Source organism: Urocampus carinirostris, chromosome 7, assembly GCF_059441175.1.
Source record: "Urocampus carinirostris isolate Australia breed hairy pipefish chromosome 7, RoL_Ucar_1.0, whole genome shotgun sequence".
Taxonomy (NCBI): Eukaryota; Metazoa; Chordata; class Actinopteri; order Syngnathiformes; family Syngnathidae; genus Urocampus; species Urocampus carinirostris.
Window position 1 is genome coordinate 33,491,030 of NC_142355.1, and position 258,249 is coordinate 33,749,278.

General features: G+C 39.9%; 5 protein-coding genes, 4 long non-coding RNA genes and 2 pseudogenes across 17 annotated transcripts; 7 read left to right on the forward strand and 4 right to left on the reverse strand.

Annotated features, from left to right (window-relative positions):
* Positions 1-7,767: 7,767 nt before the first annotated feature.
* Positions 7,768-76,300, reverse strand: fbln1 (fibulin 1). 3 transcript variants are annotated; one of them, XM_088340637.1, is made up of 17 exons: positions 76,097-76,300; positions 65,736-65,844; positions 64,381-64,510; positions 58,738-58,900; positions 55,240-55,302; positions 55,079-55,165; positions 50,726-50,863; positions 50,462-50,599; positions 48,572-48,715; positions 46,220-46,345; positions 46,011-46,136; positions 38,254-38,373; positions 38,057-38,188; positions 36,430-36,553; positions 24,851-24,996; positions 23,193-23,333; positions 7,768-8,184 (listed from the first exon to the last, which is right to left on the reverse strand). In XM_088340637.1, the coding sequence occupies exons 1-17, from the start codon at positions 76,149-76,151 to the stop codon at positions 8,045-8,047; spliced, it is 2,082 nt and encodes a 693-aa protein (XP_088196763.1). In that variant the 5' UTR covers positions 76,152-76,300; the 3' UTR covers positions 7,768-8,044. The 3 variants fall into 3 exon arrangements, with proteins under 3 accessions (XP_088196763.1, XP_088196762.1, XP_088196764.1); XM_088340636.1 differs by having other exon boundaries at positions 76,091-76,299; XM_088340638.1 differs by lacking the exons at positions 7,768-8,184; positions 23,193-23,333; positions 24,851-24,996 and adding an exon at positions 33,479-34,243 and having other exon boundaries at positions 76,091-76,300.
* On the forward strand, positions 75,780-76,365 carry LOC148363045 (uncharacterized). Its single transcript, XR_015850953.1, has 3 exons — positions 75,780-75,876; positions 76,016-76,125; positions 76,212-76,365. It is a non-coding gene; the product is annotated as an uncharacterized LOC148363045 (long non-coding RNA).
* Positions 76,366-84,076: 7,711 nt separating this feature from the next.
* Positions 84,077-91,202, forward strand: LOC148363046 (aldo-keto reductase family 1 member D1-like). The gene is made up of 9 exons (XM_088339365.1): positions 84,077-84,242; positions 84,310-84,477; positions 84,547-84,663; positions 85,978-86,055; positions 86,174-86,296; positions 86,362-86,471; positions 90,636-90,801; positions 90,867-90,949; positions 91,025-91,202. The coding sequence occupies exons 1-9, from the start codon at positions 84,150-84,152 to the stop codon at positions 91,065-91,067; spliced, it is 981 nt and encodes a 326-aa protein (XP_088195491.1). The 5' UTR covers positions 84,077-84,149; the 3' UTR covers positions 91,068-91,202.
* A 1,511-nt stretch (positions 91,203-92,713) lies between these two features.
* On the forward strand, positions 92,714-135,044 carry mon2 (MON2 homolog, regulator of endosome-to-Golgi trafficking). 4 transcript variants are annotated; one of them, XM_088340641.1, is made up of 35 exons: positions 92,714-93,219; positions 98,857-98,920; positions 101,408-101,535; positions 102,202-102,333; positions 103,209-103,338; positions 103,399-103,496; positions 104,501-104,626; positions 104,726-104,920; positions 105,018-105,142; positions 107,573-107,712; positions 108,002-108,155; positions 108,243-108,424; positions 109,859-109,940; positions 110,275-110,456; positions 111,299-111,411; positions 113,382-113,486; positions 113,817-113,897; positions 113,981-114,054; positions 114,139-114,229; positions 115,278-115,379; positions 116,921-117,031; positions 117,488-117,663; positions 118,824-118,986; positions 119,559-119,852; positions 119,939-120,137; positions 122,103-122,746; positions 123,957-124,100; positions 126,348-126,365; positions 127,729-127,857; positions 130,923-131,113; positions 132,339-132,399; positions 132,459-132,582; positions 132,629-132,854; positions 133,309-133,391; positions 134,498-135,044. In XM_088340641.1, exons 1-35 carry the CDS (start codon positions 93,112-93,114, stop codon positions 134,659-134,661), a joined length of 5,139 nt encoding a protein of 1,712 aa, XP_088196767.1. In that variant the 5' UTR covers positions 92,714-93,111; the 3' UTR covers positions 134,662-135,044. The 4 variants fall into 4 exon arrangements, with proteins under 4 accessions (XP_088196767.1, XP_088196769.1, XP_088196768.1 ...); XM_088340642.1 differs by having other exon boundaries at positions 92,715-93,219; positions 132,647-132,854; XM_088340643.1 differs by lacking the exon at positions 126,348-126,365.
* A 3,927-nt stretch (positions 135,045-138,971) lies between these two features.
* On the forward strand, positions 138,972-162,581 carry LOC148363048 (uncharacterized). 3 transcript variants are annotated; one of them, XR_015850955.1, is made up of 4 exons: positions 138,972-139,247; positions 154,453-154,560; positions 154,637-154,780; positions 162,415-162,581. It is a non-coding gene; the product is annotated as an uncharacterized LOC148363048 (long non-coding RNA). The 3 variants fall into 3 exon arrangements; XR_015850956.1 differs by lacking the exon at positions 162,415-162,581 and having other exon boundaries at positions 138,982-139,094; positions 139,168-139,247; positions 154,637-156,016; XR_015850954.1 differs by lacking the exon at positions 162,415-162,581 and having other exon boundaries at positions 154,637-156,016.
* Positions 143,446-183,783, reverse strand: ppm1h (protein phosphatase, Mg2+/Mn2+ dependent, 1H). 2 transcript variants are annotated; one of them, XM_088340645.1, is made up of 10 exons: positions 183,456-183,783; positions 165,935-166,103; positions 161,377-161,745; positions 157,108-157,220; positions 154,683-154,767; positions 154,464-154,582; positions 147,845-147,908; positions 147,658-147,765; positions 145,591-145,742; positions 143,446-144,477 (listed from the first exon to the last, which is right to left on the reverse strand). In XM_088340645.1, the coding sequence occupies exons 1-10, from the start codon at positions 183,686-183,688 to the stop codon at positions 144,330-144,332; spliced, it is 1,560 nt and encodes a 519-aa protein (XP_088196771.1). In that variant the 5' UTR covers positions 183,689-183,783; the 3' UTR covers positions 143,446-144,329. The 2 variants fall into 2 exon arrangements, with proteins under 2 accessions (XP_088196771.1, XP_088196772.1); XM_088340646.1 differs by lacking the exon at positions 143,446-144,477 and adding an exon at positions 144,484-144,688.
* On the forward strand, positions 162,712-165,108 carry LOC148363050 (uncharacterized; annotated as a pseudogene).
* On the forward strand, positions 183,014-191,264 carry LOC148363051 (uncharacterized). The gene is made up of 3 exons (XR_015850957.1): positions 183,014-183,163; positions 190,898-191,055; positions 191,122-191,264. It is a non-coding gene; the product is annotated as an uncharacterized LOC148363051 (long non-coding RNA).
* A 10,458-nt stretch (positions 191,265-201,722) lies between these two features.
* LOC148363052 (uncharacterized) lies at positions 201,723-207,205 on the reverse strand (annotated as a pseudogene).
* Positions 207,206-211,328: 4,123 nt separating this feature from the next.
* LOC148363053 (uncharacterized) lies at positions 211,329-212,558 on the forward strand. Its single transcript, XR_015850832.1, has 2 exons — positions 211,329-211,448; positions 211,991-212,558. It is a non-coding gene; the product is annotated as an uncharacterized LOC148363053 (long non-coding RNA).
* A 3,008-nt stretch (positions 212,559-215,566) lies between these two features.
* On the reverse strand, positions 215,567-228,802 carry avpr1aa (arginine vasopressin receptor 1Aa). The gene is made up of 3 exons (XM_088340650.1): positions 227,796-228,802; positions 220,493-220,825; positions 215,567-216,878 (listed from the first exon to the last, which is right to left on the reverse strand). Exons 1-2 carry the CDS (start codon positions 228,661-228,663, stop codon positions 220,542-220,544), a joined length of 1,152 nt encoding a protein of 383 aa, XP_088196776.1. The 5' UTR covers positions 228,664-228,802; the 3' UTR covers positions 215,567-216,878; positions 220,493-220,541.
* Between the last annotated feature and the right edge of the window lie 29,447 nt (positions 228,803-258,249).

Below are 258,249 nucleotides of genomic sequence, written 5' to 3' on the forward strand. Positions count from 1 at the left end.
GTTGAGAATTTGAAATCAGAGAATTCGTGGAAATCTGGTTTTACATCAAATAGTATTTAAATATTTAGTTCATTATAAAAAAGAATAGTTTGCGATAAATTTGCTTAGATGCCTATTGATCAACAAATTGTTGAAACTCTACCTTAAACGACTTTTAAGTACTCAAAGTTTACAAAAAGTCGGTCCTCCAATTTCCTTGCAAAAGGTGATCCGAGGTTTCCATAGCAGTTACACGGAATGTTCCTTATTACGAGCCAATGAAGTGTCACATCATTTTAAAGCTCTTATTTTGAAGGCCAAATTCCCACACGTTGCTTTCGTGCGGTAATTCTAAAATACATTCAAAGTGGCTATAAAAAAAGTTATCATGGTAAACATTAAAACGCCTAGCTTTATTTGGTCGTAACTTCATTGAACTGACTCATTTCATGTAATCCCAAACATTTTTGGTGACTTCCTTGCCTTTCCTTTTCATTGTGTTTTTTTTCAAGGATAAACCCCTAGGGGACACCTTTTAATTTTATAGGGGTCCTTAGTTTTTATTTTATCCATTTAATTACGGTATTTCTTTATCTTTTTCATGGATAGCTCCATAAGGGACTTCTTCACATTTTCAAGTGGGTCCTTATGGTTATTTGTGCCCCCAAACCATTATATTATATTTCAATGATGGCCCCTCTAGGGACTGTATTTAATTTTTCATTTTATTTAATTTTCGTTTTTATTTTCATTTTTATTATTTTATGTGTTTATTTGTTTTCAAGGATACATTTTTAGGGCAGCTTCTCCTTTTTTCTTTTTCTGTTTTAAAGGATGCTCCCTTGTGGGACAAAATGTCATTTTTTTATCGTTTTTCAAGGATAGGCCTTTAAGATGTAGGTTTTTTTATGCATATGTTTTGTTTTTATTGCTTGTTTTGTTTTTTTTACCCAAGGATAGCCATTTGAGGGACAGTGTTTCATTTTCGAGTGGTCATTTTTTGAATTATATTTATTGAATGTTTTTCAAGGATAATTCATTCTTGGACAACATCAAATTTTTGAGGAAGTCTTTATTTTTATTTTATTTATTTTTCTCTTTTTTCCCCACAAGGATAAATAACCCTTTGAGGGACAGAAAGTCATTTTTTAATATTTGTATTATTTTTATTTTTTATATATACAGTATATATTTTGACCAAATATAGGATAGGCCCTTAATGCATCTAATTTTCGAGGATGATTCTTTTGTTTTATTTACATTACTTTACCCAATAGCATTTGGGGGACAGCATCTCATTTTAAGGGATCTCATTTTTTATGTATATATATATATATATATATATATATATATATATATATATATATATATATATATATTATATATATATATCATCATCATCAGCTGCACCGATTATCCTCAGCAGCGTCGCGGGGATGCTGGAGCCCATCCCAGCAATCATCGGGCAGTGGGCAGGGAACACCCTGGACTGGTCGCCAGCCAATCACAGGGCACACTGGGACAGACAACTCACTCGCTCAGTCACACCTAGGGACAATTTGGACCGGCCAATTCACCTGAAATGCATGTTTTTGGAATGTGGGAGGAAACCGGAGTGCCCGGAGGAAACCCACGTAAGCGCGGGGAGAACATACAAACTCCGTACAGTAAGGCCGGGTGCTGGATTTGAACCCACTCAGGAGGTTCCCGCGACCTCAGAACTGTGCCGCACACGCGCTAACCACTGCGCCGCCATGCTGTAAAATATTTTCAAGGTTTTTCCCTTGAGAGACAGCATCTCATTTTTGAAGGGGTCTTTATTTTTAATTATATGTATATGTTTTTGCACAGAACAGCTCATTAAGATGAGCATCTCACTTTGGAGGGGGTCCTTTCTTTTCTCTATGAAAGGCCGTAGGGCGATTTAGGTGCCTATCATGTCGTGACACGAGCCAATGCACACTGAATTTTCATGAGTACACCTCAGCTCTGTTTTATGGAGTGGGAGGATTCCATTGTGTACTCTGGTAAGAGCTTGAGCTCAGTAATGACTGCAAATGCTTGCTTTTCAAATGTATAAGTTATGGGAGGACACACTTGTGGGCTTTATGGGTGTGTAGCCCCCCTTTCTAACTTTTACATGCATTCGGCATTACAGACTACGTACTTTAACATTTTTGCATATTCTTTGGAGATGTTGGCCTGCTTTGACCTCAAAATGTGCCTCGTGGTCCTTCTCTGGATGCGTTGGCATTGAGTAATGTTCAGGCCATTGTTAAAGGTGCTGCCTGGTGCTCCATTGTGTTGTATCGCTCTGCCATCTGTTGGATCTGAGCAATATGTCACTTAGTGATGTAGAAAACTGTTTATTAATGCATCCTTAAGTCCATTAAAAACAATTTGAGTAATAAATTATGTAATTAATTATTCGTCAGTTTAAAAGTCTTTAATTTAACAATTGGCTCTTAATAAATTAAAGTATGGTTTCAAGAGTTTTATTTATGTTATGTTTAAAATTTAGTTGACACTCAAAATAAGGAGAGAGGAAATCAATGGATTTCGAACTTGCATTAAGGACCGGGCGATTCGCCTTTAGATAAGAACGTACCTTTCCTGAGATTTTTCTTATCATTCTATTTTTAAGATTACACAAAACAATGCAACTTTTACAATAAAACTTTCTAAAATTAATATTTATTATACATTATTAAAGGTGCTGTACTCATTTTAATACGTTGTTACTCTATGCTGCCATTTCCTGGCTTAAAGTCATTATCACATTCAAGAACGTGCATGCCTTTGACGCGCTCAAATCAACTCTTTTTTCATCTTTTGGCGGGTTTGGTTTGGTGTTGGGACTGTATTTGAAACAGGCCTTTTCTTACTCTTAATAGTTTCATGCCACACTAACAAAAAAATGCAATTACGAGCATAAACTCACTCACCATCTCCCTCCCCATTTCCTGATTCCTAATGGGTTGTGCGTCCCAGAACAGCGATGCCAAAATAACGATAAAAAGCAGATAGGCACACTGGTAAAAATATAGAAAGGCTCTTTAAACTCAGTTGGAAATTGTTAACACATACAGTATTTAATTGAGAAAATATTCTACATTCATCTTTTGTTAAGAAGGCCTCGAAAAATGCACCCCTCCTATTTACACAATTTTGCATTGAAAGGAGAAGCCATCTGATTCCGTTGTACTCTTGTATAACAACAATAAAGGCTATCCTTTCATTAGGTTATTCATTCCTTCATTCCTTCATGTGGTGGTTAGGGCTTATTTTGGAATCTGTAAAACTGCAACATGTAAAATTTAGCAACAAATATTACAAAACCCAATTTTCTTACCTATTGATAATACAATACACAGATACTTAACTCTCCTGTTGTGTTCACTATGTAGATAAAAACTCAGAACAATACCCCCTTTACAATATTGTATTTAATTTGAACTATTATGACTTTTCATAGAACGGTCCCAACATTAGAACAAATGGAATGTTGCATAAAAAAGGCAAAAAGACGGTCCATTAAATTTGGAAAACTTAGGGTCAAACAGACTATCACACTGAATCAAACCAATAATTACCTAACATAATAAGAAAATTATGACGCCATAGTTATCAGTCGGAACCGATAATTAGTCACTTGGAGCCACGTTGTTAAGTTCCATTGAACTATTGTCACGTTTGTCAATAAAAAAAAATGACGACTTTTGAATGTGAATGGACATATGCTTTCTTCTGAGCACGTTGCCACCTCGTTTCTCGAAAACCGTATCTCGCCACAAACATGTCTTGGAGGCCAAGCTGTTGGTCCACCGCTTTACTAGATATCATTTGTCGGCCACAACAAATACCACGTTCCAAATGTCGCCACGGAAACCGCTGTTCTATTGGGATAAAACATCGACAGTGTCTAAGATAATATTGTTTCCGTGTTTCTGTTAGTTGGCTAATATTGACATGACGGAAAGTTCAGAATCAAGCTTCCTGTTGAAACTGTTGTGTCCATTGCACAAGTTCTCAAATGTTAACTCATTTTTCTTGTATTGTGTTGAAATTGGAATGTTAAATATGGGACGAAATAGTACATCTCTCCGGTTACCAGCTAACTTTGGAAAAAAACGTCCATTCATTTTTCTATTCCATGTTTTCATTATGTTGTTTTTATTGGAGATTTTGTTTTTAAATCAATTAATCAAATCCAACAGTATTTCCCTTTTATAACCTTACATACATTATTAAATCCATACATCGGTCAGTTTAATATTTTCCTCTCCTCATAAATTAATCTGGAAATCAAAGGTTTATAGTGAAAATAGAATTTAACCGCTTAACAATCCTGTGAAATTTGCCTTCAATCCCAATCCAAGATGACCCAAAGTAAATTAAATGCTGTTCTTTAACCGTTGGGAGAATATGGATGGTTTTGGTATCTTTTGAAAGGTAACTCAAATAAATTCTTACTCACATTGATTAATTCAAGATGGAACACAGAGATAGAAGGTCTTTATTCTCGCCGAAACATGGGCGCCTCAGATGGAAAACAGTTGGGACAATAGCATGAAGCCTTACCTGGTCCCTGGTCAAATATGATCACAATCTGAAAAACCAAACATTGTATTTCACACAATATTTCTTATAAGGGTATGTTTAGGCGATTCAAAAAGTGGCCATTTGGAGACATTCTCTAAAACCTCTTTAATTGTGTATCTGACTTTGGCAAATTCTTAGTCATGGTGAAAGAGTTGTAAATGTTTGACTTCTTGTTTCATGCCTCTATTACAAATGTGCACACTTGGGTGTGAGAATTGCGTGTAAAAATGCATCCCAAGTTGCATTTACAAACATTTATTTTCGGCTCACATCAAAACATTTCATACATTTATGTCGGGAATTTCATTGGCTAACCAATATGTTGATCATCATTTCAATTGGTCGCTACTGCCTAAAGATATACGGAGCTAAGGGCCCGGTCACACAGCCGTTTGCGTCTGTATCGCGGGTAAAATTTGCGGGTTTTTTTTGCCCGTGGTTGCCCGCGATGGAAAATGCGCAAAATTGGCCAACCTGCTGTTCATCGGTGGTATGCCCGCAAAACAGACGCCGGCGACTGTTCCGCTTCCTCATCGCGTCATTTCTGCGTCATTTTCTTGTGTGGACCACGGGTATAAAAGCTCCCGAGCCGGTGTTGTGCCCAAATCCGACTCCTACGCAAAATCGCCCCCACCCCCCCTCGCGTGAACGCGCATTCTGCTGCGATCGCTTTTGTTGGAAGCGTGAATTGACGTTGGTGACTTTTTCATCCGCGTTAACAAACGCATTTTGTAGAATACGATCGCACTTTATTGTTTAAATAAACGCGTTATATAGACTAGGATCTCCCAATTGTTATAAGTAGCTCGTTTTATTGTTTTAATAAGCGTTTTATATAGAATACGATCGCTTTTGTTGGAAGCGCAGCAGAATGCGCGTTCACGCGAGGGGGGGGGAATTTAAATACGGTGTGCATTACCGTTCGATTACGTTCACAACAAAAACAAAGACGGAATGGTTTAAGTTGTATTACATTCCCAACAAATGCAAGACGAAGTGGTTTTGGTTATATGTTCGCCATTACATTCCCTAAAAGTGAGATAAAAGTGAGATAAAACGAGGTAAAAGTGGTTGTAGTGGCGAGGGGATGCAAATCTCAGCAGGGATGCATTTCTCGGCATAACACCGGGCTGTAGAAATCATAACCGCTCAAGACACAGTCCCGTGAAGATCAAGATTTCAAGCTATGGCACCGAAGAAGCCAATATGTTATTATTGTAATAGTTTTTCATTTTGATTTTATTATCTTGTTATGAAATGAAAATAAATGTAGAGAAATAAAAATGGATTAAGACGAGGTCACTACGGTGACGGGGATCCATGTCCACCCCTTGACGTCTCGAGCACAACTGATGTGTGCTCGGTAAATCGCGCTGTATATACGCGGAGAAAGGCGTTTGACCGTCACACGCGTAACACGCTAATTTCACGTAATAACACCGCGATACAGGCGCAGAACATGCTATGACCATGCTCCACCCACGATTACCCGCTGAAATTTCCCGTCCTACCCATGTGTAACCACGCCCTGGCCGCGGCCAGAGCACGTCGTTCTGCGTCATTTCCGCGTCATTACCTCGTGTGCCGCCCGCGGTTAATTTCCGACCGCGAGTAAAGCATTGCTGTATCTCGTCTGTATGGCGGTCTCAAAGCGTCCAACAGCACCCAACAGCGTCTGCTTCACGGCCTCGATACGCCTCGATACGCCCGTGAAAGGCTGTGTACCCGTGCTCTAAAGTATTGAGCAGCGCAAAACTTTTTCGCGCTGCCAATCGCGCGTGAATTTCCGACCGCGTGTTAAGCACTGCTGTATCTCGTCTGTACGGCGATCTCAAAGCGTCCAATAGCGTCCGCCTCACAGGCAGAAATTTCTGGCCGTGATTCAGCCGCAAACGGCTGTGTGACCGGGCCCTAAGAAAGGCATTTTCCATTTTATTAATACAGGCCCCCTTAGGCTAATGGGGGCTGTGAACCGTGAAAACGATTTTTGCAGAGAACCGTATTATGAGCTGACTCCCATGTTATAGGTGAGCTACACCGGCTTTATAGTTTTCAGGTGTCTTGTTTCAGACTAATAGGGATGTTTCTTTGTTGAGAAGTGGTCAGCATATCTTGAATCCCAAGAGTTTAGGATTTCCAGTGATATGTAGCATGACGTAATGACTGGTGACATCGTAGTGACCTGTATTTGCTTCTCAACACTCCGACGGCATCCGACGGAATTTTAAGAATTTAAGAATTTTAAGAGGTAAAATGACAATTTTTTTTCCGGCAACGTTTTTAACTTTTGATAAAAAGTTTAAGACAAAAAGGAATGTTTTCAATTTTACAGTTAGTAGTTTTTTTAAATATGTAACAAAAACTGTTTAAAATGTTTAAGCGCCTAAAAACTGAATACGATTATTTTCAAAGATCTGATTCGATTCCCAAACTTAATCTTTATCAAATATATTGTTGCTGTCATATGTAAAATACTTATCTCCCATTGTTTTTTTTTCAAATCAGGATGAAAAAAATTATTATTCATCCCTAATATATTTGAGATGTATTTTTCATAAAAGCAAAAATTGATTTAATACTGTATTGACCGATTTAGAAACATATTTATTTCATTACATACAATAACAAAGAAAATAAAATAGGGAAAAAATAGCAAAAAACACACACAAAAAGTTTTGGACCACGGCCAACCCAAATGCCCAAACATCCAAACAAGTCAAGCACCTCTGTACCCAAGTTGGTCATGCTTTCGTCCCTCCAGATGAAACTGGACACAAGAAAGTGGCCGTGTCACTCAGGTCAGGGTGACACCACCCACGCTTTTGTTCAAAAGTAGGGCCCGACAGCTTCCACTGGTTTACCCCTGCCGCATCATACGGGTGCCCTGCCCGTCCAAACATCCCACTATCCGTTTACAACAGTTAAGGAACAAACAAAAATTACTTTTTCAACGAAAATATCCTAATTAAGTACTGCATCCTAATATTTGGTGACTAAAGACAAATAGTCTATGCATGAAGTTTAAACAAGTTTATTATTTTTGAATTCGTAGCAATTTATTTCAAAGTTACATTGCAAAAGTTATTAGTTAGCTTACAGCAAAGCAGCCTCTTTACGTTTGCAATTCATCCCTTAGCTTTGAAACCCGACTCATCACACAATTGATAAATAACCCAGACAAATAAGTATGTAAAATAGTGTTTATTTTATAGAATACAATATAATAAAACTACAAAAGTGAACAACAGAGAAACAATATATATCATGTCATGTCATAGTTACAAAGATTAATTATTCTGGTTCTTGAAGTCTGGATGTCTTACTCTTGCATGAATCGCATGTCATTTTGATAGCATAGACAATCGTCTTGTGTATTTTTTTAAGCGTCATACCAATAAGAAGTCACAACTATTTAAAAAAACAAAAAATTCGCTGTCGTAGCATAGCGTCGAGAGAGGCGTTTTCAGAACCAGAACTCGGACACAAAAACGTAAACGTTGATGATGTTCTGACCGGATTCACCCTGGACTGTCAGGTTTCGCATTGACAATTTGAGTATCGTTGTCAACGGGCCGATCAGCGGCTTCACCTGTCGCACCACGCCTAAAACAGATTTAGAAGATATAAATCTTGTATTAATAAAATGTTTTATGTGAGAAAAAATCCCCAAACGAAATGTTCAAAAAGTAGACTCAGGACAACCATCCATAACATTTTATTTTTGTATGAACGCCCAAAGATCCCACGCGGTCCACCATGGTAAATGAGTCCTGTCTGTGACACTGAGGCGAACTGTCGCAGTCACGCGATTCCGTCACAGAGACACGACTTGAAGAGAGGTCCCGGATAGCTTATCTAGTCCGTGGCTGGAGATCCACAACACTAGCATCAGTAGTTAAGGTCTTTGAAACTAGTATTAGTTGCTAAATGATTTTGCTTTAACTGCTAAAGTGATGCTAGCCGCTAGAGCAAAACTAGCTAATAGAACAATGCTATTTGAAAGCTAGGGAAAACAATGTGGTGATCCAGGCTCACAACTGCCAGAGCAGATACAAAAACATTAGTAGTAACAGGTAGTAGTAGTGTGCAGATAGCTAGCATTCGTAGTTTAGGTGTGTTGAACTTGTATGAGCTGCTAAATTATTTAGTGTTAACCCTTGGATGCATGACCTATCAGTACATATAAACAGGAAACAGGACCCAATTGCGTGACGTTTACCACAAGTTTTATAGAAAGAAAGAGGAAGGGCTGCGCCCACGATCTGGACGCGGGAAGCAAGTCGCTCTCGGATTCGGACTGGGATCTGTAGCGAGCGAAGGCGGTGTCAGGGACGGAAAACTGGTCGTTTACCGGGACTGGAAGGGCAAGCCGGGGTCGGAAACGAGTCATAAGCTAGAACGGGAGAGTAGACATAGTCGGGGACAAAAGAGGTCATAAGCCGGGACGGGAGAAGAGACGTGGTCAGGAGCAAAACAGGTCGTAGCCGGAGACAGACGGGAGCAAAAACGGGACAGGTGGGGGTCAGGGTCGAAAAACGCTTGCCTTGTATAGTCAGAGGTTCGCAGACGGACTGACAACAGGGGATTGACAGGACTGGGTTGGAATAGGGACTGGGAGCCAATCAGAGCCCGCAGCGGTTGGCGCCAAATGAGTGGGCACAGGTGATTCACATCAGTAATTATGACATATACAAAATATAATGAGGGGAAAAATAAAAACACTAATGACATCATGTCACAAACATGTTTTATGAAGAATACCTGGAATATGACAATATTACTTTATGTGTATTTTAACGATTTTGAAGAATAACTCATACCCACTTGTGCATCCAAGGGTTAACTTCTTTGGTGATGCTAGCAGCAAAATCAAAGCTAGCCACTAAAGCGATGCACGCATGAATGAACACAATAGAATTACGGTTATTGGTATCACAAAGCACTTTTGATTGGCCACAACTGAGATATTTTTTACACTACAAAGTCAATGTGCAGCTCAGAATAGTGACTTGGAGGTCAGGCTATTTAAATATGACCACTGCAAAATGGAAGAGATAATGAAATATGTTTTTATTTCTTAGAGGGGGGGATGTCTAACGTACACGGTACAATATTTTCAGCTCAATTGAACGTGAGTCAGAGTTAGGGATCTGTGAAATGGCCCGTGTGTCACTTTTGGACAGAATTGCTCACTGGGGAGTGACGTCACCCGAACATAGTCGAGCTAGCTGCTTTTCTTTTTAGCGGTCGCGAGCCACAGCAGCTGAGATTATAAAACACGCATCATTATTTTTGACCGCGACTCTTTGTACCGCTGCGAGTGACCTTTGGAAAAGGAAGGACTCTCAAGTGAAAAGCAGGGAAAAAAATAGTGCTGATGAGGTGAAAATTCGGTTTAACTGCACGGTTCAATCTTCATGTCATTGAGGACTTCATGAAGACGTCCTAGGAAATGGTAACACTGTTTGGCTGCAATACTAAGCAGAACAGAACATTTATATACATTTCATGAACATAAATATGCCGTTTAGCAAAAATATCCATTTTAGATATGCATTTAAGGACTCTGTAAATATGTTTTATAGAAGAGGGTCTATTTTCCATAACTATTTTGGGACAATTAATTTTGCTCATATCCTAAAACCAATTAACCTGCTTGTTTGTCATGACCAGCACACAGGGTAGACCCAATCACGTAACGTTTTCTCACAATTTTATTGAAAGAAAGAGGAAGGGCAGCTTCAGCGATCCGATGTCTGCGGGGAGGAAGTCGCTCTCGCAATTGAATTGTGATCCGAATACAGAAGTGGATCTTCTGTAGCGGGCGATGGCGGTGTAAGGGACGGAAAAACAGGTCGATAGTCGGGACAGGAGAGAAAAAACGTGGTCGGGATCAGAAACAGGTCGTAAGCTGGGACGGGAGAGCGGACGTGGTCGGGATAAAAAACGGGTCGTAAGTCGGGACGGGAGAGCAGACGTGGTCGGGATCAAAACCAGTCGTAGCTGGAGACAAACGGGAGCAAAAACGGGACAGGTGAGGATCAGGGTCAAAAAAGGCTTGCCTTGTATCAACAGAGGTTCGCAGACGGACTGATAACAGGGGATTGACAGGACTGGGTTTGAATAGGGACAGGGAGCCAATCAGAGCCTGCAGCGATTGGCGCCAAATGAGCTGGCACAGGTGATTCACATCGGTAATTATGACATTGTTGGTATTACCAAATGCCTGTCTTAGCCACCACATTGGACTTTTGACTTTGTTGTTCTATATATAATGTGCCAAAGGCTTAAAAAAAACACAAAATAAAAATAATCGATGTCTTTTTTCACATTTTAAAATAATCAGCAGGGAAATGACTAGTACAGAAAAGTAACACATTGTGCCGCGATTAGGACTCTCATTTGTGGACTGTCCGCAGCTGTCAATCTTAATCAACTTGCACAGCAGTCAATTTTAATTAAATTAGTATTTTCACACTACTGAACTTCTGTAAGTTCCACGATTGTTTTTTTTTTTTTGGTTTGAACAAATTTATTGATACTAATAACAACAAACAAACAAACAATGTGAGGTTTGAATAACCCCTCTCGACAATCTTAACAGCAATCAAGCATATTCACAATTTCGTTATATCCTGCAATATGACTTCTCAACATATTTTTCTGACATTTTTAACATCTTTGTTAGTATCAATAGGTCTTTCTTTTACCACATTTTTTTTGTTTTTTGTTTTTTTTTGGTTTGAACAAATTTATTGACACTAATAACAGCAAACATCTAAATAAATAGTACACAATCTTTAACCATAATCAGCATCATGAATGGAAAATGATACCCGTAATTAACGTATGATGCAGACTTGTAAAGTCCGGGTCCCGTTGAAAGTAATCCAAGGAAACAAAATGTATATTTCCAAAGTTAAGGGTGGGAAAAATATATATCCACTATTGTCCGCTGCGACAACAGACAGATCTACCGGTAACTCAGCTTTACCCCACTTCGCATCAGCCCGCGTTTGCTCCGCCCCTTCTTTTTGATTTGCTCGTAGAACACATAACAGAATAAATTTCTAAAATAAATACATTACAACAATATACAGTTGCAAATACATATTATACATGGTTACACATATTTACGAAGAAAGATGGTACACCGAGAGAGTTCCTTTGAAAGGTACTGTATTTTCCGCACTATAAGGCGCACCTAAAAGCCTTTATTTTTTTCAAAAGCTGACCATGCGCCTTATAATACAGTGCGCCTTATTTATGGGTCAATATTAAATCGCAAAGTTTTCCAACTAACTTGCACCCGCCGACTAGATTTCCCCCCGAACGCCAAGTAGTACGCGGTGTATGCTGGGATTTATTTACCGGCGTTTCATTGGCTAACCAATGTGTCAATCATCATTTGAATCGATCACTATTGGCTTAAGTTATTCGGAGGTCAAGAGGCGGATCCTTTTTATCATTTACAGGCTGGCATTGGCTTAAACGGCAAAACAAAGCCTGCAATTGGCCGAAAAAGATGTGTCAATCATCAGTTGAATCGATCACTATTGGCCAAAGTTATTCGGAGGTCAAGGGGCGGATCCTTTTTATCATTTACAGGCTGGCATTGGCTTAAACGGCAAAACAAAGCCTGTAATTGGCCGAAAAAGATGAATGTGTATAGCACGTGGCTGACGGCATAGAGAAAGCATTTTTTTCTATTCTGTATTTGTAAATATTTTATTCTCCTGGATTTACTACCCTCACGGATATAAGAGGACATTGGCTGCACATTATTATGAACACAACGACTTCGGTGAGCTACTCCGGGTTTTATATTGTCCCTGTATCTTGTTTCAGACTGAACTTGATGTTTCTGTGATAAGCGGTGCAGATAATGGATGAAATGGAGTGTCTATTTTTAAATTAAACTCAATTCCAAGTGTTTATGCACAGTAAAGTTGCGAGCGAAAAAGAAAATAGAAACTAAGGAATGGTTGGAATTTCTTGAATCCCAAGACTTTAACCTTCCGAATGATGGAACGATGCATTTGAGTGACATCGTACGGACACCGCATCCGCACGTGTTCTCGACACGTATTTGCGTCTTTGCAAGCTTTGGGAATGTTAAGGGGGTAATAAATTTGACTGAACTATCTGACTGTTTTGTCGACGTTCCCATTGTAGCGCCTTATAATCCGGTGCGTCTTATGTATGTCAAAAATAGGACCAAAAACTATTTTTTCGGGGTGCGCCCTATAACCCGGTGCGCCTTATAGTGCGGAAAATACGGTACTAACACGCTAGTAGGATCACGCTCGCAATGCATCAAACGTATTTGTCAAAAGAAAGCATCCCGTAATTGCGAAATTCACGGTAGATCGTCCTCAACTTCCTCCTCATAACTATAGCCATCAAGGGCGTCTTCCTCATTATCGGAACGTACCTTTCCTCTACAGGCAAAGTATGCATAAATTTAGAGGTTGAAGTCTTTCTTGGCGCACATATTCTACTGGTCTTAATCTTACCTTTTATACTCCAACGCCGCTGGTGGCCGTTAGAAAAATTACATGAATTGGCCGCTTCACTGAATAAGCCGCAGGGCTGAACATTTGGGGAAAAGTAGCGGCTTATAGTCCGGAATTTACGGTATTTGATTAATGGTTTTATTTTTATCAACTAATTAGAGGTGTGCTTGTGATTGCTTATTGAGATCTATCTTGAATCCTTTGGCATACAACTAGATTGAAGATGAGCAAAGAGTATGCATTAAATGGAGCTGAAAAGTGAGTAATGCTTAGTAGTAGTAGTATCTATCTTCTTTGTTATCCCTCAATCCATACATCCAAGTCACGAGACCACCCAAGACTTGTCAAAAGCTGCCTTGTTGGGAGGACAGGACCCGTTTCTAATCTCCATTCGGGCCGACAGGTCGTTCCTAAAGAGCTTAGCGCTCTCTGGCGGGCCGGCCGCAGAGAGGGGAGGGGGGTCAAGTTACCTCGCTTTATCATATCGGCGGCACAATTTCCAGCGGCCCTGAACTCGTCATGCCTCACACGGGGCATTCACATTCCACCGGATGCCGCCGAGACAAACTGTCCGTTTCAGCGACTGCCAGCGCTGTTTCATCTCCGAGTACACTTGCGCTGGAAAAATGAAGGGAATTTTGCTGCCCCTTGATAAATGCGTACTGCCGTTTTTTACCCCGCAGGATAAATGTTGCATTGTTTTATTTTTTTTAATGGAAAGACAGTTACGGAGTTAAGCAACATACCAGCCCTTACATTACGATGAATGACAGTATTTTGAGTACCGTAAGGCACACCCAATTACAAGGCCCACCCCAAGAAAATAGTCTTTTGTGATGTACTTTTCATATAAGAACAGATACTTGAATAATTAAAACAACAGTAATAGCTAATATTGCATAAAAATTAACTGAATATATTGAATTGAAATCAATTATTTATCCATCCATCCATTATCTGCACTGCTTATCCTCAGTAGGGTCGCAGGGGTGCCGGAGCCTATCCCAGCTTTCTTCGGGCAGTGGGCAGGGGACACCCTGAACTGGTTGCCAGCCAGTCGCAGGGCACACAGGGACAGACAATTTGCTTGCTCATTCACACCTCGGGAAAAATTTGACCAGCCAATTAACCCGACATGCATGTTTTTTTTTAAATGTGGGAGGAAACCGGAGTTCCCGGAGGAAACCCACGAAAGCACAGGTAGAACATGCAAACTCCACTCAAGAAATTTAAATCTCACGACCTCAGAACTGTGCCGCACACGCACTAACCACTGCGCCGCCGTGCTGCCCATCATTTAATTAATCGAACATAAATTAACATTAGTTTTTTTTCACTACTAAAATGAAATCATTAATGGATCATGAGCTTGCTTCACACTGAAGTATTCCCTGTTTCACCAGCTATACCGCAAGTGAACGACGCGCAACAAAAGGATTCGCAACAAGCATTCAAAAGTCGGCGTCTGTGCTGCTGTCGAAGTAATGGATTTTTCTCCTTTTTTTTCCCTCTTAAGCAAAAAACAGTTACCATGATAACAAAAACACCAGATGCTCGAAGACCATTCTATATGTTTCTTAAAGGCACAACTGTAGTCTTACACTGTCACAAATGATAGTGAACCAAACATTATTTATTTGATAAAACCTCCGCATTTTATAGATTACAAACTGTTCAATGAAAAGCTCTTAAATAATTTACAGAGCCCTGCGACTAAATAGTCTTGTTGAATTCTGCTCTCTACAAGAACCTGTCACGGTTGCCATGGCGCCAAATTGGTCCCGCCCGTGTGTCTCGGTTGCCATGACGCCCAATTGGCCCTGCCCGTGTGGCACCAGCTGTATTTTGTTGACAGATTGCCTCCCTGTCAGCATTTACACTCTGTCCTGTCAGTCCTCCTTTGGTCGGTCTGTCTGCAAATCTCTGTTTTTACATGGCAAGCCCTTTTTCGCCTATCCCGTGTTTTTGCTCCTGCTTGTCTACCGCTATGATCTGTTTGATCTCGACCACGTCTGCTCTCCCGTACCGAATTACGACCAGTTTTGATCTCGACCACGTCTGTTCTCCTCTCCCAGCTTTCGACACGTTTTTTCCGTTCCTGACACCGCCATCGCTCGCCACGGAAATACTACTTCCACGTCTGAGCAACCTGCTCCCCGCACTGGAAGACCACTATATTATTTTACTCAAAGGCAGAACAGTTATGGTATGCAGAAGCATTTTCCGCACTATAAGGCGCACCGGGTTATAGGACGCACCCCAAAAAATGGTTTTTGGTCCTATAGTTTCCTTACATAAGGCGCACCGGATTATAAGGGGAACGTCGACAAAACAGTCAGATAGTTCAGTCAAACTTATTACCCCTTAACGTTCCGAAAGCTTGCAAAGAAGCAAATACATGTCTTAGACATGTACGGAAACAGTGTCTGTACGGTGTCACTCAAATGCATCGTTCCAAATATCATTCAAAAGGTTAAAGTCTTGGGATTCAAGAAATGCCAACCATTCCTTAGTTTCTATTTTCTTTTTCGCTCGCAACTTTACTGTGCATATGACAATAAACACTTGGAATTGAGTTTAATTTATTTAAAAAAAGACTCATCACAGAAACATCGAGATCAGTCTGAAACAAGATACTGGGAAAATATATAGCCGGAGTAGATCACCAAAGTCGTTGCGTTCAATAATAATGTGCAACCATGGTCCTCTTATAGCCGTGAGTGTAGTAAATCCAGGAGAGTAAAATGTTTACAAATACAGAATAGTAAAACATGTTTTCTCTATGCCGTAGTGCAACCAAACTTGCTATTCACAATCATCTTTTTCGGCCAATTGCAGGCTTTGTTTTGCCCCTTTAGCCTATGCGAGCCTGTAAATGATAAAAAGGATCCGCCCCCTTTACCTCCAAATAACTTTAGCCAATAGTGATCAATTCAAATGATGATTGACACATTGGCTGGGAAATGAAACGCCGGCATATGTATCCCAGCATACGCCGCGGACCACATCGCCTACGAGGAAAAACCTAGTCGGCGGCTGCTTGCCTTTGTTGCGAGACCTTGCGACTTAATATTGATCCATATATAAGGCGCACTGTATTATAAGGCGCATGGTTAGCTTTTGAAAAAAAATAAAGGCTTTTAGGTCCGCCTTATAGTGCGGAAAATACGGTAATTGTAACTATGAATTTCCAAATCTATCCATCATGTTTATATAAAGCACACTGTAATATAAGGGGCACCTTCAAATTTCTGGCCAATTTACGTTTTTTAAGTGTGCCTATTGCCCGGAAAATATGGTAAGAGGAGTCATCCTAGGCATGACTCACAATGCCCCCACCCTCTCTCTTTTCTTTGTTTGGCTCTGCTTAGCATGATGAAAATGGATGCAAATGACCCACCGCACAACTTTGATTGATAGCTAAAATCTAGCCCAAAGAACGCTTGAGAGGACACAAAGTGCATGTCAAACATTCTGTCCAAGGCACTAAACGCTCATAAATGACTGCTGGGTGCTCCGGGATTCCACTTAAGAAGTTCTCAGACGGAAAGATTGTGAAAACGGAGAATAAACACGGAAGATTTACTAAGCTACCAAACAGAGGCCATTAAATGAAGTCCTCACGTTAAAAGATTGCACAACATTTTTGTATCGGTGATTTATTCCGATTGCAACATTTGGCCCAAAATAACTCAAAATGGGGTTCAAAGGGTCTGATCTATTAGAATAGTGCTCCGGGATAAGAAATTATTCTGTTCTGAGGTGAGGACCACGCAGAGCGAAATTGACGTAAAGCGGGGGATGGAAAACTGTGGTGCTGTGTAGCTAATGTGTTCTAAAACATCTAAATACCGTCACAAAGTAGTAAGTACTAATGTAATACAGGTCTATGAGACTAAATTACCTTATAAAGAAACAATAAATGTAAAGGAAAAAAAAAGACATTTTATGTAACGTTAGTGTGAAGTAACTTGAGCCGGTACAGTGGAGTAGCAGGTGTTTATGGAGAGGGCGGATTAAGAATAAAACTGATTTTAAAACTTCCACATGCGAGGAATGTCATGTCCTTAGTAGATTTAATTGCTTTAATCCCCTCATTTTGATTTATAGTCCGGATCGTTGATTGGTTGCATGCATCTTAGCAAGTGAAATGAACCGAGCACCTTCTTTGTAATTTTCGGTAATCATAAGCTTTGTTCCATGGTTTTTATGTTTTTGCTTTTCTCTTTGTCTTCAATAAAAGTTTTAGGACCCCATAGCTCACAAATAAAAGTACAAATCATACTGTGTGTATTCAAGCTGCACGAGTAAAAAGATCTAATCGATATTGCCTATGTGTAATGGCTAGACACTGTTTTTTTTCAAGGATTTACAGTTCCCCTTTGTTAATTGAGTGATGGAGCATTTGCCCAAGCAGAATTGTAAAGAGTTTGGGTTTTAACAGTGCAGGCCAATCAGTCAATCAATTAAAGTTTTAACGGCACTAGCCAACAAAGGCGGGTCAAATTTCACAAATTGCATGCTACACACCTTTGTGTGAACCTCAAAGTACTGCACAGGCCACACTTACTTTAATCCCCTCTTCTGAAACCGACATGCGGGCAAGGAAAAACTCAAAACATCAGCATTAGGAAAATAAGACACCTTGAGAAGGGGCCACACAAGTGGTTATCCCCCCCCTTTCAAAATAACAATAATAGTCTAAAAATTGCAATTAGGTTTTTTTTCCCCAAAATTTCAGCCCTAATAGGTATTACCGACAAAAAGTCCCAACTAAAAAAGAGTGGGAGGTAGTTCAGCCAACAGCATATCAGCTTTTTCCCTATGCCGCGACACAAAGAATTAGCAGACCAGCATTTAAACCGTCACGACCAATAGCAGACAGGAGACTTAAGAGACACAATTTGTCATATGCACAGACATCACAAAATTTGAATTTTATATGTTTTTAGGGCATGTGAAAGAATTTTTCGTTGACATTGTATATACAATGGGGGAAATGCCCTGAAGAAGTGCAGAAAAAACATTGTATTCCACACCAAAAGTGTAAAGGTTGAAAGGGATCGTGGTATCCCAGGGATCTACCGATGTTAGAGTTTTCCATTTTTTGTGATTTTGTACAAAACGACCAAATCATTTGAGCTGTCTGAAGAGAATTGTGATTTAAAAAATATATTTTTTTTTCTTTACAACACAACTAATATTTTTGTAGGGGGGAGGGGGCGTTTTAAACAAAACATTGATGTCACGACCAGAACCGAATCAGGACCCAATTCGTAACGTTAACCACAAGTTTTATTAAAAGAAAGATGAAGGGCTGTGCCCACGATCCCGTGCTCGCTGGACGCGGGAAGCAAGTCGCTCTCGCAATCGAATTGTGAGCCGAATACGGAAGTGGATCTTCCATAGCGGGCGATAGTGGTGTCAGGGACGGAAAGACAGGTCGATAGCCAGGACAGGAGAGCAAAAACGTGGTTGGGGACAGAAACCGGTCGTAAGCCGGGACGGGAGAGCAGACATGGTAGGGATAAAAAATCAGGTCGTAACTGGAGACAGACGGGGAGATCCGGAAATGGACAGGTGGAAAAACGGAAGCAAAAACGGGACAGGCGGGAGTCAGGGTCAAAAAGGCTTCCCTTGTATCAACGGACAACCGGAGAGTGACAGGACTGGGTTTAAAAAAGGACAGGGAGCCAATAAGATAGCCCGCAGCAGCTGGCGCCAAATGAGCGGGCACAAGTGATTTAAATCGGTAATCATGACAATTGAATTTTATGGCGGGTAACAAAGCATTCATTATTTATGAGAATTAGAAGGTATGTCTTATCTTAAATTATAGGATCCAGTTTTGTGGTGGTTTCGTACAACACAACCTGTTTTTTGGTGGCTGTTTCACTTATATGAACATTACATTGGAGCGACGACTATTCTCTTACGCTGTTCTTTAGTAGAAAAGGGATTTTAGCAGGAAAAATCTGTTTTAAATAATCAAAGAATTCCAGATTTGTGGGCTTTGTAATCGACTATTTATGCAAACATATAGACATGTGAACTTTAAGATAGATAGATAGATAGATAGATAGATAGATAGATAGATAGATAGATAGATAGATAGATAGATAGATAGATAGATAGATAGATAGATAGATAGATAGATAGATAGATAGATAGATAGATAGATAGATAGATAGATAGATAGATAGATAGATAGATAGATAGATAGATAGATAGATAGATAGATTTTATTCATACCTGCAGGGAAATTCACACAATGAATATAAAATACTACTGTTCTGTATTTTTATGCTGTTAAGTTGCTTTTACAGTATGTCTAGATACTTATCGGTGGGGGGGACAATTTTTTGTGTTTTTTATTTTTTTTAACTGCAATTTGAAGCAACTGAGAGGAGGATTAGTGTAAGCTCAGGTGTGTCTGTGTGGTTTACTGCCCTGTGCATGAGCTACCAAGGCCCCCACAGAGTTATTGTAGGGGGCCTCTCGGGGGAAGTCAAGGGTGGCTAACCACTTACTGTCAATCATCCCATCATCAAGTCTGTGCAAACACGTTCCTAATCCACTGTTAGTATGAATAATGCCTTCCTCCAATGTTTGTCTTTCCAAGTATGCCGGGCTGGGAAGCTCGGCAGCAAGGACGATCTGTTCGGATCGGAATGGATGGGCAAAGAAGGCAGTTGTGCGAATAATGAGGCTGTGGTGCATCAAACAGTTCAGACATCCGTTAAATGGTTAAAGTTGCAGTGTGTAATTATTTACCACTAGTGGTCGTTGTAGCTTAGAATGGAACTGAAGCCTGTGCATTGGAAGAGGAAATGCTAGGAAAGCCCGATAAACAGCAGTTGTGAAAATTCTGAAAACGACTTCCTTATTTTCCATAAGAATTCATTTCAGCCAGCTACAGAATACAACAACAAAGACGAAATGAGCTGGATACACCTGGAGTGTCTGCAAAAGACCCAATATCTGGAATTGGTCAGAACTGTTGTAAATGGCTAACTTTAGTGACTCGGGAGAGAAGTTATTCAAAAGGCCAGTAAAAGATTGAATTTGAATCCAGTGCTCTTGAGCCAGTTAGAACACATCTGTTTCTTCACAAATGTACAAGACGCGTACATAGTTGCGTGCAGCCACATTGGAGCACCAACCGATCACATTTACTAAAGACAGATGTGCTTGCTGACAGGCCGTCCATCCATCTCGTCACAGAGTAAAACAAATAAAAAGTCTCAGGATGTGTCATACTTAGTCTTGTGGCAGCTTCAGTTTGAAGGGTGCAACTCGTCGTTTGAACAGTGGGGACAAAGAAGTTATCGCTGAAATTCGATTTTGTGTGTTTGTTATCCAAATCTGGTGTTGGCAAACTACAGTTTACGGGTCATAATAATAATAATAATAATAATTTCCTTGTATTGTCATTCTGTGTAACAATGTACACAGAACGAAATGTCGATTGCACCTGACCCGTTGTAGCGAGCCGATGCAGCCGCAGCCAACAGAGGGCGCCGCCGACCACTTTTTAAGTCTTAGGAATGACTCGGCCGGGGCGCGAACCACCGACCTCCCAGTCTCAAAGCGGGCGCCTTACCATCTAGGCTACTGAGCTGGTCATGCACAACCTGTCAGGCTTATTAATATGTTCTGTATAATAATAATGGTGACAATATAATCATAATATATAATTATTTATTTCAACATTTTTACATATATATATATATATATATATATATATATATATATATATATATATATATATATATATATATATATATATATATATATATATATATATATACATATCAATTATCTGTACCGCTTATCCTCAGTAGGGTCGTGGGGTCCTGGAGTCCATCCCAGCTATCTTCAGACAGCAGGCAGAGGACACCCTGAACTGGTTGCCAGCCAGTTGCAGGGCACAGACAACTCACTCACTCATTCAAACCTTGGTACAATTCTACACCGGCCAATTAAACTGACAGGCATGTTTTTGGAATGTGGGAGGAAACCGGAGTGCCCGGAGGAAACCCACGCAAGCACGGGGAGAACATGCAAACTCCACACAGAAAGGTTCGATCTCAGAACTGTGCCGCACATGCACTAACCATATATACATATATACATATATATATATATATATATATATATATATATATATATATATATATATATATATATATATATATATATATATATATATATATACACATATATATACATATATATATATATATATATATATATATATATATATATATATATATATACAGATATATATATATATATATATATATATATATATATATATATATATATGATGATGGTAAAATTCCAAAATTATAAATATATTTTTTTTGTTACCAGTGTCCCTTCGTGTGTCCACCAGCACTCATGAAATAGTGTTTTATTCGAGATATGTTTTTTTTCACACAACAGCGATATTGTATTCTTTTTTTCTCCCTTTTCTTTACAGTACTTCGTTTCCCAATTTGTTTCCTTTACTTGCGTTTCATTGATTCTTTACAAACTGCAAATGTATCTAAATTTAAAACTAAAGTGATAAAATAGTAATTTGGATTTTATTAAAAAAAATGTCTTAAGATATTTTAAGATAAAATATTTCTGGGCTAATAATGTATATATTTTAAAAAAATAGATTTTTGTATTACAGACGCTGCCCTACTTAGGAACGAGGTTCTGGACGTTTGTTCGTAACTTGCTTCAGTGCTATATTTTGTATTTTTTAAGGTTTAGATATGCTTAAGGCTTGTATAAGTAACCTGTATTGCTTTATAATAAAAAATAAACATTTAATAAAATAATATGCTCTATAAAGATTAAAAAAGGAGGTTTACTTACTTTTGGGAGATGCACTTCAAGAGGTCCTCCTCCGTGGTAAAAAGTGGCCGAAAAAAAGAGATCCGACCATTTTTTCAACCGCATTTATCTTTCTTATTCCTCTTTCGCTCCGAAATAAATGGCTCGCCTCTTCTTTACAGTTTACACCAACCGTATTGATTGGATGCACGAGATATTGAACAATAAAAATCTCAAAGTTCCTAGTGTGCTGGAGATACAGCAATGTTTGGATATTTTTCGACATCCCGAAAAAAAATGTTCGTATCTAACATTTAAGTCGAATGATCGTAAGTAGAGGATCTCCCAATTTCCATAATTTTTGCTTTAAAGAAGAATATTTTTTTCATTTTATAAAATCATCGTTTTGATGAGATAATTGTAAATACATGTATTATTCATTTGTTACAATGATAGAAATAGAGTTCGAATTACAACAGTTTTCAAAAATATTTTGGAGATATCAATATATATTTTTAACATACTGATAAGTTTATTCTTTTTTTAATATTGGACAGCTACAATGAAAATTGCATCGTATGCCAGTTCGTTATTTTTTACCGTAATTGTTTTGACTATTGTGCACTGTTTACACTCTGGTATCCACCACCTTAAGGGCAGATCTACTTTAATAATTTAGGAGATTTAAATGTCAAATATCAAATGAGGTTTAATAACAAGAAAGGCCACAGGGGAAGGCTTTTTGAACAGGTTGGAATTTCTGCTCTGAGCTCAAAATCTATTGACGTCTTCTCTCCTTGTTTTGAGTGTCTACTCAACTATAAACATATCGATTTTTTGGGGGTCAAAGCAGTCTTGACTAATTATTTTTGATACTAAGATGTTTTAAGCCCTCGCGGGCCACATCGAATGATGTGTAAGGACGTTTATGATAGATTTGTTCTGTATGTTTGCAAGTCTCAATAATCAAATCCCAAATAAATGAACCCCAAAACTGCAAATAATTTGTTGCAATGAAACCCTTCTGTAAAAAAAATGTTGAATCATACAAAAATAGTTTTGCTCCAACATTAGTGAAATGCTTTTGATTTAACGCAAAAATAACTGTTCTTCTATCATGAAAAATAGATGGCCACAATATAAAAGGTACTGCAACTTAGAATTGAATCGATCATAAAATAGTTGTCGATTAATTTGATAAATACTTGTTGATTTGCAGATCAGTTGTCGCACCTTTAATACAAAAATTGGAATTGTGTCACCCACCAACAAAGACTCCGTGCTCCACTCGCTTGATAACGTCGAAAGCGTCATCCACGTTGCCGTCCATGATGGTGAACTTGACGTCATAGCTGCCCAATCGGTAAGAGCCGTAAGCGGGAACAGTTGTTCTGAGGAAAACGATCTCTGTGGCAAAAATGGAGAGAGAAAAATACTATGACAGAAAGTCATTTATTATTAATTTTTTAGGTTCATATTATGTAGGATCTTCAGTCAAAACACTTTGTTGTTTTGGCTTTTGTATCTGCTCATGTCAATCTATGTTCAGAACCCCCAAATTAATCATCTGCTAAATAAAGAACCATTCTGAATACTTTCTATTGTGTAGTAGTACAGCAACAAAAAAAGAAAGTTTCTTTAAAGTAGCATTATGTGATGATTCACCACTAGAGGTTGTTGTAGCTTAGAATGTGTCATGATTACTCATTGCCCTCACCTGTGCCCGCTCATTTGGCGCCAGCTGCTGCCCGTTGCCTGATTGATTCCCCTCCTATTTAAACTCAGTACTCCATTCACTCCTTGTCAGTCCGTCCACGAACCTCCTCATACGCAAGGCAAGCACTATTTGACTCTGGCTCCCGTCTGTCCCGTCCTCACCTGTATCCTGCTCGTCTGTCCCTGACTTCCTGATGGTCTCTGGCTACTTGACCCGTTTTTGCCCACAAACCACGCTCCGATCTCCCGCTCCGGCTATTTGACCCGTTTTTGCCCATCGACCACGCTCCGATCTTCCGCTCCGGCTACTTGACCCGTTTTGCCCATCGACCACGCTCCGATATCCTGCTCCGGCTACTTGACCCGTTTTGCCCATTAACCACGCTCCGATCTCCCGCTCCACTCTTTTCCGCATTCCGACCATGCTCCAATCCAGTCAGCTCCTTGCTCTTCCTGCCCAGCGAGCACCGGATCGCTGTTTGTTTCCTCGATTTTCCCATAAAACTACGCGTTTGTGTCTACCATCTTTTCTGGTTCTGACAATAAGCTGAAACATTCGAAGGAAATACACTACAGAAACCCAGAGGAAACCTTTTTTTTTTCAAAATTTCAGAGAGAGCTAGAACAAAACACTAATTTTAGCGGCTAGCAGGAGAAGGTACTGTAAAGATGGGCGTCTGACAAAAAACAATAACTGGAGTTAGTCAGAGCTGTTCCAAATGGCTACCTTAAGCGGCTAGATGCTGGCCAGAGCTTGTGTAAACAGATAACTAAAGCTGCTAAAAATATAAGTTACCATAAAGAAGCAACTTAAAAGAGCAAATAGCTGGAGTTGGTCCGAGCTGCGCAGGTGGCTAACTTTACTGGCTAGCAGAAAAGGCTGTGAAAAAGGTCAGTCAAAGATCCAAAAGCAAACATCGGGACTGTGAATCTCAATACGATGTTCGCTTGCATGACCAGTTGTGGAAGGTGAGTGACACTGAGTTATTTACATGAGGCAGCTAACAATAGCAGCTTGCGGCTAGCCTTAGACTCAAATAATATGAACTATTGTTTTTAGTATAATTATAGAAACATAAGACGCTTCTTTTGCCCCCTTTAAACAACAATGAATGCACTTAATTTACAAATAATTAACTTTTTTCTCTCTTTCGAAATGGTGAATTATCATTTTACTGTGTTTTACATGTTTATATGTGATTACTTGCCTTCAGGTTTGGTAAACTCCCTAAAAGTGGGCAGCGAGATGAATGTGTGCGAAACAGAGTGAGTTTCGTCCAGGATGCAGGCGGTGTCGTCAGGCTTACAGGACTTGACGCATCGTATCGGGTCGGAGCGATCCACCCCGGATGATCTGGAGGCCAACAATCATGGAAGTTAGACACAGAAATAAATATTCAAAATAAAAATTCAGAAATCTGTCAGATTAGGAAGCAAAACAACCAGGATCTCATGCAGAAAACATACCAGGTTGAGCGGGCGATGAATGATGACCTTCTCCAAAATTATTCGTAATCTCGGGGGCATCCCCGGTTTAACACGCCTGTAATCTCTTTGGGAAAATTTATGGGCAGAGGGAGTGTTACAAAAACCTCCCGAATAGTGACAATTTGCAGCTCTCGTCCAATTCTTTCAAAGTTTGTTGTTTTTCGGTGACATAATCAGTGACAGGTGGGATTTGCTATATCTTCTTAAAAAGTATTGCTTAAATGTAGAAAAAATATTGATGTTTACATTTGTTGGCCTGGAGAGGGATGGGCACCACCATGCTGTACTTGCCCAAGCCACACCACAGGAAATGGTGCCCCTACGACCCTATTTGTTTAGAGATCCACCCACCCACCACAGTGAACCAAAAGCGTTACCGTCGGATGTTCAATCTCAGAGTCCTCCAGTAGAAGGCAGTTGCTGTAGTTCTCTGTGGTCACTCATGTTCTAGAAGGTTTATTTTCAGCCTTGCTTTCGCAATGGCTGTGCGACTAGTGTGCTAATGCTAGCTGCTGCATTAGCGACTCAAGACTGGCAATAGCAATTTCTGTGTTGGGTAAATTACCATAAGTACCGCTTGAAGTAATTTTGATCATTTACTTACCTGACAGGAATTTACTAATTACTAATTTAATTGGTTGTTATTTTTTTCCCCACATGATTTTACTATTTGTTACGACTTTGTCAAGACCAGAACGGAAACAGGACCCACTCGCGTAAGATTTCTCACAGTTTTATTGGGAAGAGGGGAAAGTATTGGAGACACGATCCGGTGATCGCGGGGAGCAGGTTGCTCTGGACAGGCAGCAATCTGTCAACAACTTGCAGCTGGTGACACACGGGCAGTGCCAATTGGGCGCCATGGCAACCGTGACAGACTATATGATTAAGGTTAAGTCTAGTTTTGGTCCTCTTGCTGTGCAACTTTTCTAGTACTGTTATTGGCCACGTTAGCGAGGCAAAAAATGTCATTGGCGATTATTGTAGTGATTAATTTCCCAATAGCATTAGCACAGTAGAATTAAAATGGTCTTTTTTGCTATCCATCACAGTAAAGTCAAATCTAATTCTACTTTCCTAATGTTAAATGTAAATTTGCATTAGAGCCACTTGAGTTGTGGATAAATATTATAACGGCAGATGGTTTTGTTTTAATGTTGGTGTTGATGAAATGAAAGATCTTGATGGATGGATTTACATATTTTTAAATATTCTGTCAAACTCCTCCTTTTACACACCTCAAAAAGCAGAAATACAGTTCTAACCCTATTCATGGTTCTTCTCTGTGGAGCCCGTATGTTCAGACTTGTTCAGGTTCGTCTGGACTGGATCGGTTTGCTTTTTTAATAGATGATTTGACGAAAAAAGCCCCGAACAAGATTGCTATCCACCAGTGGGAAGGGGCTTGTAATTAGCAATTAGCGGCTAGTTCCAAGTTTGTCTTAAGCCCGGGCCAAACCCACAAAATCTTTTCCCGCTTTTTTGCACAAGCAAGACCCGAACGGGACTCTCCTGAGGACAGGGCGGAAGTTCTTTTGAGGTGGCGGGATGAAATTGATGAGAAGATAATAACCGTCGCGAACCGAGCTAGCGGGCTAATTACAGCGTCTTTTTTAACAACTTAACGTCTGTTTGTCCGACGCGAACGTGCCCCCGTGTCTAAAACCCCGCGGAAAACCCCCCGATACTCGCAAACCAGAAAGGAAAACAAGACTTTCTTGGACGGAACTCCTATGGTCAAGCCTTGTTTTATTATTTTGGGTGATTATTATTTATAGCCGCTAAGTTGATAACGTCCCAACACAAACACGACAGGGCATCATTCATTTGGAACACGGCGGATTTGCCGGACCGCAAACCGTCCGGATCCCGGAGTTCCTATAACTCAAAAGACGCGTGCACCGCTAGCTTCTTATTTTAAGGGTATACCCCGCTCCTGTTCGGAAACTGGGCCGTGAAGCGTGACGACATCTGAATTTATACTTTTTGTAAACCGCCTTTACCGTATATGACGAGCTATTTATAACTTGGCTTGAATTTGAGCTTGTACGTTTTTGGTGCTTGAGGTAAGATGGCGGAGAAGAGAAAAAGCACTAGAAACGAAAATGAAAGCTAGCTAATGCCACTTTTTTCTGTAAAACTATCATAGAATAAATAGCTTGATGCTAGCATTAATAATGCCTTGGAAGTGATACATTTTTAATGGATATTAGCTCTACGTGTCAGGACTTAATTGCGTAACGTTTACCACCAGTTTAATTGAAAGAAAGAGGAAGGGTTGCGCCCACGATCTGGTTTTCGCTGGACGCGGGAATCAGTTCTCTCTCGCACTCGGATGGTGATCCGAATACGGAAGAGGATCTTCCGTAGCAAGCAGTGGCGGTGTCAGGGACGGAAAAACAGGTCGGTAGCCGGGACAGCGAGAGCAAAAACGTGGTCGGGGTTGGAAACGAGTTGTAAGCCAGGAAGGGAGAGTACACATAGTTGGGATCAAAAATGTGTCGTAAGCCGGGGGGGGGGGGAGCAGACGTGTTCGGGATCAAAACAAGTCGTAGCTGGATACAGACGGGAGCAAAAACAGGACAGGCGGGAGACAGGGTCAAAAAGGCTTGCCTTGTATCAACTAAGGTCCTGCTTTTTGCACCCGTTTTTCACCCGTCCGTTTCTGATTTCCCCGTTTGTCTCCGGCTATGACCTGTTTTTTTAATCCGACCACGTTTTGCTCTCCCATCTCGGTTTACGACTCATTTTTGATCCCGACCACGTGTTGCTCTCCTGTCCCGGCTATCGACCTGTTTTTTCCGTCTTCGATACCACGAGCTCCCGCTCAGGAAGATCGCATTCGATTCTGTGAGTGGGTTGCTTCCCGCGTCCAGTGAGCACCGGATCGCGGACGCTGCCTTTCCTCTTTATCTCAATAAACTTGTGAGAAACGTTATGCGATCGGGCCTACCCTTTGTTCCGGTCGTGACAGAAAATGAATACATCTGAAATAAAAGAAATATGCAAGATTAAACATTAGACATTAAACAAATACATTATCATTCTCCACAATGCTAGCATTAGTAGTAAGCGTTAGTGAGACGAGCTGTTTCTCCTAAAATAAGTTTTATAATCGGAAGTGATGCTCGCAACTAAGGCAAAGCTAGCCACCAAAGTTATGGTACTAGTTAATGAAGCTATCGATTAGTCGTGTTGTCCAAAATATGCGTTAAACTGGGCCAAGGACGAGCTTTGTGTTTTCTTTTGGTTTTCCCTCCAAAATGTATAGTATAATTTGCACATTCTATCCATTTTTCTTTTATCTATTACTAAAAACAAAACATGGCACAAGGGAAAATTGCACAATTAAGCCTTTGGCATTAAAATTAAGACATTATTGTGATCAGAGCCAAAAATGCTCGCATTAGAAGTTTGTGATGCAAGCATTATCTCCTAGTATAATTAACATTACCAAGTAAAGAGTAATCATAAAGTAAGGCTAGCCACTGAAGTGATGCCATTAGCTTTAAATTGGTTGCATTCGCGAAAGGTTCCTCTAAATGCTGCCCATGGAAAACCCTTTCTGTTTCTTTCAGTTGTTTTCCCCGCAGAAATTAGCAAGTAATTCGCAATTTTTTTACAATTTTCCTTTTGGCTTTTACTCAAATAAAATCCAAACATTTTAGTAAATTTCATTTGCATGAGTAAAGATTAGGCATCAAAGCAAATAAACTATTATTAGCAGCCTCTTAAATGGTATCATTCATCGTTAGCGTTCGTGGGACAAGCATTATCTGCTAAAATGATTCGGATTAATGACTAAAATGATGCAAAGCTAGCCACAAAAGCAATATTAGCTATCTGTCTTAAAGATGGCTGCTTACTGTTTTGTTCAACGTATTATCTGTCATGATTACCAATGTGAATCACCTGTGCCCGCTCCTTTGGCGCCAACTGCCTCGGACTCTGACCCGTTTTTGATCCTGACCGCGTCTACTCTACCATCCTGGCTTTCGACCTCTTTTTGTCCCCGACCACGTCTACTCTCCTTTCCTGGCTTACGACTCGGGTCCAACCACGACCACGTTTTTGCTCTCCAACTGACCCGTTTTTCCGTTCCCGAAACCACCATCGCTCGCCACGGAAGATCCACTTCCGTGTTCGAATCACAATCCGAATACGAGAGCGACTTGCTTCCGTGCCTAGCGAACGCCGGATCGTGGGCGCAGCCCTTCCTCTTTCCTTTAATGAAACTTGTGAGAAATGTAACGCAATTGGGTCCTGTGTCCGTTCTGGTCCTGACAATATCAGATGCTAGTCTCCTTTTGGTTTAGGTCACATCATGCTATTGGTTAAACTCTGTCCTACAATGCCTTTCTCTCACTTTGCTCAGTTTAGAATCTTTTTGTAAAAATGTTCACTAGTTAATACAATACAATCCTTTAGTTTTGTTCAGTATTTAATACTTGCGCCAAGACTTGCAGTGGTGCTAAAAGGTGAACTTGAAAACCATAGGAAAAAAAGGTTAACAGAAATCCAAAGTCACATGCATCGTTACCCTTTCAAATCTCGTACGCACATGACATTCCTCGTAAGTGTAAGTTTTAAAATCTGAAATATTTTGAATCTGCAGTTGCTGTCTCCTCCCCGTCTGCATCCAACTGCTACTCCACTCGCCCAGCGGAAGTCACGTCACACCAAAGGTAAACAAATTGAATATATATTTTTCATGGCATTTACTCCTATACTTGTTAGTATAAGCTGTACTTGATGATATAATATTTTGTGACTAATTTTTAACATGTATTTACAATTTCAATGTTTTCCTGGGGCTGCATTTCTTGATGTCACGGTTGTCCTGGCGCCCAATTGGCCACACGGGCGGGGCAAGTTTAAGCTCAGCGCTTAAGATTGTCTAGTTTAAGCTCAGCGCTGTCACGCTTCCTTTGTCAGCCTGTGAATGAACTTCTGCCCCGCAAGACGTGGGTTTCGACTCAGTTCTGTTCCTGTTGGTATTTCCTGTCCGGTATTGTTCCCGTTTATTTTGTCCTGTTTAATTTCGGTTTCCAGTTTGGTTTCCGTGTATTTTTGTCCTGTTTATTATTTTCTCCGGATTTCGTTCCCATCTAGTTTCTCCTGTCTATTTTCGATATCCTGATTCATTATCAATCCTGTCTGTCCCGCCCTGTCCGGTATCGACCCCATCTGTCCGAAATAAACTCGGACAATTGGAATCGATCTCGTCGGTCTCTGGTTTCCTGTGTTTCCACGCCAGACCGCTGCCTAATGTGCATGATTCCCCATTTCCTGTAAAATAAAAGGCTTGCGTGAGAACGTCAATCGCTTGGGTCCTGATCCTGTTCTGGTTCAAGTTTTTATTCCCACCATACAACAATTTCACCCTTGCGACCCCACCCCAGAGTGGGTGAATGTATATTTATCGTTAAAAACAAGAGCGTAATTGCTTCCTTTTTCTGGATCAATTTCGGAAGGAAAATCAACTTGATAATGGTATATTTTTTTAGTTGCTAAAATCTAGATTTACTCTATGAGTGACATATGTCGAAACTTTACTTGGAGCATTCACAAAATACCAAAAGAATGGAATGAAAAAGGAAATAAAAATATCTGTCGTATGATCTACCGATAATATAGAAATATAAAAGTTTTATGTATTTTCTCAAGAAGAACGAGGATGATGTGTGTGTGATTTGGCTTCTTTGCTCCACTTCGCTGTGTTTAATTTTATCCGTCATCGCAAAAGAGCGTGCTATACATGCCTGATGTCTGTTTTATTACAAAGCAGCTCAGCCAACACATCAACCAGAAACATAAATCAGCAAACTTCTAACATGCAACCGATACACTCGAAAGTCATAAAACTTGGCGAGGTGGGTTAAGAATCTACGCTTATCAAGTGCGCCATCTAGTGGAAGTAATTACACTTTCAACTTAGTCATGGAGTCATTCTGTGAATGGGATTTTAGTTATTAAATCATTTATTAATGTTAACAAAAAGACAACGGTCACCGAGTAGCTCCCCAAGAACACCTGAGTAGCCCACGCACTGGTTCTGACAATAGCTCAGCAGTGATAGGTCACCGTGATTTTCTAGGAAATTTGATTTTTAACAAATAGGACGTTTTAAGATTTGTCAACCCTACTTCTAATTCCAGCATGATATAACGTTATAACAACGTTGTAATAATACAATTCGTTATTTCTTAAATGCACATTAACTTGGAGCCTTTCACGCTAATCGCTTCAAAAAGGTTCGGAACCCCTTCTTTATACCATAAATCGATTTTATTTTTGTCTTTCATCTAGCATTCATTTCAACATTATCTTAAAAAATGCTCCAATATTCTTAAACAAAAATGTATTCATTTTTTGTATTAGTTTTCGTGTCCATCCTTCCATCATTTGCTCCGCTTATCCTCATTAGGGTCGCGGGGGTGCTGGAGCCCATCCCGGCCATCTCCGGGTGGTGGGCAGGGGTCACCCTGAACCGGTTGCCAGCCAGTCGATGGCACAAAGGGACAGACAACACACTCGCTCATTCACACCTAGGGACAATTTGAACCTGCCAATTAACCTGACATGCATGTTTTTGGAATGTGGGAGGAAACCAGAGTCCCCAGAGGAAATCCATGCAAGCACGGGGAGAACATGCAATCTCCACACAGGTGGTTTGGTCTCATGACCACAGAACTGTGCCGCACACTGCCGTGCTGCCCTACTTTTTGTGTCATTTGGCGATGTTATGCTTATAAAACGGATTCAATTGTGGCAGTCACGATTTTTCATCATATCTGCCAAATATTATGAATTTTTATCTGTACAATGTATTTATTCTTGCCGAGTGATATCATATTATAATTATGCAATACTATACTACAGAATTCTACTGGGGCGGCATCAGCTCAGGAGGTAGGGCGCTCGTCTTGGGATCAAGAGATCGCAGCTTCGAATCCCGGCTCCTCCGTGTTATATGTTGAAGTGTCATTGGGTAAGACACTGAACCCCTAAAGCCCACAATAAGCAGGTTGGCGCCTTGCATGGCTGCACGGCCGCTATTGGGGTGTGAGTGTGTGTGAATGGGTAAATGTGAAGCACATTGTAAAGCGCTTTTGGAAGTCTTCATTGACTTGAAAAGCGCTATATAAATGCAGATCATTTCATTTACTGCAGTCTTAAAAGTGACTGCAAAATGCTTGTTATAATGTTATTTATTGCATACAATCAACAGTTTATTCTTGTTATGGTAGGAGTTTTTATTTCTGTAAAATTATAACATCCAAAGGAAGAGGTGTCTTTTTTTTTGTGACAACGTAGTTATTGTAAAATGAAATGTTATTAACCACTTGAGGTGGACTATATGACGATTATTATATCACAGAGGGTCGGTATGGCGGACAGGTGGTTATCACGCAGCCCTACGGTGCGGAGGTTCAGGGTTTAAGTCCAGCTACCGCAGCCTCCCTGTGTGGAGTTTGCATGTTCTCCCTGCGCCTACGCAGGTTTCCATGCACTCCGGTTTCTTCCCACATTCCCAAAAACATGCATGGCAGGTTAATTGTACCTAGGCGTGAATGAACATACTGTAAGTAAACACCCATTCTGTAAGTAAACACCCAATGTAAATATCTTCTGCCTTTACATGCCCACACTTTCTTGTGTAAATATTGCGTAAATTATATTTTTATCCTTTTTATTTTTGTATCCTAACAGTTAAATGTGTAACTGGAGTGCCACGTCCAATTTCGTTGTCACAATATGTTCAACCCCATTTGTAACAATAATAACGAAGGTATATTTTATTCTATTCTATTCTATTCTATTCTATTCCATTCCATTCCATTCTATTCTATTTTATTCTATAATATTCTATTCTATTCTATGAGCGAGTGAGTTGTCCGTCTCTGTGTGCCTTGCGACTGGCTGGCAACCACTGCGCCGATCTGCTTTTATCTTACTTTTATCAGAGCTGTTCAGGTTGGAACACATTAGAACAGACCTGGGCACTCCGGTCCTGGAGGGCCATACGTCCTGCCAGATTTTGAAGTTTGCTCTTCTTTAACTCAGGTGATACAAATTATAACCTCGTTAGCAAGCTAGCAAGTGCTCGTTAACGATACTGGTGATTGGAATCACCTGTATTGGATCAGAGAAACCTCAAAAATCATGCAGAACATACGGCGTTCCAGGACCGGAGTGCCCAGGTCTGCATTAGAATGATGAATGGGAGTGACGTAAATCTCGTCCATGCAGGTTTTTTCTAATTTGTATTAGTCAGTGTAGCATGAAAATGGTGAAAGTAGGGAAAGGCCTGCTAGTAGAGTCCAAACACCCAACTTAACCTCAAAAAAGATGAAAAACAAGTTTATTCTTCCCAGTCAAAGAAATGCACGTACTTGCACCTGCATCGTTAAAGAGCTGACTGAGGCTGCAATCTCAACTTTTAGCCAGGATATGGCAGCAGAGATTAATAACAAAGTTCAAAATTTTGCACTGCTCATTTTATAGAGAAAACAAGTATAAGTATAAGGACACCTCAAATGACACACTCCACCCTTAAGTTAAAAAAAAGAATCAAATAGCAAAATAATCATTCATATTACCCATTCCTAACTGCAACTATTCCTATAAGATGTATTTTTTATTACTGTGTCATGAGTTGACTCTATAATTCTTCAAAAATTGATATCCTGCAGAAATGACGCTAAAAATCGTCCCTCTGTTGCAAGCCTCATTCCAATAATGGGTTATAAGGGAGGCGTGGCTGGTCCTGGGTTACAAAAACTAGAACTTTAGCCAGATAGGTGCTGAGCGTGCCGTAGCGCCTGAGCGCTAACTCCACGGCCAGTTCAAAGTCTTGCGGGCCCTGGAAAAGGCGCGCAACCGAGACCACGCCACCGCCGGCCACTTTGTCGGCCTTGAAGAAGCCGTCGGGGTCGCCCGAAGCGATTGTGACGTGCACTTGGTCGCCCGGCACGCTATGAGAAGGGCCCATGCGGAAGATGTTGGTCAGGACGGGGATGTTGGTGGGGAAGGTGAGGTGGTAGTAGGTTATTCTCAGCGGCAGGGCCAGGCACTCGACAGACTCATTGCAAAACAAGCGTTCGCATCGACTGCAAATACAGAGGTAGGGGATATTGGGGAGGGGGGTGAGAGTGAGGGAGACAACAAAACAAGCAGAGAGAGTGTGAGAAAAGAGATAACGTGAATTAAAGTTGCCGTGCATGGCATGCAGTGGGGGTGCCTTGGCAACTGGAAAGTGGGGAATCATGCAGGTCTAGAAAATGTGGAGCCTTACTTGGATATGAAAATCTTAACAGACCGGACTGGACTCATATATTTTACATTATCATAATGACGTTATTTGAGGCCAAGCAAAATATAAAAAGACGCAGAAAAGGTTATCTTTTTTTAACCAATGGACAATTTTAAAGGATTTTTATTGCGTCTTCTATATCATCTTTTATACACACACACACACGCACACACACACACACATACATACATACATACATACATACATACATACATATATATATATATATATATATATATATATATATATATATATATATATATATATATATATTTATTTATTTATTTTATTTTTTTAATTTATTTGTGTGCGTGTGTGTGTGCTGCATATAGTCTTTAGATATTTTGTTCATTAAAGTTTTTTTACTTATTTTTATAAGTATGTTATTGATCCATCCATTATCTGCGCCGCTTATCCTCAGTAGGGTCGCGGAGGTGCTGGAGCCAATCCCAGTTGTCTTCGGGCAGTGGACAGGGGACACCTTGAACTAGTTGCCAGCCAGCCGCAGGGCACACAGGGACAGACAATTCGCTCACTCATTCACACGTAGGGACAATTTGGACCGACCAATTAACCTGACATGCATGTTTTTGAAATGTGGGAGGAAACCGGAGAAACCCACGCAAGCTCGGGGAGAACATGAAAACTCCACACAGGAGGTTTGATCTTATGACCTCAGAACTGTGCCGCACACGCGCTAACCACTGCGCGGCCATGCTGCCCTGTGTTATTTAGATTCTTTATTATTAGTATTTTTACTCTTCCTTTCTAAATTGTTGCAAAATGAGCAAAATAACCATTAATATTCTGATATGGATAATGATTGTCCGCATTTTAAGTATTTTTTCTTTATTACTTTTCTTATTTGACTATTCTATATATTATTTTAATTACTGTTATCTAAGTTTTTGTTGAATGAGAAAAATATTATTTACAATGCTGATATTCCAGATATTTTTGTTCATTTTAAATTGTATTATTCTTATTTTACTATATATTTTAATTTTTTTAATTTATTTTTTTATAAAATTAAAAAGAAAAATCTTAAATATTTTTTTTGTCATTTGACGCTATATTTTTCATGTTTTATTGTGTATTTCATTATATATTTTCTATTTGTTGTAAAAATTTTTAAAAATGGTTCATGATATTCTGGCAAATCATTTTGATTATTTTACTACATACATTTCCTTAATGTTTATTTTTTAATTGTTGCAAAACAATCTTATTTAAGTTTTTTTTTTCATTTAATTATGTTTTCATAATTTTATTGAAAATGTGTTTTAAATCATCCAAATAAGCAAAATAAAAACAACAATTTGTTTAAACGTCAATTTTAAATTAAATAATCAAATAATATTTTTATAGCAGAAGTAAGTCAATTTTACTCACCCACAGACAGAAAAATTGCACTCAATTTAGGTATATATTCAATAAATGAATATTTTAGAATTATAAAATAAGATTGTTGCTCATTTAAATTGTTATAATGTATTTTTTGTAATAAATAATAAAATAAAATATACTTATTTGTCTTGTTTTAGGAAACATAAATTTAATATTTACATGGATTACCTCATGTGCGGTCCCTTCTCAAGGTTTTTTCATTTTCCTTATGTTGAGGTTTTTGAGTTTTCATGTAGGTTTTAGATCAGGGGATGGTGTCATAATAGTCTGTGGTTTGCAATAGTCTGTTGTCTGTGCAACCCTTTGAGACTCTTTGTGATAAAGGGTGTCACAAATAAACATGACTTGACTTGACTAGGAACATTAAAATTTTACTTGGGGGAGCATTATAACACGGTGATTATTTTCCAAGTTTCTACTCATTGCAGCAGGGGTTTCCTCAACTTTTTAAAAAAAAAAAAAAAGAAAACTACACCCAGCAGATTCAATATTTACACATAATTGGGCTTGAAACAGCATCAACGTTAACAACACAACACACAACATCAATTAACATTTTTGAAAATGAGCACTTACGTTTCCCCGACCTTTCGGTAATTATCGGGACAATCAAACGATAGGCAGCGGAAACCACCTTGCACGTTGAAGCAACTCTGGTTTTCTGCACATGTGTGCGTCCCCGCCACGCATTCGTCCTTATCTGCCAAAAATATCAAAAATTACTTTAGGGTGACCAAAACAAAAATAATGATATACAATACTTTCCAGGCTAAGTCACACCCAACTCATATAGGCCAGAAATATGAAAGTGCGCCTTATATACAGGAAAATACTGTGGATAAAATTGGAAATACATAGCTACAATTAAATGATACTAAATATGGTAACTGTTCTGCCTTTGAGAAACATGAAGTGTGGTCCTTGAGTGCCCTCTTGTGGTTAATATGTTAATTGTTTGGTGCTAAAAGGAAACAAAAAAGAAGTACAGAACTTGAACAGAAGCTCAGACCCCCACTCACGAACGCTCATTGAAAATTCCCTTTTGTTGTTGCTTATGTATGAAACGTGAATACAGATTTTTACTTATGGTCAGTGCCTGAAACTCGTGACAAAAAGTTAGCGGACACTAGCCATAAAGTTGCCTGCCCCATTTTTGCCAACTTGAAACACAATAAGACGACTAATCGCAAAAAAAAAAAAACATTGTTGCAAATTATTTAGGATTGATAATCAGAATATATCACAGAACAACACTTTAAAATTAAGTTTATTATAAATCTACTTATAACATTCATTCCATGTATATGACATCACTGTTTTCCATCTGCCATCAGTATGTACCTGTATTTACTCATCTTCATTCATGCAATGGTTGCGTTGCGTTGCGTCTGCAACAAGCCATGTGAACTCCTCTTTCCACGATGCTTTTAATGTATGTTTACGTTTTCTAGCGTCATCAATTTTGTTAGCTTCTTTTGAATCTTTCTTCTGGGGCTGATGTTTTGGCTTGATTCCTAACCACTTATCCATTATTATTGTGTACTCTGTGCATCTACTTCGGAAAATGATCCGCAAATGCACGACCTTATAAGACTCGGGAAAGTCCGCAAGCACGAAGTTATTCGATGCAGGCTTCTGATTGCCGTGTATGCAAATTGCCAAACGAACCGAAATTCAGAAATTTCCAAATGAAAGATTTTTTTTTTTCTTGAAAAAGTTGTCGGCCACCCGGGCGGAGACGTTTTGTTAGTTGTACGCCCAACGTAAAAGATGCATGCCCTAGGCGTCCGGGCAGACGTTATTTCAGACACTGTTATGGTAAATTTTTTTTTTTTAGTTTTGTTGTTTTTAATGTATTTATTTATTTTTACTAAATTCCGTACTCTTGTTTGAACTATTGCTAAATTCTACTGCATAATGTAACTGTTCTGCCTTTGAGAAACATACAGAGTTGTCTTTGAGTGCCCTCTTGTGGTTCTTATGTTAATTGTTTAGTGCTAACATAAATGTAAGTGTTAACACCAGATGTAATATGGTATTTTTTAATATGAAATAAATAATAGAAAATGTATTTAGTTTTTTGCAAACCTAGCCTTTACTGTTTAAATTCTATGTGCCTTATAGTCCAGTGCGCCTTATAACATATATCACAAAAGACAATTTATTTGGGGGTGCACCTTATATAGTCTGGTTTATATTTTACCTTGGCAGCCACGCCCATTGGGTGCTAGGGTGTAGCCGCTAACGGGGCAGGAACAGTGGAAGCTTCCGGGGGTGTTGTGACAACGGTAGGAGCAAATGTGACCTCCGGTGGGCAGAGCGCATTCGTCGATATCTAAGGAAAAATATCATTATTGAGCTTTTTTGTTGTGATATGACAATTTGTGCCTTGAATTTTACCTTCGCACGTCACCCCATCTGTGTCGCTGAGCTGGTAACCACGGCGACAGTAACATTGGTATGAGCCGTACACATTGGCGCATTCCTGACTGCAAGGGTTACTCTCACACTCATTAAGATCTAAAAAAGAAATTTTTTAAAGATGCTCAAGAATATGAAATTGTTACTAGTTAAAAACAAAAAAAAAGGAATATAATGGATGGGAAGTTTCAAATTGCTTTGCAGCTCGAAATATACACTCTGGAAATATTTTAACAAACTCTTAACTTGAATTCATTAATATATATTCATCCATTATCTGCATCGCTTATCCTCAGTCTTTTGTATTATAAAGACTATTACTATTATTATTTTATCCACCATGTGACATGAAAAGCCTGTCTTTTGTAACAAAACTTAAGTTAAACAAGACTGTATAAACATTTGGATGGTTAATTGGATCCCTTAACCACTAGTGTTGTAGGGGCACAATTTCCTGTGGTGCGTGTTGGACAAGTACAGCCTGGTGACGCCCATCCCTCTCCAGGCCAACGTATGTCTCTACCCGTTCTCAAATCGGGGACCTTTCGCGTGATAGGCGAATGTGCCAACCACTGTACATTTAAATCCTTTATATTTCTGTGTGGGCAGCACGGAGGCGCAGGGGTTAGCGCGTGTGCGGCACAGTTCTGAGGTCGTGAGATCAAACCTTCCTGTGTGGAGTTTGCATGTTCTCCCCATGCTTGTGTGGATTTCCTTCGGGCACTCCGGTTTCCTCCCACATTCCAAAAACATGCATGTCAGGTTAATTGGCTGGTCCAAATTGTCCCTAGATGTGGATGAGCGAGTGAGTTGTCTGTCCCTGTGTGCCCTGCGACTGGCTGGCAACCAGTTCAGGGTGTCCCCTGCCCACTGCCCGAAGATAGCTGGGACGGGCTCCAGCACCCCCGCGACCCTACTGAGGATAAGTGGTGCGGATAATGGATAGATGGATGGATATTTCTGTGCCTGCACAGGTTACATTAATCAACAATTTTCTTTGATCTTTTTTTAACAGTTGATGGTAACCTTTTTCAGGTTGTACAGTACTTTTAAAGAGAAAGGCAGAGAGATAAAAAGAACAATAGGGAGTACAGTTCGAACGCCTCTCGGTTCGAACAACCGGTCCTCGAACATAAATTTAGAGAAATTCTTGCTTCGCTTTTCGTTTAAAAAATCGGAGTTCGAACACCGGTACGCTAGGGGCGACGCTGAGCGGCGTACGAGTGTAGATTGCCCCCACCCCTCGTGAAGAACTGCTGTCACAGCAACGCGCACTCCTTTTCTGTTTTTGTTTTTCAAAAGCGGTGAAGAGAGTGTTTTAACCCCTAATTATGCCTCGGAAGAAGGTTGGTGCAAGCAGCAAATTTGTTACAGGTGAAAAAAGAGGAGTAGTGCGTACAACTATTGCGTTTAAGAAAGAAATAATAGCAAAATATGAGGAAGGTGTGCGAGTTTCCCTTCTTTCAGGAATACAGCATGGCTTCTGCCGACCGGTAAGAAATCCTATTCATATTTATTTTCTTTATCCTTTAACCGCTCACCACTTGTTGTGGAGACCCGGGTGCTAAATGACGTGTAAACAACCTGATTTTTTTATTTTTACACGTTCATGTTAGCGTAATCTTTCGTACGGAAGATTACGCTAACGCGAACGTACGATTAGCCTGGGTTAGCTTCATGTTTACGTTCATGGTAAACATTCGGGGTGTTGGAACGGATTAAAACAATTTTACATTACTTTTAATGGGAAAAAACGGCTTCGGTGATCGTACAAATCGGTTTTCGTACAAAGAAATGGAACGGATTATGGTCGAGAACCGAGGTTCCACTGTAGATTAAAAAAAGAAAAATAAACAGCAAAAGAGAAGCCCAGCCCGACCCAAATATAATGATTGACATTTGAGGCCTGACTCGGCCTGAAATTTGAGTCGGTTTGTTGGAGAAATTGGAGGTTCGATAATCGAGAGAAAAGTCTTCTCATATGTGGATAAGGAAAATGGACAGGAGCCAGCCTCGTGGAGGGAGATACAACTTTTATTGATGCGTCAATGAAGATCTCGGAGAGCTGGGAACATGACAGTGTTTTTAAAGCTGGTAGCGACGATTAAGCTTCGATTACACCCCAAAAGGCGGTCCTGTATCACGTATCAAGTACAGAGCGTCCCGTCCCTTGCACGCTATCTTCAAGGAAACTTAATGTCTGCCAAGAGTATCTTCAAGGATGTCTACCCGACCTTTTCCCACAACTGTAAGCAAGTCTTTCTAAATTTCTACATGTATGCAAATCTATTCTACAAATGCAAGTGTATTTACCACAACATATCCCCCCATTGGGAGTTTATACTCCCATTCTGAACAGAAATTAAAATCAAAAATGAATACAGGGTAGTGGTAAAGTATTACAAATCATAGACATCAATACACGGACAGAGTTTACGCGAATCGAAAATAAAATAAAATTCTGGCGGTCAGCCTGCTGTAACTTTCATTGTTCATGTCTCATTTACAAAAACCCCCAACACTCCAAACATCTGACCCATGCACTAACCCCCCCTTCATTTATCTTTATCCGTACACACTGGATTATACACGTGGACCGTCGACGGTTGATCGGTACGTGATAAAGGTAAATGAATAATTGAACTGATAAGTGATAACAAATTTTGGTAACAGTCGTCGATACATTTCAAGATGAGTGCATGACTGGATAGTGATACAGCATACACATCTTATTTTGTAAATATTATAAGATACTGCTGCAGGAATGGTTGAGTTAAGTGCAGACCGGACCAGGACTCAATCGCTTAACGACCAGTTACTTTTATTCAGCAAAATTGTCCAACGCTCAGGGAAAAAACAAAACAGCAACTGGCCTACAGGCAAACAGGAACTCAGACTAGGAATACTCATAAAACAGGCTTTTACTCAGAACGGGCAAGCCCTTAAGAAGGACACACGCAAATTAGACGGTCGCCACGGCGACCATGCTGGACATGACAGAAATACTACATACGTGCACAACTACAATAACACAGTTGTACCTCTACTTATACGTTTAATTGGTTCTAGCAGTAAATATGGAATGATGGAACTATTGTAAATCGAAACACATTATCAATTTGAATCAGTTGGATTGAAACGGGATTAGTCCGTTCCGAAAGCAAACGAACCTTGTTGAATCAACTGCAATTGCCCTGAAGGTATGCTGGTGTTCAGTAGGGGTTCATACATATACGCAAAATAGATAAACATGAAATAAATATAATGAAATATAACATCATAACTGTAAATGAGAAAAACTGGATGTGTCCCCAGGCTCGTGACGCCAAAAGTTTGCCCACCCTTGACTTAGAACCATTGTTTTTGGGACGATGGACTGGTGGTTAATTGCGCTTTTAATGACGGATTTCTTTTTAGGTTCTTTTTAAGAAGCAGAATGTTGGAAAAAATTTTGAGCTGATTGTAGGCGATGATGAAATAGGTCGATAAATTCTCTATAGAGCGTGACGTCTCGTTTGGTTTCATGTTATAGTCATCATAGTTCCATTCCACTCCATTTAGTTATTAGTATCGATACGACAACACACACACACGCACACTGCTGTCGTCTTAATAAAACTGAATCGTCTCTGCACCGCACAACACAGTGGCCACGATCACACTCTCAGTCCACTCTTGGCGCCCATACTCAGTCATCCCTCTCCTCAGAGCGCCCTAAACCTTGCTTCCTTGATTGAGTAGAAGGACGTGTATGAATAGTGCAATTGCGATAGAAGAGAAGTTTGAATTACTGAAATTCCGAGTATTATGGGATGAGTCAGACGAAAGAGAAACGTGCAACCAGTCGGAGTGCCGATGGACTACCAGAAACCAAATGTGTTAACGACAGTACAGGCTAAAGTGACGGATAATATGTTAAACCTTAATGTGACGATACAGGCGAGAAGGGTACCGACACACCAAAGTCCAGAGAAACCTACACCCACGGCGACAGCACTGGAGAGTGAGGTTACAACGCCGACAGCCAAAAATGAGTGCACGGCCAGTACGTAAAATTCGGGAAATTGTGTAGAAGAGGAAAACCATAACCCTAACTCGGTTATGTGCAGTTCAACCACTCTCCCCTGGTTGCGTGCCAGATCCAGAGGGAAACCTCTAAATTGAGCAACGTACTATCATAGAATGACAAAAGTCCTTTGACTTCCCAGAAAAGACATACATTATTATTATTAGTAGTAGTAGAATTATTACTATCATTATCATAAATATTCTAAATAGTCGGCCTCATGATGTGATTCATTTTAATGACCTGCATTTTCCTGAAAACGCAACATATACTCCCAAAAATTGACCCAAAAAAAGAGGCTAATTAACTTAAATTTTTGTGGGCCATCTGTCTTGTTTTATGTTTTATGTTTGTTCAATGTTGTAAGTGTTTGTATTCTTTCCTGTATTCTTATCTTTCTTGTCTATATGGTTGTCCAGCGTTTAATCGGCCCACGTAACTGAAAGGATTAACAGAAAAATATCGAAGGAAAAGGAAAAAGGGAACAATACAGTACTCATTGAGACGAGAAAAACGTTTTTAAAGAGGAAGACGGTTTAAAATGTATTGTTTTAGATAGAACCGATAGCACGTCTCGTTAGGAATCGAAAACGTTCGTTTTTTTTTTTAGAAATCGTTTTGACGCTAAGGGTGTGCAACATAACGTCCGAGAGCCTATGGAGTTCCCAGAAAAATAAATGTTTTTTCAGTTGGAAAACGATGAATTTAGGGGTGAAAGGTCTAGAAAAATTATGTTTGGTTATTTTAGGTGCTTTAGATTATGTTAATGCCAGAATAACACCAAGAAAGGATAGAATAATAACGAAAAGAAAAAAGTTAACCTATTCCGGTTTTCAGTTCAAAATTGGAAAATTGAGGAATGTGAAGACGAGGAAAAATCCAATTGAGTGAATTGGAATGGAGTAATTTGAGAATGAAAAGCATTGTTATACGAAAGTAGTGGAATAGCGTGAGTAAATTCTTTCTTTTCATTGAATATGGAGGAAAAATTCATTGAGTCGAATAAAAATGAGTAAGATGAATCATTGTAGATCAATGCACGTCATTTTCACATTAAGTAGGTGAAGCTAAGATAGTAGATTGAATTGGTTTGGAAAGACAAAAAATAAATAAATAAATAAATAAATAAATAAGTGAGATGGTTATATGTCAATTTCCCATTAAACTAGTGGGCTAAAAAGCATGTGTTAGAGGGCGTAGGAGAAGGGAAAGTTATGTGGAAAATGGATTGTTGGCAGAGCAAGTAAGGAAGTTACAAATACAGAAAGATAAAAGTTAGTAAAAGAAGGTAAAAAGGGGGAGAGATAGTAGGCATTGAGGAAAAGAGAAGAGGGGGACATGCAAGTGACAAAAGGAAGGAATGTAAAGGGGAAAAGGTAATTGAATGAAATATTTTTGTTGACAATTGGCCGCAGTAAAGAAAGCATATGTTCCGGGTAGACGTGTATAGCTAGATACCATCGGACAACCGAGAGGAATTCCAGAGGAATTTAAAGCTAGGAATGAAATTAAGTCTGGATTAGAATCGATATGTATCTGGATAACTCCGAATAAGAACGCAGAATGGATTAATTACATTTATTACAACCAGCAACGTTTTATTAATTACACTAACGAGGCCTTTAGTGCAATAGGAGAACAATTACATGAGACATCTAGGATGGCCTGGCAAAATCGTCAGGCCCTCGATTTTCTCTTAGCCAGTAAAGGAGGCGTGTGTCATATGATAAAGGAGGAATGCTGTACTTATATACCTTTAAACACAGCCGAAGCAGGAAGCTTCACAAAAGCACTGTCAAAGATTCGTGAGTTGAACAATGAAGTGACAGTAAATACTGAAAAGAACGGTATCTCTTGATTGGTTCTCGTCTACATTTGGGTACTGGGATGGTATGTTAGCGAAGGGGGAAATTTTTGTACTAACTGTCGTAATAATTATGTGTTTGTTGTGTTTCTGTGCCATACCTATTCTAAAAAGAGGAATTCTTAAGACTTTTGGAGAACAAATGACAGTAGTGGCAATACTAGGGTGGCAGAAGCTCAATGAGCACAGTTAGTGATTAAATATCCAAGCCTATTCCTTAGTGAGGAAGAACAGATGACTCAACTAAATTCAACGCCTTGAATTTTATCTGGCAACGTTAATAGTCAGTCTACATTATAATAAAAAATGGAGCATCTGCGGAAAGAGACACATATGATGATCTGGACTGAATACGATATCAATTAGCACTATTGTTACACACGCAACACACTATATAGCACTAGGAATAACAGCAACAAATATATTGGGTTCTGATTGTGATTCTTTTGTTGGTATGTCACACTGCCGGGGAGCAAGCTGCTGTCTGGGATGGTCAGGATGCATCGTCGCTTCCGGGTTTTTGGCTGCATGGAAACTGAGCGTGATGCCTGCTGGGATGAACACTCACTCCAACATCTGACTTCACGACACCCGTTGACGAATACGACAGTGCATGGTCTTCAAAATGTTCGCGGGGGTCAGGCCAAAGGCCGATGTGTATGCTGTATCACTATCCAGTCATGCACTCATCTTGAAATGTATCGACGACTGTTACCAAAATTTGTTATCACTCACTTATCAGTTCATTTATTCATTTACCTTTATCACGTACCGATCAACCGTCGACGGTCCACGTGTATAATCCAGTATGTACGGATAAAGATAAGTGAAGGGGGGGTTAGTGCATGAGTCAGATGTTTGGAGTGTTGGGGGTTTTTGTAAATGAGACATGAACAATGAAAGTTAGAATGATCACAGCAGGCTGACCGCCAGAATTTTATTTTATTTTCGATTCGCGTAAACTCTGTCCGTGTATTGATGTCTATGATTTGTAATACTTTACCACTACCCTGTATTCATTTTTGATTTTAATTTCTGTTCAGAATGGGAGTATAAACTCCCAATGGGGGGATATGTTGTGGTAAATACACTTGCATACATGTAGAAATGTAGAATAGATTTGCATACATGTAGAAATTTAGAAAGACTTGCTTACAGTTGTGGGAAAAGGTCGGGTAGACATCCTTGAAGATACTCTTGGCAGACATTAAGTTTCCTTGAAGATAGCGTGCAAGGGACGGGACGCTCTGTACTTGATACGTGATACAGGACCGCCTTTTGGGGTGTAACCGAAGCTTAATCGTCGCTACCAGCTTTAAAAACATTGTCATGTTCCCAGCTCTCTGAGATCTTCATTGACGCATCAATAAAGTTGTATCTCCCTCCACGAGGCTGGCTCCTGTCCATTTTCCTTATCCACATATGAGAAGACTTTTCTCTCGATTATCGAACCTCCAATTTCACCAACAGGTTAAGGCACTGGCTAAATATATCTCCTCTATATTTAGTTAAACCCTGTCAGGAAATTTGATTCATTTACTAAAATACAGATTTTTATTGATTGTCAGAAAATATATTTTTAAGGGATCGGGCTAAAATAACTGTCATTTTTTTGTTTTTAAGAATAGTAATTCGATATTCTTTTAAGAAAAATCATGTTTACGAGATAGTACATGTGTTGTTGCTTATTATTTGAATCAATAGTGTTTTATTTAATTGAATGAAGTATTTTAACACCACTAGTGGTAGCTATATTCTACACACTGGGCCTTCAAAGCATAACTGGGGATAAAGGAATTCCATTACCGTCGCAGTTCCTGCCGTCCCTGGACAACTTGAAGCCGTTGGTGCAGCTGCACTTGTAGGACCCCGGCGTGTTTTCGCACTTGTGTGCACATAGTCGTCCGGGATAGTGCCTGCATTCGTTGAGATCTACGACATGACAGCCGTCAAGCAATGGGCTGATTTCATGTTTTGTTTTGTTTTTAATTTATTTTTATTTTTTCTGGGCTTACCTTCGCAGAGACGACTGATGCTGTTGAAGTTGTAGCCGTTGTCACACTGGCAATGGAAAGAGCCCATCGTGTTGACGCAGCCGTGACCCGCGCACACCGTTTCGGGGCCTTTGCACTCGTCAATGTCTTCGAGGTAAGTAAAAATCAGAATTAGGTGTTCAGTAGAACCCGGGTTTCGGCGTCCCCACCTCATGACATTTTCATATTTCTTCTATTGAATCGAATTCTTCCATATTAGCTGCTAGGACCTCCCAAGAGTCCCCTTTTGAAAGTGATACTGTTCACCCCAGGATACGCATTTTTACTTTACAGTGTGGAATAAGACGTTTATTTCTCCTATTTATGGCATTTTCCCTATTGGATGACATCAAGTCAAGTCAAGTCATGTGTATTTGTGACTCCCTTAATCACAAGGAGTCTCAGAGGGCTGCACAGACCACAGATTATTGCAAACTACAGACTATGATTACACCATCCCCTGATCTAAAACCTATTGCACCATAAATAATCAAGGAACATTCTATTGACAATACAAAAATGAGCATTGCTTGATTTGTATTGTTTGGGATTTTTGTATTTTTCATAGAAAATCCGTACTTTGTAGTTTGCTGTAAACTGGTGTAGAAAACTATGGAAAATTCCTTTTTGGTAGTTATTAATATCTAATATAAAAGGTACTAAATTAAACATTTACAATGTATATACTCTATTGTGTAAAATAAGAAATTACATTCAAAAGCACCTTAAAGATAAAATGTATAAACTAAGATGAAATGCAATAGAAAATAACATACAATAAACTTAACATGAATGATCTATATAAACTACTTTATAAATCCCTATTTGTGTGTCTGTGTATGTGGTAGTGTGCGTGTGTTTGTATGTGACTAATAGGCTCCGAAACAGCTGAACCGGTCTTGGTGCTAAAATACAGAGTTGTACTCTAGGCCTCCACAAGTGTCTTTGGCTAGGTTTCGTGTCAAGGCGCCGCAAATAAATACCAACAAACTTAATAAACATCTGATTTTGTGTGGTCTGCTTTCATTGGATCTCTAACGCCCGCAACTCCAGATCACCGACCACTCCAAGCAGCTGAACCCAATCTTTGACGGCGCGATAATGCCGGGTCATTTTGCTTGTACACATTCTAAAAATACATCAATATTTAGATATTAAAAAGATATGAAATCGGATAAAAAAAATTAGATATATTCTTATCAATATGAATCCTGCAATGAAACAGTGCTTCATGATCATTCTTCTAAATATCGTTAACTATGTTCTGAAAATCGACAACAAATTATTTTGCGTTCCCAAAAACGTATATAATTCAAACTTTGCGGTGTTTGTGTGTATGAGTTATACATTATCTCTAAGATGCTTGTCTGCGTTTGGTCGTTATATCAGAGTCTGCTCTGCTATTGGTCAAAAAGATATCGATAGCTATTGGCTGGACTTACTCTCACAATGCTTCTCTCTCTCTTGGTCAAATTCTGACTCTTGTGTAGTTCATATAGACTTTGTGAGTCATAGCAAAAATGTATATATTTATTTATTTATTTAATGTATTTGTGTATTTATTTACCATGAGTCCCAAGACGGTGACGCTAAAGGAGAAGCTAAACATGGTAATCATGGAAACAAAGTTTGAGACCATCAAGAAATATGAAGAAATCGCTACCTTTGCTCAGTAACATGGTTGTAACCGATCTACACTAAACTAGAGGAAATGAAAACAAGAAAATCTAAGTGCATGACAATCTTTGCAGGTGGAAGATTCAAAATCAGTTTTCCGTTTTTAATCGGCCATCTTACCCCCTCCATCCATCCGCGACTCCATTTGGCCAGCGCTAGACACGTGACACCAAGGGTAAATCAAATGTAATTTTTCTTTTCCATTTCATGTAATCATGTGCACATTTGTTGAACATAAAAAAAACTTACTACTATACACTATTTGGTTATGTTACGTTTTCAGCTGGGGTTCATAAGAAATTAATTAATTACCGAAGGGCAATTTTACTTTGCGATGTCCATCTTAGATCATGATAATCCTCGCTAGTGTACATTTTAAAATCAGATTATTTTTTAATATGCAGTCACTGTTTCCTTTCCCCTGCATCCACCTGCTACTCCAATCGACCACCTGAAGTCAAGGCACACCAAAGGTAAACAAAATAAGCAGTCTTACGATTAACTACTTTGTTATACAAATGAGTAAGAGTTATATACAATTTTGATGTTTTTACCTGTGGGTGGGAGGTTTGAACACTAACTCATTATCATCGGTTTCTATCTCTCGCCATACCGTCAATCTACTGTAATAGTTAGAATGTTATAAATATCTCCTACCGACGCAGCGTGTGCCATCGTCGTTGAGGTGGTATCCTCTACCGCAGTTGACAGAATTTCTTTGGCAGATGTACGAGCCGGCTGTGTTGAGGCACATCTGGCCTCGTTGGCAAGGGCCTGTCTGGCTTATACATTCGTTGATATCTGCGATGGAGATGGAAATAGTTTAATTAAAATGTCAAATTAACAATTGAGAACCTTAACCAGTGAAAAGTAAGGCATAAAGTTTGTTTTTATCAAAATACATCTCATGGAATGGAAGATATAGTACTGTATTTCAAAACATGATGGAACTGGTATAATGATATTCATTATCAATTACACTGAATATACACTAGAGGACAATGTAGTAAAAAAAGACCACGGCTTTTGTATTTTCTATGGCTGTCAAACGTTTTTTTCTTTTTTTAAAAGAACATTCTAGTGTTGCATCCCAAAGAATCAAAAAATTATCATACTTACACTCGAAAATTAACAAATACAATAAACTCATGTTTAAAATAAATGCGTAGATCCTCAGCCGACCCACTGCCAATTAAATTTAAACTTATTTATGTTGTAAAAGGGCAGCACGGTGGCGCAGTGGTCAGCGCTTGTGCGGCACAGTTCATGTCATGGGAACCTGTCGTGGGTTCAAATCCAGCTCCAGACTTCCTGTGCGGAGTTTGTATGTTCTCCCCGTGCTTGCGTGGGTTTCCTCCGGGCACTCCGGTTTCCTCCCACGTTCCAAAAACATGCATTTCAGGTGAATTGGCCGGTCCAAATTGTCCCTAGGTGTGAATGAGCGAATGAGTTGTCTGTCCCTGTGTGCCCTGCGATTGGCTGGCAACCAGTTCAAGGTGTCCCCTGCCCACTGCCCGGAGATGGCTGGGATGGGCTCCAGCCCCCCCGCGACCCTAATGAGGATAAGTGGTACAGCTGATGAGATGAGAGATTGAGATGTTGTAAAAGGTAAAATTATGTAAGTATATTCAAAGATATGATGCTAAAAACAGGAACATATTTATTTAAAACCATGATATAGTCCTTATATTTTTTTTTATTTTTTTTTATTTATTTATTTATTTGGTGTGGAACCCTCCATCCATCATCTGCACCGCTTATCGTCAGTAGGGTCGTGGGGGTGCTGGAGCCCATCCAAGCTGTCTTCGGGCAGTGGGCAGGAGAAACAACTCATTGCCAGCCAGTCGCAGGGCACACAGGGACAGACAATTCGCTCGCTCATTCACACCTAGGGACAATTTGAACTGCCCAATTAACCTGACATGCATGTTTTTGGAGAAAAACCAGATTGCCCAGAGGAAACCCACGCAAGCATGGGGAGAACATGCAAACTCCACACAGGAGGTTCGATCTCATTACCTCAGAGCAGTGCCGCACACGTGCTAACCACTGTGCCGCCATGCTATATATGGTGTGGAACCCATACTTCCTTTTTTTCTTTATTTAAAGTGACAGTGTGTAATAAGACCCCATTAAAGTTTGCAGCTCGCTGGATGCACCCAGAGCAGCTGAACAGAGAAAATTGCTGGAGTTGGTGAGAGTCTGTGTAAGGGGCTTACTTCAGCCACTAATGGGAAAAGTTTCTAAACGAAGTAACACTATTGCTTAGGGGCAAGCTATAGCCTGCATCCAAGTGGTGAACGTGACTGGCTAGAGAAGGAAACGGTGGAAAAAGCGGAATATGTCTGAGACAGGACATGTGTGTCTGCTTATTGATGGAATTGATTGTGTTTCATTTATATGAATTAAGTAATTTGACATCTCTAAGGGGGCGCTGTTTTAATTCACACTAAGGCTTAAAAGTTGTTTTCATGTTTCCTATTTTTTGACTACACCAGGAGTTCTGAGCAAAAACATTGTTCGTCCCATATTAAATCTGCCACTCACCAATGCAATTTCCCAGTGCATCTTGAATAAAACCTATCCCGCATTTGACCTTTGGAAGACAACGGAAGGACCCCTGCGTGTTCTGGCATTCAAACTCCGGGCCGCAGTTATGGATGCCGGTCTCGCATTCGTCGATATCTAAAAAAGACAAATATTCAGCTGGACAAGCTAGTGTTCACCCCCGCAAAACGACAACAAACGACTCCCGGATACACCCGGAGAGGCTGAAAAGAGCCTAATAGCCGGAGTTGGTCGACTCGCCACCTTTGCAATTGTTGTTGTCGGTCAATTCGTAGCCGGTTCCGCAGCTGACCTCTCGCTGGCAACGGAAGGAACCGTCGGTGTTTATGCAGCGCTCGCCCACGTGGCAGTTGCTAGCGCCCAATAAACATTCGTTGATGTCTATGAGATTACAAGAGGAGGACATGTAAATTTGGGGATCGGACCCGGCTATTTAGTAAGACAGGCTTTGGCTAATATTGAAGGAGCTGTAAATTTGGAACTTTGTCACTATCTGCTGCCATCTCTTGCCTTCATTCATCATTGACGCCTCAGTCAGTTCATTTACGACGCAAGTATAGAGAGAGAGAGAGAGAGAGAGAGAGAGAGAGAGAGAGAGAGAGAGAGAGAGAGAGAGAGATGTGGGCTTTTACTCCCCCGGGTGGAGTTGAAGAGCCACATTGCATGAGGAAGAAAGTATGTGCATTTCTTTGACGCACTTGAATTAACTCTAGTTTTCTCATCTTTCATGGTTTTTGGGTTGGTGTCTGGACGTTACTAGAAGCAGGCCTTTTCCTACTCTCACAATTTTCATGCTGGACTGACAAATAGAAATGAAAAAAAAAGCTTTGACATCACTCTCCAGCACTCCCCTCACTTAATGTGTTTTGCCCTCTGATAAAAGTAAGATAAAAGCAGACAGGCTCTTTGAACTCAGTTGGTAGGGTTTGTACGGGTGGTTGAAATCCTTGAAAATGTTTAAATGTTCATGTCGTGGTTTCAAGCTAAGGGAAAATGCTTGAAATCATTTCCATTTCTGTGTTTCCTGGCAGTCTGACTCATTAGACCACCCTTTTAAATGGAGAAAAATGTAAAATAAGAAATAAACTAGTGCTTAAAAATGATGCCAATAGTGGCTCCAGTCCTCATTATTGAGTTGTCATGTGAAGTTGTACTGCCCCCTACAGTTGCATCCAAGAGGACAAGCTTATCAGACTAGTAATTGGAATTCCAGCTCTTTCAGCTCGGCTCACTTTTGGCTCCCAAGCAGCTCCTCAGATTTTTCTATTTTAATGATGTATTATCAATAATAATAAAATAGTATGCACCGAATTATTGAGTATCCCTGCAAAACGCTTGAAATATACATTAAAATATTCACAGATCAACAAAAAATAATGTAAAGTACAAATCAAATATAACTTCAAATTTGGACAGAATATAAAATAAAAAAATATAAATAAAAATATTAACTCTTCAATGTTATGAGTACATGATAAAATGCAAAAAGAAAAATGTTTGCAATTCTATTTCAACCAATTTCTGAAAAACATTCAAAATATATAAATAAGTAAAATAAAAAGCAAAAGATCAACAATCTCTAAGATTGAATGCACACTCTGCTTCGGAGCTATCAATGTCATTAAAATTAGTCCAGATTTGGCTCATTTTTCTGCTTCTATACATACAGTTCTTTCCTTTTTATGTCTTTCGTATTGAACTTCATTATTACACAACACCTTTTCCGTGTTTGTAAACAAGTGTGACGTATTGAAGCTGTTGTTGAATACAGAATACCAGAATTTATGTCAGTTTATAGCAGCCCATTGACACAAAAAGATTGTACATCATAGATAGTAAAATAGCATCAAGTATGTGCTTGCAGCAAGATAGCTGCTTTATTTTAGTCATCAAAGCCAACAAACGAAAAACTTTCTTTTGATTGGCGCTGGATTTCTTCTTTCCAAGGTACTGGAGAAATTGACAAATTGGCCTTGAAAGTGCTTGATTTTGGCCATGAAAAATGGTTTACAAACCCTGAGTTGGGCATTGTTAACACACACTTAATTGAGAATTTTTTTAACTTTCAAATTTTTAAGGCCACCTCAAACAATGCACCCTCCCTTCAAACAATTTGCTGTCCTAGATGTCAAAGATCCATTTTATCATGAATACTGATTCACCTTTTGTCGTTATTGCCTAGGTAAAGTGACCTAGGGCAATCGTTTGGCGCGCTGGAGCGCACTTCCTGATTGGCTGACGTTCTCCACTTAAGCGGTCTGCGTCCAGAGATGGACGTCCGGGTATACTCTTTGTATCCCTGAGTGCTTCGCCAGACTAAAAGGTACCCACGACTCGTCTTGCCTGATTCATGCCTGTCTCTCGTTTTTGACCTATTTCCATTCCACGTTTTGCGACCTACTCTCCCGCCCCGGCCATCGACTTACCTGCTAAGCTGCACCTTCCGTCACGGAGCTGCCATTCCGCCCGAAGAGGCTGACGACCAACAAGCGCCGACGTCCCAAGCCAGCTCCAACAACTCTTTCAAATAAAGACTCTGAAACTAACGCTATTGGATCCGAGAGTCCGTTCTGGTTCATGACACTTGTGCCCGCTCATTTGGCACCAACTGCCGCGGGTTCTGATTGGCTCCCTGTCAGTATTTGAACCCGGTCCTGTCAGTCCCCTGTTGTCAGTCCGCCTGCGAACGTCAGTATATTCTAGGCAAGCCTTTTTCGACCCTGATTCCCACCTGTCCCGTTTTTGCTCCCGTCTGTCTCCGGCTTCGACTCGTTTTAATCCTGACCACGTCTGCTCTCCCGTCCCAGTTTACGGCCTCTTTTAGTCCCTGACTCCGTCTACTCTCCCGTTCTGGCTTATGACCCATTTCTGACGCCAACCACGCCTTGCTCTCCCAGTCCCGGCTACCGACCCGTTTTCCGTCCCCGACACTGCCATCGCTCGCTACGAAAGATCCACTTCCGTGTTCGGATCACAATCCGAGTACGAGAGCAACTTGCTTTCCGCTTCCAGTGAACACCGGATCGTGGGCACACCCCTTCCTCTTTTCTTCAATAAAACTTGTGAGAAACGTAACGCAATTGGGTCCTGTTTCCGTTCTGGTCCTGAAAATTTTAGCTATGATGGATGCTACAGGAGTCAAAGATCCACTCCAGTTTATATCCACTCAACAGTAATTAAGCTGCAAATGATGGTTACAGAAGTCTCTGATCAGTTTCAGCGAGGCGAACATATGTAATCCTGGATATACAATTTACCAACAATTACTAGAAAATAGAGAAAGACAACAACACAAAAATCAAGAGACTTGAATGTTATTTACCTACATGATTACCTAGAAGTTAACTATCAGAGAAATGGGATTAATTACAATTAGTTATTTATATTTAAAATGATTTAACATGAGTATTTTCAAAAGTTGGCAGTGAATAAGTTAAAAAGTACTTATAAAAAGATAAACAAGTGGATAGTTAAAGGGGAAGTATTGGGATTGTACCTTAAAGGTGTGGTGCGTCGTTTGAGGTGTCCTTAAAAGATGAAAGTGAAATATATTCTCTATTAAGTATGTGTTAACAATGCCCAACTAATGCTTTATGTTCCATCGCACCTATCTGCTTTTATCTTTTTTATATCGGAGCTGTTCGGGGCAGAACCCTCTAGGTTTGTCATGATCACCTGTGCCCGCTCCTTTAGCGCCAACTGCCTCGGACTCTGATTGGCTCTCTGTCCCTATTTAAACCCACTCCTATCTGTCCCCTTTTGTCAGTCCGTCTGCGAACCTCAGTTAACAGTAGGCAAGCCTTTTTCGACCCTGACTCCCACCTGTTTTTTGCTCCCGTCTGTCCCCCGGCTTTGACCCATTTTGATCTCGACCTCGTCTGCTCTCCTGTCCCGACTTACGACCCGTTTTTGATCCCGACCACGTCTACTCTTTCGTCTCTGGCTTACGACTCGCTTACGACCCCAACCACATTTTTGCTCGCCTGTCCCGGCTACTGACCCGTTTTTCCGTACCCGACACCGCCATCGCTCGCCATGGAAGATCCACTTCCGCGTTCAGGGCGACCTGCTTCCCGCGTCCAGCAATCCCCGGATCGTGGGCGCAACCCTTTCTCTTTCTTCCAATGAAACTTGTGAGAAACACAACGCAATATAGTCCTGTTTCAGTTCCGGTCCTGACAATGTTAAAGTAAAAGGGAGTGGGGGACTTCTGAAGAGAGACATACTCGTACCTGCAGTCTTTCTTTAAATGTTCTATTTGTCAGAGGAACATAAAAATGGTGAAAGTAAGAGAAGGCCTGAGTCTAGTAAAATCAAAAACATAAACAAGTTGGAAAAAGAAATGAGTGTGTCTAAGAAATGCAAGTACTTGCACGCACATCATGAACAGGCTGTCTAAGGCTGCAGTCATTACTCTAAACCAGGAGATGTCATCATAGAGTAACAATGTTTTCAAATCCGCAAATTCATTATATCTAACCTATATTATATGGCGGATTGTATTCTATTGTCCATGTTACGGAATATGTTTATTAGTAAGACCCACAGATTTATTTGTTTATTTATTTTTTCCAAAAGTAAATCGCAACGACTTACCTTCACAGCTTTTTCCATCCGGCTTAAGTTTGTAACCTTTGAAGCAGCCGCAGGTGTCGTTACCAACACAATTTTGGGCGCATTTTCCTGTCAAATATCGGTTACATTTTGGTGGCATGGCCAGACATTGTCTTTAAAATAATAAAGAGATTATACTTTACCATTGCACTGATCACTTAATACTGAGTTGTCTCCCGTGTCTGCTGTCTCATCCTTGTTTGGCACTAGGTGAGGAGTTACATTGTTTTAATATGTCTGTGTGATAAATTTGTATGATATTCATAAGCCATTTAACCCTTTTTCCAGAAAACAAATATTAATAAATAATAATATTTGAAACAACACATTTGCACAGAACATTTGAAAGAACTCCAGTAACGTTACCCAACAGCATTTACACTATTAATACACTAGAGGGCAGTGTAGTTTAAAGCTCCGAGCAAAAAGTAAGAATGGAACATTATTTGCTACTCTAAAAACAAAACAGAATTTGAAAAATAACGACTGTGTTTTAAAAAAAATTAACTTTTTAAAACATAATTTAAAAATACCATACATAATTTATAGGGTTTTAAAATAAAATAACCTGATTTTCAGGGTTGTTTAAAATGAATACGTTTTAAAAGAAAAAGATTTTTTCCCCCTTTCTGTTATCGTTTTATTTTCGTGTGAGTACATATCCTGCGTCGACATCCTTTCATGTTTTGTTCAGTCAGAGCTAGTTCGTCTTACAATATATTCTAAGTTGGTCCTTTCATGATTGGTTCAGTTAGATATAGTTAGTGTTCTAACATTTTCAGTGTCATCTCGGCACTCTCGTTATTGTTCAATAGATTATTCTGCACTGTGTGCCTTTAATGTTTGTTTCTCGTTTAGAGCTAATTACTTTTCAAACATATTCTAAGGTGTATTTTATGTTTTGTTCAGTTACCGCTTGTTAGTGTGCCTGCATTGTACTTCATGGTTTCATCGTCATGGCAATCTTGTTCCGTCCAGGTGTGGGAATGTTTCTTGTGTTTTCTTTATTTGATGTTTTGTACATTTAGATGAAGTTAGTGTTTCAACACATTTTAAGTTGGTCCTTTCATGTTTTGTTCAGTTATCCGAGAATCTTTTTGAATCAATGCAATCAGGATTCAGGGCTAACCACTCTACTGAGACAGCTCTGATTAAGGTAACCAATGATTTCCTATGGGCAATGGACTCTGGCGCTTCATCACTTTTGCTGCTGCTGGACCTTAGTGCTGCTTTTGACACAGTGGACCATAATATCTTACTAGAACGGTTGGAAAAATGGATTGGTCTCTCAGGAAACGTCCTCTTATGGTTCAGATCCTACCTCTCAGATAGGACGCACTGTGTTAAATATGGCGAAATGACATCTGAGCCCTTTAGTGTTACCTGTGGTGTTCCGCAGGGTTCAGTGCTTGGCCCCCTTCTTTTCAGCATTTACATGCTTCCATGAGGTGATATTATTCGCAAGTATAATATCAGTTTCCATTGCTACGCAGATGACACTCAACCATATCTCCCGATGGAGGAATCTGCAACACTAAACTGTGCAAATTTGGAGGCCTGCCTTACTGAGATAAGAGTGGATGTCACTCAATTTCTTGCGTCTTAACTCTGAAAAGACCGAAATGTTAGTTATTGGTCCATCTAAATGCCGCGACTTATTCTCTAAAACTGCTGTGAACATTGACAAATGTCACATCACTCAGAGTGACTCACTTAAAAATTTAGGTGTCACATTTGACCCTGATCTGTCCTTTAAAACACATGAGAAGTAAATTACTAGAACCGCTTTCTTCCATCTTCGTAACATTGCTAAAATTCGTCCTATACTGTCTCAGTCGGATGCGGAGATTATAATTTACGCATTTGTTACCTCCCGTCTTGATTACTGTAATGCACTACTCTCTGGTCTTCCGATGACCACACTCAAGAGTCTTCAGCTGGTACAAAATGCCGCAGCGAAGCTTTTAACTATGACAAAAAAGTCCGATCACATCACCCTAATTTTGGCTAACCTGCATTGGCTCCCTGTTAGCCTAAGATGTGATTTTAAGGTTCTCTTATTATTATACAAAATCATACATGGATTTTCCCCCTCATATCTTTCAGATCTGATTTCCCCCTATGTTCCGGCCTGAAGCCTTCGTTCTGAGAGCGCCGGTCTTCTGGTGATCCCAAGAGCCAAGAAGTGTTCCGTTGGTTCGAGAGCGTTCTCCATCCGGGCACCGGTGTTGTGGAATGCTCTTCCCCCTGAGATTCGATCTGTTTAAATCTAAGCTTAAAACTCACTTCTACTCTATAGCATATGAATAACCTAAACTGCTTATGTGTATAACCTGTGAAGCCCTTTGAGACTCTTTGTGATTAAGGGCTATACAAATAAAAATGACTTGACTTGACTAGATATAGTTAGTGTTCTAACATTGTCAGTGTCATCTCAGCACCCTCGTTATTGTTCTATAGATTATTCTGCACTGTGTGCCTTTAATGTTTGTTTCTCGTTTAGAGCAAAATTACTTTTCAAACATATTCTAAAGTGTCTTTTATGTTTTGTTCAGTTACCGCTTGTTAGTGTGCCTGCATTGTACTTCATGGTTTCATTGTCTTGGCAATTTTGTTCTGTCCGGGTGTGGGAATGTTTCTTGTGTTTTCTTTATTTGATGTTTTCTTCAGTCAGAGCTAGTTCGTCTTACAACATATTCTAAGTTGGTCCATTCATGTTTTGTTCAGTTAGATATAGTTAGTGTTCTAACATTGTCAGTGTCATCTCAGCACTCTCGTTATTGTTCTATAGATTATTCTGCACTGTGTGCCTTTTATGTTTGTTTCTCGTTTAGAGCTAATTACTTTTCAAACATATTCTAAGGTGTATTTTATGTTTTGTTCAGTTACCGCTTGTTAGTGTGCCTGCATTGTACTTCATGGTTTCATCGTCATGGCAATCTTGTTCCGTCCAGGTGTGGGAATGTTTCTTGTGTTTTCTTTATTTGATGTTTTGTACATTTAGATGAAGTTAGTTTTTCAACATATTTTAAGTTGGTCCTTTCATGTTTTGTTCAGTGAGATATCGTTAGTGTTCTAACATTGCCAGTGTCATTTTGGCACTCTCGTTATTGTTCTATAGATTATTCTGCACTGTGTGCCTCTTATGTTTATTTCTCGTTTAGAGCTAATTACTTTTCAAACATATTCTAAAGTGCCTTTTATGTTTTGTTAAGTTACCGCTTGTTTGCGTGCCTGCATTGTATTTCATGGTTTCATCGTCATGGCAATCTTGTTCTGTCCAGGTGTGGGAATGTTTCTTGTGTTTTCTTTATTTGATGTTTTGTTCATTTAGATGTGGTTAGTGTTTCAACATAATCTAGAAGGGCTGTGTAGTTGAGTTTACGTCAAATTTTCTTGGTCTTTTAATTTGGAGGATTCTAGTAAACTCCTTTTTTTGCTCTATTCAAATCAGATACCTTTTCTGTAAACACATTTTTGTCTGAAATCTGATTTTGTGTCTACACTTATGGGATCTGCTTTGCATCATAACATTTCTAGAGTGTAACCTTCTGAATATCTATTTTATGTGCAATCATCCCGAAACCCTGGCATTAGTTTTCGCATCACAGCCACCTGACGTGCATTTATCTTGTACCCACGTTCAGTTTGCAGCGTGGGAACAGCCGTCTGGTTGTCGGGCGCTCCATCCACGCAGCAGGCCCGGTATACCAGGCCGCATTGGTATCCCAAAGACAAGCTGTGATCACACGGAAGTCCTTGCTCCTGGCCCGTCTTCCCCAGGAGGCAACAGTCGCAGCACATCTGACAATTGCAAGTCAGTCATTTTGTATCGATTTCAATTTAGCATTTATTTTTATAGTAACGTGAGCAAAATGATTTGCCGTATGCCACATCATAGATTTGATGATCCTTCTAAGTACTTAAACAGGTTTTCTCGTTTTGTTATTTGTTTTGTTATTACCGACTCTTCTCATATTTACCTTTGCTCATCCTTAAATGTCATGCTTTTTATTTAGGCTTTTCTATAATTGTTTTTATCGCGATTAAAAACAAATTGTTTTCTCCGAAAAGTATTCCCTGACATTTTTTTAATGTGATTTTTTTCTGATAAGTGGCTGAAGTAAGCCCCTTACACAGACTCTCACCAACTCCAGGTATTTTCTCTGTTCAGCCTCTCCAGGAGTATCCAGCGTGCTGTCCTTTCTAAGATACAGCAAACTCTAATGCAGGGGTCGGGAACCCATGGCTCGCGAGCCATATATGGCTCTTTCTACGAGTATCTGTGGCTCAGAGACAGATTTGATTGCATGCAAAATTTCTCCATCTTGTCCAAAACTTGTTTCGTCTATCCTATTAAGTTACACGCAAAGCCAAACCGAAGCTTACTGATGAAAGATTACTTCGCAGTATATATATGGCACGTTTTTCACTACAATTTACAGTCAAGGTGTCACACAAAAAAAAGGGGGGAAAAAACTCGTTTTAGCTGTACAACGCTAAAGAATCCTTTATATAAAAGTTCACTATGTAATCTGTGTTCAGTGTTCAGATACCTTATGATGAATCCACAGAACTGTAAATACGCCAAAACACCGGAAGAGAACTTAGTCATTTGATTGGGTGAGTGGGAGGGATGGGTGGAGCTATGCAAAAAGTGCAAGCACTCCCTCCCATCTCTCGCCCTACTCCGTCTGCGCCAAAGGTAAGCACGCCAGGCTCCCTATTCTCAGAATGTTGTGACGTTTTTACAAAATAACTGCTTGCATCTGGTTTTGAAACCAATATGTATGAAAAAAAAAAGGGTCAAAAGGAGTTTAACCGATCTTGAGTCATTGCAAGAAAGAGACAAGTTTAAAGTGGTATGTTTGTTGATTTTGGGACAGGGGCTCTGGCATTATTCTCTTTTCATAATTTTTATCAAATCATCAAAAATAAATGTGCTGAAGACTAAGCTTTTGTCTGGGGCGCGGGTTTAGCAATTTAGTAAATTTGTCTCATAATATATGGTGTGGCTCTTTCCCAAAATAAAATTAATATTTTTTGCTTTTATGGCTCTTTGAGTCAAAAAGGTTCCCGACCCCTGCTCTAATGTCTAATGTCTAAGGTCTCATTACACACTGTCACTTTAAATTAAGAAAAATCATGAAACAGGATGGTGGAAACACTAAGACTAAATGAAGGTATTTAAATTGTTTTACTATATTTGTTTTTCTTTTTTCCCTGGACAAATTTAAAAATATACAAATGAGCCATTTAAAAAAAAAAAAAAAAATCTATATATATATATATATATACACATATATGTGGGAGGAAACCATAGTGCCCGGAGGAAACCCACGCAAGCACGGGGAGAACATACAAACTCCGCACAGTAAGTCCGGTAGCTGGATTTGAACGCACACAGGAGGTTCCCAAGACCATGAGTGCAGTTGGAATTGGGGATTTTCATATTATTGGGGAAAACATGAACTCAAGCATGTACTGTGGAATACCGGAGCAGAGAATGATCCCCTCCCTCCAGAAATGGGGTCGCAGGTCAATGTTTCAGCCTGACAACTCTAAGATGACCAAGGATTTTCTCAAGGTCCTAAGGCTAAAGGGGATGGACTGGCCAAGTCTGTCTCCAGATTTAAATCCAATAGAACATCTTTGGGGCATCTTCAAGCGGAAGGTGGAAAAGTACAAGATATTAAATATCCCCCAGCTCAGTCATTTTGTTACAGAGCAGTGGAAGAACATTCCAGTGACAATTTGTGAGGCTCTGGTGAAATCCATGGCCAGGAGGATTAAGGTAGTTCTGCAAAAATTATACTGGCCACTCATAATATTGAACTCCAGAAACTTTAACTTAAGGGTGTACTCACTTTTGTTACCAGGGGTTTAGCTACTAATGGTTATATTTTGAGTCTTTTTACACTGCTATTTAAGCTTTACCCAGACTAAGTTTCATCGTGTCGGAGCGATGTTTTTTCAGTGTTGTCTGATTAAACATTATGATAAAATCTCTGCAGAAATGTGAGGGGTGTACTCGCTTTTGTGACAAACTGTATACTCATTTCAAGTTTCCTTTTTTTACTGTGTATTAAACCTATTTTATAGTTAATGTAAAATACTAATAGTAATCTGGATTAAGTAGTTCTGCTATTTTGCCATTTCTCCCACTTAGAAAACATGGAGGGGTCTGAAATTTTCAATGTAGGTGCATGAGATAAACTAAAAAAGAAATCCAGGAATCACGATGCATGATTTTTTTTAACGATTTATTTGTATAATATAGTTGCAAATAAGTATTTGAACACCTGAGAGAATGAATGTTTATATTTGGTACAGTAGCCTTTGTTTGCTATGACAGAGGTCAAACGTTTCCTGTAGTCTTTCACCAGGTTTCCACACTCCTCCACACAGATCTTCTCTAGATTAGTCAGGTTTCTGGGCTGTCGCTGAGAAACACAGAGTTTGAGCTCCCTCCAAAGATTTTCGATTGGATTCAGGTCTAGAGACTGGCTGGACCATGCTAGAACCTTGATATGCTTTTTACGGAGCCACTCCTTGGTTTTCTTGGCTGTGGGCTTCGGTTCGTTGTCGTGTATGAAGACCCAGCCATTACTCATCTTAAATGCTCTGATTGAGGGAAGGAGGTTGTTCCCCAAAATCTAAGGATACACGGCCCCCAGTCATCCTCTCTTTAATGCAGTGCACTCGTCCTGTCCCATGTGCAGTAAAACACCCTCAAAGCATGATCTGACCACCCCCACACCTCATAGTAGGGATGGTGTTCTTCGGATTGTACTCTTCATTCTTCTTCCTCCAAACAGGTTTAGTGGAATTATGACCAAAACGTTTTATTTTGGTGTCATCTGACCACCAAACTTTCTCCCATGACTCATCTGTATCATCCAAATTGACATGTGCAAACTTAAGAGGACCTTGGCCTATTGCGGGTTCTGTAGGGGAACACTTCGTTCCATGCATAATTTCAAATCATGACTTCTTAGTGTATTACCTACAGTAACCTTGGAAACGGTCGTTGACAAACTCCTGTCGTGTAGTTCCAGGCTGATTCCACACCTTTCTTAGAATCATTGAGACCCCACGAGGTAAGGGCCCGGTCACACAGCCATTTGCGTCTGTATCGCGGGTAAAATTTTGCGTTTTTTTTTGCCCGCGATGGAAAATGCGCAAAATTGGCCAACCCGCTGTTCATTGGTGGTGTGCCCGCAAAACAGACGCCGGCGACTGTTCCGCTTCCTCATCGCGTCATTTCCGCGTCATTTTCTCGTGTGGACCACAGGTATAAAAGCTGCCGAGCCGGCGTTATGCCGAGAAATGCATCCTTGCCGAGCTTTGCATCCCCTCGCTACTACAGCCACTTTTACCTCGTTTTATCTCACTTTTATATCACTTTTAGGGAATGTAATGGCGAACATATAACCAAAACCACTTCGTCTTGCATTTGTTAGGAATGTAATACAACTTAAACCGTTCCGTCTTTGTATTTGTTGTGAACGTAATCGAACGGTAATGCACGCCGTATAAAAATCACTTTTGAGCAGGTAACATGTTTATTTTGCCTTTTTCTATTCAAATCGCTCGCATTGAAACTGTTTGTACTCTACCATAAAGCTTATTCCTGCATAATAAGCTTTACGGTAGAGTGCATAACAGTTCTCAAAAGTGATTTGTATACGGTGTGCATTACCGTTCGATTACGTTCACAACAAAAACAAAGACGGAATGGTTTAAGTTGTATTACATTCCCAACAAATGCAAGACGAAGTGGATTTGGTTATACGTTCGCCATTACATTCCCTAATAGTGAGATAAAACGAGGTAAAAGTGGTTGTTGTAGCGAGGGGATGCAAAGCTCGGCAGGGATGCATTTCTCGGCATAACACCGGGCTGTAGAAATCATAACCGCTCAAGACACAGTCCCGTGAAGATCAAGATTTCAAGCTATGGCACCGAAGAAGCCAATATGTTATTATTGTAGTTTTTCATTTTTATTTTATGATCTTGTTATGAAATGAAAAGAAATGTCAAGAAATAAAAATGGATTAAGACGAGGTCACTACGGTGACGGGGATCCATGTCCACCCCTTGACGTCTCGAGCACAACTGACGTGTGCTTGGCAAATCGCGCTGCATATACGCGGAGAAAGGCGTTTGACCGTCACACGCGTAACACGCTGATTTCACGTAATAACACCGCGATACAGGCGCAGAACATGCTATGACCGTGCTCCACCCACGATTACCCGCTGAAATTTCGCGTCCTACCCATGTGTAACCACGCCCTGGCCGCGGCCAGAGCACGTCGTTCCGCGTCATTTCCGCGTCATTACCTCGTGTGCCGCCCGCGGTTACACATGGTCTAAAGTTTTGAGCAGCGCAAAACTTTTTCGCGCGGCCAACCGCGTGTGAATTTCCGACCGCGTGTAAAGCACTGCTGTATCTCGTCTATATGGCGATCTCAAAGCGTCCAACATCGTCTGCTTCACGGGCAGAAATTTCTGGCCGTGATTCAGCCTCGATACGCCCGTGAAAGACTTGGCGACCGGGCTCTAAAGTTTTGAGCAGCTCAAAACTTTTTCGCGCGGCCAACCGCGTGTGAATTTCCGACCGCGTGCAAAGCACTGCTGTAACTCGGCTGTATGGCGATCTCAAAGCGTCCAACAGCGTCTGCTTCACAGGCAGAAATTTCTGGCCGTGATTCAGACGCAAACGGCTGTGTGACCGGGCCCTAATATCTTACATGGGGCTCCACTCCGGTTGAGATTGACCGTCATGTTTAGCTTTTTCTATTTTCTAATGATTGCTCCAAAAGTGGACCTTTTATAACTAATATGCTTAGCAATTGCTCCGTAGCCCTTTCCAGCCTTGTGGAGGTGTACAATTTTGTCTCTGGTACCTTTGGACAGCTCTTTGGTCTTCGCCATGTTACAAGTTAACGTCTTACTGATTGTATGGGGTGGACAGGTGTCTTTATGCAGCTCACGACCTCAAACAGGTGCATCTGATTCAGGATGATACATGGAGTGCAGGTGGACTTCTAAAGGGCGGACTGACCGGTCTTTCAGGGTCAGAATTCTAGATGATACACAGGTGTTCAAATACTTAGTTGCAGCTGTATCACACAAATAAATTGTTAAAAAAATCATGCATTGCTATTTCTGGATTTTTCTTTTTAGTTTATCTCACAGTGGTAAATTTCAGACCCCTCCATGATTTCTAAGTGGGAAAATAGCAGGGTGTATATAATCAATCCCAAACCTCGCACAAACCTTGGTGGTCTTGGTCTCACAGGTATTGGAGAATAAAGAATCACAAGCCCCTTGGTCTTTGGCCACAGTTATGCCGGTTGTGCACATGTTGTCTTCCAGCACGGCCAAACAGCATTGTTCTTGCACCGTCCTGTCAAAGTCCAGACGCCCGCATATCAAATCACATCCCTCAACGGATTCTTACCACAATCCACACTAATTCACCTCCACTTTTCAAGCCTTGTAAGGGCACAACAATGCGCGCCTACTCTTTTTTTCATGACCAACCTCCTCTTACTCCATCCTCAGTACCTCCAAAGTATTTCCTGAGGTCGTAATCAACTCTTCCCCCTTCTCATTATAGTCTCAAACCTTTCCTCCCAACGTACTATAATTGAGATAAATTCTTGGATCATTTAAGGTGGCGTTCCCTACTCAGGTTACTAGCAGACGTGTTATTAACTCATTATTAGCTCATGGGAAGGAGGAGACGCAGTGGCGGAATTGTGGGGGGAAAGCGGGGTAACATTAAGTCTCATGGTCTCTTCATCCTTGCTCTACATTTTTGTTCTTTCATTGTTTGAGTATAAATCCTGTGTTGTCTTTCTTTCATGTTTTGCTTAGTTAGTTCTTTAGTTTCCACATGTGGGAATGTTTCTTGTGTTGTCTTCCTTTCATGTTTTGGTGGGTTAAAGCTGTTAGTTGTTGGGACATTATGTAGATGTGCCATCCCGCATGAGTATGTTCCCTTTTCTTTCTTATTTTGTCCAGTTAGAAAAGGTTTTCCACTGGTATTCTTACATATCCTAGGTAGTATTTCCTTTCTTGTTTTGTTTAGTTAAAATTAGTTTGTGCAATACATATTCTGCGTCTTTGCACTTTCATGTTTTGGTCATTTAGATTGGTCAGTCTTTCACCACTGAATGTGGAGTTGAACCCGTGTGAGCTCAGCTTCGATATATTGGAAATTCTGAAGATCCATGTGAACCTTAATGTTTTGTTTCTGTACACTATTTATTACAGATTGCTCTTGCAAATAAAACCTTTTATACAATCTTATTTATTGGATACAACTCTTCGTCCATACCTGAATCTGTCAAGAATGCAATTAATAGTATGAAAAACAAAAAACGAGACGTTGTATAATCTACTGCACACCTTTTGTTTAGTTAGAACCAGTATTTCTTCCTTTTATGTATTGTTCCGTTAGAGCTAGTTTGTGTTCCAACATATTCCTGTGTGTTCTGACTTTCATGTGTTGGTCAGTTACCTTTAATTAGTGTTTCAACATTATGTATCGTTCAATCCTGTGTTAGATCAGCTTTGATGTCTTTAAATCTTCAAAATCCTAAAACACTCGGTTCACTTCATTTTACCTGCAAGTTGGTGATTCTGAGATAAGCGGTAGAGTGGAACAGGCTTGGTTGTCGTTGGCTCGGTTCTGGCCATCTTTGCAGCAGTCGTCTATTGAGATCTGCGGCACTCCTACACTTGAGAACAGGCAAACAGTAGACCGGGTCATACTTGTGTTGCAGGCAGACAGATTTGGTTGTCTATGGTATTCTGCAGTGGATGTCATCATATTTCGCTCATAAGTATAATCACTGCATCGATTTATATCATAGATTAGTGTAGAAATCAATCAATTTGTCAGGAACCCGAACAGACGGTAGACCCAGATGCGTAACGTTTTCACCCAAGCTTTATTTTACAGGAACGGGGCAGTCATGCGCAGCAACACAAACGCCACAATTCGGCGATGGCTGGGCAGAAGAGATCGAAACCGGACAGGACAGACGGGATCGATACAAGATACAGGATACATGAGCAGATACCGGACAGGATGGGACAGACGGGATCGATACAGGATGTTGGATACACAAGCAAGATACCGGACAGGGCAGGACAGACCGAATCGATACGGGATACTGGATACACAAGCAAGATACCGGACAAGGCAGGACAGAAAGAATCGATACAGATTACTGGATACACAAGCAAGATACCGGACAGGGCAGGACAGACACAATTGATACCGGATACTGGAGCAAGATACCGGACAGGACGGGACAGCCGGGATCGATACCGGATACTGGAGCAAAATACCGGACAGCACGAGACAGGCGGGATCGATGCCGGATACTGGTGCGAGATACCGTACAAAACGAGACAGGCGGGACCGATACCAGATACTGGAGACAGGAGCAAGATACCGGACAGGACGAGACAGGCGGGATCGATACTGGAGACTGTAGCAAGTTACCGGACAGGACGAGACTGCCGGGATTGATACTGGACAAGCAGGGTACTGGAGAGGGTCAAAAAGTCTTGCAAGTGCAGAGGTTCATTGAGGGACTGACGAGGAGTGAATAAGAGCACTGAGTTTAAATAGGAGGGAAGCCAATCAGGCAACGAGTAGCAACTGGCGCCAAACGGGCGGGCCCAAATGAGGGCAATGGGCAACCGTGACACAATTAAAAGAATGTAATCTGTTGCACAATACTAATTCGTGGTACCAGGAAAGCTGAAATTATCCGAATCATTATATTGGTGAAAAAATTGAAAGTTTTATTGCCATAATGATATAAAATAAAATCGGACAGTCGCCGATTCGGTTAGCTCTGAACCGGCTGAGTTCCATCTGACAGTGGCTAAAAGCCATACTTTATCCAGTCCAAAACACTATCGGGAAGAAAACCCACGTATGAGTATAATTTCACTCCCTAATTGTAGCTTAACTATCTTTATATGGAGTCTTTACAGGAAATGTTGGGCAATACAGACAAATAATATGACCGCAAAGTATTATATTTATTCCCCCTTAAACTTTACAACAAGCAGCCAATTAACCAACCGTCTTCTTTGATGGGTACAAGAGATTAAAGAAAATTACTCAAGTATGTTTTTTTTTCTCAGTCATCCGGCAGTTCAGTTAAAAATCCCCTCTTCTCGGTGTTGTGCACAATTGCGTAACTTCGCCCAAAAATATTTCACCCCTTGGCAGAGCAACGAGACATGCACATACTCCTCCTGTCTCGGCGCATGAAACACTGACCAGCGCACTACATTGTTGGACAATAGGTCGCCCCCAAGAGAGTTCAAAATTTGAGTTGTTGTGAATGTGAGACTGCTTGCACATGTTAGAATACCGGGAAAGGAGCTTATGAAATCCGCTCTGAAGGAGTTCATCTGTCGGAGACACACTGATGGGTGTTTTATGATGTCTGGTCACAGATAATGAGTTAGGTCAGGTAGGGAGGACGTGAAGTCCCTGGAAGAGTAGTACTCTGGTTTTCGGGGATTTAAAGCTTAGTTTCATCTTTTTTATATGAGCATTCGTCAGAATGAGCTCTTAGAAAGTCTTGTATTATGCTGAGTTTGATGCTTAGAAGGAGCTCTGACGTGAAGGAACAGTGTGTAAAAACCTTGTGAAAACTTGTTTGAACTTTGTTATTGCCATTGCCACATCCAGACCTTTCTGAAGTTTGCTAGAGAGCACATTTATGATCCAGAAGAGGACTGAGACAATGTGACCTCATTCAAATCAAATTTTAAATCAAATTTATTTATCAAGTACTTTTTAGGCAAAAAATTGTCACTAAAAGTGATGGAATAAAAGCATTCAGCATTCAACAAGGCTGCTCCCCTCCCCACAACAACCCAAAACCCAAAACACACCATACAAAAACACACACAATGGTTGAAAATGTCAAGAACCGGAACCGGATCAGGATCCAAACGCGTGGTGTTCTCACTCAAGCCTTTTATTTTACGGGAAATGGGGAGTCATGCAGATTAGGCAGCGGTCTGGTGTGGAAAGACAGGAAGCCAGAGACCGACAAGATCGATTCCAATTGCCCGAGTTGATATCAGACAGATGGGGTCGATACCGGACAGGACAGACAGGATAGATAATGAATCAGGATATCGAAAATAAACAGGAGAACTAGACGGAAACGAAAACTGGAGAAAATAATAAACACGACAAAACTAGACGGAAACAAAAATGGAAACCAAAATTAAACAGGACCAAACAAACGGGAACAATACCGGGCAGAAAATACCAACAGGAACAGGACCAAGTCGAAACCCACGTCTTGCGGGGCAGAAGTTCATCGACGGACTGACAAAGTAGGAGAGAGCACACTGAGCTTAAAAAGACAGAACGACAATCTATTAATGAGCCGCAGCTGGCGCCATACGGGCGGAGCCAATTGGTCCCCATGGCAACTTTGACAAAAAATACCATAAAACAAAAGAAATAGTGAAAGAGATAAACTATATTACTTCTTGTGAGGCAAGTTTATTATTTTCCTCGTGCTGAGGTTTTGAGTTTTTCCTTGCCCGCATGTTGGTTTAAGATCAGGGAATGGTGTCATTGTAACCTGTGCAGTCCTTTGAGACATTTTGTAAATAAGGGCTGTACAAATAAACATGACTTGACTTGAATTTAATAATGGTAAACTCCTTAACCTGTTCTGGCCGATATGAAATATGTATTTCTTTCTGCTGTACTCAAGAATGATTACCATACATTTTTGTTCAATTTTGGCCATTTTTATCACACTTCAGTGTGTGTGCGTCTTCTTTACTTTTCCGGACAACTCCTAAGTGGAACAATACTGAAATCCCTCACAAAATTGGGGTTTGATTTCACAAATCGTTAATTTAATAATTTATTTCAGCTCATTTTTGCGTAACTCTTGGAATTTCTGCATCATCGCTCGTAAACTCAAACCAATCGTAGAACTGCTTTTTGTTTCCTTTAGCTTGTTTGGTGAATCTGAATAAGTCAGTTAAAGGAGTGGTGTCGAACAAATAACCACTTATAGTGTCATGACCAAAACGGAATCAGGACCAAAATGCGAAGCGTTAACCACAAGTTTATTGATAAAAATATGAGGGGCAGCGCCCGTGATCCGGTGCTCGGTAAGCAAGCCGCTCACACAATCGGATCGTGATCGGAATATGGAAGTGGATTTTCCGGAGCGGGAGATGGCGTGTCAAGGACGGAAAAAACAGGTCGATAGCCGGGACAGAAGAGCAAAAACGTGGTCGGGATCAAAAAGGGGTCGTAAGCAGGGACAAGAGAGCAGATGTGGTCGGGGTCAAAAACAGGTCGTAGACAGAAACAAACTGGAAGATCAGGAACGGACGGGTGGAAAAACGGATGCAAAAACGGGGACCGACGGGAGTCAGAGTCAAAATGCTTGCCTTGTTGAAACAGAGGTTCGCTGACGGACTGACCACAAGAGAGTGAAAGGATGGAGCTTAAGTAGGACGGGGAACCAATCAGGAAGCCAAACGAGCGGGCACAGATGAAAGTCATGAGTAATCATGACATATAGATGCCGTTAGCGAGGGGTGCAAGCACGAGCGACGTCATTAGGTAAACAAACATGCCGCATTTAACTTTTGACATTGCCCTAATTTACGGACTAATAGAGCGCACCTGATTATAAGCCTCACCAAGTACATTTTAAAAGGAAAAAACATTTTGTATGACATAAGTTACACATGTCTGTAAGCCGCATTTGCCCATTTCGAAACATGAGATATTTACAAAGAAAGACGGTACACAGAAAGAGTTTTCAAAATTCAAAATATACCTTAAGTTTTCCTTTCCAAACAGTGCCTGTCGCACAGTAAGAATAGGGCCGGTTAAAAAAAAACAACACACTGGTTAAAATCACTGAGACACGGCAGTAACACAGCAGCAACACATTAGCACTCACTAACAGGGCCATCTGCTCTCTGTGTGTTCGCCCGAATGATTTCATTCATGTCACCCACCAAAATCCATAAAGTAGTATTTCTTTTTGCTTCAAAATTGTGCTACATTTTTTTGTCATGTGTGTTTACAAGCTGTTTTTGTACACGTCTTGCCAAAATAACAGACTTACATTACATATAGATGAATACAACTGTTGCATCCACTATATTTAGACTGGCTTTAGGGGCAGAAAATACGAAAGTGTCACGGTTGCCCATGGCGCCCAATGGGCCCCGCCCGTTTGGCGCCAGCTGCGGCTCGTTGACTGATTGGTTTACCTCCTATTCAAGCTCAGTGCTCTCACTCATCCTTCGTTAGTCCATCAACTAACCTCTGCACCGGCAACACGTGGGTTTTGACTCTGTCCGGTTCCTGTCCGGTATCGTTTCCCTCTATTTTGTCCTGTTTGATATCAATCTTCAGTTTCGTTCCCGGCTATTTTGTTCTGTTAGTTATCGATCTCCAGTTCCTGGTATCGTTTCCGTCTATCTCGTCCTGCTTGTTATCGGACACCAGTCTCCAGTGCCTGATATAAATCCTGTCTGTCCCGTCCTGACCGGTATCAACCCCATCTGTCCGATATCTGCTCGTTCAATTGGTATCAATCTCGTCAGCCTCTGGTTTCCTGTCATTCCACGCCAGACTGCTGCCTTACGTCTTCCGCCCCACGATCGTCGAATGACTGGCCCTTTGGTTTAACGTGCATGACTGCCCCATTTCCCGTAAGATAAAGCTTGTGTGAGAAACGTCACGCATCTGGGTCCTCTTCTTTTTTCCGGTTCTTGACAGACGGGAATATGTATATGTATATGTATATGTATGTATATATATATATATATATATATATATATATATATATATATATACTTAATACTGTCATGATGACTTATTAGTATCTGTCCTTTTTAAGCCCAGTCCTTTCACTCTCCTGTTGTCAGTCCATCAGCTAACCTCTGTTTCTACAAGGCAAGCATTTTTTCCTTTCCCGCATGTTGGTCCCGCTTTTTGCTCCTGTCTTTACCACCCATCCGTTCCTGAACTCCCCGTTTGTCTCCAACTACGACCTGTTTTTTGACCCCGACTACGTTTGCTCTCCCGTCCCGGCTTACGAGCGTTTTTTGATTCCAACCATGTTTTTGCTCTTCTGTCCCGGGGGCCGAGATGCGGGGTCCGCTCTTTTTTTGGCAGAGTTCTTGGCTATCTACCTGTTTTTTTCGTCCTCGACACTGCAATTTCCCGCTCCGGACGATCAACTTCCGTATTCGGATTACGATCAAATTGAATGAGTGGCTTGCTTCCCGTGTCCGGCAAGCACCCGATCGCAGATGTTGCCCTTCCTCTTTCTATCAATAAATTTGTGGTTAACGTTTCGCATTTGAGTCCTGATTCCGTTCTGGTTGTGACAAATACGGGTTGTTATAGATCTGGCACATTGAGGGAATACTGTTTTTATATTTTTTTAAATGAGACAATATGATTTCCTGGATTATTTTTCTCATTCTGACTCTTATAGTTGAGGTACAATGGCAATTAGGAGCTTTGGTCATCATTTGAAGTGGGAGAACTTGCTCAATTGGCAGATGACTAAATACTTTTCCCCACACTGGTAAGATTTCGCAAGTTCCTTGTATTTCACAGCTTCACCCATTAAAATAATTTCCATTCACAGTTGACTTCCAAGGAAGAAGGGCGTCCATTAGCTGACATGGAAAAAAAAATAATCCAATTATCTTTCCCACCAGGGGCCAGTGTAAGTGTTTTACGAATTATAGTCATAGTTGGCATTCCGAAATCACCACTGTCCAAAAGTCTCAATTGAAAGAACAGAAGAGCCTCTTTTGTTTTTTTTTCTTCTTTTTTTCTTAATCAAATCGTCTGCTGATTTCCATCTTGGACGAATAAGAGAGATGCGGGGGCCGCTCTTTTTTTTTTGGGCAGAGTTTGACATCGTCTAGACGCCTCGTGTACACACGACCTAATGAGATTGTTATACGAGGAAGGAATTTAGAAAAACAGAGGGATGGCAGTGCAAAAATGTATGATTTTAGATGACTTATATCGTAATACCACAATTGGGCAATTTCAGTATTAAAAGAACAATATATTTACAATACAGTAATCCCTCGGTTATCGCTGTTAATGGGGACCAAAACCACCGGCGAAAAGTGAAAATCCGTTCAAAAATAAAAATAAATAATAATAATATAATATATAATATATATATATATATATATATATATATATATATACATTTGTGGCCCCCGCATCTCGGCCCCCGGGACAGAAGAGCAAAAACATGGCCAGAATCAATTATTATTTTATTTTATTATTATTTCTTAGACCTGCGAAGCTCTGAACCCGCGAACGTGGAGCCACGAAGTAGCAACGCCCCTTCAAAAATGCTTTAAAAAAAAAATATATAATATATATATATCTCATCTCATCAGCCGTACCGCTTATCCTCATTAGGGTCGCGGGGGGGCTGGAGCCCATCCCAGCCATCTCCGGGCAGTGGGCAGGGGACACCCTGAACTGGTTGCCAGCCAATCGCAGGGCACACAGGGAGAAACAACTCATTTGCTCATTCACACCTAGGGACAATTTGGACCGGCCAATTCACCTGAAATGCATGTTTTTGGAACGTGGGAGGAAACCGGAGTGCCCGGAGGAAACCCACGCAAGCACGGGGAGAACATACAAACTATATATATATATATATTTGTTTTTTTTAAATTCTCATCTCATCTCATCAGCCGTACCGCTTATCCTCATTAGGGTCGCGGGGGGCTGGAGCCCATCCCAGCCATCTCCGGGCAGTGGGCAGGGGACACCCTGAACTGGTTGCCAGCCAATCGCAGGGCACACAGGGACAGACAACTCATTCGCTCATTCACACCTAGGGACAATTTGGACCAGCCAATTCACCTGAAATGCATGTTTTTGGAACGTGGGAGGAAACCGGAGTGCCCGGAGGAAACCCACGCAAGCACGGGGAGAACATACAAACTCCGCACAGGAAGTCTGGAGCTGGATTTGAACCCACGACAGGTTCCCATGACATGAACTGTGCCGCACAAGCGCTAACCACTGCGCCGCCGTGCTGCCCTTTTTTAAAATTATTTTATTTTATTATTTTTTTAGACCTGCGAAGCTCTGAACCCACGAACGTGGAACCGCGAAGTAGCGAGGTCCCACTGTAGTTTTTAGCATATGCATTATCATAGGCTCATGGGATCAAACCCTCATGTGTTGAGTTTGCAAGTTCTCCCCGTGCTTGCGTGGGTTTCCTCCGGGCACTCCGGTGTCCTCCCACATTCCAAAAACATGCATGTCGGCTTAACTGGCCAGTCAAAATTGTCCCTAGGTGTGAATGAGCGAGTGAGTTGTCTGTCTCTGTGTGCCCTGCGACTGGCTGGCAACCAGTTCGGAGTGTCCCCTGCCCACTGCCCGATTATAGCTGGGATGGGCTCCAGCACCCCCGCGACCCTACTGAGGATAAGCGGTGCAGATAATGGATGAATGGATGGATTATCATAGGCGGCACTCTAGTTGCATCTAATTTTGAGGTGCCCTGCGTCTACTGAGCAATGCTAGCCGCCTATGCTAGCTGCGGCAATAGCATTGGTGCAATGTGCCATAAATATTGAGCGTTCAAAAGAGGTGCAATTGTCAAGACCAGAACGGAGACAGGACCCACTTGCGTTGCGTTTCTCACAAGTTTTATTGGAAGAAAGAGATAGCGTTGCGCCCATGATCCGGTGATTGCTGGACGCGGGAAGCAGGTCGCTCTGAGTGCCGAAGTTGATCTTCCGTGGTGAGCGATGGTGGTGTCGGGAACGGAAAAACGGGTCAGTAGCCAGGACAGGAGAGTAAAAACGTGGTCAGGGTCGGAAGCGAGTCCTTAGCCAGGAAGGAGTGTAAACATGGTCAGGGACAAAAAGAGTTCGAAAGCCGGGACGGGAGAGTAGACGTGGTCAGGATCAAAAACGGGTCGAAGACGAGGGACAGACAGGAGCAAAAACAGGTGAGAGTCAAGGTAGAAAAAGGCTTGCCTAGTGTTAACTGAGGTTCGCAGACGGACTGACAAAAGGGGACAGATAGGAGTGGGTTTAAATAGGGACAGAGAGCCAATCAGAGTCTGGGGTAGTTGGCGCCAAAGGAGCGAGCACAGGTCATGCACTTCGGTAATCATGACGTCAATTTTATCTTTATTACTGTGTTTAACTGATACCAATAATAACAGCCAAATTATGATGTCTTTTGGAAAAAAAAAACTTACATTTAGGTTTTTCTCTGTAGTTAAAGTTCCAACACATCGTGCGGTCTTTTCATTTCCTGGTTTGATCAGTTACAGCTTGTTAATGTTTCAGCATTACATTTCATAGTGTCATCGTCAAGGCATCTTCGTTGTTTTTCTATCCACTTGTGAAAATGCATTTTTGTGTTGTCTTATTTTATGTTTTGTTCTCTTACAGCTGGTTAGTTTCATGTAGTTCTAGCCACGCGTTAGTATGTTCCCTGCATCCTCCACCTTCCTTGTTTTGTTCAGTTAGAACCATTTGGTATTACAACACATCCCACATTGTCCTCTTTCATGTTTTGTTCAGTGCAAGCTAGTTTGCGTTCTTACATAATCTGCAATGTCCTTTTTTATTTTTCGTTCAATTGCAATTTAGTTGTTTTTCCAACATTATTTAGTAGGGATGCGTTGTCAAGCGTTTGGTAGAGTACATATGATGCTCTGGGATTCCGAAAAGCCTAGAAAACTGTTGTTTTGTGTCCGTACACTATCTGATAACAATTCTTTTTTTTTGTATTGAAACCTTATCTAAAATATTATTTTTTATTTATTAGGAATGTTTTTTATGCCCAAAAGTTGGTGCTCCCGTTATTGGTCAATCAATGTCTTATGTCGTGCGCTGTCTCCTGTCATGTTTTGTTCAATTATATCTAGTTAGTGCCCCAACTTAGCCCTTGTTGCCTTACTTTCATGTTTTGTTCAGTTAGAGCCAGTTAGTGTTCCAGCGTTAAGTGTCATGATCTCATTGTCATAGCACTCTTGATATGGTTTTATCAAATTGTAAGTGCATGTCCCGTTTCGACCCCATTTCACGTTTTGTTCAGTTACAATGTTACTGTTCACAACTTTATGTTGCCATTTTTTCATCTGTTGTTCATGAAGAGCTTGTTAGTGTCCCAGCATTAAGCTTCATGGTGACGTCTTCATGGAACACTAATTGTCCTATCGGCGTGTGGAATTTTTTTCTGTCCTCAATGTTCATGTTTTGTTCGTTTGGACATGGTTGGTGTTTCCTTTAAGGTCATGGTCTTGTCGTATCTTTTCATGTTTTATTCAGTTAGAGCATATTACAATTTCAACCATATAGATCATGGACTTATCTTGGCACTCTTGTAATTATACTATCGCAGTGTGAGTACAAATCCTTCTTTGTCATTCTTAAGGTTTTGTTCCTTTATAGCTTGTGACTGTTACAACATATCATGTGTCAACACTTTTCATGTGTTGTTAAGTTAGAGCTAGTTACGATTCTCACATTATATTTCATGGAATTGTCTTCATCGAGCTCTCATTATTGATCGATCAGAGCATGTGTACATATCCTGTGGTGTCTCTCTTTCTTGTTTGGTTCAGTGCAAGCTAAGTAGTGCTATATGTTCCTTTTGCATTCTCCTTTCGTGTCATCAATTTGCTTCAGCAAAATGTTGCAGGGATGTGTAATCAAGTATGTGTTAGAGTAGCTTTGTTGTCTTTGAATTCTTCGGATCCTTGTAAACTTTGTTGTTCTCTTTTTGTTTCTATACCAATACGTTTTTGGAAAGAAAATGTGTTTGTGTCAACATTTGTGGGATCTGTTTCTCCAGTCATGATGGATCATGATGGACAGATGAATGGCTGCATCAATTCTACTTCAATTACAAACTCGAAATGGAACCTACCGGTACCTTGACCAAGGACGACTCCCAGCAACGAAGTGAGCACAGCAGTCCACAGCCCCATCAGGTAAACAGCAAATATGTTCTTTAAAACAAATAATGCGGATTTTTACGATGAAATTAGATCCAGCAGAGGACTCGGCAGGAGAACGATGCAATGCAGCGCCGTCTGTCCCCGGGAGCTAAGGTCTTCTGAATGCCTGCACGTGTCGTCACAGGACCCCCACCTCCCCTTCCAATTTCCACTACAGACCCTCCCACCCTGCGGGTCCCGCCTAAACAACGTAAGTGATCCTCGAGATGTACTTGATCTGGTGTCGTCACCATCAATACTAAGCTTACCGTAGTTTGCGTTTAGTTGGTTCAAGGTGTCTCCACCAAAATCATTTTATTTGGTAAAAAAATACATTACCTTCTTTAAGTTAGTGCTGTTAACTTGCTTATTACTTGCTTACAGTACGATGTAAATGTCAAGTCAAGTCATGTTTATATGTACAGTATAGCCATTAATCAAAAAGAGTCTAAAATGGCTGCACAGACCACAGATCCTTTGTAAATTGAAACTAATAGGAAACAAAAGCAGACCCGCTCTAAAGGGTGTGGTTATCAAAGAAGAGCAACATTACTGGCCAATAGTAACATTGACATAAAAAGTGCATCAAAGTCAAAATAATGAACAGGTACCTTAAGCAATCCCCTTTGCGTAAGTCAGTAGAGAAGTACTGAACAGAAGAAACGTATAAGTACCATTTCAAAATTCCTTGTAAAAATTCTCTGACTATTGTATGTTTGATTCAAGTATTAGATGATTTAGTAAAAAAATTCTCTGCACAACTGCTATTTAAGGTCAACAAAAACATCCATAAGTTTTCTTTCGGAAAGAGGGAAATATTCATTTAAGGGGCTGTAGTAAATTCATAATCCCAAAGGTAAGAACCACCAGGAAAAGTATGTGTGTCTCTGTATGTGGTGTCACGCTTTGGAACCATTTACAAGACGAGATCGAACAATGTCCAACTATTCACTTGTTCAAATTTAAATACAAAAAAACATTCCCGGCGGAATACAGAGATGAAGAAAATGGGGTATGAGTGATACAAGAGATCGGGAATAGTGCGTCTAGAACTATGGTTACCTTTGTGTTATTGTTGCTATTGTTATATCATAACTGTTATTATTAATATTATTACAATTGTTGTTATATTATTGGTGTATTTAATAGGGAAGATGAAGGGGTAGGCAATATAAGCATTTTCTTCTTACTACCCCTTTTCGAACATATTGTGTAACATTATTTTGTTGTTGAGTTATTGTTTTTGTTCTGTTTTAATTTTATTGTTCTAATAAAGTTTTCATTCATTCATTCATTCAGAAGTACCACTAATCTAGTCTAGACTATTTTATAAATCTCGGTTTGCATGTTTGTGTGTATTCATATGTGGCTTATAGGCTTTGAAAAAAAAATACACAGTAGTACTTTAGGCTTCTGGGAGTGTCTTTATCTAGGTTTCTTTTCAAAGCACCCCAACAAATATTATTATTATTATTAAATACCAACACAATCGATAAATTATCTCCTTTCGTGTACAAGCTGCTGGCCATACAATTTTAGGATATGTGCCTATTAGAAACGTCAACTTTTGAAGTAATTTTTATGTTAGAATTAGAATTATTGAGAACAGTTACCTGTTACTTTTAATTCACTTTCTTTCTATCTTCATGTTTTATTTTATTTATTCAAAATAAAGTTGTACCAAAATCAGTGGTGCTGGTAGCTTAAACTCTTCAACTATTGTCTAGGTCGTTGAAGAATCAGTTTGAAAAAAACTGCATATGCACACAAGGATCCGTCAGCACGTGGAACAAAAACGGCTAGCGTGCATTTGAAGTATTTGGTACCAACGACAAGCCCTCTGCAAATTCAATCAGCCTTTTCTACGAGTGCTGGGAAATGTGACAGCGAGAGGTCGGGCGATCAGTTAATCGCAGCCACATGTCTCTTGCTGCCGTTCTCAAAAACGCACTCCGGGTTTGATATCGAAGACCTTATATGGATATTATAACAACCGAGTTTGGATTCATTGTTGAGTTTGAAGCCCCAATGTGTATTTATAGTGACCCCTTCTGGTGTAAAAATACTTCATTCATCTAAACATATCACTTTGTTCAAATGATCAGCAGAGATTTATGTGCTATCCCATAAACTGTTTTTTCAATGAGAGTTTAGAAATGTGTAATTATATTACACAACTTATGGAAGCATACATGTTTGGTTGCCATCTTACTACTACTGAAGCCTTAATGACCATTTTGTGAAGCTACCTAGTCTTGGTGGTGCTCTTAGCACTTAAAGGCAACGTACATTCAACAGCTGAGTCCAGTGATTCATGCATTTTCCTCTTTCCCCCGCCCCCCTGTTTTCTTTCTAGCCATCATGTTAGCCCTTAAGCTACAGGTTATGGCTTGTCGCGCTAGCTGTTAATGTTAGCTGCCCTGTGAAAATAAACTTGCATCTTTGACTTTTCTCCACACAGTTTCATTCTCTAGCCACTCATGTTACCCCTTAGGCTGCAGGCCATGGCTCGGCTCTAGCTGTTAGCTTCTCTGTGTAAATAAAACTTGCGTCATCTTTCTGCAGTTGCTCATGCAATTGAATGTCACTGAGTTTCATCATTTAGGCATCTTGGACTTTTTCCACTGTTTCTTCCCCTAGCCACTTATGTTAACCCCTAAGCTGCAGGTTATGGCTTGTCGCTCTAGCCGTTAATGTTGGCTGCTCTGTGAAAACAAACTTGCATCTTTGACTTTTTTTCCACACAGTTTCCTTCTCTAGCCACTCATGTTAGCCCTTTGGCTGCAGGCTATGGCTCGCCTCTAGCTGTTTTTGTTATCTTCTCTGTGTAAAAAAAAAACTTGCGTCATCTTTTAGTGTGACTCCCCTTCCGCAGTTGCTCATGCAATGGAATGTCGCTGAGTTTCATAATTTAGGCATCTTGGACTTTTTTCACTGTTTCTTCCCGTAGCCACTCATGTTAGCCCCTTGGCTTATTGTTTACTGCTTCTGCTTGTCCTTCACTGTCACTTGCCTTCCAAAGCATAACCCTGCATGTGATGGTTGTCGAGTCCAGTCATTAAGGCCTATTCAACTTTGTTTCCACTGTTTCCTTCTCTAGTCACTAGTGTTAATTAATGTTGGCTCCAGGCTATGCCTCCTCTCCACTATTCTTAATTGTTATTGTGAGCTGCTTCTGATTGTCCTTCAGTGTCACTCGCCTTCCAAAGCTTAGCCCAGCATGTGATGGTCGTAATGTCCTGTGATTCAGGCATCTTTCTCTTTTTCCACTATTTCTTTCTCTAGCCACTCATGTTAGCAATAACACAACAGCAACATGGTAACTCAGCTGCTTCTGCTTGTCCTTCAGTGTCACTCGCCTTCCAAAGCTTATCCCAGCATGTGATGGTCGTCAAGACCCGTCGTTCAGGCATCTTTCTCTTTTTCCACTATTTCTTTCCCTAGCCACTCATTTTAGCAATAACACAACAGCAACATGGTAGCACAGCTGCTTCTGCTTGTCCTTCAGTGTCACTCGCCTTCCAAAGCTTAGCCCAGCATGTGATGGTCGTCAAGTCCCGAGATTCAGGCATCTTTCTCTTTTTCCACTATTTCTTTCTCTAGCCACTCATGTTAGCCACTTGGTTGCAAATGTTGTTCGACACCAACGGCCATTGTCGTTTTTAGGTGCTCCATCTAAATTAATCCCAGTCAGTAATAAATCTTTGAAAGCCAAAACCTGTCAATAATAATTGTTAACTTGATTAGAATTATATGAATGATTATTCTACAAGCCACACAACAAAGAAACATCAAATTTGTATTGTCATTAGTAGGCATTACATTTCTGTCTCATAATATGTCAGTATATTATTGTAATTATTTTGTCAAGCTGTATTGTTGTCTTGATCTAATTTTTCCCCTTTTTTACGCAAAATGATTTGGCTTTTTGCCATCTTTGCTGAAACAAAAGTAAGAATTTTCCTTGCAAAGGTTTGTTTTCATAGAGTTAATAGTCTAAATCGGGTTTATTCATGCCCGATAAAGTAAATAGAATTATAAAAATTGACGTTTTTGTCAGCAACAAAGCTAATCTTATCTTTTCCTGGAGATTCACTGAAGTGCTGCACAAAGTGTTGTAAATAAGACGTGAAGCAGTGCCAGGCTCCCTTATCTGAGGCAGCTTGTCGTGCCTGTTGCCTCGTAATCTAAGACAAAATCAGCGGGGTGAGCTGACCTCCCAACTACCGGCCTGAGGAAATTGGATCGGCCCAGGTCGCATTCAATCTTGCCGGTGGGGGGTGCCTTTGAAGCTCAGCGTGGCTTGTCTTGCCACGTTTGTGTCAGTCAGCGGGCCCAAAGTAAGGAAGTCCCCCTCGCCCTATAACCCCCCTGCAGTCAGGTTGCGCAAACACTTTAAGGAAGTTGTTGGAAAGGGACCAAAAGCTTACGGGGTTCTTGAAATATGAAATCAGTTTTTGCTAGAGTAGGGTTCTTTGCATCATTGGCATTAAGGGTTTAAAGGCCCAGTGTGCATTGCACATCAACACCTAGATGTGTAAAAATGCGTTATTCATCTAAATACAACACGATTCAAAAAATAGGCTAAAACAGATGTCCTAAAGATGACTTGTTGGTTTAGAAATTTGTAGTTGTATAACACAACTTGAGACACCCTTTAAAGAAGCTGACGTGGTTGGCCGCCATTTTACTACTACGGAAGCCCGAATGACCAATTTGAGAAGGGAGCTTGCCCCGCCTGTGCATTTAGCACTTAGCGGCCACTCACAACACACAGCTGAGCCCTAAATGTGGAGTCCTGTGATCCAGGCATTTTCAACTTTTTTGCCACTGTTTCTTTCTGTAGTCCTTCATGTTAGCCACTTGGCTGCTAGCTACGGCTCACCCCTAGCTTTCCCTGTTATTGTTAGTTGTTCCATGTAAATAGAAATTGATTGTCTCTCCTTCAGTGTATATCTGCTTCTGCAGTAATCTAATTACATAGCTTCTTCGAAAGGTGTCTCAAGTTGATATATTTGGCAGCTATTTTACGTTTACAGGAACGAGGATTTTGTGAATGTATCATATTCCATTGGTGACATGAACCGGAACAGGATCAGGACCCAAATGTGTGACGTTTCTCACACAAGCCTTTTATTTTACGGGAAATGGGGAGTCATGCACGTTAAGCAGCAGTCTGGCAGCAGAGGCTGACGAGATCGATACCAATAGCCCGAGCAGATATCGGACAGATGGGGTCGATACCGGGCAGGACGGGACAGACAGGATTGATATCCAAACAGGATATTGAAAATAAACAGAACAAACTAGACGGGAACGAAACTGGAAACCGATAATAAACAGGACAAAATAAACGGGAACCATACCGGACAGGAAATACCAACAGGAAGCAGGACTGAGTCAAAACCCACGTCTTACGGGACAGAGGTTCGTTGACGGACTGACAAAGGAAGAGTGACAGCCCTGAGCTTAAATAGACGGAAAGCCAATCTGTCAACGAGCCGCAGCTGGCGCGACACGGGCGGGCCCAATTGGGCGCCATTGCAACCGTGACAATTGGTATTGAGATTCAGGGTTCTGACTTCTGGTTTGCACCTCCAATCTCCTGGCCTTATTGGTAACTTGGTCAAATCTTCCAAGTGGTATCCTATAGGTTTCCGTAGTGTATCTTTTTACAACTCACACTAAGGGAATTATTACACAGTCACTTTATTGAGCTATAGATCACATGCATTCCAACAATACGCACTAATCCGGCTGGACTGTTTGTTATTTAATGACTGTAATAAAAGTATGTCATTGTAACACACATGCCGAGTATGATTCTGATATCAAACCGAGCAGCCAAAAGCTGAGATCCTCTTTTTATAGAAAGCAGCTCCGATTGTCACTTAGCTTCAGTATTTGGAAAGAAGGAGATAATGCGAGAATGAAAACCTCACAGGCAGACGGCACCGCTTCGATTTTGTTTTCGTGGAGCTGCAAATTGAGATGAGGTAAAACGTCTGGGAAACTTTGCTTTGGACTTAAGTCTACTTATTTCAGATTTATGGATGCGTCACATCTCACTTTAATGAATTGAAATAGCTGGCGCATTGTTGCTATAGCGATATAAACGTTCGGTCCCATCTTTATGTATAGTGTCTAACAATGCCTCGGTTATCCTTTGAGTTGTAACAAAAACACACTCTGAGCTAGACTAAACAACCTGGATAGGGAGATTTCATCAAATGGGTTTTACTTTGAGGTCTTAAGTAGAAGAATGCTTCTTAAAAAGACATAAATTGTACAAAATGCAGAATTAAATGTTGAGACACTACCATTAGTTTTGTTATACTTAGTGACGGAATGCTCTACGCTACCCAAAAAAGGAAGAAAATCATCCTCATTTGGTTGAAAGTTTTGCTCATTTCAAATATAATTGTTTTTTTTTTACTATATTTATGTTTTCTATGTCAGGACCAGAACAGAAGCAGGACCCAATTGCGTTACATTTCTCACAAGTTTTATTAAAGGAAAAAGGAAGGGCTGCGCCCTAGGCGCGGCAGGCAAGTCGCTCTGAATGCAGAAGTGGATCGAGCGATGGCGGTGTCGGGAATGGAAAAACGGGTCAGTAGCCGGGACAGGAGAGCAAAAACGTGGTTGAGGTCGGAAGTGAGTCGTAAGCCAGGAAAGGAGAGTAGACGTGGTTGGGGACAAAAAGAGGTCGAAAGCCAGGACGGTAAAGTAGACGTGGTCAAGATCAAAAACGGGTCAAAGCCGGGACAAACGGGAGCAAAAAACAGGTGGGAGTCAGGGTCGAAAAAAGGCTGACAAAAGGGGACACATAGGAGTGGGTTTGAATAGGGACAGGAAGCCAATCAGAGTCCGAGGCAGTTGGCGCCAAAGGAGCGGGCACAGGTGCATCTCATCGGTAATCATGACATTCTTTCTCGTTTTCATTTTTTTTCGTAATAAAATAACAAAACAAAACAAAATATTGTACAATGAAGTTGATATAATATTGACAAATAATTCATAAAACAAAAAAGTACTTGCTATGGTACCTATGTTTTTTCTCAGTTAAAGAATATTTTTAATATAATCGGGAAAATAATTAATAAAATGAATTATCTGATACGGCTGATATTTTTTCTTATAAAAATGTTAATTTCTTATTATAAAATAAGAAAACATATCCTTAAAATAAGTAAAATTAGGCCATATGAATATGAAAAAATAATATTTAATTGATCAAAGTTTTTTCTAAAAGTTTTTTTCTGAAATGATAAAAAAATATATTAATGGCCATATCTTAGAGTTTTGCTCAGTTTAAATTCAAGTGGTGTGTTTTTTATTTAGTAAGAAGAAATATTTAGAAAAAACAATAATTTATTATTCATATAGTATAAGAAAAATTATTACGAAAATAAGAAAAATTAAAAATCCTTAAAATAAGAAGCAGATTCTTCAAATGTGAGTTTTTCTTTTTCCTTTGCATATTATATCTGTTTTTCCAGTACTGATACAGATACTTACTAAATGAGGGGTTCCAAAAGCAAAACTTTAGTTGATTATTAATATACTGGTCAACAAAATTTAAAAAAGCGCTACATTTTAAAAAACACTAATTGTCACTTTTACCTGTTTAAATGTAAATGATGTAAATTCTGAGTAGATACATTATGTTTCATTCAGAGAAAGGTACCTCTTTTTTATATGTTTTTACTTGTATTTGTCATATTTCTTTAAGACTCAAGGATCTTTCAAATGCGCTTGAAGAAAACAAAAGGCATATAATATGTAATTCCTACCTTCCCCGCTGGTAGGCATATTTTCCCTATATTTCCATAGTGCACCATGGCCGTTTTTACAAGGAACGCACCAATAAAGGTCAATCTTATCATGTGTGCAAATAAACAGAGCAGTTCAAGGTAAAGTTCAAGGTTCATCTGCCTCCACTCCAATGATTTTGAACTAGAAGAGTACGCATTTTATTGGGTCCACACCATGAATTTAACTGCAGAGAACCATAGAATTCCTCTTAGAGATGGCAACCAAATCCCGCTGCTGGGATTAGGAACATATGGAGATCCTCGCACGGTGAGCAGGATGAAAAACATGTTTTTTGAGGCTCAAGGACTACAAAGTTTGGCTTTTTGTCCCATAGACGGCAAAAGGACTGGTTTTGGAATGCGTCAAGCACGCCATCAATGTTGGCTATCGACACTTTGATGGAGCTTTGGTGTATTTCAACGAGCATGAGGTGGGTCAAGCTATCAGAGAAAAGATTGCTGACGGAACAGTGACAAGAGAGGATATTTTCTACTGCGGGAAGGTGCCCTTTTTTCTGTTACTTTCCACAGTATTTTCGCGATCTAAAGATCATATATGATGGTTTCTTCAGCTGTGGAACACCTTCCACCCACCAAACCTTGTGAGACCGACTTTGGAGAGGACCCTCAAGGCGCTAAAACTAGACTACGTGGATCTATATATTATTGAGCTTCCAATGGCCTTTAAGGTTGTGTACTAAATGCTAGAGGTATTTTGAAAACTTAGGAACTTTTGAAAAATTGTCTAATTGACGTTCTTAACCAAGTGGTGCTCATGGGCCCCAGGTAGCCCCTTAAAATCACCTGAGTAGCCCGTAGACAGGTTCTGAAAATAACTCATGGGTCAGAACAAAAGCTGGCAATATAATTCAATTATAACAGTAGCTAATTATGTTGATCACAATTTTCTATAACTTCCATTGTCATTCTTTTCTTACCTATGAGGCGCTTGCTTACCAGTCACGCCTGATCTTGATGGAAATCTTTCTGGCAACAACTTCACAGAGCCAGAAAAAAATAAACATTCTATTTGGAAAATAGAAACAATTTTAGAAGAAAAAGACAATATATATATATGTGTATATATATATATATATATATATATATATATATATATATATATATATATATATATATATATATATATATATATATATATATATATATATATATATATATATATATATATATATATATATATATATATATATATATATATATGTATATGTTTGTGTTATATAATTTATTTACTTTGTTCAAAATTAGATATGGGAGAAGTAGTATAAGTTATAAAAAATGTTAAATATAATAAATAATAATAACAAAGAAAATAATAACATGTTAAAACATGTTAAACATGTTAAACTTAAAATCAGCTAAACAAATAATCTAAATTATCTACCAAAATATGTTTTCAGTGCGCATTGATTATCATATATTATTTTGATACTGGGGGGTTAAAATTAGACGCAATATTTTATAAGTAATGTATTTTATAAAATCTAATCTAAAACATTAACATTTAAATTGTTTAAAAATACCTTAAAATAAGCAAAACAAGCATGTTCCAGAAGAATAACTTTAAAGTTTAGTAAAATATTTAAAATAATAAACCTGAAATCTACAAGATAATCTGCTCAAATATTTTTTGCCGCATAGGTTTAATTTTTTATGATTAAAATGATTTTTTGGGGGGGAAATTAAATATATTTTTTTGCTAATGTTATGAAAGTTATAAATACAAAATGATATCTGTTTTTGAAAAAAAAACTTTAAAATGTCAGTTTCTATGAATACAAGTTGAAAATATAGTAATGAAAGTAATAGTTTCATGAATGATATAATAAAAATAGTATTTCTAACGAGCAAAATTATCTGCTTTTTTTCATTGTAGGTTAATTATATTTAGACCAATAGTGAGTTCTCTGTGTTTTTTGGATAACTTATTCATGTATAATTACTGTCCGACATGTTTTTATTCTATTTATGTTTTGACTTTTCAGCCTGGGAATGACTTTTATCCTAAAGACCAGAACGGAAAGTACATCTACCACCACACTGACCTTTGTGCTACCTGGGAGGTACTGGCTCCTTTTCAGCTTGGTCCCCCTTTATTTGTTTATTTATTTATATATGTATTTGTTTATTCATTTGTCCATCATTCGTCTTAGAAGTTTGTGATAATTATTTCTGGTCCAGGCTTTAGAGGCATGTGTCGATGCAGGCCTGGTCAAGTCTCTGGGGGTTTCCAACTTTAATCGCAGACAACTTGAACTGATTCTCAACAAACCCGGGCTCAAACACAAACCTGTATCCAACCAGGTGAAACAATCATTTTTATGATTATTTCTATGATTGATATGCTTAACCAGTGTCTTGTCGGTCAGGTGGAATGCCATCCATACTTCACGCAGCCCAAGCTTTTTGACTATTGCCGCCAAAATGGCATTGTTATAGTCGGCTATTGCCCACTTGGGTCTTCAAGAGATGCATCATGGTATGTGTTTTTTTTTTTGCTGGGCAAAAAAAAGACCGTACATAAAAAAATGTCATAATGTTTTTAATAGCCATGCAGAAAAAAATAACCCAGAAAAAAGGCTTTAAAGAACAATGTTGTCAATTCTAAGGTGAGGTGAGCCATGTGAAACCGGCCTTCACTCTAAAGCCTTTTTATGCATGGTGCGGCTACTTATTCTTTCATTTTGCACACAAGAAATTAGAAAATGGAGGTCTAACGGGAGCTATGCCAAGTTTTTGCCAGGGTTAAAAACGGTGTCCAGATGAAACAAGAAACTTTTGAGTTACAATCAAACTCGTTTATCAAAGAAAAGCAAGCACATTGAAACTAGGCAAAATTGCGTTCTTGAATTGAAATGAGATACTAAAGGTTGAGCCTCCTTTTTATACGGTCTCTTGGATTTTGATTGAAGGATAGAAAAACCCACGTGTTTGTAAAATGATTTTGATTGGTCGATTTCTTTGGTGACATGGTGTAATATACACTGCTGACCTAACAACAGGCATGGAAAAAATTCAGTACAATCTTCCACTGCAGGGCAAGCTATTTATCTATCAATCTACCCTGGTCATACCCCTCGAAAGGGGTGACTGACAGCAAGACAAACACATACAAAAACAAAGAAAATTAAAAAAGGGAAAAAGTAGCAAAAAACACACACAAAGATTTTTGGGGGACCATGACCAAAAATAATGCCCAAACACCCAATCAAGTTAAGCACCACGGCACCCGAGTTGGTCATGCTTTCGTCCCTCCAGAAGAAACGGGACACAGAAAAGCGGCCGTGTCATTCCGGTCAGGGTGACACAACACACTCTTCTGTCCAACAGCAGGGCCTGACAGCTTTCCCTGGTTTACCCCTGACGCATCATACGGGTGCCCTGCCTATCCCTTAGATTTATTTAATGATAAACAACTATTGTTTTTTTTCCGTGTTCTATTTTTGGTTTTCGGCCAAGCATTTCAGTTTCTCGGTTTCTATTCATCGGCCCCAAAATTTTATTTCGGTAAATCCCTTGTCTTCACATGATACCTTAGCTTTTCTTTCCTAACTGCCTGTAACATAGCAGGAACACATCTGTAACAGGACTCTAAAAGGTTGTTAAAAAGGGTTGACGTTTGTTTATGTCATTGGAGCACCCTGGGGTGGTCAATTAATTAGTGGTGTTGCAACTATTGCATACACTTTTTCAGCCACATATAGATGTTTAAATCATCCATGCATCCATCCATTATTTGCACCGCTTATCCTCAGTAGGGTCCTTGGGGTGCTGGAGCCCATCCCAGCTGTCTTGGGGCAGTGGGCAGGGGACACCCTGAACTGGTTGCCAGACAGTCGCAAGGCACACAAGGACTGACAACTCACTCACTCATTCACATCTAGGGACATTTTGGACTGGCCAATTAACCTAATATGCATGTTTTTAGAATGTGGGAGGAAACCGGAGTGCCCGGAGGAAACCCACGCAAGCATGGGGAGAACATGCAAACCCCACACAGGAAGGCTGGTAGCTGGATTCGATCCCATGACCTCAGAACTGTGCCGCGGACGCGCTAACCACTCACCCGCCTTGTTTACTTTTTCTGCCGTTACAACACCGTTATCGTTACTGACGTTCAAATGCTGTGCGTTACTTCGGCTGCAGAACGCCAATGGTGGCATATCTCTGCATAACAGCGTGTTTCTTCGCTCTCCTCAGAGTTCGTTACCTCACATCTTTTGGTATCCTGTAACTATTTAAAATACAATATAGTATTTATCAATTCCCCGAAAGAAAAGGTAAACAAGGGTTGCGTTGCAACCGACTCATGTCTCATGTCTCTATGAGCCGGTTCTTGGAAGTGGGAGCCAGCTCCCCACCAATCAAGAGCGAGTTCCCTTCGAGATGCTATTTTTTCTTGTGGTTGGTCAAAATGCATTTTTTTCAGGGATTCTGGGCTGTTGGCTTTGAATTTATTGAGTCTCAAAGAGGTTAAAATTGTTTTGTATTTTATCATTTCCTTTTTAGATTTATATATATATTATTTTCGTTTCCTTTGTTTTATCTTTATTTTTCCCCTTTTTAAGTCATTCACAATAATACAGACCAAATGGTCATATATGAATTAAACAACAAAAACTACCTGAAGAGCCCTTTGGGAGCCAAGACGAGAAATGTGGTTCTGAATTCCTATCTCTACAACGGACCATTCGAGTTAGATTTAATTTATTAAACTTTCTATCTACCCTGGTCATATCCCTCGAGAGGGGTGACCGACAGCGCGACAAACACATACAAATACAAAGAAAATAAAACAGGGAAAAAGTAGCAAAAAAACACATACAAAAATTTTTGGTCCATGGCCAACCCAAATGCCCAAACAACCAAACAAGTTAGGCACCTCGGCACCTAAGTAGGTCATGCTTTCGTCCCTCCAGATGAAACGGGACACAAGAAAGTGGCCATGTCACTCGGGTCAGGGTGACAAGACACACTCTTCTGTTCAACAGCAGGGCCCGACAGCTTTCACTGGGTTACCCCTGCCGCATCATACAGATCCCCTGCCCATCCCTTAGAATATGTCCAAACATCCCACTATCCATTTACAACACCCCTCCATTCATTCCTATCACCAACAAGAGCTCTAGCTTCCACTATATTTAGACCTCTTTCCTGAGGACATGCTAACATAGCAATATACTTAAAGGCTGTACCTTTTTCTAATATATTCATTTGAATAATTAATGTGATACACTACAGCAGTTCACTGTTAGAATAGATAGGAGTCCTGAGAAGTTGTAGATGGGTTAACAACAAGAGCGCTAGCTTCCACTACATTTAGACCTCTTTCCTCCAGTGCACTCATAACACTATCCATCCACGCCAATCGTGGCCTTCCCCTTGGTCTACTTCCATTTACTTCTGCTCTGTAGATCCTCTTCAACATTCGCTCCTCATCCATCCTCTCCATGTGTCCGAACCAACCGAGGACACTCATATCCACACGCTTGCTCAGTTCCACGACTACTCCAGTTCGTTCTCTCGCAATTTAATTTCCCAACCTATGCAATCTTGTCACTCCTAACACACTCCTCAAACACTTCATCTCAAAAACATTCAATTTCCTTCTCAAATCTGCGTTCAGGCTCTAAGTCTCTGCACCATACAACACCGTCGGCACAATCAGACTCTCATACAGTCCTCTCTTAACATCCATACTCATACTCTTGTTGCTCATCACTCTCCTCAGAGCACCCAAAACATTGTTACCTTGATTCACTCCGTGCAATACCTCGCAGTCCATTCCACCAACTGCAGCCACATCACAACCCAAGTACCTAAAGCTTTCAACTTCTTCCAGCACCTGTCCATGCAACCTTATTTCTAACGCCATGCCCACTCCATCATGTGAACATTTCATCACCTTACTCTTACTCTCCCAACATTCACACATAACTTACGCCTATCACACACACTCTTGTTTCTCTTAAGACCGTACAAATATTCTTACTTTTTAAAGTAACACTTGCAGATATAGAGTTGTTCAATTTTATTTTCTGGATACATAATTTCAACCAATTTTGCATTTTCTGGTTTCTTTGTTGTCCTTTTCCTACACTAATTGTAATGTTAAGGCTATACTTGTGAAGCACCTGTGCCTTCTCATTTGGCGCCAACTGCCTCGGACTCTGATTGGCTCCCTGTCCCTATTTAAACCCACTCCCGTCTGTCCCCTTTTGTCAGTCCGTCTGCGAACCTCAGTTAACACTAGGCAAGCCTTTTTCGACCCTGACTCCCACCTTTTTTGCTCCAGTCTGTTTTTGCTACCTTCGACCCGTTTTTGATCCTGACCACGTCTACTCTCCCGTCCCGGCTTTTGACCTCTTTTCGTCCCCAACCACGTCTACTCTCCTTTCCTGGCTTACGACTCGCTTCCGTCCCCGACCACGTTTTTGCTCTCCTGTCCCAGCTACTGACCCGTTTTTCCGTCCTTGACACCGCCATCGCTCGCCACGGAAGATCCGCTTCCGCATTCAGAGCGACCTGCTTCCCGCGCCCAGCAATCGTGGGCGCAGCCCTTCCTCTTTCCTTTAATAAAACTTGTGAAAAACACAATTGGGTCGTGTTTCCGTTCTGGTCCTGACAGTGCTGTGACCAACAGGGTTAACCTGAAATCTCCTCCCATGTTGGAAGACGAGTTGCTCGTCTCTATCGGCAAAAAGTACAAGAAAAGCAGCGCTCAGGTTGCTCTTCGCTTCAACGTGCAAAGGGGCGTGGTGGTCATTCCCAAAAGCTTCAGCCCGCAGCGAATCCAGCATAACTTCCAGGTCTTTGCACAAGAAACTTCTAGCATGAATAGAAACAGTTGTCCATTTGACCCTATTTCTTTCAGATATTCGATTTTTCACTCACTGAAGAAGAAATGAAAGCTATTGAAGGTCTCAACAAGAACATTCGCTTTGTGGAGCTGCTCATGTAAGAAACATGAAAGAGTGGTTGAATATTCTACTGAATGGAGTAATCTGCTTTTGTGTTCATCTTATGCCCCAGGTGGAGCGACCATCCAGAGTACCCGTTTCATGATGACTACTGAATGTGATTGTGTTTGGTAACGGAATAAAACAACGGTTTGTTGGCATTTTGCTGCAGCATAACTGAAGAAACTATCCAACTTACACTGGAGCTTGTTGGAGCTGCCTTTATTGAAATTAAAGTCAAAGCAAATGTTTACAGTGTGCTACCAAATCTTTTCAAATCAAAATTGATTTATAAAGCACTTTTTAGCCAACACATTTTCCCTCAAAGTATTATATAAGTGCAATTTTTTCCCCAACTGGCACACCAGAACAGCCAATACACAGACACAAAGTAAATTTTCAAAATGAAAAAAATACATAATATATATTTTTAGGGGGCAGCTTTTGCCTTTACACCCAAACTAAAGTAATAAATAAGGTTTATGTGATGTTAATGCTCTAATCTTTATAGTTTTTGTCATGAACCAGAATTGGATCAGGACCCAAACGCGTGACGTTTCTCACTCAAGCCTTTTATTTTACGGGAAATGGGGAGTCATGCACGTAAGGCAGCAGTCTGGCGTGGAATGATTGGAAGCTAGAAGCCGACGAGATCGATACCAATTGCCCGAGTAGATATAGGACAGATGGGGTCGATACCAAACAGGACGGAAAAGACAGGATTGTTAATGAAACAGGATATTGAAAATAAACAGGACAAACTAGATGGGAACGAAAACTTGAGAAAATTATAAACAGGAAAAAAAGTGACGAGAAGGAAACTGGAAACCGATATTAAACAGGACAAAAATAAACGGGAACAATACCGGACGGGGAATAACAACAGGAAACAGCACCGAGTCAAAACCCATGTCTTGCTGGGCAGAGGTTGATTGATGGACTGACAAAGGAAGAATGAGCGCACTGAGCTTAATAAGACGGAAAGCCAATCTGTCAATGAGCTGCAGCTGGCGCCACACGGGCGGGGATCATTGGGCGCCAATGCAACCGTGACAGTTTTGAAATCCAACTGGACAGTTGTACAAACACACAGACAACATATTGGGTCAAAATGAATCACATTTAGGTAAATTTGACGCAACTGTTTTGTACAGAATAATGTAAATAGTAAATAATTGATATGAAAAAATATGTTTTAAATGATTTTTTAAAAATTACCAACACATTTCATTGCAAACATAAAATGTAACGGATAGGGTTATGGTTAGAGGGTTAGGGTTGATGGTTAGGATACATACTAGGGTTTAGGATTAGCGTTAAGGGGGTTAGTGTCGGAGCAGGGGTCTCTAATGTAGTGCCCACGGGAACCAGAGTGTCACACAATGACAGGAAAGGTGCCTGCGGACCTATTCTAAAAGTATCTCAGCAATGCTGGGTAATTGTGATTGACATAGTCACACTATAGTAAGAACATGGTAAGGTAGACATGCAAATGTGTATGGACTTAAAATGTTAATACCATTACAAAATCAATGACATTCATTGTATCTTATTAGAAAGCATAAACACGTATTTTTATTTTTATTTGTGTTCTACCTCAGTTTTTGTGATGAAAACACAAAATTGATCATCATTTTTGTCCGTTAATGTTCTATTTTTCATTTAAACAATTTAAGTCTCTGTCCTCTGACTGGTCTGTACAAGATTCAATCGAAAGAGGTCGCTGTGGCCCTAATGACAAACCTCTCCTTGTTTACGGAAGTGGGATTGACGTGTCACCAGCACGGCAGTGATGCATTGTGGGTAAATAGCCAAGCTAACGGCGGCCGATGCCACCGTAGCCCCCGGACGCTAATTGACAGCACAGTCGATGAATGAAGAAACCTGGCGAACGCCGCCATGTCATTAAGGTCCACTTAATGTCCCCGGCGTTCGATAAAAACTAACTTATGTGGGCGTTGTCGCTTCTCTTCCGCGCACCGGCGCTCCAAGCAAAAGAGACCGGAGCTCCTATGCGGATGGACCCAAGCAAATAAAACAAGTCAAGCAGGGAGACACGGAGGGGGCTGATGGGCGACGGCAACGACGCCGTTTAAGTGCTTTTTATCCTCGTGTTTTATTCCCTTTTCCGCCCGTCGAACTGCTTTTTGGGGCTCAAAGATGTCGACCAGTAGTCCCGAGGCGGTGAAGAAACTGCTGGAGAACATGCAGACCGATCTGCGCTCGCTTTCGATGGAGTGCAAGAAAAAATTCCCCCCAGTCAAAGAGGTTAGTGTTTGTTAGCTTACTATTACTGTTTCTTTATTTTACTAGCTAACTAACTAACCACCAGTGGACGGGTTCGTGTATAAAGTTCGGCTCAGTCCTCTGATGAATAAGCTGATTGTTGATATTTTTGGTCTTCTTGCCACGTCACACAGATTATTCATTTTCCAGTAAAACACAGAATTGTCGTTTTGTTATCAATAATACTATTGATAAATCCAAATAACTTAAACGAATGCCGATGTAAAAAAAAATGGACGATTATGTCGTTCACTTGACATTCTTCCGCGATAATCGACATAAGAACCATGATTTGTTTAGAATTAGGATTGTTTTTTTTGTCATTGATTACAATTTAGTGACATCCCAGGATAAATGTATAATAAAAGAAGAAATGAACAAGATAACAAAAGAATCGAATGTATTGTAAAAAGTGAAATTGCCATCTTGAGGTTGCAATATCATTTACAAGATAAAATAATTCACTTTAAGATGACAAGTTAATGGTAATGGAATAAAAAAAGTAATATTAGCAGTGTCTCAAACTCATTACAAAAAGCTAGCGGACACCAGGGCAGACTACTCTGAAAAGTTGCCTGCCTAGCCATAAAGTCGCCTGCCCCATTTTTCCCAATTTGAAACACAAAACACGTCTAATCGCAAAAAAAAACACATTGTTGCAAAGTATTAAGGATTGATAATCAGAATATATCACAGAACAACACTAAGATTAAGTTTATTATAAATTTACTCACAATATTCATTGCATGTGTATGACATCGCTGTTTTCCATCTGCCATCTTTATGTACCTGTATTTACTCATCTTCATTCATGCAATGTTTGCGTTGCGTCGTGCGTTTGGCTTCAGATTATGCAAATTCCCAAACGAACCGAAATATCCAAACCGAACTAAGATTTCGAAATCAGAATAAAGCAAACGTTTGTAACAAGCTACCATTCCATCCTGTCCCCCAAAAATATTTAGTTTTTTTTTTTGTTTTGTTTTTTCCCTTGAAAAAGTTGACGGCCACCTGGGCGGAGTCGTTTTGTAAATTGTACGCCCGGCGTAAAAGATGCACGCCCCGGGCGTCCGGGCAGGCGTTATTTCAGACACTGATATTAGAAAAATCAATTAATCCCTTGTCATTTGGATATTCACCAGTGCGGTGCGGTTCGTGTCTGATCCACAGATAAACCCACATTTGATTGGTAGAGTAAGAAAGCAATGTATTAACTAACAAGGGATTTTTTTTGTCTTACCTTAATGTATAAATGAATTATGTGTGCTGTTTCTTTTGACTAAAAGCATCAACAGAGGGCTAATTCTTCATTAAAAATAAGGAAATGATAAGAGGAAAAACATACTGGATGGCTTGACTAGTTAGCTTGACAACACAATCACTAATTCTATTGTTTAGGAGTGAGATGTGCCCAAATCAGAATGATAGGCCTCACTATCGCCCTTTGCCAAGAGGCAAAAGGATTGTGTGCCTCCTGCATCTGCAAACGTTCAGTACAATAATATGTTGCTTACTAACTGTACAGTGGTACCTCTACTTATGAATTAATTCAGTCTGGGAGTAGCTTCGAAACCTGAAAACTTTGTAAGTAGAGACACATTTTGCATATAAATGTGCTAATCCGTTCCAAGCCCCGCAAAAATACGGTATATTTGTTTTATTAAATCATAAAAGAGCATCAGAACATGAAATAAATGTTGTGAATTTTTTTCTTCAATGTCTTTAATTCAGGCTGATGGAATGATGTTTGTGCCCTCCGTTCCGCTATCTTGGCTTAGACCATTTTCTTCGTCTCTGAACTGTAACAGTGACAGAGCATGCTGGAATTATGCATGCAAACTGGGTTTCCAGGCAGATTTGAAGCGATAGCCAGTTTGTTTACGCTGGGATGTAGGGGTGAGACGATATGCCTCGGTCATAATTCAATTTTAACTGTAACTAAGGTGCAGATTCGATTTACATCACAATTCTCGATAATTGTGATTCTTCAAGTATTGCGATTCGATATAAATAATGTTAGCGATTTTATTTTCTTTCAATACAAATAAACAACTTAAATCATACACTTCTGTTAGAATAAACCCTGAATGGTGTTCAAACAATGCACATCAGTCTGTGTCAGTCAGTCTGGAAGCTGACATTCATTTCAACCAAGACAATGAGAACATGTACAATGTGCAACAGGCTTATAGCCACAAAATATCATGAACTGAAAGGGCAACGTAACACAAATGTGGCCCATTACTGATTTTATTTACAGTTAACACTGTGAGATGATGAATAATAATAATATAATTTAGCCTCTAAAAGAAAAACAACAGCAAAAGCTATCACTATCTGTTTGCTTTTACGCATTTTTATGAATCGGATATGACACAGAATCAATTTTGGGGTGAAACATGGATTTAAAAAAAACGCCAAAACCTAAATCATTGTATATACATGTATTGATTTTTTTTGTCCCACTCCTACTGCAGTGCTTTATGTTAGGGTAATAGTATGTATTGCTATATGCTCAAATGTGGCTCTAAAGAAGAACACTAGCAGCTTCTGTTCCAGGTTAATTCCTAAGCACTCTCAGGAAGTGAAGTCGCTGTTGGGCCTTCCCAAACACAGCTCTGGGGTTGGCAAACCACAAATAAGAACTTGAATAGACAGCTTGTTAATGAACCTCAAAAGTTAACGACCAAATGTGAATGCAATGTCCTTTTAATGTAGCTCTGATGTTAAGTTTAACCGAGAGTAATAATTAGCAGTTTTTATCTCTAAATCTTGCATTCTGCGTTTTGCAGTTCTTCAATGTGAAAAGGCAAGGATGCTCTAAACCGAAAGTAAAAATCTAAACATGGTGTCAATCACAACTAAATCAGAATCAACTAAGATAATCATAGATATGAGATATATAGTCATAGTTTGAGTTTCTTAATAGAAATCAAATTTGTCCAATACAATCGGTCAATCCCGATCGCTTTCTTTACCACAATGTTTCATCAACTTAAAGCCCCAGTGTGCAATATTTGACCACTAAATGGCACTGTGTTGTCTGGTGTTATCGAGGGCCAGTGCCACATAGCACAGCGTGGCAGCTGGATGCCGGACAAACATGGCGGCAACTCAAATGCGGATTCCGCCGTGTAAAAGAAATGCAGATGTTTTGACTGTTAATTTTCTTATGATGGCTTATTTATTTTTCCTATGAGAGGACATTACCAGGCTGTGCTTGCCCAAGACACACCACAGGAAATGGTGCTCCTATAACCTTAGTAATTAAGGGATCTAACCAACCAACCATTCAAAAGACAGGTTTTTTTTTTTACTGAATACAAGTTTTTTTTTGTACCACTAGGAGGAACAAAATATTACAACTTGTCCCTCTAAGCTTTTTTTCAGAATCTCAACCTTTTCTTGCTATTTTCTTTTGTATGATACCCCTGACAGAAGCTTGTTGTTGCTATCGTTGTGTGTGTCACTCTACAGACAAGCCAGCTTTTGACTCTGAAAGTCCCTCCATGAACACAAATCCTTTTTTATTTGTTTGCACCAAACCACAGAGCTGCTTGGAAAACAATTTATAATGTGGGTGTCTATGGCCAGGCTCTCAGTTTACTCCGTATGAAATCTATTTGGGGAAAAAGTGAATTGGGTATTTTTTCATGTTCTTCTTAGCTCTAATGTCTAGTATGTTTTCTTTAAGAATGGAGAAAAAGATCAGAACCCACACAAAGCTGTAAAATTTTACACTGTGGTACAGAAAGTTCCTGCATATTTGTGAACAATTCAAGGCCCATAAACTAAACTAATGTATTCACGTTGAAATGGTCTTTATTCCAATATTTCTCACAGCTAAACCAAATTACGAAAACTGTCCTTAAGCGGCATATGCCACCGCTCCAATGGATAGAAATAACTAAGTTTGTCATGGTTCCAGGATTTTGCTGAATTTGGAGACGTGCAACATTGTCTATGCTGAGCTTGGCCCGATTTGCTTGACAGACGAGCAGACGGGAATCACTTCTCCTTTTAAAGTCTTCCCTTAAACCTGCCCACATTGTTATAAACACACGGGGGACTATTTTATTTAACATACTTGTAGCTTGTTCCACCAACCAGTTTTTTGTTTTATTTAGAGGCTTTTGTGACATTAGGTGTCAGGTAAAAGAAGTTAAAATGCAGCTTCTAAAGTTGTTGAAATGATGACTGGAAGTGAGAGGGGAGCTTAAAACTGCACTTTCTTTGAGGAAGTGGTCAGTGTCGGGATCCAATCGTTTTCCAGCAAGCGTTTAAAAAAGAGAAGATCACTACTTCTTTTTTTTTGAGAATTTTCTTAATAGGTTGTATCACACATTACTGTATTTTTATCAGAATATATTTTTTCCCTCGGTTCGATTAGATTTTCTGTCCCACTCAATTTTTGTAAATTTCCTTTTTTCCATTAGAAATTTGATTAATTGCCCAGTCCCCTAAATCTTCAAGAATTGTATTGATTTTGGGTGTAGCAAGGTCATTTTAAACATTTCCAAATTGAGCTGGTGCTGGTCAATGTTATTGCACTTATTTTTATTGCACTATTGTCATAATGCACATTTTTTCTTCATCGCATTGTTCTTATTATAACTTGTGCCAGTTTTTTGTAGCACTATATTTGTTGTTGTTTTTTGCCTATTCATCCTGATAGTCTGTTATCATGTTTCTCTCCAAAGTCTTTATACTACGTGTTTTACTCTGGATTGCTACAATGTTTCACAACATTGATATCAAAATAAAGACAATTCTAGATTACTATGTTACAACAAATTTTCGGCGACAAAAATGACCCCAAAATGCATGTTGGATTTTGGTTTAGGCCAATGCTAATTTCTGTACATCCTTATTTACAAATGCACGTGACATGCTACTAACGATTGGGATTGGTTTTGAATTTTACTACAACGGTGCCATCTGCTGTTGAGACTGCATCTATTTACGAGGTTTGATGGTATATGGCTGTGCTGGCTAGCTGACAAACTGTTGAACGTGTTGCCAGGCTGCTACGCAACACTGAGTTTAAAAATGAGCATCTACTGTGGTTGTAACTACGGATGGATGTAAATTTAGCATTTACCTGTATATAATCAATGTTTAAAATATATAATTATAACAAGGGAAAAATCTAAACTAAAAATAAATCTGTATTTCAAATATTGCACTAAAAACTTGTAAAAGACTGGTAAAAGAGGTGCAATCCAATTTTTAGTGATATCACCATTTCCAAAAGTGAAGAGCTGTGATTAAGATAAAGCAGGCTTGTTTCATGCTGTTCACGATATATCTTTATAGCTGAGTCACTTTTCTCTGACAGCTGAACCTGTTGTAAATTTTAAGATTTTCTTTTTTAATTTTACAACTACAAAGAACCTGGTATTGCTCTGCTTTTTGGAGATATGCATTGGGGTGTTGTCAAATTTGCTTATGTCATAGATGATTGCTTGAAATACATTTTTTTTTTAAATTTTCAAAGGTTTATGTCTGACCCCAAATTATACCACAAATGAGGGATTACTTTAGCAGTGACTGGTTTTCTTTTTGAGACATTTTGCTGCACTTTAAACCAATTACATTTTTTCTTTTTTCTCTCCTTAGGCTGCCGAGTCTGGCATTGTGAAGATTAAAACAATTGCAGCAAGGAATACTGACATATTGGCTGGTGAGTGAAATGCCGTCCAGTGTGCTTGCTGGAGCCTCTTTAGTTTTAAGAGCCTAAATCCAGAGCACGTACAGAGGATGTACACCAGTTTTTGGCATCTGATGAATAACACATTCCCATCTTCATATTGGAAAATATATAGTCTGTTATTGCAGCGATACCACTTTAATGTGTAGGATAAAGGTTTGCTTTTTTTATTCTGGGGTATTTAATAGTAGAACTTTTATTTATGCTCAAAAATGTAAAAGAAATCCAACATGACGTGAGAACATATGCAAGTCAATTCATGTTTATTTGTTTGGCCCTTAATCACAAGGAGTCTCAAAGGGCTGTACAGACAACAGATTATTGCAAACTAAAGGCCATTATGACACCACCCCCTGATCTAAAACCTACATGAGGGCAAGGAAAAACTCAAAAACCTAAACATAGAGAAAATTAAGAAACCTTGAGAAGGGACCACACATGAGGTCATCCCCGTTCCAGGATGACCAGGCTGACACCGGTGTTGCAATAACTGCAAGAACAAACAATACACAGATATTGTCAACATGAAATCTAGGTAATTCATAAGCTATAGGCTATAAGTTTGTTTGCATATAAGAAACCCCTTAAAACTGCTTTAAAATAGCCACATAGTAAAAAAAAATCCAAATATTAATAGAACGTGTACCTAAACACCCATAATTATTTAATTATGCTGTTAATAAAGATTAATACACTGGTAATACATTTACTGTACCTTCCAGCAGTGTTTAAATGGCAGACACTTGTGCAGAATTTTCTTTTTCCGAGTTGATCCTTGTTTTTTACTTTTTCTTCCCTTTATAACTAACTTTCTTGGGGCAGAAAAAGGAAATGAAACACATAAAAAAATCACACTAAAACAAGATGTGGTCCCTCTCAAACTTGCCAATAGGATTAACAGGAAGAAGACATAGATCAGGGCAGCACAGCGGCGCAGTGGTTAGCGCGTGTAAGGCACAGTTCTGAGGTCATGAGATCGAACCTCCTATGTGGAGTTTGCATGTTCTCCCCGTGCTTGTGTGGGTTTCCTCCGGGCACTCCGGTTTCCTTCCACTTTCCAAAAACATGCATGTTAGGTTAATTGGCCGGTCCAAATTGTCCCTAGGTGTGAATGAGCGAGTGAATTGTCCCTGTGTACCCTGCGACTGGCTGGCAACCAGTTCAGGGTGTCCCTTTCCCACTGCCTGAAGATAGCTGGAATGGGCTCCAGCACCCCCGCGACCCTACTGAGGATAAGTGGTGCAGAAAATGGATGGATGGAAGAGATAGATCAAGGCATTATCATTTGAGAAACACTGCGCTAGAACACTTGGGATACGGGTGACAGGTGCCTGTGCAAAATATAAATAAATGTAATTACCGGGTACCTGTTTTGCACTGCAAGGTGAAGATGCGACAAGATTCGGTGAGCTGGCAGCTTGGCCTTCAAATGCATCAGAGCGCATCCTGCAGAGCGAAAGCAAATAGAGTGTAACACATAAAAGCATTTGCTTTCTTGTGACATTTCAAAATGGATGGCCTGCCCCTCTGATTTGTGATTTGAGTCACGTCTGTAGACGGTCAATTTTGGTCTCTTTAGTCGAAATTTGATTCCAACAAGATCCAGTCTCCTATTTACTACTTCTAAGGTCACACTGTGTATTATATAGCGGTTATATAGCGAGCACTAATACATGTAGTATCTCATAAACAACATGGCTTTAGAAAGTTGTAATTACACTGCACAATTTGAGACACCCTTTCAGGAAGTTGACGTGCATCCCTGCTATCTTACTACTACAAAAGCCCGATTGTGGATTTTGCAAAAATAACTTGTAACAGTGGTGCTTTTAGTAATCAACAATCACTTACCTTCCACAGTAGAGCGCTGCATGTGATAGTAGCTGTGTCCTGTGATACAGGCATCCTCGACTTTGTCCTCTTTCCTTCTCTAGCAACTCATGTTAGTTACTTAGCTGTAGGCTATAGGTGCTCTGTGTAGATAATGCTTGTTTTGTTAAGTGTCACTCATCTTTTTAAGATGCTCATGCAAACGAACATCTTGGAGTTCCTTGATTTCGGATCCCAACTTTTGCTCTTGCAATCTTATATTGGTCATTTTTACTAGTTTCGCCCGCTTGCTGCTAAAGTTAAAAACCTGCACCATCTCTGACCAACTCCAGTTATTTGTTCTTTTCTGCTGCTCTGTGCATATACCGTCGCTATCTTTCTTTTTCCCTTGTGGGGATAATACCAGTTTTAATGTCTTTTCACTTGAAGTGGCTTCCAAATTTCCCAAAGTGGTATCCTTTGGGCTTCCATTGTGTTTCTTCTTTAAATGCACACTGTCACTTTAATCTAAAATTTGTGTAACGTATTCCCCCCAATATATATATATATATATATATATATATATAATTGCTCTATTTATAACACCTATAATCGCTGTATTTATAACACCTCACCTGACTTTCTTTGCAGCTCTCAAGGAGAACAGTTCCGAAGTCGTGCAGCCTTTCCTGATGGGCTGCGGTACCAAAGAGCCTAAAATCACCCAACTATGTCTGGCTGCCATCCAGAGGCTCATGTCCCATGAGGTGGTCTCCGAGGTGGGTTTGGGGGAGCTGACTTTGGATTGTCAACTGTGTTAATGCAAATACATACAGCACACCAAGGCTAATGCCCGGGATCACGGAGGCCATCAAGATGAGCGGGCTGAAGGACATTCTGTCATGTCTTATTTGTGTCGTCTGGATTTGTCTGAGGTCATATGCATGCACACAGTTCTTTATTTGTTCAGGTGTTTCTAATATTAGGGAAAGTGAGTGTTTTGAATGTACTTACTGATTTCTATTGTGTATATTTTCTACATTTTAGTAAGTTTTTTTTTAGCCATGCACTTTAAAAAAAATTTTTTTTTTACATACAAACGATTTTTTAAATGTATTTTTTATTTAAGTCCTTGACACATGACATAAATAACATATACAACACCACATGTACTGCTCCACTTGGCAGTGTGTTTTTTTTCCATCACTTTGTCATCAACATTAAACCAACTTCAAGGTCTAAAATCACAGCCCAGCGGCCTTCAAATAGAAACAGCTGGAGAATCTTGACAGATGTCGTCAATAACAGTGACACCCAAAAAAGCACGAACTGTCACAAGTGTCAACATCACTTAAATTGCCTTAGAATTGTTTGGAACCTGGAGCGAGCTGTGGCATCTTCTGCAAACTATATGAAAAAATGTTTTGCTACATTTCTTGTTGCAGGCAGCAGCAGGCAACATCATCAACATGCTGTGGCAGCTGATGGAGAATGGTTTGGAGGAGTTGAAGCTTCTACAGACGGTCCTGGTGCTGCTGACCACGAACACAGTGGTTCACGATGAAGTACTTTCCAAGGTAGACACACGCTATGGCCCAGTCGTGCATATACTTAAGAACAGGGGTCGGGAAGTGATTTTACCCAAAGAAAAATAGAAAAAAATAAATAAATATATATATATATATATATATATATATATATATATATATATATATATATATATATATATATAGTCCCCCTTCACAGAACCAAGTAAATATGTACAAATACAGCTATCCCAATTAAAAACTTTATGCTTTATCCCCGTATCATCTTCCAGATCAATCACAACTCTTACAATTGCCGCGGGAATTGTCTAGTGTTCATCTTAAAGTGTCTCAACAATGAACATAAATTGTTTAATAAGCTTTCAAATAAAGCGTTTTTTTGTGAGCCGAAAACGGGGTCTGTTGGTGTGACACCTTGACTGTAAACTGTAGTTAAAATTGTGCCCTATATATATTGCACTGAACCATGTTCATGTCATCCTGGCTTTTTATTTATTAACATATTAAGTAAATGCTCTATTTCTATTTAATCTCAGAGCTTGCGAGCCATAGGTTCCCTGACCCCTGCAGTAGAACTTTGGGAGACGATATTAATACGTTCTCAGGTGGGGTATTACAAAATGAAATTGCCATACAGCGGGGGGATGGAAATCTATGCTAATTAGTAATTGCATTCCAAGCCCCTTACACTCGAGATAAAAACATTAAAATAAAAATTACATCCCAAAAATCGAAAATGAGGTAAGGCTGGTACAATATATCTAATGGGTCTACTGTATGTTGAGCTTTTGAGCTTTTACGCTTTGGTTACCATGTTGCCAAGCACACAAGAGGGCTTAATGAGCTTCCTCTTTAGGCTATTAAATCAATATTTGCATGCTGCTTGTGGTTGTGTGCTTGTCCAGGCCATCGTGCTGTGTTTCCGCCTCCACTTTACCAAGGACAACATCACCAACAACACAGCGGCCGCCACCGTCCGACAGGTGGTCACGGTGGTTTTCGAGAGAATGGTAGCCGAGGACGAGCGTTTCAAAGGTTAACGGCAATGTAAGCAAGGCTCCTGTGACTCTTTCACTTATTATATTTACTTCACAGGTATTGTGGAACACCCTCCTCCTGTCCAGGGGAATACTAACAGGCGGTCTGTGACCACCTTGAGGCCCAGTGCTAAAGACGCGTACATGCTATTCCAGGTATGTCCACATGAGGGCGTTAGCTTCCTTCACGTCAGGAAGCACTTTTGGCTTGTCTTTGTTGCCTTAAATGTTGATTATCTACGTTCTTTTTGTTCATTCTTAATAATGTTGATTTACTTAGTACGAAGTTGAAAAGCTAAAGCACAGGGCTTCACAGAAATCATATGGGTGTAAATAGAAATTCTAAGATAAGAAAATACTTGCTGTTTCAAAAGTAAATATCCATATTTTTATTAATTTTGACTACATTCATGATACATGGGTGCAAGAACAGCGAAGGAGTTTTTGAAACAAACCTTCTGAATTATATATTTTTAACAGGTAAAAGACACAACTTTTTAGAATTGCTTAACTGGTCTCCTTTACTTTGTTTCATTTCATTTATATTCTCTTTAACTCTTTTAATTATTGTATTGTCTTTTACCTGAAGCCTTGTTCATGTATAGGGATTTTTATTTTTTTCTATTTTAGACAATTAGGTATTTTTCTGCCCGTTTTTTATCTAATATGGAAGACACCAGCAACGGAATGTTTCTCGGGGCTGGGGAGTTGACTGGATAGAGCATTTTGGGAGGTTTTCAACGATATTGTACGACTTAGTTTTTTTTTTTTTTACACTGCTTTTACTTGCATAGTTTTTCTAGGAAGGTGCGTGCATACTTGCCAAGAGTACCACTTTTCTCTTCTTAAAAATGCCAACTGTTAAAAAAAATGCTTTTCAAATGTATATAATAACAAAAAAATCTTAACTTGAGACTCGTATTTCAGTCTACGGCTGCTTTATTTTAAAGCGGTCTGTCTTTGTGCATGTATTAACCGCTTCAACGTTCAAATTTATGTTTTAATATTCTGAAGCTTGGTTGTGTTTAGCGCTTAAAATAAGAGAATATGATCAAATCTATCACTTTTTATTGTCAAAAGATTGGCATGTGTGAATGTGCTTTCTGAATCAATTTGAATGCACCACTCTCCATTTCCTTATTGTCACTTCCTACCTGCAGGACTTGTGCCAACTGGTGAATGCGGACGCACCGTACTGGCTCGTGGGGATGACCGAGATGACGCGGACGTTTGGCCTGGAGCTGCTGGAGTCTGTCCTCAACGATTTCCCAGATGTATTTCTCCAGGTGACCCTGATGCTTTTCAAATATGTATCAATTGATTCGATCTCACTGTGGGTGATTACTGTGTGACCGTATTTACAAATTTGTTTTGTCGCCACACAGCACCCCGAGTTCAGCTTCTTGTTGAAGGAGCGCGTGTGTCCGCTGGTCATCAAACTCTTTTCACCCAACATTAAGTTCCGGCAGGGGAGCAGCAGCGCTGCCTCACCGGCCCCCGTGGAGAAGCCCTACTTCCCCATTTGCATGCGGCTGCTACGCGTGGTCTCGGTGCTCATCAAGCACTTTTACAGTCTTCTGGTATGACTCGCTTTCTATTCAGTTACTCTTTTGTAGAAGCTTGTTTTTGTTGGTGTTTTTTTTTTTTTTTTAAGGTTTTGGACTTTTTTCCCTGCAGGTAACTGAGTGTGAGATCTTCCTGTCTCTCTTGGTGAAGTTCTTGGATGGGGAAAAGCCTCAGTGGCTCAGGGCCGTGGCTGTGGAGTCCGTACACAGGCTGTGTGTGCAGCCACATTTATTACGGTAAGAATTTAGCTGTAAGAATCAACACATACATTTTTACCCTAATATAGTAAATCTTTCGGAATACAACATTATTCTCTTCTGAGGGGCGGGTCATGAGGCAAACTGCTCTTTTTTTTAGGGGGATATAAACCTATTCTAATTTGTAAATGCGTTATAAATCCCTTGTGCCCCAGATAAATGCATTAAAATAAAATGATATATCGTAAGTACCGTATTTCCAAGCCCATAAGGCGCACATAAAAATCTCCGATTTCATTCAAATTGTAGGGCGCTCTCTATCGTGCAGTGTGCCCTGTCTCTCATGCAGATTGGTGGGCTGAGACCAGCTCGGTGGCTTTAGGGTTGGGCGCCCGCTCCCAACTGGGAGGTCACAGATTTGAGCCTTGGCCGAGTCAAGCCCTACTAGATAAATGGATGAAATCAAATGTTTTGGTGTGATTGTTCACATTTCCAACTAAATGCATCCTCCTGTGACTTTAAAGTGTCTCTTGTTTGATTGCCAATATATGCCGCTTTAGCGGAAGAGGACACGTGACGTCACACGAAATGTATTGATAGATGAAGTGCTCATTGATGCTAACGCCATAGTGTATCTAGCAGTTTAAAAGTTATTGTAGCGAATTGTCCCCCTGAATATTAATTACATCCAAAACCTGACTTTCCCTCCATTGACTGCTTTCCATGTTTTCGTCTACCATGGTTTTATCAATTTTTCCCTACGTGAAAATGTAATGAAATATCGTGGAATACAAGCAACTGCGAGAACTCCACAGCGCCACCCCGAATATAAGATTAAATGGTAAATGGTCTGCATTAATATAGCGCTTTCCAAGTCCTTTACAATGTCTTCACACTTACCCATTCACACCAATAGCGGCCATGCAGCCATGCAAGGCGCCAACCTGCTTATTGGGGGCATTAGGGATTCAGTGTCTCGCCCAAGGACACTTCGACATATAACACGGAGGGGCCGGGAATCGAACGTGCGATCTCTTGATCCCAAGACGAGCGCTCTACCTCCTGAGCTATTGCCGCCCCCGTTCAAAACCTTTTTCCCCCCTTTTGGACTGGGGATAACCCAGTCCATCAAAATGAGTCATGATGGAAATGTCGAAATTTGAAGATACATGAAAAAATGTCAATGTGGGTTGGGCATTGAGGGCCGTGCAGGACGGACGAGAACTCCACAGCGCCACCCCGAGCCCCCGGTGGCCAACTGCACAGCCGCAGAGGTTCTCCGCTCTAAGTCACTCGCATTCTGTCCTGAAAGTGGGCGATCCAAAACAAACTCATTTTTTACAACAAGGTTACTAGATCTTTATCACAACATTTTAAATCAAATAAATACAGTCTACTCAATTTCCTCTTCAGAATTGTTAATCTATTTTGGTCTCTAGATTTCAAATTTGGCTGATTTGCACTGTTCCAGTCACTGAATTGATCTACTATTTTGAATCATCCCCTAGCCAAATAAAACATTTGATTTACTCTTGTTATGACTCACTTCTTTGAAATCATAACTCATGCATTATCATTTTAGGCCAATCTTTAAGTATCACTTTTGTAAACATTTCTTCTTGCTTGTTTTTTTTTTTTTATTCCCTTTTAAATCCTGATCTCCTGAGCTAATGCCGCCCTAATAAATCTAAGGTTCGCAAGTTGGAGAAAGCTGAAAATAGAACTCTGACAAGTTTTTATCCGTGTGTTTTACTTTGTAATCTATTCTTAAATAAACCACAACCAAATTTAGTTTTGCTCCCAATGCTTTTTTTTATACGCATGTATGCTTGCACTTGCACCCATTGACCAGTGCCCCGTATAAGTTGATACAAACAGAAATAGAACCAGCTACAGAGAGTGCGCTTTTTAACACGTTTGGCCTTATGGACGTGAAAATACGGTGTGTGCAGATGATTCAAAAACATACATAAGTATACATGTAAATTAAAAAATAAATATTATTTATCTTTGGTGTGACCTGAGCTGTGAGCTGATAATCACTAGCATTTTTCCATGGTTGGTGTGTTTTACTTCTCCCTTTAACATCACTGCAGGTCTGGCCCAATAGTTAAACCAATAAAAGTTTGTTAAATGCGATTCTGAATTGAATTAAGAAAGAGGATCATTGTGGACCAGCACATTGTATGATGTAAGCCAAAAGCAGACAGCCACCTTAGAGACGTAACTTGTCATAAGCATTCACACTAGAAAAGTTTGAATTTTATAGGATTTTGGGCGTGCAAAATAATTTGTTGCTATAGTATAGTAGAGGAATGCCGTAACAAGGTCCGAAAAAAACATCACATTGTAACGCAGAAACATAGTAAGGCTGTGACGCCCTATTCTGTGGTTCAACTGTACTTGTTATCAAGAATTGTAGGTCTTTCACTAAAGTCATTTTTTCATTTGTTTCCTTTTGCTTTGTAGTTCTTTCTGCCAATCCTATGACATGAAGCAGCACTCCACCAAGGTGTTCCGAGACATTGTCAATGCCCTGGGCTCTTTTATCCAGTCCCTCTTCATCGTTCCTAATGTGGGCAATGCTTCAGCTGTCAGCGCACCAACTGGTACCAATTTGAATTCTTATGAGACCTCTCTTTTTATAAACGGTTGATCCTGAACCCTCATGGTTATTAGTATGTAGGGAATGCAATTACTGTGGATTGGAACCTGGCAATATAATGTTTAAACCAAATTTCCTATTTTTTTCAACCTTCCAACAAAAATACAAAGTCGTGATTCATATTTTTCTCATAGGGAAGATAAAGAACAATAATACTCATTAACTAAGCACGACTTTACTATGTCTCTTGCAACTTTTTTTCTCCATGTCTGAAAGTTTTTCATTTTCTATAGTCGGCTCAGGATCAGGGCCTCAGAGCACAGCTCAGGGCGGTCCTGGGACTGGAGGTGTTGGCGGGACTCTAACGACTCAGGCTGCATTTGAATACCGCGGAATGTGGATCCCCCTTATGACCATCAGTGCCCAGGGCAGTGCAAAGGCTACGTAGTAAGTACTCAACTGCCTCTTTGTTGTAATGTGAAATATAAGTATTTCATAAATGTGCTTATAAAACGTATCTAAAATTTCTGCTAGCCTTGAAATGCTGGACAAAGTGGAACCACCGTCCATCCCCGAGGGTTACGCCATGTCGGTGGCCTTCAGCGCCCTTCTTGACCTGGTCCGAGGTATCACCTCTATGATTGAAAGAGAGCTGGCCATGGAAGAGGAGGCGGCGAGGGAAGTTGAGCTGGACCATGATTGGCAGCCGTCACCTGGTGAGATGTAGCTTGTCTGTTGAATTCATTGCTGTGTTTTTTTATTTTTTTATTTTATTTATTTATTTATTTATTTATTTTGGGTGACTTATTTTTTATTGTGCATTTTCCCACTTTTTTACATGCTAACAAAAAATAACAATATAAGAAGAAAATAAAATGACAAAACAACAACAACAAAAACTAAGGGAAAAAATGAAAATAAAATAGTTCAATAAAACAAGACAGCATTGCAGTATTGGGTAGTATATTCCATGCTCATCATTATTCAATGTCCAGTCTTTATTTTGTTCACTAGTGGTGTCCCTATTTTTCCTGTAATCTATCCATTTGTCCATAAATTGGGTCCCCTGTATTCTTATTCAAAATGTGATTCTCTCCAATACAAATAATTCCTCCACAGTGCACACCCACTGCTTCACGGTCGGGGGCTCTTGTGTATACCATAATCTTGTTATTACTTTTTTGCTGTAATAGGAAATTGTACCATGAATATCTTTTTTTCTGTAATATTTATTCAGTTAGGTACCAAAAATAGAGCACTTTAAATGTTTTGGGTATCCCACAATTCTCTTTGACACAAACCATATTTGTCCCAGTAATCTTGTATTTTTGGACACAGCCGAAACATGCATGCGGTCGACTTCTTCCTCTCCACATGTTCTCCATCATGGTTGTTGAATCTCCAGAAAACTTCTCTTAATTTGGGGGTGTAATGAAAAATCTAACCAGTTTCTTTCAGTAAAATTCCTTCAAAATCTGGGAGCTCGTGGATGTGCACTGTGTTTTACAGATATTTTACCACTCGTTGGTTATTTTTGAATCCATCTCCTTTTCCCATTTTCTTTTATTATAGAGTGATGAATGCCCACTACACGCCATAAAAATTGTATACATATCGGAAATTGATTTAAAAGTTGTACCTTTATAGGGTCTTTCAAAAATGTTGATGACCTTATGACCAGTCCTCGATTTTGATCTTTTAGTGAAAGTAGTCTTTCAATTGAAGGTAACGAAAATAGTCATTTCCCTTTTTCAACTCCACAAAACTCTGCAGCTTGCCATTTTCAACAATCTTGTATATTGCTGTAATACTTTTGCATGCCCAATTTTGGAACCCCTTATCGTTTTGTCCGGGAATAAACCTGTCATCACAGGCAAACCAACTCAAAATTCTTGCATCCCTTTCCAAATTGTATTTCATAACTAACCTTTATTCAGATTGCTAATGTACTGTTTGCCATTGGTCCCAGCTGATTACCTACATTTAACATTTTTTTAATGTGCTAATAAATGTGGTACCTCAGTGAATGCCATCCCTAATTCTATATTTTTCCGTTTTGCAACGTAACCGTCTTCACACCAATAAATCAGTTTTGTCTGGCTCAATTTTGATATGAGGATGTCCTGCCTAACGAAATGTCTTTGTTTCAGAAGCTCATCTGGTGTGGGAAGAGATGGTCGGTGCCTGTTGGTGTGGCCTGCTCGCCGCTTTATCCTTGCTGCTTGACGCAAGGTAAATCAGTTGTTTTATTGTAAGGTCAGCTCCCAGAAACAACTTCACAAGACCTGGTGTACACATGCGTGTATATCAATGCACATTGAACAATAGATCGGGTCTCAAGAGGTTAAAGATATTGTATTTTCATTACAATATTCAGTTTTGTATTTATAAATCTGGGGATTGTCTTGCTGCTCTCAGGAAAACCATATAACTGATCCCCTTGAATGGAAACTAGCACCCTTAAAAACATATTTAAGGTTTTATGTCAATGATCAGAGCTTCGATTCAACCCCTAAAACCACATGGAACCGCATACTAATCATTGCTGTACTGTATGCTTTGGCAGCACCGACGAGACAGCCACAGAGAACATCCTGAAGGCCGAGCTGACCATGGCCTCGCTCTGCGGCCGCCTGGGCCTGGTGACTCCCCGTGATGCCTTCATCACTGCTATCTGTAAAGCTTCACTGCCACCGCACTATGCCCTGACAGTTCTCAGCAGCAACGCTGCCAACTTATCCAGCAAAGGTAACATATCCCACAACTGGATACATGAAATAGCTCCATAGGCAGCAAGATTTTGGCAAAAAGGCATTGTCAAGGGGAATGCAATATATTAAAATGCAATCCAAAACACAAAACATGGAGAAAAAGAAGAATTAAAAAAATACTTTAAATCCCATCATGTTGTTAGCTTTTTAGTGTTTTCTTTGCTCTGGGTCCAAAAACCTTGAGTTTTGAGCAAGATTTAGACATGACATCAATCAGGTGGATAAGAAGGTTCTATATGCAGGAAACAATACTAATCTAATTTGCATGGATTTACCTAATGACTGAACATATTCGCTTATTAAGTTGTCCCAATAAATCCCACTCACTCTTCCCACAGTAAGCATTCCAATGAAATTCACTGGATCTTTTCAACACTTTGAAACCTTGCGCTTGACTAAATATGCACTTCATTCTTGTGCCTGTAGTCATGTGTATTGATGTAAGACTAAGGAGTTTTTCTCATCCTCGTGGTTTGAAGTGTGTGCTGTTCAGTCGAGTTTATCGTGTAAACTCTTGCCATATTGCCTCTCCCCAGTGCCCGTCTCTTATTGCAGCGATCCATAACGCTATGCCGGGGCTTCCAATTAAGAATGTGCCTGGGGAGTGTTAAAACGTGCACATGCAGCTTCTCTCAAAAGACCCCCTTTAGACGTTTGCTATTTGCATATTAGCTGGTTTAGATAAAGCCGGCTAATTGGTCTGTGCATGTTGAGTTGATTAAAAGAGTTTCTCCTGAAGGCTGTGTTTGTTACAAATTGAACACACACACACACACACAAGCAACCTAACCATTTTTTTGCTTCTTCTTTCATCTACAGCCTACTCAATTCAGGGCCAGAATGTGCAGATCATCAGCCCCTCTAGTGAGTCTCATCAGCAGGTGGTGGCTGTCGGGCAACCACTCAGTGCCCAGCCCCAAGGAACGGTCGTGGTAGGAAAATACAGAATCAGAATTCATGCTATCGTATATGTTTTCTGCCACAATAATGGTCCTAAAACGTCATTTTCCTGACATAAGCATCAATTGATGATGATCTAGGATATTACTCTGAATTCGGGATGTACCAAAAGGAAAATTTGGGGCTGACACCAAAAAGAGAAATTGTGAACCGCAAACCACTAATTATCGAATAAGGTACAATAAGAAATAATTAAAAAATGACAGGCTAGTTTTTCATTTTAAAATTCTCATTAAACAACAAAGAAAGACATTTTAAGTGCTTAAAAACCCACTCAGGCAACAAAGTGATACATAACACGTAAAACTGTTGAGAGATTGAAAATGCATTTAGCACAAGCAAGTTCATTGTAATTTGGGTATAGTAGCTGGTTATAATTAAAATTAAACAGCTTGTAACTGCTTCACTGCAAAATCTCACTCCTCTCAAGTACGGTATAAATTTGAGGGACAATTCTCACTTTTTCTTAACTATAAATAATATTAGTAAATTAAACTCTCAAAAAAGCTTGGTGCCAGCCAATGGACTTCGGGGACAGCTCATGAAAACCCCAAATTCCTTTCTCAAAAAATTAGCATATCATAAAAAAATACTTAAAACGATCTACTGACCCAATCATCAGAGTCAACATAACTCTACACACCTGCAAATGATTCCTGAGGCTGTTAAAAACTCCCAGCCTGGTTCATTACTCAAAACCGCAATCATGGGTGAAAAAAGTGTGGCAAAAATGCTGCAAAACCAGGTGATCGGATCGTGAGGAAAATTGTGGTGAACAGACGATTTCAGACTTTGGGGGAGCTGAGGATACAGTGGACTGAGTCAGGAGTAGAAGCATCCAGAGCCACAGTGCACAAGCGTGTGCAGGAATTGGGCTACAGGTGCCGCATTCCCCAGGTCAAGCCACTTTCGAACTAGAAGCAGCAGCATAAATGGCTGACCTGGCCGACAGAGAAGCAACACTTGACTGTTGCTCAGTGGAGCAAAGTACTTTCTTTGGATGGAAGCAAATTATGCATGTCCTTCGTAAATCACAATGCCAGAGTCCGGAGGAAGACTGGGTAGAAGGAAATGCCAAAATGCCTGAACTCCAGTGTCAAGTACCCACAGTCAGTGATGGTCTGGGGTGCCTTGTCAGCTGCTGTTGTTGGTGCATTGGGCTTTATCAAGAGCAGGGTCAATGCGGCTTGCTATCAGGAGATTTTGGAGCACTTCATGCTTCCATCTGCTGACAAGCTTTATGGAGATGAAGATTTTATTTTTCAGCATGACTTGGCTCACAGTGCAAAAAACACTGGTAAATGGTTTACTGACCATGGTGTTACTGTGCTCAATTGGCCTGCCAACTCTCCTGACCTGAACCCCATAGATAATCTGTTGGAAAATGTGAAGAGGAAGTTTTGAGACACCAGACCCTACTTTGGATGAGCTTAAGGCCGCTATCGAAGCATCCTGGTTCTCCATTACAATCTCAGCAGTGCCACAAGCTGATTGCCTCCATGCCACTCTGCATTGAAGCGGCCATTTCTGCAAAGGATTCCCGACCAAGTATTGAGTGCATAACTGAACATAATTATTTGAAGGTTGACTTTTTTTCAATTAAAATAACTTTTATTGGTCGTCTCAGATCAGCCAAAAAGTCTCGCGGCTATCAAAAACGTGGAAGCAGACTTGCACAAAATGTTTTAGAAAATGTCTTTTTAGCTTCTGTTTTGACAGCCATTTCCCAGTCCAAAATGAAGAATTTGCAACCTCGCAGTGTGCTCTGCCCCAAGTGAAATCCAGCTTCAGATGGCTCGCCCCACAACATTGTTTTTCTGAAATCCTTATTTATTTATTTTTTTTCTACCGAAACAGAAAATGCCATTTGAGTTTCAATAATTTTGTCCCAGACGGTTCGGCGCATGCCTTCTTTGAATTCTTTTTGTGTGTCTGTATCTAGCTGACGGCCAAGAACATTCAGTGCATGCGGACCCTGTTGAACCTGGCCCATTGCCATGGCGCCGTGCTGGGCACCTCTTGGCAGTTGGTTCTGGCCACACTGCAGGTACAACCACTAACTCGTTCTGCACAGAGCTAAAATAAAATTGATTCACCTGTTTTGATGTTAATTTGAGGTTGTTTATACGCAGTAGATTTGTTTTGTTTGCGGAATTCATGTTTGCGTGAGAATTGTCAATAGAATGATTTAGATACTGAATGAAATGTACAGTGGATGCTTTTCAAAGAAACACTGGGAGATTTGTTGGGGGAAAAAGTATAAAAATATATTGATTAATAAATACAAGTACAGAGCTGGGTGATTCAATTTTTAAGTACTAATACCAGATTAATTTTTAATAATTAAAAAAAATATTCCTGTCTTTTCTAATTTTAGCACTTAGTGTGGATTCTCGGACTGAAGCCAAGCGTAGGCGGTGCCCTCAAACCTGGAAGAGCTGTGGAGGGACCCAGTACAGTACGCTTGCCTTTGTCACGATACTCTTCAACGACTACTCATGGTGTATTCACTAACAGTATATCTCTCCCCCCTCCGATCAGGTTCTGACCACGGCTGTGATGACTGACTTGCCTGTCATTTCCAACATCCTGTCCAGGCTTTTTGAGAGCTCCCAGTGAGGACCTTTTTTTAAATCCTTTCACATTATTGTGGTATCACAGTTAGCTAAATGTTTTTTTGTTTATATTGTGTGATCCAGATACTTAGATGATGTTTCCCTTCATCACCTGATCAACGCTTTATGTTCCCTTTCGCTGGAAGCTATGGAAATGGCTTACGGGACCAATAAGGTATGTGAGCTTTTAAGGCAGGGGTCGGGAACCTATGGCTCGCGAGCCATATATGGCTCTTTCTATGAGTATCTGTGGCTCAGAGACAAATTTGATTGCATGCAAAATTTCTCCATCTTGTTCAAAACTTGATTTGTCTATCCTATTCAGGAACACGCAGAGCCAAACCAATACTAAATAGCATGGCATTACTTCGCAGTATACTATATAGGGCACGTTTTTCACTACAATTTACAGTCAAGGTGTCACACAAAAAAAGGGGGGGAAAAACTCGTTTTGGCTGTACAACGCTAAAGAATCCTTTATATAAAAGTTCACTATATAATCTGTGTTCAGTGTTCAGATACCTTATGATGAATCCACAGAACTGTAAATACGCCAAAACACCGGAAGAGAACTTAGTCATTTGATTGGGTGAGTGGGAGGGATGGGTGGAGCGATGCAAAAAGTGCAAGCACTCCCTCCCATCTCTCGCCCTACGCCGTCTGCGCCAAAAGTGAGCTCATCAGGCTCCCTATTTGCAGAATGTTGTGACGTTTTTTCAAAATAACTGCTTGCATCTGGTTTTGAAACCAATATGTATGAAAAAAAGGGTCAAAAGGAGTTTAACCGATCTTGAGTAATTGCAAGAAAGAGACAAGTTTAAAGTGGTATGTTTGTTGATTTTGGGACAGGGGCTCTGGCATTATTCTCTTTTCATAATTTTTATCAAATCATCAAAAATAAATGTGCTGAAGACTACGCTTTTGTCCGGGGCGTGGGTTTAGCAATTTAGTAAATTTGTCTCATAATATATGGTGTGGCTCTTTCCCAAAATAAAATTAATATTTTTTGCTTTTATGGCTCTTTGAGTCAAAAAGGTTCCCGACCCCTGTTTTAAGGGGTGTTGTCTAATGCAATGGTACTCAAGACATTTTTTGATTTTACAGTTTTATTGCTAACATTTACAGCCCTCTATTTATGGACAGTATTCGCCAACATTTTTTTTCTTAACTCGGATTCGTCATAAAGAATACATACATGTATATATTTATTTGCTCACCAACAGGAGCCCTCCCTCTTCGCCGTGGCCAAGCTGCTAGAAACGGGTCTCGTCAACATGGATCGTATTGAGATTCTTTGGAGACCCCTGACTGGACACTTGCTAGAGGTACTTAAAAATATGTTTTTGAGTCTGTCATAAAATAAATTCAGAGTGAACGTTTTGACTTTATCAGAGAGGTGTATTTGGAGTTTCTTTTTTTTCACAATTTATTTTATCTCCCTCCTTCTTTTGCATTCCTGTCTGTTCTGCAGAAGGTAAGCGATTATACCACTTCTTCTGCTTTTTGGTCTTTTCGTCCATTTTTTTTTGTTGCTCTCTCAATCCTTACCTGCTTCTTGTTAACAATTGGTGAGCCAAGAGTGTGTCTGCTGTGCTTTGTTCTGCAATTTTACTTGCTGTTGAGGCAATGTGTGGATTCATATATATGTTGTGTACTTTTTTTCATGGCTAAATCTGTTAGACCCCAAGCCATGTCCACACATAAAGAGATTTTCTGCAGTGCTGTTGGTGACCCTAAAACAAGCTAGTACTGTAGACCCGTGGGGTACAACATTAAATCTTTTGATTTGGGATTGCCTGATAGCAGCAATAGAAACCAATGGTTACTAACTAATGGCTTATAAACCCCCAGTACTCGGGATAAAAACATAAAAATAACAAAATAGTAAAGAGTAAGTACTACTAATGTTTATTATATGCACATATGATTAAATGACATTATAAATAACCATTGAACATCACTGAAAGCCCTAAGAGCTAGAGTAAATAAATATGGTTCATAGATCCCTTAACCGCATGGGTCGCCAGGCCACCAATGAGCACGCAACACTGAATAGCTTCCTCTACTGTTGACGATCCCTAGCCTGTTCTTGGGTCAGGGAAAGTTGGCACCAGTCCATTCATTAATGTTGCCAGCCCAGTTCTTTTTCGGTCCTCCTCTCCTCATGCCCCCTTGCACTGTTGCCTGGAGAATTATCTTGGTCTTTCTTGTTGATCTTGTGACGTGATCATACCAATAAAGTTTCCGCCTGCGCACAGTTGACAACAGTTCTTTGTAGGTTCCAATGTTCCCCCTGACGGTGTTGCGCACCGTTTCGTTTGTCACGTCGGATAAGTAGCTGATGCCTAGAAGTTAAAATAGATAGAGTGCAAAATATTAGTCCTGTATGGCTGACTCGCAAAGTCTTCACAAAGCACACAACATTTGAAAGTAACGAAAAGAAAGGCATTGAGAGGTGTTCAGTCTATAGCATATTGGCGTTTTAAATAGCAAACCAATAGCAGCATTTTAAATGTCAAACAATATGCATCTAATATTTTATACGTTTTAGTCGGTTTTGTATTAAAATCTTTGTCTGTGAGGACATAGCACAAATCCCATGAGCCAGGAATCTCCCATGTATGTCCAAAGAAACATGATTGATAACACTTGTACGTTGCAAACTTTGCTTCATGCACACGCCTACGCGGAAATCTGCTGGGATCACTTTTTTTAACACCCTCCCTGCAACCAGAGCTGACGCAGCAGAGAAAGAGAAACGCACACAAATCCACCCACACGTCCACAAACACATGCGCGCTTTATGCTCTGGCACCGCCTGTGCATCCGTGTTTGCATTTGTGCGTACGTTTGATGTGTTCCGCAGGTCTGCCAGCACCCAAACCCCAGGATGAGAGAGTGGGGGGCCGAGGCCTTGACGGCCCTCATCAAAGCTGGCCTGGACTACAAGCACGAGCCGCCACTCGGCCAGAATCAGGTAGTGCCACACAAATCAAAGCCGGTTATTATGTCGGCCCCCCGTAGGGCCTGATAGGAACCCAGCCCCCACTGCTGCTTTCCAATTTTATCAAAAGGTGAACTCAATTCGGTGTGGCCTGAAAACAGATCTGGGAAGATTATATTTTATGCACCGATTGTATTTTTTTGACATAGCTGATCATTAAGAATACTTTAATGATTTGAACCCAATCTGAGTTATTTCATGTTTGGAAACATATAAACATTCCGCTTATATCAGAACACTGAATTTATCCATTTTTGGGGGGATATGTTTTCCTAATAATTATTGAGCATTGCTAAGATATCCATTTTTCTTGTGACCATTTTGGGAGTATGTGTTTCTTCCCATTTTTCCTTACTTTTATCTCTGGGAGAAATATTCTGTCATGTCATGGCCTAAACAATGCAACACGCTTGTCTATTTTTATCCAAGCGACTTCAGCTTCTGCTGCTGAACCCGCTGAAGGAGTTGTCCAACGTGCTCCACGCTGACATTCGACAGAAGCAGCTCGAAAGTGTGCTGCAAATCCTCCAAAGCCAAGGGGACAGTCTAGGTCCCGGATGGCCTCTCGTCTTGGGCGTCATCGGAGCGATCCGCAATGATCAAGGGTAAGGACCAGTGTTCCCTCTAAGCTGCGCGCGTGTGGAATTGCGCACTGCTCGCACATTCTCAGCGCACAAGAAAATCTAGACAGCGCACAAAAATGAGGGCTCAAAATGACTAATTAAGAAGCGACTTAAGTCAAAGTTACAGTGCATGAAGGTAAAAATACACGGGTTCCCCTGACGTTGTGTCCAAAATGCGGTATTTTGAAGTCGTAGAACAAAGTTGAGTAAATTTATGTAGAGTCGGTCGAGAACCGGCTTCTTCGGCTCGGCTCACTAAAAGGAACCGGCTCTTTCGGGTCCTAAACGGCTCTTCGGGTTGTTTTTGCTTCTTTCAACCCTATATGACCAAATATTATGTAAAATTATGCACAAAATGACTTAAAGGAAAGGGGAATAGAACAAAAAAGAAAAAAAATACCAAACTGAAAAAGTAGTGAAAAGCTGAGAAAAAAAAAGAAACAAAAGGAAGAGAAAAAAGAAGGAAAAATTCAGAAAAAAAGCCAGAAAAAAAGAAATAGAAATGTAGGAAAAAAGTAAATAGAGAACAAAAAGAAAAAGTAACAGCTCGGAAAAAATCATCACAATGAGATTTTTTTAAAGGAATTTAAAAAAACATGGAAAAAAGAAGAAAAAGTTTGTGTTGCATTCAAATAATTTCCAATTATATGAATCTCGTTGCCAACATTGTACTTCCACAAAAAATGTGATTAAGTACAGTTCTGTCTCTTACAACCGACTAACATAAGCCCCCAAAAATGTTGATATTGTGTGACAAAATATATCAGGAAATAAAAAGAAATGTATATCTTGTGAAAGAATTGTAAGAACAAACGACGTTTGTAGGTCGTACAACCTTTGCAATATTACATGAGTCAATTAATTCAAAAGAGAAAAATAATTTTGCAATGCCGGAAACTCAGCAAAATGTAACTTGATGTCAAGTTTTGGACATGTTTGATAATTAATTATCTCGCCACACTTGGGATTATGGTTGCTCACTGTTGTTTCAAGCGTTGCTCACCGACTTTGTGTGAACGCTCAGACTCGTGGAAAATTAGAAGGAACATTGGTAAGGACCACGCAAAAGCTGTTTCTTTTGACTATTAAAATTCATATTGTTTTGAGGTGCTTTGTGACCCAATACATTTTTGTGTCTTCAGTGAATCGTTGATCCGAACAGCCTTCCAGTGCCTGCAGTTGGTGGTGACGGACTTCCTCCCCACCATGCCATGCACGTGTCTTCAGATTGTCGTCGATGTAGCCGGAAGTTTCGGCCTGCAGGACCAGGAGCTTAACATTAGTCTCACTTCCATTGGCTTATTGGTGAGGCTTAACTCGAGTTGTTCACTGGAAATACCAAAAGGATGCTTTCAATTACACAGTTAATATCAGGGGTCACCAATGTGTTGCCCTTGGTCACCAGGTAACCCAATAAGTCTACCTCAGTAGCACTGCATTGTCACTATTGGTCAATCATGTTGCTGTTTTTTTATTTCCCATTTCTTGAGGTTTAAGTACTCTCTGTTCTCCTTGCTAGTTCAAATTCCAATGATGTATTCTCCCCCTATTTTGAGTGTCGACTAAACTATAAAGCTATCACACACTCAATACTTTACAAGGCAGATGTTTTTGTGATTGACTGAGCATATTTTTACCCTACTTCCAATAACTTCGACCTGGTAATAGCATAAAAGCAACAACATTGTAATAACATAATCATTTATTTTAAAAAATGCATCTTAAATTAATAGCCCTTTTTGCTAATCAACAAAAAAAACGTTCTCAGCTTCAAAAAGCTTGGTGACCCCTGATTTAAATATTGAGACCTAAGACTGTATTTGTTGACTAACATTATTTCCCCTTCTCTCATCCACTTCATTCAAACCCCCAATCAGTGGAATATTTCAGATTACTTCTTCCAAAGAGGTGAAACCATCACAAAAGAGCTGGAGAGGGAAGAGGAGGCCCAGCAGAAGCAGGCAAGGGAAAAAGGTGAAACCCTAAACAGGCCTTTCCATCCCGCCCCTCCCTTCGACTGCCTGTGGCTGTGCCTGTACGCCAAGTTGGGCGAGCTGTGCGTGGATCCGAGACCTGCTGTGCGTAAAAGCGCAGGCCAGACCTTGTTTTCCACCATCGCCGCTCATGGTACTTTGCTGCAACAGCCAACCTGGCACATCGTAGTCTGGAAGGTTAGCGTCTGGCTGCTCCGTCATTTTCATCACTCACAGAAAGCACTCTTTGCACCTCACAATTCTGATTTGCTTTGCATCACCAGGTGTTGTTTCACTTGCTTAACTGCGTCAGGACGTCATCCTCCACAGCAGACAAGGAGAAAATTGAGTCAGGCGGCGGTAACATCCTCATTCATCACTCACGTGACACAGCTGAGAAACAGTGGGCCGAGACTTGGGTGCTGACTTTGGCCGGCGTCGCACGCATTTTCAACACAAGGCGCTACCTCCTTCAGAAGTTAGGTAAGGCAAGTGCAACATCCACATCCAAAAAGGTCAAACAGAATCCAAAGCACACATATAGACAATTTCTGATTATGAAAAAGAAATGAGAAAGCCTTTCCTGTAGAGGGGAAAAGTCCAAATATTTATATTTCTCAACTGCTAAAAAATGACAGTATCACAAGCAAATAAATCAGAATAAAAATTGGACTATAGAGCGCGCCCGGTTATAAGCCGTATCCAGTATATTTTTGGAGGAAAACCCACTTTGTACATATATATAAGCCAGACTTGGCATTAAAACATGACATAGTTATAAAGGAAGATAATACACAGAATTTTAATGATACATGGTACCTTAACCCCTTATTGAAGCAAAGACGTGAGAAACAACACGATCAGTCTGAAACAGGATAGCCAAAAACCATGAAGCTGGCAAAACTCACTGTCCCCTCCCTGGCCGTCTTCAACTTCTTTGAATGTCCGCAAAAATGGCTTTGTTACATCAAGGACAAGCCATAGAATCCAACCGTGTAAAATATTTACTCTAAAACACTTGATACGCCGACAGATAAATAAGAATCCGCCTTAAACATGTCTGCTTCATGAGACGTTGCTTCCTATAATCCGTTTGTTTTTCCACATTATTTCCGTTTACAAATAGACAGACTTTTAAAATCATTTCCAATTTGGTAGTTAGCGTTCCCCTTTTGATTGACACCTTTTCCGTGATGAGGTTCTCTTCCTGCTAGTTTTATTCATGCACAAAGCGCAACGTTACATTAAACTTGCGTTTTCCTCTACACATATTTGAATGTGTCTCACTCTTACCTCTACTGCTCGGGCGCCTCCTGGCGGCCGTTAGAATAAATATGCATGAATTAGCCACATCATTGCATAAGCCGCTGGGTTGAACGCTTGGGAAAAAAGCTTATAGTCCGGATTTCATGGTAAAAATATATTAACTGCTGTTAAAATGTAAATTAAACAGAAATACCCCCAAAACAATCTAAATAAAAAATTATATTAATAAATAATAATAAATATAAAATCAGGACTACAAATATAAACGTGACAAATAATCCATCCATCCATCATCTGCACCGCTTATCCTCAGTAGGGTCACTGGGGTGCTGGAGCCCATCCCAGCTGTCTTCAGGCAGTGGGCAGGGGACACCCTGAAGTGGTTGCCAGCCAGTCCCAGGGCACACAGGGACAGACAATTAGCTCGCCCATTCAGACCTAGGGACAATTTGGTCCGGCCAATTCACCTAACATGCATGTTTTTGGAATGTGGGAGGAAATCTGAGTGCCTAAAGGGAAACCCAGGCAAGCATGGCGAGAACATGCAAACTCCACACAGGAGATTCGATCTCATGACCTCAGAACTGTGCCGCACACTCGCTAACCACTGCGCCGCCTTGCTGCCCGTGATAAATAATACACAGAAAGAATAGAAATATTATTAAACATCCACCGCTTAAAAATGATCTGTTCTTAAATGTATTTCATGTAGCAGCTAAACTAAGACATATATGAATAATTAAATGGACAAAGAAGAAAATAAATAATATGTACAATATTTCTGAAAATAAAACAGGAAAAATACATGTTTAATTAAATGAAAATAATTATCAAAATATTGAAAAAAAATAAAAATAGTTCTCAAAATACAACAGGACTTTTTACTTTTTCCACATTTGTATCCCTACCTTTCATCTTTACTTTGCATTGAAAGGATAATCCTTTGTATTTTGTTGTATGATTGAAAAAAAATGGCCTTTATTGTCATTATATACTCATTCAAATGTGGTATACATCAAATTAGTACACATTAAATAAAATGAATGGGGGCTGGCGGGAGTGCCGGAGAGTGACGTCATGCCTGTCTTCCTGTTCTCTGCTTTTTAAAAAAATGCAAAATAATGCACAAAATATAGAAAATAAATTATCATAAGAAAAAAATATGTTATTTCTTAACTAAAGGTGACTTCTTCGAGGCCTGGGAAGTTCTCCTAACCCACATCCAATCAGCCGCGCTCAGCAAAAACAACGAAGTGTCCCTGGCTGCCCTGAAGAGCTTTCAAGAAATCCTCCAGATCGTCACGCCAGTGAAAGACTCTGACAAAGTGACCGATGCTTTCGCCGCTATCGGCGTACCACCCGTCCTTATCGATCCCCTTTCGGCTTCTGGCCCCGGCAGACCTCTCGTGCGTTCCGATTCCTTGGTAGAGCGACTGACGTGTTATAACGGCGCCGAGCTGCAGGCCCCTCCTCCCGGGGAAGAGTCTGCTTTGGAGGACCTAGCATTATGGTGGTCCGCGTGGAATACGTGGTACCGGACGGGAACGGACAGCACGAGGCCTCCTAGCGGCCAGGTTCAGAAGCTCTCCTTCATTCCCAGCCAGCCTTTCCTGACAGCACTCATCCAAATCTTCCCAGCGCTCTACCAGCACATTAAGGCCAACTTCAGCATGGACGACCTAAAGAAACTAGGGGTCATTCTCCACGGCGCCGTGTCGGTGCCCATCAGCAGCGATGCCTCCCCCTTTATCCTTCCCTCTTACACTGAGGCCGTGCTCACAAGCTTGCAGGAAGCTGTGCTCACTGCGTTGGATGTTTTGCAGAAGGTAAAGTGAAATTGTAAAGTTATCTAGAAATTGTTGCATACCCTTTTCCTGTTTATCTCCAAGTTAAATATATTTTTGTTAATTAATACATATGAGTTGCCTGTACCTGTCAAAATTAACCCTCTTGAAAGTTATACAATAGGCCCCAGGTTACGGCATCTTATCTAACGCTATTTTCATTTTACGGTGGGATTACAGGGTACGTCCCTAGCTTACGATGTGTTATCGTCATTCAAACGTCACAGTGTTGGTTACATGCCTCATACATCTCTAAGACACCCGTCTGCCATTTGTCGACGTCATATAAGATGCTGGTCTGCTCTTGCTTTTTCAAATACCAAACTTTAATTTGTACTACTATGAGTCCTAAGACTCCCAGTGATGATAACGGGAGAATCAAAAAACATGGTTGCATTGGAAACAAAACATGTAATTACAATAGACCTCGGAATACGCCGTCCCTAACAATGTTTTTTAGGCCTCCCGGTAAGGCCTTTTCACACGATATGACATCTACAACTAATTATTCTGCATGTCCAAAAACATAAGGTTTAAACTTTGTGGTGTTTGTGCGTATGACAGGTTGCGTCTCTGAGATGCTCGCCTGCTGTTGTTTGATGTCATAATAAATGCTGGTTTGCTGTTGGTTTCCATCACAGTATCGTGACAATGTTGATATGCTATGGGCTGAACTACCTCCCACCTTAGCCCTCTGTCTTTTCAGTTCAGAATCTTGTCTATAACGTACAGACTTTGTGAGTCAGCGATACAATATGGTAATTTTTGCACTTTCATTGATTCTAAACGGAACACAAAAACTTGATACGCATGGCAACTAACCTTGCAATTATTAATCATTACGAAGATGGTACCTTCCATAGCTAAAGAATATGGCTGAAATCCATTGTCGATAAGTCATTAAAGCAAGGAAATCTCAGGACATGACAACCGTCGCAAGTGGATTTAAGTTAGGAATTAAGTAACTTTTATAATCAGTGTTATTTTTAGTCCATCGTTGTCCTCCCTTTGCATCCTCCAGCTACTTACCTAAGTTAAATCTATTTTTCATTTACCCTTCGAATGTATGTACTTTTTATAATGTTATTTAATCAAATTCACGTCGAATGGGAGAATGGGCCCGGCTGAGTGATGTACGGCATTGTCATCACATCTTTAGATGTCAGCAGCGTTTGTTTCTGCCTCGCTGCAGGCCATCTGCGTGGGCCCCGAGAACCTGCAGATCATGTACCCGGCCATCTTTGAACAGCTGCTGCTCTTCGTGGAGTTCTCCTGCAAGCCTCCGCAGTACGGGAGGATGGAAACCAAACACGTGGCTAATGCCAAATACAACCAGGTAATGTCATTAGGAATTGGACCTTTTCTCCCCTATCATGCCCTAGCATATGCTTGAGCGAATATTGTGGGCATGAAGCCATTTCCTTAGCTCATTCCCTAACCCAGCTTGAACACAAAATAACATCCGGGTGATCCTAACTCATTTAATGCCAGACGTTTCTCTCAAATGGGAAGAGCCAGTGCCGGACAATTATTGCCTGGTTTTGACACATTTTTCTAGGCCGACAATTTATTTCTGTTGCTATATAGGAGTAGGACAAATCTTAAACCCTCATCTTTCATTGAAAAAAGTATGTTTCTAGTTTTACCATTGTTTAGTAGACAACAGTTGAACATCGCTATGTTTCTTGAAAATGCTCGTTTCCAGGAAAACCTCTGAAAAAAGAAAATCGGAATTTGTGAATCAACGCATTTCAAGCAGAACTTTCACCTCTGTTTTTTTTTTTATTGCATTTGTGATACCGCCAAAATCGAAATGCTTTCGATAAACACAACCACTTTTCTTGCAAAATAACACTGAATTTATGCATGATCGATGCATGATTTTTCAGCCCCCAATGTTTCCTGTGACGTGATCATACGATATCGGTCACCAAGTGATCACGTTCTGGCAGACGTGCATGAAACATCCCAACAATGATGAAGGGCGTGAAAACAGAGTAACCGTCTATCTATATTTTCGCTACTCTGACCACCACTCTGCGTCACTGTGCCTATACTCGCCACACACTTAAATTGCTGGAAGAAAGACTTGAGTCTGCCATTTAATGGTTATTTTTCATACTGTGATCATTCCCAGAGGCTTAATACTTACTGATGAACTGTGCCAAACCTTCTATAATAATTAGTTTCAAATTTTAAAAACATAACAAATTTTTCATTTTGTCACTTTGGGACAATGTTTCTGAACAGTGATTTAACGTTATGGCACTGAATGAGTTAAGCAAGAATCAATTTAAATATGTCGTCGAAACGTATAAAAATTAAGATATTGATGCAAGATGTCTGAATCCCTAGCCATACAGGGTAACAGCAGTAGATTTTATCACGAACTCTATTTGTATGCGCAAAACAAAATCCGACACACAGAATATTGAGATTAAAAAAAAATGACGTGCTTGTTTAGAACCAGAGGTGGCAATTTTACCTAAAGTGAAATCTATTGCGATCTTTGGAATGCGTTATTCATACAAAAAGAATTTGTCTCCCTTCAAAATAAAGCAACCGTAGACTACAATAATAGTTTTAAGTCAATTCTTTTTTTTTTTTTTTGTTTAAATTTAAAAAAGCAGATTTATTTTCTTAATTGGTAGGCTTTATAAAGGGGAGAAAAGTGTTAGTCCAATGCATAAAGTGGTAGTAGTGTTGATTATCCATAGCGTTGCACAAAATGTTTACAAAATACCAGTTGATCAATTTTCTGAACCGGTCAGACCTCATAGCTGGAAGGATACTTATTTCATTTAGTTTTTCATTTTGTACTGTATTTTTTTCTTCTTTGTTCTCTGATTTATGATGAATATCCTCAACGTAGAATGTTGAATATTGAGGTTTTGTTTTGTTTTTTTGCAAAATTGATCATTTAAAAAATATATATTAAAATGAAATTATTCAAAGTTATTAAAATGCCCAATGCTAGTTTTTTAGAAAAAAAAATATTTACTTTTGTGCCATTTATGTGGTATGGTTGTGCCCAAAACTTAATGGAATAAAAAGTATTTAATAATAATTTAATCATATGTTTAAGTGTACAGATATTGAAATGAAAGATTTTGAGTTCCTTCGATCTTTAATAAAGTCCAAATAATGGCCCATTCACACAAGGATAGTTCAATTTTAGCCTCTTTCAAACGAGTTAATGAAATATTAAAATTACTAATTACTTTTTTTAAAATTTCCATTTGCCAATAAAAAACACATTTTATGTTTTGGCAAATCAGTTTGCTTTGTCCTTAATCGCCCCACTGGCAGGCTGGAACACTCGGAATTTCCCGCACCACAACCCTAATTCATTCGGATTCCAAACCCCCTTCCCCCAACCCCAGATTTCGAATGTTGCGGGTGGTCACTTTCGCTCACATCTAACTATATTCCATCGCATTCAACCTGAATTCCCCTTCTTATAAATCTATCCCGAAGAATTAACCACATTGAAACAACAAACATGACGTTTTGAAACCTGGAATTATATTTACGATCTTCTCTCATTCTGTTTCTTGGGACACTGACTGGATAACCGTTTTAGATCCAGCTGTTTGCGCCGGTGAGTTCCAACATCCGATCCCACCCCCACTTCTGTATTTATTTGTCAGCTGGTGTGCTGTACTACTTCTGTACTATATTGCGGCTTTTCCCGGGGTGGGCAAGACAAGCCATTGCACTGCATGAGAGCTGCCTGTCACTCACTTCCTATGCAGTGTCATCTCCTTTCCTTTGTGTTTTTTGCTGGTGATTGTGTGGTTCCTAAATGCAACCTGGGCTCGCCTCACTCTAGCTCAACTAAACTCTTTTACTGTTTTTTTGTTTTCTTATTTGTTCATCAAAAACACATTGAGATGTATAAGTATCCAGTAAGGTCTCGGAAAAACGAGCAGCAGTAGAGGAATGTTTTGTTTAAAAGGAGGACGAACAACATAATGTGACATACACACTGCAAAATCTATTTAAACAATTAATAGTAGGACAATAAGGTAAAATAATTAAAAGACATTCCAAGTAAAATATGTGTGTTCCACTGACCGATCCTTTTGCCAATTGTATTTTTGTAATTGATGTTCTAATTTTTATGATTTATCTTCAATTTATTTTGGGGAAATATTTTCGTTAATATTGTTTTGGAATGGAACAAGAAATTATTACTTCAGTGTTCTGATTTTTTTGAAAATTGTAATTATTTTGGACTGAATGTATTATTCATGACTATTATATTTATTATTTATCTACACTGCTTATTTTTTGTTAAAATTGTCTATAAGAAAAACAAGAAATGTGTAAATTTAAACTTTTTTTTTTATTTTTAGTATCTAAATCATAAATAATGTAATGATTTATCTACTATTGTTGGTTGGCTCAACAATGATAATGACAAAGAAATAATTTTTATTTCTATCAAAAATATAATAATGTATAATTTCTTCTTTGAAAATTACTGGAGTAGTTGGACTATTGTCTTTGAAAGTTCTTTTTAAAAAGTGCTTGATTTTGGCCTTGACAAGGGTGTACGAACTCTGCCAGCGAATGAGTTGAATCAGTTAATTAGGAGATGATAGTCAAAAAGTGTTGATCTTGTCAAATGTTTCAAGGTCAAAATTGTTGCATGGGGCAGTTTTAATTAAAAAAAGGCTATTTTTATCTTCAACAGTTTTATTTATATGTAGTAAAAAATATGTTTTTACATTTTTTGCAATTTCTTGCTCTTTGACGGTTACAATTCCATTAAAACCTTTCACGCATAAATTGATAATTACTTTGAGCACACTCAATGTGTGGGTGTGAAACTCCTAAAAATGTGTTTCAAAAACATCACACTTCTTAATCATTGCGACAGACTTGTTAAATATTCATCTTAGCGGATTATTAGAAATTGGTTCCAAATATTTTGTTCTCCAAACGTCCTTTCCCCGCAGGCGGAGTGGGTTGCCTTAAACTACGTGCCCTTTGCCGAGCGCTCCCTTGAAGTCTTGGTAGAGCTTTACCATAAAACGGCGTGCCACAAGGCAGTCATCAACGAGAAGGTTCTGCAGAGCATCATTAAGGTGAGCTATTGCCATGAAACCACAGAGGGACAACATTGCTGTTTTATGTCGCTTGTGTTTTGGGTCACCTATTAAGTGGGCAGTTGCTTTGTATTGCAGCAACAAATGTTAACGTTATTTTTGCATCGGTCTACTAATATTAGCTAAGATTTTTTTTTCTCTATATACTACATATACTATACTATATTTAAGTTCAACATTGCTGTTACAATTGTATTCATTGCACAAGTCAAAGAATATATATATATATATATATATATATATATATATATATATATTGAAGAACCTGTTAGTCGGGTCAATCATATTGAACTGAATTAAATGGTCTTTGTGGTAATTGATATCAACATTGTATGGAACGAGATTAAACATGGAACTCCAGGATGAACATGTAATAAAGACTACAAACAACGCTGTTATTTAAAACATAATACATAATAGTATCAACACATAATTGATCTAAATGACAAAGAATTGCATATTTATTCTAGAAGTCGAAATTCACAACTGAGCTATTGTCACTGATTAGATGAAATTGTTGGCAAATAATTTGCTAATCGACTACCTGTCGAGTCGATCCATTGAGGAGTTTTTATACCACTAAGCACACTAATTAAAGTACTTATGGTGTTTTTTTTCCCAGGCTGAAATAATCACTGCAAGTGCTACTAAGATTAAGTAGTCTAAGTTAGAACACACAGAAATAGAATGTTTTTATTCCTGCATGATTTTTAAAAAAACATTTTTTTATTTTTATTTTTGCAAACACATGCCTGCAGAAGAGTGTAGCATGTTCATCTTAGCTGGAATACAGCATAAAGCCTTACAATGTCCCATGTCAAATTTGATCACAATCGGAGAAAGTAAATATTGTATGTAAAAGTGTTTCCCAAAGTGGCCGATTTTTAGACTTTGTGAAAAAGTAGTAAATGTTTGACTTTTCTTTCCAGAAGTCAATCACTAATTTTGCACACTTGCATATGGTAATTGTGCTTTGAAATCGATCCCGAGTTTCATTACACACATTTATTTTCACCTCTGATTAGACATTGTGAATATGCATACATTTGTGTTGGGAATTTCATTGGCTAACCAATGTGTCAATCAACATTTGAATATGTTCCCACTGGCTGATGATTTTTAAAGCAAAAGTAGGTCATGTCTGTTTTCTCAATACCGCCCTTCATAGGCTAGGGGCCGTGAAAAAAAAAAGCTTGCAGTTGGTTGAGAGGGGTTTCAATTGAAAGGTCAGAGGCTAACAACCATATTGGAAATCATCTTATTAGTCTGTTAACATTTAAGAAGGAATTATTGGGCGAACTGAATGGATTACAACAAGGATCATCAAAAGATGCAGGAATGCATTTAGGCGGATTTTTTTTCCCTCTGTCTGGATTATTGTATGTTTTGGAGTAAATAATTTACACGGTAGGATTCGCTGGACTGTTGTGTATATAACAAAACCATGTTTGCGAAGAATCAAGTCATCAGCTGACTATCTAAGCACGTCATTGGTGAGCTATACCGGCTTTAGAGTTTTTGGGTATGTTGTTTCAGACTGATAGTCATGTTTCTGTCATGAGTACATTTTAAAATGTATCATATTTTAAATCCCAAGAGTTTAAGCTTTCCAATGATATGCGGCATGACGTATTTCAGTGACCGATGACATCGCAAAGGCACGTCTTTGCTTCTCAACAGTCTATCAGAATGTTAACGGGTTAAACGGCAAAGTATTGTGTAAGTGAAGTTAAAGCAGGTGTTTTCCATCTGCTGACATAAGCACAACGTCAACTCTGGTTACACCTAAAGCTGTAATAAACAAATCGTTGTTATTACGAACGCAGATGTTTAACGCTTTCCACTCACAGCTGCAAATCCATCCTATATATTTTCAAAAGTTCTTCCATGTTTTTTTCCGAGTTGCTTCCAGCCAATGTCCAACCAAAGAGTTAATTTGCCTAGGAATTGTGAAAAAGGTTCTTTGCAGACGGACAAAAACGTCAAGGCAACTGGTCTTTATCTTCAAGAAAACACCAGCAGATGTTCAGGAAAGAAGGACTGCCAAGAAATACACTTTTCTGTGTTAATTAGACATGCATAGGAATGTTAATTTGGGGCCAGGACTAAAAAAGGTGATTGTCTAGAAGACCAAAAAAGCCTAACCTTTAGGAGAAATGCATCGTTATGAAGTCAAAAAGGGTGACCTGTGTGAATTGGATATATCAGAGGTGGGGAGGAGGGCATTGTGAGATTTTCTAGACTGAATCAGGCAATTTAGGTGGTGTGTTTAAATAAAATCAGTGTATGGGGCATGAGTACTGTATTTATTTGTGTATGACGCACATTTTGATCTCATCTAATTTTCACACTATTTTGATACATGGTGCCAGAAACTAAGGCTAGAAAATATTGAAAACAGAAAGTCGTCCTGAAAAATATAAATAAACGCAAAAAAGCGAGACCAGGAAAAGTCAAGTCAATTCATGTTTATTTGTATAGCCACTAATCACAAAGAGTCTCAAAGAGCTGCACAGACCACAGATTATTGCAAACCACTGACTATTATGACACCATCACCTGATCTAAAACCTACATGAGGGAAAATGCTATACAGATATTATCAACATAAGATATAGGTTATTCATATGCTATAGAATACAAGTGTGTTTTAAGCCTTGATTAAAACAGTTCTAACAGTTTTATGTATTTGAGATGTAAAACCTTTAATAACATACAAAGTTTTGAGAAAATGTCTTTTTAGTAAGGTTGGTGGAACTCCTCTTCTGTTGGCAGTCTTGTTGAGTTCATTTTGTATGCCAGGCAAAAATGAAATTCCAGTTTTTTTTAGATTTAAATGTTTTGGTGCAAAAATTTGAGGCATCACAAGTCTTAACGAACGGAATTTCAGCTCTTTGCCACGTACCAAGTATCTTAAAAATGGTTGATTTGTTCACCTCTCTATAAAGTGTCATGTGTTTGTGTAAACATTTAAAAAAAAAACAGCTGCCAACATGGCTTAAATCCCAAACGCTTATCCCGTTTGTATCTCCATCCTCCTTCAGACACTGCGAATGCCTTTAGGATTGAAGTATGCATGCCCGTCTGAGAGCACTTGGAAGTTGGCGGTCTCCTCCCTGCTCAAGGTTCTTTCCATTGGGCTTCCCGTGGCCCGCCAGCACTCCTCCTCTGGGAAGTTTGAAACCATGTGGCCCGAGCTGGCCAACGCCTTCGAGGACTTTCTTTTCACCAAAAGGTACGATGGCTTTGTCATTTTACCAGTTTTGTTTTTTACTGAGTAGGCAAAAAAATAGTGTACTGCTGTGCAAACCAGTGTGCACAGCAGGAAAGTGTGCGCGTACTCAGAGAGGCTTTATTCCAGCAATGCTCTCGGCGGTGAAACACAAAACCACCCTCGTAAAATGCAGCCCAGGATCCAAACTAAATAAAAACACCGGCCAACCGTAACAAAGTGAAGTGCTTCATTGCAGTGCCATACAGCATCCGAAAGCGTCTTCAAAACACAAAGTTGTTCTAGCGATTCCTAGTGGTGCTAAAATGCATCATTCATTTATTTAATCCACTATTGGTTCACAAAATGAGTAAAACACTTGAATTATCTTAAACACGTTCTTTTTTTTCTCATGACTCCATAATTTAGAAATGTGTAATTATATTACACAACTTGAGACGCCCTTTGAACAAGCCAATGTGTTTGGCTACCATCTTGCTACCACGGAAGCCCAAATGACCATTTTGTGAAGGCAGTTTGCTATAGATTGTGGTTTTGGCACTTAACAGCTATTTACCTTCCACAACATGTGCTTATCTCAAAGTCCTGTGATTCAGACATGTTCCACTGTTTCCTTCTTTAGTCACTCATGTTAACGTCTGTGCTGCAGTCTATGGCTAGCCGTAATTGTTGGCTGCCCCCGTTTTTTCCTTCGTTATCAGTTGCCTTATACACCTGATATTAACTGAATTCTGTGATTCGGGGTTTCAAGGCCATAACTGCAACAGCAGGTTAGACAAAATTACACAAGTTAGTTAATAATGAATAAAGGCTGTTTTTTAATAATACGAAAAAAATAGTTATTACACACTTCCACTTTAATCATTGTAAAACATGAATCTTAACCCGTTAACGTTCGGAAGGACCGCCCGCCCTCCGGCTGGCTGGCTATCAGTCAGTCACTCAGATTGTTAAGAGCCAAATATGTGTCTTCACTGAATTACGTCATGCCACATATCATTGGAATGCTTGAAGTCTCGGGATTCAGAATATGATACATTTCAAAATGTACTCATCACGATCAGTCTGAAAAAAGATACGCGGTACGCCCTATGGTCGTGAAAACACAGCACATTCCTTTTTTTTTTAATACCTTATTCTTCATTGGTTCCTAACCCATATCTGGCCAGTGGAGTTGAGTTAAAAATGTATTCAAAGCTGCATTAAAAACCTTAAATGTGCTTTCCAGCTCGCCTCCGGATAACTTGTCCATTCAGGAATTTCAGAAGAACGAAGCCATCGACGTGGAAGTAGGTAACAGTCGTTCAAGATGGGAAGTGTTTGTGTTTGACTGCATCTGTCCTTTCAGGTGGTGCAGCTGATCAGCTCAGAAATTTTACCCTTTGCCAATTTCATACCCAAAGACTTTGTGGCTCGGATCATGGCCATGCTCAATAAAGGTTCCATCCACTCACAGTCGCCTTCCTTCACAGGTGAGGATGGGACACGTTTAGGGACGGTTCTTATCGTTCACCAAAGACGGATCTTTATCTGCAGAAGCCGAGATCGACGTGCGCATGAGGGAGGAGTTTTCCAAGGTGTGCTTCGAGACGCTGCTGCAGTTTTCCTTCAGCAACAAAGCATCCACGCCACAGGAAGGCTTTATCTCGCGAATGGCACTCTCCGTGCTCCTCAAAAGGTCCCAGGACGTCCTGCAGCGCTACGTGGAGGACGAGCGTCTCAGTGGCCGGTGCCCACTGCCCAGGTATTCAAACCCATCCGAACAAGAGTTGTCCTTGAAAAGACAATAGAGGTTTTTGTAAACCCCCTTTGTGTACGATATAGAGAACCATAATGGTGTAAAAATAGTTATTTATCTAAAAAAAGACTTAGATTAAGAGTCAGGAACCTATGGCTCTTTTCATTAGATCATATGGCTTGCAAGCCATATTTGGCTCTTTTTTGTGATTTCTGTAGGTTTATTTCTTACTTTTTCAGCTTTTTAGAATGTTTCCTTTATTCATTTCATAAAGTTTCCGCTGCTTCATCTAGCTTTTTAGACATGTACAAAAACACAAATTGCAAAGAAGTAAAAATGACTGGATTTAACTTTGATTGACAAAAAAACAGAACAAAAAAAATTCAAATATGAAATCTGATATTGCACAATTGCATGTAGCCTCTACTGTATGCCTTAATATTTATTTGTCCCTTCTCAGGCAACAAGTGACGGAGATCATCTTTGTCCTTAAGGCCATCAGCACTTTGATGGACTCGCTGAAGAAGACCCAGCCGGAAAACGGTGTGTATCACAATCAAAGCCCATACATTTTTTTGATATTCTGTTGTAGTCTGTAATCTGTACAGCTCTTTAAAACGTATTGTTATTAAAGGGCTATACAAATAAGCAAGACTTGACTACATAAAGTATTTTTCCAATCATAGGGTGCACTGTGTTAAAAGGCGCAGTCTCTGTATCTTGGTTCTATTTCTGTATTTACCACTTTACAGAGCGCGATAGGGCCAAGACAACTATACAAGTGTGTGTATTTAAAAATACAGCAGAAGTAAAACTGACTTCCGTTGTTGTTTATTTAAGTATTGATTACAAAGTAAAACATACAGATACTACAAAATCTTAAAAAAAAAAAAAACTGAGATGGTGCAAAACAGTTTGTGTTCTCACATATTTTGACCGGGAACCCATTTCAAACAAACCTGATAAAATCCTCGTCCTCTGATTAGAACCGATTTGCTAAATCTCCATTAAAAGGTTCGCTTTCTTCCCTTTCAGAGTCACGTTTCTGCGCCACTGAAGTCCTTGTCCGATGGAAAAATGACAGTTTCATAAAAGGAAAGCACCCAGACAATAACAATAACTTTCAAATTGCTCGAGACACTATGGTGTAGCATCCATAAGTACTTCCTCAAATTATGCATAAAAGTCACAGAAGATCGCAAACAAGTCGTAATTATTTGGTAATGTTAATGATCCCACAAAAACATTGAATTCTACCCCAAAAAGTTGTAAGTCTTAGGTATGACTCGACCAAGGCTGGAACCCGTGACCTCCCAGTCTCGGGGCGGGCGCCCAACCTTTCGTCGGCGGCTTTACATGAGACACAGGGCGCACCGCACGATAGGGCGTGCCGCACAATTTGAAGAAAATCTAAGACTTATGTGTGCCTTATCATCGTGAAAATATGGTAAATATGTCACAAATCAATAAAGAAAATAACTCTTTTTAACGTCCCAGCAGATTACATTTCAAAAACGTGTCCTCAAGAAGGCCTCCAGGATGTTTGTTGACCTTAGTTTTGAACAAAACTCATTTGCATCTGCCTGTGGGAATGATTTGTTTGATTTGATTTGGTTAGTTATAAATTTGTTTTTGCCCCCCCCCCACAGTGGATGACAACACGTGGGCCCAGGTCATCGCCTTGTACCCGACTCTAGTGGAGTGCATCACGTGCTCCTCCTCAGAGGTCAGCTTGGCCCTCAAGGAGGCCCTGGGGCCCTTTAAGGACTTCATGCAACCCCCCATCTCCAGAGTTCACAACGGAGCCTCCTGACTTAGCTCGGGTCGGTTTTGTAAAGAAATCTTGAATGTGTCTTCTCGACCCAGGTGCTTTACGAGCGCGCACAAACACACAAAAAAAAACATCACTCAAGTGACACGAGGCGACCCAAAGTGACCTGAGAGGCCGAAATAGACAATTGGTCACTCGTTGGCCGGCCCATCCTCCTCATTCTCATAAACAAACCGACCAATGGGAAAGGAGAAGAAGACTGTAGATGTGATTGTCTGAAAATGAACACTTTTTTGGTTTGTTTTCCAACAGCGATGATTTTATGCAAGACAACAAATCCGAGCTGCAACATTCCATGTCATCTTTTGCCAGCCATCTGTGAAGCGACGTACGTACTGAAAATAAAACAGACACTTCTACAATCATTGTGCCTCTATTAAATTGGATTTTTATTGCTAAATCGGGGTCAGCAACCTTATTGAAGATGAGAACTACTTTTTTTCTTACTGATAAGCGCAACGGGCTACAAATTTGATATGCGTTTCTAAAATATATACTTAATTTGTTACTATATTATTATGTTTAGCGTTCGTATGGGTGCTTGAAATCGTTGAAAATGCTTGAATTTTAATGTTGTGTTTTCAAGGTTTGAAAAAGTGCTTGAATTTTTGGTGCAGTGCTTATAAATGCTTGAAATGTTTCTCGGCCGTCTGACTCAACCACACATAAAATGATGAAAAAGAAATGTGCTTAAAAATGACGCTGGCACTGCTGTGTCTAGTGGCATCGCTTTTCCATTGCATTTCTTCTTTCCTCGTAAGTAACAGCAGCTCCCGTTAGTTCTTATTGTGTAGTCAAGTGAAGCATAATCACACCCTAGCGCCGACCATTTGACATTAAAAAGCCAGAGATATTATAGAACACTATATATTGACGCACAAACCACAATCCGTCTCGAGAAAATTCAAATCATAGAACTACGTGTATTTGATCAAAAACAGAAGTGGCAAACCTTTATCTAAACTAAAGCAGCCATAGACTATAATACTCGACTCAAGATTTGTTGATTACATTTTATAGAGCAGTAGATTTTTTTTAAAGAAGTGGTAGACGTTTTAAGGTGCGAAAGGCGGTCGTCTGACACTTAAATCAATATAGTTGGTAGAAGAGGTAAGATCAAGCCTAAAATGTCCAGCCCAACACCCAACTCAACAAATTAACTTGGTTGACAGGACCACGCCCGAAGCAAACGGGGAATTAAATATTTTTGTCCGGCCGCCATCGGAACAATTAACCTAATTTTGCAGGACCAGCCCAAAATTTGATATTTTTTTGTGAAGACTCGTGATGTACAAGTTTCAACACTTTATAAAAATATAATGGCCTGGAATTGTTTAGTATCACTTGTTGTATTTTGGGCAGAAAAGAACTAAGATTTTTTAAGGGTGAAATAATGTACAGTTCACGATACTGTCCATCCGAAAATGCCTAAACTTCATTACCTTTTGGTGGACGTACCTTTGGCCAGGAAAATTTGATGTCATCAAGATCATCGGTGTCTCGACCCTGAACCACGACACACTCCCACTGCCCATCTCCTCCTGGCTTCCAGCTATGCTCCTCCATCCTGCTCTATAAACCAGCAAGAAGCTCTTTCTGCTGCCTCCCCATCCCACAAGCTGCTATTTTACTTTCCTTCCCTGTCACTCCCATGGCTGTGAGCATCCTCTACCCTGACTGGGCGGGAAATCCTCTACAACCAACCTCAACTGGGAACAACCAAGCCTGCCATCATTTCCCCCTGGAGTCATGCAAGAGCTCCTGATATGTGGCTCTTTCTTTTGGATGCCTTCTCGCATCCTTCTTCCCATGGGACTGTCAGTGAGAATGATCTTCTTTGCCTCTTCAGACCACATTACCACATCTGGCCTTACAGTCGTCTGTCAGTCGACAACCGAAGGACATTGCAGTCTTCCCCCCCAGGTTTATCTTCAGTTCCCATGTTTTGTCCTTATGTGGTAGGTTGCTTCTTGTAATGCTTCTCTAAAACATTGGACATGGGGCATTGTTTTCCCATGTGGTTGCCAATTCTTGCTTCGCTTCTGCTCCAAGGTGTGAGCAAGGCCCGTGAGCACCCCATCGTGGCGCCTTGGGTGAGAGATACTTTACATCCTGATATAATGTGTCCCATGGTGCCCTTTTCTCCACAAAGCTTGCAAAATGGGCTCTCACTTAAGCCTCACTTGTGCTAGTTAGAGGGTGTCGGCAGTGTGTCATCAACCGATCTTAGCGGCAAAGAGATGCGGAACGGTTGCAATTGCCATTGATCTCATGTGATCTCTCTTGGGTTGGTCCTATTTGGGCTATGCCTCCCTGGGAAGCGAACTCTACTGCTTTCGCCCTCCCGCCTTACTCTTCTAGGCTTCGTACACCCTCCTGGATTATGGCTCTTTGGTCCTTGGTTCCTGCGTTTGTCCATTGCTGGGTGTGGGAACTCCCAAGGCCTTGTCTTCCTGTGCATGGTTTTCAGATTTTTTTTTTTTTTTTTAATGATCGTGATGAATACATTTCAACAACAAAATGATGCTGCGAGACAGTATAAGATACCAGACAATGAGCACAAAAAATAAATCTTGACGCACGCTTTGCCTAATTGTGCAGAAAAACACCGCAGCCCACTAGGCTTCAAATAGATTAATGCAGCTCAAAAAAATGAGAAAAGGTATATGAAATTGTTATTTCTTTAGTCTAAAAATGGAAAATCTAGGGAAGTGTTTTTTGTTGTTGTTTATTTCACTTCTTGCTGCTCCATTTTGCTTAATTGGAGAGGGGGTGAATATCTAATTTTTTTTTTTTTTCATTTTTTAAGGTTGCCCCTCATGTTGACTGGTTCACTTTAGGTTGAAATTAAATTGCGCCATTAACCACAGCAGCAATACATTTCTGACGAGAGAGGAGCAGGGGGACAATAAATAACAATGAAGAATGGATTTTTGTAAAGACTGCACTGGCTCAGAGAGAAGCGGACAGGTGAATTTCTAAAAAAGCCAGTTGCCAGTCAGTAAGCAATTCTGCAAGAGAAAAGTAGTAAAAAACAGCTTTTGAGAAGCAAGGATTTTAAAGATTGGAGGATTTCAAAAAAAGAAAAACGGCGCTGCAGCGAGAGTGAAGCCCAAACTAACGATTGACATTTCAGGCCCGACAATAATTTCAGGTCGGGTTGGGTTTGGGTTTAAGACCTTACTTCTAGTTGGCAGGTATGCATTCTTAATGTTGTGGAATGATTAATGATAACGGCAATTAGTCAATCATTATTATTAACGATATTATAATGTATTCTTTATTTTTTCAATTGTACTAGAAAAAGTGGCTTTAAGGTCTTTACAAAGTTCTTTAATTTGGCCATGAAAAAGCTGTACAAACCCTGTATAATGTCAGTTTGTTATCAGGTTGTGATTGTTAGCAACGGGGTTAAAATAGGGGCAGTCACTCACTAAAACGTGTACTTTTTGTACGGGCACTTAATGATTTACATGTATGAATTATAGGCTAAATTTAAACCGATTTTTATAAGAATTGATCATGTATTTAAAGATAATGGCCATATCAATTATTTCTCGTGGTGATCCCAAATCATATTTTTTAAAAATTCCAATAACCCATTACTGTTAAATTATTTTCAGAACTGGTCTGCAGGCTACATCGTTGTTTGGGTGCTCCCTGCTGAAAAGATAAGCCCTAAAAAGAAAGCTTTCAATATAATTAAATAATAACAGTATACAATTATGATAATCACAATTATCTCTATGAATTATTTCCTGCTTATTTCTGCTGTAGTCTTTCATTGTTCCTGGGAGTGCTGTTTTCATTCGACCATGGAGGCCATTATCAGATATACCTGATGGGTATCTGCCTGGCAACAAGTTGCAGGAGCCAGAACAAAGTGGAGAAATATGTTCACCTACTCCATTACGTATTATTATTTTTATGTAATTTGATAATTCAGGGTAGAGACCTAAGAACGGGGGTATTACTATATAACAAGGGCTGCTTAAATTAAATAGTTATAAAATCCCTGAAATTTAAGAATTTAAAATTTTCAAACCTGGTGTCTCCTGTTTAAAGATATATAATTGTTATCAATTTGCATCTATTCAATAATTTCTTTATTGAGCTGTCCTCTTTCTTATTTACGTATAAGCTTATCTGTCGTATTTGTTCGTCTCCGCCCACTACATCCGTGAATGCGCGCGCACTCTATGGGTCATACGAGGTGGACGGAGAGAGGCGGGGCCTTGTTTTAAGGTGGGCGGAGCTTCCCCTTCTTTTTCTTATTTCTAGTCCACGTATAAGCGCGGAAGCCCCCACAGGGCAATCACTTTGCGTGACTGTTCCCTCTCAAAATGGAGACCGATTCTCGTTTCTTTTGTCCATTTTTCGACGGTTTTTCTTTCTTTTCGCCTATTGTCGGCCGCGTACTGGCTGAGGTAGTAGTTTGTGCTGTTGTTTGGGTTGTGACAGTGCCCGCTATGGAGATGACTGCGCAAGCTACTGCCTTGCTAGTGCTAGCCTCGAGCTCCTTGCCGGGGAAGAAGAGCTCCCTTCCCGCCTTTTCACGCCATTGCCAGGTATAGTCCTTACACGTCAACTTTTCTATTTTCAAACGCTTATTCCGTGTCATTTTTGTCCCTCAACTATATTCCCTACACGTGTTTTTTTTTTCCTGTGTGTGTAAAAATAGTGCTGTATCACGTTGGACAAAATAAAATCGTTCACTGACCGTTGGAAAAAAGGACTCCCGTGTTTTCACATTTGTTTTATTTTTATAGAGAAGAATTTGAAACGGGTCTCTAACTCAATTGAGTTGGGGGTCGCTAGAGCTCGTAGGGTTTGTTCCACACACACACACACAAAAAGAATCGTTAATAAAAATGTTCCTCAGCTTCAAGGGACATAATACAATATTTAGCCACTGGGTGTCACTGTATTGTGTAATGCAACCAAAAGTCCTATGTAGCGCAAGGAAGAATGCCAAGTGAAAGGCACCTTTATTGTTTATTTTACCCAGCCTTTGACAAAATATTGGAGGGGGATGGGTATCAATAAAGTTAGATGGAAAATTGTGTTGGAAACACGGGAAAAGAAAAAAATGGAATAAGACATAAATCAGAGATGCTTTTTGCTCTTTTACTCTTTCATTTTTACTCTTCCACTTTTCTTTGTTCACATTTGTCTAATTTCATTTTCTATTTCTTGCAGTAGCTTCTCATCTACTGTCCCTTTTTCTTTTCCTTTTTGTCTTCCAGTCTTATTTCCCCTTTTGCGTCTTCAATGAACTCTCAATTATTCTTTAATTTTCTTATTTAAATCTACTCTTTCATTTGTTTTGTTTTTTTCCTTGCATCTTATTTTTCCTTTCTAAAATTAACAAGAGTCTGTCTGGTCACTTTGAGCCCACGTAGTTCCTCCTTAGTGCTTTGTAGCACTCGTTTTCGGTCACACAACACGGTGACATCTAGTGGTTTGATGAATGCACACTGTCCCTTTAACTTTCATATTAGGATGGGGGGGCTCAAACTCTCATCGGGTGTTTAAAAAAAAATGGGAGGGGGGGATAGTGTGTGATTGATGCAGCAGGGCAGAATGCGTCTGGCGTGGCAGAAGGCATGTAGGTCAACGGCGCTGTTGCTATGTGGAAACCAATGACGTGGCTCCCCACAAACTACATCTGCTGCCTTCACGGACAGTTTGGCTTTTTTAAATATCATTTTCACAGCCGAGCTGTACTTGGTTACAGTACTTATTACTCTACTATATAATATAGTTTAGATCAGAAGTGGGTCACTATCTGAAGTCGCAGCCTGCATTGGGTTAAAGAAATGGGGCCCGTCCTAGAGACCCAAATTTTCTTATTGATGAATACATTTGTGCAATCATCTACATGTAATACTTTTCTACTTTGGTTTTGAAACGCTCTAAATTAAAGCAATGTAAAAGCTTCTGTTTCATGCACTAAATTTTCCCAGTTTCGGAGTGGGCGCCCTAGCATCTAGGCTACCGAGCTGGTTAATGTGGGCCAAATCCTTTTTTGGATCATATGTGTGATACATTTAAATTGAATTGTGTTTTAGTGTGAGCTAAATTGTTCAATGACCAACGAGTCACACATTCTTAGGTGATGTACTTACCTGTTGTGCTTAAGTATCATTTTTTAGAAAAGCTAAAAAGGATCACCAAATATTTACCTAAAGAATGACTCTTCAGCTTCCTTCTCAAACTGGTTGAAGTGTAGCATAAGAAACATCCTTTCAAAATGAGAATAATATTGCCTCCTGGTGGTCATGTTTTGCACTCGTGGATAAGCAGTTAGGCATTAGAAACGTTCATGGGTGATTTCATGACATAAACGAGAATTATTTGTGTTCAAGAGCTGGCGCTGCACATGCAGACTGACATTGTCTTATGATGGCCACACGCACACCAGGAATAGCTGGGATTTACAAACAATCACATTTATTTTACTCAATTCTGATTTGAAGATGTTCACCAAAACAATGCCGAGGGGAAAATTATGAATGACCTCAGCACCTAAAATGTCTAGTCTGACAGGCGCATTTCCTCCGCCGTAGAAAATAATCCCCGTGTGACGAGGCAGCGGGCGCAGTCAAGCGAGGGCAGCCGCGAGACGGTGTTTGCGTGCAGCTGTTGGCGTAATAATCTGATTATTATGCTAAATCTGGACAGCGTTAGCATGTGACGGCTGCCGCGTCCTCACTCGCCCTGCGGCCTGCCGGCGGAGGTCACGTAGGCATCTTCAGGGGGGCTTCTGTCCCCTCAGATTAGAACCGGACCCTCTCAAGACCGAACCACATGATTGCCCTTCCTGCAAGTACAATGAACTAAACAATCTTAATGAAAATAAATATTTTTATGAAAGACTGAGTTAAAAAAGTAGAACCAAATGAACCTATTTGTCGTACTTTTATTGAGCTGGGCAGGCAAAAAAACCATCAATAGTTTATGCTAATCATTTGATGTGTAAGAGGTGAGCGAGTAGTTGCCCAAAACTATTTCGTGTGGCACTGTTACTAAATACATGGATTGTTTGTGTGCTTGACTTTTAATGTTTTCGATTGTTTGAAAAGTGATTGTATTTTGGATGAAGCGCTTGTAAATGCTTGAAATAGTTAACATGTTTCTTAGGTTAGGTGTTGGACTATAAGCTTAGGAGCTTGGGTTTTAAACGTCATTAATGGTTCCAATTTATGATCGGGGTCAGATTAGAAACTAAGGTCTTGGCAACTCATTAGGGTATCAAACTGAATTTAGGGTTTTGAAGTCGGAGCGGGAGTTAAAGCTAAAGGGAGGTGTAGGGTTGGGAACTAGAATTTGAGCTCCTTATTTGTGTTCTAAACGCAATGTAGGGTTTTCAAAATGGGTTTAGATACTAGGGTTTGGGGTCCAAGTTAGGGTTTTATATCAATTTTAGGGTACTGAAATAAGGTTAGGAGCTAAAGTTTAGGCTCCCATTTTTTTTTTTTATTTGTGCAGGATTTTTTTTTTCATTTAATGGTAGCTAGAAAAAATGAAATTGGCTTTGAAAATCCTTAAAACGTGCTCAAATTTGTCCATCAAAAAGGTGTACGAACACTGTATATACTGACACCTGCGGGATGGTGAAAAGCACTACAGGCGCCACCACTGAACAGAATTCAGGACTGTATCTTTGCAAAATCAAATTCTTGGGCGTTCCTATTTTACTACAATATACAAGATTTATAATGTTTACACATAATGAAAAAATCAAAGTAATGTTTTTTTTCCTTTGTTTTCTTTGCACTTTAGATAAAAAGAAAATTATATTCCAATGTTTAAGAAAAATAGCCCAGGTAGAACGCATTGTCGCTCATGCGCATCTAGCGGCAGGGGGCGGAGAGCAGATGGCCTTCCAGGCTCCCGCTGACGAACACGTCATCTTTGCCTTTTTTCAGTTACGGTACATACAGCTACGCTTACTGTTGTAAGCAAGACAATACTCATCCATCAAAAACGTTTTAAAATCAAATGTGACTTCAAGAGTCTATGTTGTGGTCAACATTAGGACCCAGTTGCTCACACTGAAAGGAATATTCTTTGCCGTCAACGTGGCCGCCCGTGTAAAACAAACTTACTGTAATTCAAACGCATCGTCCCAAGAGCCCAATTGATGCTCTGGTAGCAGTTTCTTAAATCAATATTAAGCAATTCTCAATAAGAAATATGAAACAGATTTTACAAATCTATTAGCAAAAGCACAATAGAAATACAATTGTCCAAATGGCCATAAACCTGTCAAGGTTCATTTCATAACCCCCCACTTGTCAACCGACCGTCAAGAACAATACAATTAGCTTTTATGACTGGTTTATGTATTCATTTATGCAAACGGGGAATGGAATAATGATTTATGACAGTTATTTTTGCATGCATTCCTTAAATGTGAGGTATTCCTGAAATGATTTTATCAGTAAAGATTTGTGAACTGTTATTTATGCAAATGAGTTGGTCATAAACCATAAATGAATTGCTTTTTTGGACATTTTTATGACGGGATCAGACTCGTATCAATCGCATTGCTCTTTGATTGTTTGACAGGTGGATGATTATGACAGATTGTGTAAAGCTTTGTATATCCCTCAAAATTGTCTCGCACTGGATCAGAAAGAACAATGAATGCTCGCCGTTGCAACATGATTCAAAAGCTCGTTGACTTTTATAGGGTAGACCGGGGGTCACCCACGAGCAGCCCGCACGTACCAGGTAACCCTCTAAAAACCACCCAACAGACAGGTTCCCAAAATACTTCAATGACGTGTATTGTGATATTTTAGGAAATCCCAACCGTTCACCATTTTAGCCCACTTTAAAACTACTAACAATGACATAATACCATAGTAATAACATTGATATACATCTGTAACGTACAAACTGAATTTTGTGCTAATCAGTAGCAAAAAAGGTTGCGCTCACCTGATTTCCAAAGAAAATACTTTCAATCGACTTTTGTAATTATAATCCCCCTCTTTCTTTTTGGATATAACTTTCACGGCTAAAAGTCATGTTTATTTGTATAGCCTTTAATCACAAGGAGTCTCGAAGGGCTGCACAGACCAGTTTGTTTTTTTTTCTACAAAAAAGACATTGGCAACTTATTTACATACATGAAAAATATTCAGAGTACTACTGGATAATATAAACGTCTTAGACATGGTCAGACGGTGAACAATCCCACTGGAGATTAACATTTCCCATTGAATGTCTTTTCGTATTGCTGATGCCAAAGCAATCCTTTTAGGAGGGCAAACACACGATTACTGAATGGACAGTATATCATGGCCTTACGAACCTTTTCAAACCAACTCCGTCAACAGACCAACTTAACATCTTCAAATGAAAGAAGGAATGGTTTCGATTTGCCTTACAACCCAATCAGCTTTTTCTATTCCTGATCCAAGCGTTTGATGGTTCAAACATGTAGAGTGGAATTAAATAAAGATCCTAACCCTTAGCCCTTACTTTTTAACTGGCTTGCATGAGAGTCCAACCACTCTATAAAAAGCTCCTAAAAATGATTAAAAGTCCTTTTAGGAAAAGTTTGGGCAAACCTCTGATTTTGTCCCAAAGCTCATTGCGTCCCGGGGTCCCAATGTGTTGGTGCGCGGTTTCCATCTTCAGTAGAGCGTCTCACAATGCGCCAGGGGGACCACAAAGACTGAAATGTCGTCCCCGGATCCCAACCTGTCCCCTGAGATCCTCCAGCCGCCGTCTTTGAGCACGCCACGAGCACGCATGACCAAGTCCTGGGCGGCCATCGTGTACCTGATGTGATGACAAAAAAAGCAGTCAACACGGTATTTTTTGTGTGATTCGGCTGTTCTTAAAAAAATGGACCGAATCCTGATTGAGGCCATTCGACTGCCGTTATGTTACAGTCCTGTAAGGTAGGCTTCCCTGGGATACTGCGACCCCACCTTATAAAGTTTTCACTTTATGGTGTTGGTCCGTATGAGGAGTTTCCACTCTACGACCCCTGTCAGATAAAATGATGTTCTGCTATTGGTTAGTGTCACAGAATCATGAAAATGCTAAAATACTATTGACTGAATTTCCTCCCACAATGCCTTTTTCTCTCTTCATTCAGTTAATAATCTTGTGTGCTATGTAAAGACTTTTCAAGTCAACGTTTCTATGGTACTCAAGTCTTTCGATGATGCCAAATAGAAGCAAAAATGATGACCAGGGAAGCAAAGCACGTGATTATTAATACAGAGAAACAAAAGACAAATGGCTATGTTGCATAGGTGTTACCAATCAATCAATGATAAGGAAGATTATTAAAAATAAGAGGGCAATTAAAACAACAGTCTTCTAACCGCATTGAGTTTTTTACAGCAGTTGAAATTTGAATCGGCCGTCTCTTCCCATCTTGGCATCCACTCGCGACTCAACCGGCTCAAGTCACACCAAAGGGAAATATAATTTCATCTCCTATGTATTTCTAATGGTATCTAATCATAAAGTGACATGTAGTACATATTATAAACTATTTTGTTAATGTTTTTACCTTGGGTAGCAAGGCTTTTGAATGCAATATTGATTACAATAGACTTCTATTGCCACGCTATGCGAAAATTTCACTTTGCGATATCCACTTGAGAACTGATTCATGTCGTATCCTGAGGTACACCTCTCGTAATGCCCTATTTCTATTGGGTAATACCCTTCAATAGGGACCACGCTTCATAGCAAAATGCCGTAACGCAAGGGCAAAAAAAAAGCCACCAGAGACAGACAAATTGGTGTTAACAAACGTGGCAACCATTTCAAGCATTTACAAGCACTTCAGCCAACCTTAATTCAGGAATTTCAAGCACCTGTACGAGCCCCGCATATAGACAAGTCAAACTAGACGCGATGGAAAATTGTACTGGCCTGTGTCTGTTGTCGGGGTGGCAGTTAGACAGGAAGCAGGTGACAGCCTCCGCCACTTCCTGGTTGCTCAGGACGTCCCACAGCCCGTCGCTTCCCACGACCAGGACGTCGTCAGAGTCGTGTTGGAACTGCGCCAACGGGTAAACTTTCACCTGAGGAAGCGTTGTCGCAAGAGTTCACACTTAGGAAAATCTGCCATATTGCCCTTTGACTGATGATTTCTTTCCGATTAATGAGTTAGTTGGGGTTAGCTTTGCTAGGTGCAACTCATTGCCAAACAAGCCCAACTATTATAATCATACATTTTATTTCATCCATTTATCACCTCCCAGGACTTTGAAAATAACCAGATTCTTTATATATATAAAATATATAAATTCTGGGCCAACCAGGAATAGTCTTTTGTTAGCAATAGCCATAAACGTGAAATTTGATTTAATTCATGTCACTCAACAAAATCAATAAAATACCATTTGTGTTTGCTCTCACTCAGTGTACTTGTGTGGTTCTCCAGAAGTATAGACTTACACTATACATGGACAGATACAATGGTTGCATCCACTAATTATATATATATATATATATATATATATAGTGAGTAAAGCAGTTTGTGTGTATTATCAGTCTCTAAACTAAAAATCCCACAGTGCTTTGTGCCTTGTGTTAAGCTATAGCAGGGGTCTGATGTGGTGCCCCCGAAGGACAGTTGAGGTGCCTGGAGACCTGTTTTGAAAATGGCTCGCCAGTGCTGGGTCATTATGAATGCCTAGTAAAATTATGTTTTCGAATGGTTGACTATTAAACCCTTAATAATTGCACAATGTGCAATATTGCACAACCCTTACGATGCCAACGGTATCACGATAACACTGTAACATCCCACATGCCGACATTTCTTGTGTAAATACCATGTAAATTATAACTATAGCCTTATCCCCCTTGTTTTATAACCTTATGTTCTCTGTTCCTTTATCTTCTTGGCTCATACCTTACTGTGAATGTGTAAAACTGGAGTGTCATGCCCAATTTCGTTGTCACAATATGTTAACCCATTTTGTAACAATGACAATAAAGGTATATTCTATTCTATTCTTAATAATTATCATGTTATGATCTTATTACCATGTTAAGTTTTTTTATTAGAAATTCCAATATTTCAATTTCAGTTCATGGGCTCCATGGACAAAAAAAAAAAAAAAAAAAAAGATATTTTTTTTTATAGGAAATACAAAAAAAATGTAAATTCTATTAACGCAAATAAGTCAAAAATGTGCAGTTTTATTAGCTAGCTCGCTGGCTACCTTTTTAGCTACGTAGCTAGCTAGCTTTGAACCATTTTGCGAGAGAGTCAGTCCAAAAGTTCGACATCCCTGCGGCAGATGGAAATCTTTTTCTTTGTGTCCAGGGATAACCACCTCGTGTTAGCGAGTCCGTCTCCTCTCTGATTCCCTTGGCTTTCGTGTCTCTGTATAGCGACGCTGAAGCCCAACGAGTGCTGGTGGAAAACATCGAAGCTCACAGGGAACGCAGTTGCTGTGTTTTGCGAAAACGTGGCTCACATTTAGCACCCCGGACGCTAACGTGTAGCCACCCGGAGCTAGCTTCATTAAAAAGAAAAAATGTTTCCGTGCTATCTAGCTAACAGGTTACATTTTTGCTGGTTATAAGCTAAATTTTGGCCTTTTTTGCCAAAAAGCTTTGTTTTAAGCTTTATCTGACGAGATGTATTTTTTACTTCTTAGCTAGCTTCTTTTTTATACTTTACCTTCGACGATAGCTATCCTTCTACCTTTTTAGCTACTTAGTGAGCTATCTAGCTAACATTTTACATCTTCTGTTAGTTATCGAGCAAAATTTTGGCCTCCTTTCCAGCTGGCAATTTGGATGACTTTTTAATCTTTTAGCTAGCTCTTTCATTTTTTTTTGACCCCTTTACCTTTTCTGGCTATTTAGCAAGCCATCAAGCTAATTTGCAACTTGGATGGGCTATATGTGTGGTAGTTCCTACTCGGCGGGCAGTTATGGAACAGACCGACGACCAAAATCGAGGGAATCTTATTTAATTACCTCAGGACAGCAAGAGAGGAAAGGCTTGATGTAGATGTCAGAGTCGTGTACTTTGAGATTGTGGTCCCCGAGACCTCTGGTCACGCCGATGGTTGCGAGCACCCGAGCCTGAGCACACAAACGCAACGTAGACGCACTCGTCAACCGAGAAAGACTAACTTTGCGACGCTACGCGAGTCCGGCTCACCTTCTTCCCCTCGCCGTAGATGAGAGGAAACTTCAAGTCGCCGTCTTCGATGGTTTTATAGGCCCTATAAAAAGAAGGTAGGACGTTTTCTCTAAAAGAGGGGTGGGAAAACGACATTCTGCTTGACAGCCTTAAAATCGGTTAAGAACACTAACGTTCAGCCCAAACCGTGTTTCGAATTGCAACTAAGAGCTTTAAACCTATTCTGGAACCTTGGATTCAGTTTAGAACCGCAAAATGGAGCTCAAACCCCAGTTCCTAACCCTACACCTAACTAGCTGTAAATCCAAACCCCAACCCTATTTCAGAATCCTAAATTCAGTTCAATACCCTAATAAGGAGCCTTAATCTTAGTTTCTAAACCCAGCCGCAATCTCATTTTGAAATAACAGGTTTGAAACTCTTACTTTTAAATTATATGTGCAGTATATGGTGCAGCTTTGAATTTCAGGAGAACCTGTGTAATGACAATTAAGAGGTTCTATTTGAAACCTATTTAAAGGCCAAAGCCTAGCACCTAACCCTAGGCTAAGAAACATGGCAAGAATCTCAAGTATTTACCAGCAAGTCACCAACATTTCAAGCACTTTTCAATAATTGAAAACACAACAATTGCAAGCATTTTCAAGGATTTCAAGCACCTGTACGAATCTTGAATATTGGACACCAGTATAGAATGCCAGTTGGTTATTTTGACTATTATCCATCGTTAACAAGATTGTCAATATCGGCCAATCATTTTGCTGTTCTGTGATTACCACACATGCTTTCCTTACCTAAGAGATAAAAAAAAATAGGGCTCAGGGAAAGCCTTTTAAAAAGGTATTTTGACACCAGCAGGGGTGCAACTAACAAGCCATGCAGGGAGTGCTTACCTGTGCCACCATCCTGAGTGCAATTTTCTGTATTTGTAATCATTTTGTCAGGTCATCGTTTTATTCATCCAGATTTATAAAATGCCAAATGAAATAAGTTTGCATTTTGAACGGTTTTGAATTTAGTGCCTGAACAAGGAATAATATATAGGTATTGCCAATTGTTTTGGTGCCAGTTTTATCCCCAGTGTCCTTCCTCTTTGTGGCCACACCCTCCCAATGATCATTCATCCATCATCTGCACCGCTTATCCTCAGTAGGGTCACGGGGGTGCTGGAGCCCATCCCACCAACTACCTTAAAGCAGTGGGCAGGGGACACCCTGAACTGGTTGCCAGCCAAACACAGAGACGGACAACTCACTCGCTCGTTCACACCTAGGGACAATTTGGACCGGTCAATTCACCTGACATGCATGTTTTTGGAATGTGGGGGGAAACTGGAGTGCCCGGAGGAAATCCACACAAGCACGGGGAGAGCATGCAAACTCCACACAAGGAGGTTGCTGCAGCTGGACTTGAACTCTGAACCCCTGCATCGTGGCGCTGCGGGCTAACCACACAGCCGTCCAAAAACGTACTTTTCATAAAACATTGTCTACAGTCAAATCCTGTAAATGTCATTTTTAATATGGTTATCATCTATTCATTTCATAGATAAAGATATTTATCATATGCCATGCAAAAGCTGAATTTGGCTCTGTGTGTGTGCGAATGGGTAAGTGTGAAGCACATTGTAAAGCGCTTTGGGAGGTCTTCATTGACTTCAAAAGCGATACAGAAATTAATTCTTGTTTTTTTTCAAGTTTTTTTTTTTCAAATGTAGTGCTTAAAAAGGCATAATGTATTACTTTTCGTTCAGTCAGAGTGTCAAAATCTAGTTGATGAAGTTGCCAAAGTGTATATATATCTATATCATATCAATTAATCATATCCTTCAGTTCCGATCCTTCGTCAAATTGTTTTGAACTGAATACGGCTGAAAAGGTTTGCCCACCCCTACTCTAAAAGCAACATTTTCTATTCCCTTGCATCATACAACTTGAATCCATTTTCGAAGAAACAAAAACTCAACCGTACACCCTTTTGAAACCCTGTTTATACATGTATATGTTTATTTTCTTAAAAAACATTTGCAGTCCCCCGAGGAAATGCAAACCGTTCCCCACTCGGGCGGGATTTACGACGCTGAAACGGGGAAGAGGGGCGCAGTTCGACGCATGCGGTTTTTGGGCCCAGTGCCGATTCGATGAATAATTGAGAAGCTTCGGAGCGGCTGCGGGAAAAACCTCTGAGAACATTTTGTTTCACCTTCTCTGCCTGGCAATCCTGCATTTTTCCATCCTCAGCTACGGCAGCAACGGCAGGGGTCGGGAACCGTTTTGACTCAAAGTGCCATAAAAGCAGAACTATTTGGATTTATTAGAGAGACACACCATCTTTTAAAACCAAATTCAACAGACAAAAGCTAATTCTTCAGTACATTTCACTGTGTGATTATTTGATTAAACCTAACAAGTAACAATAATGCCAGAGCCTGTGTCCTATATCAATATATGACTTTAAATTAGTCTCCTGACGAGGCATATTCTAAATGCAATTTGTGTCCAAAACAAGGTGCAAGCAAAGTCATTTTGTAAAAATGTCAAAATTCTGCAAACGAGAATACCAACATATTGACTCGTGCTGCAACCAAAGATTATTTTCATAATCAATGAATCGGTCGATTATTTTGTTGATTAATCGATGATTGTATTTCTTAAAGACAATTTCAGGGATCAGAATGGAGATTTTCATTTTCAGCTGAAATAGCCAGGGTCCAGGAATAAAGCAGGGCGGAGCGCCACCCAATTTTTCTAACGGCCGCCAGGGTGCGCCAGAGCAATAAAGGAAAGAGTGAGACAGTCGGATTTTGAATGTTTGCTACGCAAGAGAAAAAGTGAAAAAGTCGGAATGCCTTTGGGGTTCAAAAACAGCGGAAATCCGCGGATCCGCGGAAAATTCTGATCCCTGCAATTTGTAATTTCCTCTTCTTCATTCAAATATTGAACTCAATATTCTATAATATAAAACACTAACAAAATCCAAGGTTTTGTCAATTACCTTGACGATAAACAAGAATACATAAGCTATACATCTGCAGATATGTAAGATACTCTTTTCCTACTACCTTATCCAAAGATCATATTTTATTTGGACTTATCAAACAAAACGAAAATTAAATAGCACTGGATTTCATTTTATGTGCGTCATTTTGTTTCTATCCACAAAAATATATATCAATAATGAACGGTCTCAAAATATCGTCAACAAACTTGTTTTTTGGGTTAAATCTTTGAATATGATAAACATTTCCATACAATAACAATATATAACATGCTTAAGAAAATCTTGGCGCCCCCTGCCGAACCAAAGTGCTACTACAATGCTCAGTATCACAAGGGAATTTTGTGCACTCTTATTTGCATTGATTTAACATACTCAGTGGCCAATGAATCCCATAATAAACCGAATCGATGATCTAATGAGTTGTTTTTAATAATCAATGTCAGATTAGTTGTTGAAGCCCCGGTTTTCACGCGCTCTGTCAGTGCAGACGGTGCTGGGCGAGGTGAAGGAGTGCGCTTGCCCTGTCTAGAGCTCAGCCCATTCCTACCACCCACCCAGTCAAATTGCTCTAGGTGCTTTGCTAGAACTTTTGGGTAAAAAAGTTAGTTTTGGGTTTTTTACTGTGGCTTTTCATTATAAATTGAATTGTTTAAAGAGCTAAGAGAGTCATCATTTGATCACTATTTTTTGGTACAGACATCGAGATCAGGTAAAGTTTGTGGTTTTGAGGCACTCATTAAACCCTAACTCTTGAAACAAAACCAATTCCAGACAATTATACCTCCACGACAATAAACGTTTACAGCGCCGAGGTTTCTCTGTCGTTAATTCAGAGAAATCCCCAGTTAGCGATGGCGGACACCGATTTAACAGGCATCCAAGCACCTATAACAGTAGAGTATGGCATTACACTCTAATCTGGGTTCTGATGCTTCTATGGGGAAAAAAACAGCAAGTATATTAGAAAACCCTGAGCGTGATTAGATGGATGGATGACTCTTATAGTGACAGTGTGTAATAATTCCCCACTAGAGGTTGTTGTAACTTAGAATGGAGCTTACTTCCCTATTTTGTTCATGAGCATGGATGAATCTCAGCCAGCAACAAGACATGAAAGCTGCTGTTAATACCCTTGAGGAACAATGAAAGACACAGGGAGTGGAAAACACCTGAAGCAGCTGAAAAGAGCCAACAGAGAGAAAGCAAGTAAAATATTGCAAAAGCAAGCATTGGGAACCTCACTCACTACATTTAACGACATAAGTGGCTAGAGAAGGAAACATTGGAGACAAAAAGTCTAAATCAAGGGATACACTGTAGAAGGCAAGTGACACCAAAGGACACAGGTGGAGCAGCTAACAATAGCAGCCAGCCATAGCCTGCAGCAAAATAGATAACACAAAAGGCTAGAGAAGGAAATAATGGGAAAAAGTGAACGCATGCCTGATTGACTTAGCAACCATCACATTTGGCTAGATTTATGTTAGTTTCCTCAAGTTGTGTAATATAATTACAAATTTCTAAACCTACAGTACATTGAAATAATAAGTACAATGGTGTATTATTTAAATAAAGCATGTATTTTTTTATGTCACTATAATTTATTACAGACCGGGGCCAGAGACTCATTAACCGAGAATGTGCTATCACAATGACGGAGATGTTACACGAGTACTGGAACCAGGACATCGGTGCGAGAACCGACTAGAGACAAACATCCTCAGGGTCGCACGTTCTCCGGCTAAGCCCGGCCTCTGCCGACTTTCCATTTGTTCGCCCACGCAGAGCAGAAGCCACAGCCTGGATTGAACCCGGCAAGCTGCTGGCATGGCCCGAGATTAACACTCTGACCTGAGATCAACTCCGACCAAGCTTGGATGTTTGAAATGTATTTGCTGCCGATAAGATGCCCTTTTTACTTTTATCATTCATTTGTGGAAAATCAGTGTTACATTGTTAATGTGACCGCTGAACGCTTGTAACAAGGAAGCCCTTTGAATTCCCGGACGGTACTTGAAATGCCAGGGTTGTTGTATTTTGATCATTGAATGCTCGCAACAAAGACGCACCTTACATTCCGGGACGGTGTTTGGAATGCCGGGGTTGTTCTGTATTGATCATTAAACGCTCCTTTCTGGACAGTACTTGTGATTCAGAGGTTGTTTTTCATGGCCAAATTCAAGCACTTTTTAAAGGCTTTCAAAACCAATTTTTCCTACAGTACCATAAAAGAATACATCTGATATGAATCCTGTATTTTGCAGAGCCACAACTATATCTTCCATTTACATATGTGACTTTTAATCTTGCCTGTACATTAATCTAGACGTGATTTTTACATTATTTCACTGATACACATTTCAAAATGCACTGCTTAGGAGTAGCGTGCATCTGTCCTCTTGAGCTCACCCTTAGGGGTGATGATGCTTCATAGGATAATGTCATTCAAACTAATGCCAACTGCCATTAATCACAAGGGGAGAAGAAATGCAATGGCAACGCAAAGCTGCCAGAATAGTGTTGGCTTCATTTCTAAGCCGGCAACAATTCCAAGCAATTACAAACACTTCACCCAAAATTCAAGCACTATCAATCCTTGAAAACACAAGATTTATTTTCAAAAATTTCAAACACCCGTACGAAGCCTGCGTTCCATTTCAATCACCACTTGCAACAAAGAAGCCCTTTGCATTCCTTGACAGTACTTGAAATGCCAAGGTTGTTCTATTATGATCATTGACAACTGACAACAAAGAAGCACTTTGCATTCCTAAAAGTAAATGATAAATCCAAAGTTTTTGACCATTGAACGTGCATTACATAACTGGACGGTAGGGCTGCACGCTTCAGCAATAACAAACAAACATGAAAAGTACTTTTTTTGTGCTAGTTGTGTAAAAAGAAAACAGCGGCCTCTTCTAGGGAGTTTTGTTATAGGTGCCGTCCGCTCACACATGGCTACAACTGCAGTGTCTTGCGATCACACAATCGCAATAAGTCACATCGCGATATGGATCGGATTTCGGTTAATCGTGCAACCCCACCGGACGCTACTTGTAATGCGGAGTTTGTTCCATTTTGACCATTGAACACTTTGTATTCCTTGACAATGCTTGTAAAGCCGAGGTTTTTCTATTTTGATCATTGAAAACTTGTAACCAACAAGCGCTTTGCATTCCCAGGTGGTACTTTTAATGCCAACACTGTTGTATGTTGATATTTAATACTTGCAAAGGAGAATGCTGTACTTAAAATTCCATGGTTGTTCTATTCGTGGTCACTGTTTGGATCCGTGCGGTTGGTCTTCTCCCACGAGGCGAATTAAGTTACTGTTCCCTGATTTCCACACCCTTTTACGGTTGGTTTACTTTGTGCATCTTTGGAGAGTCTGAATACAAAAGGGCTCCGGGGAGAACTTTAGAACTGGCTGGATATTGTGCTTCTTAAAATGTCGCACGATCCTTCCTCCGTTATTCACCCTAAAAACTCGAAATTATTTGCTGTCTTCTCTTCTTATCACGAGTGTCTGTTAAACTAAACGTATCAACTACAGAAAAATAAAACTCTTGTGAATTGTTTCCAGATTAGCAAGTCAGCATGGGTTGATTTTTCTTGCCTTTTTTCAGACAAAACTCACCATCCTGACATGGTGAAGTCCCGGTACAGCATCCTCTTCCCGACCTCCTTCCTCTGAACTCTCCTCGGGAACTCCAGATGCGTAAACTCGTTTCCTAGTAAGTGGGGCTGCATGTAAGCCTGTCGGTAAGAGAGTCAATCAAATGTCATTGTTCTAATAATACTTTGGTGTAGAGGGACGAGGCATTTGGGACTGGAGACGGCGAGGTGTTTTTCCGACCAGGAACTGCAGTCGCTGTCGCTCCGACTCCGGCGTGAACTCTCTGGACATGGGGATGACCTGGCTGCCTCGTACGATGACAGCTCTGAGATGGAAAAGTATGCGTCACGGCTTGCCAGCCTGGACATGAAGACAGATTCTTATCTGGCATTTTAACAGGCTCCAACAAAGTCGGGTTGAAAGAACCTCAATAAGACTGTTTTTACTTGGTTGAAATTAGTGTTTTGCGCTTTTGGTGGACTAACATTAGATGAAGTAAACACAACAATACCGTTTTTTTTTAGCTAAATTTGACCCGTGTTGGATGGGCTAAACACCACCCAGTTCTAGACGTACAATAGACTATCGGAATAGGACATGTGTTCTGAAGTGAGAGTCAAAGTAACATTGCTGTATAGTGGGGGATGGAAAGCTACAGAAATTAGCTCATGAATTATGAAACCCTGTTACCCTAACATTAAAATAACGAAATAGTATTGTAAGTAATGTATGTAATATGCATGTATTTTATTTTTTACAGTATAATGTATGTTTACAAGTAAAGGAAAATGACTTTATATTTAACTTTGACATGACATTAGCTGGTACAGTGGAGTTCGTTGGTGGATGCAGCGGGGGTGGGGGTGGGGTTTATTGAGTTAAAACAAATTCTAAAACCTCCACGAGCAAAGATTATAATTTCCTCAAATTTCCTCGCTTCAATCACTTCCTTATTGGTAATATTGGTCCAGATCAATATTTTTCTGCATATTCCTCAGTGAGGGTAACGATGCGCATGCCTCCTTCGTATTTCCTCATTATCTCAAACTTTGTTCCCACTGTTGTTATCTTCTTGCTTCAAGCATTAGCGTCACTGCAAGTCTCGTGAGCTCAACAAATTAAGTATATTACATGAGATTCTTAACTGAATGGAGAGAGAAATCGGGCATATGGGAAGGAGTTCAGACGATAACATATTGACCTCTTAGTGAAGCAATCATGCAAACCAATAGCAGACAGGCATCATATATGATGTCGACCAATAGCAGACAGGCATCTTAGAGGCGTATCTAATCATATGCACAAACAACGCAGTTTGTATCTTGTTACTTTTTTGGGTACAGGAAATAATTTATTGTCAATGTTGTATGATAGCAGTGTTCATTTTACCTCTGAAAAGTGATGGGTCCCAGGGACTCGCATGCTCAAAAACCTATGGGTCCCAACAGAGATCTATGAGTCCCCAAAATTTAGTGTTATCGGGGTTGAAATTATAAATCGGCGACAAATATATAAATCTATAGATTCATTCAGTTTTAATCATCACAGTTAATTGGTAATACAAAGCAGTTATCACTTCAATATTGTGAACTGAAAAATCTGTACACTATACAAAATAATATTGCTGATTTATATATTCTTGCAGTTTTAATCATCACATTTAATTGGTAATACAAAGCAGTTATCACTTCAAATTTTTCAGTTCATATATTCTTTGTGGTTTGCTGTCCCGCCATAGTTGTAATGCCTTATCAAGGTCCAATCCATTATCATCCTCCTCATAGCGTAACCAGGAATATAAATGAGTCCATTTTGGCAGAAAAGTCCTTTTCTTGCTCGGAGTATTCTTTTGTTTACTTTCTTTTGTCGAATCGTTCGCTTCAAAACACATGTTTTCCTTGCCTTCGCGGTCTTCTGAAGAATTTCTCCGCCGTTTTTTCGAGCCGGAATTATTGCCGTTATTACCACTTTCTGTGTTATGTTTCGACTTCTTACCGACACTGAAGAAATTACCAATTTTTTGTTGATTTGCACCTAATACCAACTGTTTTTTCGGAGGCATACTTCTCTTTCACTCGACAACCGCCACAACAATGACGTCATCTCGAAGCAACGAGATCTTGTTTGCCGAGATCGGCACGAGACCAAAACAACAATGGCGGATCTGCCTGACGAAAAGTTTGGAGTGCGGTAAATCTTTGTTAAAAAAAAAAAAAAAAGTAATCGGGTGATAATGACAATTTGGTGTCAAAAACGTTGCGTTGACGCACGTTGATTTGACCCACTGCGATTGGCTGGCAACCAGTTCAGGGTGTCCCCTGCCCACTGCCCGGAGATGGCTGGGATGGGCTCCAGCCCCCCCGCGACCCTAATGAGGATAAGCGGTACGGCTGATGAGATGAGATGATTTGACCCAATGCGTCCCCAGCCAAAATGATGCGTCTAGGACGCAGGCCAACGAGAACACTGTGATAGGGAAAAATTTTGTAGTGAGGGACCCAAAAAAAGGAGGGGATGCCGTACCCTGGAGGTCTACAGTATACCTATTGTCTAAATGTAATGGTTAACATTGAAAGTAGCTTTGTTTGATCGTACCAGTTAAGCTAGTGTTTAATGCACTCAAATAAAACATTTTAATATTTGAATTTGATGCGCGTCGTCTCACCTGCTGTCACCTGCGTTGCCCACATAAAGCTTCCCTAACACGCACAGGACCACCAAAGCAGTGCAGCCACCGGATGTGTTGTAGACAGAACGCTCTTTTTCTATTTGAACATCCTGAAAATAAATAACGCAAGTTGTAAAATAATAATTTGATCAAAGCCCAGGCCAACTGGTTGGCAGAGAGTAAGCCAGAGAGAAAGAGGGATGCATCGATTCGATGGTGGCATGACACAAACTATTCTCAGTGAGATGCAGGGGAATGCAGGGCAGGTGTCTGGTCACAGAAGAGTATAAAAGACGTTATGATATGAACTGACATTAAAGATCTCATGTCAAGGGGTGCCGGCCAATCAGGGTGAATTTTGGCTGCCCCTGTCCGCTACTACAGCGCTCCTGCGCAGTCGGCAAGCAGACACAACATGATTTTGTGAATTCTGTACTGATAACGGTGTGGAAAACGTTCGTGGTTCTTGTTTTTGTCATTTTCCCTTATTTTTTTTTTTAATAAAAAGGCTTCAACCGTGAGGAAGTGAATTAGCGATAACAGAAATGTGAATCATAGTTTTTTTTAAAGACAAATAGCAAAAAAAAAAAAAAACCATAATTGTTACTATTCGGTTTAATTAATCAGCTTCTTTGTTTCCAAAATCAAACAGGCCGATTGTGAGAAAGTATAAAAACATTGTAGGGACGAGTATATTTCAATTTGGTTCGGGGCTTCGTATTTATGCCACAACAGTAATATCTGCCCCCAAATATCAATTTTGATTTATGATTGGTCAGGCTGCTAGAAATCAGAAAGGAAGTGATCAAGAAGGAAATGATATTTACAGTTTCGTGATTTGGAAACAGTTGCGATATTTATTTATAGAACAAGTAGTTGATGCTTGGATTTCCCGGTTTTCTTTTTTCAAAAATATCGCATGAAAGAAATTCCACAGAGAGCAATGTTGACACCCTGCACGATAAATCAATAGAACACGTTGTTGATGTTAGGATTTTCCTATTGTCTTATTTCAAAAATGTATCACAATGAGAAATACATTATCTATGCAATTCAATCAAGAAAACATGCTATCGATACTTGGGTGTTCTTGTGTTGTTATTTGCAAATTATACCAAGAAGAAATCTCAGACGGTAATTTCGGCACCCTGCACAAATAAATATAAAGGACATGTTATTTATAGTCAGATTTTGTTATGTTGGCACTCTCCCAAAAAATCCTAAAAAACACGCAATAGATTCCATTATAAATGATAATTATAGTGGCATAATGAGTCCATTCATCATGGCGCAAGAAAATGGAATCAAGCCACCAGGACGGCTTTTCAAGTTCAGATAAACCGCAGACTATTACCAAGTTAATTAGCCTACATTTGTGGGATGCTAATGAAACCCCCAAAAAACACCCTGGGTACTTGTCCATTAATTAAAATCATAATTAAACTGTCAATGATTTGATTAAAATAGCAGAAATGTGATTTAACCCGTTCACGCTGTTGACTTGTTGCTATTGATGTTTAGGGGTTTTATGCACTCAATACTTGATTTCAAATTCGGTATCCACTTTAATCGATGGTCTCGAACTCAAAACCCGTGGCCCATTTGAAGCAAGTGAGATTATAATGTGGGCCCCTAACATAATACAAAGGTATAATGTTAGAAGTTTGATATGGATGTCACCCCCGTGCAAATGAGTTAAGCAGGGCTCAAAATTCAGACGCCAATGATTGAGATAGATGTCGGGCAATATGCTAGGTACTTTCTAGTTTGAGCCATGGCAGTACGTGCAAATCACAGACTACAAGTTTAAGAAATAGATTATTCCATTCATCATTTTTTTGCAATCAAATCGCAAAATATTGAATTGAATTGAAAATTGGAAGGGGCAGGGGGCCGGATTGGCGAAGGAGTGCGCCCCACTGTTGAACTGAAGCTTGAAGTGTTGTGGAATGTGGATAATAACTAATAAGTATGTAGCTATCTGGTGAAGGTCGTGGAATGACGTTGTTGCAGGCAGTCACAAGCTGATATGCTGAGGGAGCCGAGGCGGGGCAACCTTCACGAGATATCTTAAATTTATTTGAGAACACTATAAAAGCCAATGTTGAACGTCTGGAACTTTGAACGTGTCCCTAATGCAATAAAGAGCGTTCTCTTTTTGCCATATCTCCTCTCTGCGTATATTTTGGGGAAGCGCCCAACGACGTTCTCTCCAAAAGAAGGACAATGGATCTTGCGCGTAGTGTTGTCATTGTTTGCATCATTTTGTTGGTCTCCACCCATGATCACGCAGGAAGGTCAACCATGTTTCTGTTCCTTGATTTCTTCACCCTTTAGTCTACTTGCAATGAAGAATGCTTCCATTTGCGGTCAGTTTGTATAACCATGATCATGCAGGGAAGCCGTTGCAGTTTTCTCAATTTCCACACGCTTTGGAATGGATCTAATTTATGAAGTTTAGGAGCTTTTCAATAAAAAGGCTTCGGGTAGGCCTTGCCTTGAGAACCGGCTGGATATTTGGATATCTTCTGGGTTTGTACGGTCCTCTCCAGTTATCCTGGAAAACTCAAAAGTAATGTCTGCGTCAAACTATAGACCTATTCTTTCTCGAGTTTTGGGGGATCTTATTTTATGTAGAAAACAATATATGAGAACAGTGCATTTATCTGAGTTTTTCTTGAGGCCCAACCTCACCTAGACCACCAGTAACACGAGTTTGTCACCTCTCACTTAAATGATTCGCAACTACGGGGATATTTTTATTTCATTAAATCCAAAATAATCATAACACCGGGCCTAATGTCTTTAAATTAAGCACCTCCCAAAGATCACAATTTATTTTCTTTCTTGAAGGCAGTCAAATATATGGTGTCCTCTCTAACATCTAAAGATGATGTGTAAATGTGTCCTTGAACCTGCATGAATTATGAATCCCATAACTCGCCATACATATTTATCCTGGCCGCATAGGCCACATCCTTCAGGCAGTCTTTAATAATAGAAACATCTGCATAAACATCCACAACTTCCTCCCCTAGGATAAACAAGATGTAATAAAAAAAAATACTCGGCCGCGTCCAGTAAATGGGAAAATGTTGATGAATGCATTGAAGGCAGCAATACAAAACATCAGGATTGTACTGATTTAAAATACTAGCTCAAGAAAATTTGAAGGATAACATGGCTCGTTTTGCAAAGTACCTAGATCTGAATAATAATAATATTTGGAAATCGGAGTAGGGCGCAAAATGAAACCAAGGAGTCTCAAAAGTAACTTAACATTCATTTTCTTTTAACACCTGGAATTGCGAGGCAATTCTCTGAAGGGGAAAAAGGTACTGCGTTATCACATTTCTTAGCCACAATTTGGCGAGTTAATGGCTGAATGCTGCTATCTAGCGGCCAAAACAGAGAACACGGCGACGTACCATAGGTTCATTTTTTGGACTATAGGCTGCAAAATTAACATTTCCCTATGGCTGGAAATTGTTCTTATTTTGAACTGTTTCATCTCATTTTTAATTTATTAGCATTAATGTTAATAATATTAATTTAATTCGTTTATTATAAATTAAATATGTATGCTGTGAAAAAAATGGCAATGCCAATTTTAAGTACCGGAATTTATTTTAGTTTTTCAGAAAATAATACTGTTTTCCTGGAGAGGGATGGGCGCCACCAAGTTGTACTTGCCCAAGACACACCACAGGACATGGTGTCCCTGCGACCCTAGTGGTTTAGGGATCAACCCACCCACCAGTATTCCAACATACAGTAAGAGAGGAACATAGTACCTTAAAATTATAAAAGAAAAAAATCGATAAGACTGTGAAATAGGAATAATGATCCTTTAAATTTACAATGAAAATTACTCCAAGAGATACTACCAGGGTAAAAAAGTAATCCCCTAAAATGGCAACACACCAAAACAAGACTTTAGATTTAAGAGCAAACAATATCACCCCCCTAAAAAATTCTCACATGAACAAAATATTATGCTATTTGAATTTTAGCAATTTAAATTGTTTGAGTTTGTATTAATTTACTAGAAAAATATGGTATGAAAAATATCAATATATTAATTATATATGTATAAATATAATATAATGGGAAAAAAATAATCCGTTAAAATCATTCGAGTAAAAACTAGTTATGATAAATTATGAAAAATAATCTTTTAAATGAAAAAAAAAATTGACAAAGACGCAAATATATATTTTTTCCGCCTGTATTGTAAAAGATTAAAAACCACAGGACAATAACTACCATGTCTTTGAAAGCGTTCTCGATGGCTCCGACAACCAGGCTCTCGTGCGTCACTTTCTTCTCTGCGAAGAAGCGCACCTGGGGTGCGTTCGGGGACTCGGGGGCCCCGGCGGCCCCCCGCAGGGAGACTGCCCTTGCGAGGGCCCGAGAGTTCAGGTTGGTTTTGAGGTGCTGCCGGTGCCAGCCGACCGGTTCTTCACTCAGGCAAGTGGGTGGCTGGAGGTCGGGCGTGCACAGAATGTCGGTCACCTCCTGGAGATGCAACGCGATGTGGTGTTGGAGGAGGCGAGACGCCACCACGGCCGCCCCGCAGCCAGCGTGGCCATCGAAAAGGCCCCAGTAAAGGAAGGTCAGGTCTTCCGAGGTGGCCTGGTACACAAACACGTTAAATCTATTTCAGCGAGGTCACCAACATGGTGCATGCAGGCACCAGGTAACCCACTGGTTCTTAACCGGTTTGACTTGACACCATACCTCCCCAATGACGAGCTGCAACCCAAATCAAGAAATCTCTTCCACTTCTCAAATGTACCCAAGGAAAGGATATTGCAGATTAAAGTATTAGAATAGCTTCACCTATTTATTTAAAACAAACTCACATATGAATGACCCCTTAAGACTGCTTTAATATAGCCATAAACCTAAAACGAAATACAAAAAAATAATAAGGTGTGTGCACAAAACAATTAGAAAATAATTATTCAATTATGTAGTTGATCAAGATAAGTACACTGGTAAATAGTATTTAATGTACTTTCCTGCAACGCTTCAATGGCAGGCACACGTAGACCACTTCGGTTTTTCAAAATTGTTTCTCTTTTTGATTCGATTGTTGTCGTTGTTTTCCACTTTTCCTTATCACTAATTTTCCTGGGACCTATTATGAGCAGAAAAAAGAAATAAAACCAACAAAATGAGATGCGGTCCTTCTCAAATTGATTGACGGTCAAAGAAGAGATCGAGCAGGACATTATTGCCATCTACTGTTAGGGAGTGTAATTGACACTTTTTTCCTCTTTTTTACATTTTTTTTGAAAGGGCCAAGGCCTGAGACCCACTGAAAATGGATCAGCGACCCACTTTTGGGTCCCAACCCACCAGTTGAGAAACAATGTCCCAAGACCACTCAAGTAGCCCAGGGATCAGTCCTTAAAACAGCCCACTGTGATCTTCTAGGAAATGTCACTGAGGACCTCACATGGACCCTCAACACCACACAGCTGGTCAGGAAAGCTCAACAGCGATTGTAATTCCTGAGGAGTCAACTTCTACAGCTGCATCGAGGAGAGCATCCTGACCAGCTATATCCAAGTTTGGTATGGCGGTATCACAGCCATGGAACACAAACGCCTGCAGAGAGTGGTTAAGAACGTTCGGAGGATCACCAGGACTCCACTGCCCTCTCTGGAGAGCATATACCACCGCAGAGTCCACAGGAGGGCTGCCTCCATCATGAAGGACCCCACCCACAACACGGACTGTTTACACTGCTACCCTCAGGACGGATGTACAGGAGTGTGCAATGCAGGACAACCCATCTAAAGAACTCTTTTTACCCCTCTGCTATCAGACTCTTAAACAATCGAACAATACACCAAAGACACTTTAAACCTGACCATACTTGGACTATTCTTGAACTATAGTCACTTTCAACTGTGTTGTACCTTATTTTTATCTCATTGCCTTAACTCATCTTGAGTTCATCTTGTATTTTTATCTTTTAATATTCTTAACATTCTTTTATGTATATAGTTTCCTAATTTCTATTTTTACGCTGGTAACCGTGTGGACATCAAAGTAAGAATTTCTTTGTGCAGGGAATTGTGGTTCTTTACTGTGCATATGGCAATAAACACCATCCATCCATCCATCCATTATCTTCCGAGTATCTGGGGTCGGGTCGTGGGGGTACCACGCCGTTTCTTCCCGGTGGAAAAAGGCGATTTTGGGAGCTCTTTTGTGGACTATCTTCACATTTCTCCTCCATTTCAGAATACCAGGAGACAATGTATATTATAGAAAGAGGCTTGGAGTGCCCTTCGCAAGGTTTCTACAATGATGATGATGATTTCTGCCCCAATTCAAGAGACCTCAAGTCTTTCCCCCCTCCCCAGCATTCACACCCTACCAAAGCAGGCCTTTCCAAAGGTGATCAGTTGAGCTTTATGTCCGATATCCTCCTGGAGGACTGCGGCATGACACTCAATTGGAACTGCGCCTTCCTCTACTCCAGGGTTCGGGAACCTTTTTGACTCAAAGAGCCATAAAAGCAAAAAATATTAATTTTATTTTGGGAAAGAGCCACACCATATATTATGAGACAAATTTACTAAATTGCTAAACCCGCGCCCCAGACAAAAGCTTAGTCTTCAGCACATTTATTTTTGATGATTTGATCAAAATTATGAAAAGAGAATAATGCCAGAGCCCCTGTCCCAAATTCAACAAACAGACCACTTTAAACCTGTCTCTTTCTTGCAATGACTCAAGATCGGTTAAACTCCTTTTGACCCTTTTTTTCATACATATTGGTTTCAAAACCAGATGCAAGCATTTATTTTGTAAAAACGTCACAACATTCTGAGAATAGGGAGCCTTATGTGCTTACCTTTGGCGAGAGATGGGAGGGAATGCTTGTACTTTTTGCATAGCTCCACCCATCCCTCCCACTCACCCAATCAAATGACTAAGTTCTCTTCCGGTGTTTTGGCGTATTTACAGTTCTGTGGATTCATCATAAAGTATCTGAACACTGAACACAGATTATATAGTGAACTTTTAAATAAAGGATTCTTTAGCGTTGTACAGCCAAAACGAGTTTTTTTCCCCCCCTTTTTTTGTGTGACACCTTGACTGTAAATTGTAGTGAAAAACGTGCCCTATATATACTATATATACTGCGAAGTGTTTCCTTTGCATTTAGCTTTGGTTTGGCTTTACGTGTACCTGAATAGGATAGACGTTCTCGGTTTTGAACAAGATGGAGAAATTTTGCATGCAATCAAATTGGTCTCTGAGCCATAGGTACTCATAGAAAGAGCCATATATGGCTCGCGAGCCATAGGTTCCCGACCCCTGCTCTACTCTGACGATGATAACGACGACAAAGGCGGTGGTGGAGGCTGTAGTAGTATTGGTAGTGGTGGACGAGGGCATCCCGATTTTGCCATTTTGGAGGACAAGGGAAGCCTGCCTGTGGCACTGCCTGCCATCCGACAAAACTCTGGAGGAAATGTTGTCAGAAATGGACACCACCATCTTCGAAGGGCTCACCGGCTCCGCGCTGGATCGCCAGAGCCTGATGGAGAGCCAGGAAATGGTCGAGGTTGTGTCAGACTCCAGCTCCACCAGCGGAGAAGTTTCCACATACACGTCAAGTGACTCTGAGGAGGAGATTGATGTTGTGACGGTGGGCCACTGCTGCTCCAAACATGAAGAGCGCCAACTCAGCTTTGATCTTTGCATCCAGCTGCAGCACAACTACGCCGCACCTCCTCCCACCTCCTCGTCCAACAAGCAGTCCCGTCGCAATTACCACCAACGCCACCATTCGTCACAGCACTCGGCGGAAACTGAGGATGAGGAGGAGCGGCGACAGACTCATAACATAATGGGCTTAAAAACTGCTTTCTGCGCCTTCGCGACACTGTCCCCGAGTTGTCCAGAAATTGCAAGGCCTCCAAGGTTGTTATCTTGAAGAAGGCAATAAACACTTTATATTTAAATTTCTAACTGGCATGAGAAATCAATGACATGATCACTGTCTTCAATCACATGGACAGTTTTTCACTAAATATTTTTAAAATTGGCCAATAGTTTACAAATGCAAATCACTCAGCGCCCTCATACAAGGCAGGGGTGTTAGTGGTTGACTAGGCCTATTTCAATACCAATTTTAACAATTACAGCTATTAATAACACAGCAATAAGAGTAAAAGCAGTAATAACACAGTAGTAACAGTAATAACATAATAATACTATAAGTTGCTATTTTAGAAATGCAAATCAAACTGGTAGACCTACGCACTAATCAGTAGCAAATTGGTAGCTCTCCACTTGTCTAATTTAAACTCGAATTTTTCCCATTTGGAGATCGTGAGATATGATTCATGTTAAATATAATACCTTGTTATAATATCGATTTCATGATTTGATTATGTGAAAAGTGTTTAGATTGTCAAGGGGACAGGACCAAGATGAGCTAAGTTTTTCCCCGTCAACCATTTTATTCTCGTGTAATGTAATTCAAAAAACATTGTAAACGGTCAGAAACAGGGGGTCATCACTATGGTAGGGTAAAGCCTGCCCGAGTAAATAATGTAAATATAAAGCCTAGTGTAGCTTTAAGTCCAGTAGAAGGCAGCAATGAACTGCTGATCAGGCCTCTCTCTATGAAAACCAAACCTGCCATCTGTGCCATCTTAAAAAAAGAAAAACAACCACAGCAGATGTTTCAAATCGATCAATTATTAAATATCAAAAATTATTTGCCACAGCAGTGTGCACCTGGAAATCAAACCACATGTAAAGAATAGAAAGCGTGACGGTTGGCACGTACCAGACAATCCCTGAGGCCCGGTCCCTCTCCATTAGGCAGGGAGGACCTCCTCCGGGCCATGGGGCCCCAGTTTGACCCCGGGCCACCTCCTGGTTGTCTTCTCTTGACCACCAGCACCTCACAGCAGGCCTGATCCTCATTTAAAGTACTCTTTCCTGCGTTTATCACTCTGCAGGGACAACAGCACAAGAATAAGAAAAAAACATGTTACTTAAAGTGAACGTTTGTGATCATTCACAACCAAAGGTTGTAGCGTCCAGGCAAGTCGCTAATGTGAGTGGCTAGAGAAGGAAACAATGGGGAATAATTTGAAGATGCAAGCTTAATCTACACAAAGCAGCTCAAATTAACAAGCGGCAAGCCAAAGCATGCAGCTATCATGAGTGACAAGAAAAGGAAACCGTGGTAAAAAAGTGGATGATGCCTGAATCACAGGATTGGGTGACAATGGCAGTGAGGTCTAGGTTGTAGAAGCTAAATGATTGTTAAATGCTAAAAGTGTCAGGGAAAGTATGATCCAAGTCTGCCTTTTATACATTATTATATGTTTTACACCCAATATTTACTTTATACTTTTATATCTTTATACGTTTATATATTTCTATAGTATACTCAAAACCTGTTACGTTTTCAAGCACCTTCAATGTCAAGATACACAGGTGCAGAACTCCTTTTGCTAACCCATCTACAACTTAAAGGCCACTGGCCATTTTCTTGAGACTCCCATCTATTTTCTAACAATGCACTGCTATAATGCATCACAAGAATCATTCAAAAAAAAAAAAATTGTTAAAATAAAAGGTACGTGCTTCAACTATATTGTTATGTTAGATTTCCCTCCAGTGGAAGATGTTTATTATTATAGAGTGCCCTTTAGTGGCCAGCAGTGTATATCACACCATGTAACCAAATAAATCGTCCAATCAGAATACTTTTTCATGCACGTGGTTAATTCTATCCTCCATTCAGAATCCATGAAACGGTATAAGACAGACGCTCACGCTTTAGTCCGTGGGAATATTCCATAGCAATCTAGGAGTATTTTTTGTTCCTTGTCCGAAGTCATTGACTCCTTTTAAATAAATAAGTTTGTTTGTAACTCAAAAAGAGTCTCTTAATTCATCTCGGCATCATTTTGAACGGGACTAAAAGCACCACCAGGACAAGCTAGCTTCGGGAAATGGTCATTTAGGCTTCAATGGCAGTAAGATGGGGGCAAAGTACGTCAGCTTCTCCAGGTTGTGTGACATAATTACACATTTCTAAGCCTACGAGTCTCAAAAGAAATCATGTTTATGAGATAGTAAATGTGTTTGTACTGATTACTTGAATCAGTTGTGTTTTTAAAAATTGAATAAAGAACAATCACGGGCAGCATCGCAGCGCAGTGGTTAGTGACACAGTTCTGAGGTCATGAGATCGAACCTTCCTGTGTGGAGTTTGCATGTTCTCGCCGTGCTTGCGTGGGTTTCCTCCAGGCACTCTGGTTTCCTCCCACAATCCCAAAACATGCATGTCAGGTTAATTGGCCGGTTCAAATTGTCGCTAGGTGTGAATGAGCGAGTGAATTGTCTGTCCCTGTGTGCCCTGCGACTGGCTGGCAACCAGTTCAGGGTGTCCCCTGCCCGAAGATGACTGGGACGGGCTCCAGGACCCCCGCGACACTACTGAGGATAAGCGGTACAGATAATGAATGAATGAACAAAAACAATCATCACCCCACTAGGGGTTGCCATATAATTCACACTAGGGCATTAAAGAGGAAAATGAATCATGACCTTTACGAAGCCCTCCTTCATGTTCATGTGACATCCTCGTGACTGTGAAAAGCCTCCCCAGTGTGTCATCTTCAAACACATTAATACTGACTGAAGCTAACGTTAACAAATTGATCTTATCATAATCCGAGAAACATCCTAATCTCACCCGAATGTCCCCTGCGCCAAAAAAATCTAATCAATGTGCATTTTAAAAAAATGTAAACAATCTGAACTTGGACTTAAAAATTGAATAATTTACAACGCTAGCTTTCAAAGTAAACGTCCATGACTTTGTGCAGGTATTTATACTTTTTCACATTGATTAATTTATAGTTTCACATTAGTTTGAATGTTTTCTCTTCGGATCTTATTCTGTGTAGCAAATTAAAGGAAGTATAGAATTGTGAAGAGTCGAATGTTTTAATCAGAGCTTTTCTTATGGAAAACCGGATTTGGCCCAGTTTCACCTGGACCCTAGCTCCAGAACAGAGCTAGGAATTAAATGCTTTGATTTACTTTATCATTTTTTATCTAGTCTTCATATTTAAGCCTATCCTGTTCGTTATTATGAATACGATATATAATTTTGGGGGTGCTTGGGTTGAATTTGTTCAAGCACCCCCAAAGAGGCTAGTTAGACCATGAGTAAAGGTTGACTGTAGATTGAAAGATAACGCTATGGGGATGACACCATTCAATTATTAACTAATAAACCAATTAAAACCTAAGAAACCTAATAAAACAAGAACACCAGCACGTTTGCTCTATTGTATAGCACCGTTCCAGTTGGCCAAACACTCCTTTTAATCTAATAACAAACTACAAAATCCATGAAAAAAAAAAAAACGCAATGTTTAACGATTACACAATCGCACTAAGTCACATCGCGATATCGATTAGGTTTCGGTGACTCGAGCAGCCCTAGCGACGAGCTGTTGTGTTAGCGAAAATGTGCCCCGCTGTGTCCACAATGACTGAATTCCTTTGTGGTTTAATTTAAAGTTCTATCAAAATGTAATATTAGAAACTAACATTATTGGTTAACGGTCGTGTTCACTGTGCTAAAATTAATATTAAAGGTCTGTGACATTAGCAGTTAAATTACTCAGCATCATCTACTAAAGTGATGCTAGTGGCCAAAGAAAAGCTTACCACAAAAACAATGCTATTCAGTTATTTAGCAAGCAGTTGCATTAATAAAAATATGCACTGCTGGGTCCATAATGATTGAATAACTTCTCTTGAAGTTTAATTTCAATTTTTGTTAAAATGTGCACGATTTACCCTTTTGCAATAACGCAAATAAACTAGCATTAGCCTAACGCAGCTGTGTCTACAATGCATTAAATTAGTCTTATTGGAATTAGCTGATACTAAGCTTTAAATTCAAAAGTGATGCTAGTGACTTTAGAGAAGCCAATTTATTCCCTTGTTTGATTTAAGTTCGCATTATTTTAGCATTAGGCGTTAATGCACAGAAACTAGCATTAGCGGCTAGTAGCAGTGTCCACAATGCTAGCCTTAGTAGCTGTGCCATACAGGCGTTAGCTGCTAAATTACTACCATAAACTACAAAAGTGATGTTGCCAGTTTAAGAGAAACCAACCACCAAAGAAAGCAATGCTATTTGGTTAATGTTGGCTAGGTTAGAAATAAAAAAATCACACAGGCTTGTCAACTATACTTAACTGAATACCCTTACAGTTTAAAATAAATTTTAATCAAAATTCATTTAATCCAACATCAGAACATGACTGCAAACAAACTAGCACTCGCAGCTATCAGTCGTACTCACAATGCTAGCATTAGTAGTTAAGTTCTGTCAAACTGGCACTAGCTGCTATATTACTTCGCATACCTTACTACAGTAAAGTGACAGTAGCAACTAAAGTGAAGCTAGGAACATTTTTTGTTTGTATAGCCCTTATTCACCGAAACTCAAAAGCTTACCATCAAATATATGCCATTTTCTAAAATTCCTCGTGGCTGTGTTAGCCAAAATATGAATTAAATCCAGACCTGGCACTGGAATCACAATGCAACAATCTCCATTTTCGCAAATTCTCTTGCCGTATTTTCACGCCCATAAGGCCCACATAAAAGTTTCAGATTTCTTAAAATATTAGGGCCCGCCCTATAAGGCAATGCACCCTGTCTCTAATGGAGCGGACTGAGAGCAGCTTGGTGGCTTTAGGGCTGGGCGCCCACTCCCGGGAACAGGAGGCCACAGGTTCGAGCCTTGGCCGAGTCAGCCTAACAACATAATTGGGTGAAATCTGATGTTTTTGCGAGATCATTCACATTTCCAAGAAAATGCGACTTCTACGCGTGTCCTGTGACTTCTGAGCGTCCCTCGTTTGATTGCCATCATATCCCGCTTTGTAATCAACATTTAAATAAACCCCAACCAAACTCAGTTTTGCTACCGCTGCATTTTTAAACACGCACACTTGTGTGCTTGTTGAGCCAAAAAAATGACCCAACCTCCGCTTATAAACGACATGAGTGTTTCTGTCAAGTGACGCTTGTCACTTTGAATCCGAGCTGTGCGCAGACACCCAGAGACGTAAGATTGCGATATTCACTGATCCGTTGACAGGGAGGTCTAATTGTGCTCGTTCCATCTCCGCAGGGTCGACGTGGGCTGAACTCGGCCTACTTGCTTACTTGTTGGAACCTCCTGCAGAGTGCAGCTGTGTCATACCACTTTGGTCAACACTTCAAAATTCCCTTGTGATCTTCTTGTATTACTCCATGCAAAGATCAGGCTTTTGATAAAGATTCAGGGCAATTTTTGAGGGCTTGATTATGGATGCTCATATGTTATCAGGCTGATTTGTTATTGAATTGATAACGGCCAACCACAACGTCACAGTTATCGGCCCAATATAAAAACAATAACTAATAATTAGTCACACAAAGCTAAGAGTGAGACAGGTGGAATATATGTGTCGAAGACGCAAGTTTAATGTAACGTCAAGCTTTGAGCATGACTAAAACGAGCATGAACAGTCGAAAAGGAAGTACTAACTCCCACATTGGGAATAAATTCACGAGTCTGTTTGTAAACGAACGGATTACAAGAAGCAACGTCCAACGAAGCAGGAATATTTTCAGGCCAGGGGTGTCAAACTCATTTTAACTCGGGGGCTACACGATAGAACAAACATTCTCTCGGGTGCCGGAGTAGTAGATTAGAGAGAACGAAAAAGAGCAATAAATAAGAGAAAAATAAAGACAGCGAGTCAAGGTGAGTGAGTGAGTGAAAAATACAAATACAGGGTTTGTAAGAGGCACCTTGCTTTGGCAACATCAAGTGGACATATTTCAACCTGCAGCTCGTTTTTCTCTCTTGCTTCCCTCAGCGCTGTCTCGCGGGGCGGATTAAATCCCTTAGCAGGCTTGGTCCGGGCCCGCGAGCCTCCTGTTTAACACCCCTGTTTTAGTTGGAATCCTATTCGTCTGTCGGCATTATCGTTAGTTTTGTAAAAAATCCTTGACACAGTTGGATTTTATAGATTTCCCTTGATGTAAGGGAGCCCTTTTCACAGACATTCAAAGAAATCGAAGACAGCCAGGGGGCGTAATGGTGACTTACGCCGGCTTTAGTTTTCGGGTATCATGTTTCAAAATGATAGTGATGTTTCTTTGAAATGGTCATCATATCTTGAATCCCAAGAGTTTAAACTTTCCAATAATATGTAGCATGGCGTATATCAGTGACCACTGACATTCTACACACAGGTATTTCTTTATCAAAAGTCCGGCGGCCCACCAGCAGGCTGTCGAAACGTTAAAGGGTTAAGATACTGTATATTATTAAAACTCTGAGTACAGTACCATTTTTCCTTTCTTAATATCTTAACTTTCAATGTGGGCACATGTGGCTTATAGTCAGGAGCGGCTTATGTATGTTCAAAACTTTTTCCTTTAAAATGTCCTGGGTGAAGTTCATAATCAGGTGCACATTATAATTTTACGGTAATTTGATTTGGCATGTGTATTTTGTGATGCGTTGTTAGCATGATTTTATTAATTATCAGTAGGGTAAAAACGATGATCAAGCATCCTTAGACTTGATATTCACTCCATTTATAAAATATAAAGATTGAAATTTAGCAAACTGATGCTGTCCGCTGCCTTTACATGATGAAGAGATTAACTACTAAACCAAATGATCATCTTTGCCCATGTTTTCTCATCACTAATGACTTCTGAGTTTTATGCCTTACTGGACATGAATTCCACGTGTGGTGTTTTGTTAAAATCGGTGTCCTAACATTTTTTTAAATGTTTAAATAATTTTAGCCATAGAGATAAATTGACATTAAAACTTGAAGTAAAGAAAGGGTTTTTTTTTTTAAAGTCAGAGTTTGTATTTTTATCATATATTGCTTCTTGAAATATTGCCATCGTCCTACGTCTAGTAAGCTGTAGAACAGATAATTGATTTCTGTGGTTCAGCTGGAAAAAAATACTGGTTTACATACTTGACTTTTAAGAAAGCAATAATATTCTGTCTTTGCAGGATGGATCACATGGTAATCCCGCAAATTTGATGTGCTGCCAATGAGCTCACAAGTCCAAAGCATGTTCGCTTGCAAGCTTTTGATAAATCCGCAACATGACAGCTGAGTAGGGTCTGATTAACCCCCTTGAGAGCCTGGACCAGATAAAATGTTGACATTAATCATAATTTTATTTCATTTTTAATGATAATCAACAACATTTGGCAAGATACTAAAATCAGTGGCCAGCCATCGTGTCCACAATGCTAGCATTGGTAGTTAAGATCCGTGACACAGGCATTAGCTGCTAAATCAATTACCATATTTTCCGCACTATAGGGCGCACCGGGTTATAGGGCGCACCCCAATAAAATCGTTTTGGTCCTATATCTTCCATAGATAAGGCGCACCGGATTATAAGGCGCTACAATGGGAACGTCGACAAAACAGTCAGATAGTTCAGTCAAACTGATTACCCCCTTAACATTCCCAAAGCTTGCAAAGAAGCAAATACGTGTCGTAGACACGTGCGGATGTGGTGTCCGTACGATGTCACTCAAATGCATCGTTTCAAATATCATTCGGAAGGTTAAAGTCTTGGGATTCAAGAAATGCCAACCATTCCTTAGTTTCTATTTTCTTTTTCGCTCCCAACTTTACTGTGCATATGACAATAAACACTTGGAATTGAGTTTAATTCACTCAACTCATCACAGCAACATCAAGATCGTTCTAAAACAAGATACCGGGAAAATATAAAGCAGCATAGCTCACCTAAGTTCTCACGTTCAATAATGATACGCAATCATGGTCTTCTTACAACCGTGAGTGTAGTAAATCCAGGAGAGTAAAATATTTACAAATACAGACTAATGAAACATGTTTCTTTATGGCGTACTTTAGCAAGCCTGCCATTCACAGTAATTTTTTTCGGCCAATTGCAGGGTTTGTTTTGGCCCTCTAGCCTATCCGAGGCTCCGAATAACTTCAGCCAATAGCGATTGATTCAAATGATGGTTGACACATTGGTTAGCCAATGAAACGGCGGTATATAAATCCCAGCATACACCGCGGACTACTCCACGTTCGGGGGAAAATCGAGTCGGCGGATGTTGCGTAAGTTGCGACTTAATATTGAGCCATATATAAGGCGCACTGTATTATAAGGCGCATGGTCAGCTTTTGAAAAAAAATAAAAGACTTTTAGGTGCGCCTTATAGTATGGAAAATACGGTAGATACAACTACTAAAATGATGGTACAAGCTAAAGTAAAGCCATGCTATTCACTGATGCAGCTAGCACAAAAGTGCGGGGCACAATATTATACAAAATTGCTTTTTTTTTTTTCATTTATCAGACCATTTTACTAAGTTTGTTTTTAAACACTCAAAATATTTGTACATGATTCAAATTGAATCTTTTCTTCCGGCGCCGTCACGAATGGCAGCCACTCCAGCAGCTCCCGTGTTATTTTCGATTGTTCTCAGCTCAGGGATGCTGCTGGAAATGTGAATTTCCCTTCGGGGATGAACAAAGTATCTATCTATCTATCTATCTATCTATCTATCTAAAAGTAAATTATTATGTTCTGTCCTTTCTCAGCACAATATTTGGTAACATGCATTGAAAAGCACAAAATGCAATAGAGCTAACCAATGTTCCCTCTAATTTTCCACGGGTCTGAGCGTTCACACAAAGTCGGTGAGCAACGCTTGAAACAACAGTGAGCAACAGCAATCTCAAGTGTGGGAACTAAGTCATTATCAAACATGTCCAAAACTTGACATCACGTTACATTTTCGGCAATGCAGAAAATGTTTTAACATTCGAATGAATTGACTAATGTATTATTGCAAATGTTGTACGGCCTACAAACGTCATTTGTTTTTACAAGAATTCTTTCACAAGATTTCCATTTCTTTTTTTCCTGGTATCTTTTGTCGCATAATACCAACATATTGGGGGGCTTATTTAGTCAGTTGCACGATACATAACTGTATTTAATCACATTTTTAGAGGAAGTACAATGTTGGCAACAAGATTGACTTGGTATAACTGGAAATTATTTGAATGCAACACAAACTTTTTCTTCTTTTTCCCTGTTTTTTTCTATTTTTTTAAATACCTTTGAAAAAAATCTCATTGTGTTTATTTTTTCCTAGCTGTTCCTTTTTTTCTTTTTGTTCTCCATTTATTTTTTTTCCTTTGTTTCTTTCTTTTCTTTTTTTCTGGCTTTTTTCTGAATGTTTCCTTCTTTTTCTCTTCCTTTTGTTTCTTTTTTTCTCCGCTTTTCACTACTTTTACATTTTGGTATTTTTTTCTTTTTTGTCCTATTCCCCCTTCCTTAAGTCATTTTACATAATAATTGTTCATATAGGGATGAAAGAAGCAAAAACGACCTGAAGAGCTGTTTAGGAGCCGAAAGAGCCGGTTCCTCTTTGTGAGCCGAGCCGAAGAAGCCGGTTCTCGAAAAACTACTGACTTTACTCAACTTCGTTCTACTTCGACCTTGACTTCCAAATACCGCATTTAGAACACAACATCAGGGGAACCCGTGTATTTTTACCTTCATGCACTGTAACTTTGACTTAATTTGCTTTTTAATTAGCAATTTTGAGCCCTGATTTTTGTGAGCTGGCTAGATTTTCTTGTGCGCGGAAAAGCTCCGGGTAGTGGGCAATTGCGCGCACACACGGAGGTTGGATGGAAGCTTGGAGGGAACATTGCGTTGGATAGATTTTCTTGTGCGCTGAGAATGTGCGGGCAGTGCGCGGTTGCGCACGCGCACAGCTTAGAGGGAACATTAGAGCTAACTCACTAGTGGGTTTTTTTTTTGCATGACATTTGATAAATATCCTAATAAATTAAATGCATGATGAAAATAACAAGAACAAAATAATATAGCAATAACGTTTGCATTATTTGCACACATTAATCCTTGATGTTGAGGTTTTTGAGTTCTTCCTTGCCCTCGTGTAGGTTTTATATCAGGGGATGGTGTCATAACAGTCTGTGGTTTGTAATACTGTATTCTGTGCAGCCCTTTGAGACACTTTGTAATTAAGGGCTATACAAATAAACATGACTTGACTTGAAGAAAAATATATCTTTATGAGGAAAACCAAGGGAATCTGGGAAAAGGAGTGGTAAAAAAAACAAATTATTGATACTTTTTTTAACCATTACAAATATTCCCATTATATTTTTAACTATTTTGTTTTGTTAAAAAGCTTGGTGGACTGCGTGTAGCTCATCGGCTGTAGTTTGCCCACTCTTGAGTTAGCAACTGCGTTAGGGACTGAAGTAGGTCACAGAAAAATCCAACGATCTTTTAATTATTTTTTTAGATCACGATTTTAAGTTATTTATGTTCTAATATCATCATATCACCAATCACTAGCAAGAAGCACGATCCACTTGTTTCTATCCATTTTAGAGGGCAGCCATTTTGCTACTTGCAGGCCACTGAAATTGACATCAATGTGAATTGTATTTTGTTGTAATTCTTGGTTGTTGTTGTTTTTCATTTCAATTATGTTGCAAGAAACATCGCAGCACAGAATGTGACCTGATCTATTGAAATGAGTCACAGTGAGGCAAATATCAAATTTAGGTTTTTGGTATCAACGGAAAGAAATGAGCTTTAAAATGATACCACAGTCAAAGCTTTCCCAGTTTCCCAGGCTCAGCTGACAACCAACCATAGTTCAATTCTTTAAAGAAAAAAAATGTGATTGGTTGTTATCTGTAAACTGATGTGACGATTTAAAAATCTTTCAAGTTCTTGCGATTACGGTTTTATTAAGGTCCTTCACTCAGAAAATGCCAATTTTGTTTCTGCTGTTAACTAAAAATGAGAGCTAAGTCTCCCAAGCTTAGATAACAACCGATCACGGTTCACTTTTTTTTTTTAAGAAGAGCCGTTATTGGTTGTTATCTGAGAGCTGATAAGCAACTGTGATTCTCAGGAGACAGTAAGTAGCAAAATGACCTCTCAGCAAGAAATTGAACACATAGATTTCATATTTTGTTTCTATTAATAAAATTGGATGCTCACTTTGGAATAAAAGAAAAAAAGACACCCTCCATTGACAAAAATGAAAGTCACAATGAGTGATTTTATCTAAGTGGAAAACTGGACCAAGTTTAGCACTTGAGTATCTCCTGGCGTGAAACTTTATCGCTTCAGGACATAGACCCAGCCACCAGCAAGAAGACAAGACTATGTGTCAAGGAGAATTACACAAAGACACGTCTTTTTTTGCCAACTGATAATGTGCTGTGTCGACCGTGGAGGGATCGCCTCAAGGCTTCACTAGCATGACCTCAGTCCTACTCAGATACTGAAACCAGATTAAGCTTTTGGTGAAAAAACAAAGGGAGTGAATATGACAATTCTTTAGAGTAAGGGTGGGAACATTTAAGTAGCGGGCCGCATTTGGGTAAAAATAATGGCTGAAGGGCTGGACCAGTAGAAAAAAGATAGACCGATTGGTCTCAAATGCGATACCTTGACAGACCACGAGGAAAAAAAGACAGCAGCCCTAGCCAATTGTTGTCGTATCCATTAAGAAGCAATATTTATGACATCTACATGATATAATTTATCTTATATTTCTGTTCAGTTACAATAATATCAAATTCATTTTACATGACACGTTGCTAAAATGTGGATAGTATAAAAAAAAAAAAAACATTTACCTTCCGGTTCTGTTATAAAGAAATCAATTTTTTTAAAGGGCCAGACAGACACTAGGGAGCGCCAAAGAGGCGCATGTGGCTCCTGAGAAGGTTTAGCGGGTAGAGTGTTCCAAATTTATTGGCATTATGAAAGCATCTTTCTCTTTTTAGCCACTCAGAATGCAGAACACAATGCACGATGAAACACCGCAAAACAGTGAACCAGCGATCACCAAACCACAAAGTAGTGAGGGGTGTCTGTATCTGGTCTGTGTTTTTAAGCACTACATGTGATAATATGGATTAAAAAACAATGGCGCCAACTCCATTTTTGCATGAGATTTGATAGCTATCTTGCATGATTTCAAAAAGTGCAGAAAAATGTAACTAGCTATTTGACCTTGAGCGCATTTCACAGTAATGCTTCGAGAAAATAATAATTTTCATTTAGACGAGACACACTATACACAAAAACACTAACAATGTTTAAATAGTAGTACAGTGACCCCTCGTTTACTGCAAGGTTTATGTTCCGAAAATGTGTGAAGTAGAAACCTCCATTTTTATTATTTAATAAAATCCTATATTATACACCGAAACCAAAGAACAAACCCTTCTTACCGGCTCAAGCATTTGTTTAATAGAAATACTGTATAAACATTTTTGTTTTCCAATATTTGTAATGTTCTCCAAATCTTTAAACATGCTTCGAACACATTTTAAATGACTAACATTTGTGTATGAATCTCCTTTGTCTTTTGAATTAAGAATAGGTTCATATAAGGCTTTTAATATTTTGAGGCTCCAGACATTTGTTTTTGGGTCCATTATGGGTCTTTTTAAATTTTGGTTGCCGACCCCTGGTCTTGTCAATCCGAATGCAGAAAAAAATGATGAAAATAGGTGAAGAAGGAAGCTTGTAAAGTGAAACCTGTTATTGAGAAGGTTTACTGGACTTTATTTACAATAATATACGATATATTTTCCCCATTTAAAATTTGGCAAGCAAGATTTAAAAAAATGAGCCGTAAGTGGCCCGGGGACAGTAGTTTGCCCACCACCACTTTAGATAGTGGACCCTGTATACGGTTCTACAGAGCGATATCATCCCAAAAATAGGGCAACTCATGATTTTGTCTTCTTTTTCCGAGAGACGCGATATGAGGAAAGCAAGCGACAAAGTCAACATTCAATGACCAAACATTCCAAACTTGCTCGTCTGGGTTTAAGGCCCGCTTCATGGACCAAGATTGAGGATTACAAAATTTGGAAGGTCACTGTTGACCGAATGTCAATATAGGGCAAGTGAGCAAAAACAAGGGTTGCGATGAGGTTTGATAGAAGAGTTGCGTCAAAGACTGACATTTTTTTTGCATTTTTGAAACAATTATTGTACTTGACTTCAGTAGCAAATTATCCACTAAAGGGTTATCTTCATTAAAACACAGAATTGTCTTTATTGTTATTGATAACAAGATTAGATGTGGCACTCCATATCAAACATGAAATAAAAGACTTAAAAGAGAAAAAATAAGAAAGAAAAAAAGGATTGTGACAGACAAAAATTTACAGGAACTCGAAAGGTACAGTAAACGATCTAAACTTGTGTTACGTGTTTTTCTTCATTATTGACACATTTAAATAATTATTATTGTTTTAGGTTTTGTTAATATTGTGGGTGCTTGCGGTTGCTTAAGTGCATGACTTATTAATGTTTTGGGTATTTTGGAATGCATTACAATTGCTCGGTACAGGAAAAATGTTTGAATACTCTAACAAATCCGAGTTTGAACATTGACCCCAAACAGATTAGGGTAAAGTGTCAAGGTATCACTGTATATCTACATGTTAAGGACTAAATTGCTGATTAGATACACGCATTTTTGAAAAGAGTGGACTTTTCATGAAGGCCAGAATGGATTGATGAGCTTACCATTATTTCTAATGGGAAAAATAATTTCAGATTTCAAACTCCAACCTGAAACGGTTTCTGTTCACAAGCTGAGGCGCAACTGTTTATATTTTCTTATTTTAAAATATTCCCTCTTGTGCTCAGTGGTGCTGTCCGCAATTTGAAAATGTGTTACTCTCTGCCGCCATCTTCTGACTTAAAGTCATGATCGCAGTGCATGCATCAAGTTTGTGCACTCCTTATAAGCGCTCGAGCAACTCTTAGTTTTTAAAAAAAATATTTTTGGAGGTTTGGGTTTGCTTTTGGGATGTATTTGAAAGAGGCCCTTTTTACTTTTATCACTTTAACGCTACACTAACAAAAAACTGATGATGATGAGCATGAAGTCACTCAAACCCCGCACCCTTTCCCACTTTCCTCCAGCCTAATGAGTTCTGCAGGAAGAACACCTTTGGTAAGCAGATAGGCGCGGTGGGGGAAAAAGAAACATAAAGGGTCTTTGAACTCAGTTGGGTATTGTTAACACATACATAAGACAAAAAAAATACTACATTTAACTTTTTATGGACACCTCAAACAGCACACCCCATCTTTAACTGTTTTGGGTATTCATTTGAGTGAGTTGGGAAATTTAAAGGAAATCGAACGCTCTATGACCATTTTCGGAACAAAATATGGTCCAGGTTAGACCGGCTAAACATATCTGTCTAAAATAGTTGGTCTACAGTTAGACTGTTACATTCCCTTTTGGGGGGATAAACTTTTTTTTACTATCCATTTAAGTCTGTTAAGAGACTTGAAAGGAGTGGATTGCCCATTTATTTATGTAAAACCTTGAATTAATTAAAATGTTTTGACGATCAATTAATGTCTGTTGGGACATATAAAAAGGAGTCAAAAATTAATGTTGATACCAAGCAAGTCAAAAATAGACAGGACCATATCGAGGCCAATACCCAAAATCCAAGAGACGTCTTCAGGACATTGGGTGCAGGGTGTGTTGTCTATGAAGACATTTTATTTGAATAAATTGCTTTGACTATCCATTTTCTGTCATTTTGTTATTTCTCTTTTTTAGTAACATAAAAAAATAACACTTCAAATGAACAAAAAGCAGTTTTTTTTTTAAACGACTGTATTTTACTTTATTTTATATAAAACAAGAATATAAGATATATGAGAAAAATCACGTGCAGCGTTTTTAAATTATTTGATGTATTATTTGTTTCTCAATAAAAAGTAAGGGCGCTGTGGGAGGCTTTTAGAGCATGTTTGACTTCCTTATATAAAGGCTTCTCTCCCTGTTCTCTTTGCAAGTTCAAAATTCATTGATGTTTTCTCTCCTTAGTTTAAAATTATCATTTTCATTTAAAATGAAATTAGTTATTAAATACATTCCCCTGTAATACCTCATGAGTATATGATTACTATACAGACGCTCCCCGCTTTACGAACATTCCACTAACTGATTCCGGCAGATACGATCATTTTTTTCGGGATGTCGAAAAATATACGGACATTGCTGTAAGTTAGATTTTGTATAGTGTGCAACTTCATCCGAATAGAGGACAGTGCTGTAGTGCTTCTTTCCGTCGCGCGGCGCTGTGAGAGGTCACCCAGCGTCCTCACCGAAGAAGAAATCCGCCTCCTACTTCCTGGTTCTTGTGTAATCATAACAACGTGTACTGTATCGCTAGCGTGCTAAGAACTATGATGTTTTTATTATTTAATATCTCGTGCATCCATTCAATATGGTTGGTGTAAAGTGTAAGGAGGAGGCGAGCCGTTTATTTTGAAATAAAGGGGAATAAGAAAGCTTGATGCGGTTGAGAAAATGGTTGGATTGCTTTTTTTCGGCCACTTTCTACCACGGAGGAGAAAGTTGCCCTTAACTCTTGAAGTCCATCTTCCAAAAATGAGTTAAACTTAACTTTATTTATCTTTAAAAAGCATATTATTTTAAGAAATGTTTATTTTTTTGGTACAAAGCAATAAAGGTTACTTATACAAGCCTTAAACGTATTTAAACAAACCATAAACATACAAAATATAACCCTGAAGAAACTTTCGAACAAATTCAACTTACGAACGATCGTCCTGAACCTAACTCGTTCGTAGGTCGGGCAGCGTCTGTATAAAAGAAATGAAAAAATAGCAATCTACTGCCACCTACTGTTATAGATTAATGTTACCGTTATTCGGCTGATGACTGGGGGAAATCAAATATACTGAGCACTGGCATGCTTTCTTGCAAAGATAAAATCGGTCAATATCTTGCGGTACACTAGACAAGGTCTCACAGCATAGTAGTGTGGTTGAAAAACACTGCTGGACCCCATGTACCCCAAAGCCCAACCTCCAAAAGAAGTATTCAGTACTGGTTGGGCCACATATCTAAAACTTATAATTCATTAAGATTTTTTGACTATCCATTATAATTCTTTAGGAGACATGCTAGGAGTCAAACGTCCATTTTGGGACTTACTTATCATCAAAAACTCAATGGACTACATTTAGCCCAAAATTGAAGCCGTCTTCTGGACGTCTGATGCTCGGTGGGTTCTTATGTAAAACTTTGAATTCATTAAAATGTTTTGACTATCCATTCGAGTCTGTTGGGAGATATGAAAGGAGTCAAACGTCAATCTGGAGACCAATACGGGTCTAAAATAGACGAAACCTTTTAGCTCAAAATACAACCTCTCTTGGACGTACGCTGTTGGTGGCAGGGTTCCTACAGTTTAAGGCTAGTTAAATTCAAGACTTTTAATGCCTTTTGAAATAAAGTTTAAGACCTAGTTGAGAAAAAAAAGCAAATAAAACACACAAAACAAAAAAACACAAACATTTCTTGCGCACAATAAATGGTGCCTCATAAACATTACCTGGCAAAGTTTTTAGCTATGGCGAAAAACATTCGTTGGACAGCCACTTCATTAAATTTACACTTTCACATTATTTCGAAGTAATCGTCAGGTCTAAAGTTGCTTTGTGCATTTTGGGTAGACCTAAGATATGCGTCTGCTTTGAAAGGACCGACTGAAAACACATCACTGTTTTGATAGTTCTGTTATTGTAGTCACGCGACATTGCCACGGAAGTAAATCGGTGAATTATTAAAAATGACAATTGATAAATGCCACTGATTTTCTGAGTTGAAACAAATATAAATCTGATGCGTTTAACATTTTAGGACTTTTGAAAATTGGATTTAAAACATTTTAATGCCATTAAAGGCCTTATTTTTAGAATAATGAATTCAATGCCTTTTAACAATTTTAACTGATCCCTAGGAACCCTGGGTGTAGAAATTATATATCATTAACGTTAACCATCGATTTGAGTCCGCTGGGAGACATGAAAAGGGTCAAAAGTCCACTGAATCGTATTTAAAATCTAACTGGACCCCCAAAATCCAACGTTCATAAGAAGCCTTTTGGACGCCCGTTGCGGGGTAGGGTATTTGCGTAGAAATTCTAATTCATTAAAATGTTTTGACCATGAATTTAAATCCATTTAGAAGTATGAATGTGAGGGAAAGACCTGGAGTAGTAGTGGAACTGAGCAAGCGTGTGGATAAGAAAGTACTCGGTTGGTTTGGACACATGGAGAGGATGGATGAGGAGCAAATGTTGAAGTGGATCTACAGAGCAGAAGCAAAGAGAAGGAGACCAAGAGGAAGGCCGCAATTGACGTGGATGGATGGTGTCATGAGTGCACTGCAGGAAAGAGGTCTAAATATAGTTGAAGCTAGAGCTCTTGTTGGTGATAGGAATGAGTGGAGAGGTGTTGTGAAAGGATAGTGGGATGTTTGGACGCGCTCTGAGCAGGGCACCTGTATGATGCGGCAGGGGTAAACCAGTGAAAGCTGTCGGGCCCTGCTGTTGAACAAGAGTGTGTTGCGTCACCCTGACCCAAGTGACATGGCCGCTTTCTTGTGTCCCGTTTCATCTAGAGGGACGAAAGCATGACCGACTTGTGTGCCAAGGTGCTTAACTTGTTTGGGTTGGCCATGGTCACATTTTTTGTGTTTTTGGTTCTTTTTCCTTTTCTTTGTGTGTTTGCCTTGCTGTCGGTCGCCCCTATCAAGGGATATGACCAGGTTAGGTGGGTAGGTAGGTAGATAGATAGAGTCAAATGTCCATTTTGAGACAAAATTATGTCTAAAACGGACTGGACAGCATTTTAAAAATTTAATGTTGTTTATGTAGAACTTATAATTCATTAAAACTTTGTCCATCTACTTGAGTCTGCTGGGGAGACGAGAAAGGAGTCAAAGTCCATTTAATCGTGGTTAAAAACAGACTGGACCACATTTAGCCCAAAATCCAAAGTCCAAAAGAAGCCTTTTTGGACGTCTGTTGCTGGGTAGGGTATTTATGTAGTACTTTTAATTCGTTAAAGTGTTATGACCATCTGATGAAGTCCATTGGGAATATGAAATGAGTCAAACGTCCATTTTGAGACACCCCAATGTCTAAAACGAACTGGACAGCGTTTTACAAATTTGGTGTTGTTTATGAGGTACTTATAATTCATTAAATGTTTCAACTATCAATTTTAGTCGGTTAGGAAACAACAAAGGAGGTAAACACTTGACCAACGAAGATTAGAGTACAAAAAGAAAGGAAAAAAAAGATGGAGCCAACAGGTTACTCACTCCGCGTAGCCGGTGAAGCAGGGGAGCCGCTTTCCCTCCTTCGGGATAACGATGGGCCTGGCGACGTGATCCGCCGAGCACTCCACCTCGTCCGGCGTCAGTCCCAGAAACTCCGGTCTTCCGTAGGGAAATTTCGGACCGGCTTCCGAACCGCCGGGGGGCTCGCTACCGCCGCTGGCCGTCATCACGCCCCCCATGAAGGTGGCCACTGCCGACTTCACCCGAGTGAGCATGGCGACTCCGGGGGTTCGGTTCCGCCGTGGTTGAGTTCACCACAGACGACAACACTCGAGTGGGCTCCTCTTACCCCACCGAACCCGGAAATACATCGTGCACGCGCGCTTTGATTGAAACAAGCCTGCGCACGGAGTTGGGTCACGTGAGCGATGAGCACGCGCTCAAAATCAAACTCATAGAAAATAAAAGTCAATATAGTAAATTACAAAAACAAAGATGGTAAATGATATTTTTTACTCCCCTTGGGCTACAAACGGTTTGACAACCTTTGTAATCCACTTTCTTATTTTTCTTAATCATTCTAAAATTGTATTTTATTTTTTCATTCCCCCCATTTTTAAGAATAAAGTTTTCAGTTTTTTGATATTTTGGGGTTTTTACTACCGTTTTTACCTGTTTGATTTTTAATTTTAATTTTTTTTTAAATGGTTTAATTGACATTTTCTCTTCACAAATTCATGAAGACGAATGACTTGGCGTCTCTGTTGAAAACACATATGCCATTTCCCACCTAAACACATATAGACACACTTATAATTCACACAACATATAAATACAATATTTCATGATGGTAATAATCTACTAATTTAAAATAAGTTTAAACCATGTATATAATAATAATAATAATAATTTCCTTGTATTGTCATTCTGTGTAACAATGTACACAGAACGAAATGTCGATTGCACCTGACCCGATGCAGCCGCAGCCAAGAGAGGGCGCCGCCGACCACTTTTTAAGTCTTAGGAATGACTCGGCCGGGGCGCGAACCCGAACCTCCCAGTCTCAAAGCGGGCGCCTTACCATCTAGGCTACTGAGCTGGTATACATATATATATATATATATATATATATATATATATATATATATATATATATATATATATATATATATATATATATATATATATATATATATATATATATATATATATATTAGGCTATATTAGGCTACATTGAACACGTTAATTAAACCCCCTCCACGTAGGTACGCACATTTCTCGGAGTCCTATGCTTTTTTTCTTCTCTCCTGTGTCACCTGAGTGAAAGCCGCTGTGCAGCCCAAGCCCCACCCCTAGTTCAGGATGTCCCCTGCCCACTGCCTGATGATTGCTGGGATGGGCTCCAGCACCCCCGCGACCCTACTGAGGATAAGCGGTGCAGCGAATGAGATGAGAGATAATAATAATAATAATAATTTCCTTTGTATTGTCATTCTTTGATATATATATATATATATATATATATATATATATATATATATATATATATATATATATATATATATATATATATATATATATATATATATATATATATATATTTATTTATTTATTTATTTATTTATTTATTTTTCTGTTTTTTTTATATATTTTTTCTATTTGTTTGAATGTTTTTTTCTGGTTAGGTTAAATACGTTTTTAATTTTTCAAAATATTCTTTTTTTTAGTTTTTATTAATGATTTTAGTGTGTTTTTTTAAACTATTTTTTTCCGTTTTCTTTTGTTTTCGAAAAAAAATTCAACAATAAATAAAAATAAATTATGTGTTGTTTTTTTAAAAGTTTTTTTAAAATGTTTTTTGGGGGAAAATATTGTTTTCCCGTTTTCGAAAGATTTTTTTTTAATTTGTTTATCGTCTTTTTTGTAAAAAAAAAAACATTTGAAAAAGCAGTAAAAATAATTCGGAAAACTGAATTGGGAAAAAAATGGGAAAAACAAAAAGAGAAAAATATTCATGAAAGCTGCAAACAATATAGTTTAAAATATCCCAAAAAACATAAGAAAAATATTTATAAAAAAAACAAATATTCTCATTATTTAATTTATTTTCTTTTTTTTAATGAAGTTTGAGGATTTTTTATGATAGATATATCATTCAAAAAAGACTGAAAAAACATATTTCGAAAAAATATGTGAATAAAATATAAAATATAAATATAAATAAATAAAAACAACATTCGAAATGTCAACAGCAAATTTTAACAAAGCAGAATTATTAACGTTATTTACCAAAAGTAACACATTATTTTATAGTATTTTATTTATTTTTTATTTTTATATGCAATTAAAACAAAGCATGTTGTCTTTTACTTATTTGTCCGTACTTAGGAATGTGTTGAATGAAGAGACTGACAGAAAAAAGCATATCTAATTAATAATTCACGGGTTTGTATGCAATGTCCTACTGACCTAAATACCAAAAAAAGCTTTTTTTGTGTCTGTGATTTCTGGAATGCAAAACGCAGTTCCATTCAAATATTTTTTATAATGATTGTTTAATTTGATAGAACGTTGATGTACGTCATTGGAAACAATTGTATTGCAGTAAAAATGTTTATATAAAATCATCAATAGGTCATGAAACAATGTAAAAACGCACGTACAGTATGTGCTGTTTCTTAATCAGAGGTGGGTAGTTACTTGTTACTTTTACTCTGTTATATATACGTTGTGGGACATTTCGTACTTCTGGGGGTACAGTATTTTCAAATTACTATACTTTTTACTTTTACTTGAGGAGATATGTGGAGAAGAAACAGTGCTGTTACTCTGCCATATTAGGCTACATTGAACACGTTAATTAAACCCCCTCCACGTAGGTACGCGCATTTCTCGGAGTCCTATGCTTTTTTTCTTCTCTCCTGTGTCACCTGAGTGAAAGCCGCTGTGCAGCCCAAGCCCCACCCCCTTTTAAAGGTGCAGCGTCACTTGCAAAGCAGGCCATGGAGCCCAAAGGTAAAAAGAGAAAAATAACACCACAGCAATCAAACTTAAACCGTATCAATGAGATTCTATTTACTTTGCCTTTTGAAAAGGTTTCTAATTTGATTGTTTATATATATATATATATATATACATATATATATATATATGCATGCTGCATTTTGTTGAACAAATGAGTGACATATTTTGCACCATTTATATAATTTTTCCAATCCTCAAACTAAAAATTGGATTTCCAAAATTGCATTTCTTTAATTTAATCTAAAAAATCAACTTTCTGTAGCTACTTGTTGAGCAAGTAAGTCCAGAGCAAAAATGAGTTACACCTTCTTTGTTTCAAACTCACTGGATGGAACAGCGGCGTCCCCGTTTTGACAATTCCCAGACGTACCAATTCACCATGTATTGTAATTAAATCTGATAAAATGAAGTTTTGAATTAAAATATGTAAGGAAACGCATTAATAAAATAATATTGTCACCATGCGTAATGATTTTGATTGGAGGGACGTTGTCAAGTAGAGAACATTACGCTAATTTATTACTTCTTTGGCTTTCTAACAAGTTTAGCAACTTCAAACACCGTCGTTCGATCCTGGTGGTCTCAGATATCTTAGACGACGCCCAAAAAAGCATGATCTGGTCAAGCGTCCCTGGTCCACATAAAAAGAGTAGCTGATAGGTCGTTCTCTTTTTTTCTCCTACCTGACTGACTCATGGCTACGACCTTGAGTTCAGCACGAAGGCCACACGTTGCGACCTCTCGGACGGTTTCAAACTTAATTCCATGTTTGCTGGTTCTTGGGAATAAGCGTTTCTCCCCAAATCGACGAGCATTACAATGGAAACTTGTGCTAGTAACTTCCTGACTTTGAGTGGTCGAAAACTCCCATTGTCTCCGGCGCTTCCCCTCCCCTTTTTCCCTATAATTAATTCTCTGTGTTAATGAATTGAGTGTTCTATTTCATTCGGCCTGGTTCATTGAATCAATTTCTTGGGATTAGTCATTTATATCAGAACTCGAAGAACTCAAAGTGATAACGTAATTGCATTTTTTTTCATCAGTGTAAGAAGTTCACCGGCTGAAACGTGTTGACAGATTGCTCCTTGGGAGTACTTAAACGCGATCCTTTGAGCCATTAGTTGTCAGAGTATCTGCGAAACTTCTGCAAGGCCCCTTTTAAACTCTGTTACATGCCAAGCCTGTGAATCCTCTTTTTGCCTGTGTTCTTTTGCTCTTGCTTTGTCAAGCCCTGTGAATCTCCGTTTTCGCCTGTGTTTTGCCCCTGTTTTGTTCTCGCCCTGAGTTGTTTGATTTTGACCATTTCCTTGTGGCGATCAATCTACTCCCGTGACCAACGATCCACGGATCGGTTGTACGCTCATTCCTCTTCTCCCCAATAGACTGTGAAGAAGAAGAAGAAGAAGAGTAACGTGAGTAACGTTACGCAATTGGGTTCTCTATTCCTGTTTCCTGACCTGGTTCATGACATGCAGTAAAGAAAAAATCCTTTAAATCCTAACGATTTTCAAAACTAAAGCTAGAAAAATCCCTACATCATTAATATAGTGATGAAGTTAAATTTGAGAGGTGTCATACAACTGAGCAGTCACGTCATTCTCTACAGGATGTGCTGCATCCAACTTGTAGTTATTAAAAGAGTAGGCTAATATTGATACATACAGCATGTATTGCATTCATTATAAGGCTTATGTAAGGCATTTAATTTATTGTGGCTCCTGACAATTTTGTTTTTTTGTTCCAATATGGCTCTTTTAATATTTTGGGTTGTTGACCCCTGATGTTCTTCCTGCAGGGCCAGTTTAAAAAATAGTGCCAAGGCTTTAAATGTGCTACTCGCACCTAATTTATTTATTTGATTTATGCTATTATTATTTTATTATTTATTAAAGTACCTGAATTTACCTTTATTATTTTAATCTATTTTTAAATTAAATGTAATTTATTGTTGATCTGCTGGACTTTGATGATCGTATTCAATGTTTCTTTTACCCAAGTAAAGTGTTGGGCTATTTTTTTCATTTAGTTCTTCACCATACGCCGTTCGTAAATTCGAAATGTTGTGTTCGTATGTCGAGTCACGGATTTTGAGTGATGTAATGTACTATTTGACCAGCAGATGTCGCTAAAGGGTATAAAATATACACTGGGGATAACTGCAACTGCTATAAAAATATACAAATACAGTTGAGAACCGCCATTTTTTCTATATAATAATATTAGATACAAATAAAAATAAATAAAAAGCGTTTGTGGGGATTAAGAGGTGTTGAATTCTCCCGTTCGTAAATTGAGTAGTGGATAGTTTTGGAGATGTCAATTATATTTTTACCAGTAGATGTCGCTAAAGTACACCGAATATACGGTTCTGCTTTACAAACACAACCACAGTCATTATAAATCTGAGAACTCATTTTTTGCTATAACAACATGAAAAAAGGACGGTAATCCAACCTTTTTTTTTAACAAATATTTGGAATTTGCCTCCCTTTTTTTATTTGTTAGGTAGATTTTGCAGAATATGTAGAATGTATGGACCGTTTTTATGGTGTTTTATTGAAATTGATTCTTGTCATTTTCAAAAACTTTTGTACCTGATTTTAAACTTACTTAGTTGAAATAAATCCGTTTCGCTGTATATTTATACATACAAATAAATATAAATATATATTTTATATACCTATTTTACCCCGCGACCTTACTGAGGATAAGCGGTGCAGATCATGGATGGATGGATTTCTATGTTTTATATATATATATATATATATATATATATATATATATATATATATATATATATATATATATATATATATATATATATATATATATATATATATATATATATATATATGTTCTGTTTATGGAAATTTATTTTTGCGTGGTTCGAAATCTTTTTTCTGTGCTTTTGATTTTAATGTTTCTTTTTTCTTTAAATACAGCATTGTTTTCTTTTGTGGAAATATTTTTCAGGTTATATCTTCCGCTTTTTGAAAATTAAATGTCTCATTTGTTATTTTTCAGTTTTTTTGTTTTTGTTCATTTTTGAATATTATTAATTGGATTATGAAGGGAAATGTTTCTTTCTTTCTTCTGTGTTTTGAAATATTTCTGTGTTTCTATTTTCTTTCATTTTTTAAAAAAAAGGTTTTCTATTTAGAAATGGTTTTTGGAATACTTTTTCAGTTTTCAGAATGATAATATATTTTTTTTATTTTCCCCCAGTTTATTTAAATAACTGTTATGTTTTTCCCCGTGTTTTATTTTTTTTGTGTTTTGATATTTTGAGTTTTTTTTTTTTTTAGAATTTTCATTTTCTGTTGTACAAAATATTTCTTCGTTTTTTTCTTTTCAAGCAAAACTGTGTTTATTTGTAATATTATTTTTTATATTTTTCAGACAAAAATATTGCTCTTTTTAATATTTGGTTCTATGTTTTTAAATATATATCTTTTCTCTTTTTTTGAAATAATTATTTCTCTGTATTATTTGGATTTTTTTTAAAATATATGTTTTTGTTTTTAGACGTTTTCTTTCTTTTTAAAAAATCGAAACAATTTTTTTGTCCTTTTTTCGAAAAAGATTTTTGTTGTAGTTTTTTCGTATAACAGTTTTGTCTGTATTTCCATTTTGTACCAGACTGCAGTTTTGAATATATATTGCGACTAATAGTATTTAAAAATCAGTCCTGTCATAACTTTTTTGTCCACTAGAGGTAGCAAACGGAAAGCCAAAAAAATGAGTAGATTTTGATTTTTGAGCCGTAAAAAGTTTGTGGGAATTCAGGAAGTGTTTTAACGATTGCAACTACGATTGTGTATACTCAGAATTTTTAGAATGACCACAAAATATAATAAAAATAAATCCCGGTCATACTTTGCAAAGAAGTAGCAGTGCTTTATTTACAGCAGCCGGAAAGATATATACAAATTGCTTTAAGTGTTTATGTTTTTGACAGTTTTTCTGAAATATTAATTATTAGTCCATCTAAATGCTGTGAAATGTTTTCAAACACTGCTTTGAACATTGGTAAATCTAATATCACCCGGAGTTAAGGTTTCTTAATTTCCTCATGCAGAGTTTTTCCTTGCCCTCATGTTGGCTCTGGATCAGGGGATGGTGTCATAATATACTTTAGTGCTTGCAACCAGTTGAGGGTGTCCCTGTCATGATTACCGATGTGAATCACCTGTGCCCGCTCATTTGGCGCCAACCGCCGTGGGTTCTGATTGGCTCCCTGTCACTATTTGAACCCGGTCCTGTCAGTCCCCTGTTGTCAGTCCGTCTGCGAACCTCTGTTTATACAAGGCAATCCGTTTTCGACCCTGACTCCCACCTGTCCCGTTTTTGCTCCCATTTGTCTCTGGCTACGATCCGTTTTGATCCCGACCACGTCTGCTCTCCCTTCCCGCCTTACAACCAGTTTTTGACCCAGACTATTGTCTACTCTCCCGTCCTAGCTTACGACTCATTTCCGACCCCGACCACGCTTTGTTATCCCGGTCCAGGCTACCGACCAGTTTTTCCATCCCTGACACCGCCATCGCTTCCGTGTTTGGATCACAGTCCGAGTGCGAGAGCGACTTGCTTCCCTCGTCCAGCGAACACCGGATCGTGGGTCAGGCCGTTCCTCTTTCTTTCAATAAAACTTGTAGTAACGTTACGCTATTGGGTCCTGTTTCAGTTCTGGTCCTGAAAGTCCCCTGCCCATTGCCCAGAGATGGCTGGGATGGGCTCCATCACACCTGTGGCCCTACTGAGGATAAGTGATGCAGATAATGGATGGATGGATGGATATACTTAAAAAACATTTCGTGTGTTTTTTTTAAATATTTGTAGTGTTTTGGGATTTTATTATTTGTTTTTTGAAATAAAATAAAATAATTGTCCCATTAATTTTGTATCTGTTTTTTGAATTATTTATATTTTTTTGTATTTTGAATAAGTTGTTTGGTGTTTTTTTTGGGGGGGGATAATCTTTTTTGTCAGAATATGTGTTCCTAAAAACAGTCAAATTGATTTCATTTTTAATTTTTCATTTATATATTTTTTGGGGTTTTTGAAATTATATATTTTTCTTTTTTACTAGGAAAAATAAATGTTTTTGAAATACATTTTATTTTTGTTCTCAAAATATTTGTTTTCCATTTTTGTCCGAGTAATGTTTCTGTCAGAAAGAAGAATATAGGTGTGCTTTGGGCCTTGGAGAACGTCTTCAGCTAGGTTTGGTGTCCTGGCACCCTCAATAAAAACCAACAAAATTGACAAACTTCTGCCGTGTGTGGTCTTAGTATTGCAACTCCTGCCCACCGACCACTCCGAGCAGCCCAATCCAATCTTCTATCAGCCCGAAATAATCCAGACAAGCAAAAACAATTTAAGAACGTCCGTGTTTGTCCTCGCAGGAAATGGGGACAATCGCGACTGCAGCTGGCACCCTGGGCCCAAAATCTTCAATACATTTTGTTCTTTTTCTAAGGCGGATTCTTGTTTTGATTGCGCTACATAAGACTAATGTCTTCTGCGCTCACTCAATACATGTGGAAGTCATTTTTTAGCAGTCGAGGATTGAATAGGCCACTCTTTGACGTGTTAACGCCCCCTTTTCCTTCCATGCTATTGTTCTCTTCCCACATTCTTTTTTTTTAAATTTCCCTCCACAGAGGCGCAAAAAAACCTTTTTGAAACTGAGAGCTCTATTTTGTTGGCACTGATGAGCACAAAGGGCTTCCAGTTTGATATGCATTCCTAAAATGACAACTTGTGTTATTACTATGTTATTAATGTGCTATTACTATGTTATCACCAGGTTGGAATTTGTGAGAAGTAGAATTCAAATTCTGAGTCAGATCAGGAGGCTTCTTCTGCTTCATGGAAACCAGTACTGTTTCATGTGGGGGAGCAAACCCCTACCCAAAAAACTAGGATGTACTTGCCCAAGACACACCACAGGAAGTGGTGCCCCTACGACCATGGCGGTTAAGGGATCCGTGAATGGTGAAAATTAAAATAGGATCAATCAACCACTCGACTCAATGCTAATTTGAAATCACATTTCCTAGTAAATCACAATGAGCCGTCACTGGTTAGCTACTTTCAGAACTAGTAATTGTCAAATACAATGGGGGTTTCTCTTTTTTGTTTTTATTCTTCTTATTTTTTATTTTGTCTTTCTTGTTGTTGGATGTATCTGTTTTCTCTCTTCATTTGCTGGATGTTTAAATTATTTTAGGTCTTAAAACAGTTCTAAAATAAATAATGAAATGAAATAATTTATTGTTATTGTCACGGTTGCCATGGAGCCCAATTGGCCCGCCCGTGTGGCGCCAGCTGCGGCTCGTTGACAGATTGGCTTTCCGTCTATTTAAGCTCAGTGCTCTCACTCTTCCTTTGTCAGTCCGCCAACGAACCTCTGCCCCACAAGACGTGGGTTTTGACTCGGTCCTGTTTCCTGTTGGTATTTCCTGTCCGGAATTGTTACCTTTTATTTTGTCCTGTGTAATATTGGTTTGCAGTTTCGTTCCCGTTTATTTTTTGTCCTGTTTAATTTCGATATCCTGTTTTGATATCAGTCCTGTCCGTCCCGTTGTTTAATGTCGGTTTCCAGTTTTGTTCCCGTCTAGTTTGACATGTTTATTTTTGATATCCTGTTTTGATATCAATCCTATCTGTTCCGTCCTGTCCGGTATCGACCCCATCTGTCCGATATCTGCTCAGGGATTGGTATCAATCTCGTCAAACTCTGGCTTCCCATCATTCCACGCCAGACTGCTGCCTATCGTCCATGACTCGCCATTTCCTGTAAAATAAAAGGCTTGTTTGAGAAACGTCACGCATTTGGGTCCTGATCCTGTTCCGGTTCATGACAGTTATATGAATAAATTATAATTACAAATCTAGTCACTGTGAATAGAATGTCATTGGTTTTAAAATGCTGGTGTTTTGAATTTTTTTTCTATATTTTCATATTTTGTCTTTTTTTAGTTTAACCTTTTTTTCTCTTTTTTGCTACTATTGTCTTTCTTTTTTAATTTTCTTGTTTCTCATTTTTTTGCTAGATTTTTACATAGATTTTATCTGATTAAATTATTATCAAAAATGATATTTGTTTTAAAATTAGGGTGTTTTAATTTTTTTGTTTTTTCTCTTTTTTCAAATTTTGTCGTTCTTATTTTAGTTTAGCCCATTTTTCTTCTCTTTTTTGCTAGATTTTTAAATAGATGAGTATTAAAATGGTCATAGAATAAATAATAGTTTAAAATGATGTATTATTACATTAAAATTGTATTATTATCTGTTAAAATAAAAACAATATAGAAGTTAATAAAGACACATTTTATTTTACCATAATAGCATTAAAATATAGCAGATTGCAGATAATTGTGTCAGTTTGAAATATTTCAAAATACTGAAAAATACTTTTTAATTTATAACGTTTATTTTTTTAAATTTATCCAAAATGGATTCTTAAACATTTAAATAATTCATTTTTAATTAAAATATTATAAAATATTAACAATTTTAATAAAACAAAAAATATTCTTATTTTAATAAAAAACAGTTTTAATATCCCAGATTGCTTGATTATTTGTCACGGTTGCCATGGCGCCCAATTGGCCCAGCCTGTGTGGCGCCAACTGCGGCTCGTTGACAGATTGGCTTTCCATCTTTTTAAGCTCAGTGCTCTCACTCTTCCTTTGTCAGTCCGTCAATGAACCTGTGCCCCGCAAATTTTGGGTTTTGTCCCGGTCCTGTTTCCTGTTGGTATTTCCTGTCCACTATTGTTCCCCTTTACTTTGTCCTGTTTCGGTCTACAATTTTGTTCCTGTCTAGTTTGTCCTGTTTAATTTCCGATATCCTGTTTTGATATCAATCCTGTCTGTCCCGTCCTGTCCAGTATCGACCCCATCCGTGCGATATTTGCTCGGCCAATTGGTATCAATCTCGTCGGCCTCTGGCTTCCGATCATTCTCACCAGACAGCTGCCTTACGTGCATGACTCCCTATTTCCCGTAAAATAAAAGGCTTGTGTGAGAAATGTCATGCATTTGAGTCCTGATCCTAGTCTGGTTCTTGACATTATTGTCTCAATTTAAAATCTTGCTGAAAATAATTATGGAATCACGAGATATAGCAATTTATAATCATATCTGAAAAGGCAACTGGATATTTTATTTTTAATTTACTCAATCTCTCAACAGAAGTACAACAAAAACGGTGAAATATTTAAAATAAATATATATTCAAATTCAAAATTGGAGGCTGTGTGATATAAATATTAAAACTAAACAAAAAGAAAATGAAAACAAACACTGGGCCGTTAATTATTCATCCTAAAAATGTATAACCGTATATTATATTCATTTACTAGACGAGCATTCTCGGGTAAACTCGTTTCCCCGCAAGTTCATCCGAGACTACGCCTGATTTACGTGTTTTTGTCTCACTTTATAAAAGATTCAAAATCAAATCCAAACACCATCAATCACATTTTTGCTTCGGGGCTGCGATTCGATTATGAGTCCCGTAAAAGTTGTGCCTTCCAATACGGCCCGATAAAAAAACTTTGTGCACCTTTGATCATTTGTAAGAATTTCCTATAAATCACTGGTTGCTCGGATCGGCAATTTCAGGAAGATTTATCTTTTATCGATTTAAAGGCTTTAAATATTAAAAAAACACAACATTTGCTCGGTAAGTCCAATGAGCCCTGACCTAAAGGGTATTTGCATTTACTCTGAAGAGTGGAATTATGGGAGACTCAAAACAACTGTCAAATGACCTGAAACCTGACTAAACTTGTAAAGAAGAAGGGTCCAAAAGACCTTCAACCAGAATCAAGATCCTCATTTTAAGCTACAGGAAGCACAATACTTAAACAAAAGAAGCAGGTGCATACATTTAGGTGCCTCAATAGATCCATATTCTGTAGATCCTTCATTTGCAGAAATGATAGCTTCTAAATGAGGTGTGGGCATGTCAGGATCTGGTCCACCACCTTCCTCCCAGGTTAGGACACTTTGCTTGTTTTAAAACTTGTTGTTTTGGTTTGGTTTGTTGTTCCTGGTTTTTGGAAATAAATGTCATCCTTTTGTTGGGAACTCCTGCATCCATCTAGGCTTCCCTGCATTTGGGTCCACACACAAATTGTGGCAGAAACTGAAGGACTTCACAGGAAGCTTCTACATCCCTATCCCGGGTGGGAAGGAAAAAAGTCCCTCGGTTGCTTCTGTACCCTGTCCTGGCGGTAAGAGAAGGGTCCGTTGACAGCTTCTGTATCCTGTCCGTGCGGTAAGGGGAGGGTCCCCCGGCTGCTTGTAGTCCCTGTCCTGGCAGCGAGAAGGTTCCTGTCCTGGCTTCTGGTCCTGTTTAGACAGGGACGAACAAAGACCTTCAGCCATCCCCTGCTCCAGCGAAGAACTGTCTGCTGCAGCCTCTGTGATTTTCTGGAGGTTTTTTTTTCTCTTTGGTCCATCTGGCTTCTGGCTCGTGAGGGGGAGGTCATGTCAGTACCTGGTCCACCAACTTACCTCCAGGTTTGGCCACTTTGCTTGTTGTTTTAAGACTTTTTTTTTGGTTTGGTTTGTTGTTCCGGGTTCCTAAATATAAATACCTTCATTTGTTAAGCACACCTGCCTCCATCCCGGCCTCTGTGATTTTTGGGGGTTTTGTTTTTCTTTGGTCAGTCTGCCCTTTGGCCCCTGAAGGCGAGGGCCATGTCAGGATCTGGTACGCCACCTTCCCTCAAAGGATGCCTATCAGTCTGGAACTGGACACACTTGAGCCCAATCTCCACACACCTTTTCCTCAAATAGATCCCCAAAATTGTTTTAAGCGTGACGATGTATCTTTATCAGTTTTTGTTAGCGGGGTGCATCAAAAAGGCTATGTGGCTTATAGGGGATGTAGGCTTATATGTGAGTATATACAGTATGTCGAGAGTTTTCGAGCTTTAATTTTGAAAATCGTTAGGATTAAAGGGAATTATTCTTTACTGTATTCAATTAAAAAATTTGCCTCGAGGTGTTGCTTGTGCTCCACCTCTTCTTTTCTTACAGTGATAAAAAATATTGTATTCACGTTGAGTTCCTTGAGTTCCGATATACATTACTAATCCCAAGAAAATGGAATCAATGATTCAGGCCGTTTGTAATAGGACACACTATTTATCAACACAGAGATTTAATGATATTGGGGAAAAAAGGGAAGCAGAGATTATCAGTTTTCAACTGCTGAAAGTTACTTCCACAAAAAGAAAATTTCCCGCTAAATTGCAAGTTGATTTAGGGGGATTCACTTACAGAAAAAAATGCTCATTCCCAAGAACCAGCAAACATGGTGTAAATCTGATATCATCCTCTTACTTGTTGTTACTGAGTGATTTGGTCGCAGTGCATGCCCGCACGGCCGCGCCACGTGGCCGACACACAACGAGTCTGCCAGGTAGGAGAAAAAGAGAACGGCTATCGCTTAGCCCAGGGGTAGGGAACCTATGGCTCGGGAGCCATATATGGCTCTTTTCATGAGTACATATGGCTCCGAAATCAAATGTAACTATTGTACATCTCTCTGTGGCGTTCCAAAGTCAAGTGATTTCATCCCGATTTTGGTCCATATAAAGCCGAAGCAACTTAATGCAGAAGTTCGCTAAGAAACCATTTAAACTGATAAATGAAAACGCTGGCAAACGACTTTGATTGGGTGAGCGGTACAGGTGGGCGGATCCCTGCACACAACGCAAGGCACTTCCTTCTCTCTCTCTCTCGCTCAGTGCAGTCTACACCGAAAGTGAATATGACGATATGCTTATCGTTTGCAGTGATTTGTGGCATTTTTACAAAAGAACTTTGCATGCACATTGTTTTGAAACCATTATTAAGGACAAATTTCATGGAAAAAAAACACTTCAACACTCTTAACTTAGGGTGGAAGACAAATTGTAAATGGCACATTTACAATGATTTGGGACACAGGATTTGGCATTATTATTTCATACATTTGATTAAATCATCAAATGACACACAGTGAAATCAAATGTGCTGAAGAATTAGCTTTTGTCTCAAGAGCGTGTATGGCAGTTTTTTCAATTTTGTCTCAAAATGTATGATGTGGCTCTCCCAATTTCTTTTGAAAACATTTTTTGCTTTTATGGCTCTTTGGGTCAAAAAGGTTCCTGACCCCAGCCTTAGCCAATTATTTTTATATGGACCAGTGACACTCGACCAGATCATACCTTTATAGGCGTGGTCTTAGTTATCTGATACTCGCAGTATCAGGTGACGGTGTTTGAAGTTGTTAAATTTGTGAGAAAGCCAAAGGAATGAGAAATTAGCTTGATGTTCTGTACTTAGAATGTCCCTCCAGTAGATATAATTACGCATGTGAGAACATTTTTTTTTTAAAACGTTCCCTTGGATCTTTTAATTACATTCAAAACTTCATGTCATCCGATTTCATTGTTGTACATGGTGAATTGGTACGTTCGAGAACTGTCCAAAAGGGTACACTGTCGTTCCATCCATTCCAAAGCGTCATTTTTGTGCTGGGCATATTTGCCCTACAAGTGCTTGAAATCGTTTTGGGGTTTTGTTGGTCATTTTGTTTATTTAAAGAAAAAACCCTTCAATCCTTTCATTGGATACGTTTGAAATCAAATTTTTAGGGTAAATAGTGGTGAATTGGGGGGTCCTTTAAGTCAGACTTATTGAGAACCCATGAAGGAAAATCAAGAAAATCATTAGGGGTGCCACCATTTTTTTATACGATTGGATTTGATTCTGAATTTGTTTATGTTTGAGTTCCTCGTACGGAAAGCACATCGAAATAGAAGCCCGACAGGTATTTTGCTTTGTATTCAATAATACATTCCAAGGGAGAGGAAGCAAAAGGCAATTAGGAATGGGACTGTGCTCTGTTTTAAGAGTGTTATCTTTAGCCATTAAGCTTATGTTTATATATGTCCATGAATGATGGAAACCATACAGGATTTTAAAAATAACATATTCAAACACTCATTTCAAACCTCTGCCCACAAAATAAATATGATGTCATCCAGATTTATATACAGCATTTTATCAATTTATCTATGTATTTTTTTTACGTTTGCCTGAGAGGAACTTAATTTCTTATGACAATTGTTTTAATTTCACATTTGAAAACTAAAGGAGGAGAACAAGGAAAAACCTGAAGAATACTCTAGACCAGGGGTGTCAAACAGGCGGCCCGCGTGCCGGATCAGGCCCACTAAGGGATTGAATCCGGCCCGCGAGACAACACTCAGAGAAGCGCAAGAGAAAAACAAGCTGTAGGTTGAAATATCCACTTGATGTTGCAAAATCCAGGTGCCTCTCACAAACGCTGTACTTGTATTTCTCTCTCTCTCCATCTCTCTTTCTTTCTCTCTCTCTCTCTCTCTCTCTCTCTCTCTCTCTCTCTCTCTCTTTCACGTTCTTTGTTCCTCTTTGTCTCTTTCTCTCTGTGTCTTTTTACCTTCTTTTGTTCTCTCTTTTTTCCTTTTCTCTCTCTTTTGTTTCTTTCTCTCTCTCTCTTGCTTCCTCCTTCTCTCTGTGTCCCCTTCTCTCTTTCCCTCCTTTAATTTTCCCTCTTTCTCTCTTTCCAGTTCTCTTTGGATTTCGTTTGGATTTCCCTCACTCACTATTTCTATTTTCATCTCTTTTGTTTTTCTGTCTCTGTCTCTCTCTTTGTCCCATCCTCTTTACTTTCCCTCCCCTCTCTCTTATTTATTTCTCTTTTTTTTCTTTCTCTCTAATCTACTAGTCCGGCCCGAGAGAATGTTTGTCCAGTTGTGTGGCCCCCAAGTTAAAGCCATCTGTCACCAGGTATCACCAAAGTTCAATCCAAAAACAAACACAAAAGGATAACAAAATTTAAAAAAAAATTTTGACGGATATAAATCTGTCAACGAACCTGTTTCCTCTGTTTTTTTAGATTTTTATATTTGTAGTAAAATAAATTGTCAGTAAATATGTCAAAATGTTGAGTTCAAAAAGATATGAACCCATGGTTGACCAATGAGTTCAGGCAGAGGCAGGAAATAACGTTGAAAAGGACTACTGCAGTAGGAGAGCGATCCGCCAACGTGGCCCGTTTGGTTGTCCGAATCTCTCTGAGCACTTCCGGTTCAGTAGCGCGTATTTCTTGAAAAGTCACGCATGCGCAGTACATACACTGGAGTCATGCATGCGCATTACATTACATACAATGGAAAAAGACTGAAATGCGTGGATTTTTGTATGAGACTATGTGTGTGCGTGAATGATTACTTGTGTATTAAAATAGAAAAACAGGTTAATTTCATAGCAATTTAATTTGTAACATAGAAGTCTGAGAAATACACAATAACTAAAAGTAGCTTAATTTACAATTACCGTATTTTCCGCACTATAAGGTGCACCTAAAAGCCTTTATTTTTTTCAAAAGCTGACCATGCGCCTTATTTGTGAATCAACGTTAAGTTTTCCAACTAACTTGCAGCCGCCGACAAGATTTTCCCCCGAACGCCAAGTAGTACGCGGTGTATGCTGGGATTTATTTACCGGCGTTTCATTGGCTTACCAATGTGTCAATCATCATTTGAATCGATCACTATTGGCTAAAGTTATTTAAGGGGCGGATCCTTTTTATCATTTACAGGCTGGCATTGGCTTGAACAGCAAAACAAAGGCTGCAATTGGCCGAAAAAGATGTGTCAATCATCAGTTGAATCGATCACTATTGGCTAAAGTTATTCGGAGGTCAAGGAGCGGATCCTTTTTATCATTTACAGGCTGGCATTGGCTTAAACAACAAAACAAAGGCTGCAATTGGCCGAAAAAGATGTGTCAATCATCAGTTGAATCGATCACTAATGGCTAAAGTTATTCAGAGGTCAAGAGGCGGATCCTTTTTATCATTTACAGGCTGGCATTGGCTGAAGCGGCAAAACAAAGCCTGCAATTGGCCGAAAAAGATGAATGCGTATAGCACGTGGCTGACGGCACACAGAAAGCATTTTTTTCTATTCTGTATTCGTAAACATTTTATTCTCCTGGATTTACTACCCTCACGGATATAAGAGGACATTGGCTGCACATTATTATGAACACAACGACTTCGGTGAGCTACTCCGGGTTTTATATTGTCCCTGTATCTTGTTTCAGACTGAACTCGATGTTTCTGTGATAAGCGGTGCAGATAATGGATGGAATGGAGTGTCTATTTTTAAATTCAACTCAATTCCAAGTGTTTATTGTCATATGCACAGTAAAGTTGCGAGCGAAAAAGAAAATAGAAACTAAGGAATGTGTGGCATTTCTTGAATCCCAAGACTTTAACGTTCCAAATGATGGAACGATGCATTTGAGTGACATCGTACGGACACCGCATCCGCACGTGTTCTCGACACGTATTTGCGTCTTTGCAAGCTTTGAGAATGTTAAGGGGGTAATAAGTTTGACTGAACTATCTGACTGTTTTGTCTACGTTCCCATTGTAGCGCCTTATAATCCGGTGCGTCTTATGTATGTCAAAAATAGGACCAAAAACGATTTTTTCGGGGTGCGCCCTATAACCCGGTGCGCCTTATATTGCGAAAAATACGGTACTCATTACACTCACCTGTGCCCGCTTGTTTGTCGCCAGCTGCTGCTGGTTACCTGATTGGTTACCCGTCATACTTAAGCTCATTCCTTTAACTCGCCTGTTGTCAATCCGTCAACGAACCTGTTTTCTCAAGGCAAGCATTTTTTGACTCTGATGCCCGTCGGCCCCGTTTTGTCACCCGTTTTCGCTCGTCTGTTCCTGATATCCCCGTTTCTTCCCTGCTACGACTCGTTTTTTGACCCCGACCACGTTTTGATCTCCCGTCCCGGCTAACGACCCGTTTTTTGACCCCGACCACGTTTTGATGTCCCAGCTAACGACCTATTTTTCCGTCTAACTACGCTGCGATCTCCCGCTCCGGAAGATCCACTTACGCATTCGGAACACGCTCCGATCCAGCGAGCACCGGATCGCTGGCGCTGCCTTTCCTCCATATTTCAAAAAACTTGTGAGTAACGTTACGCATCTGGGTCCACCTTCTGCTGTGGTTATGACAAAATAGTTCTGCTCATATACTACTACTATTACATACACTTCTAATCAATGCAACTTCTGCAGTCACTCAAACAGTGACTGTAGCCTTCAACCAGGAGAAGATGTCGTCAGGTGGTGTGCGACCGTCACTGGGCATTTCGACCCTTAACCACAACGCCCTCGAGTTGGCGGGCCGGCACTGATGACCAGTCACTGTCCATCTTCTCCTGGTCCCCAGCTAAACTCCTCTCTCCTACTCCAGGGCCAGCAAGAGGCTCTCTCCGCGGCTTCCCCCACCCTTTTGGCAGCTACCTTCCTTTCCATTCCACTTATTCCCAGAGCTGTTATTGTGTCACATACAGACTGTGCTGGGAAGCCCCTGCACCCGACCTCAACTGGGAATAGCCAGGTATGCCATCCCTTGTCCCTGCACTGTTGGACCAGTTCTTGATATTTGGCGTTTTTCCTTTCATGGGCTTCGCTGCATCCTTCTTCCCACGGTATAGTTAGCTCAATCAGGATGATATTTTGAGCCTCCTCTGACCAAATCACAATGTCTGGCCTCAAAGTTTAGACTACCTGGGGAAAGTGTAATTTCCTTCCTAGGTCTACCCTCATCTCCCACGCTGGTGCTGTTTGCAGGAGGCTCTATTTGGTCTTCTTGGAGGATGCTGGTTACTCCCCTTCCCTGACAAGCTGGATGGAATGTATTGGACTGGGTTGAGGTTGGTGCTTCTTCTGCCTTTCCTGCTCCAAGATGTAAGCCAGTGCACCGAGGACCTTGTCATGGCGCCAGCGGTATCTGCCCTGGCTAAGAGCAATCTGGCATCCTGACGGAATATGCGCCAGTGTCCTTCTCCCACCACATAGCCTGCACGTTGGGTCCTCCCTCAACCCCCACCTGTACAGATTGGTTGGTGTTGGAAGGGTGTCATACACTGACCGGAGCAAGAAAGAGATCCGGAACGGTTCCAACCTCCAGAGTTCTGGCCAGGTGAACCTTCGCTTTGGTGGGTCCCACTTCGTCCAGGCTCCTTGGACTCCAAGCTCCACCGCCCTGGACCACCTGCCTTCCTCCTCCAGTTGACGGACTTTGGCCTGCACCATGTCTCTCCTCTGCCTTGGATCACCTTTTGACCATTGCTGGAAATGAGTAGACCCTAGTCCCTAACGCCCTATGCATGCATTTCCGATGACATGCCAACCTCAGCCTGCCCTCTGCCTGATGTACTTGGCTGTCTGCTGCCGATTTACGCCCGATCTTGCAATCACGCCCGCGCCCCTAACCATCTCGTCGCTGGAATCTTTGAGCATCATGACAGCCCTACACTTGGCCACCTTGAACTCTTCCACTACCGAAGACAGGGGAAACTGCAGCTGCTCCGACCTGATGTAAAGCCCTAATGATGTGAAGCTTGGTGGAATCCCAAGCCACCTGCGGAGATGTTTATTTGCCCTCCTCTCAATTCCTTCAACCGCCATCATAGAGATTTCATAGATCGTTAGCAGCCACAGCAGTCTTAGTAGCAGACCGTACTGTAACAACCAAGTCTTGAACTTGCCTGGTAGTCCTGATAGCTCAATCCTTTGCAGCCACTCATTAGCCTGCTCTACTGTCCTGAGAACGCTGCCCCTCTCGCCCAGAGATGAATCGTACCACTTTCCGAGGCATTTTATTGGGATATCTTTGATTGATGGTATGTTTTCTCCTTGGATTCGAAGTTGAAACCTGCTTGTGACCTTCCCACTCCTGATCACCATGCTTCTTGACTTTCTAGACTTGTATTTCATCCGAGCCCAAGTTGCTACCTCGTCAAGTGCCTTCAGGATACATCTTGCTTGCACATGGGTTACTGTTGTAATAGTGAGGTCGTCCATAAAGCATCTCAACGGAGGTTGACATATGCCAGACCTCGTCATCGGCCCTCTGGTCTCCTTCACCGCGGCAGTGATGAGTAGATTCATGCCCAAAACAAGCAGGATGGGGGAGATGATGCAACCCGTGAAGATCCCCTTCTCCAAGTCTTGCCACTGGGTGGTAAACTGGGTGGTTTGGAACCAAAACTTGAATCCACTGAAGTAGGAGGTGATCATTCCCCTTATGTGCTGTGGGATATGGTAATGCTCCATAGCAGTGTTGATGAGATCATGGGGAATTTAACCACATGCATTGGCCAAGTCTAGCCAGACGACTGCTAAGTCTCCTCTGCTTTCCTTGGCCTCGCGGATCAACTGGCTGACGATGCTTGTGTGCTCCAGACATCCAGAGGACCCTGGGATGCCACACTTCTGCATTGATGTGTCAATATATTTGTTCTTGACCATGTACGTTGTCAGCCTCTGTGCCAGGACTGAGAAGAAGATCTTACATTCAACACTTAGTAGAGAAATGGTTCGGAATTGGCTTATGTCAGATGAGTCTTTTTCTTTGGGCACAAAGCACCCACCCGCTCTCCTCCAGGATGTTGGAATTTTGCCCTTTATCCAAATTCTCCGCAGTAGTTTCCACAGCCATTGGACATCTCTTGTACACTTTGTAAGGTATACCGCAGGGTCCTGGGGCAGATGATGACCGGGCTTTTTTCACAACGTCCTGGAATTCTCTCCATGATGGCTCCTTAATGTTGAGCTTCTCTTCCGGGATTTTGCTGCTTCCAATCCTTGGGTGGATGTCCAATGCTTGGCCTCAAAAGGTGTCACTGTGACTTTCTTTAAGGAAACCTTCTATCGTTTCTTTAGGGCTGGTCAGTCTCCCAGGTCTTGCTTCCCCCAACAAGGTTTAGGTGAACTTGTACGGGTTCTTAGTGAACTGAGCACGTTGGACCTCCTTTTCCTTTCTCAGTCTCCGAGACCTCTCTGCCCTTCTTAGTCTGCACAATTGTCCTCGAAGTTCAGTGGTCAAGTCTTTTATGCCCTCCTTCTCTCTGGGATTAGCATGTTTGTACTGCAAGTTGAGAGCCTTGATTTCCCTTCTGTTGGACTGTTTTGCAGGTGCTATATTGCTGCCTTTCTACTCCTCTGTACCAAAACACTCCTTGGCCATGGAGTAAGCACAAGCAAAACTGACTTTTATAAACCTTCGGTTTGTCATACGCTGGTTTACCCCCTCTGCATCATATATGATATCAGTCATTCTTAACTATCCTTCGCCATTCACATCTATCTCTTGCACACACTCTTCCATCCATTAAAATAACCAACCTCGGAACTAGAGCACGTTTCACCCCTTCCATCCAACATAAACCGGTAAATTTGTAATTTGTAAATATTTTTACAATTTATTATATTACTTTATAGTTTTATATAGTACAAATCAGTAAAAATAAATTAGCTCATTCGAACCTTTCTCGTTTTTCTTCTTCGTGATTTTTTTAAATTGAATGAAATGGTTTAATAGATATATCTTTCTCCCTTTTACATGTCTTTTCAATAATTATTTTTTGGAGAACGGTTTTTTTTTTGCAAAAATATGGTTTTCTACTTAAAGGTCGGGAAATCCTGGGTCTTTATCTTAGCGCTATGCAGGAAGCTGTGTACTGACTACTTCAAGTAAATGCAGCCTTGTTTATTTTTGCAAGCATCTCCTTTATAAATTTAGTAATTTGAATATATATATCTTCTTCTTTTACATTTTTTTAATAGTTATTTTGAAGAGAACCTTATTGAAATTTCTCCATGCAAGTTCAAAATCCATGTATGCCTTCTCTTCATATTTTGAGTGTGTGCTTAAGTTTAAACTTCCTTTACAAATTTTGAAGAATATTTTTGTAGATGTATGGTTCTTGAGTCAAACATTGGGAAATCCCAGGGTTTTAGCAAATAACTAGCAAGGAAGCTCTCTGTTTACCACTACAAAGTTGAATATTCGTATATTTTTTAACTGCCTCTGTCAGGACCAGAACAGAAACAGGACCCAATTGCGTTACGTTTCTTTACGTTAAGTTTTATTGAAGAAAAGAGGAAGGGGCTGCGCCCACGATCCAGTGTTCACTGGGAAGCAAGTCGCTCTTGTACTCGGATTGTGATCCGGACACGGAAGTGGATCTTCCGTCGCGAGCGATGGCGGTGTCAGGGATGGAAAAACTGGTCGATAGCCGGAACCGGGAGAGCAAGCCGAGGTCGGAAACGCGTCGTAAGCCAGAACGGGAGAGTACACGTAGTCCGGGACGAAAAGAGGTCGTCAGCTGGGACCGGAGAGCAGACATGGTCAGGATCAATACGGGTCGTAGCCGGAGACAGACGGGAGCAAAAACGGGACAGGTGGGAGTCAGGGTCAAAAAAGGTTTGCCTAGTTTACACTGAGGTTCGCAGACGGACTGAAAACAGGGGACTGACAGGACTGCGTTCAAATAGTGACAGGGAGCCAATCATAACTCGGTTGGCGACAAATGAGCGGGCACAGGTGAGTCATATCAATAATAACGACAGCCTCCCTTATATACATTTGCTACATTTGAATATATATTTTTCTTCTCTACTTTTTTTTTTAAGAATGAGGTTTTCCGAAATCTTTTTTTTTTTTTCCAAAATATAGTTCTGAACTCAAAGGTCTGAAATCCCTTGGCTTTAGAATAGCGCTAGCCAGGAAGGTCTGTGCTTAATACTTCAACTAAGAGCAACAAGGCATCGACTTTATACATTTGATACATTTGAATCTGTTTTTTCTTTTCTACCATTTTTTTTAAGAACGAGATTTTCCGAAATCGTTTTTTTTCCATAATATGGTCCTCAACTCAAAAGTCGGGAAATCCCTTGGCTTTAGCATAGCGCTAGCCAGGAAGGTCTGTGCTTAATACTTTAACTAAGAGCAACAAGGCATCGACTTTATACAATTGATACATTTGAATCTGTTTTTTCTTTTCTACCATTTTTTTTAAGAACGAGATTTTCCGAAATGTTTTTTTTTTCCCAAAATATGGTCCTCAACTCAAAAGTCGGGAAATCCCTTGGCTTTAGCATAGCGCTAGCCAGGAAGCTCTGCGCTTATCACTTCAAGCGAACGCGACTTTGTCTATTTTTCCAAGTGTTCTCCCTCGGGAGTCTGTATTATTTCCCATGACCGACTTCTGAGTCCCGGACTGATGACCCTTCACACATCAGCCCGACATTTTCACGGTAATGAGCTTCATGCCTAACGAGACACGCAGCGCCGCGCGGGCTGAGAATTTCAGATATGTCCATCAAGCTTTCTACCATAATGCCGCAAGTAGTCGCATGATCCCTCGAATCGAGCCTGCTGATCGTTTTACGGCTCTCGATGAAAGCCTTTGCTTAACGGGAGTTCGGTAATGTTCCCTTTCCTTATAAAGACAGAAGAGCCGTCCGTCTGGCTCCTATAGTATATAGGACCCCCCCCTCCCGCGGCGATTATGCTGCAGACTCTTGCTGTGTTGTGCAGCCGGATGACGATCACAGGGGATGAAAGTGTTGCACGGAACACCGGGGGCAAATTGGCAGCGGCAAAGAAAAGAGAAAACCGCTGTTATTAAAGAGGAGCTGATGGGGTTCTGGAAGGTCGGGAGCACAGCTTTATCCTGATTCTTCAAAACTTTTATTAAAGAAACCTTATTTGAGAGGCGGAAGACGACAGGGTAACAACAAGGAGAAATGTAGCAAGTAGTAGAAACAAAAACTAAGGGCCTTGTGTCAATATAATCAAGAGGGATGGGCGCTACCAGGCTGTACTTGCCCATGGCGTCAGGACCAGAGCGGAAACAGGACCCAATTGCGTAACGTTTCTGAAAAGTTTCATTGAAGGAAAGAGAAAGGGCTGCGCCGACGATCCGGTGTTCGCTTGACGCGGGAAGCAAGTCGCTCTCATACTCAGATTGTGATCAGAACACGGAAGTGGATCTTCCGTAGCGAGCTATGGCGGTGTCAGGGACGGAAAAAAGGGTTGGTAGCCGGGACTGGGAGAGCAAGGCGTGGTCGGAAATGAGTCGTAAGCCAAAACGGGAGAGTAGACGTAGTCAGGATCATAACGGGTCGAAAGCCGGGACGGGACGTGGTCAGTATCAAAATGGGTCGTAGCAGACAGGAGCAAAAACCGGACAGTTGGGAGTCAGGGTCGAAAAAGGCTTGCCTAGTATACACTGAGGTTCTCAGACGGACTGACAACAGGGGACTGACAGGACTGGGTTCAAGTAGTGACAGGGAGCCAATCAGAACCTGCGACGGTTCGCGTCAAATGAGCGGGTACAGGTGAGTCACATCAGTAATCATGACACATGACACACCGTAGGAAATGGTACCCCTACGAACCGTGTGGTTAAGGGGTGCAACCACCCACCCAACTAACCAAATCTACATTGCACTGCAAATGAAAATGTTATATCCTCGCACAAAGTCATCAACACAGCCCAGAAAATGATACGCCGCTCCCTGCCCAGTCTGGAGGACTAGTGCAGCAGAGCCGACAATGTTCTTAAGAACTTCTCTCACCCTACTGATAGATAATTGTACCCATTTTAAGTATTTTTTTTTATACTTTACAAGAAAACAAAAAATGAATGCTACAAAGCTCAAGGAAGAGTTCAAACTACAGGAACCAAATATTAACATTTTTCTTCTCATTTTTAGGCCTAGCCTTTCAGGGCAAGTAACCCCCCCTAACAAGTGCACATAACTATGAAAATGTACATTTCAAATGTTTTTATGGTTGCTAAATGTCATTGCATTGCTTTATATTGCACCATTCTTACAATGCACTATTTTTTCCACTGCATTATTATTGCATTATAATAACTGCCAGTCTCTAAACATTATGTTGTAAATAGTTTTGCCTATTTATTTACTTTTATCCTTTTTAATTCCTTTTTACAGGTTTGCCATGTCTAATTTTGTTGCATAAAATGTTTCACTATGTTGTTTTCAATGACAATAAAGATATTTCAATTCAATTGTTTTAATGTGCTCAGAAAATCATGGGCAGCTCTCTGCCCAGTCTGGAGAACATTGGCGACATTTTCCAGACTCCTCTCACCCTGGCTACCACCTGTCTGCCTGCTGGAAGATGCTATGGGTTCATTGAAACAAGGATTAACAGGGTCGGAGATCATTTCTTTGCCAGGGCCATCCCCACCCTAAACAAGCACACTAAACTGTGAAAGACAAATTTGTAAATGGAAAGATTTATATCCATATTCTTAACGAAAAACATGAGATTTAACACTCGCAGAATTTCTATTCTACTAAATAGACCTTATGAACCACGCCCAGAAAATCATGGGCTGCTGTCTGTCCAGTCTGTAAGACATTGCCAGGTCTAGCAGAGCAGGGCCAACATCTTTATTAAATACTCTTTGTAATAAAAATGTTCTTGTTCAGCTAGAAGATAGTTATAAACATTTAAGTATTATTTTTATTATTTTAAGTTTTTTTTTTTAAAACATATTTCTGGGGAAATAACCAAAATATACCAAAAACTAGCATAACTCTCCATCTAGTATAAAAAAATCCCGTTATATATTCTTCCACCCCCTAAATAAGACAACTGTCGTGAGCAAGAACAGGAACAGGACCCAAACGCGTGACGTTCTCACACAAGCCTTTTATTTTACGGGAAATGGGGTGTCAAGCATGTTAGGCAGCGGTCTGGCGTGGACTGACAGGAAGCCAGAGACCGACGAGATTGATATCGGACAGATGGGGTCGATACCAGACAGGACAGGACAGACAGGATAGATAATGAATTAGGATATCGAAAATAAACAGGAGAAACTAGACGGGAACGAAAAAAGGAGAAAATAATAAACTGGACGAAAATAGACAAAACCGGAAACCGAAATAAAACAGGACAAAATAAACGGGAATAATACCAGGCAGGAAATACCAACAGGAACAGGACCGAGTCGAAACCCACGTCTTGCGGGGCAGAAGTTCGTTAACGGACTGACCAAGTAAGAGAGCGCGCACTGAGCTTAAAAAGATGGAAAGCCAATCTGTTAATGAGCCGCAGCTGGCGCCACATGGGCGGGGCCAATTTGGCACCATGGCAACCGTGACAACAACTTTATTTGTTTTAAGTATGAATAGCTTATTTTTCCTAGAAAAACAAGATAAGCTATCTTTACAAAAGAAAATCTCGTTTATCAACACACATGGTAGATTATTTTGCCAATTTTAAGAGATAATTTCTTTGTATATGAGAAAAAAGTACATAGACATATCTACTAGCTGCAAAATATGCTAATGTTATTATCACTTTGTAGCACAAACACAAGATAGTTACCAAAATAAAAGAGCTCTAATCAAAGAAAGCTGTGCCCTAAAGTTGTGTCATTAATCTTCATCCTGGGATGCCAGGACCATTCTATTTCAAAGAGTTTATATCAGCAAAAGTGAATCTTGGTTCCAAAAGAAGGGAAAGTAATTCCCTCGAATGGAACAAACAGTGAGAGCGCTCTCGGTCTGCGATTTGGCTCGAATGATAAACGCAAACTCGGGTCTTTGTAGTGGACCTCATTAATTGCTCCAAATGGAGCTAATGGAGTTACAAATGCCAGCAGGAAAATATACAACACCAACTCGATGGCTATGTTTACAGCTTGGTTTTTTTTTAATGTTGGATATTGTCTCTAAGTAAAGACTCGCACACAGGTACCGGGTCGAACACATACATTGTAACAGGGGTGTCAAACTCATCTTAACTCGGGAGAGTAAAAAAAAGAGAAAAGAAAGAAAAGGAAAAAAGGAAACAAGGAAGAGAGAGCAAATGAAGATAAAAGACACATAGAGAAAGAGACAGAGGGATAAAGGAAGAGAAAAGAGAGACAGAGGTAGTGAAAGAGAGAAGAGTAGAGAAAAGAGAAGGGGAGAATGAGAAAAGGGGAAAGCAAGAAAGAGAGAGAGTAAAAAAAGAGAAAAGAAAGAAAAGGAAAAAAAGGAAATGAGGAAGAGAGAGCAAATGAAGATAAAAGACACATCGAGAAAGAGACAGAGGGATAAAGGAAGAGAAAAGAGAGACAGGGGGAGTGAAAGAGAGAGAAATATATAGAGAGAGAAAGCGAGAGCGAGAGAGAAAGCGAGAAAGAGAGAGAAATCAAGAGAGAGAAATCAAGAGAGAGAAAGCGAGAGAGAAAGAAAGCGAGAGAGAGAAAGCGAGAGAGAGAACAAAATCCAAAGAGAAATAGAAAGAGAGGAGTAGAGAAAAGAGAAGGAGAGAATGAGAAAAGGGGAAAGCAAGAAAGAGAGAGAGTAAGAAAAGGGGAAAGAAAGAAAAGGAAAAAAAGGAAACAAGGAAGAGAGAGCAAATGAAGATAAAAGACACATAGAGAAAGAGACAGAGGGATAAAGGAAGAGAAAAGAGAGACAGAGGTAGTGAAAGAGAGAGGAGTAGAGAGTGAGAGAAAAAGGGATGAAGAATGAGAAAGTGAGAAATAAAGGATGTGAGAAACAAAACAGATAAAGAGAAATAGTGAGGGAAGGGGGAAAGAAAGAGAGAGAAAAAGAAATCCAAAGAGAAATAGAAAGAGAAAAAGGGAGAAAGGGAGAAAAGAGAAAGAGAGAAATAAAGGGAGTAAGAGTAAAAGAAATCCAAAGAGAAATAGAAAGAGAAAAAGGGAGAAAGGGAGAAAAGAGAAAGAGAGAAATAAAGGGAGTAAGAGTAAAAGAAGGAGAAAGAGAAAGAGAGAAAAGAGAGCGAAAAGGAAACAAGGAATAGAGAGCAAAGAAAGTAAAAAGACACACAGAGAAAAAGAGACAATGAGGAACAAAGGAAGAGAAAAAGAAAGACAGAGCGAGTCAAAGTGAGAGAGAGAGTGACAGAGAAAGGGAGAGAGCGAGAGAGAGAAGGAAATACAAGTACAGCGTTTGTGAGAGGCACCTTGCTTTGGCAACAAGTGGATATATTTCAACCAGCAGCTTGTTTTTCTCTTGCGCTTCCTCTGAGCGTTGTCTCGCAGACCTGATCTCGCTAAAGATTTGACTCACCTGCAGGTAGAATTTCTTTAAATGATATGTATTTGGTTTAGAATCTAGTGTGATGGTTACTGAGTCGACCAGAGCATGGTGCTGACGATTCCCCATCAGATTTACTTTCCAAAAAGCCTCTTTTTGTTTCAATACATATTGTATTTTAGCTTCAAATCATCGATTTTGAAGTTCATATATAATGATAATGATTGGTCAGTTGAGAGGAAACATATATAGACACACAAATAAATAATGCAACATGGTTTCATTTTGAACATACTATCATTTATTTACATGGCAAGGAAAATTTAACAGTGGACATTCTTGACACAAGAGCTGACCGTCTTAAAAAGGGGGACGGGGTGATTCTGCAGCGGGTGAAAGTACTAATCAATAAGCCCGGTTTTAAGGTAATCAACTATTTCAAGTCATCGGGAATTATTTCATAGGATGTCAAAATGAAATATTTTTTACCCAGCACCAAGACAGTTTGTTTCGTTATCATTTCTTGCGTACCTCGGTGGGGCGGAGCATCATGTTTGTTGACTTCATCATGACTTTTTCAGATGATGGAGAAGGGGAGAGAGAGACATGGGCAACCCCAGCCTTGTGGCCGGAGTGCGCCAGGCCTCCTCACCAAAGTCATATCAGGCATTTTTGTCCCCACTGTCCAAGGAAGAAAAGGCAAACCAGGCTCCCCCTTCAGGCTGCGGTCCTGGCAGCAAGCGTGAAGAAATGAGAGTGAGCAGGCGTTTGCGCCTGGCCTTTTAAAGCTGATGATGATCATCAGTCACTGAAGGTGTATCCTGTGACCAGTTGGAGTTCCTGTTGATGCTTTTTCAAAACAAAGTTCTGTAATTTCTTGATTTATTGACAATAATAATAATGAAATAAATATTTGGCATGAAACATGACATACATATGCAAAACCTTATTTTTTATTACAAATAAGCACTCTGGGGGGTCAAAACTTTGTTATATGTATATGTAATGGCCAGCAGTGTATATCACACCATGTAACCAAAGAAATCATCTAAACAGAATGCCTCTTACGAGCACGTGATTTGTTTTATCTTCCAATCAGATGTGTTGTTTCATTCTTGTGTTTTACAATAAATGAGCCTCTAGCCATGGGCGGAGCGTGTGTTTTCCTTTCTGAGTCAATTCTGGAAGCACGCGCCTCTGATGGAAGGGCTATCAAAAACCGAAATTCCCAACTCAGAGTGTGTTCTTTTCCTCGTCCTAATACAATCTCAAATTTTAACCCGAACACAATTCAATCCAACATTCCCAATTATTGCCTGCATATAAACATAGCAATAGTCTATCAAAAAATATCATCCGGTAAATAAAAGGAAAACAAAAGAGTTCACGTTGTCCTACCTTTGGCGGCATGTCAAATCTGTTGCAAGGAAATAGCAGGAAAAACAATAGAGCCACTACGTGAAAATACATATTTATGTTTTCAAAGTGTGTATTTATCCAGCGGAGGAAATATCCATCAGTCAGAACATGCGATATTTCTCCTCAATAGGATTTGAAACTGAACGATTTTGTCCTTGGCTTCAACCGAAGCGTAAACGTGTAAGCGGAGTTTGCCCGCCGGCCAAGTCATGGAGACGTGTAACGCCTTTGACGAACGTTTCGATGCTGATGTTGTGGGCCGTCGCTAGGCAACACTCGCTACCTCCGTTGCACCAACCTGCTAGAAAAAACAGATACTAAATTATCAACAAGGAGCCAATCAGGGGCTTTATGAGCCTTTTGAAAAATTTCACTCGGAAAAAAACACGTGAGTTGAAGTCGAGATGTGATTTCGGGACAAATACCTGAAGGCTGGGGAGTGGAGAATAGCAAGGTACTGAAAATATATATATTCCTAGCACATCTGAAGGAAACCCAACGTGTTTTAAGATGATTTTACATTTTTTTTTTTGTTTTTTTGTAAATGGTTACAAAAAATATTAATAAACTTAGTTCTATAGAGAGAAACTGTGTTTGTTTTAAGTGTATTTTATATCATGTTAAGACAATTTTACTTGATTTGCTATTAAAAAGGAAAATATATACTCAAAATAAGCGGAATTGGTGCTCTAGGTGCACTAACAGATTGTAGTTTTGCTTATTTTTTTTCTAATCTTGGTATTTTTCCCCAATAATCGAGATCCATGTCAAACTCTATATCTAATAATAAAACATCTCTTGGATAAGATAAAGTTATTTAAGAGAAGATTTTCTCATTGGTATTATTATTTAATTATGATATCATTATTTTGAAAATATACCTAATACATTTTTAAATTTTGTATGCACTTGTTTGTAAATTTGGTTGAAAAAAAATCCCGAAAGGATCAGCTATTTAAGATCATTTTGATTATTTAGTGGAGTTTCCTTATTTTACCACAAAAACTACCCGTATGTCAGTTAAAATGTTGCAAAACAATATATTATCTTCTAGATAACGTTACTTATTTTTACAGGTATATTTATTTAACCAGTTATTTGTATTGAAATAGTTTTACCCAGCACCAAGACAGTTTGTCACGTTAGTTTACAAAATAATTGAGCGATCATCTTCTATATATATATATATATATATATATATATATATATATATATATATATATATACCATATTCTTTAAAGGTTATTTTATTATACTTTTTTTTTAGTATGATTTTTTTTTTTATTTAAATAAAAAACAAGTTAAAATGTTGTAAACAGTTACTTCTTATTCTTATTCTTTACAAGTTTATTTATGTCTTAACATATTTTTGCCGCAAAACAAACCACAAACCATATTCTTAATAATTTGACTTATTTTAAAAGTATATATATAAATATACATACTTTTATAAGCATATTTCTATTATATATTTCTATATTTCCGATAAATTATACAATTTCTTATTTATAGGAAAAAATGGCAAAAAATCAACCATCTTCTATATAATTTGAACTATTAACAATTATATTCATGTATTTTTACGAGTATTTAGAACGTTTACATTGTTATTGATTTTTATTATTTATTTTAGTTATATTTGAGTGATGAACTCAAAAACTCAGAAACGGGTTGAAATGTTGCTGAACAATTTACAATCTTCTAGAAAATTTTACTTATTTTCTTAGAGTACAGATTTTTTTTCATACAATTATTTAATCTTATTAGTTATTTTTCTATGTTGTTATTCATACTTACTTGAGTATAATTTTGAGAAAACAAGTTAATATGTTGCTAAACAATCTTCAATATTCTGGATAATTTTAATTAGTTTTGTTCCACATTTGTTTTTTTTTAAGTTATTTTATGAAACTTATTAACTTAGTGTACTATATAAGTATATTGTCTTATTTATAGAAAATGTCATGAACTGGAACAGGATCAGGACCCAAATGAGTGACGTTTCTCACACAGACCTTTTATTTTACGGGAAATGGGGGGTCATGCATGTAAGGCAGCAGTTTGGAGCGGAATGACAGGAAGCCAGAGGCCGACGAGATCGATACCAATTGCCTGAGAAGATATAAACTGGAACGAAAACTGGAAAGAATAATAAACAGGAGAAAAATAGACGGAAACGATACCGGACTGGAAATGCAGGCAGGAATCCGGACAGAGTCAAAACCCCGTTTGCGGGGCAGAGGTTCGTTGACGGACTGACAAAGGGTGAGTGGGAGCACTGAGCTTAAATAGAAGGAAAGCCAATCTGTCAACGAGCCGCATCTGGCGCCACACGGGCGGGGCCAATTTGGGCGCCATGACAGAAAAACAAGTCAAAATGCTTTTAAATACATCTTTTGCCCCAAAAATTTGTGCAATCAGTCTATATATATATATATATATATATATATATATATATATATATATATATATATATATATATATATATATATATATATATATATATATATATATATGACTTGTTTACTACAATTCCAGTAGATGCAAATCATGATAGCTTGTCCAGTGCCTTCCGCTGCAACGTGTACTCAAAGGTCCAATTAAGTCATGATTTCACAATATTTTCATATTTTTTGGCGTTTGCTAGCCAGCGTCGACACGCAAATTTTCTCGGAGGCGCCGAGAAATCGCTCCGTGATTACTGTCCGACTCGGATTCCAAACACGCAAAAACGAGTACTCGTTTAAAACTTGTATTTGCAAGATATTCACAAATGCATTACACAGGGAAAATATTTACATCTCACACACATTTAAATCTCCTATTCACAATTTCATAAGTGGCTGCTCATACAAGGGCCGTGTACAGTACTGTGCAGCTTTCATTCCCACATCCTTTTAAGGTCGCTATGGCAACACTCAAAAGTCACACGGAAGGTTGAGCATCAACTTTGTTGTTTTTATTATGTCATGTTTCGTTTGTTGGTTAGCGAGCTAATTCCGTTTTATGATCTCACTCCATTAGCTTGATGCGACGTAGCCAAAGCAAGTATTTACAGTAACCTGGTTAGCGTCAAAGTAAAAGAAGAGGGTTCAATTTCAATCGTGGTGTAGAAAGGGCATTAAAGGGACTGTGTGTAATATTTAGTGCCTCCTAGTGGTACCAAAAAAACTTTGAATCAGTAAAAAAAACATTGAATAAATGTACAAAAAATATGTGAACGATCATACCAATTTTCTCATCTCATTAGCTGCACCGCTTATCCTCAGTAGGGTCGTGGGGGTGCTGGAGCCCATCCCAGCAATCATCGGGCAGTGGGCAGGGGACACCCTGAACTGGTTGCCAGCCAATCGCAGGGCACACAGGGACAGACAACTCGCTTGCTCATTCACTCCTAGGGACAAATTGGACCAGCCAATCCACCTGAAATGCATGTATTTCGAATGTGGGAGGAAACAGGAGTGCATCAATCTGGGAGGAGTGGCTAGAGAGTGCCCACCTGCTCCTAATTAGTCTTTATACATTTGTTTTGTTTGTATGTTGTTTTTTACTTTGTACCAGGTTTTCTAAGTAAATAACCATTTTCTTTTGGGCACACCTGCCTCATTTCCTCTCTGCCTCTTGGACCACCCAAATGGTGACAGTAGTAATCTGATTCTGCTTAGTAAAGCCATTCTCACATAGTAAAAACAAGAATTGAGGTCGAAAGACTTGCACAGTACCGCACACGAAAAATATCCGAATACTTATCTGATTTTTACAGCGTGACACGGCACATTCATGCGCGGGAAACTGTATACAACTGTAGCCCAATCAGATGATCCCCCCCTTGTTTTTCACCACCCAGCTACTCATCAGCACAGGATGCCAAAAGAAAATGAATCTGACGTGGCTCGCCAGGAATGTGCGAGTCGAGGAGGCCATGGGCGGGATGCATCGGGGTCACGAAGCGTGCGTCACGTCGCCCTTTCGCCGGTTTCAAAGCGCTTCCTCGCAGACGCTCCAAGGCAGATGAAAGCCGTCCTTGTAGTACACGACGTGAAACAGGACCTTCGGGCAAATTTAAAAAAAGGAAAACCGGTCCGGGTGAAAAATCAAAAGCAGACATCAGTTTAAGGGTTACTCGGTAAGGAAGAATTTCGTAAAGCCAGAAGAAAGAGGAATGATGATGAAGACGGATGATGTGGTCAGTCCAAATGTTGTGCAGACACCTCGGGGTTGAGCTTTTATCTTTGTAAACACATTGACAGGAAGAAAAGAGGTAGGCTTGGAAATATAATCACCACCTGAAGCCATCTCCAGAATTCATGAAACCAGAACATTCAGTTCCCTCAGAAATTGCGTGTGAATGCTGAGAGATGTGAAATCTATGCCAGGTGCACAGTAGCAGGCGGGAGAATTTTACTAAGAGTCATCAACACAGCTAAAAAAATCCTAGGGTGCTCCCTACCCAGTCTACTGCAGAAGAGCTGACAACAATATTCAAGGTGCTGTACAGAATTTCTACGCGCTGACGCCGTCTTCTGGCTACAGTCATCATTGCAGCCTCTGTATAGGTCCCGGTGTCGTGCGTGCAAGTAAGTGCATTTTTTAGAAGCGCTTGAATAAATGTACTTTTTCATCTCTTTGGAGGTTTGGTTTGGCAGTTGGACTGTACTTCAAACAGGCCTTTTCTTACTTTCAACATTTTCATGCTACACTAACAAAAAAAAACCCTGGGGACGAGCATAAATTCACTCTCCACTCCTTTCGGTCCTTTGTCCCCCAGTATTGCGGCTTCCTATTGTGTTGCACAACTTAAACAACATTGCTAAAAGGAAGATAAAAGCACAGTAGCGCGGTGGAAAAAATAAAGGATCTTTGAACTCACTTGGGCATTTTTAACGCAAACTTAATAGAGAGAGTGTTCCTTTAACTTTTAAAGAACACTTAAGTGACGCACTCCACATTTATGAACAGTTTCTTTTTCCACCAAAACCATCACTGCCCTAAAAAAGCACGTAATGCTAAAGGTAAATATCTTACCTTCTTATATTAAAAAATGTGTATTTATATTTTATTTTTGGTCCCTTTTTTAAAAAAAATATTTACTAGTAATGTCATTACACTATTATCAGGTTCATTTAGACCAGTATACAATAACTAAACTGTAAATATGGCCCATTGATCCTGATACTGTAATCCCTCGTTTATCGCAGTTAACGGAAACCAGAACCCCCTGTGATATGCGAAAATCCGCAAAGTACCCTCGTAACTGGGAATAACGGATCGCGGCTACAAAGGGGCTGTTCGTTTTAAGCGGAAAGAATGGAAAAAAGAGCTGCCAATGATGAGATATAGCAATAGTTGACTGGCAAGCAATAGTTGACTGGCAGGCAATAGTTGACTGGGGATAATGGATTGCGGAGAAAGGAAAAGTGCCTATAATTTTATGCAGACTACATTGACAGGCTTTAGTGGCCCGAACAAAACAAAAAAAGTACTCTGCCGGCCCCTTTATTTAGCAATAGTCGACCGGGGGATAATGGATCCCAAACACAGCAAGCTGGCTAGAACGTTCGGCCAGAATGGCATGCCTAACCAACATAATGCCTCCAGCCAGTCCAGGTTGCAGCAATATGGGTTTAGGGGTAATGGATTGCGGCCACTACTTTTTGGTAGACATTTACCCATTAGCATAACGCGTTAGTTTGTAGCCATTATCATGTAGCTGTTGGCATAATGTATTAACATGAATCCGTTACCATTTAACTGTTATCATGACTTGTTAGCTCATTAACGACAGTGTTAACAGTTAGCATGAGCTAATACTATGCCTTTGTGCTTACAGCAATGATGTTGAAGCCAACACGAACTAACAATCCATAATCTTACGTTGTTTTATACATAAAATTAATCAAAATAGTTATATATATATATATATATATATATATATATATATATATATATATATATATATATATATATATATATATATAGATAGATAAATAGATTTGTCCATGTTTGGGTTATTTTTCTTTCAAAGTTGAATGATTTGACGAAAACGTGACACCGTAGCTAGCTCGCTATATTCACGAACCGTATCGGTATGCCTGATGTAAACAACTGATGAAATAAAAGCTCTTAATCTTGTATATGCAGAACCTTAATGACCCTCTTGACTCAAATTCTTCTCCGCCATCTTGTAATTGTAATTATGAAAATGCCCTTTTGGGCGGCGGTGTTGATTCCATGCTATTTTTGGCAAGGACCAGTCCCAATTCTCAGAAGAGATGATTTCTCTCAGCATTCACACAATTAAGTTTACAATTACCAGGCTGCACGTTCCGGTTATAGATTACCAGCAATAGGTTCTTGTGATTTTCTAGGAAATTTGAAAATGTAAACAACGGAGAAAACAAACAGTTTCTTTATGGTCGTCTCTGCAGCCCTTAGACATTGTGATTAAGGGCTATACAAATCAATATGACTTGACTTTAGACATACAGTAAGATAGATTCTCAATTATGAATTTGAGATTAGCCTTTCACATGATAAATCTAATCAACTAATATCTTTTTTCTTTTTTTTAGGTGACTGATACCATCTTAATAACAACCATTGTAATAACATAGTAACTACATAGTAATTATATGATATAATTACTTCAGCAATGCAGATAAAACCTGATAAATCCTTGAGCATTAATCGGCAACAAGGAAGTAGGTCTCACTTTCAAAATGGATAGTACCAGGGGTCACCAACATCAGTCAGGTGTGGTGAGATTGGAAGCAGGTGTGAGCAGTTCTGCCACTCCCCCCAGTTAGATGGATATGGTCATTTTCTTTATGGGTAGGTGGATTTTTTTTTTTCATTTATTCCTCGTTCTATTTTGTTTCTAGTTGGTATCAATATCTGGTATCAAGAGTTGAAGAGTTAAAAACAAAAAGTTATTTTTAATAATATAGAGCAGGGGGTCCTCAACGTGATGCATGAGAACACCAGGTAGACCCCTAACACCACCAAAGTAGCCCACGAACTGGTTCTGAAAATAATTGACCAGTGATGGGTCATTGTGATTTTCTAGGAAAATTAATATACCTGACATGGTTTAGTGGTTTATTGAACCTATTTTAACACTACTTCTAGTAATTACCACCTGTTAACATAGTAACTACATAATAATTGAACAAAAAGCCATTATTTCAGAAACTGGTTAGGCTTGAACTGGACTTGATAGAACTGTAAATAGGTCGTTGTAACTTCCTAGGAAATGTGATTTTTAACTGGCACTGTGTTTTAGTAGTTAACCGAGCTTATGTTAACTTAACTTCATATCTCACAACCTGGTAATAACATTGTAATTACATAGTAATGACACGATAAGTCAGTATTTCAAACTATTCAGAAACAAAGAAGTAGCTCTGAGCTTGACAAGGGTTGGTGACCCCTGGTTTATACAATTCCGAGGAGATGACCCAGCTTTCAAACGTTACATTTTCATATGAGGCAGAGAAACAATGTAAAACCCCATGACCCAATAAAGTGCCAGTCTGTCACTATAGCACATCAGTCATTAGTCTGCCTTTTGCATTGTTTGCCTCAGAAATCCCTCCCAGTCGAACGAATCCAGCCGGAAGATGATTTTCTAACTCTCCTTATTTGCAGTTCAAATGTTTGTTTACCTTCCGTGTTCCGTCCCACAGGCCAGTAAACAGTTGCTAGGCTGCGAGTTCATTCGGCCTGAGTGGAGCATTTGGGGTAGTTGTCCAGTTCCCGGCAGTTTCCCGAGCTGCCGGTTGGGCTTCGGTTCGTGGCCTTGGTGAGCAACGTGGTCCTCCGCAGGCTGCTGTCCGAGTCCTCCTTGCGGTAGTCGGCTCGCATGCGCCGGCAGCAAGGAAGGCAATGCACAAAGTCCTGCAGGAGATGGCCGCTGAAGATCATGTAGATCCAAGGGTTGCAGCAACTGTTTAGGCTGGCCAGCAGCGCCGTCAGCGTCACTGCGGAGTTCTCAGAATCTGTAGAAGAAGAAAGATAGATTTGTTAAGTTTTGGGGGTGGTGGACCCATTTTGGGGAAGCAGGAACTGGAGGAAGGGATGGTATTCAATACCAAGCGAGGTACAAAGTAACAAACGAACAAGGGTTCACAATACAACCAAATGTCCAACCAAAACCAAACATGACAAAGTCAAACAGGAAACAAAGACCAAAACCACAAAATGGTAATTTTAAGGAAAAAGGTAACAAATTAAAAAGTGGGCGCTAAACCACTAGCAGAATGTCCAAAAAAGAAACTAGAAACAAAAGAAAACAGACATGGCAGTGCAGTGGAATGAAAACGACCTGATGACGTGTGCTGTTCAAAATGTCCTTATAAGCAGGAATATCATACTCATTTTAATGACGGGCCAAATGGTAGAAAATCTATTCTCAAAGAAGCCAGGCGAGTAGATTATAAGAGAAGAGAAGAGAAGAGAAGAGAAGAGAAGAGAAGAGAAGAGAAGAGAAGAGAAGAGAAGAGAAAGAAATAAAAAGGGTAAGAAAGAGAGAGAGAAATATATAGCAAAAGGGAGAGAAAAATCCATCTCCATTGTTTTAGTGAGTAATGCTTGGCTTTGGCGACATGTAGTGGCTATATTTCAAACTGCAGCCGTTTTTTTGATTTTGTTTCTCTCAGCGTTGTCTCGTGGGCTGGATTAAAACCCTTGGCGAGCCTAGATTGGCTGCCAGGCTGCTTGATTAGGGACAGCCGTATGGATCTTGGACACACCTGTGTCCAGTTCTAAACCGCCCCCTGGTGGAAGGAGGTGTAACAGACCCTAACAGGATCCGCTTGGGTATGGTTTGTGGTAATTCAAGACGGCGGCGAGCTAACAGCTATCGGCTCTTTAGCTAGTTTCGTACCGTTTTCTTATCTTTCGTACTTTTTTTGGTTGGCTCCTACACTATTCATTTAACACATATGTTGGCCCGGAGAGGGATGGGCGCCAGCAGGTTGCACTTGCCCGAGACAAAACACAGGAAATGCCGCACCTACCACCCGTGTGGTTAAGGGATCCAAGATGAGGACCATTTGTTCACTACTCTACCTAATATTAACATTCATTTTCTCAGGTGCTCAAATACTTATTTGCAGCTATATCCCACGTGTAAATCGTTAAAAAAATCATGCATTGTGATTTCTGGATTTTTCTTTTTAGTTTATCTCTCTCACAGTGGACATGCACCTCTGATGAAAATTTCAGACCACTCCATGATTTCTAAGCGGGAGAAATAACAAAATAGCAAGGTAAATATATATATATATATATAAATGAATATATATGTGTCTATGTGTAAGTATGCATAAAGGATTGTATGACTGTAAATGCATGTATGTAGCCTGTGTATATGTATGCATGTCGGTGTGTATAGGTACATGTGTATGTGTTTGTGTGTATATGTCTGTGTATACATATTTTATATATATATATATATATATATATATATATATATATATATATATATATATATATATATGTCAGGACCAGAATGGAGACAGGACCCACTTGCGTTATGTTTCTCTCAGTTTTATTGGGAAGAAAGGATTGCACCCACGATCCGGTGATCGCTGGAAGCAGGTCACTCTGAACGCGGAAGTGGCACTTCCGTGGCAAGCGATGGCGGTGTCGGGAACGGAAAAAACAGGTCAGTAGCCGGGACAGGAGAGCAAAAAACATGGTCAGGATCAGCAACGAGTCGAAAGCTAGGAGAGGAGCGTAGACGTGGTCAAGATAAAAAAAACGGGTCGAAGCCGGGGAACAGACGGGAGCAAAAACAGGAGTGAGTCAGGGTCGAAAAAGCTTGCTTAGAGTAAACTGAGGTTCGCGGACGGACTGACAACAGGTGACGGATAGTCGTGGGTTTAAATAGTGACAGGGAGCCAATCAGAGTCCGAGGCAGTTGGCGCCAAAAGAGCGGGCACAGCTGATTCCTCTCAGTACTCATGACAATATATGTCTTTTGTTTTGGAAAGGGGTGAGTGCTAATAAGCTTTGCTTCTGCTCACTCCTATCTGAAAATGTATTTCCTTTTCTCTCCCTTTTTTTCTGGTTCACGTGGTTTCCTCATTTGTTTTTCTATTTTACATGTTTTTGTATGAAGAAATTGTTTGACAATAACCAGGAAGCCTTGCAGTATTTGTAAGAGATGAATAATAAATGACAACAACTATGATATTACCAGGTTAACTATCGGAACAAGCGTTTAATAGACTTAAAAAAAAAATTAAATACGAATATTTTTTTCTAGAAAAACAGGTATGCAGGCCCCTCAGCTGTCCTAAAAGGGCACCAAATGATACATATTTTTTACTTTCAATTGTATGACTTTTTTTAGTTTGAAGGAAAAATGAAATGTTTATCGTCACATGTCCATGCAAGCTGTATAAAAAAAGTCCAAATGTCCTTTCGAATGAGGACAACAGGGAGCGGGAGGAGGGTTTAACACTGGTTATTTTAAGTGCACTCAGTAATAGTGTTAATTTAACACTTAAAGGATAACATTTTAAAAATACCTCAGTGAAGAAATGGTCCCTATTTACGATTGTTAAATTAACACCGCTTATTTTACTGTGTGTCCGTGCTTTCTACTTTTCCATCTTACTGTTTCTTTTTTAAAGGGACAGTGTGTATTATTTAGCGTCTCTTAGTTTTTAAAAATGTAATTCATTAAAAAAAGCAACACTGATTTAAATAATAAGCAAAAATACATGAACTGCCATATTAACACGAATCTTTAAAAATACTTGAATGACAAGAAATGTGTATTTGTTTTATATGTTATATTATAAAGTGCTTTACTTAATCCCCGAAAATCTCGCAAGAATTTTGGGTCAAACATTCGAAAAAAATGGTGCAGTTTGGTCACTCTGAGTTTACGTAGTTTGTATTCTTTCTTGTATTTTTGGCACTAGTTGTAGTTCTTTTCAAATTACCAACTTTAATTACTGACAGAATATTTTACCTTCCATATAAAACTCTAAAAAGTAGATATTTTATTGTTTATTATCATAAAAAATGTATACCTAGCTACGTTTTTCATCAAAAAATCCAAGAATATATTGTCAATGAAAATATAATGTTTAAAAGGGCAAATTCCTTTACCTATAGATATAAAACTTGTATATATATAATCGTAAAATCAAAAAACAACGATACCTTAAAGGGACAGTATGTAATATTTGACCACTAGATGGCACTGTGCTGTCTTGATATGAGCGAGGGCCAGTGATACATGACAAAGTGTGGCAGACAAACATGGCGCCGACCTAAGTTTGGATTCTACGGGTATAAAAGAAATACAAATTTCTCCCCCCAATGATTTTTTTAATAAAAATGAATATTGGTGTTATATTTTATATTTTTGTCATGTATTCGAACTGATGTTTTTTTTTTTACCTGATGAAAGGTTTTTTATGCCACTAAGAGGCACTAAATATTACATACTGTGCCTTTAAAATGTTGTGTTTCCATTCTACGTGAATAATTCTTAAAACAAATGTTTAAAGTGGAATTTTTGTTTCATTCATTCCAGGCTAAACAAACTCAAAAAAGAGATGCAGTACCTAGCCCAAATTCTCGCTCTCAGCAATAGTTGTTCAGGGATAGTGGAACACGGCCACACAGGTGCAATTCACTTTAGGCGGAAATAATGGCAACAAAAAAAAAGCTGTGAGGCCAGACAAATGTGACTCTGCCAGTCCCCGCTCACAGGAATATGCGATTGGGGATAACGGATCGGCACCACATGAGTGCAGTTCATTGTTTTGGGCGGACAAACTGGCAAAAAAGAGGAGTTAGACTAGTTGAAAATTGGCTATGCTGGCCCCCACTCACAGTAGTATGCAAACAGGAATATTGGATTAGGGTTGCCATGGTGCAGTTCCCATTTTGGTGGGGAGAGTGGCAAAAAAGGAGAAGCCAGGCCTGAACAAAATGTGGTCTGCCAGGGCCTGCACACAGCAATATGCATTCAGGAGATAATGGATCCTGGCATTATTATAACCCGTACTGCACTGAGGCTGGGAAGTAGGAAGGGATTCTTTTTTTCAATAAAATTCCAAATCTTGTATTAAGCGTTTATCCTGGAGTGTACATAATACATTTTTTGTAAATTTTGTTTATTATTGAAATAAATGTATTTTTAAAAAGGTGACGTTTTTAGCATTGGGATGAGCTGAATAATGCACACTGTCTCTTCAAAAATATTTCCTGAAATGCAGTTGCAGTTGATCTCCTGCAGTAAGCTACAACACATAGAAGGTTTCAAGGTGGGAGCTGGGTCTGGGTCTTTTGTTCAAATCAGGGTGAAGAAATCGAATTGGTTTCCAAGTTTTTTCCTGCCTATTTTGAGTTTCCCAGGTATTTGTGTCAAACTTGAAACTATGCCAGTTAGTGTCGTCCCAATGACCCGCCCATCAAGGGCGTAGTTATGGCATGGGCAGAGGGGACATGTCCCCACCAATACCGAGCGATCAATGTTTTGCCCCCACCAAAATGATGTAATCCCCACCAATGTCAAGACCAAACCTAAGCCCTTGGATGAAGCCAAAACTCAAATGACAGTCAAAATCATGGGCGTAACCTGCCCTTTGTTGGAAGTTCTCAAGCACCCCCAAATTCAAACCAAGCACCCCCAAAAACTATAGTATTTTTAAAACTCACTTTACCCTAATAAAGGTCAGGATTAGCTTAAATATGATGAAAAATGCTAGCTAAAACGTAAGACTAGACAAAAATGTGAACGCAGCATCGGAAATACACTTCCTTAAAATGGTTCAGTCCATTTGATTCCCAGCACTGCTCTCAACCCCCCCTCCCCCTTCTCTTTCACTCAGCTACTGTCACTTGCGGCATAACGGCAGAGTCTGTGGATGCTCTGGTGACACCTGACCGTTATATAATGGTGAACATACTTTCACTATATTGTAATAACAGTGGTGGGCCTCATCAGGGATGACAACGACCTAGCCTACAGAGAGGAGGTGGAGCAGTTGGTGGCCTGGTGCAGGGACAACAGCCTGGTCCTGAATGTTGACAAAACTAAAGAGATCATTGTCGACTTTAGGAAAAACCAGCCCAACCATGCCCCACTTTGCATCAACAACAAGGCTGTGGAGGTTGTCAGCAGTATCAAGTTCCTAGGGGTGCACATTACAAACAAACTCACCTGGTCCGTGAACACTGCATCACTGGTTAAGAGGGCACAGCAGCGCCTGTACTTCCTGCGGAGGATGAGGAGAGCCCACCTGCCCCCACCCTCCCTCATCACATTCTACAGGGGCATCATAGAGAGTATCCTGACCAGCTGTATCTCTGTGTGGTGTGGAGGCTGCAGCGCTACCGACTGGGGTAGTGTGAGGAGGGTAACGAGGACAGCAGAGAAAATAATCGGGACTACACTTCCCTCCATTCAGGACATTGGCCAGAAGCGCTGCCTATCCCATGCTAAGAACATTACCGGGGACCCCTCTCACCCCCATCATGGACTGTTCACTCTGCTAGCCTCTGGGAAGAGGTTCTGCAGTGTGCGGTGCAGGACCACCAGGCTCCGCAATAGTCTAGTCCCCCTGGCCATTAGACTGTTAAATGGTCAATCTAACATATAGTTAACTTAAATCTAAACGGCTGCTAATCTGACTTTTTGCACTACTGGCAGTTTTTTATAGCTTGCCACTCATTGCACATTGCTCTCTGCACTATGGTAATTACAGCGTTATTGTTACAGTGTTAATGTTACTGTGTACCTGACTTGTTAACCTGACTGCCCATTTTGCACATCTGGTTAGCTACTCTTCTTGCACTATCGGCACTATGGTAAAATACTATACGTAGCCAATTACAATACAACTTTATTTATATCTGTACATTCAAGGAAACTGTGGGGGTCAGATGCATCGACATTTCGTTCTGTATACACGTGTACTAGAATGACAATAAAGTAGATCTGAATCTGAATCTGAATAGTATACCATAGTATAAAGTATTTCATAGTAATAGTAATATTACCAGGGCAGCACGGTGTCGCAGTGGTTAGCGTGTGTGTGGCACAGTTCTGAGGTCATAAGATCGAACCTCCTGTGTGGAGTTTGCAGGTTCTCCCCGTGCTCGCGTGGGTTTCCTCCGGGCACTCCGGTTTCCTCCCACATTCCAAAAACATGCATGTCAGGTTAATTGGCCGGTTCAAATTGTCCCTAGATGTAAATGAGCGAGCGAATTGTCTGTCCCTGTGTGCCCTGCGACTGGCTGGCACCCAGTTCAGGGTGTCTCCTGCCCACTGCCCGAAGATAGCTGGCTCCAGCGCCCCCGTGACCTTACCGAGGATAAGCGGTGCAGATAATGGATGGATGGATAGTATTACCATGGTGTATAGTGATGAAAAGGATGGATAATTTTTGATAAGTTCCGAAGCTTTTTTTTCTTTATGTGTATGTGTATGTGTACTTGTACTTGTACGTGTACGTGTTCGGGAATGTGTAGGAGTACGTGTTTGTGTATGTGTATGAGTATTAGAATGAGTATATGTATGTGTATGTGCATGCATATATGTACTGTATTAGAAACTGGGCATGGCATAGTAATAGTGTTTCTGCTATGCATGGGAAGTGAAACTCCTGAAAAGTGTTCAATGATCCTAAATAACTTTAAGCGTTTTTTAACCAGCCAGATTCTCTGGGTATACCTAGCACCCCCAAAGTTTTAAACTTAAAATCACCCCTGGTCCAAATTAACCAATTAAATGCAACGAATAGAATACCCTGCTCCAAAACCCTAAACATGCGTGTGAAACCCGTGCGTAAACGGGAGCCTGTCGTGCGTAAAACCGGTGCCTAAAAGTTCACGCACACAATTAAAGAAAGAAGAACGCTTGCTCACCGGTAAAATTTGAGCTTGTCGTGGGTAAGACCCGTGCACACAACTATTAGAGAAGTAACGACTCTCGCTCACCGGTAAACTGGAGCTTGTCGTCCCACACGGACCACATCTGCACGGTGAAAAATGGCGCCCAGCACACCACGTAGGCCAAAACGATGACAAAAGTCATCTTAACGGTGCGCAATTTCGCCCTGGAGATGGTGGTGATGCTGCTGACGGAATTCTTTCCGATCAACCCGTCTTTATTCCCGGTGCTCTTCCTCTTCTTGTACTTGATGTTCCTCCAGATGCTGTGGCAGATAAAACCGTAGCACACCACCAGAATAACCACCGGCACCAAGAAAATACTAACGGTGATCCAAGTGATATAAGCTCGCGCTCCCCACGGCTCGATAAAATGCGCCCAGCAGTCCATGACGCCGGTGCCGTTCTGGATCTCGCTTAAGGAAAAAATGAAAACCTGCGGAACGCTCAGAACTAAACTACACGTCCAAGTGGACACTATCATTACGCACGAGCGCCGAGTGGGTTGTTGGAGTGTCTTGAGTGGGTGACAGATCGCAATGTAGCGGTCCACAGTCATCATCACCATCATGTAGGTGGACACGAACATTCCGGTCACTTGCAGGTGCTTCACAATCCGGCACAGAAAGTCCGGTCCGTAAAAACGGAACGTAATGTCCCAGCAAAGCTGCGGTAACACCTGGAAGAACGCAACCACCAGGTCCGCCAAGCTCAGATGACGGATAAAGAGATGCATGCGTGACATTTTCCTTTTGGTGTTGTGCATGGCCAGCAAAACGCTCACGTTGCCCACCACAGCCACCACGAAAGTGACACTGAGGACCAGGATCTCCATGCGGGCGACTTGTTCATCGCGCGAGAACGGGTCCGAGTCGTTGCGGGCCAGGAGACTCTCGTTGCCCACGAAGCTCGCCATCGTTGACTAGGAAGCTTAGATGAAGTAACGGGACATATCTGGAGGGACTGAGGGTCGATCTGGGCGTTAAGGGTGCCCCACCGAGCCCTATAAGGTGCTTTGGATGGCGCCTGCGCGCAGCGAGAAGCGAGAGACTTGCCCGCTGAGCTGTTGCTTTCCTTCTGATTTCTTGTGCCTGCGCGACTCGATTCATATTTCACGCGAGCTTGTGAGGGGAAAAATTTCCCGGCGCACGCCCCCAGCGTGTTCTACGTGAGCTCTCGTCAGAAATATTGCCAAAATACATCGTTTCGCTTTTCAACAATACTGGAACAAATCAGAAAGTTTCATTTTTGGACCAGGACATTTTAGGGTTATGACTTCTTCCTTGAACTATGTTTATGTTTTGACTTTTTGACTACTACGTGTCTAAGTCAGACCTGTATCAGAAATTAAGTTTTTAGGGGACATATTAGACAATAAATTAAGCTGGAAAACACACGTTAGACACATACAAACTAAAGGATCAAAAAGTATTTCAATAAGTAATAAAGCCAAATTCTTTTTGAACTATAATGCATTGTATTTATTATATTATTCTCCAGTTCTGCCATACTTAATATATTGTGCAGAAGTCTGGGGCAATAATTACAAAAGTTCACTACAGCCCCTTTTTATCCTCCAAAAACGTGCAATTAGAACCATACACAGGGGAGGATATCAGGATCATACTAACATTTTATTCCTGCAGTCCAAATTATTATATATATATATATATATATATATATATATATATATATATATATATATATATATATATATATATATGTATATAGTATTATTATCTGCACCGATTTTTCTAAGTTGGGTCGCGGGGGTCCTGGAGCCCATTCCAGCACACAGACAGACAATTCCCTTGCTCATTCACACCTAGGGACAATTTTGGACCGGCCAACGAACCTGAAATGCATTTTTGGAACGTGGCAGGAAATCGGAATGCCCGGAGGAAACCCACGCAAGCACGGGGAGAACATGCAAACTCCACACAGAAAAATTATTTCGCATGACCTCAGAACTGTGCCACACACACGCTAACCACTGCGCTGCCCTGCTGCCATGCACCTCAATATATACATTAAAAATTAGCATGTGTTAGGAGTTTGAATCAAAGATATACAATGCATGAATGTATTTTACAGAGTTGCGCTGTCAAGCGGACAAAGTATAGGCCAATTCCTGTGACTCTGCCTAAAAGCATTAACAGGGGTCAGAAAATATAAAAGTAAGTTGTCTTAAAGTAGCATGTGGAACGAAGCATTTGAATGATGGTGACAAGACAGCCAGCGAGCAAATATGCCCACAAACATAAACACATTTAACGGTCTGCCTGCTGTAAAATGGATTTTAACGGAGTTCATCCCTCATCAGTACGACAGAAGCGATACGTGTGAGGCCGAAATCCCCGGAGACATACTGTACGCACACACGGAAGACGTTTGGATTTTCTTCACCTACAAGCTAAAAAAAACGTTTTGGGAGCGAAAAAGTATGGAACTGATTAAAGGGATTCATCTCCAGGTCATTGGGGAAAGCTGAGGAATGTATTATTGTCGTCTTCAAAGGATAAGAGATCACTATTCAAAAATATTCTTCACCCTCAACTTCTCAAGTTGTGACTCTAAATTTTTGAGCAAGTATTGTTTTTCCAAACAAACAAAAAAAAAAAACGCACACAGAAAATGTCAGTATAGAGAGGACTCTTTGACGTTTACACTTTAGTATAGACTAAAAATAAGAGAGGAGACAACAATGGATTTGGAGCTTACAAGAAGGGCAGGGAAATGGGGGTTCCGATAAGAAAGTCCAAGCTGTTCTAAATGTCCTTCCTGGACCCATTTCTTGTTGTTGCAAAAGCACTCGTAAGAGTGTGGATATCAAAGATTATCAACAGGATTGGCCAATAGTGACAATGGTGTAAACAGTTCAAAATAGTCAAAACAAGTGTCATAAACCAGAACAGGATCAGGACCCGAACGCGTGACCTTCTCACACAAGCCTTTTATTTTACGGGAAATGGGGAGTCATGCACGTTAGACAGCAGTCTGGCTTGAATTCATAGGAAGCCAGAGGCCGAAGAGATCGATACCAATTGCCCGAGTAGATATTGGACAGATGGGGTCGATACCGGACAGGATGGGATAGACAGGATTGCTAATGAAACAGGATATCGAAATTAAAGAGGACAAACTAGTCAGGAACGAAAACTGGAGAGAATAACAAACAGGACAAAAAATAGACGGGAACGAAACTGGCAACCGATATTAAACAGGACAAAAATAAACGGGAACAATACCAAACAGGGAATACCAACCGAAACAGGACCGATTTAAAACCCGGGGCAGAGGTTCGTTGATGGACTGACAAAGAGTGAGACCACTGAGCTTAAAAAGAAGGAAGGTAAATCTGTCAATGGAAATAAAACCAACAAAATCACTATAAAATGAGACTTGGTCCGTCTCAAACAAAGGAAGAAGAGAATGGGCCAGATATCCACCTTTGAGTAGTGTTATAGACCCTCTGTTTTTTCACTTTCTTAGCATTATGTTGCCAATGCAGAGTCCTGCGACCCACTGAAAACAGGTCCGGGACCGTCTTTTGGGTCCTGACCCACCACTAGAGAAACACTGCACAATATAGCGTCAACTACCGATCTAAGTTAATGTGAGTGGAGCAGCCACAAAAAAATGATACATTTATTATCAGTGTACGGGTAGATACCGGACAGGAGCAAGATACCGGACAGGAGGAGACAGATGTGATCGATATCGGATATTGGATACACGAGCAGGAAACCGGACAGTGTCAAAACATAAGTCTTGCAAGTGCAGAGGTTTGTTGACCCACTGACCAGGAGTGAATGAGAGCACTGAGTTTAAATAGCAGGGAAGACAGTCAGGCAACTAGCTTCCTCCACCGAGTCCTGCCCAAAAACAGTGCAAGGTTTTCGGTGTCCCCCTCACACACTCTCAAATATTTACAACAGCCACCCCATCCACCAAGCCACCAGGATTGCAGGTGATCTCACCCACCCATCTCACAGCCTCTTCAACCTGCTGCCATCAGGGAAGAGACTGCAGAGACTCAGAGCCAGAACCAGCAGGCTCAAGGACAGTTCCTTGTTGTTATTTGTATTGTGTCTTATTTATTGCATGTTTGCAGGCGGGGATAAGGAAGTAATTTCATCCGTGCATGTTTGACAATAATTTGAAGTCGAAGTAAAGTATAAACATCGTAGGCCATGTATGTTGTATCCCAAGGTTATACTGTATTACAAACGTTCACCCTTTGAACTGTAACTAGGTCAACCTATCTGATTGTTGCGCTGTTTCGGACCTTAATTGCGCTTAGTGTGCAGCCGTCCCCCTTCATTTCCGATGTCTCCTTGTGAAACGGGGACCAAGCGGAAGCCCCGGGGAGGCCCTCGCCCTTCCTTTGGCCCAGACTTCCTGTTGCAATGGTCAAAATGGATCAGCAACGTTTCCTCAATCATCGCTACTGTGTCAGTCGGAACATCACAAGCGGATTATTTTCGAAGCCTTTGGCAGACTGCTAAAAAACCCCACAACAAAACAGGTCAGTGTGTTTCTCTTCCTGTCCTGAGTTGTCCCAAGACTAAGATTAAAGACAGGAGTGGGCCGATCTCCATAAGATATCATCCTCTGTTTATGGATACCCTCAATTCCAAGGAAAATCTTGGAGATCTCATTTAAAATATGAATTTTATTGCTCGTATTGGCCACACAACACGATGACTACTACCATGAGGGAAATCCTCAACTAGTATCCCTTGTACTTGGAATCAATCCCATTACCACTAAAGTATCCCCTCGATTTTTTGCGGTTAATCAGTTCCATTACCACCCTAATAAGTGAATATTACGTTAACTTTTCAATGTCATCATGTCTAAATATGATTTCAGAAGCATTGTCCCTGAATGCCAAAACTTCGTTTTATTTTTACTATTTTCAAAATACTTTGAAAACACTTTTGAGTAAATATTACAGAGGTACAACTGCAGTAATACTATAATAATAAAAAAAATCCTAACAAAGAAGTTGTGACAGAAATACTTAAGAAATACAACTACTGCAATCCCAAAAAAATACTACATATATAATACTAAAATACTAAAAATATAACATCAGTAATACTACAAAATATGAGTACAGTAATATAAAATCCTAAGAAAATACTATGGAAATACTATATAAATGCATCAACAGTTGTACTACAAAAATCACTATTGTTATTCCTTAATAAAAAGAAATCCTGCTACTGTCAGAACCAGAACTGAAACAGGACCCAATTGCACACGTTTCACAAGTTTTAGTGAAGAAAGAGAAAGGGTTGCCCTTACAATCCAGTGATCGCTAGGTGCGGAAAGTAGGTTGTAGTAGTAGGTGGGACTTCCGTGGCGAGCGATGGCGGTGTCGGGAACGGAAAACGGGTGAGTAGCCAGGACAGGAGAGCAAAAACGATGTCGGGGTCGTAAGCGAGTCGTGAGCCAGGAAAGGAGAGTAGACGTGGGCAAGGACAAAAAAGGTTGAAAGCAGGGACCGGAGAGTAGACGTGATCAGGATCAAAAACGGGTCGAAGCCAGGGGACAGGAGCAAAAAACAGGGTAGAATCAGGGTCAAAAAGAAAAGAGTGGGTTTAAATAGAGACAGGGAGCCAATCAGAGTCCGAGGCACTTGGAGCCAAAGGAGCGGGCACAGGTGCGTCACATCAGTAATCATGACAGCTACATAAATATTATGCACTATATAACACTATTTTACTTAAGAGTCTTTTTATTAGATAATGTTTAGGGATATTCTGAGCTTGAGGAATTTTTTAAAACTCGGTCGTTACCTATATTTCATGTTGACAATGTCTGTGTATTGTCTGTACAGCCCAAGGAGACTTCTTGTGATTAAGGGCATCACAAATCAACATGACTTGAATTTACGTTTGAAAAGAAAAACTATGATAAAGGGTTTGGTGCAGCTCATCAGTGAGTATCAATCCTCTGTGAGTAATTTCAGTAAGAAAAATCATCTTTATATGGCAGGTGTAGTATTGAAAAGATCTCTTTCCACACATTGAGGAAGTCCCCACTTCCTAGTGTTGCTTTCCTGTATGCAGCGATTGAGCGTGTGTAGGCGGCACATCTGGCAAGTAGGTGTAGTAAAGCAGTGTGGTGAGAAAAGCAAAGGTATGTTTAAGCACAGATGGTAACGCGTCAAAAGAGATGACGACGCCCCAACTAAATTTTTTTTTAAAAGGGTACCACAAACTCATGTTAGCTTTATACATATATACAATTTTGGGACCATACTTTGTTTTAGGACATCGAACTGTCTCGAAAAGTGCCTGACTGAAACAATAAAATCATAAAATAAAATAGATGTGGTGCTAAATTAGTAATACACAGCACGTAGCATGTATCTAGTGTGACATTGGTAGAGAGAGTGAGAGAGGGATTATCTCTCGAGGTGAGTTTATGAACTTGATATGAAACTCACGATTCCCTGATTGTGAAGCAGACGTAGCGACACGGATCTCAGCGCTAAAACATACCGATGCATTTGAAAGCCTCATTAGGAGGAAAAAAGCTTGCGGAATCAAACCAATGTCCCAGAGAGCGACGTGAAATCGTTCCGAAGCAGGCTACAAATTCCCCTCCTGGCGGTTTTGGACTGCAATTGTTTTGTTTGCGAGTGCTACGCCATCAAAAGGCATATATTATCTCCAACAGTTGCGCCTTTTAACTCTGATCAACATTTGCAGTCGAATCATCACGCTAATAAAACTGCGAGTCTTTTACGGTACTTTGCAGCAATACCAACGTTGGCCCCTGTTATATGTGTATGGGGCTGGGAACAATTTAGTGAGTTTTGCTGTTCAAGAGCGGAAAACGGACGCCTCACAGTGAGGCTGTAAAAGAGCGAGAAAGGAGAGGCAAGGTAATAGTAATAATACAACAAAATGTTACCTGGGATGAATTGCGTTGCTAAAAGTCAAATCAAATCATATTTCATTGTGATGCCCTTAATCACAAGGAGTCTCAAAGGGCTGCACATGTCACGATTCTGTCACTTGCCCGCTAATTGCCCTCACCTGTGCTCACTCTTTCAGCCCCAGCTGCCACTCGCTTCCTAATTACCCCTCTCCCTGTTTAACACTTCATTCCTGGTCAGTCCGTCAGTGAACCTCAGCACATGCAAGGAAAGCGCTCTTTGACTCTGGCTCCTGATTGATTCCGACCTGTTCCTGCATCCTGCCTGATTCTTTCCCCTGATTCCTGCTATTGATCCCCTGTCCCTGTCTTCCCGATCATCTCCAGTTACCTGACTTGCTTCCGATCCTCAATCATGCTTCTTTCTCCTGACCCGGCTACCCGACTTGTTTCTTTACAACCACGCTCCGTTCTCCTGTACCGGCTACCCGACTTGCTCCGATCCATGATCACGCGCTGATCTCCGGCCCCGGCTGTCCGCCTCGCCACCTGTCACCGGCCGAGGGACTTCCTGTTCTACCTGTCCAGCGTACTTCAGCTCATGCAAGTCAAGCACTTTTGATCCTGGCTTCCCGATTGTCTCCGGTTCCCTGACCTGCTTTTGATCCCTAACCTTGCTTTGTTCTCCTGTCCCGGCTACCCTACTTGCTTCCGATTTTCGTCCACCCTTCGTTCTCCTGTCCCGGCTACCAGACTTGCTCCGATCCACGATCACGTTCTGCTCTCCTGCCCCGGCTGTCTGATGACCACTGGGGCTTCCTGTTCCACCTGCCCAGCGAGGACCAGATCACTGTTTTTTCCTCTCTCCCTGATCCCTCTGATCCCTTAATAAAGTGTTGTGTGAAACGTTACGCATTTGGGTCGACTGTTTCTTCCGGTTGTGACACGGCTAAATGGTTAGTGTGTCCGCTACAAGGTTCTGAGGTTTTATATATAGACAATATTAACAACAATCATAAGTAATGTGTAAAATGATTCAAGAAGTCCAAGACAGCGGCGACACGACTTCCCATCTCAGCCAGCTGGTCGATGTAGATGATGACAAACTTGAGGTCCAGGCCTGGTTTGCTCTCTTATCCTAAACAATCCTTCTTCCTCATTTAGTACTATAGAATCATAATGTTTCGTAAGTCTAAGTTTAAACACTTCCACTGAGGGTGCAGGTCTTATCTCAAGGGGCAGAACAGTCCACAGCACTGGGGCCCAGATAGAGAACGCTCTGGGGCCTTCAGATTTATTCTTGGCTCTTGGAGTCACAAGTAGACAAGCATTTTTGAGCTGAGAGGGGGCAAGTCCATGCAAACTTTTCTATATTAGTAAAAGGACCTTTAGGTCAGATCTTAAACTAACTGGAAGTTAGTGCATGTTAGCTAAAATTGGAGTGATATGGTCAAAAGTCTCGCTGCCATATTTTGAACCAGCTGTAAACTTTTGATACTCGACTTCGGAGACCAGAGAGAGCTACATGACAGTAATCAAGCTAATAGGTAATAGATAAATAAGATAAATGATTTTTACCTATATAGGAGAACAATTCTTAAAATATGAAGAATAATCTAGTATGCGTCAGATAAGAGCTGTTACCTTTAGTAAACTATTCTTCCACCGGGGTTAGTTTATTAAAAATATTTTGCATTGGAAATCATAAAAGTAATGTGTACTCAGTACATTGTACTTGATTGTAAAAGTACTTATACAATATGGATAAAGCATAAACTCTCAAACAAACTCTAATGAAACAAACATAATATAGGAGCAGGTGCACGTTGCTCTCTATCCATAAAGTTCAATGTCCAAATCTCGCTTTCTTTCGCTCTCGTTCTCTCTTTCTTTCTCGCTCTTTTTCCTTCTCTTTCTTTGTCTCTTTATGTACCTTTATCTCTCTATTTCTCTCTCCCTCTCTCTCCTTTTATTTTTTCCCTCTCTCTCTACTTCTCTCTTTCTCTCTCTTTTTTTTATCTCTCTCTCTGTCACCAGTCTCTTTCTTTTTGTCTCTCTTCTTTTCTCTCTTTATATTTGTCTCTCGCTCTCCCTCTGTGTATTTCTCTCTCTCTCTCTTTTTCTCTTTCTTTTGATTGCTCTTTTTATTTTTGTCTCTCTCTCTCTCTCTCTCTCTCTCTCTCTTCTCTCTCTCTCTCTCTCCCCTTCACTTTTTCTGTCTCTCTCTATCACTATTTCGCTCTCTGTCTCTCTTAACAGTAAATATAGTACTAGAGGCTACTCATTTTCTTTCACTCCCCCTTTTTCTTGCTAAGCCCTCTCTCTCTTTTTCATGTCTCTTTGTCTCTCTCTCTCTCTTTCAATCCTTTTCTCTCTCTCTCTCTCTCTCTCTCACTCACTGTCTTACTCCCTCACTGCTTTCTTTTTTTTCCCATTCTTTCTTTCTTTCTTTCTTTCTTTCTTTCTTTCTTTCTTTCTTTCTTTCTTTCTTTCTTTCTTTCTTTCTTTCTTTCTTTCTCTCTAATCCACTTGTCCGGCCCCCATGAGAATTGTTTGTTACCTACCGTGTGCCCCCCCAGCTCAAACAAGTTGGGCTTACCTGATTTAATGAATTTATCAAATGATTATTTAAACCGAAGAGACAAGTTTAATATTCCAATTGAGGTTATCCTTCCTTTCAGAGCACCGCACCAGTTTTATCAAGTGAACGGGTAATAAACCTCGTTAGCGATTTCGTAATGTGAAATTTGGCTACATAAGAGATTTATGTGAAGTCGTATATAGTTACTTTAGCCCCATTAAATCCATTAAAAACATACCATTACATACCAGGGGTGTCAAACAGGCTGCCACGGGCCGGATCAGGCCTGCTAAGGGATTGAATCCGGCCTGCGAGACAACGCTCAGAAAAGCGCAGGTGGAAATATGTCCACTCTATGTTGCCAACGCCATGTGCCTCTCACAAATGCTGTTCTTGTATTCCTTTCTCTCTCTCTCTCTCTCTCTCTCGCGTTTAACTTAATCTCTCTTGCTCTTGCTTTTTGCTCCCTCTCTCCTCTCTCTCTCTCTCTCTCTCTCTGTATCTCTCATGCTTTTCACTCTCTCTCTTGCTTTCCCCCTGTCTCTCACTCTTGCTCCCCCCCCCCCTCTCTCTCCCACTCTCTCTCTTTCTCTCTCGGTCTCTCTCTCGCTTTCCCCCTCTTTCTTTCTCTCTAATCTACTAGTCCGGCCCCCGAGAGAATGTGTGTTCTATCGCGTGGCCCCCGAGTTAAAATGAGTTTGACACCCCCGGTATATGGGGTATATCCACCAAGTGCACAGAACCATTTTTTTCTCCGGGCGGACAAAATGCGACGCTTAAAAGCAAACATAACGCAACGCACACAAGTCATTCAAATGCAGAAGGTGTGGAAAGCAAATCGTGCCCTCCCGTCTGGCACATTTTATTAAGCCGCTCACATTCTTCTGTTCTTGCGCGTGGCATTATCTATGCATGTGACATTTCAGACGAAACAAAAAACCCTCCAACACCAGCATACTTCACCGTTTAAGTCCAAGGTAATTTGGAATGGATGCGTTTCTTTGTAAATGTCGCAACTGCTTTGTTTACAGGTACGTCGAACCGTTGCGAAGCTCTCTCGTCTGATTGTGCGGCAGTCCAAATTCGGAATAAAGAGAGAAAAAAACGAGGACGACGAAAAACACAGAATGTTCTGTTAATTTAACCGTGAAATTTACATTTTGAAAATGCCAAAAATAATAGTAGTTCGCAGTTAATGGGGACCAGAACCATCCCGACATTGGGGTTACTCCGTGAAGTAGCACGCCCCCTATTTTTAACATGCTTTCTTCTAGCCCCAGCTCGCAATGATCAACCAGGGATAATGGAGAACGGGAAAAAGAGCCTTCACACATGTCAGAAATTTGCTAATTCTGCCCTCGCTCTGAGCAATAGTCTACTGCGGATAACATATCACGGACAAAATCATCATTTTAGGCTTGCCACAGCTGCCTGCTTCAGAGGCCCAGACTGATAAAAGAGCTTTGCTGGCCCTTGCGCTCAGCAATAATTACTGGCGATAATGGATCAGGACAACAGCTTTACATTACATTTCAGGCGGGCCATAATGGCATGCTGAAACACTAAGCAATAGTTACTGGGGATAATGGATTGTAGGAATAATAGTGCAGTTCATTTTAGGCTGACCACAATGGAGCACTTTAGCTGCTCTTTCCCTCTGTCTTTATTTTTTCCTTCTTCTTCTATTATTTTTCTTTCTTTCTTTTTGTCTTTCTGTCTCTCTGTCACTCTCTCTTCATCTCTATATCTCCTTATCTCGTCTTGTCTCTCTCTTTTCTTTCTCTTAGTTTTTCTTCAGTCTCTCTCCTACCCTCTCTTTCTCTCTTCCTCCTTTTCTATCTCTTTCACTTTCTCTTTCTTGCTTTGTCTTCCTCTTTGTCTTTCTCTTTGTCTTGATCTTTTTCTTTCTCTTCCTCTTTCTCTTTATTTCTCACTGCCTTGCTTTCTCTCTCTCTCTCTCTCTCTCTCTCTCTCTCTCTCTCTCTCTCTCTCTCTCTCTCTCTTCCTTTGTCCCCTCCCCTCTCTCTCTTCTGTTTCTTTTTTCTTTTTTTCTAATCTACTTGCCCTGCCCCGGAAAGAACGTTTTTGGCTACGGTGTGGCTCCTGTGCTAAAACACGCTTAACACCACCTATTCAACTTATCACGTCGGCATTAGAACAACAACACACACATTTGAATGAAACTAAATACTTTCAGTTGCACCTATAGTGGTGAAAATACGGTACAGTAAAATGTTGGAAACTTGATTTATGAACGCTTGATGAACATTTGACAAATGCACGTCAAAAAGAGGTACACGCATAAGCACGGATTGACGAATGGCCGATGATTATGTATGAATGAGACCGTGACTGATGGATCGACTCATATATTAGATTACATTAATTTGAATTAGGTTAAATAAACAAAGTTAAGTTAGAGGAAACGTGGCCTAACACTTTCCGTTTGGATCGATGGCAGACGGCTTCCGGGATTGAGATTAGTCTTCGGGTTTCCACACTTCGACCTCTAAATGACCTTCATCATTTTAGGGCCAAGAAAAAGTCGAGATTAAGTTAGTTTTATTGACTTTCGTTATGTAACCTGTGAAGAAAAAGGAAAATAAATAAGCCCATTGTCTGAAGATCTTGCCAACTTTAAGTGTAAATGTTTGAACTCATTTTAAGATATTTTGACTTGTTTGATTATGGTAAAATAATAAAACGTATCCGTTAAAATAAAATTGTATGTTCTATCGTCATAATTACTGATTATGATTACTACTCCTTTGCCGCCAACTGCCTCGGACTCTGATTGGCTCCCTGTCACTATTTAAACCCACGTGTGTTTGTCACCTGTTGTTAGTCCGTCTGCAAACCTCAGTGTACTGACTCACTCCTGTTTTCGCTCCCGTCTGTTTCCCAGGTTCGACCAGTTTTTGATCTTGACCACGTCTACTCTCCTCTCCTGGCTTTCGACTAGTTGCTGATCCCGACTACGTTTTTGCTCTCCTGTCCTGGCTACTGACCCGTTTTTTTCCATTCCCGACACCGCCATTGCCCGCCACGGAAGTGCCACTTCCGCGTTCTGAGCGACCTGCTTCCCGCGACCAGCGATCACTGGATCGTGTGTGCAATCCTTTCCTTTCTTCCCAATAAAACTGAGAGAAACGTAACCCAAGTGGGTCCTGTCTCCGTTCTGGTCCTGACATCTATATAGAAAGTGGTCATTAATAGTTCATATTAAACACTTTTATTCAAGCTCGGTAGAATTTTTAGTAAAAACGTGCAAAATGATCTACCATCTGCTAGATAAGATGTTTTTCTTGTTGTTTTTTAACGCTCCAGTGTGTAATATTTGACCACCAGATGTCACTATTGTCTATTGAGAACGAAAACCAGTGCCACAGAGCGCAGCAAGACGCCAGACAAACATGGCGTCGACCACTAACATAATAATGTAAAATAAATACACATTCCTGAATATTTATAGAAAGTCCTCCTTGAATCCTGATTCTGTTTCCTGTATCGATCCCCAATCCAAGCTCCGTTCTCCTGTCCTGGCTTCCCGTATCCTATTCTTTTTCCTGTATCGATACCCGATCCAAGCTCCAATCTCCTGTCCCGGCTACCCGTATCCTGATTCTGTTTCCTGTATTGATCCCCGATCCAAGCTCCGTTCTCCTGTCCCAGCTACCAGAATCCTGCCCGATTCCGTTTCCTTTATCGATCCCCGATCCCTGGCTTCCCGCTTGTCCCGGCTACTGGACTTGTTACGATCTTCGACTATAATCCGTCTTCCGTCCCGGCTGACCAACTTGTTCCGACCTCCGACAACGCTTCGTTTGCGAGGGCTTTCCGCTCCAGCTGCCCAGCGAGCACCAGATTGCTGTCTTTTTCCTCTGGCCCGAACTTCCCCAATCCCTTACTAAAGCATTGAAGCAGTGAAACGTTACGCATTTGGGTCCCCTGCTTTTACCGGTCATTACATTTTGTATGTTGTACAATCTTAAAAAATAAAACAGGAGAAACCTGGAGCAAAAAATACATTTTTACCCTATTGGCAGAAAATCTGGCTCCATTTTTTTTTTAACTTAATTTGAAATCTTTTATTCATCTCATCTCATCTCATTAGCCGTACCGCTTATCCTCATTAGGGTCGCGGGGGGGCTGGAGCCCATCCCAGCCATCTCCGGGCAGTGGGCAGGGGACACCCTGAACTGGTTGCCAGCCAATTGCAGGGCACACAGGGACAGACAACTCATTCGCTCATTCACACCTAGGGACAATCTGGACCGGCCAATTAACCTGAAAAGCATGTTTTTGGAATGTGGGAGGAAACCGGAGTGCCCGGAGGAAACCCACGCAAGCACGGGGAGAACATACAAACTCCGCACAGGAAGTCTGGAGCTGGATTTGAACCCACGACAGGTTCCCATGACATGAACTGTGCCGCCCAAGCGCTAACCACTGCGCCGCCGTGCTGCCCGAAATCTTTTATTATGTTTCTTAAATAAAAAAGGAAAGAGTGTCCTTGAAATGAGAAAAACTGTCCTGGTTTGGCTCATTTGAGTTAATAAGAAAAAAAAAATCTATACTATCTAACATCTTTTTGGATAAGAAAATTCTTCATATTTTAAGTATGTATTCTTAATTTGAGGTATCAAGACACAATGTCTGATATCCAAGCTAATTCTCTTGCCAATGTCGTACAAATGATTGTTTTGCAGCAAAACATGTAAATGCAAAAAAATGCAAAAATAACCCAAGAAAATGGATATTTGTATTTTTCTCATGGCAGCAAAGACACCTCGTTTTGTGGAAAAATACGTGACTGAGTTATATAGGTAGTAAATATACAGTACGTGGCTCCTGATTATTTTAGCAGGCAGGGAATGTGTTGTTGGAATTATTTCCCACCATGCATCTCCCCCATCTCTGCCTCCACCACACGGTGATTCATCCCCGATTTGGACTCGGAGCGAGAAGCATTTACAAGGGGAGACTTTTCAAATTGCAGCGCCCTGCAGGAACTAATAACAGGGTGCAAAGCGGCTGCCGCTAGCTGTGCGCTAATAGGCGCCAATTGCTATCAAACTGCTAGCCTTCGCGTCGCAACCGCAAAATCACCTCTCTTCTTCTGCCGGCAGAGAGTGTGTTTTTCAGGAATAATCGATACCGTGTGATCGGAAAAAGCCTGCAGGAAAATAAAGAAGCTGGAAAGCGTGGTCGTACCCACCTGCAGCTGCAAAAAATATTTTCTTAATCTATTTGCTGAAAATGTGGCTTATTTTTTTCCTATTTCATGATACAGTAGATCCCAGGGTGAGTGCTCTAATTTGTTCTGACGTGGGGATTGCTAAGTGAAAATGTTGTGTAGTGGGGATAGAAACTGATCGTAAAAACAAACCCTGTACTCTAGATGTCATGACCGGTACAAGCAGGGGACCCAAATGCGTAACGTTTCATACAGTGCTTTATTAAGGGATCGGGGAAGTCAGGGCGAGAGGAAAAAGACAGCGATCTGGTGCTCGCTGGGCAGAAGGAGCGGAAAGCCCTCGCCAACGAAGAGTGGTCGGAGATCGGAACAAGTCGGGTAGCCGGAATGAGCGGGAAGCCAGGTATTGGGAATCTCATCTCATCTCATTAGCTGCACCGCTTATCCTCAGTAGGGTCGCAGGGGTGCTGGAGCCCATCCCAGCCATCATCGGGCAGTGGGCAGGGGACACCCTGAACTGGTTGCCAGCCAATCGCAGGGCACACAGGGACAGACAACTCATTCGCTCATTCACACCTAGGGACAATTTGGACCGGCCAATTCACCTGAAATGCATGTTTTTGGAACGTGGGAGGAAACCGGAATCGATACAGGAAATGGAATCGTGCAGGATTCGGGTAGCCAGTGTTGGGTAAAATATCATATTTAGTGCTTAAAGACAAAAAAATAGCATATTGTTTTGTATTCAAAAACACAAAACTATAGAAATACTATTACAGTAATGCTATGATACAAAAATACAATTACAGTAATATTACAGAAATACAAAAAATACAACTCGAGCAATATACAAAATACTAAAGAAATCCTGCAAATGTACTACCGTGGAAATACTTTAAAATACTTCTACAGAAATACTCCAAAATACCACTACAGTAACATTATAATACAATAATAATGCTACGTTAAATATTACGACAGGAATCTATCTACCCTGGTCATATCCCTCGAGAGGGGTGACCGGCAGAAAGACAACACATACAAAAATAAAGAAAATAAAAAGGGAAAAGTAGCAAAAAAACACACACAAAAATTTTTGGTCCATGGGCCAACCCAAATGCCCAAACAAGTTAGGCACCTTGGCACCTAAGTTGGTCATGCTTTGGTCCCTCCAGATGAAACTGGAGACAAGAAAGCGACCATGTCACTCGGGTCAGGGTGACACAGCACACTATTATGTTCAACAGCAGGGCCTGACAGCTTTCACTGGTTTACCCCTGCCGCATCATACGGGTGCCCTGCCCATCCTTTAGAACGCGGCTAAACATCCCACTATCCTTTCACAACACTTCTCCACTCATTCCTATCACCAACAATAGCTCTCGCTTCCATTTTATTTAGACCTCTTTCATGCAGAGCACTTATAACACTATCCACCCACGTCAATCGTGGCCTTCCTCTATGTCTTCTTCCATTTGCTTCTGCTCCGTAGATCTTCAACATTCACTCTTCATCCATCCGCTCCATGTGTCCAAACCAACAGAGCACTCTCTTATCCACACGCTTGCTCAGTTCCACTACTACTCCAGTTCTGTCTCTCATAGTTTCATTTCTCGATCTATCCAATCTTGTCACTCCCAACATACCATACCAACTCGGTAGCCTAGATGGTAGGGCGCCCGCTCCGATACTGGGAGGTCGCTGGTTTAAGCTTCGGCCAAGTCATACCTAAGACTTACAACATTGGTACCCATTGCCTCCCTGCTTGGCGCTCGGCATTAAGGGTTAGAATTGGGGGGTTTGGTCACCTAATGACTCCCAACACAGTTGGATCTAAAAAAATCCGGCGCCGATCGAAGGCGACAAGTCTACAGCGTGTTCCGGTATAATAAATACGATACTCCTCAAACACTTCATCTCAAAAACATTTAATTTCCTTCTCAAATCTGCGTTCAGGTTCCAAGTCTCTGCACCATACAACACAGTCGGCACAATCAGACTCTCATTCAGTCCCCTCTTAACATCCATACTCATACTCTTGTTGCTCATCACTCTCCTCAGAGCACCCAAAACCTTGCTTCCTTGACTCACTCTGTGCAATACCTCGCACTCCATTCCACCAACTGCAGCCACATCACAACCCAAGTACCTAAAGCTTTCAACTTCTTCCAGTACCTGTCATGCAACCTTATTTCTAACGCCATGCCCACTCCATCACGTGAACACTTCATCACCTTGCTCCCAACCTTCACACATAACTTGCGCCTATCACACACTGTTCCAAACTCCGTTACCAGCCTTTCAATGTTTCCTCAGTATCAGCCACAAGCGCTGTGTCATCTGCAAACAACAACTGACTTACCTGCCACACCGTTCCACTGTTATCCATCATCTCTACACCTGTGCCAAATACTCTTGCATTCACCTCTCTCACCACACCATCCATGTACAGATCAAACAGCCATGGTGACATCACACACCCCTGTCTCACACCAGTCAACACAGGGAACCACTCACTTGTCTCACTCCCTACTCTTAAACATGCTTTGCTGTTCACTTAAAAACTCCTTAATGCTTCCAACAACTTTCCACCCACTCCATACATTACCATAACCTGTCACAATGCTTCTCTATCAACTCTGTCATACGCCTTTTCCAAGTCCATGAAAGCCTGCCGTACTGCAAACACCCGATCCACACATCCTCTTCCTTTACTGAAACCACTCTGCTCCTCCATCAACACCTCATCCGTTCTTCCTCTCACTCTCCTAATCAAGACTCTTCCATACAGTTTACCTGGCACGGACAACAAACTGATACCTCTCGAATTGCTACATTCATACTTATCACCTTTACCGTTATTCAATGGCACCACACATGCACTACACCAATCAACATGAGTCACACCACTTAAAAAGCATACATTCAACAAGCGTACTAACCAGTCAATCATAGCCGTGCCACCTTTCAAGTATTCAGCAGTACAACCATCCAACCCAGGCGCCTTCCCCCCTTTCATTTCTTTCACTGCCCCTTGCACCTCCCATGTTTCCACAGGCTTCACATTTAAATCATCCAACACGGGCAATCTCCCCGTACTACCGATCGCCTCGACTCTCACTTCACTCCCATCCTCCACATTTAGCAACTCTTCAAAATACTCTGCCCATCTCGTCCTGACTGCAATACCACTAACCACCAATCTACCGTCTTTATCTTTCACTTTCTATTCCTTTCCTGACTCGCTCTTTCTTACTCTTTTAACTTCTTTACAGAACACTTTTCTCCTTTCCTCAAAGTTCACTCCTATCTTTCGACACCATTCAACATTTGCTTTCCTTTTCGCTGCTTCCACTACCACTTTTGCCAACCTTTTTTTCACTTTATACCTTTCATACGCATCACCACTCTTATCTTGCAGCCACTCCTCAAAGGCACGCCTCTTCTCTCTCACAGCCTCTGAGACCTAATCATTCCACCATTCACTTCCTTTCCTAATACCACGACCTACTTTTCTCATTCCACACACTTCTTTGGCACTCCTCAACACTGCCTCTTTAAACCACTTCCATTCCATTTCCACACTCTCCACTTCTCTTCTACTAATTCGTTCATACTCTTCCCCTATCCTCTCTTTACACTCTCTTTCCTTTTCTGCTTTTTTCAACTCTGACATTTTCACCTCTTCCCTCACACTCTTCTTATGACTAGCCCTCCACGATCCATCTATTCTCAGTTTTCCTCCCACATAAAAATGATCAGACATACCACTCATTTCGCCTCTGTAAACATTCACATCCAACATTCTACTTAACATCCCTTTCTTAACCACTACATAATCCATCAGTGCTCCGTCCACCAGCTCACCACAATCCACTCTGACAAAGGTATACTTATTCAAGTCCCTCTTTTTAAACAACGTATTGGCAATCACCGACTCATTTTCCACACATAACTCAATCAATTTCTTCCCACTCTCATTTCTTCCTGGTACTCTATATCTACCAATCACATTATCAACCGTTCCATCACCCACTCTAGCATTCGGGTCACCTAGTATTACCACATTCCACCCTTCTTTTGCACACATTCGGACAAATCCTTCCAGAACTCCTTTCTCTCCTCAGCACTTATTTCTGAACCAGGTCCATATGCACTTATAAACATACATACTTCTACACCCCACTTTAACCTCACCCACATCAATCTGGTGGACATCCCTTTCCACTCCACCAGTTTTTTCTTTGCTTTCTCACTCACAAGCGCAGCCACTCCTTCTCTAGCATGTCCACCTGTAACTCCAGACTTTCTACCATACATACCTTCCAAGCTGTAATTCACCCTTTCCTTTCATCTTTGTTTCACTCAAGGCCAACACATCAACCTTCCTTTTAGTCATCATCCTTCCAATCTCCTCTTTCTTCCACTCAGTCGCTTTACTTTCACATCGTCTCACATTTAGTGACCCTATAACTAGGGTTTGCGAGACCTTTCGGTCCCCCGCCCCCCTTTTTTTGCCTTGCTGTCTCTTAGGGAGTAGAGATGGAGAGGAGAGGATCCCCAGTCCCCTCGCTCCCTCTACTTTACTCGCCTCTTATGACACGCAGCGGACCACGGTGGGAGAATTTTCACGCCTCCCAGGTGAGAGGGCCCCTCACCACACGACAGGAATACAAAAAAAAATACTCAAGATATACCAATGAACTACTACTGTAAAAATACTACAAAATACCTCAAAATAAAAGTACAGTAATACAATAAAAATACAACAGAAATACGACTAAATTAATACAACAAAATATTACAGATACTATGGAAATACCACAAAAGCACATCTGTAAAAATTCTACGGAAAAACTACATATATACTACAAAAAATTTAGTATGGAAATACCACAAAAGTACTACAGATGTAATATGAAGATTCTTCTTTGAAAATACCACAAAGAAAATTTAGTAATACTAAACATATATTTAAAAATTACTATAGAAATTCTACACAAATACTACCGCAGAAATATTACGATGTAGTGCTAGGAATCAAATGGACTAAACCAATTTCAAGGCAGTGGAGAATTTTTGACGCTGTGTTGGTCATGTATTTTTTGTGTTTTACCTTTTTTTCCAAATATCTTGCCTTTTTCATCATATTTAAGCCTATCTTGTACTTTATTAAGGAAAAGAGTTTTAAAGTGCTATACTTTTTGGAGGTGCTTGAAAAGTGAAAATGAAGTCAGACCAGTTGAGAACCCCTAAAAAACGCTTTAAAACCTGAATTTGAATCCGAAGCCCTAGTTTAAAACCCTAAAACACTTGAAAACCCTGATGCAATTAAGTTTTCATGAAATTGAGCTAGGCACCTTGAAGATTAATATATTCATTTTAAACTATAATGCATTGTATTTATTATACTGTTCACTAGTTCTGCCATACTTAACATATCGTGCAGAAGTCTGGGGCAATAATTACAAAAGTTCACTACAGCCCCTTTTTATCCTCCAAAAACGTGCAATTAGAACCAATCACGGGGTAGGATGTCGAGATAATTCTAATATTTTTATTCCTGCAGTACAAATTATTAAAATTGGATGATTTAGTACAAATTTTTCACTTCACAACTTCTCTTTAAGGTCAACAAAAACATCCAAAAATTATTCACTCAGAAAGAGGGAAATTATAACTTAAGGGGCTGTAAGTAAATTCAAAATCCCAAAGGTGAGAACCACCAGGAAAAGTATGTGTGTGTCTGTGTGCGGAGTCAGACTTTGGAATAATTTACAAGACGAGATCAAACAATGTCCAACTATTCACGTGTTCCAATTTAAATAGAAAAATAAACATTACTGGCAGAATACAGAGATAAAGAAAATGGGGTATGAGTTATACTAGAGATTAGAAATACTTCGTTTACAACTCTAGTTACTTTGTTTTTATTGTTACTATTATTCTATCATAACTGTTATTATGTCTTTTGTTGTTATTATCATTGGTGTCACAATGATATTTAGTGACTAGTAGCATTATAATTTTAATAGTTGATTAGTGTATAAAATAGGTGACTATTGTTATTATTATAATCATTGATATCCGACCTATGTAATATGTATATCCGTAAGATTTTGTTATCTTTAGACACAAAAGAGGAGCTATCTATAAAATGTAATTAATAGGGAAGCTGAAGGGGTAGGGAAAATAAACGTCTGCTTCTTACTACCCCTTTTCGAACATGTTGTTGAGTCATTGTTTATGTCCTGTTTTTATTTTATAATGTTCAAAGGTTTTCATTCATTCATTTATGGTAATGCTATAAAAACAAGATTCAGCCAGAAATATCAGTTGAATGTATTGTTTGTATTATTATATTGGACCAATATACGAATGCCAGACATAGTAAGCAAAGACTTCAAATGAGCTAATATTCTTTTTTAAAAAAAGGAGTGATTTATGAGTCTCTTTTTCAAAGCTCCCTAATTATTTCCAATCCCGAATTTGGAAATTAGCAGCACATTATTGATTTCATCAAAGCGAATTCTTTTCCCAGCGTGGCATATGTTGCGCTGCCGGCCCTTTCGACGAGGCCGAAGGTCTTTTTTTGTCCCTTCGGAATGCCAAAAGCTTCGGAGCCGATTCCCGAACCCGTCCGAAATGTTTGAAGGCGATCCAATGCACCGAGAGAAATATCTACCGGAGAGAGAATCGAAAAGTAATCATTTCGGCTAGATCACAGCATCGTTTGATTCCATTTTTATGCGAATAAATGTTAGAATGCAGCCCCGCTTGATGATATTAAGATGCGTTTGATGAAATCCGTAGCGTCTGGTTTCCTACTGCGACGGGTAGCAGCAAGACGTGATATCACTCATCCGTCAGGATCTTCTCGATATTGTTTCCTCCTCATACTCGCGTCGGGAGCCAATAACATCTTTGTGGCCCAGAGGGGCGAACAAAAAAATGGAGCTTTATTGCTACGATTTTTACATGTTCTTCCGTCGAAAATACGCACACGAATACAAACCTCTACAGCAGGGGTGTCAAACTCATTTTAACTCAGGGGGCACACCATAGAACAAACATTCTCTCGGGGGCTGGACTACTCGATTAGAGAGAAAGAAAAAAAAGAGAAAGAAATAAGAGAAAGAGAGGGGTACAAAAGTAAAGAGGGTGGGAGAAAGAAAGAGAAACAGAGACAGAGACAGAGAAACAAAAGAGATAAAAAGAGAAATAGTGAGAGAGGGGGAAAGAGAGAAAGAACGAAACCCAAGGAGTACTGGAAAGAGGAGGAGAGAAAAGAGAAGGAGAGAAAGAGAGAAAGGGAGACAGAGAGAATGAGAAAGCAAGAGAGAGAGAGAAAGAATTGTAGGAAAAAAACTCACAGGGGCTGGTCGGTTGAATAAAAAAACAAAAGAAAGAGAGAAACAGAGATAAAAAGATATATAGAAAAAGAGACAGACAAAGGAAGACAAAAAGATAAGGAAATAGAGCATGAGAAGAGCAAAAGATGAAAAAGAGAGGATGAGGGAGAGAAAAGTGAGATAAAGAAAGTGAAAAATAAAAAGAGAAAAAAGTATAAAAGAAAGTGCCCAAAGAGAATAGAAAAAAGAGAGAGAGAGTGGAAAAAGAGAAACAGAAAGAGAAAGATAAAGGGGAAAAGGAAAAATAAAAGGAGAGAGGAAGAGAAAGAAAGAACAAGAGAGAAGAGAGAGAAGAGAAAGAAAGAGAGAGAAAGAGTGAGATGTAAAAGAGAAAGAGATAGAGAAAGTAAGAGAAAGAGGAGGAAAGAAGGAAAGTGAAAAATTGAGAGCGATAGACAGAGAGAGAAAGAGAGACAGAAAGAGAGACAGAAAAAAGAGAAAAGAAAAAGAGAAAGAAAATGAAAGAGTGAAAAAATAGTGAAAAAAAGAAAGACCAAAAGGGAGCATGATGGAGAGAGTGGGTGGGGTGGGTGGTAAGAGAGAGAGACAGAGAATTAAAATTTACATCAGGCCCTTTAGCTCATGTGGCCCTCATTGAAAATAAGTTTAATAAAATTTTCCCTTTTTTGTCTCCTGCATCCACCCGCAAACTCCACTGTACCAGCTCAAGACAAACTCAACATACGTAAATACAATTTCATTGTTGTTTTACATGAAGATTTACTCAATATTATATTTAATCATGTACATATACTGTATATACCACGTTGGTAGTACTTACTATATACTGTTTTGTTCTTTTAATGTTTTTATTCGGGGTATTGGGGCTTCAGATCGATTAGCTATGCATTACCATGGGTTTCTATCCCCCACGAAACGCAAAATTCCCCATTCCTATGTCAGAACAGATTAATTTCGTCTCCCGGGGGGTGTACTGCACATATTATTGATGCAAATGTGGAAAAAAAGCGGAAGGACTGTTGAGTCAATCAGAATGTGCGATGCAAATTTGTGAAGTTGCGAGACAGTGAAAGGTGAATCACGTTACAGTGAAGGTTTAACACACAGTTCCAAATACGAGGTACTTCTCTGCCATCTAAGATGAGTTCGGGTGCAGTGAAAAAGGATTCTGGGATTTATTTATTTATTCATTCATTTTGTGTCTGTGAGAATGGGGTTGCCCATTCACCCGAGAAACGATATTGCTCATGTGAAGTTTGCCAATGCCGCACGAATTCATCCCAAAAGTGTTCAATGGGGTCAAGTTATTCCCTCTGTAGCTGTATTTTGTGCCCTGGGAACTTTATTGGGAAATTCCCGTATCATTCCTTCAAAAAATAGAGTTATAGTTCTAATGGCAAAGACCAAGCTCCATTTGAATGAAACGAATTATCATTATTGCATGCTATTAAAAATACATTAAGTTTGGTTGAGTAGTTCTGAGTTCAAATTTCGGTTTCCATATGCAAATTGGAAAAGTTATCTCATATTAAAACAGTAAAAAGTGACGAATAACCTAATATGTCATTAAAAAAAAATATATATATTTATCATTACTACGTATTGACTGATTTATTTATGCTGCTAATGAGTCTTTATGGTACCATGTCTGCACTTTGACTGTGAATGCGTATACAGAGGCTCCCCTCTCACGAAAAACGGTAGATACGAACGTTTTTTCGGGATGTCGAAAAACATCCGGACATTGCTGTAAGTTCGATTTTGTATCGTGCAAGCTACCGGCGTGTGGCGCTGTGAGAGCTCACCCAGCATCCACCCCGAAGAAGAAATCCGCTTCCTCTATACTGTATCTCCAGCGCGCTAAGAACTTTTTTCATTCTTATGGTTTAGTATCTCGTGCATCCATTCAATATGGTTGGTGTAAAGTCTAAAGAAGAGGCGGGCCGTTTCTTTTGAAATGAAGGTGAAATAAGAAAGCTTGATGCGGTTGAGAAAATGGTAGGATTTTTACCACGGAGGAGGACCTCTTGAAGACATCTTTCAAAGGTAAGTTTAACTCAACTTTATTTATCTTTATGGAGCATATTATTTAAGGAAATGTTTATTTTGTTTTGTACAAAACAATACAGGTTACTTATACAAGCCTTAAACATACTTGTATAAACCTTAAACATACAAAATATTGCACGATCGTCTGAAATCTTGTTTGTAATTAGGGCACCGTCTGTAATGTGTTATCTATGGATATTGGGTTTTTATCTATATTTATTCGGCATATTTATGGATCTTTGCATTTTCATTTAACAGTGAATGGACGACTGGATGCTCCAAACAAAGTTTCGTTGTTCTTTTACAATGACAATCCATTTTTCTGAACTTTCAACTCTGAACTTAAAATAATTGTCATATAAATACTAAGAAATAAATGTCATCCGTTATATGATATAAATACCAAAAGTAATACTTAAAATGATCAAAGAAATGCTAATTTTGACTTCTATCTTTCCAGAGAAAAATGATTTAGTTATATATTTTTTCTTTTTTAAACTGGAAGAAAAAAAGTTGAAATATAGCAAAATAAATTGCAACGTTTTAGTCATTTCAAGTTGTTCAAAGTTGTTTCTTATTTAAACTAAAAAAACATGTTGAAATGTCACAAAATGATTAAAAAATATTTTAACGATCTTTAAAAATCCTACCAATGGGACAATGTTTTAGCTACCAAATCAATTTTAAGAAAAATACTTAAAATGGAGTAAAACACTGCGAAATTTGACTACGTTTTTTCTAAAGATCATTGTTTTAAGTATATATTTTTTCTTATATTCCTGGAAAAAAAAACGATGTGAAAATATAGTTAAATAGGAAAAATGTCTTTAAAATGACAAAGAAATATCTGCTCATGAAACAATGATTTATTTATCGAATACATTTTCAAAAAAATACTTAAAATGGACAAATAATTGCAAATTTTGACTACTGTTTATGAATAGGGAATTTTCTTTTATCCGAAGTGTTTGTTAAGACCAGAACAGGTGGAGGACCCAGATGCGTAACGTTTCTCACACAAACTTAATTTAACGGAAATGGGGCAGTCATGCACGTTAACCCAAAACGCCAGTGATTCGGCGATTGTTGGGCGAAAGACGTAAGGCAGCAGTCTTCTGTGGAATGACAGGAAGCCAGAGGATGACAAAGTCGATACCAATTGCACGAGCAGAAAACGGACAGATACCAGACAGGACGGGACAGACAGGATTGATACCAGATACCGGACCGACGGGGTATTTACCGGACAGGACGGGACGGACAGAATTGATATCAGATACAGGAGACTAGAGACAGATATCAGACAGGACGAGACAGACGGGATCGATACCAGACACTGGAAACTGGAGTTCGATATCACACAGGATGAGATAGACGGGGACGATACCCGATACTGGAGATTGTAGCAAGGTATCAGACAGGACGAGACAGACGGGATCGATACCAGACACTGGAGACCGATATCAAACAGGACGAGATAGACGGGAACGATACCAGACTCTGGAGACCGATGTCAAACAGGACCAGATAGACGGGAACGATACCAAACACTCGGGACTGGATTCAGATATCAAACAGGACGTGACAGACAAGATCAATACCAGAAACTGGGGACTGGAGTCAGATATCAATCAGGACGAAATAGATGGGATCGATACCAGACAGGATTCACAAGCAGGATATCGGACAAAACCCATGTCTTGTGGGTGCAGAAGTTCGGTGACGGACTGACAAAGGGTGAGTGAGAGCACTGAGCTTAAATATGAGGGAAGCCAATCAGTCAACGAGTCGCAGCTGGCGCCACACGGGTGGGGCCAATTGGGGGCAACCGTGACGGTATGATTGTTTTCCTATTTAAACTAAATGGAGAAAAATAGGAATACAATTTTTGAAATAATGACACGTTTCTGCATATTTCAGCATTGCCTTTATTGATATTAGGACAAAAGTTATTCTTAGTAATTATAGTCCTAATAATATTATATTGATAATCGTATTATGTTCATATCACGCTTTAAAGTTATTACATTATTTTTCCCAGGGGAATAAAAATTATATTCATAACTACCCTAAAATATCTGACTACAGAAGAATAAAGTTTAAATGGAAAGACACTTATTTGATTGAATTAAGTTCGTTTTCTTCAAACTGCTCTTTTCCACGTGGGTAGACATCCTCTTTGCCTCAAAGTCAGCCAGAAGTCAAAAAGGCTCCCGAACACCTGCTGGTTTAATGACATTTTTCCGTCAGAAAAAAGGAAAATCAAAAACATATGACATCCCCTCTGCCGTCATAAATCATCATTCATATTTTTTGTCGGCGGTGAGTCACATTGGTTATTGACGGCTCCCTCAAAAAAAATGTCTTCATTTGATCTTCGGACCGGTAAGAAACTGCCAGCTGTGGCCTCTCGCGGCTTCCACTTTGTGACGAGTCGTTTTCATTCGCCGAATGATATTTTTGTCGTGTTTGTAATAAGCGGCAGTGACGATCGAATCTTCGGAAGCCGGCTTTGACTAATTGGGTCGTTTTTGCTTAACGGCTGCCCTCGGAAAGTTTGGGAGACAGTTATTGTAGAGTATTCAAAGTCTGGTCAGAATCTCGTTCTGCAATGTCAGAAAATGATCACACGATGTCAAAACTTGTGATGAGAACTGTGTTTAAAGTCAATCACATAGATATGTTATCTGACTAATACTGCTGGAATGTGAGGTTGGGCACGGGGGCGTTGGCTTCTTTTGCGCATCAAAGGTTGCCGTCACAACTCCACCACAGGGGGTCCGTCCCTCCCGGGAGACCGGAACCCAGAGCTGTTACACGTCTCACTTTGCAAGGGCAGTCTGAAATTGGCCGGCCAGAGGGCATATCCTAACAAAAAGAACCGGATCAAAATCATGTCGTCTTGTGTAGTGCAATCAAAAACGAGTACTAAGAAGCAAAAGATACAGACTGTGGAGACTTAAAATGACCAAAACGCAGCATTTTTCTTCTCAGTTTTTTACGGAGTAAAAGCCTTTCACAAGTACATGGAATATATATTTGATTTTGTCTACAACAAACAACCCATCTTTCCGTGACCCTACTGAGGATAAGCGGTGCAGCTAATGAGATAGGATGAGACAACCCATCTTATGCAGTGTTTCTTAACCAGTGGGTCCGGACCGAAAATTGGGTCATGGACCTGTTTTCAGTGGTGGCCAACTTTTACCTTGGCAAAATAATGCTAACAACAAAAAAACAAGGGTATATTACTCCTTAACAGTAGTAGATAATGCCCTGCTCAATCTGTTCTTCCTGTTCAGTCAATTGGTGACCTCCCGTGTTTGATAGGGACTGCGTCTTATTTTTTTTGTAACTTTGTTGGTTTTATTTCCTGTTTCTTCACATACTTCTTCTTTTACTCAATAAATCTGAAAAGGAGAATCGACTTTGGATTCAGGTCGGAGCTCATTCAGGTGGAGCGGTGGGTCCTGCAGTCAGACCAGTTGGCAACCATTGATATAATGAAATTGGTTTTGAAACACTCTGAATGGTAGCACAGTAATATATTATATCACTTTTTAAGCTTTAAATTTGATAATATGCGTTAAAAAAACCCAATATGCAGTACAGTGAGCTTAAGCGTTGATAAATAAAATAAAAACATGATTGAAAATAGCAAACTGTCAGGACCAGAACGGAAACAGGACCCGCTTGCGTGACGTTTACCACAAGTTTTATTGAAAGAGAAAGCAAGGGCTGCGCCGATGATCCGGTGTTCGCTGGGCGCGGGAAGCAAGTCGCTCTCGTACTGTGATCTGAACATGGAAGTGGATCTTCCGTAGCGAGCGATGGCGGAGTCAGGGGTGGAAAACTAGTCAGTAGCCAGGACTGGGAGAGCAAGACGTGGTCGGGGTCGGAAACGAGTTGTAAGCCGAGACGGGAGAGCAGACATGGTCGGGATCAAAAACGGGTCGTAAGTCGGGACAGGAGAGCAGACGTGGTCGGGATCAAACAGGTCGTAGCGCGAGACAAACAGGAGCAAAAAACGGGACAGGCGTGAGTCAGGGTCAAAAAAGGCTTGCCTAGTATACACAGAGATTCGCAGAGGGACTGACAACAGGGGAATGACGGGACTGAGTTCAAATAGTGACAGAAAGCTGATCAAAACCCGCGGCAGGTGGCGCCAAATGAGCTGGCACATTAGTAATCATGACACAAACAAATTATGACTTATCCAACTTTTTGAATGTTGGGGATGCTAGGGACAAGAGAGGCACCAAATCCACACATTTCATGAGTAGGAAATCTTTATTTTACCACTTTGTATATATTGTCATTATATTTTTAAAATTCTTGAATAAAATCACCTAAGGGCTGCATGTGTCCCATCTACCGTAGTTTGCCCACCTCTATGAGAAAGTTTGTTTATCAAAAATTGGTTGTTTAGCTCACTATTATCAGTTACATAGATAATATACCAGACACACTGAGTAATATTTAAGAAATGAAATGAAGTTTAAAGGATTTAAAGAAAGTGTGCATTTATTATTTTAACAATACTAAGGAAGTGCATGCATTTGGGCATATACGGTAATTTAAGAAAAGACATGTCTGAAATGAAAAATGTCGACTGATATAATCTTGATTATTAAAAAAAAAAAAAAAAAAGGTCCTGCTTTCGCATACGGATGACGAATAACCAACACGCCTGCCAAATCCCGAACAGTCCCGTACCCATGTAAGGACAAAATGTCCCGTTAATCAGAATTATCGGTGTGGTAATGAAAGCAGCGCGAGTCTTTCCAAGTGGAGCCCATGTTGTGCAGACAGCAAAGGAGCGTTAACAGCCATTAGCAAACAATTCCAAGTGGGCGCTAATCTGTCCGCTTTGTCTATCATGCTGCTGCAGGCTCGGGGTCACGATCAAGCCGCTCCTATTCTGGACTGAGCCGGGTTTCCTTTGGTGGCCACTTATCATAGTAGTTCCGACATTCCCGACATGGAGTCCCTGGCAAAGTGCGTGCGATGTGGAGAGCAAGGCTAGACTTTTAAAAAATTCACACGGGTGTCATTGTTTTTCAAATGTTAGAGATGACATTGACAATGTTTACATGCAGGCGATAATCTGATTGGAAATAGAATATTGAATTTCTGAATAATTGTTTGCATGGCAGACAAACAAATAACTTGAGTACATGTAAGCACGGACTTCACGTGTTTCGCGGACTAAAAGTCTCTGGGAGTATAAGTCGCACTACCCAAAAAATTCATAATTAAGAAAGAAAAAACATGTATAAGATGTGGGCATTTGCACGTCACACTGGGTATTTGTATATTGTATTCTTTTGGCTTTATTATTGTACTGTTCTCAGCTCAGAGATGCTGCTGGAAATGTGAATTTCCCTTCGGGGATGAATAAAGTATCTATCTATCTATCTATCATTTTTGGAGGAAATGTATTTGATAAAATCCATTACCCCAAAAAATATATGTCGTCTTGAAAAGCAATTTAGAATAAAAGAGACCTACGTTTTGAATAAATTCACACAATTTACGAACGTTACGAGATTGACATGCCTGTGAATTTCATAATAAGAATTGTTCTGGTAATTCTAGACTAAAGAACATGTTTACCAAATTATTAGTTTCACTCCAAATTACTAAATCCAGTCAAAAAGCTCCTGAAAATATTCTATGAGACAGTAGTGGCAAGCGCCCTCTTCTATGCGGCAGCGTGTTGGGGAGGCTCTTTAACTCCACCCGGCAGAGTAAAGGCCCACATTAAACCACACCACCTACATTGGATATTACCGAATCTTACTGCAATATGTATTCTGTGTAGCACTATTTAGTTACTCTATATAACACGCTACAGTAGGCATTTACACGTCACACTGGGTATTTGTATATTGTATTCTTTTGGCTTTATTATTGTACTGTTCTCAGCTCAGGGATGCTGCTGGAAATGTGAATTTCCCTTAGGGGATGAATAAAGTATCTATCTATCTATCTATCTAAATATTCATCCCCGGTGTCACTTTTACCAGTGAACAACTCCTCCAACTCAAGACGGCGCAGTGGTTAGCGCTTGTGCGGCACAGTTCATGTCATGGGAACCTGTCGTGGGTTCAAATCCAGCTACAGACTTCCTGTGCGGAGTTTGTATGTTCTCCCCGTGCTTGCGTGGGTTTCCTCCGGGCACTCCGGTTTCCTCCCACATTCCAAAAACATTTCAGGTGAATTGGCCGGTCCAAATTGTCCCTGAATGAGCGACTGAGTTGTCTGTCCCTGTGTGCCCTGCGATTGGCTGGCAACCAGTTCAGGGTGTCCCCTGCCCACTACCCAGAGATGGCTGGGATGGGCTCCAGCCCCCCCGCGACCCTAATGAGGAAAAGAGGTGCGGCTAATGAGATGAGATATATATAT

Bases quoted from the DNA above. Each gene is read 5' to 3' on its own strand.
- fbln1 (XM_088340636.1), bottom strand. From the start codon at position 76,151: ATGGGGCTGTGGACTGCTGTGCTCACTTCGTTGCTGGGAGTCGTCCTT. The intron at 55,303-58,737 runs GTGGGTACAAGA...CTCCTCACCTAG, and splicing joins TCCCACGCTGCAAACTGAAC to TGCCAAACAAGGATGAGACA. The intron at 55,166-55,239 runs GTAAAGTATAAT...GATATTTGACAG, and splicing joins ATTAAGTGATCAGTGCAATG to GAAAATGCGCCCAAAATTGT.
- LOC148363046 (XM_088339365.1), top strand. From the start codon at position 84,150: ATGAATTTAACTGCAGAGAACCATAGAATTCCTCTTAGAGATGGCAAC. The intron at 86,297-86,361 runs GTGAAACAATCA...CTTGTCGGTCAG, and splicing joins ACAAACCTGTATCCAACCAG to GTGGAATGCCATCCATACTT. The intron at 86,472-90,635 runs GTATGTGTTTTT...TGTGACCAACAG, and splicing joins TCTTCAAGAGATGCATCATG to GGTTAACCTGAAATCTCCTC.
- mon2 (XM_088340641.1), top strand. From the start codon at position 93,112: ATGTCGACCAGTAGTCCCGAGGCGGTGAAGAAACTGCTGGAGAACATG. The intron at 118,987-119,558 runs GTGAGGCTTAAC...ACCCCCAATCAG, and splicing joins TCACTTCCATTGGCTTATTG to TGGAATATTTCAGATTACTT. The intron at 127,858-130,922 runs GTGAGCTATTGC...ATCCTCCTTCAG, and splicing joins TTCTGCAGAGCATCATTAAG to ACACTGCGAATGCCTTTAGG.
- ppm1h (XM_088340645.1), bottom strand. From the start codon at position 183,688: ATGCTCACTCGGGTGAAGTCGGCAGTGGCCACCTTCATGGGGGGCGTG. The intron at 166,104-183,455 runs GTGAGTAACCTG...TTGTCCCTGCAG, and splicing joins TGCTTCACCGGCTACGCGGA to AGTGATAAACGCAGGAAAGA. The intron at 147,909-154,463 runs GTGAGTTTTGTC...TTCTTTTTATAG, and splicing joins GACTTCACCATGTCAGGATG to GGCCTATAAAACCATCGAAG.
- avpr1aa (XM_088340650.1), bottom strand. From the start codon at position 228,663: ATGGCGAGCTTCGTGGGCAACGAGAGTCTCCTGGCCCGCAACGACTCG. The intron at 220,826-227,795 runs GTGAGCGAGAGT...CTTCTTCTACAG, and splicing joins CGACAAGCTCCAGTTTACCG to ATTCTGAGAACTCCGCAGTG.